This window comes from Schistocerca nitens, chromosome 5, assembly GCF_023898315.1.
Source record: "Schistocerca nitens isolate TAMUIC-IGC-003100 chromosome 5, iqSchNite1.1, whole genome shotgun sequence".
Classification (NCBI taxonomy): Eukaryota; Metazoa; Arthropoda; class Insecta; order Orthoptera; family Acrididae; genus Schistocerca; species Schistocerca nitens.
Window position 1 is genome coordinate 678,557,540 of NC_064618.1, and position 288,358 is coordinate 678,845,897.

The following is a 288,358-nucleotide window of genomic DNA, read 5'->3' on the forward strand; positions in this document are numbered from 1 at the left end:
AATGGCTATCCGAAATACAGAAGACGATCACTCAGAAACAGTGGCTTGAGAACAAAAATACGAATACGAGGCAGCGGCGAACCGGAAATAAGACAATCAATGTGTAATGCCATATAACATACTACTTTCCAAAATGTTCCAAGTGCACATAAACGTAGAATACTGAAATTCTGGGAAATCCGTCAAATATGCCTGTAAGTATGTGAACAAAGGCCGTGAGGTGGCAGTATTTCAAATAGCCAAATAGAGCGAACACCAAAACGGGAACGACGATATCCTCATGCACCAAATTGGAGGATACATCAACAGTATATGAAGCAGTGCGGCGGATTTTCGGTTTTCCCATACACGAACGCGAACCAACCGTGTAACATCTAGAAGTACATTTGGAGAATGGGCAGAGAGCGTACTTCACAAAAAACACCACCACAGAAATTGCAAGCGAAGAACCTCAGGACATAACATTAACAGCCTTTTCCCAGCTGTGTCCAACGGATCCATTCGCGAAAACATTATGTCGCCGTCTGTACTTATTATACGTGGAACAGAACAAGAAATGTCTTTCAAAGATGAAAATAAGGAATTCCCGTAGAGGATCATCCAGGAATCATGAAAACTGGCTCTCTAGAACGAGTATTCACTGTATATCTGAACAACGCCAAATGTTTGTTTCTCCGGACGTGGTTACTCGAAATACGGGGCCAATAAGTTTCATAAATATCAAGACTGTTGATGATAACCTATGACAGGCATACAGAGAAGCATTCCAACACTGAGGACTACTGGAAAACGATGACCACTGAGAATTAACACTACAAGAAGACCCATTCACAGCCTCAACTGAACAAATGAGAGATAATTCGCTGTATTCCAGCAATATGTAACCCATAGAATCCAAAATAACTATGTGACCTCTTCAAGGAGAGTCAGAGTGATGATATAATGTAGCAGTTCCGACAAGCTCATCCTGAAATGACCATAGAATTCAACGATGACATCTTCAATGAAACATTCATCTAGAAGGTAAATGTTTAGCAATAAACAACCAGACCATAGTTCAACTTGGGGTGTAAGCACCGTGAAAAGATGCTATCACTGTGCTGAACATCGAAATTACAAAGGAAAAAAGCTACATCAATGAACTACTTGTATTCATTGCTCACAACAAACCACTCCCCAACGACAATCAAAAGAAAATTTACAACGTTATCGTGGACGGGATCGACAACTATCCTGGCGGAATTATTTACTTGGACGCACCAAATAGTATCGAGAAAACGTTTCTAATGGATCTACTGGTTTCGGAACTACGTGCTATATGACACATCCTAGCTGCATTTACATCATCCTGTGTAAGGCATCCGCATTTTTCGGACCTTACATGGGCTTCATAATTACGATACAGATTAAAATCCCCAGAAAATAATTCTATATTCTTAACAGGAAGCAACTGTAATAATCTCACGTACCGAATAACAAAACAATATCTACGCTTATTACGACAGGGGAATGCGTAAATGAGATAAAGTGAACGCTGTTTGGAGGTGTAGTGTGCACGTGGATAATGGCATTGGAAAACCCCAATTAACATTAACAAAAGAAGGCTCAGCTTCAGCGCAGAAAGAAACAAGGCGAGAACAATATAGTACCTTTTAAATAAACACAGCCGAGACCGCGGGTAGTGGCTAGACAGCATTAACAAGGCTAGCGGTGACCCCGCAAGAAAAATAAGTATTCAGTTATAACGAGGATGCGGTTGGCTGAAGCCATACTGTGTGATGTAGAAGAGACACGGTGGGGAGAGTCACGTCATATAAAAGCATTTTTGAGAACTAAATTAACATAGCTCTCTCGTCTCGCAGCGGGCCACACCTATGTGTGGAAAAATGGCGAAGACTTTGAGATCTTTACGTCTGCGAATTGAGGGCGGTACGCTTCACGTATTGTGACAACAGACGTAAAGCGATAGTTCATATTCCTGTGGGAATTTTTGTGGACAGAGCATTGTGCACGTCGCTCCATCCCTTAGCGAGTGTGAAATAGCCATAATTTTGACAAGGGAAAATTTAACGTTCTACAGAACCCAGGACAGTTGAGACTGAGTGATTCAGTCAAGGCCAGAGTAGGGAATTAGGATTTCAGATCCAGCATGGAGACAAGGCCGCCGTATTTCCCTATTAGTAATTTACCGATGTGCATTAGGCAACATTAAGCGTTGAGTCTAGATTTTGCTCTATCCACCCTGTGTACGTTTTGAATATAGAATGTCAAGAGTTGAATACTAACATACTCTCCATTGAGTACTTGAGAGTTTGATTAGCTTAGAAGATAAAATTTCGTATCCACCAGCTTAGTGCATTGAACAGGTATGACAACGTTGATGTAAATTTAACTGATGAAGATTTATTTGTTTTGCTAGTTATAATATTCTCATATATAAATATTTAATAATCACATAGTCAATGTCTAAATGTTAATTACTTTGTTGAGAGTTGGAAGTAATTGAAATTGCTTGTCATGTATTACTAGAAACCCTGAAAGCAGTGATAAATTAAACGTAGAGTGAAAAAGGGAGAGGCTGTGTTGTCATTTTAGAAAAAATCCCAAACTCTCATTTATATCAATTTGTGCATTCTTGTTATACCACAGCACAATTTCTAATTAATTTGAGGTGATCCACACCTAACATTAGCGGTATTACAAGCCCAAAATTAATAGCTATGTAGAATGTCTGTTTATCAGCATGGGCTTGGGAAGACAGTAAGATACGTTATCCACTTGCGCGCGATCACAATATAGCTTTTCCCACCAGCGCTATACACAACATGACAACACGTTACAATTGCTCACAACAAACCACTCCCCAAGGACAATCAAAAGGAAATTTGCAACGTTATCAAGGACGGGATCGACAACAATCCTGGCGGAATCATTTACTTGGACGCACCAAGTAGTATCGAGAAAACGTTTCTAATAAATCTACTGGTTTCGGAACTGCGTGCTAAATGACACAACCTAACTGCACTTACATCGTCCAGCATTGCAGCCACACTGATGGAAGGAGGACGAACTATCCATTGCACCCTAAAAATTCCGTTGAATACAGCCGAAGAACAGTTCCCGCGATGTAAAATCACAAGGCAAACTAAAATTGTCTTCTGGTACGAATGCACAATGACACATAAAAAATCACTCGAAGTCATGGACGAAACATTAGAAGACTTGCGAGGTACCTCTGAAGTAGTGGGAGGAGCTCTACTCATACTGTCAGGAGATTTTCGACAAACGATTTCAATTATCCCCAAGTTAACACTAGCAGCCGAGATTAATGCATGCTTAAAAAAGAATCACATCTCTGGCCACACACACAAATACTGCGACTAACAAAAAATATGAGAGTTGAACTGTCGAAAGAACAGAGAGCAACACATTTTGCTCAACAACTTTTAGAAATACTACTGACCAGACGACTGGCCTCATTAAACTCAACAGTGATCTCGGCAACATAGCCGCTGCTGAAAGCGAAATAATTGACCAAATTTAGCCAACCATTGTTCACAACTATACCAATCCGTACTGGCTATTTTAAATGGCAACTTTGGTAACTAAAAATAATATTGTCGACTTTAATATTCAAACGAAAATTCTCGGTGAAGGGAGAACATACAAATGGATAGATTCGATGGTAAAGTGGAAGTATGAACTTCCCTACAGAATTTGTAAACACTTTGCAAGTACCAGGAATGGCACTACATGGACTTCGACTTAGAATTGGATCTCCGATCTTACTACTAAGAAATATCAACTCACCAATACTATGTAATGGGACAAGGTTGATCGTCAAACAGATATAGAACAACGTCATCGATGGCCAACGTATGACTAGAAAGTACAAAATACTTTCACTATTTATGGGCAAGGCACCAATGATCTCTACTGAACGCCATTCCAATAAAATTAGTCTCCGGTTTTTCAATTAACAAAGCGCAAACGCAAACTTTAAAATATTGCTGCTTCTCTCTCGGTCAAGTACAGTAACTTGCTCTCGAGTAGGAAATTCGAAAAAAAATTGCATAATAAATAAATAAATAAATATATATATATATATATATATATATATATATATATATATATATATATACTGTGAATAACAAAATGAAAAATGTAGTTTATAAACAAATATTGTAAATAGAATATGTTTTAAATTAAAAATTTTTACCTCTTATAGTTCAAAGATTATCGTTTTATCCCAACTACCACACAATCTCATATCAACTCCCTGAGCGAAGCCAGGTACCCCAGAAATAAAATAAAGGTTGCAGACGAAAGGATATCAATGATGATATTAGCTGATGAAATTGCTGTCCTCAGTGAAAGTGAAGAAGAATTGCAGGGTTTGCTGAATGGAATGAACAGCCCTATGAGCACAGAATATTGACTAAGAGTAAATCGAAGAAGGACGAAAGTAATGAGAAGAAGGAGAAATTAAAACAGCGAGGAACATAACATCAAAATTGGGGATCACGAAGTAGATAAAATTAAGGAATTCTGATGCCTAGTCAGCAAAATAACCCATGATGGACGGAGGAAGGAGAACATAAAAAGCAAACTAGTGCTGGCAAAAAGGTCATTCCTGGCCAATAGATATATGCAAGAATCAAATATAGGGCTTAATTTGCGTAAGAAATTTTCGATAATGTACGTTTTAAGTACAGCATTGTATGATAGTGAAACATGGACTTTGGGAAAGCCGGAACAGAAGAGAATCAAAGCATTCGAGATGTGCTACGGACGAATGTGGAAAATTAGGTGGACTGATATGGAATGAATGAGGTTCTCCTCAGAATCAGCGAGGAAAGGAATATATGGGACACACTGACAGGAAGAAGGAACAGGATGACACAACAGCTGTTAAGTCATCAGGGAATAACCTCCATGGTACTGGAGTGTGCTATAATTGGTAAAAACTGTAAAGGAAGCAGAGTCTGGAATACAGCCAGCAAGTAATTGAGGACGTAGGTTGCAAGTGCCACTCTGAGATGAAAAGCTTGACACAGGAGAGAAACTCGTGGCGTGCCGCATCAAAATCAGTCAGAAGACTGAGGGCTAAAACAAAAAGAGTAATTTCCAAATGTCTTGCATTCAGATAAATTCCAAACTTAGCACATTCCTTGGTAATCCAATTCTCTGATGGTCCTTTCACTGCTCAGCAAGCTTTTGAACCTTTAAATTAGTTGAAACAATTCTTCCATAGAAACGGATTCATCAGCTACATACTCCTATGGAAACACGTGTTTCTTATAGATCAAAATGAACTGGTCACTGTCGGAAGAAATACTTTCTTGTAATGATCAACTCGTCAGGCTTTAAATTTAAGCCACGTTTTTCTAGAGAGCACACTAGGTACTTGAAGGAATCTATCAACCGAAACAAGACAGAAGCAGCAAGAAATTGTGTAGTATTCTTGGCTATTGCACCAGTACCTTTTCGCCCATTCTAGACTATCATCGTTGATTAAACAAGCTGCATAGATGGCTCAGCCATTTTATGTTCTTACTAGTACACCGTAGACAACTGAACTGAATGCACTAGCTCCTCTTCTTCACCAGCACGTTGAAAAACGGAAACGTCACAGTATACTGATTGTGTTTTGTGCCTGCAAAAGGAAGAAACAGAAGATCCTCTGAGCACAATAATACAAAACAGAAATCAATAAGAATTGAAGCTGCAGCCAGAAACGTTCTTAATACTCACATTTTGAAGCTGAGGGTAGTTATGTATGTGTGTACACAAAATCTCTTGACGACACTTACATGGAGGACAGCAACAACAATATTAATACCTTGCTCTGAATGGCAGCCTTACTTTTGTTACCAGTCTTCCTACTATGGTAGCAAGTTTATACTTGTCCAGTCAAGCTGTGACTTGCTCCAACAAGCAAACGCGATTAGTTATGCCTCGTTAGCTTGTCTGCATCTCGACTTATGCATTTACAAAATTGTCATATTTTGCTGAGCTGACCCCAATACACGTACACTTTTTCAGACAAGTCACGATTTACACATTCAAGGAACAGTTGACGCAATCTCCAAGCGTGTCTTATTTCCCCAATTCGACCAAAATGCACTTGCCATAAGCCTTTGCCTCATCACGTGTAAGTTGCATCGCAAGTATTTCTGATACCCGTAACGAACTTCCGTTATTTACATAACTTGTAGTTACTTTTCGATTCTTTCCAAAATGGTTGATAAAAAAAAAAGAAAAATCATCCACTGGTTGTGTAGCAGTAACTGATGGACAGATTTAGGAGCTGTTCTTGTAGTTAAATTAATTGCTGCCAGCTGCTTGATATGTCTGCTTATGTGCTGCGCAGATGACAGATGAGCCTCTACTCCATTACAAACAAAAGTCATATTGCCCACAGCACAGTGCCCACCATCTGTCAGGTGGTCACCGCCGCTGACCAGTTATGAGGGTCATTCGGAAAGTAAAGAAAGTTTTGTTTCGATAGGCGACCGCGCCCCCCACTTCCCCACCATCACCACCGCGACCGACCAAAGGAGGAGGCGACTTTAACCTACTGAATATAGACTGAGATATTATGGATTCATTGCGGTGGGTACAGACAGACACTCAAGCTAAATATTTTTCTGAAAACTGTCTTGAACAGATAGCTCGGCAGTCCACACGCCATGGAAATCTCTCACATCTTGTAGCTACAAATAAGCTGGACCTTATCAACAATATCAGCAGGGAAACGGAGATTGGCGATCATGATGTCACTGTAGCAATTATAGTTACCGAAGTTAAGAAATCTGTCAAGAAGGCTAGGAGAGTTTTGCTGCTAGATGCAGCAGATAAGCAGTTGTTAGCATCTTACTTACAAGGGGAGACCACAACGTTTGGAACGCGGATTTATTGCAAATTTCGTACTCTCGTAGTACTGCTTGAGGCCTACAAAATTTGTAAGCAGTAGCGCGTACTTCTCAAGCGTTATTGAGAAAATCGCAAGATAATTTCGGTCGTCAAATATACATCTGTGTGTGGCCATTTTTAAGCTGCGGCAGCCGAGTGATTAGCGTTCAAGCCCTGTGTTCGGTGGATCTCTGGATCGAGTCCCATTCCTCAGTTTTTTTTATTTTCAACACAGTCATTTTCTTTACTATTTGTATTACAATTGACATAATGGGATAAATACATGTAATTGGATGAACTTCTATTAAATTTACAGTGTTATTTGGAAGTCTACAAATTTTTATTATCACGAATAATATAATATTCAGGACTATCGACTAGTAAACGACTAAACGAATAAAGTGATACTGAAAATGTATGGTTGTCCGTGTTTTCAAAATTGCTCGCATTTAATCGAAAGAAAATGAGAAATAGCTTCTCGTGAATACGATGTTAAAATATACTCGATACTGCATGACTAACTAACAGCGCCGATATTTAAGGAAATACTGCGTTATGCGTGGTTTGCTTCCAAATTATCGGCTAAAAGAGAGGTTTTTGAAAATGTTATCGAGGTTTGTTTTTCCAGGGAAAACCTCAAAAGACCTTGCGTATGAGGAAACATAACATTTATTCAATGCAGCTGGTGCCGTTTAACTTTATGTTTTCCATGTTTTTATGAAAAATACCAACCTGCAACTTGTACTCTTGTCGAAAGCGACGATTAATTGCACATCTTTCGAAAGCCGTCTGTGCCGGTCAAAACTTGGAGGTAACAAGTAGCGTCGGGCTCCTTCCAGGTATAAGGGATTTCTCAAATCACGGACTAGCAGACATTTTCAGTATCACTTTATTCGTTTGGTCGTTTACTAGTCGACAGTTATGAATATTATATTATTTGTGATAATTTGTAGACTGCCAAATAACATTGTAAATTTAATAGAAGCTTATCCGATTACACGTATTTTCCCATTATATCAATTGTAATATAAATAGTAAAGAAAATGACTGTGTTGAAAATAAAAATAAAACTGACGAATGGGACTCGATCCAGCGATTACGGTGCTTGAACGCTAACCACTCGGCTGCCGCCGCTTCGTGATATAAATGGCCACGCACAAGTATATATTTGACGACCGAAATTATCTTGCGATTTTCTGAATAACCGTTTACACATTTTGTTGTCCTCAACGAGTACTACGAGTGTACAAAGTTTGCAGTAAATCCGCGTGCCAAACGTTGTGGCATCCTCTCGTTAGACATGAATTTACATCCTTATTTTGTGAGGTAACGGGTGAATTGTGGCGCCCTGAAAATATTCTAAGTTGGCGTCGCCGCACGGGTCGCTCGTCCAGCAGGGGCCCTGCAGCAAACACGTGGTGGCAAACGGAAACGGAAGTGAGCCGGTTAGGCCGAAATCAGATCGCGAAAAGTAACTAGTGGGAATTCAGGCAGGAGAAAAGAATGTGGGGGAGATATGATGTCTCAGCTAATGTAAATGATCCAGGGAATGGCAGATAATATCAGTACAATTCGAACAGGTATGGGTACAATGCGAATTGAAATAGGTTCCGCTGTAAAAGAGGAAGTTGAAAAAATTATGGGTAACCTTGAAAAAGTAATTGACGATAAAGTAAAATGTGTCCGAGTGGATATGGGGGAAATTTCAGACTAAGTTGTAATAGTAAAATCTAAAATCAAATCAGTGGAAAAGATCTTGGGGAAAAAATGGGTAAGATACAGACGAAACTTCCGGGCAAGATAAGCGACTATATAAAAGCGCAAGATGCTCATAAAAGCTATATAAATTTAGCAATTTGTGATGTTGCCAATTGTGTAGGTGAGGGGGAGAAGGAATTAGGCAAAATTAAAGATAAAGTAGAGTCCAGTATCACTAGTAACAATGAATTTAAAGAACAAATGCAACTGATAAAAAGTGATTTAAATTCGTTTGCGTCCCAACAGGCCACAGCGGTTTTAAATATCCCTTGGGCAACTACTGGATCTGTAAAATGTTACACAGATGACGGAAGATATCACCCAGTAAATTTCTTGGTTGCTTGTTCACGGGATGTCAGACGAAGCGAAAATAAAGTACGTTAAACAGCATTTGGAGGGAGACTCGCAGTCTAGGGTAAATGTTAAATTAGTTCTTGCGAATCGTATAAAGAGTTCGAAAAGTGTTTTATTGAATAGAATTTGGAGTGGGGCAAAACAGACGCGGATCCAAAATGAATTCTTAAACGGGCCAAGTTACAGGTACGGTAATGGGATGAAGAGAGAATCTTTCAAGCGCGAACATGGCAAGCTTATGCACGTGAAAGGTCCGTTGGGTGTTTTAACGGAAATCACCTCGTTTAAAAGGCGTTTACCCGAAGATTTGCAATGGGATCTTGTCCATAGTCCATGTGATTCCGTGGACGAATTTCTAGAATTTGTAGAAAAACTAGATAGGGCTTTGAAGCTCAAACCTCAGAACAAACTGGGTAGTAGTTAACAAAATGGGAAGCCAGATAATCATCGCCAAAATAATAATCGTGAGAGAAATCACTCAGGGAGATAGCAGCTGGAATGAGCAGAATGGTCGGAGAACGAACAGGAGTGATAACTTCCGCGAACGGGATTCGAGTAAAGAACGTAGATTTGAAGGGAGAAATTCGTGCGAAGTGCAATTGCGTAACAACCGGTCGGGAAACGGATGTTCGCCTCATCTCAGGTCCAGGAATGGCGATCTAAACAGGCGATGAAAAGGACTGGAGACAATGGTAATGGTAGAAATGTTGATAGGTATGGAGAAAGGCAACAAATATGTAATTTGGAGTATGTTAAAGAGGAAGGCTATATAGGTGGCTCTTTGAATAAAAGCAGGCGCGAACGGCGAAAGCATAGATTTCTGGGAGATTTAAGTAAAAGTAATGGGAATAAATTGCGGTGATTGATCTAAGTCATTAATGTGTAATGAATGAGTGCGTGAATGGTAATAAATGGAAAGATTCAATGCTTCAAAAAGAAGTTAAAGAGGAGATGAATTTGGTGAAAGCAAATTGCGCGGAGTGTTCTGAGGAGGTATTAGCAAACAATAGCAATTGCAGTATGGAAGGTGTCGTAGTAACAAGTATTTGTGAGTCGGCGAAAAGCGTCATGTTAGTGAAGGCGGCGTGGCTTTGGTCTCGCCAGCTACAAGTGAGGGTGATTGCGCTTCGTCGGAAAGCATCAATGTTACTAAGGGAGGCTTAGCATTGGTCTCGTCAGCAGTTGAAATTAAAAATGTATCGGCGGAGGTAGATGATTTCTGTTTAATGGTACAGATCAATGGTTTTTTATGTAATTATGTAAAAGCTACTGGTATTGATACTTCGGAGGAAGGAATTTACGCGTTTCTAGTCACAAATGAAGGCGAAACTAAACTTATTGATGAATGTGTGGATCTAAAACGTTTGTCAGAGTATGAATGTGATAATGTGTGTAAAGTAAGATAGAGGGTTAATGTGGATGAAAGTGGTGTAGAAATGGCAGTGTGTGCTGATCTTTGTCCGATCACAGAGGAATGTAGCAAGGGTGGAAGTCCCAAAATTGTACGACAAGGTAGCAGCAATCTGTGTAATGGAGCGGCGGAAGATTCATGCGTACGATTCATGTAAAGTTAATTTGTCGACAGAGGAAAGTAAGGTTTCTGATAATTTATGTAGTGATTTAAATGGTGTATCAGCAGATAAGGTTGCTGAGATGAATAATTATGGTGATGGTGGTTTAGGCATCGATGTATCATTTCAGGAAGATAAAGTGTTTAACAGAGAATTGGTGTGTAATTTTGTTGAAGCTGCAAGTGTCGATGTTTTGGAGGGGTAAAACAGTAAAGCTGTGCATGCTGTGGCAGGTGAATCGGCGGAATATGTGGAAGAACTAACAGAAAATTTCGAGAGGGCTGAAGTAAATAGTGTGGATGGCGATAGTTTGTGCAATGAAGTTCATACGTATTGGTATATGAAGGAGGAGTGTGATTTTAGTGCGACTGATTGGCGTTGGTATGGTAGAACGTTACTGTCGTTACTGCCGCATATGTGTAAACGAGAGAAGTTTAAAATTACTAGAGGTTTACAGAAGGGAAGGAATGAATTGGGGGGTGAAAGAAATATTTAAAGAATTATTTTGGGATGAACGTGAGATTGAGGGATGGATTGAAAAGTATGTATGTACGCTGGAATTGGAAGAGAAGGGACGAGACGTAGAAAACTATTTATTAAGGGAGAAACATTTAGAAGAAAAGGAAATGGTAAATATACAGACAATTCCTGAAACTAAAGTTGGCAAAGAAATGATAGATGCACTTCTAGATTCATGTAGTAATGTGTCAGCGGTGTCGGAAAGTTTTATGAATATGATCAAAAATAGGAATCTAGTAATCTTTCCAGTCACTGGCGTTCAGGTTAAAACGGCAGATGGTGGTATGAGTAAGCCAATAAGACAACAAATACTTTTAGAATTTAAATGTGGAGAAAATAAATTCGAGATAGAATGTTTTGTAGTGAGTGGTCTAGTAAAAGAGGTAATTTTAGGTACTGACTTCCTGTGCAAATACAATACTTCGCTTAATTGTGTAGGGAAATGCCTAGAATTTGAATTTCAGAATGAAAAAAGGCAAGTAAAATTTAAATGACAGGTGAAAATCAGATTGCTCATGCCATAGTTACTGAGGTTTGGAGTGAGGAAGTCGATATGCATAACGGAATTAACGAATTGATTGATGCAGTCAAGGGTATATCAGAAGGGATAAAGAAAGAGCTGTGTGGGTTGTTGCACCGCTACGAGGACGTATTCTCGGATCGACCTGGCAAAGTTACCGATTTGGAGTACTCGATAAATTGAAACCTCACGAACCAATAAAATGGAAACCGTATGTAATGCTTGTAGCTCACCGGGATGCCGTCAGAGTTCGATTAAAACAAATGTTGGATGGCTTGGCTCTGAGCACTATGGGACTTAACTTCCTTGGTCATCAGTCCCCTAGAACATAGAACTACTTAAACCTAACTAACCTAAGGACAGCACACACATCCATGCCCGAGGCAGGATTCGAACCTGCGACCGTAGCGGTCGCGTGGTTCCAGACTGTCGCGCCTAGAACCGCTCGGCTACTCCGGCCGGCAAATGTTGGATTGGGGTATAGTCGAACAATGTAGGAGCAATTATTGCAATCCTATTGTTATTGTTGAAAAACGGAATAGCTCAGTCAGAACAGTATTAGATACGAGAAATATAAAGTAATCGTAAGGGAATTAGACCGGCCTGGCAATATGGAGGAACTGCTGCAGAATTTTAATAATATAATGTTAATGTCCAGTGTTGACCTGACCTCGGGATTTTGGCAGATCCCGTTGGCAGAGGAAAGCAGACGGTACACTGCTTTCCTTTTCGAAGGGCGAAGCTATCGGTTTAGGGTAGTACCATTCGGAATTACAATTTCTGTGGCAGTTTTTGTAGGAGCGCTGAGTCATGTCCTGGGGGAGAGTCTAATGAGCAAACTCGTGATATATGTAGATGATATACTGATCGCTACAGAAACGTGGAATGAGCATTGTCATGTTTTGGAGGAGGTTCAAAATGGCTCTGAGCACTATGGGACTTAACATCTGAGGTCATCAGTCCCCTATAACTTAGAACTACTTAAGCTAACTAACCTAAGGACAGCACACACATCCATGCCCGAGGCAGGATTCGAACCTGCGACCGTAGAGGTCGCGCGTTTCCAGACTGAAGTGCCTAGAACCGCTCGGCCACACCGGCCGACTTGGAGGAGGTACTCATGGTGGAATGACCTTAAAGCTCGCAAAATGTGGGTTTGTTCGAGGAGAAATTCAATTCTTGGGGCATATCCTCACTTCGGAAGGAATTTTATCTAGTTCCGAAAAATTAAAGTCCATTGGCGAATGTAGTAGACCCAAAAGTAGGAAACAACTGAAGTCATACTTGGGACTGTGCGGTTTCTTTGGGGGGAGGGAGGAATGAATATTCTGAATTTATGCAAATTGTTAACTAAAAATGCAGCTTCGAGGTGGACCGAGGAATGTGAAACGGAATTACAGGGTATAAAAGATAAATTGTGCAATAGTAAGATGTCGTACTACCCAGATATGAATATCCCTTTCTGTTTAGCGTCGGGCAATTCGAACTATGGAATAGGTTGTGAGCTATTTCAGGAAAAGCTAGTCAATGGAAAAGCTTAACACCGTAGTGTGGCATTCTCCAGTCGCATGCTAAATAACCACGAACGGGGATACAGCATAGGTACAGGGAAGGAGATGATCGCGATCGTGTACGGATTTAAGAAATTCCGCATGCATTTAGAGGGCAGAAAAGTGACAGTGTTGTCGGACCACAAGGCTCTGAGTTATCTGCAGCTACAGGATACTGAACGAACGCTTGATGCGTTGGGCAGTGTTCATGCAGCAATTCCAATACGAAATCCGCTACAGAAAATTGTGTTGCCGATGCTCTGTCCAGATTACCAGTTGGGGCGGAAGACAATGGAAGGGAGGAGCCGAACGAATTTAAGGTACTGTGTATGAAGGAGGTAGCGGGGGAGAAAGAAATTCGTGCTGTGTGCAAAGATATACGGCGAGCACAAAACGACGATCCTGAGCTGAAACACAATCAAGTGAATTTCGAACAGCAAGGGATACGAGAAAATACCAAAATATTTTAAGGTACTCAAGGGAGTATTATTCTGGCGGGAAGATGAAGAGACGGACAAATGGAGACTGTGTTTTCCCAATAAGTATGTGGAACAGTTGATAGACTACGTCCATTTAAGTCACGGACACTACGGGGCCGAAAAGTGCACCGAAATCACCCGTGTAAAGAACCTGGACAGACGGGTCGGTACGCAGCTGGTGGCGTGCGACCGTTGCCAACGGGTCAAATACTGCACGACCACGAAACGGGGGGAAATGCAAAGCATTATAGCTCTCAAAGTGGGCAAGTTACTGGATGTGGACAATTTTGGCCTACTACTCTCAGGACGCGGCGGCATGAAGTACATCTTTGTTGTGATGAACGTGTTCACTAAGTTTATTAGACTGTATCTGATGCGGAAAGCGAATACTAAAACTCTGATCGCCAAACTGGAGAAGGATTACTTCAAGAATATTGTGAAACCAGTAAGGCTGCTGTCTGACAACGGATCGCAGTTTACTTCATGAACAACCAGGGTGTGCAACGTATCCGTATATCCGTCTACCACCCATCGAGCAACTCGTGTGAACGGTATATGCGGGAAGTAGGACGTTTATGTAGGACGTATGCCAGCAATTGTCATTCCAAGTGGATGGAATACGTGAGCACGTTTGAGGACGTACTGAACAGCGTAAAAAGTAAGGCTACGGGGTACTCACCTGTGGAAGTCATGACCAGGGTGAAACCAAAGTTCCTACTCAAAGAAACGCTAGAAATCCCGCCTCGAAAAGCTGAATCGGCTGCTGAAAGGGAACAGGCAGTAACGGCCAGCATGAAAAAGTTAGCTGTTGAAAGGAAAAGGCGACACGATGGACGATAGAAACCGATGAAGTACAAAGTGGGTGACAAAGTGCTTGTACGCACCAAAGAGCTTTCCAGCGAAGTGGACGGGAAGATTAAGAAATTATTCCAGTTATACTATGGACCATTTGTTGTGGCAGAGTGCCCTCATTAAATGCATACCGTTTAAAATACCCTGTCTCAGGAAAACCTTTGGGTCTAAGAAACGTGACGGAATTGAGGCTGTATATAGAGAAAGGGCAGAAGTGAAAAACTGTTCTTATCTGTAATTAGTGGTAGTTCATTTGGAGGGATAATTTATATGTTTATTTGGGATTCTTTAGTAATTTGTTAATTTATTGTGGCACTGTGCGTAAAATATCTATTGATTATGCTTTGTATAAGAGTGTGGCAAGGAATTTAGTGGTCAATTTGAAGGGAATTAAAATTATAATTGTATGTGCACGCAATTTTTGGTGCATGGAGGTAGTAAGGATTGATTAAACTTATGGGAATTTGAGCTTACTGTGACTCAGTCGTTTGCCTGGTGACTTTCTTCCCAAAGTATTGTTTTCCGCTGGAGGGAATCGTTAGCGAGGACCCGGGTTGGTTTTTGGAAATGGTTTGTTGACGGATTTCTACTTTTGGTTTTCGTTGTAGACAGATTTGTCACGATAATCGGTGAAGCTCGGAATTCAGAGGCAGACACGATTTCTGCAAGGCACTTGGTCAAAAGACTGATGTGAGTTGATAAATACTTAGTGCTAAAATCCGTGTGAGCGTGTGCAGTGCGACGAAAAAAAATTTGCGCAAGGAACAGCTTAGCTCTGAGTGAGTGGCACAAGAAGTGCTTACAAAACCTCACATACGTGAAAGTGCATTTAAAAATTTTACTTCTTGTCCAAAAACTCGATGATGCATAACTAAAATTCCGGCATTTAATTAATATGCCGTTTCGTTCATAATTTGTGTTATTTTAAGTTTATTTCGAATTTCATGCTGCTCCCACACCACTACAAAAATTTTGTTAACACTATTTGCCTGTCGTTTTGATTGTTTAATTCTGTTCTTTGTAATTTGTTTATATGTACTAGTATGAACTGAAAGGTGCTACTTCTGAACATTCTGGTAAGCCAGAAGGTGAGGTAACGGGCGAATTGTGGCGCCCTGAAAATATTCTAACGTAAGTTGGCGTGGCCGCACGGGCCGCTCGGCTAGCTGGGGCCCTGCAGCAAAAACGTGGTGGCAAACGTTAGCCGGAAGAGAGGTAGCCCCTGCGCATGGTCCAGCCGCGTGGCTGGGAATTACAGGCTGACGCTGTGTCAATGGAAGAGACTTGTATGCTGAGACTGCCAAAGATGGCGGACTCTGTGAAACCATGATGGCAGACATTTCACAGTTCGTATAGAAATTAATAGTAGCCAGATGAATCATAATACCTCAAAAATAACCATGTACTTGACTATTATTTGCAAGATGATACTGATGGTGTAAACAGATTTTCAATACCTTTATTAGCTTAAAGTTTAGTATCCGACTGTACATTATACAAGTAACACCAAGCAACGAAATTCCAAAATCTAAACGGTTCTTCATATATACTATTCATGAAGAAATTGGTTAAATACTTACTGTGTTTTAGAAAGCACAGAGACACTAAGCTACTATCCTACCTTTTGCTCTGTTCCTTTGATATATATTTAATTTGTTTATGTATCTAATAACGTGTGGTAGAGCGTTGTTTGTGGTCCATCCGTAGGAATATTTATTTAATTTGAAGTTGTTTAAATGTAAATCCAGCATTTCGTATGTGTTTCATTATGTTTGTGTGGGTGTGTTGGGTTGAAGACATGGCGCGAGCGCTCTAGCCAATCACAGCGCTCGTGAGTGGGGAGACTGGATGGGAGGGAGTTCGGAACAGGACGGGACAGGACATGGGAAGTGCGGCACCCTCGGTCACGAGGGAGACTTGGAGTGTGGAGTGGTTTGCGCGTGGTCACGGCAGATAGAAAAACTTTGCTGTGCCGACTTATACACTTGTGAGATTTCAGTGGCTTCTACAGTGAAGACGTAGTGTGCATTTACAAGTGAATATCTTAGGAGCTATGTTGTTGTTCAGAACTAATTACGTGCAATAGGAATCAATTGTTTCCCTGTTATTCAACTTATATTTTATTTAATTGCTGGACCATCGATACCAATAAGTGTTTTGCAGAAATATACCGCATTCTCATCAAAAGTACTTCTACTATCGTACTCATCATTTAAAGTCGTTAAGATAGTACCTGCAGATTTTATTTAATTGCAATCTTTCATTTATAAATTTATATGTTACTTTCATAATTCACAATTGTCGAGTGATAGGAACCTTCGACCATCCTATTCATGTGTGTATTCTTATCGTATACTGTAGACTCAGCAGTATTTGGCCTGTAACGCGGCAACTACGTATCCCAGCCCCATAAAACGAAACCAGCCAAAACTTTTAAAGTTTCAACGTTGAGTCGGAGGCATCGTAGTTATTTGAAAGCTCGCAAGTTCTAGTAAGATGCATGTATAGGAATTATGGGCAAAGTTAAAGCAGATTGTAAATCGTGGTCTGGAGAGTTATGTGCTTGGTAAGTGGCTTAAGGATGGAAAAGACCCACCATGTTTTAATAACGAAATTCGGAAGATACTGAGGAAGCAGAGGCTGTTACACTATAGGTTCAAAAGAAAACGCAGAAATAAAGACCAGCAAAGGTTAGTAGAGAAACGTGCGTCTATGAAAAGTTCTACGCGCGAAGCATACAACTACCATTGTCACACCTTAGCAAAAGATGTGGTAGAGAACGCCAGAAAACTCTGGTCATATGTAAAATCACTAAGAGCGTCTTAAGTCTTCCATTCAGTCCCTTGTTAACTGGTCTGGTGTGGCAGCTGAAGGTACCAAAACGAAAGCCGAAGTTATGAATTTAACGTTCAAGAAATCGTTCACACACGAGAACAGTACGAACATACCGTCATCTGACCATCAGGCGGATTCCCGTATCGACGACATAGTAATAAGCTTCCTCGACATAGAGAAACAACTGAAAGATTTGAAAGCAAGTAAATGACCAGGTTTGATTTGACAAAGTTTGTTTTGCAATAACATGTTCTTTTCTTAATGCCTCTGTTGTTCCTATGGGCTGACTATGGGCTCACCGACTGTATCGTACGTCAAAGCATGCTGTTCATTAACATATCTCCATCGCTAATACGTGCATGCCATTTCCTACATTTCCAGAAAAGCGACAAGTAGACTGCAATCACTGCGCACGATGACAACATCATCTTAGTCAGATCCAGCAGTGGAAGTTGCATCGAAGATTACAGCTAACTGTATGTTGAGAGATAACAATCATTCTGTACTGTATCACGTGACAAGTTGTAGGGTGCAGCGGATGTAAGCAAATACATTTATCATTTCTATGGACCTGGATTATTTCCAATTTACGTATTTCATATTCTTCAAGTTTTAATGAAGTAATCTAATGTATTGTGTACGTTGTAACATCTGCTAACTCTCCTCCTGAAGTAAACTAGGCTTGCTAAAACTAAAACCGACCACACTGCCTCCAGCAATGTTTCAAGTGTATTTTCGACCGGAAATAAGGAAATAATGTGGGAAGTTCTTGTTAAATTCACAGTCACTAACGTTTGTTTCAGTTCTTGCATGTTTTCGTTTCCGTAACGATAGCAAATTTATAACCAAGATGGAGTCATGTTGCAATGTGACCCTTGTAAAACAAAAACACTGGAAACTAACATGAAATTCTGAAGTTGATTATGTGAGACTTTGACTGACATGGATAGGAAGACAGAAAGAAGAACAAAATAAGATTTCCTCATCTGCACACTTCACATTTTCAAAGTTAACGCGAGAAATAACCCAATAAACTCAGCATCTAAGCTGCACAAGCAACCAAATTAATGCGAACTGATTATATTACGGGCTCTGAGAAATAAAATTCTCAAGTTAATTATGTGGATTTTGATTGTCATGGCTTATACATACTCTAGCTGAAAGCGACGCTCGCATCTTGTAACTGCACCGTCAGCAAGAGGCGACAGCCAGAAGAAAATAATAGTCAACGCCTGACGACTCACAGGAAGCGATAGGTAAGACTTCAAAAATTTTCTGTTGTCAGTCCAAATATTCTCTGGAGGGGCAACAGCAGGATTGTAGCCTATACGACGAAAATGAATATGTCTGTAAGTATATAAATAGATGGGAACGCTGCAAAGATTTTCTCATATTGCGTACACAATTTCTAAGGTTTGTACCGAATTAGAATGGTCTTTTACCGTTGGCTGAATAGTATATGCAGTGACTATAAGGGGAGGCAGTCTACGGGATTGACCGAGCAGAAAATACTGTTGAGAAGGTGCTAGATTTCTCACGATTCATGGGAACGGGAAGCCAGGATACTTTTTGAGATACATGCTAAATAAATACTAGCTACATCTCAAGTTCGCACTTAGGGACTAAGGAAACAGTGTGGCCACGTGTCAGGCAACAACTCACTGAAGCCACAACTTCAGAATGCGCCGAGCAGCTGTGGAAACTACCCAACTTGAGCAAACCCTTCTTGCTGCAACTCCACAGTAGACACAGTATGTCCGGAATCTGCAACTTGACGTGAGAACCCTTTAGCCATCACTCATAAGTCGGTGCAAATCACTTCATATAGAAAATAAAACGTAAATGAATTTATATGGAATCGAGAAGCGATCTGTACATGATGCTGCAACCTTCCCACTAATTGTTTGTTTTTGTGGCCTAGATTTTGACATTTAAGCTCACAGTCTAGGATTACTGGCAAAGATATTACTGTCCGTCTTTGGTTACATTCGTACCAGTACGTACAAGAACATCTTTACCACTAACCCTAGATAATGGGCTTCATAAATTCAACGTATGTGTAGTGATAGGGCCAGCCGCGGTGGTCTAGCGGTTCTAGGCGCTCAGTCCGGAGCCGCGCGACTGCTACGGTCGCAGGTTCGAATCCTGCCTCGGGCATGGATGTGTGTGATGTCCTTAGGTTAGTTAGGTTTAAGTAGTTCTAAGTTCTAGGGGACTGATGACCTTAGATGTTAAGTCCCATAGTGCTCAGAGCCATTTGAACCATTTGTAGTGATAGGCTAACCAGGTGGATAGAAACCGTCGCCAGCCGACGCTGCTGCATTTCAGCTGCCTGCTCGTACATCAGGGCACAAGTCCCCGGGAACAGCGCACGTGTCAGCCACGTGGGGACCGCTCCGGGCGATGCCTGTGGCCGGAGTAATTAGTTCTGACGGCGGGACTTCATAATTACGGCCGCACCGCACCATGCCAAGCCTCGCGTGGGATAAGCCAGAGCCAGGCGCGCTTTCGGCCACGAGGTCACTCGGCCGGGTCGCGGAATGGCTTTGTGCTCTCGTCTCGCTGAAACTGAGACATTAGGAAAAGCGTGAAATATAAAATGTCAGAAAAAAAACAACGCAACACCATGACGAAGTTGTGCGACATAGACTAAAGTTGGTGGATGTATTTCTGGTTTCTGCCTCTGAAAGATGATGTCCATTTAATTTCTGCACCACTCCTGAAAGAGTGGCGCCAGTAGCGTCACTATTAGGATGCCAATCAGGTTTGCTGGAAATACACGCAGTAACGGTCGTCAGCGTTAGTTACCTCTGCGACTGGACGTGATGAGTTGATGTTAGTCAAGAAAGCCTTTAAGGCGACAAAGACGCCATTATCAACACATCACTGAGGTCGCGTAACACGGTTACAAAAAACTGGAAGTTCCTTCGGCGATATTGCAGAAAGACTTGGCAGGAATGTAGCCAATGTACATGATTGCTGGCAGCGGTGATCACAAGAATGTTCGGTAGCAAGAAGACCGGGCTCCGGATGATCACATGGTGGTACCGAGAGTGAAGATCGTCATGTTTGGCGTAAAGCTCTGGCACATCGTAAGCATTTGCAATACCACTTTGAGCATCAGATGTCATCGCAGTGACGTAAAGAACTACACTCCTGGAAATGGAAAAAAGAACACATTGACACCGGTGTGTCAGACCCACCATACTTGCTCCGGACACTGCGAGAGGGCTGTACAAGCAATGATCACACGCACGGCACAGCGGACACACCAGGAACCGCGGTGTTGGTCGTCGAATGGCGCTAGCTGCGCAGCATTTGTGCACCGCCGCCGTCAGTGTCAGCCAGTTTGCCGTGGCATACGGAGCTCCATCGCAGTCTTTAACACTGGTAGCATGCCGTGACAGCGTGGACGTGAACCGTATGTGCAGCTGACGGACTTTGAGCGAGGGCGTATAGTGGGCATGCGGAAGGCCGGGTGGACGTACCGCCGAATTGCTCAACACGTGGGGCGTGAGGTCTCCACAGTACATCGATGTTGTCGCCAGTGGTCGGCGGAAGGTGCACGTGCCCGTCGACCTGGGAGCGGACCGCAGCGACGCACGGATGCACGCCAAGACCGTAGGATCCTACGCAGTGCCGTAGGGGACCGCACCGCCACTTCCCAGCAAATTAGGGACACTGTTGCTCCTGGGGTATCGGCGAGGACCATTCGCAACCGTCTCCATGAAGCTGGGCTACGGTCCCGCACACCGTTAGGCCGTCTTCCGCTCACGCCCCAACATAGTGCAGCCCGCCTCCAGTGGCGTCGCGACAGGCGTGAATGGAGGGACGAATGGAGACGTGTTGTCTTCAGCGATGAGAGTCGCTTCTGCCTTGGTGCCAATGATGGTCGTATGCGTGTTTGGCGCCGTGCAGGTGAGCGCCACAATCAGGACTGCATACGACCGAGGCACACAGGGCCAACACCCGGCAACATGGTGTGGGGAGCGATCTCCTACACTGGCCGTACACCACTGGTGATCGTCGAGGGGACACTTAATAGTGCACGGTACATCCAAATCGTCATCGAACCCATCGTTCTACCATTCCTAGACCGGCAAGGGACTTGCTGTTCCAACAGGACAATGCACGTCCGCATGTATCCCGTGCCACCCAACGTGCTCTAGAAGGTGTAAGTCAACTACCCTGGCCAGCAAGATCTCCGGATCTGTCCCCCATTGAGCATGTTTGGGACTGGATGAAGCGTCGTCTCACGCGGTCTGCACGTCCAGCACGAACGCTGGTCCAACTGAGGCGCCAGGTGGAAATGGCATGGCAAGCCGTTCCACAGGACTACATCCAGCATCTCTACGATCGTCTCCATGGGAGAATAGCAGCCTGCATTGCTGCGAAAGGTGGATATACACTGTACTAGTGCCGACATTGTGCATGCTCTGTTGCCTGTGTCTATGTGCCTGTGGTTCTGTCAGTGTGATCATGTGATGTATCTGACCCCAGGAATGTGTCAATAAAGTTTCCCCTTCCTGGGACAATGAATTCACGGTGTTCTTATTTCAATTTCCAGGAGTGTAGTTATAAATCGGTTACTTCAGTGACAGCTCCTAGCCGTATGCCCTGTAGCGCGCATTCCACTGACCCCAAACCACCGCCACTTGCGAGTTCAGTGGTGTGAAGTGATAGCTCACTGGAGGGTAGGGTGGAGATCTGTTGTCTTTTCTGATGAGAGCTAGTCCTGCCTCGAGGTATGCGATGGCCGTGTGTTGGTTAGAAGGAGGTTGTTTGGGAGCCTGTCTGCCTGTTTTGGGACAGCATCTCACCATCGAATGAAACGGGGATCCTGCCTGAAACCCAGACATAGGTACTTTAATCAAATGAAACTTAATTCCAATAAATTTTCGTTCCTCGCTTCACTTCGCGTACATACATCATAGATGTTTGAGACTTGAAAAAGTCTTTGCAGCCTTACAGCTTGATTTTATTTAAGCACCTACGCCTGGATTTCAGGCAGGATCCCAGTTTCATTCGACGCTTAGGTGTTGTTCCAATACAGCTGGAGAACCTCTGCGATGGTGTCTGATTTAGGAGGCGAATGGGAATTTGGATTGAGTAGGGAGGCGTACTAGGGTAGACAGTATAGTTGTGCAAAGCCACTGCCCCATTCATCGCTTCAGTCTGTATGCATATACCACAGTTTTTATTGCATTCTATTAAATTTTGTGTTGGAAATGGGCTCTAACAAAAGCCTTTAAGAAAGAATTGCTGAATTTTTCTACGTGAAAGTAGAAAAGTAAAACTAACATACGCGATTATTTTCATTAAAGCAAACAATGTAACGAAGAATAAATATTGCATGTATTGTGTAAAATATTTTACCTATTTTACTGCTATGTCTAGTTGTGTATAATCTGCGTTGAGATTCGTCTACGGTGTTAAAAAAGGAATCAGCGATTCTCTGTAACCATTTTGAACGTTACTGACACGTACAGTGCGTTAGGTATTACTTAAGCTTTAAAAAAAGCTACTAGTTTAATAACGAGATAGAGGTAGACATTGCTGTGAGAGCAAACTTGCAAAATAGTGCGCTCAAATGATATGTCGTATTTACCACAGCATTGACGTGTCTGTCCGCGATCTTATTTACATAACTGAAGCACCAAGCATCTCGTCTGCGATTTTGAGAGCTATCTGCCCATATTTGTCACTACGTAGTTTGAAGGAATTTGTTTACTACCACACATCAAAAATTGCTCTGAGCACTATGGGACTTAACATCTATGGTCATCAGTCCCCTACGACTTAGAACTACTTAAACATAACTAACCTACGGACATCACACAACACCCAGTCATCAGGAGGGAGAGAAAATCCCTGACCCCGCCGGGAATCGAACCCGGGAACCCGGGCGTGGAAAGCGAGAACGCTACCGCACGACCACGAGCTGCGGACTACTACCACACATCAAAAAACATTTTGCATCACCCCTGTCCCCAGAACTCCTGAAGGCAGACGTTGACTATGGATATTGTATCCAAGACACATTCCCTTTGACTGTGCCAGGAACGGCTCTCAACAAGGGAGTAAACCAAAGCGATGCTGTTAGGACGTGGAGGAGATACAGTGAGACAGGAACTGTCGATGACATGCCACGCACGGGCCAACCAAGGGCCACTACTTCAGTGGATGACCGCTACCTATGGATTATGGCTCGGAGGAGCCCTGACAGCAACGCCACCGTGTTGAATAATGCTTTTCGCGCAGCCACATGACGTCGTGTTACGACTCAAACGGTGCGCAATAGGCTACATGATGCGCAACTACACTCCCGACGTCCATGGCGAGGTCTATCTTTGCAACCACGACACCATGCAGCGCGGTACAGAAGGGCCCAACAACATGCCGAATGCACCATTCACAACTGGCATCACGTTCTCTTCACCGCTAAGTGTCGCATATGCCTTCAACCAGACAATCGCTGGAGACGTGTCTGGAGGCAAGCCGGTTAGGCCGAACGCCTTAGACACACTGTCCAGCGAGTGCAGCAAGGTGGAGGTTCCCTGACGTTCGGGGCAGCATTATGTGGGGCCGACGCACGCCGCTGGTGATCATGGAACGCGCCGTAGCGGCTGTACGATACGTGAATGCCATCCTCGTACACATCTTGTGAATGACTCAGTTCAGGATAACGATATCGATCGGCTAGAGAGGCCAGCATATTCTCCAGACATAAACCCTATCGATCAAGCCTGGGAGAGATTGAAAAGGGTTGTTTATGGACGACGTAACCCACCAGCCACTCTTAGGGATCTACTCCGAATCGCCGTTGAGGAGTGGAACAATCTGGACCAACTGTGCCTTGATGAACTTGTGGACACTATGCCACAACGAATACAGGCATGCATCAATGCTAGAGGACATGCTACTGGGTATTAGAGGTATCGGTGTGTACAGCAGATCTGGACCACCGCCTCTGGAGGTCTCGCTGTATGGTGGTACAACATAAATGGTTCAAATGGCTCTGAGCACTATGGGACTCAACTGCTGTGGTCATCAGTCCCCTAGAACGTAGAACTACTTAAACCTAACTAACCTAAGGACATCACACACATCCATGCCCCAGGCAGGATTCGAACCTGAGACCGTAGCGGTCACGCGGTTACAGACTGAAGCGCCTAGAACCGCACGGCCACACCTGCCGGCCATTTTTCTATGCAGGTTGTGGAACTCCCGGAACTGAGGTGATGCAAACCTTTTTTGACATGTGTATTTATTTATTTTACTGTTATTGATCTACTTATCGTACATGTCAAATAGTGGCATGAGTTGTTAATCTGCTACGGACTATTTTTTGCCTAATTTTGCTGTCTTCGGAATTATGGTATAAACTGCTAATTTGTGAAATTGTAAGATTTCTTGGATGTGTAGTAATTTTTTTGTACTTGTAATGTAGGTACGTTCTTGCGGTTTTACAATAGATTGGGAAGGAATTACATGCGCATTTCGTGTGGTAAAATCTGTCGAGTCCATTCGTCTACACATCCCACGCCAATCCCACTCGATCCGTTGCATCCCACAGCTACAGATGAATAAAGTACTGTTGCGATTAATTCCAACTCTAGAATCTCAGATGTAATAAATGAAATGAATCTAGGAGAGCACTGTTTTGCCGAAGAACGTTTTTCGTCAGCTACGTTCATACTTCTTCGTGTTTATGTGCACTTTAAGGAAAAGTTACATCTGAAGTAAGCCTATTTCTAAATTTATTCTGTCGAAAATCCTACCATATTTCATTTTTGCCTGTAACATTTAGCCATAGCTCTGTACCTAATTAAAGGTGTAACCAACAATTTCTGTCTTTTCGTAATTTGTTAAGATGTTCCATACCGTTTGTAAAGTACTGTTCCCATATACTATGTGATCGAAAGTATCTGGACACCCCCAAAAACATACATTTTTCATAATAGGTGCATTACGTTGCCACCTACTCAAGTACACCTTGTCAGCGACCTCAGTAGTCATCAGACATAGTGAGAGAGCAGAGCAGGGCAAACAGCGGAACTCGCGGACTTCGAACGTGGTCAAGTGATTGGGTATCACATGTGTCATAGGTCTGTACTTGAAATTTCCACACTCCTGAATGTCCCCAGTTCCACTGTTTCCGATGTGATAGTGAAGTGGAAACGTGAGGGGTATAACGGATCTTTTACGTTGAGATAAATTTATTTTATTTTTTGTTAGATGTTCCCGTTAAATAGCTGAATCAAATTGTAATTTGGAATAATTTAACTAAGCAGAGTAGAACAGATAAAGTCAAAGAGCTGTTCATTCGGCGGACATTGTCGTAATGTAACGTCATTGCGTTGTTCAGTTGTTAAAACAAGTCTTTTTTGTTCCGTTCTGCTGTTCGGTCGTGCGCGTATCTGAAAGGAATTAATTCGGGGACTATAATAAACTTTCACATAATAGTTACGATTCGATGTTCCGACAAAAGGGGTTAACATCAGTGTTAATTTGAAATGTGGGCGACAGTATTAGTTTTGACAGATACGTGAAAACGGACGTAACGAAAGTTGTTCGTATATCATCCTTGAACGTGACTTTTTATTTAATTAACGATTGGGGCTCATTAAAAGCTATTATCTCATGATTAGGCTCAATCCCTCTTTCCTCCTAGTTAGTGATCATTCATTAACATTTACGTCATAAGAAAACGGATTATTAATAAAAGTGATGTTAAATGACAATTACGTGTTATTCCGTTAGTGTGGAACCAACGTAATATCTCTGAAATGACATTGATATATAATTTGTGTTAAATACTGAACTGAGATAGGAAGTAAATTGAAATTAGTGAACATTTGAAACTGAGACTATAGAAGTAGAAGCGCTTAAGGTTTCTCTTCTCTAAAATGGCAAAATAGGTACGAACTTTAACTCAATAGTCGATATTATGTATTGCAAAGACATTAGCATTTCATACTTATTTTGACGACGCGCTGTTAAACAAAGGAACGTTGAGTCTCTGTACGAGTAATAAAATCAAATCTAAAAACATAATTAATAACGGCGAACTCCGCTTTAACAAACTGTATTGCGTGTCGTCATCGGGCAATAACTACTCAACCCTGGAGACTTGTGTGGTGAAATTAGAAGTCGAGCATATAAAACAAACATAAAAATCCATTGAAGCTAGAGTGGAGTCGGCACAGCACGACGTGGGCAGTTATAAGGGACACGTACAGCACAAAAGAGTACATGCCACCTCGTCTGTTGACAGAGACCGCTGACATTTGAAGAGGGTCGTAATGTGTAACAGGCAGACTTCTATCCAGTCCATCACACAGGAATTCCAAGCTGCATCAGGATCCACTGCAAGTACTATGACAGATAGACAGGAGGTGAGAAAACATGGATTTCATGGTCGAGCGGCTGCTCATGAGCCACACATCACGCCGGTAAATGCCAAAAGACGCCTCGCTTGGTGTAAAGAGCGTAAACATTGGACGATTCAACAGTGGAAAAACTTAGTGTGGATTGACGAATCACGATACACAATGTGGCGATCCGATGGACGGGTTTGAGTATAGCGAATGTCCAGTGAACGTCATCTGACAGCGTGTATAGTGCCAACAGTAAAATTCGGAGGCGGTGGTGTTATGGTGTGGTCATGTTTTTCGCGAAGAGGGCTTGCACCCCTTGTTGTTTTGCGTGGCACTATCACAGCACAGGCCTTCATCGATGTTTTAAGCATCTTCTTCCTTCCCACTGGTGGAGGGCAGTTCTGTGATGGCGACTGCGTCTTTCAACACGATCGAGCACCTGTTAATAATGAACGGCCTGTGGCGGAGTGGTTACACGACAATAACATGGCCTGCACAGAGCCCTGACCTGAATCCTATAGAACACCTTTGGGATGTTTTGGAACGCCGACTTCGTGCCAGGCCTCACCGACCAACATCGATACCGCACCTCAGTGCAGTACTCCGTCAAGAATGGGCTGCCATTCCCCAAGAAATTTTCCAGTACCTGATTGAACGTATGCCTGCTAGAGTGGAAGCTGTCATCAAGTCTAAGAGTGGGGAAACAACATATTGAATTCCAGCATTACCGATGGAGGGCGCCACGAACTTGTAAGTCATTTTCAGCCATGTGTCCGGATACATAGTGCACGGAGCTTATTCTTCGCAAGTTATTTCTTCATGAACATCATAATCAGGCCATGACATGAAATTATATTTCCCGCGCTCCACATCAGGCTGCAATTGTTGCGAAATGCTTACCTACTGGACGTTTATTGGTCGAAGTATCATTTCTGTGGAGAATCAAAAAGCTTGTCCCGGAGTGGAATCGCTACTGGATAGGAATGCTTACTTACTACCCATCTGATCGAAAGAATCAGTACTTCAAAATTCCTTTTTGTCTTGGCAGCTCACTCCATGCACCATCTATCCCCTCTTAAAATGTGAAACGACAAATATTGACAACATACGAGTGATCAGTAGATGTACAAGCTGCTACGTGGTCACGAATGGAACAGTGATCCAGAAACTGTAGAATAAATAAGCTTCATTACATTAAGACATGTTTTGAAAGAGATCTGAATTTGGTCATCACTTACCGAAACCGGTAGTCTAAGGACCTAACAATAGTGTGGTCACAGACGTAAATAAAAGAAATTTATATTTTGCAGAATCAAGTAAATGTAGAGAACATATGTGTCTATATTAATCACTCACTGGTCGAATAGCTTATTCGCCATGTATGGGTAGCCCGTTGTTTTTCCCAGATCTCTAAACAGAACGGTGATACTTCCTGCTTCAGAAGATCTTTTTACAACTGGGCAGTGACCGTTATACAAACTCTGCCTACTGAATAGTTGAGGCCTCACGTCGACTACGAGGTGACGAGGCCACAAGCGGCAGTCCGTTTTGGCGAGCTCCTTTGTTTGGTGGACGTGGCAATGTACATCGTCCATGATTTGACTTCCGCCTAAAGCAAGAATAACGGTGAGTTCCATATTTGTCGGGCGATAATGTGATAGTGGCGATTCGAGTATATATACTCTGTCACCATTATGTGATTTCTGTTGTTCCTGCTCGACCGTTCTACTGGCCGTAGTTTTTCCAATGAATTTGAGGTGGATCAGAATCCTGAGTGCCATTGGGCTTAACGCTAATTTGATTGGAATTCTCGCGCGGTGCACGAAGTAAACACCAGCAACCAAACACAGGGAGCCCCCTCTCCACGACACCTCTGCACAGGTCGCTATTCCGAGCTCGGCTGACCTCCCTGAACAGAACAGACATCCGAACTGCACACTGTGGGGCGCTCTTAAATCGTCCTCGTGTTGCTGCAAAAGTGGCACCACAGGGGACGCCCGAGAAACTGTAGCTTAGTAACGCAACCAAAGAGGTTCAACAAGTACCACAGTCGACACCAGGGCTTGTGCAAGGCTCACAACTTTACTCGTACGCTGATGTTTGAGGTTTTATTTCAATGAATTGCACAGTGTGCTCCCTGCCGCCGTTGGATAAGCAGCTGCCAGCAGCAAGTCGTATACTCTTAGCTCACTTATTTGTTACATAGTTTAATTCTTAATTTCTGTGTGTGTTTTTGGGTACTTGCATTGTTTAATTCATAAATTTCGGGCGTATTATAGTATTTGAGAGTTGTAGCATCGCGCTTTAGTACCTGAATAGTGTAAATTCGCGTAGTCGTTTGTCTTCTGTTTTTGTTTTTAACGGCCAGTGTCGGTTCGTCACAGCTAGTGTGCTCCCTGCCGCCGCTGGATAATCAGCTGCCAGCAACAAGCTGTATACTCCTAGCTCACTTATCTGTTACATAGTTTCGTATAGGAAATGTAATTTCAAGTTTTAGTTACTGTAATCGTAAATTGAGGCAGATTGTAGCGCAGTCGTTAGGCATTTGTACAGGTTACTTCATACTTTCTTTGCGTGTTTCCCTTGCGTTATCTAGGCACAGACTCGTGTTTCAATAACTGTTGTTCAACATCGATTAGAATGGACAGGGACTGTGATTGCTATGTTCGGATGAGGGCTGAGTTGGCATCCCTTCGCTCACATCTGCAGGCGGCGCTGACTTCGGTCACGCAGCTTGAGGCTGTTACCAATGGGCACCACTGTGGAGAACCGGACTTGGGTATTATGGGGATGTCAACCTTGTCCCGTCTGTCCCCAGATCGGTCTGCCGCTGTGGTTGCCCTGCTTGCTGCCCGCAGTGGGGCTGAGCCCTCGCCTGTGGTTGATTGGGAGGTCGTTCTAAGGCGTGGCAGGCAGCAAAATACGTCCCAGGAGGCTGATCAGATAGCCTCCCCAGTGCGTCTGACAAACAGGTCTCAGGTACTGTCTCAGGCTGAGCCAGTTGCAGCTGCCTGCCCTGTTTCAGAGGATGATTCTCAGCCTTCAAGGTCCGGGCAATTGCAGAGGATGGGCTTATTGGTAGTTGCGAGCTCCAATGTTAGGCGCGTAATGGGGCCTCTTAGGGATATGGCGGCTAAGTGTGCACTCCGTGTGCATTCAGGGTGGAGTCATTCCCGATGTGGAAAGGGTCCTTCCGGATGCCATGAAGAGCGCAGGGTGCAGCCAGCTGCAGGTGGTGGCACAGGTCAGCACTAATGACGTGTGTCGCTTTGGATCTGAGGAAATTCTCTCTGGATTCCAGCGGTTATCTGATTTGGTGAAGGCTGCCGGTCTTGCTTTTGAGATGAAGGCAGAGCTCACCATCTGCAGCATCGTTGACAGAACCGACTGCGGACCTTTGGTGCAGAGCCGGGTGGAGGGTCTGAATCAGAGGCTCAGACGGTTTTGCGACCGTGTTGGCTGCAGATTCCTTGACTTGCGCCGTAGGGTGGTGGGGTTTCGGGTTCTGCTGAATAGGTCAGGAGTTCACTACACTCAGCTGGCGGCTACACGGGTAGCTTAGGCTGTGTGGCGTTGTAACGACAACTGTACATATAATAATTTTTTTCTTTATGAATTTCTCTAAATTAGTGTGAAAAATGGTTGATTTAATTTCTTGCTCTTTTCGTGTCATGTTAAAGAAACAGTGAGCAACTTTTGTAATGAATATTATTATTTATGTTGGATTTCAAATAATGTGATAATCAAAAGAAAGTGTACTATTGTTAAAACTATTGTAAGATGTGAAAATTGTAATTTAAACACTTGGTCCATACGTAGGTAATGCATTAGGATATGTGTAGTAGAAAACCTGTGGTGAATACCCTACCTGTAGGGGAGCGGGAAAAGGTGGAGGCAGGCGAGCGCGGGAAAACGCACACTGGGCGCGGTTCGGCACAACGGGCTCAAGTAGTCAGTCGGAGGCGAGCAACAGTAATAGTCGGAGTGGTGAATTAGTCAGAAGAACACGGACTGTACCGAGGCGGCTACCCAGGAAAAGTGGATTCCATTGAGCCTCGGGTGCACCGATTCCGACGAATACTTGGCATGGCTCTAATCTGAGGCACAAAGTTGGAAAGATTACGACGCTAAGAAGATGGAAAGTGCCGATGTAGTGTGAGCCTTAGCCGTGCTTGTATGTGTGCCGTGCTGCCCGCTATCTCGCTGCCCGCCAACCGCCGCACCGACTTGCACAGGTCAAACATTTATTTCATCTTTAGAAGTCTATCTGTGTGGACCAGTGTCGAAACTGTTTCTAATTGTTCAATAATAACGTGACTTTTACCAGAATTGATTTAGCCATGACTTATCCTGATCACTGACCTAGACAGGATCCTTACCTCGTATTGTGCAACCCGAGTATCCTGAACTGAAAATCTAAAATCAGTGTTAATAAGAATTATCAGTAGATCTCTCTATGCTATAAAGAAGTTTAAAAAGTCTATGTGTTATTGCAAAAGTTGGTAAAGAACAATAGTATGACTAACTTGGAAGAGAGTTTTTTGAATTGAGTTAGCGACGTTATTTAATTAATTTGAGACAGAACTAATGACAGTTAAATTATTCAGAAGTAAGACAAGAGAGTAGTTAACCATAGATTGATAACTTTGAGTGTTAATTTGCCTTCAGTACTTAACAGTTTCAGTATAACGACCATAACAGTTTCAGGGCCCCCCCCTCTTCTCTTGTCCATTCTTTCAAATCTTGAAATATGCTGATCAGATTTCACCAGTAAAGTTAAGTTCTATATTAAACCTAAGTGTATTAGTGTTGTTGTCCCAATTTCAATAGTGACATTGTATGTGTGTTTTCAAAACTGTGCACTCTAGGAAAATCTATGCCCGATTTCAGTCTGATCAATATACAAAATGCAGTTCGTAGTAATCATTGATGTGTGGTGTTGTGTGAATTTAGCTCGTCCAAATTAGTACAAAAAGAGAAAGCTTTAGTTCAGTGGATTTTTCTGGTCCAAACTTTGCCATATAACGCATCTTTACTACGTGTTACTATGCTTGTACATGCACCCAATTGTACAAGGAAAAACTCACTCATTGCCTAAGTAGGCTTGCGACCGAATTATTAATTAACGGTAGCATCTACTGTGTGTACTTCTTGTCCATGCGAACGAGTAATTATACTTTACATTTGGTTGATGCATCACTGTAGTTATTAACTGAGTACAAGTCCGATCTTGCTTCCATTAGGTACACGCGGTCAACTTATGTACTAAAATCCTTGTTTATAAGGTGAAGCCCGTGAACTTATTACAGTACAGGCTTTATAGAGCTAACGTACGTCCGTTAAAGGGCGGTAGCGTTACACGTGGCTTCCCGGTGACAGGACATCCAGTTGTTATCGATTACAAATTAATGTAAAGATCGAACAGTGGATGTTCAGTGGCACGAATTGTAATAATAGCCAGTAAAATAAATTACAGTGAGCATCAAGTATAATAGTGTGATATAGTTGGCATTTAGTATGGACAGAAACGTAGGCAGGGTAGATGCGCCAAGCGAACTGGAGAATGCGGCTGGCAGTAGCAGGAGTTTACGCGGCCAGATAACAGATGGCGTTAGCGAAAGACAATTGGCGTATATACAGTACCATGAACACGTCAACGAACAGATTGAAATGTCGAGATCGTCTCGAACACAGCAAGGGACAAAACAGGAAGTAGAGGGTGACTTGGTAGATGATAGTGGGTACGTGAACGAATCCACTGACATGTTTGATTCACCACAAATAAAGAAAGAACCGAAAGAAACTTCTGAAGTAGAATCGGAACACATCGATTCCGTAGAACAAAACAGTGTAAAAATTTTAAGCATGAACGACTTATTTGAACAATTAACCAAACAAATTGCAGGACAGAATGAGCAGCTTAAAACGCACGTTGACGAGCAGCTCAAAACACAGGGACGTCAGCTCAAAACACAGAATGAGCAACTTCAAAAACAAGTCGGCAATCAGGTTAATCAGCTTAAAACGCACGTTGATGAGCAGCTCAAAACACAGAATGAGCAGCTCAAAACACACGTGGATCGAATTAAAGCACAGGTTGAAGGGCAGGGAATTAAAATTAGTAAACAAATAGAACAGGTAGAACAAAAAGTGGGTAATTTAAATTCTGTGGTAAATACTCTGAAACTTGAAGTTGATACCATTAACAAGAATATGGATACTATGCAGGGGGAAATTGTTAACATTAACAGTAGGTTCGATGTTGAAATTCTCAACATCCAAGAGAAAGTAGAGCCCCTGGTAGAAACAAAAGTAGACGAAAAAGTTTTCGGTCTCAAATCTGAGATCGTAAACGAATGTCAACACGGAATTTCACAGTTGAAAAGGGCAGTTTCAGACACTGAAAAAGATTTAGGCGAGAGAGTTACCGAATGTGAACAAAATTCTTCGAAAATTCAAGGCAAAATTTTTGACCTTGAGAACAAAATTAAAGATAGGCCTGGTGTTGTCTGTAATGGCACACCAATTACGAAGTTGTTAGAAGGCGAGGAACGCTTCGATCCAGCCAAGAAACATAACGGGTGGCATCCGTTAGATTTCATTAAAAATTGCGAGAGAGTATTTCCTGAGCACTTGTCTGATCAGGAAAAGATAAATGTTGTAATTAGCGCCTTAGCAGGTGATGCTAAGCGCTGGGGAATAAATTTAAATACCGAACGAATGACGTTCGAAGAATTTAGGCAGAGATTTACGGAAGAATATTGGTCTGAACAAAAGCAGGACCATTTATGGTGGGAGTTCATCATGGCCAAACAGCATGATAACAGGGGTAGGAATTCTTTGAAAGATTTCTGCGAGCATTGGTACCGGAAATTGACGCATTTAAGAGGCAGAAGATCAGATTCTGAAATTATCTGGGAGTTATATAAAAAGCTCCCAGAAGATTCAAAGAGGTATGTAGGAAGCAATCATCGCAGCTTCCAAGCATTTCTCGAAAGAGTCGAAGACGAAGATCATTGGCGCGAAAGTCGTGCTAATTATCAAAACTTTGGTAACCGTAATAACCGAAATAATGACGAACGAAATGACGGCGAAGGATTTCGCGTCAATATGTTACAAAGAGGTAGAGGCAGAGGTAGAGGAAGAGGAAATAATTCAGGTCGCGGTAGAGGGTATACCGCGCAAAATAATAACGACGCGGGAAACTAATTTCCGCGAACGTTGCGGGCCAAACGGAAGCGGACAATACATACCGGCCCCGATTTGAGAAAAGATACCGGACCGACCGTAATGTAATGAGACAGGCTAGGGACAGGCACGGAACGCCGCGACGGGTTGTGGCGAAACAAGCGTCAGCTGCGTGCCAGAATGAGTCATTTCTGCCGCACAGAACGCTACATGTTAACAGGCGAGTGGAGCATCAGAGGGCAACGGCCCAGCCTAGCAGAACATCTGTTAGGAAAGAAGCCGCTAGAAATACGGCAGCAGTAGATACGAACATAGCCGTCAGGGCTAATGAAAATTTTACGAGTGATATTTCCGTGGCAAAGGCAACGATAAAGGAAACTGTGAATACACAGAGAGGTGCGGTTAGCAGTGTTTGCAATGAGAGAAAAGGCGAGGATGAATTAGCAGAAGTAACTGATTGGCGTGTGCAGATCGATAATCTGTACAAGGGCCTGAAGCAATGTGAGTGGGAGGATTTTAAGAAGGAGTATGAGGCAAAGAAATTAGTTAGTGGAAAAGGAGATAGTAGGGACGTCGATAAGGTGACGTGGCCCAAATTGGAAGAGGAGAGAATAAATAGCGCCGCGCAAAGTACGCGTGCCGCCAATAGGATGCAGATTAAGGGTAGGAAGGATTTGGAGGATGAAATCCTCAACATTGACGAAGAAATAACTTCTGCTAACAGTCCGCCAATAGTACAAACTGCTACCGAGAGGCACCGTGGAGGAGGGGCAGATGATTACCTGAAAGTAATCAAAGTCCACGAGGATTACACCGAATATGAAGTCACAGTGGATGTGAATAAAGCTGAGGATGAGGCCGTATTGCCAAAAGAGGAGATTGAATTGAAATCCAAGCCTGACGACAATACAGAGGAGGAACTTAGTGCCTGTCTCAGAAAAGCTTTTATGTTAGAACCTGAAAGCGATCCGGAATGGTCGGATTCCGACGATAGTTCGGATGATGAAAGATACGCAAATACAGACGAAAATGAATGTAATATCTTTACCTATTGTTCAAAAGTAGCGTACTTAAATGAATCTGATGCTGAGGAAGATAGTAGTGATGACTCTAGTGAAGATGAATTTTTAGGTGTAGACGAAAGTAAATATACTTTTACTGAAAGAGGATATGAGAAGATCAGTGAAAATAAAGGGGATGTAGTTAATGTCGATATTGTACCTAACGATGACAACGTATCAAAACAAAATCCAGACGTTGAAACAGAACAAAGAAAGAAAGAACCACCAGACGACTCAGGGTTTATTTCGCAAAGAGTTCAGGTAATTAATAACTTTGAACTTCCGGAACCCAAGAAACCGCCTGATATATGTGAAGTGAATGTTAAAAGCATATCTTGGGACGATGTTATTGTCGACCCGGATTTGCTCAAGGAAGACCAAAGTAATGAAAAACAGTCGACGGTTAAACAAACTATAATACCAGTTGAAATTTATAACGTGAAATTGCAAGTACTTCTTGATACTGGGTCTCAGATAAGTGCAATTTCTCAGTCATTTTTCGAACACATTTGTGATAAGCCTGGGCTAGTAATTATGTCAGTGACAGGTGTAAAAATTGTTGGTGCAACTGGTAAGGCTAGTAAGCCGATAAAGAACCAGATTTTGGTTGAATTTAGTATAAAAAGACAAAAATTTGAACACGATTTTTTGGTTGTGCCAGACTTGAGTGCTGAAATGATTTTGGGGATAGATTGGTTGGATAAAGAAAAGGTTATTATTGATTGTAGCCAGGGAGTGATCAAAATTAATAGTACATTTGGCAATTTGGAATTAAATTTTGAGGAAAGTGGGAAAGTGTTTGATTCAGAAATCGATTCTTTGTTATTGGAGAGCGACCAAGGGAATGATGGGTTGACAAACAAGTACGAGGTGTACCATGTCCAGAGACTATTAAATGAGAGTGACAAGCAGGGGCATGAATTTAAGGGAATGGTGGAGAATTTAGAGGGAATATCTCCCGAACAGAAAGCAGAGTTGCTTGAAATTTTAGATAGTAACAGCCCCGTATTTTCGGACAAACCTGGCCTAGTTAAGAATTTTGAATACCAGATTGAGACCATAGGGCATAAACCTTTCTTCGTAAGACCATTTTCGATACCCATATCAAAGAGGCAGGCTGTTCAAGTGGAAATAGATAAAATGATAGAGTGGGGGGTAATCGAACGAAGTAGCAGCGAGTATAATAGTCCCCTTATCATAGTGAACAAAAGGGATGGGGGAGTGAGAGTAGTTATCGACGCCAGGACTTTGAACAAAATTGTAAAGAAGGAAATAGACAGACCTGAGAATCTGGACGAAATGCTCCAAAATTTTTATAACGTGAAGTATTTAACCAGTCTGGATATGACAGCCGGATACTGGCAAATCCCATTAAGTAAAGAATCCCGTAAATATACCGCTTTTCTATTTGCCGGGAAATGCTATCAGTATAAAGTAGTGCCATTTGGGCTTAGCACATCTGTGGCAGTATTTATTAGGGCACTGGACTTTGTGTTAGGGAAAGAACTGAGTTCCCGGCTAACCATTTATGTAGACGATTTACTGATTGCTACAGAAACATGGCAAGAGCATTGCGAGTTATTGCGGAAAGTTTTTGTTGCTCTACAAGCAGGGGGCATGACACTTAAGTGGAAGAAATGTGAATTTGTAAAATCGGAAATAAAGTTTCTGGGGCACATTATTACTACAAACGACATTGGAAAGGATCCGGAAAAGTTAAGTGCAATATCAGGATGTCCAGCTCCTAGAAATAGAAAACAGTTGAAAGCCTTTTTAGGTTTATGTGGATTCTATAGAAAGTTCGTCAAGGGGCAAGTTTTTAATAGTCCTCATTTGAATAATCTACTTAAGAAAAATAGTGCTTTTGTGTGGACTGAAGGGTGTATGAGGGATTTCGAAAAATTAAAAAACCAACTTTTGAATGACAATATTTTGCATCACCCCATACTCTCAGAACCTTTCCATATGAGTACTGACAGCAGTGCTTATGGAATTGGTATAGAAGTTTTCCAAGAAATCTGTAATGACAAAGAAAACGAACACTGGACCATCGCATTTGCAAGTAGAACTCTAACAAAATACGAGAGAAACTACACTATTTCGGAAAAGGAAGCTTTAGCCATTATATGGGGGCTAAAGAAATTTAGAAATTATCTATGGGGCCATAAGCTCATCATACATACTGATCACAAAGCTTTAACTTTTCTTAAAGATTGCCGTTTACTTAATGGTAGGCTAACTCGTTGGGCTTTATACCTACAACAATTTGATTACGATATTTGCTATGTTAAAGGTACTGAGAATTATGTGGCAGATGCCTTATCTCGATTGCCTAATGGTATGAGTGAAGTGCCAAATGAAAATGGTGAAGAGGGTACTTTTCAGATAAGGTATATAAAAGAGGTTTCAGGAAAGAGGAAAATTGAGCAGATATGTAAAAATATGAGATACCATCAGAATGAGGATTCAACCTGGAAATCAGTGAAGGTAAATTTTGACAGTGTGCAGTATCCTCAAATTAAGAAATATTACAAAATCTTTAAAGGCATTTTATATAGGAGGAAAGATTTAGTTACTGAGGAATGGAGAGTATGTTGGCCAAACCAGTTTGATGCCGAGGTCATAGACTATTTTCATTTAGCATTGGGGCATAGTGGGCCAAAGAAGTGTTTGGATAAATTGAATAATGTAGTAGTAATTGTTGGTAGTGTTAGTAAGAAAGTAAAGGAACGAATTAAGTCGTGCGATGTCTGTCAAAAGGCCAAAGTGCCGAATAAAACTAATAGAGGTCCAATGCAAAGCACATTACCTGAAAACACCCTAGAATTGCTATCGGTAGATTTATATGGTCCCCTCCCAAAGACTTCGGGAAATTGTGCATATATTTTAATGATTTTGGAAGTATTTTCAAAATTTGTGAAGTTATACCCCTTGAAAAAAGCGACAGCAAAAGCTGTATTTAGTAGGATGGTCGAATACTTCAGGACCATCGGGAAACCCAAAGCAGTACTATCTGACAATGGACCCCAGTTCATATCCAAAATTTGGAAAGAAGGAATGGAGAAAGTAGGGGTGGAGGTTAAATATATTGCTGCCTGCCATCCTACAAGCAACCCGGTTGAAAGGTACATGCGCGAAATCGGGAGATTGTGTAGAACATACTGCAGTCACAATCATAGAGCATGGGGCAGATTTATATCGGATTTTGAGAATGTCATGAACACATTACATCATGAAACTACAGGATTTCCACCGGAAGAAATTTTGTTAGGCAGAAATAGTAAAAGTTTAATTGAAGAAAAACTAGAGTTTCCACCTTGTACAAGTTTAGGGTTGGATCAAAAGAAAGATTTGGTGATAAAAAGGGTAAAGAAAAAAGCTGAATCTAGATCTAAAAGACACAATAAAAATTTAAAAGTTTCAAAATTTAAAATTGGAGATTATGTTCTTTTAAAAACCCACGAAAAGTCTAGTGAACTAAACCATGAAATTTCCAAATTTAAATATATTTATAATGGACCATATATAATACAGAATATTCCACACGACAATGCTTACTACCTGATCTACCCCAAATCCAAAAGACCTTTAGGTGTAAGAAATATTGTTGACCTGAAACTGTATGTTCCTAGAAATGAGTGATATAAGGATAATCAGAAAGCGACTTGCAGTAAATGTGCTGTATTTTATGCTGAACCCAAGTTATTCTAAATGTAACTGATCTTTGTAAATGTCTGTATATCCTTGAAAGTGTGCTAATGTAGTTATGTGGGTTTCAGATTACCAATTGTACTGTAAAATGTATGGAGGAAAGGACTGAAATGAAAGGATAAATGCTATCAGCCTGATAAAAGATGGAACTGTCAAAAATGAAAATGGGCTGTGTATGAACCATAATATGAAGGACTGCCAAATACCAATGAGGGCAGATAAATAGTCGATGGAAAATTATAAATGTGATCCAGGAGATGTGACAATATGAAGTGAAAAGGACTGCCCAAATCCGCATAATACGCAGCAAATATGTGTAGTTAATTTTCTGAATATATGTGTGTGTGTTTTGTTTAGTAAGTAAGGAAATGGACTGCTATTCAAAGCAAGCAGCGACAAATTACATTATAGTGTGTACAAAATATGCAATTGTTTGTGTAGTTAAATGCATTATTCCAGAATTTTAAATTATTTCTTTGAAAAAAAAATGATTAAATTACTATTTTAGTAATGTTATGTTGGGAAGTTGGACTGTGCAAAAGGCACTTGAGTAAATGATAAATAATTATTCTTGATGTGTTAAAAGAGTGTAAACCTATGTACAGTAAGTAGAAGGACTTATGTAGTGTAAATCTTTTTGGGCATTTAAGTAAAGATTCAGAACGACTGTATAATTGTAAGATTAAGTGTTCCCATAAAATTTGGACTTAAGCAAAATTTTCTGGAAACAGGGGCATGTGTAACGACAACTGTACATATAATAATTTTTTTCTTTATGAATTTCTCTAAATTAGTGTGAAAAATGGTTGATTTAATTTCTTGCTCTTTTCGTGTCATGTTAAAGAAACAGTGAGCAACTTTTGTAATGAATATTATTATTTATGTTGGATTTCAAATAATGTGATAATCAAAAGAAAGTGTACTATTGTTAAAACTATTGTAAGATGTGAAAATTGTAATTTAAACACTTGGTCCATACGTAGGTAATGCATTAGGATATGTGTAGTAGAAAACCTGTGGTGAATACCCTACCTGTAGGGGAGCGGGAAAAGGTGGAGGCAGGCGAGCGCGGGAAAACGCACACTGGGCGCGGTTCGGCACAACGGGCTCAAGTAGTCAGTCGGAGGCGAGCAACAGTAATAGTCGGAGTGGTGAATTAGTCAGAAGAACACGGACTGTACCGAGGCGGCTACCCAGGAAAAGTGGATTCCATTGAGCCTCGGGTGCACCGATTCCGACGAATACTTGGCATGGCTCTAATCTGAGGCACAAAGTTGGAAAGATTACGACGCTAAGAAGATGGAAAGTGCCGATGTAGTGTGAGCCTTAGCCGTGCTTGTATGTGTGCCGTGCTGCCCGCTATCTCGCTGCCCGCCAACCGCCGCACCGACTTGCACAGGTCAAACATTTATTTCATCTTTAGAAGTCTATCTGTGTGGACCAGTGTCGAAACTGTTTCTAATTGTTCAATAATAACGTGACTTTTACCAGAATTGCTTTAGCCATGACTTATCCTGATCACTGACCTAGACAGGATCCTTACCTCGTATTGTGCAACCCGAGTATCCTGAACTGAAAATCTAAAATCAGTGTTAATAAGAATTATCAGTAGATCTCTCTATGCTATAAAGAAGTTTAAAAAGTCTATGTGTTATTGCAAAAGTTGGTAAAGAACAATAGTATGACTAACTTGGAAGAGAGTTTTTTGAATTGAGTTAGCGATGTTATTTAATTAATTTGAGACAGAACTAAAGACAGTTAAATTTTTCAGAAGTAAGACAAGAGAGTAGTTAACCATAGATTGATAACTTTGAGTGTTAATTTGCCTTCAGTACTTAACAGTTTCAGTATAACGACCATAACAGTTTCAGGGCCCCCCCTCTTCTCTTGTCCATTCTTTCAAATCTTGAAATATGCTGATCAGATTTCACCAGTAAAGTTAAGTTCTATATTAAACCTAAGTGTATTAGTGTTGTTGTCCCAATTTCAATAGTGACATTGTATGTGTGTTTTCAAAACTGTGCACTCTAGGAAAATCTATGCCCGATTTCAGTCTGATCAATATACAAAATGCAGTTCGTAGTAATCATTGATGTGTGGTGTTGTGTGAATTTAGCTCGTCCAAATTAGTACAAAAAGAGAAAGCTTTAGTTCAGTGGATTTTTCTGGTCCAAACTTTGCCATATAACGCATCTTTACTACGTGTTACTATGCTTGTACATGCACCCAATTGTACAAGGAAAAACTCACTCATTGCCTAAGTAGGCTGGCGACCGAATTATTAATTAACGGTAGCATCTACTGTGTGTACTTCTTGTCCATGCGAACGAGTAATTATACTTTACATTTGGTTGATGCATCACTGTAGTTATTAACTGAGTACAAGTCCGATCTTGCTTCCATTAGGTACACGCGGTCAACTTATGTACTAAAATCCTTGTTTATAAGGTGAAGCCCGTGAACTTATTACAGTACAGGCTTTATAGAGCTAACGTACGTCCGTTAAGGGGCGGTAGCGTTACAGCGTGGACTGGGCGGTTTTTTAGGTTAGAAGGCCTCGGGACAGTACGGGGTGGGCTGCAATCTCAAAGGGTGCATGGCAAATACAAGACGTGCTTGGATCAAGGAACAGTCGAAATTGTAAATTGTTGTAGTTGTGCTGGGAAAGTCCCTGAGGTTCAAGCACTAATAGAAAGCACAGAAGCTGAAATCGTTATAGGTACAGAAAGCTGGCTAAAGCCTGAAATAAGTTCTGCAGAAATTTTTACGAAGTCTCAGACAGTGTTCAGGAAAGATAGATTAGGCAGAATTGGTGGTGGTCTGTTTTTGTCTGTCAGTAGTGGTTTATCTTGTAGTGAAGTCGAAGTAGATACTCCGTGCGAATTGGTATGGGTGGAGGTTATACTTAACAGCCGAACTAAGTTAATAACTGGCTCCTTCTACCGACCCCCAGACTCCCATGATATAGTTGATGAACAGTTCAGAGAAAATTTGAGTCTCGTAACAAATAAATACCCCACTCATACGGTTATAGTTGGTGGGGACTTCAACCTTCCCTCGATATGTTTGCAAAAATACTTGTTCAAAACCGGTGGTAGGCAGAAAACATCTTCCGAGATTGTCCTAAATGCTTCTCCGAAAATTATTTCGAGCAGTTAGTCCACGAACCCACGCGAATTGTAAATGGTTGCGAAAACACACTTGACCTCTTAGCCACAAACAATCCAGAGCTAATAGAGAGCATCATGACTGATACAGGGATTACTGATCACAAGGTCGTTGTAGCTAGGCTCAATACCGTTTCTTCCAAATCCACCAGAAACAATCGCAAAACAATTTTATTTAAAAAAGTAGATAAAGTGTCACTAGAAGCCTTCCTAAGAGACAATCTCCATTCCTTCCGAACTGACTATGCAAATGTAGACGAGTTGTGGCTCAAATTCAGAGATATAGTAGCAACAGCAATTGAGAGATTCATACCTCATAAGAGATGGAACTGATCCCCCATGGTACACAAAACAGGTTCGAACGCTGTTGCAGAGGCAACGGAAAAAGCATGCGAAGTTCAGAAGAACGCGAAATCCCTAAGATTGGCTAAAATTTACAGACGCTCGAAATTTGGCACGAACTTCAAGCTCTTTATTCTCACGAAGTAATGGCCGCTATCGACAGGGGATCTCAAGTTGATTCCGTATTTCTAGATTTCCGGAAAGCTTTTGACACTGTTCCTCACAAGCGACTTCTAATCAAGCTGCGGGCCTATGGGGTATCGTCTCAGTTGTGCGACTGGATTCGTGATTTCCTGTCAGGAAGGTCGCAGTTCGTAGTAATAGACGGCAAATCATCGAGTAAAACTGAAGTAATATCAGGTGTTCCCCAGGGAAGCGTCCGGGGACGTCTGCTGTTCCTGATCTATAGAAATGACGTGGGTGACAATCTGAGCAGTTCTCTTAGGTTGTTCGCAGATGATGCTGTAATTTACCGTCTAGTAAGGTCATCCAAAGACCAGTATAAGTTGCAAAGCGATTTAGAAAAGATTGCTCTATGGTGTGGCAGGTGGCAGTTGACGCTAAATAACGAAAAGTGTGACGTGATCAACATGAGTTCCAAAAGAAATCCGTTAGAATTCGATTACTCAATAAATAGTACAATTCAAAAGGCTGTCAATTAAACCTGGGTGTAAAAACTACGTACAACTTCAGTTGGAAAGACCACATAGATAATATTGTGGGGAAGGCGAGCCAAAGGTTGCGTTTCATTGGCAGGACACTTAGAAGATGCAACAAGTCCACTAAAGAGACAGCTTACACTACACTCGTTCGTCCTCTGTTAGAATATTGCTGCGCGGTGTGGAATCCTTAGCAGGTGGGATTGACGGAGGACATCGAAAGGTTGCAAAAAAGGGCAGCTCGTTTTGTATTATCACGTAATAGGGGAGAGAGTGTAGCAGATGTGATACGCGAGTTTGGATGGAAGTCATTAAAGCAAAGACTTTTTCGTCGCGGCGAGATCTATTTACGAAATTTCAAACACCAACTTTCTCTTCCGAATGCGAAAATAATTTGTTGAGCCCAATCTACATAGGTAGGAATGATCATCAAAATAAAATAAGAGAAATTACAACTCGAACAGAAAGGTTTAGGTGTTCGTTTTTCCCGCCTGCTGTTCGGAAGTGGAATGGTAGGGAGATAGTGTGATTGTGGTTCGATGAACCCTCTGCCAAGCACTTAAATGTGAATCCCAGAGTAATCATGTAGATGTAGATGTAATTGCTTGTGTAACGCTAGTCTTGTGATAGCTCACGTCAGTTGTCAATGGAGCTCCTAATTTAGTGGTTATCTTATTTATACTGTACACGGTAATGTCTCTTTCTTATTGTCTTATATTGCCCAAGGGAACCAAACGATTAATTTTCGTGTATGTCCTATAGGTGTTTCCGTTATGTTCATGAATCACTTGGTATTACGTTTAAGTTATGCAACTATCTGTTTTGTGTATGTGTTGTGGATGCTGAGGCTGTGACCAGGAACCAAACTATTTGGTATGTATGTGGATTGTAGCTGTGCTAAGAAACGTGTTGCATTTTGCTTAAGTTATAGTACAAATTTATTTTGTGTATGTACATACTGAGGTTGTGCATATGAATAATTGTGATAAAACACTGACAGTAATTTCCAGAAACAGAAGATACTTTCAGGATGGCAGCAATTATACATGTAAAATTTTTTTACCAGGACTTCCGTTTTCAGATGGATGCTGATGACAGGAGATTGTTAACTGAAAGTTAAAGCGGGCTATATAAAATTCTTATCATATCTTAACTGTTTTGTGGTTCGCTTTTTCGTGGTATGTAGACACCTGAAGATGCTTTCAATGACTGAAACTTGTCGTGTAGTGGTGGTGGTGGTTAGTGTTTAACGTCCCGTCGACAACGAGGTCATTGGAGCTTACGCTCGGGTTAGGGAAGGATTGGGAAGGAAATCGGCCGTGCCCTTTCAAAGGAACCATCCCGGCATTTGCCTGAAACGATTTAGGGAAATCACGGAAAACCTAAATCAGGATGGCCGGAGACGGGATTGAACCGTCGTCCTCCCGAATGCGAGTCCAGTGTGTCGTGTAGTAAAGTAATTAATAGAGCTGCGTGCCATAATGATTTTTCAATAATTTTTAAAAGCTGCAAATCACCTCCTCCTCATAAGTTCTAAAAGTATTTCAAAGCTTTAATGAGACAGGTCTAGAGACTAACTGATCGCAAAAGTTTCTGCTGTAAATTTTTCGATACCTTTACTCTAAAGTGCAACGTGGTGTTCAAGACTTAATAAATCCTTGCATGCGATCACGGACCCGCAATACTTTCCGCGATGCGCTTAAAGAACTTGCAGTTATTTTATTGGACAGCATGAATCATCACAACTTCAGAATGTTTTTCAAATAATCACGCCAATACTGACAGTAATTAAAGCTTATCAGTCTGTTGTTATGTGTCGAGGACGACTGTTTTCCACTAACCAAATTCTGTCTACCCCTACAGTAACTTTCCTGGAAATATGAGAACGGTAATCTGACGACGAGACGGCCCCCTACACGCATGTGATTGCAACGACCTTCAAAGCCCGTCACACACTTTTGCTAACTCCACTTCCAGGACGAAGTAATAAACAAACCATTAAACAAAACTCTATGTGTCATATGCCATAAATTAACTTATTTCACCCTCAGACTCCATTTTCATGTTATCGATACATGGAGATAATTCGGAGAGACGCGCGTTTGGACGTTATCTGAACACATTGTCACATGAAAATAACGATAGAGGTCGAAACCAATTTATTGTATTTCATAGACAACTGACTAATTATTAAAACGAAAACAAAAGAAAGAGAGCCATTTCATTTCAGATAAAATGCAAAAGTTAGTTCTTTCCTTCTTAGTATTATTAAGCTCCAAGTATCCTGTCGTTTAAATGTTTTAGTAAGTTAGTTAGGGGTAAAATGTAAGGAGAAATATAATCGTGATTTAGTAGCTCAGGCGGAAGAATATATTAGTGCAATAAACTTTGAAACATGGTCCAAGATCAAAGTGCATCATGAGCTGACTGTAACTCTTGTTATTGAATTGTTACACTGATCCCATGGAGGCCTCGCTCACCACAGGAAGCAGAAAGAAACAATCGTGGTTTCCCGGTTTATGCGGCTTGTACACGTCGCTACAAGTGTTAGGGCGTTCCCGATGGGAAGCAGTAGGCTACTTTTACTGCTGATGGTAGCAGGGAACTGCGCCTCCAGCATGGACAGGCAGTAACCGTAAATCCTCGCTTTGACTACCGGTCTCCAGCCGGATGCAAGCGGAACCGGTTCCTCCCGATATAAGATTGTCCTTTAATCAATTACGGCGGCCTAGCGCTCGTTATTCGCCGGTCAGAAGAGAAGATTAAATCTCCCGGGTGCTGCTCCTCGGTTAAAGACATACCGCTGGTGTAAATAAGGCGTCAGCGACAGTAACTGCAGCTCCCTGGCGTGTTTATCTGCGTGACTGCAGAGAGAGTCAACGGACTAAGCTGTCCCTGTTAATGGCACGGAAGTCGACTTACCAGTACCCACCCCCTTGCAAGGATATTGCGATATACATTTGACTGACCCTTACATCGTGCAATCATGAAGTCATTTCTCATACGTATTTTATCAAAACGAAAAATCACTGAAACTGGAAAAATGGGTACACTGCACGTGTGACTAGCTAAAAGGACATCATATCCCACTCATGGCTATAAAAGCTTTCCTATGCGATTGCAGTTTAGGCACTTCTCGTCTACAAACATACATCAGTATCAGGGAAACATAAACAGTACAATGGGGAGACATCAAGGGTGTGAACAATAAACTCGTGAACATTGTAAGACTCATGAACTTGGTGCACCGTCACGGCACAGATATAAATTATAAATAATGGTAATCCTGTTGGGTTATGTTCCACTTTAAAAGCTGTTAACAGACCACTGTTTCCTTATTTAACAGATATTTACAGCCCCTCGGTCCACCTACGACCCTCCCTACCCCCTGCCCCCAAACCTCCCCTCTACTGGAGACGGGCTGGCAGCAGCCAAGTTGCCCCTCTTCAGCCGTTTGATCATATAAAATTTCTAGATAAATCCATACTACTATATAAAGGGAAGAAGGCATTGCTTACTTTAGTTATCAAAAATCCCAAAAAGTTTCTCATCGGTTTCCTTCACAATTTTTTACAGTGCTATAGTGAACGTTAGGCCTGATTACATATATGAGAAAATATTGTTAGCAAGAATGTAGAAAATTGGATCGAAAGAGAATATATATTTTAATATATATAATGAGTAAATACGTACATAATGTATAATAGGGGAAAGTTCTTGACCGATTTACTTCAAATTTTTACACAATACTCTAATGAACATGCAGGCAGACATAGGCTATATGTTTTAATATGTATGAGGAGAAAGATTGTTACCAAAAATCTAGAAAATTTCTAGACCACTTAACTTAAAATTTTTAGATGGTAACAGAAAATAGGAAAGTTTTGTGTGTGGCTTGTCGGTTTGTGATTATAATACTGCGACGAATCTGATCGCCCGTAATTTTGTAATCCTACTCATTCGCAAATTAAAACTATACGAAATACTGCGAAATACTGTCATTGAAGCTACTATCCTGACAGATCCAGCATTTGGAGAAGTTTCGTTTGCTACAGCAATAGACAAGTCTCAAGGTCAGAGACAGCGGTGAAGAGGAAATGGAAAGAGCGGACGGAGGGGTGGGGCGGGGGGGGGGGGGGGGTAGAAAACGTACAAGAGAGGGGGAGGAGGAGATGTACAGAGAGAATGGGAGAAAGAGTGTGTATCTATTTCCCATACATATTTAGCAATTGCAGAGCTTTGTCGGGTTTGCTAGTATGAAATAATTTCAAAATCTAATGCTAGGTAATGACGTTCATGACAAGATGATGGTTATGCTATGTACATTTCTTTATTATGTGGATGATGTGATGACAGCTCCTGGTAAGAGTGGTTATGGACTGGAATATGGATGTTCTCCTGTTCCAGCTGCTGAAAATGGTAGGGATTGGTCAGTGGATACTCTTTGTGCGAAGGGGCATGGAATATTTATGAAAAGGAACTGACTGGTTCGGATGTAGGTGTTACGAGGTGAATGGGAAGTCAGCTGGAATAATGAGGGTGGCTTGGAGTCTTCATCTGAGGTGGGACTGATATTGTAGGTCAGAGTTGGAAGCGAGGATAAATTTTAGGGATGTGTTCATGATCTGTGAGGAGAAATTCATTGAAATTTGGCTGGGAAAGGATATGCAGTGCTCGCTGATGGACAGAAATTGGAATGTGTTCATTAAGCTGCGACAGGCAACCATACTGCACTACTGCTGCGTTATGTAGGATACGTCAGTGAATAGATTCAAACAAAGTGGAAGAGTGGTCAAAGACAAAAGGGCGTGGTTGTGAGAGTAGCTAGTGGTAGCACTGAGGTGAGGAATACATACTGGGCAGCTCAAACACATATGTCACATCCATTTCATGTGGTGTAGTCCAGATTTAGAGTTAATCGTTGCCTCTGGCTGCTCCTGCGTAATGGCAACAAGCCTCAAGAAAGGAAGAGAGTCATCGTTTCTAGTCATTTTGTGTGCCTGCCTTCTTTTCGATGCCCTAATTCTGCAATTAAACCCTGAATGCTTGGCTATGTTTGATATGAACGTGGACTCTTGCAGGTGACGGAAACTGTCAGTTTGTAGAACAGACTAATCAACTAGGGGGTTTAAACAGAAAGACAGAGATGTTAGTTGCGTCACCAGAACAGGTTGTTTGGTCAAGGTTACACCGTTAGGTTGGCTGCGGCGAGTGGCCCTCCCTGGGTAGCTGCCAATTCTACAACTAATTTTCCTTGCTTGAGTGTTATGGGGAATTTGGTAGTCATATTGGTTCTAAATTTACGTGTGCCCAAATAACTGTAATTTTTGTGAGAAGTACTTCGTGTGCTGGTTGGATTGTTACCACTGGCGGTGGTAGTACAAAGAAACTATGTCTTTCTCGAACGGTCCATAAACTAAATTCACCATCAATGTATCAATCAAACTCAAGAAAAGTATTTTCACTTAACGTGGTATTGAATTCCATAATTTTACGCAATTTATTAGAACTCAGAGGTCCATGCCGTTTTCACTCTCATGCCCACGTAGACAGTACTGGAGATTGTGTTCTTAAATCAGTAATGTATGCTTCTGTCTTTTGCACCTGCTCACTACACATATGTATTTCCTATTTATAATAACTTTGAGGTAAAATAGACGAGTCTTGCTGGTGAATTTCCTTGATGAGTCAGTACAGAAAGAAATGATTTTTTTGTACTACCACTGCACGTGGTAGCAATAATCTACTTCCCACGGAAGTTGCCATATTTGCGCACAAGTAAATTAAAGTCAGAATCACAACAAAATTCCCCCATACATCCAAAAACTAAAACTAAATTGTAGAAGGAGCAACTATCCAGAGACCGACCACTTGCCCTATCCAACCAAACTGTACATCCTTGACAAAACAACCTGTCCTGGTGACACAATTAACATCTCTGTTTTTCTATTTATACATCCAAAGTTGACTCGGCTGTTCTAGACTGACGATTTCCGTCACCTGGGAGAGTCGACATTCAGATGAAACACAGCAGCTCTTTCTGGGTTTAATCACGGTATTCGGACATCGGAAGGAAACCACACGCACAAAATACGGAGGTACTGATTGGAAACTACGACTCTTTTGTTTCCTTGAGCCTTGCAACCATTGTACAGGGGCATCCAGAGGCAACGATTAATTTGACAAGGAAACTAAATTATTTGAAATGGAATGGATCCCAACTTCCACCCATAAACAGCCACTCCATGTACTTTCACACCGTTAATTCAAACGATTTCCCCTTCCAGACCGTGAGCACATCCCCAAAATCTACCATTTCTTCCAACTCCGCCCTGCATTAACCATTCCATCTTAAATGAATGCTGTAACCCACCCTTATTTCCGTAAGTGACTACTCATTCACCTCTTATAATGTGTACCTCCAGGTGCTTCTCAGGTGGTGTATAAGTTCATATCTCATTGATACATTAACGATACCCAGTTTTAAAGGGTGAACGCATACCTATATCCACGACCAATTTTCATTCATTTTCGTAATTTTCAAATTAACATATGTCTTTGCCATTTGCCATAAGTCCATGAATGATATTCCACCTCTCTACTGAGTACATACTAATGATGTGGACCTCTTGTCTACAGTGGAGATCATTTGTCATCTTCGTTTATCTAATTATCGAATGAGTGGTTGTTTCTCTGTGTTTATGTCGACCCCATATCTTACCACACATCTATCCCAAATATTTTCAATGGAATATGTTTCTGTGAACAGTCATGCCCACCAAGAAGGATGCAACCTCTAATATTAACGTATAATTATCTTCTTTTATCATTATTGGGTAACATTCTGTTTGTCTAAGTGCTTGTGTTTCACGTTCATCACGATCAGCTTTTATTTGTTGACACATCGTCAGAGGAAATTGTGAGAGAACTGCGCTTTCTAGCTTATGAAACACAACCAGATCCTTATTCAACACTGAATGTTGATTCACGACTTCATGTGTTGCCCAAGGTCAATAATGTTACTGTTATTACGCACTGGTTGAGTGAAACGTTTATTCAAGTTACTATCTCTTACTAAAATTTAATAACTGAATAATGACTGATTTACTTGTTCAACTAATGGTGCCTGTCGTCCCTGTTTATGTTGACTACAAAGAGTAAACAGAATAGGCCCACTCCGATCCCTTTTAGACATATGATTATGCCAAGATTATTTCAGAGCACTCCGATACATTTTACAGCAGGAGAGATTTGGCGCTGGGAGGATTATGACGACAAATCTTACTGCGTATTCAGCTTCAAATGTGGGATGGAGGAAGTGGTTTTAGTGGATTATCAACTGAGCAGATGGGTACTGTGAGTTCAGAATTCTCTGAACTGGGTTTGAGAATATGTGAAGTGAAGCTCATTGCAGAGGCTACTCATTGCAGATGCTACAGGTTGGAAGACTTTCAGATTAGAAATATTTTTGTAGAGATTATGGCGTCTGCAACGTAGACACCTGGGTGGTTGCTTTTGTATTTGTTTTTGTGGATATCACCGTACTGGAGACAGCAGACGCAATGGAGAACTTTGGACTGGTGTTTGCCTGGTTGAACAATCTCAGCAATAGATGTTATGTATTATAACGCAATAAATTCAAAAACACGGAGGATGTCATTACATATAACAAAAAGAATACTTGGAATGGAAGCGACATCTGTGACCACTAATAATACATGTAACATAATTATGAGGGCGTGCTGGAAAGTAATGTCTCCGAATTTTTTATTCTGTTCCGAATGACGGTGGAGGTGTTACGTGTTACACATATTACACGGCCGACTTTCCCTCTTCACTGACGCAAGTTGTAATCCTCCGCCTTTAGGGGACTGCGAATTGTAGCGTGTAACAAGGCTGTGTTTAACGTAACTATGCCAGTGCGTGAAAATCTGACCCACAGAAAACTGAAAGCACAAATTCGAAGAGTTAGTCCAGACATGGAGCACCTTTTCTTCAGTATAGCAATGCCAGACACAAAAGCAGGTAGCGAAATTTGCAACAATTCGACACCTTTGGTTCTGTGGCATCGAACATCCTCCATACAGCTCCAGCTTGGCCTCATCCGATTCACAGTTCTCTCCAATACTTAAAGAACACCTTCAAGGACTTCACTTTGATAGTCATGGTACGGTGCAGGCTGGGTTGAGGTTGTGGCTCCGTCAACAAAATGAGTCGCTCTACACAGTATCAACAAACAGATCCCTCGTTGAGAAAAATGCGTTCGTCGCCAGGATGACTCTGTTGAGAGATAAATACGTAGACATAAAGACTCGGAGGCATTACTTTCGAGCACGATCTCGTGCTTAACTCGTGTTAGTTCCCTTGTAGGGTAAAACAACAAATTTGGATGTACGAAGTAAAGCCAATCCTCCTCCTGAGGGTCCTAATCACTTTTTACGATATTCATTCCACAAAATTTCACTACTCACTACTTCGGGATTCAGTCAACTGCCAATACATATTATGATGTGTGACTTCTTTCTAGGAGATGCCGTTAACACCTGAAATTTTAAGCATCTCACTCTCTGCATTTGCCTCCTGTCAGGGCTATGAGCCACATATAACCAACCGCGAAAGGCAGCTTCAGATCTGGGCACGACCCGACAGCACCCATCGGGTAACCTCCTGTGCCATAAGAGTTCTCTGCAGACCACGTTGGCGACGGGAGCGTCTAGCAAGACCCGCGGCACATTCACAGCAGGAGAGCGCCCTGCCGCTCCATCACCAATATGATGACTCTCGACAGACGCCAAGTGACTCTGAATCTGTTCACCAACTGCAGCAAGTACACTGTCCAGTCACATTAATGTGAACACCAGTCAAAGGCCTCAATAACAACCTTTTACAGCTTGGTGCGCTGCAAGACGTGCGGGAAGAGAGTCGGTGATGTTCTGAAAGGTAACGACAGGGGTGTGGAGCCAAGCCGGGTCCAGTGGCGTGGCCAGCTAAGTTGGGTTTCTCGGCTGAGGCTCCATGGTGCGGACAGCCCGATCGAGGTGGTCCCACAGATTCTATAGGGGTTTAAATGCGAGGAATTTGGTGGTGAGTGGAGTACGGTAAACTCATGACGGTTCTCTTCGAAAGACGCACGTCACTGCAAGCTGTGTGACGCATTGAACTGTCCTGAGGGGTAGATGCCGTCGTTCCGAGGAGAAACAAACTTCTTATATAGTGGACTCAATCCCCAAGGACAGATACATTCGTGTGTTCATCCACGGCGCCGTCCAGAATGACGAGGTCGCTCAGGAAATGCCACGAAAACATTCCCCAGACCATGGGATTATTGAACGGTGTTTGCTTTCAGATGTTGCACACTTTACACGCTAACGGCCACCTGTTGAATGGAACATAAAATGTGTGTCATCTGAGAAAGCCACCTGTTACCATTCAGCTGCGGTGCTGACATGCAAATTCCAGCTTTCGTCAAAGCTGAACAGCAGTCAGCGTGGGTGCACGAACCAGGCGCCTGCTACGCAGTAATGCTCGCTGAAACGTCGTTTAGGAGACACCGTTGGTAGCCTCTTGGTTCATCTGTGTGGTCAGTTGCTCACCAGTTGGACGTCGATTAGCCCGTACACATCTCAGCAGCGATCGCTCACTCCTGTAATTTATGGCTCGTCAGGCAGCTTATTTGCCTCATATGGCGCCATTTTGGTATCTATGGTACACTTTAACCACGACGGCTCGCGAACAGTTTACTAACTTAGCCGTTGCGGAAATGCTTCCATCCTTGGCGCGAAAGTCAATGATCATGTCCTTTTGCACGTCAGATACATCACTGCGTTTCCGCATTACGCAACGATTTCACTGTTTGCCGTGTACCCCGACACTGCTATTGCTGCTACGCACGTTCATCTCTTACCCAGCGTGTCCATAATACACAGTATTATCTACGTGTGCGCCTATCTCTTCCAAAGACGAAAGGAAGTTGTCCAAGACTAGGTAGTGCACAATGGTGCTGGATATTGTTTGGTGGCCGTTGGTTTAAAGTAACTCAGGTTGCAGTGGCGATTATGGTGGCTTTGAAAGATGGTACTAAGTGAAATACGTGGATGCCTAGCTCTGATAAATCCGAAAATAAGTACAGGAATTTAAAATCACTACAGTAGGAATGCAATGCCGATTTCAGATAAAATATGATCTTTGACTGTCGAATTGCCTACATGTTGGGACAAACTCATAATGTCATCATTACGCTCCCTCCATCTCCCCTCCTTACTTCGTCTGGTGATCGCTCTTGCTTGACGATTGCGCAGTATCCCCATGTGTGTGACTACTTTTCCAGGAGTTGTCCGCCACGCAGATCGGAACAGGCACATACTTCTGTTATATATGTATATGTCCGAAAGGACACACACCAGCTTTTGTGTCTGATCCAGCTGCGGGACATCAAATATGTTCAGAAAGGAGAAATTCCTATCTCTGTCGCCTTCGGGCAATGAAAGAATTCATCAAATAGAAATGAAAATTAGCACCAAGACGGGGTTTCAACTTCACGATATGTGACGAGCAAACAGAGAAAAAAGGGCTGGGGAACACTATTTTGGTAGGGTGCGACACACAGGAATTTGGATTGAGGGGGGAGGTGTGCTTGGGTAGTCCGTGCAGTTGTATCTATTAGTTGGTTTAGATCGTTAACGCAACACCCTATTACGCCAGGTACTCGGTTTCGAATCCCGGCCTCGGTACAAATTTTCATCTTTCGCCAATGAATTGTTTCATTGTCAGAATGACGCAGAGATCGGAAATGCTTCTTTCCGAACATATAGTTTGCTTGACTCCACACAGCCATTCCTTACCCCACGACTGGCAGACTGTAGCTCACTACCCGTTCCTTCCAACCCAAGTCGTGCGGCGCCGTGATGGCGCAGCCACTGACACGGCGGCCATTCGTAGCGACGACGGTCAGTGGTCGTGCACTGCAAACCCTGTCTGCTTCCTATACCTAAATGTCATGAGACGTAAACCATTAAGACCATCGACGTTTCTTGCGTTGTTTCTTAAAACTCTTCTGCGTACGTTAATGAGACATTAAATATTTAGGTGAAAGTTACTTTTCTTTGTCTTGAAAAATTCTGTAACTCGTTTTAAATTTATGTTATATCGAAACGAAGTAATTGTCACTACGCTGCGCTGCGTCGATTTAATCTAATTGACTGAAGAAAATGTGCATTCACAAGGCCGAAGAAAAGAGATACTAGTTTAAGAGCGCAGTACCGATATTGTGGCCGTGACTTCAAAATTTGTGGTATCCCTTTCTCTTCTGGTTAGCACGAACAAATCATTCTGTGAACTGCACAATTTTGGAAAATCACTTCTACCACTTACCAGCACTATTTTAGTACGATTATTAAAAAAAAAACGATATCTGGTTCTAGAGATTTAATATCTTTTGAACGACCATGAAACTCTTGGAGATTTCATCAATAATGGAAGTAAATCTTGAACATATTACTTCCTTGTATTTTTGTTTCAGTTCATAGCAACTCGGGAAATGACGATGATTATCATTGTTTAGATTCGTTTTGAAAGTCTCTTCGGGTTTGCTGCCGGATCCTAAAATCAACTTGACTCGATATTTCGGTGATCTAACTGTTCATCATCTTCAGGAAATGCTGCTTCTGCTGATGAGGCCCGCTCAGAACTGACGCCAGGTTGCAAATTGACGTCCTATATAGGCACCGTTCAGTAAACGGCGCATGCGCCGCCCATCACGGTTGCTGCCTTCCAAAACAAGGAGGTGGCGCCGCCCTTAGTGGAACACTGCTGGCAACGGTATATCGCAATCAAGGCCGCACCGAAGAACGTTCAGTTCTGATGCGAGATAATACAGGATTCCACGTTTTGCTAAGAGGAAACCCATTGTCTCTGTCGATTAAATTATCAGCCAACCTAATTTCAATCGCCTCTTTATAGACACTGTTCCAAAAACCGGAATTGTTGGCAACCACAACGGTTTCCTCAAATTTCATTTTGTGTCCCTCATTTAGGCAGTGTTCTGCTACCGCCGATTTTTCCGGCTGTTGTAGCCTCGTATGACGGCGATGTTCCACACACCTGTCATGCACTGTGCGAATAGAACGGCCAACGTAAGCTTTCCCACATTGACACGGAATTTTGTACACCCCGGGTTTCCTAAGTCCCAAATCATCCTTCACAGAGCCGAGCAGAGCCCTAATCTTAGAAGGTGGACGGAACACACTCTTAATGTTAAAATTCCTTAAAATTCGTCCAATCTTAAACGATAAGCCATTTCCGACGCAGACAACTTAACCCAAGAACTTGAGCATTTGATGACTGTTTTTAAGGAAAATGGATACACCGAGAAACAGATTCGTCAGGCTATGGAGTTTGGACCATCTCTGGAGGTGTACGAAGAGGAACATAGATCTGTGGCCTTTCGGCCTTATGCTGGAGGCTTATCGTTTAAGATTGGACGAATTTTGCCTTGATTGCGATATATCGTTGCCAGCAGTGCTTCACTAAGGGCGGCGCCACCTTCCAGTTTTGGAAGGCAGAAACCGTTATGGGCGGCGCATGCGCCGTGTACTTAACGGTGGCCTATATAGGACGTCGATTTGCAACCTGGCGTCAGTTCTGAGCGGGACTCATCAGCAGAAGCAGTATTTCCTGAAGATGGCGAACAGTTGGATCGCCGAAATATCGAGTCGAGTTGATTTTAGGATCCGGCAGCAAACCCGAAGGGACTTTCAAGACTTATTACGCCGGGAAAGCCTACGTAATCACATTGTTTAGATTCAATGTAAACAGATCTAGTTTACAATGTGTAGGGAAGCAGTATACTCACGCCTTATAAAATTCACATCAGTCTTTCCATTGTGTGCCATCCAGTCCACTGTAACTAGCTGTGACGTCATAAATGTTGCGCAATACTTTACAAATCAAGTAAATAACCTGAAACGTTTCTCGCTTGTCAGGAGTAATACTAAATCAATATGTGTTGGATATCAGTTCAATAACTTTAACCATTTTTGAAATTTGGATGTTTTTCTGTAAAAATCATTGGTGCAACAGAAAAGAGCTACAAACTTAAAAATTTATATTTAGATTCCTTTTGCATAATAATTTTGTAGAAACAGTATTCTGGATCTCACAAATTAAAATTTTAGTTGAAATTCACGATTTTCTGGTTTTTGTCTTAGAAATTAAGGAAGCAAGATAGATTAAGTAGGCGAATAAATAAAGCTAGGATGTTTATATTTAAGTAGAATGGAGATCCGCTATAATCATAAAAATGTGAGAAGTTTCAACAGAATAGCTATAAAACTATAGCTATAGCGTATCTCCAAAGAGCAAGTTCAGAACTCGTCTACTGCGTGTAGTGTAATTAAATTAATTCTCTCGCCCAAAATATTTGACTTAGCCTCGTCAGACTTTTATTATGATTACTTACTTGTGTGCTGATTCCACAATTAAACTGAAAGCTTCATCAGCCATCAGCAAAGGAAGCAATGATTTATTCGATAACTGAAAATGGTGCATTACTAGCCCAGCGGCTAGTCGGGAGAGCAGATCTGATCAGGCGTTCCCTTAGCCTTCCGCACCGCGGCTTTATATGTAAGAACACTGCGAGAGAGAAAGAAGGCCCCGGTCCTCTCCAGACGCTGATTAGCGCACCACCTGTGCCGGGAGTCGCGTCGCATCGGTATTGTTGATATAAACAGCCTCGGATGCCGTAATAAGTTACTCGGGATATGCGTAACCATGAAATAGTTTTCGAGTGAAGTGTTAATTCTGGGATGCCTTTAATGATCTATCTTCAGTTTGTGTAAGTCGTATTTTCACGTGCCGCCGCAGGACAGACATTCTACCATTATTTAGCGTGGCGTTTGATGAACATTATCATCAAATTATGGCGAGCATTCACTTTAACATTTAATTTGAACAGTTATAGTGGCATCAGCGCATTAGACTCTGAACTGCTCTGGTAGTTGGACTGTGTGGATTCCTTTTGGTCTGTGACTTTCAGAATATAGTGAACATTTTAGAGAGAATGGTTTTTGATTATAAATCCCAGACAATCTCCTAATTCCTCAGAGCTATAAGCTGTAGCTATAAATGTATTTCTCAGATGAAGTGGGCACTAGGAATTCTAATTACAGGCTTCACGTTTTGCTAATCACTTTCTGGTTGCCAATATTGTAGTTGGAGAGCCAGTGTTGAGAACAGCAAACAGCATAAATACAAAATATTTATTCTATTATTCCATCCGCAGCCCCACAAATGTAATCCATTACTGTCCTCGAATATATCAGAAGACGTAAATTCAAAGTTTGTAAGTATTCGTAAAATTTATTAGAAATGCTGACTCATTTGCAAATACCATAGTATCCAGTTTTACCTCTTCATTCAGAAGTTCTTTCCCAAGTGCAGCCGGCCAGTGACGCCGAGCAGTAGGCGCTTCAGTCTGGAACCGCGCGACCGCTGCGCTTGCAGGTTCGACTACTGACTCGGGCATGGATGTGTGTGATGTCCTTAGGTTAGTTAAGCTTAAGTAGTTCTAAGTTCTAGGGGACAGATGACCTCAAATGTTAAGTCCCATAGTGCTCAGAGCCATTTGAACCAATTTGATTGTAAGTGCAAAAATAAATATATTGAGAAACAAAAAGTTTGTGCTTAACATTTTCGTGACCTCAGCCAATAAACGTCGGAACGAAAAATTATATTTTCGTATGTTGTGCCCACTTCTACCAAAATGTGACTGGTTTTTCAGTGAGACAGTGATCGATTTCCTCCGCATATTATATTCGTAATTGTCGTTGCATCTTTCATTGCGAACAGCATTGGACGCTTTTGCCATACAGCACTTCCTGATAAATTAGGTAATGAAAACTTAAACAATTTATTCCGTTTTTTCTTAAATGACAAATGAAACCATTTTCGCTATGGACCATAGATTGTGCACAAATGATACAAATTGCGGATCAGTTTAGGACACCACTGCTTTTTTCCGTTGTTCTGAGCAACGGAACTAAGAGAGATAGTGTAGTACATTTACTGTCCAAAAAAATTAGTACATCTGGAAAGTCGACGTCGATTTTTATCCGATAACGGCTTGCGCCACCTGAAGGATGGTAGATGTACTGATAATAGTTTCAATGTCGTCCCTCAACAGATATCGTTGTGTCATTAGCTACCAGAGTGCCATTTCTGTCTACCCTTCCACAGCCAAAAGACTCAGTGTCTTACAAACTTGTGAAGCAAGAAGGCACCGAAGCCTCGTGCTTCCTACAGCCAACTGAGCGAGTTTGAAAGGGATCAAATTGTGGCCTCACGAGTTCTTTCGGAGAACTGCCGCCCGAGCTGGACGTCCTGCGTGAGTTCTGCAACGGTACTGGTATCAGTGGTCGCGTGAACATTTCTCACACCCTTAGACGAGGTTCTGGACTTCCACGTAGTTCGGACGCCTGCCAGGATCGTCGTACTGTAAGAGCAACAGTGACAACTCGTACAGCTCCCACAGCATAGCACAGCACAGCTTGTGAGCCCAGACGCTTCAACATGAACAATTCCGGGTCCGTTGTTAGCAGTCGGTCTACGGGCACGCACACCTCTAGCCCGTCATGCACTCAGACAGCACCTTCGACGTGCACGCCTCGACTGGTGCCAACAGAGGATCACTTGGAAGATGGAATGGCACGCCGTAGTCTTCAGTGATGACAGCAGATTCCACCTGCACGCAAGTGATGGTCGCTGGCGCGTTCTATGTGGATCTGGTGGGCTCTGTCTCGTACATCTGTCCAGACACACTGGGCGCACCCCGTGCCTTGTGGTCTAGGATGGGATAAGCTACAACTCTCGTTCACATTTGGTGTTTCTGGGGCCGCTAACTAGCGAGACCCGTTCTTTTGCCGTTCTTGCAACAGGAAGGCGATGAGTTGTTCCAACAGGATAATGCTCTGCCACACACTGCTTGTGAAACCCAACGTGTTCTGCAAGACGTGCAGCAACGTCCCTGGCCAGCAAGATCTCCGGACGTCTCCAATCGAGCACGTATGGGCTATGATGGCTCGAGAAGTGATTCGCGTCATTCTCCAACCAACAATTGTTACAGAACTACGTGAACAGGACGAGCAGGCGTGGCATAATGTATCCCAGCACAGTATTCGCCATGTGTAAGATCAACTGGATGCCAGAGTCAGAGCCTTCATTGCCAACCGCAGAGGTTACATCACGGTCGGCCGTTGTGGCCAAACGGTTCTAGGCGCTTCAGTCCAGAACCGCACTGCTGCTAAGGTCGCAGATTCGAAACCCGCCTCGGGCATGGATGTGTGTGATGTCCTTAGGTTACTTTAAGTATTCTGTCTAGGGGACTGATGACCTCAGATGTTAAGTCCCATAGCGCTTAGAGCCATTTGAACCATTTTTGAGCTACATCAGGTAGTAATATGTGTGTTTCAGCACGGGTCGATACCTGTACTCCAGAACCGCTTGAGTCATTGATCTGCAAATGAAATCATTTCATTCAGTGCACATACGCTTTTCCAACAATAAATGTTGAGTGAATTGAAAACCTCTAAAAGGGTGTAATATTTCCTTTCCGGCAGTGTACAAACAAGCAAACCTTTGCCTGCTGTGAGACATGCCGATACCGTGCAAGGGGGAAGCACTTGCTGGAAGGGGATGGCTCGTGAGCTAAGTTTTACCGGGCGTGCCTTCCATAACCGTGCACTCTCATACAAAATGAGTCATGTCATGAAAGATATCATGGAATATAATAAAGGAAGGTATCCACATGCACGAAAAACATGGAATATTCTGTCTCCTGTTCAGGTTCAAAGAGGCTTGGTACGTACACATCACAATAAAAACGCTTCGAAATTTAAGTAAAAATATTTTTGTAGCCTTTCTTTACATTTTCGTGACACATCAAATGCATCTCTTCTCCATCTCTAAACAGTGTGTTGCATTTTCTGTAGCTGTAATATCTAGTCTACAATTTTGGTGTATTATATGTATTAATATCACACGTAGGTTACAGTTTCAGTTTACATATTTTATACCCCTACAACTTGTAAGTGACAGCTTCAGTACGTTTTATTCACAACCAAGAGATTACTAATCAATCATTTTCAAATCCCCTCCTGTTAAGCACACAGCTGCAACCAAGCGACATCTCGAAAATGACGCCTTGCTGTAGTTCTCATTTTATCATCGTGTACGAAACGTTTATCTTCTTTACCCGATTATGTCAGTTAACAGTGCTTTACAGTGGAAACTGTACATAACTCTGATCTGCAACGTGCAGTTCTGCACTCACTTTTTCGGCTGTCGTCCTCTTATTTTCGTCACAGTTCAATTACCATCTGTCACTATCATTTAAAACACAGTTTTGGCCACGTTTTGTCTCAGCGGATGACGTTTTTCTGCTTTCCCGTATCCCGCATAAATCTTCGATACGATGCCTCTTGTAACGCCAAACACTTCGTCTGTTGTGGACAGTGAAGCACCCACCATAAAGGCACAACAATTTGCCCACTTTCCAACTCACTTCGCTCCGACAGTATGGACTAGCAGCTACACAGAACGCTGTTCTGAGCACGACTAACACTTCCAACACTGCACAGGTGTCGGTCGTGGTCAAACACAACAGCACATCTTTCAGGATGCATTTATATCGAAGTATAGATTTCTCGCAGTTTTTCCATACTTTTGTCGAACCCCTATGTGTATATCAACTTTCAGTCTTGTGCTTCCAGTGACCTGATCGATCTCTTGAAACTGACAAAAAAAATTAATTGTGAAATTCTAGCCAAATATTTCAGTATACTCCTCAACTGCGATGAGCCATATGAACAACTCCGATTTGCAAAATCAGCACCAAATACTATTCCGCTTCCACCCTCACGTAAGGAAATAGTGAACGCAGAACCTAATCAAATCACTGAAAAACAACACAGCACCTGACGAAGATGAAATCACTGCAGAATTGTGGAAATTGGACTACGTAAACATAACATCAAAAATTGACAGAGTATGGTCTGGAGTCTGAAAAACCGAGAAATTCGCAGAAGAATTGAAGACCGCCTTGATATATCCCTCCAAAAGACAGAAAACAAAACAGATCCGAACAATTACGGAGAAATCTAAGTTCTTCCAGTAACTTACAAATTTCTCTCTAAAGCTTTGCTGAACCAAATCCAGCCCCAAGCGGACCCCCAGATAACCGATTATTTGGCGGGATTCAAGAACGGGAGGCCTGTACTGAACACTTGTCGAAGATTAAAACCGTACTTCACGTCAGACATTCGTAAATTTCAGAAAAGCTTACGATTCTGTAGATAGGCAAACGCTGTTTAATACCCTAGATGAATCAGGGCGATACAAAGACCATAGCTACCATCGAGGAAACTTTATCGGGAGACTCTTCAAAAGTGAAATTCATATGAGAAATCTCATTCGAAACTGACACAGGATTCCGACAAAGAGATGACTTATCGCCACTCTGATTAAACACTGTATCGTAAAAAATAATCAGAGGATGGAAAACGCGCGTTAAAGATATCCAAACTGGAAACGAGAAAGAAAACAGAGTCGCTGTGAAAATGTTTGGTCTTGGCAGAGGACCTGGCTATGCTAATTAATAACAGAGATGAAGTAAAAGTAGGGCTAGATAAACTGCCTGAAATATCCTGCAAACCCGAACTCGAAATTTCGTATGAAAAAACTCCATATATAGACGTCTAATAAATAGGAAAACTCCCACTGAAAACTCAGTATAAAGGAATAAAATAGATCACTCACTTCAAATACTTAGTAGAAACCATCCAATCAACAGGACTGTACATAATATCCAACACTGAAAGCATATTAAAACTTCAAAAGACGTAACAAACTTACATGAAAACCCTAAAGAAAAAGTACAATACCTCGTAAAGAAAACCTACTACACTACAACTAGGCTTATTATCACAAACTTTGTTTATGGCAGAATCCAAGGCAATTAGAGGAATAACAAGAATTCCTAACATCGAGGAACGAGAACGTAAAGTTCTTAGAAAAACTTGCATAGCTATTCAGCTAGACGGAACTTGGGTCCTACAAAAACACAGACAGTACCACAGATAAATTTAGGACAAGACGAATGCAGTTCTGCTGACAGATTTGTAGGATGGGTGAAAAGAGACTCACTAAGCAAATTTTTAATGCCGTACATGCAACCAAATTGAAGACCATTTGGTTGAAAGAAACACAAGAAGATGTGGAACGACTGAAAATTTTAAAGATGAAATTAAGGACAGAAATCAGTTCAGAAGTACAATCGATAACAAGAAAATGGAACCAGTATCAACAAAAGAAACAACAGTGAAAAAATAGAGAGACAAAAGAAAGAAAAAACACGGTGATTTAAGGGGAGTTGGAACGCCCTATCACGACGTTGTTAAATTTAGTGACTTGGCTTCCCTGTATTTCAGGAACCACGGCAGCCATTGACATGGAACTTTTACAGGACATTAAACTGTATGTTCTGAGTCTACTGAACTACAATAATCTCATGTCAGACACTGCTTTCGGAAATAAAATTTTTTAATTACACAGTTAATATTTTGTGTATTTTTGTTTGTTATCCTAAATAATTTTAATTATACATAACATCATGTTCTTCTTTTAGTCCAATAGACTCGGACTATGCATGTCATTGCTCCCTGAATATCTCAAAACTCTACTCGAAATGGTTTCTGAGATTTAGGAAAAATTGCAATTGAAAATGTAAGTTTTCATGAACGGCTTCTAAAGTTTCAAAAGGCTGTAACTCAATATATACCTACTTTTTTTTTATTTCTAGTCACTCAGAAGCACCCTGCACCATTCTGTATATCATACTGTTGATCTTTTTGTACGTTTTTTTCTTGTTTTGTTATTTCTGGACTCCTTAGTGGGCAACTATGCTGCGTACTCTGCTTTATCAATGCGAATCTTGTTCATCCGTTCAAGTTCTCTGATGCAGTTTGCTCCAGGATTAATTCTCATACGCTGTAGCACTTTCACCCTATCAATCCTGCCATCATTAAAAGCAATAAGAGCATCACTGAACCCCCCCCCCCACTTTAGTGTCTTCATTCCAACAAAAACATGTTTTCGTAAGCGAGTCCATATAAGATTACTGAACAACTCATTGGCATTTTGAGTCTGACCATGCAGACACTTCTTCAGTAATTCAGGACTTGCCAGGTCTCTGTATATAGGTTTTATGATTTCCATGACTGCTTCTGTGATGGAATGTTTATGGCTGTATGAACTGTTTGAGTACTGGGCATTGCGGTAATTGCCCCATGAATCATGTCCTGGAGGGCAAAGGTGGTGTACTGGTTTTCATCAGTTGACATTCTGTGGAAGAAGGTAGCCCATACTGCCTGCTTCATTTTCAGCAAATCCTCAGTATTATTTCTAATGGCCATCCCATAATACTTCGGAGGTTCATCAGTCATTTTGTCTGTGTGCCTACCTCTTACGGTTTTACCATCAGAAAGTTTCTTGTCTCTCAAACATTATTTCAACTTCCTCAACCTGGTGCCCATCCTCTTCTGGCCACGACCAAAACATTACAGTTTTGTGATAATCTTCTCACTATAAGGCTGAGCAGATACTACACTGCTATCTGCTTTTGAGTCTCCGTCACCTAAGAACTTAATGCAACACACTCCCCTTTCTTTCACAGATCGATTAAAAATTTCAATAGCTGCGCAGGGCTTCCATACCACCACTTGTTCTTTTATAATTTCTGTCACAGATATGCCCTTCTTCATTCCCTGATTTACACTTATAACAATGTTTCGTTAAAATCTGGAAATCTGTTACCTTTCCAGTATGCACACTGGTCACCGTAGCAACACTATTCTTAGAACTGTAGCCGCGGTTCTGCCAAGTGCCATCAAAGGCTACTGGTATGTCAGTCATACCATCACTTATTTCAACAGCTTCGTTTGCAGCATCCTCCATTGATTCACATGCAACAGATTCCACAGCAGCTCCAATAAATCCTACATACTTGTCGATTTTACGAGGTGGGCGTGGCATATTCATCACAGCACACAATTTTTTCTGTTGCAGTGTATCCTTTGTCAATAGCTCTCAAGCCATAAAAGCACCTAACATTTACACATGAAGTGCTGAGTGCTATTGACAAGGAATTTCAGATCGATTCCGTATTCCTGGATTTCCGGAAGGCTTTTGACACTGTACCACACAAGCGGCTCGTAGTAACATTGTGTGCTTATGGAATATCGTCTCAGTTATGTGACTGAATTTGCGATTTCCTGTCAGAGAGGTCACAGTTCGTAGTAATTGACAGAAGGTCATCGAGTAAAACAGAACTGATTTCAAGCGTTCCCAAAGGTAGTGTCATAGGCCCTTTGCTGTTCCTTATCTTTATAAACGATTTGGGAGACAATCTGAGCAGCCGTCTTCAGTTGTTTGCAGATGACACTGTCGTTTATCGACTAATAAAATCATCAGAAGATCAAAACAAACTGAAAAACGATTTAGAAAAAATATCTGAATGGTGCGAAAAGTGACAGTTGACCCTAAATAACGAAATGTGTGAGGTCATCCACATGAGTGCTAAAAGGAACTCGTTAAACTTCGGTTACACGATATATCAGTCTAATCTAAAAGCCGTAAATTCAACTAAATACCTAGGTATTACAATTACGAACAACTTAATTTGGAAAGAACTCATAGAAAATGTTATGGGAAAGGCTAACCAAAGGCTGCGTTTTATTGGCAGGACACTTAGAAAATGTAACAGACCTACTAAGGAGACTGCCTACACTACGCCTGTCAGTCCCCTTTTAGAATACTGATGCGCGGTGTGGGATCCTTACCAGATAGGACTGACGGAGTACATCGAAAAAGTTGTAAGAAATGCAGCACGTTTTGTATTATCGCGAAATATTGGAGAAGGTGTCACAGAAATGATGCAGGATTTGGGCTGGAAATCATTAAAAGAAAGGCATTTTTCGTTGCGACGGAATCTTCTCACGAAATTCCAATCACCAACTTTCTCCTCGGAATGGTTCAAATGGCTCTGAGCACTATGCGACTTAACTTCTGAGGTCATCAGTCGCCTAGAACTTAGAACTAATTAAACCTATCTAACCTCAGGACATCACACACATCCATGCCCGAGGCAGGATTCGAACCTGCGACCGTTGCAGTCACGCGGTTCCAGACTGAAGCGCCTAGAACCGCACGGCCACACCGGCCGGGTCTCCTCTGAATGTGAAAATACACTCCTGGAAATTGAAATAAGAACACCGTGAATTCATTGTCCCAGGAAGGGGAAACTTTATTGACACATTCCTGGGGTCAGATACATCACATGATCACACTGACAGAACCACAGGCACATAGACACAGGCAACAGAGCATGCACAATGTCGGCACTAGTACAGTGTATATCCACCTTTCGCAGCAATGCAGGCTGCTATTCTCCCATGGAGACGATCGTAGAGATGCTGGATGTAGTCCTGTGGAACGGCTTGCCATGCCATTTCCACCTGGCGCCTCAGTTGGACCAGCGTTCGTGCTGGACGTGCAGACCGCGTGAGACGACGCTTCATCCAGTCCCAAACATGCTCAATGGGGGACAGATCCGGAGATCTTGCTGGCCAGGGTAGTTGACTTACACCTTCTAGAGCACGTTGGGTGGCACGGGATACATGCGGACGTGCATTGTCCTGTTGGAACAGCAAGTTCCCTTGCCGGTCTAGGAATGGTAGAACGATGGGTTCGATGACGGTTTGGATGTACCGTGCACTATTCAGTGTCCCCTCGACGATCACCAGTGGTGTACGGCCAGTGTAGGAGATCGCTCCCCACACCATGATGCCGGGTGTTGGCCCTGTGTGCCTCGGTCGTATGCAGTCCTGATTGTGGCGCTCACCTGCACGGCGCCAAACACGCATACGACCATCATTGGCACCAAGGCAGAAGCGACTCTCATCGCTGAAGACGACACGTCTCCATTCGTCCCTCCATTCACGCCTGTCGCGACACCACTGGAGGCGTGCTGCACGATGTTGGGGCGTGAGCGGAAGACGGCCTAACGGTGTGCGGGACCGTAGCCCAGCTTCATGGAGACGGTTGCGAATGGTCCTCGCCGATACCTCAGGAGCAACAGTGTCCCTAATGTGCTGGGAAGTGGCGGTGCGGTCCCCTACGGCACTGCGTAGGATCCTACGGTCTTGGCGTGCATCCGTGCGTCGCTGCGGTCCGGTCCCAGGTCGGCGGGCACGTGCACCTTCCGCCGACCACTGGCGACAACATCGATGTACTGTGGAGACCTCACGCCCCACGTGTTGAGCAATTCGGCGGTACGTCCACCCGGCCTCCCGCATGCCCACTATACACCCTCGCTCAAAGTCCGTCAACTGCACATACGGTTCACGTCCACGCTGTCGCGGCATGCTACCAGTGTTAAAGACTGCGATGGAGCTCCGTATGCCACGGCAAACTGGCTGACACTGACGGCGGCGGTGCACAAATGCTGCACAGCTAGCGCCATTCGACGGCCAACACCGCGGTTCCTGGTGTGTCCGCTGTGCCGTGCATGTGATCATTGCTTGTACAGCCCTCTCGCAGTGTCCGGAGCAAGTATGGTGGGTCTGACACACCGGTGTCAATGTGTTCTTTTTTCGATTTCCAGGAGTGTATATTTGTTGACACCGACCTACATAGGATGGAACGATCATCACGATAAAATAAGGGAAATCAGAGCTCGTGCGGAAAGATGTAGGTGTTCATTCTTTCCGCGTGCTATACAAGATTGGAATAATAGAGAATTGTGAAGGTGGTTCGATGAACCCTCTGCCAGGCACTTAAATGTGATTTGCAGAGTATCCATGTAGATGTAGACGTAGATGTACTTCAAAATAATTATCTCTACACTTATTAGAATTCAAAAATGAATGAGTATATTTACAACTGGCACAATTAATGATAAGTTTCCTGGTTAGTTCACTTGATACCTCACTGTCTTCATGTAAACTAACCGGCGCTCCACATATTTTACAACAAACACATTCACCTAACACCCTTGTTAGGATGTGTAAATCTATCAGAATATAAGCTGACCTACCATTTACATCACTTTCGTTTTGAGAAAACTGTGTATCACAACGTTTTATTTCAATACTCGAAGCACTAATGGGTGGATCTCTAGATACTGACGAGTTTGCCTGTATTTCATTCTCTGTAACTTCACGCACAAAATGTTGAAAACAATGTTCCCCCTTAATTCGAAAATCTATTACCTTGAAACCAACGCTTCTTAAACACACTTCGTTTTGGCATCATACTTTACTTTTTGAGTGATTTACCAATATATTCGTCACCTTTCCTCGAGAAAACGTTAGCACTTCGACATACAAGGCGTAATTATACTATAAAACGAAACGACATTGTTGTTGACAGTGCTACCAATACAGACATGTTATTTAACCTTTATAACACAGCAATCCACAGCCTTCTATATAAAAAAATTACCGAATTTATTAGACCTTGAAGTAATGCACGTAAAAAAATTTACATTTTCAACTGGCGTAGATAATAAAACTTCCTGACAGATTAAAACTGTGTGCCCGACCGAGACTCGAACTCGGGACCTTTGCCTTTCGCGGGCAAGTGCTCTACCATTTTTTTTAATCTCATTTTGTTCGTTATTGTTCGTTTCAATTGTTCGTGGCGGACGTCACCTGACGCCCGTTGAAGTTCGTTATTGATCCATTTACTCAGTTTTTCTTTGTTACAGAGGGCAGCTAACCCTCTGACCGAACACGCTGAGCTACCGTACCGGCACCATCTGAGCTACCGAAGCACGACTCACGCCCGGTACTCACAGCTCTACTTCTGCCAGTACCTCGTCTCCTACCTTCCAAACTTTACAGAAGCTCTCCTGCGAAACCTTGCAGAACTAGCACTCCTGAAAGAAAGGATATTGCGGAGACATGGCTTAGCCACAGCCTGGGGGATGTTTCCAGAATGAGATATTCACTCTGCAGCGGAGTGTGCGCTGATATGAAACTTCCTGGCAGATCAGGAAGTTTCATATCAGCGCACACTTCGCTGCAGAGTGAATATCTCATTCTGGCGTAGATAATATTTACAAACAAAAAGGAAATACTTCGTATGTGAGTTTATAAGTGATATATATATCATTCGGAAAATCCGAAAATGTGGAAATAAATACTTTTTACGTTCTAACTTCCCTGAATAAAGTGATTTTTTTTTTTGGGGGGGGGGGGGGGGGGGGAAGGGAAGTGAATCTGTGACTGGCTCAAGTTCACACTTTCTCCTAAAGGTTAATAATCCAGAATGGACCGAAAAGCGAATCCATGTCATTCGAGTTCATGCGAATGTCGCTCACTTTGAGGCAGTATCAGTTGACGGCCAGTATGTCGGGATTTTTTTGTGGGCGATTGTAAGGAAGATTATGGGATCCACCAAGGAGAAACACGATGCTACAGACGTAAAATATCCATAGTGACTCGGCTATATAGAAACGGTGGATGTCGAGGCCTGCCGACTTTGGCAGCACAAGGCCTGTAACACGGCTTCAGCCCTATGCCAGCCTTAGCCAAACATAGTGGCTGGCAGTTGGCGGAGAGCCATTCTCCCAGCAACCCGTGACTGAATGTTTTCAGTGGGTTAGAGACCTGAACGACTTGCTGATCAGAGCACCAGTGGAACTCCCTCTGTGCTGAGACAGATATGGTAGGCACAGGCAACGTGTGGTCTGGTAATATCTTGTTGAAAAATAACTGTAATATCTTGTCGAAAGATAACGTCAGATATTCAGCCACCGGCTGTAGCACGTCGGATATGTAACGCCTTCTGCCCAAATTACAGACTATATGAACCAGACGGTTTCGTGTTGTGTACCCAGTAACATCACATACCCGACCCTATGATGTACGTAATGAGGCAACGTTCGTTCTGCTGTGACCATCCATATTGCTTCGTCATTCCTATAGTGTACACAGGACGAGGAGATGGCAAGTTGGTGCTGGGCCACTTCTGTGTCTGCTGTTGTCATTGGGCGCACCATTGTCGTCACACCTCTCTCTGCTGACGCATCAAGGAATCCCACCACAATTTTCGTCACGCTCGTAGATAGTGATACTCCAGACCTCGTTAGCTGTCCTTGTGGATACTTGTCTTGATGCAAACAAGCGCATTTCCTGTCTCAAGGTCCGTGACGTAGATGTACGAGCCTGCTACGACCGAATGAACAATATGTCTGTCCTCTCGCGTGCTTGTCGCGTGGAACTGTTTGAATGCTGCAAGGCGTTGAGTATGGGACTCCTGAAGCCATCGATTCCACATTTGAACGATAATCGTGGGACCCGACCAAAGTGAGCAGCCATAAAAGCACTGTCTTTTAAGGAGGACGAGCCTGCCTCACTCAAATTCCAACACGTGCTGGTAGCTTTTTCTCCTTCTTGCACAGGGCACAACACGGCCCTCTCAGAAGCAGCTAATATTCAAATACGGTTTATGATTGCTGAAGCTCCTGCAAAATCTTTCCCTACGCGCTTGCCGTAGATGGTTTTACTCCCATCTTTGTGCGGTTCCCGATTATCCGAGAGCGAATTATCTACTTTGCAGGTTATCCGCGTCCTATTTCTCACACTTTTCTTCTGTTGAAAATTTTGGTTTTACCCGGGAAAGGTCGGTGGTGAGCGACACTCGGGTAGTCAACAATGTGGCAGCAGAAACTGATAACAATACTCATATTCTAGAAAGGCAGTAGTTGTACGCGAGGTAGCCTGTGTGGCCGAGCGGTTCTAGGCGCTTCAGTCTGGAACCGCGCGACCGCTACGGTCGCAGGTTCGAAACCTGCCTCGGGCATGGATATGTGTAATGTCCTTAGGTTACTTAGATTTAAGTAGTTCTAAGTTCTAGGGGACTCATGACCTCATATGTTAAGTCCCATAGTGCTCAGAGTCATTTGAACCATTGTACGCAAGATCTGGCATCGATTTACAATATGGGTGAAACTACGATGCGTGATGTTCGGAAAAGCACAAAGACAATTATTCAGTTTGCTAGTAGCTCTGATTCATCTACATGTTCGTCGAAGCACAATGCTATGAAAACATCTACATATGCAGAACTGGGTACAGCCAAGTTGGAATGGTTTCAACAGAAAAGAGCAAAAGGCACAAAAGTGTCTGGCCCAATAAGAGCCAAACAGGTCCAATTTGTCTTCAAAATCTTGGGGACTGAAGGAGATTTTAATCCGTCTTTCACGGCGTTAACAAGAATGAAACAGTATCATGGTTTCCGACAAACTACCATCCAAGGAGAAAAGTTAAATGGGAATAATAAAGCTACATTAGAATCTTGTAATGATTTGCAGTAGTTTATAGCACGAGAAAATGTGGAGCTGGAGCAAATTACAATGCGGACGAAGTCGGTTTGTTTTGGAAATGTCTACCAACAAAAACTTTCGCTTTCGAGAAAGAGCGCATTGCGCCTGGTTATGGATCAAGCAAGGAAAGGATAACTGTTGCATAGTGATAATGGTACGAATGACATACGCTAGTCTTGGTATAACAGGTAGAGCTAAAAATCAGCCTCGTTTCAAAAGATGAGAAACCAACAATTTACCTGCCTATTTTTTTCATGGGCACGTAATTAATTTCTTTGCGACACTGTTGCAAGAACATTTAATGTTGTAGGGTCTAATTCCAATTGCTGCATAGTTATGGACAAAGTACAATCGCATCCGAACGAAAATGTTCTGAAATCTGATAAGGGGATGATGTTTGCAAAGTATTTATCCCCTAAAGTGACAACCTTAATCCAATTGGATAAGGATGTCATTACTGCCATATAGAAACTTCATAAAATAAGTCAGCTAGAAAAAATTTTGATAAGGGAAAAATCTTGATAAGGGAAGCAATTTTTAAACATTTTGAAACAGATTCACTGTGCTAGACCAAAAGTAATGGGATCTAACATCGTGTCAGACCTCACTTTGCCCGGCGTCTTGCAGCAGCTTGACGTGCTATGGACTCGACAAGTAGTTGCAAGTCCCCTGCAGAAATATCGGTCCATGTTGCCGCTGTTTTTGTTTTTGGGTCATCAGTCTTCTGTCTGGTTTGATGCGACCCGCCATGTATTCCTCCCCTGTGGCAACCTTTACATCTCACAGTAGCACTTGAAACGTACGTCCTAAATTATTTGCTGGATGTATTCAAATCTAGTCTTCCTCTACAGTTTTTACCCTCTACAGTTCCCTCTAGTACCATGGAATTCATTCCCTTATGTCTTAACAGAGGTCCTATCATCCTGTCCCTTCTCTTTATCAGTGGTTTCCACATATTCCTTTCCTCTCCGATTTGCACAGAGTTTCCTCATTCCTTACCTTATCAGTCCACCTAATTTTCAACGTTCTTCTGTAGCACCACATCTCAAATGCTTCTATTCTCTTCTGATCTGGTTTTCCCACAGTCCATGTTTCACGACCATACAATGCTGTACATCCTCAGAAATTTCTTCCTTAAATTAAGGCCTATTTTTGATACTAGTAGCCTTCTCCTGACCAGGAATACCCTTTTTGCCATTTCTATTCTGCTTTTGATGTCATCCTTGCTCCGTCCGTCATTGGTTATTTTACTGCCTAGGTAGCAGAGTTCCTGAACTTCATCTACTTCGTGACCGTCAATCCTGATATTAATTTCTCGCTGTTATCATTTCTGCTACTTCTCATTACTTTCGTCTTTCTTCGATTTACTCTCATTCCATATTCTATACTCATGAGATTGTTCATCCCATTCAGCAGATCATGTAATTCTTCCTCTTTTTCACTCAGGACAGCAATGTCATCAGCGAATCGTATCACCTCTATAACGGTCCATAATCGCGGAAGTGTTGCCGGTGCAGGATTTTGTGCGCTGATCTTTCGATTATGTCGCATAAATGTTCTATGAGATTCACTTCGGGCGACCTGGGAGATCAAATCATTCGCTCGAATTGTCCAGAATGTTCTTCAAACCGGTCGCCAACAATTGTGGCCAGGTAACATGACAGATTGCCATCCATAAAAATTTTGCCGTTGTTTGGGAAAATGAAGTTCATGAATGGCTGTAAAAGGTGGAGGAAATTAGTGTTTAATGTCCCGTCGACAACGAGGTCATTAGAGACGGAGCACGAGCTCGGATTAGGGAAGGATGGGAAAGGAAATCGGTCGTATCCTTTTAAATGAACCATCCCGGCATTTACCTGAAGCGATCGAGGGAAATCACGGAAAACCTAAATCAGGATGGCCGGACGCGGATTTGAACCGTCGTCATCCCGAATGCGAGTGCAGTGTGCTAACCAATGCGCCACCTCGCTCGGTTGTAAAAGGTTTCCAAGTAGCCGAGCATTACCATTGCCAGTCGATGATGTGTTCAGTTGAATGAGAGGACCCAGTCCATTCCGTGTGAGTGTAGCCCACACCATTGTGGAGACACCACCATCTTGCACAGTACCTTTTTAACAACTTGGGACAATGGTCTCATGGGTCTACACCTCACTTGAGCCCCGTATCGTAGCTCTTATCAACTGAAATCGGGACTCATCTGACCGAGCTATGGTTTTCCAGTAGGCTAAGCTCCAACCGTTATGGTCACGGTCCCATAAAAGGCGCTGCAGTCGATGTCATGCTGTTAGCAGAGGCACTAGTATCGGTCGTCTTCTGTCACAGTCCATTAACGACAGATTTCACCGAACTCTACTAACGGCTACGTTCGTCGTGCGTCCCACTTTGAGTTCTGCGGTTATTTTACGCCGTGTTACCTGTTGCTAGCACAGGCAGCTCTACGCAAACACCGATGCTTTCTGTCGTTTAGTGAAGGCCATTAACCACAGCGTTGGCCTTGGTGAGAGATGATGACAGAAATTTGGTATTCTCAGGACTCTCTATGGATCTCGGAATATTAAATTCCCTCGCGTTAAGCTCCAACTTACATTCCGCGTTCGAGGTCTGTTAATTCCCGTGGTGTGGTCATAATGACGTCGGAAACCTTTTCACATGAATCACCTGATTACAAATGACAGTTCCGCCTATCCACTGCACTTTTATACCTTGTGTACGCGAAACTACCGCCATATGTATACGTGCATATCACTGTTCCATGACTTCTGTCACCTCAGTCTATAAAATATAGAAGGCATGCCATATGGTAAAACAATTAACCACAACCAAGTGATGGAAAAGCATTAACCCAAATATCGATGGAATCAGTAATGACGATGACGAAGAAGACTACTCATCAGCGCCGGCCGTGGTGGCCAAGCGGTTAGAGGCGCTACAGTCTGGAACCGCGCGGCCGCTACGGTCGCAAGTTCGAATCCTGCCTCGGGCATGGATGTGCGTGATGTCCTTAGGTTAGTTAGGTTTAATTAGTTCTAAGTTCTAGGCGACTCATGACCGCAGAAGTTAAGTCGCGTAGTGCTCAGAGCCATTTGAACCATTTTGAACTACTCATCAGCAACGTTAGCTGCTGTTTTCAAAAGTAAGCCAGGGTGTGAAACTGTTGGCAAAGGAAATATCTCTGCATGGTCTGATGTCGACCACACCACTTTAACGGGCCGAAGGGTTTACCGGACTTCATGGAACAGCAACAAGATGCTCCTCTCTCTGCCAAGATGGTGATGCGTAAAATTTGTATGTGATATGTGAATGACAAGCTACCTAACAGAGAAAGAAATTAATTCAAGAATATAGGGTCGGTGTATAAATTCGTAGTATTTTTCCGTAATTTTAATAAACACAACAGGTACACATAACAGACACTTCAGTCATCAAACATATATTCTCCTTCACTGTTTACGACAGTCTGCCAATGCTGGGGTAACTTTTCGATTCCGCGACTGTGGAAATAGGGTGGTTTTGAGATGAAGAACTCGTCGAGGACTTTCGGAGCTCATTTTCATTCGAAAAGGAAGTTCGTTGAACGTTGTTAGATAGACAACGGAAAAGGTTTGTTGACAATAAATGTCAGCAGCGATCGTTAGACCTCGGGTATGCAATCCGTAGTACACCACACCGTCGCTGTCCACCAGATGCATAACGTTATCTTTTTCCGTTGTGACAGGTCTCTGTGGGGAGTTATTACTGTGTTTGGGCTCAACCATCCTTTTCCTTTCGTTATGTTAACATAAAGACACCATTTCTCGTCACCAGTAAAGACACGGGACAGAGTTGTTCGGTGTTTTTCACCAGCCAATTGATGGCGAGCAAGCAGAAGTACCCATAAGGCCTCCCACTGATTTTTGTGATTTTGGCTTAGAGCATACGGTAACCGTACACCCGATTTCCGAACGTTCCCCACTGCGCGCAAATGCCGCACGACGGTGGAATGACCAGAGTTCATCATATTTGCCATTTCCCGAGTATTATGACTTGAATCGCTGCAGATTAAAGCGTTTAAACGATCGTCATCAAACGCCGAAAGTCTTCCTGAACTTGGAGAGTCACTAATGTGAAAGTGATCCTCCTTAAAACCAGAAAGCCGGCCGGTGTGGCCTTGCGGTTCTAGGCGCTTCAGTCTGGAACCGCGTGACCGCTACGGTCGCAGGTTCGAATCCTGCCTCGGGCATGGATGTGTGTGATGTCCTTAGGTTAGTTAGGTTTAAGTAGTTCTAAGTTCTAGGGGACTGATGACCATAGTGCTCAGAGCCATTTTTTTTTTTTTAAACGAGAAAACCATATTCTTATCATGCTGTCTCCAGTGTCATTATCCCCACACAAGGCGCAATTGTCTCTGGCTACCTCCGCTGCTGAAACCCTTATATTGAACTAAAAGAAATCCGATAAATTTTGGATATACGATAAATCGCAAAAATCTAAGGGCTGTCAATTCGACTAAATACCCAGGAATTACAATTACGAGCACCTTAAATTGGAAAGAACACATAGATAATATTGTGGGGAAGGCAAAACAAAGACTGCATTTTGTTGGCAGAACACTTAGAAGATGCGACAAACCCACTAAAGAGACAGCCTACATTACACTTGTGCGTCCTCTTCTGGAATATTGCTGCCCGTTGTGGAATCCTCACCTGGTAGGATTGACGGAGGACATCGAAAAAGTGCAATGAATGGCAGCCCGTTTCGTGTTATCGCGCAATAGGGGTGATATTGTCACTGATATGATACGAGAGTTGGGGTGGGAGTCATTGGAACAAAGGCGATTTTCTCTGCGGCGATATCTATTTACGAAATTTCAATCACCAACTTTCTCTTCCGAATGCGAAAATATCACTGTTCTAAAAAAAAAAAAAAAAAAAAAAAAAAAAAACTTTTTTTCTATTTCTGATAAAAAATATTGTGATCCTAGTTGTATTTTGAGTGCTGAATTGGAAACTGTTTTTGGTTTTTTTCTGTCAGGGATAGTTTGTGAGTAATCGCAATTTTATTTCTCTTTTCAGTTTCTGATATAGTGCAGCAAACGTGAGGTGAAATTCGACAAACAAACGCACATCTTTATGATGTTATAAGTTCATCACATTAATGGAGGGTGGGATCTAACATATAACACTGTAACCTTTGTGTATACACTTTGAAGCATTAACTTGAAATGATAAATTACAGAAAATTGACAAACAATGAGCCATTGCCACGTAGTGCACATCACTTTTTTCTCTTGTATTGTGAATCTTTCTTCTCTCGAATGATATTCCAGCAATAATCTGCTAACATAGAAGGTACCCACTTCCCTTCATAGCGCCTTTCTATGGTAGAAATGTTCATCTGATACGTCACTACAACTCTCTGTGAAGTAGTCCAGATGAGAGTCCATCATATGTACCTTCAGAGACATATTGCACTCCAAATCCTGATATGCTTTGATCATATCCTTCACCATTGCTTTGTAGTTAGTAGCTCTTCTTCTTCCGAGGAAGTTTTCCGACACCATCTTCAATCAGTCCCATGCGTTTTTTTTTTTTTTTTTTTATCAGTTAAACACGCTTCAAAATTTGCCTCTTTCTGCAGGTCCCTGATTTGTGGCCCACACATACACCATCCTTTATTTTTGGAGCTGAAAGACGGGGGAATCTGGTAGCTAGATATGCAAACCCACAGCCTGTTGCATCCATGGCCTTCACGAATTGTTTCATCAGGCCAAGTTTGATGTGAAGCGGTGGAAGTAGTATATACTCAGGAGCTACCAGACTTTCACGTTGTACATTCTTTTCGCCAACTTTCCGTCTTCGCCTAGGCCATTTCTTTTTCACGTAGTGAGAATTTCGGTCCCGACTATCCCACTCGCAAAGAAAACAGGCATATTTTGTGTAGCCTTGTTGCATTTCCAGTACCATAGCAGTACCATAGCAGTACCATAGCAGTACCATAGCAGTACCTTGAAATCTGCACATATTTTCCATTTGTGTTCATTGCATTTTAATGAATTTAGCATCCTTTGTACGAATTCGTAATTCTCTTTTGTCAAACTAGCGTAAGCTACTGGAACAGAGGGTATTTTATTTCCGTTATGGAGTAAAACACCCTTCAGACTTGTTTTCGATGCATCTATGAAAAGTCTCCACTCCTGTGAAATATAAGTGAATTTCAGCACTTTCATCAGGCCAGCACCGTCATTGCAAAATGTCAGTGCTTCGTCAGTTGAAAAATAAGAAATAAAGGCATGTTCTCTGTGCCTGAACACACTGATTTTAGTACTTTGGTGTAGTAGATTATACTCTTGTAATCTTGAACTAAGCAGCTGCCCCTTTTGTTTACTTAGTCCTAGATCACGTACTAAATCATTTAAATGTGCCTATGTGAACAAATGTGGCGATGACTCACTTGTGCAGTGATATAAAGAATCATCATCCGTGATTTCTTCAGTACCACTTATTTCACTGTCACTCGGAATTTGACCTCGAACTCTTGAAGGTACTGGAAGGTTTTCGGAACGCTGCACTGGCATTCTCGCTGAAGGCAGATCTGGGTAAACAATGTGCCTCTTCGACTTTTTGTTTGTAAAACCCTGAATTTTTGTTAGACAGAAATAACAATCAATAACATACCATGGGAACAGCAAACGACGCCACATTCTCTTTACCTTTCCAGCATTGAATTAGTTTGCAGTAACATGTAGCACAACAGAAATGTGGGCCCATTCTTTATCTCGGTCTCCTACCTCTATTCCAAAGTAATGTTTGTATGCTTTCTTTATGACTGAAGAAATTTTCTTCCTATTTCTGGCAAAAGTGAACTTCCCACAGATGTAACAGAAGTTGTCCGGCTTATATCGACATCCACGACGACGTGGCATTTCTGCAAATTTAAAAATACCGCTTTGGTAATACACCTGTATTAAATTAATAGTAGGGAACTAGAGGAACGCTGATGTGTAAAAACAAGCAGTCGTTTTACCTTCAGCACCAGGCTCAATCAGTTTACACACAGGAACTAAAAAATTCAACCGTGCTCGGAAATATGACAGACAGTTACTTGTCAGCCAAAACACCCACTCGTTAAGACTGACACAAAATGCGGCTAACACCACTGTTGTAAACTCGATGCACCTGCCCCTAGGAGGCGTGAAGCGTTACTGCCGAGGCAGCGACCGTCTGTCGCCGTTCGAGTTAATGAGATATTTCAGGTGGTCTTAATGACATAGGTGTGGCGGGGGATAACCTAATCATGTCTGATTCTTCCCACCCGTTGTTGCACAAGAAATTATCACGTTCTATCAGTACTGGATGCGGCAACATACCCGTATTTCTCTATAACGTCTCTGTGTTTGCCATGAATTGTGTATATACATATATATACATATTACATAAAAAGTATCCCTGACAACGATATTTTGTTTACATGTTTGAATTTCCCACGGTAAAATGGTCTAGAAGCACATACTTTAATATTAGAAATAGAACCTATGTCGAACAGTGTATTTTGTTGACACCTACCTACGTAGGGAGAAATGATTATCATAATAAAATAGAGAAATCGGAGCTCGAACGGGAAGATTAGGTGTTCTTTTTCCCCACGCGCCATTCGAGAATGGAATGGTAGAGAAGTAGTAAAAAATGGTCCGATGAACCCTCTGCCAGGCACTTAAGTGTGAATTGCAGAGTAACCATGTAGATGTAGAAACAAAAGAATGTGTCGAAAATGTTCCGATTTCTCTGCTTCACACTCCATTTTCTAACGTTCACAGCTCCACTCTGCATCTCCAGATGACAAACTATTAATATGTAACTGAAATAGCAACAGTGGACTACAAATAAAAGGTGACAATCGCCTAAGTAAACCCATAAGAACAGGTATACCAACATGTAAAACAAAATTGTGCGAACTTAGGCACCTACCCAACACTTTGTTTCAAAGTAGTGCAATGTAATGTGGAATTGGAATACACTGTATTCTTTGAAAGTACATTATTTTCACACATAATATGATGATTAAAGTAGAGTTCCTTATAAAGGTTAGTTAAGTGATTTTAATTGTCATACTGTAATTAATTTTAGTTTTTGAACAATCCTAACAGATTATTGTGTATTTTAAAGAAAATAAGACTTCAACTACCCGCGTTTTTCAAGTTCTCAGTTAGCGCAGATAATCGAGAGTGCACTGTAACTTGTATATCTTAGTCTGCAGTATACTTCATGATTATCCGACGTTTGCTGCCGCGAGCCTTCACACGCAGCAATTTTAATGGCCAGGAATGTATTAGTTGGAGAACCTGATACACACAAGCAAATATTTTTCTTCTTTTATTTTTAGTTCTCTGTCCATTCTACAAGGTCGAAAGGACTCTACGGTTTTGATAACAGATTTAGGTTTTTTTCCGAAAACCGAAGTTTAGGGTCACAAATCGGTTTACACGAGTTACTTCGAGTGTGCGTTGAAGTTCGCCGAAGTCGAAGGCCAAAGATGCTCATATTTCGTTTTTTGCCTAATTACAAGATGGCACAAGAACACAAAATGGTAATACTTTTAGATTTTGCTCCCACATCAGCCAGTTACGTTGCATATTGATATAAAGTTCAAAACCAGAAATAAGTAAAGAAATCTGTATCATGTACAGCTTTTTGCTTAATTACAACATGGCCGACTACGCAGACGGCAACAATTGTCAGACACGTCAAAGTTCCACGCTGTGAGATTAGGGATCTATATCCAAGCAGCGTAGAGGTCGCTGCTCATAGGCCACCACCTCCACAGCGTTTGGCGAGCTGTGGTAACGCTGAGGGTCTAACTCGACGTAGCGAGGTCCTGCGTGTCGACGTTGCTGCGCTCTACCGGCGCACGAGGCAATCACGGGGCTGTTTACGACCCAAGCCAGATCAGCGGCGCGCCCAATTACTGTCACGGGCGCGTCGCTCTAATGGAAGCGCGGCGGCCAGCCACGACGATAACGACATCGACGCGTGATTGAATGTAGGCGCCCGCAAGATTGGGGCGGCGCGCCCACCGGACCTCGCTCGACCAAACGGCGAGCGAGCGACCGGCCGACTCCCAATATAATACGTCAATTTAAATTCGAGATTAGCCGGCTGGCGTGGGTGTCGCGACGCGTCTGCCCGGCGTCGGCGTCGGCGTCGACGTCGGCGTCGACGGCCCGGCGTGGTGGCCTGGGCGGGGCGGCTCGGCAGCAGGCTTCGCTAATTGCGGAGATAATTTGTGCACGCTGCCGCCGCCGCTGTAGTGTGCCGCTGTTAATTAGCCGCGATTTAATTACCGGAGGAGGAGGAGGAGGAGGAGCAGAATGAGGAGAGGAGCGGACGAACACGGAGTGGGCGCGGACAGAGGGAGAGGGAGGGCGGAGTGCTGATGGCTGGCGGAGGGCGCTGGAGTGGTCCGTGAAGAACCAAACCTGCCCGTCTGACCATCTGCACCCGAGAGCAGGGGCCAACTTCTGGGCCAGGCTGTAGGGCTGATAAACGCCGCGAGCGGCCGGCTGCTTGTTCGCGTTACGCGGAATCTCCCTCCCCAGGCTCTGCCAGCTCGTGTCGCTAATTACGTTAACGATCAACACTTCCGCCAGCTTTGGCTTTTTTATCGAGACAGAGAGATTAACATTTCATACTTTTAAAAAAATGTGTAGGCGAGAACTAACATTTCGGAAACAAAGAACGGTACGATGCGAACACCAAAACCCGTTGTAATGCACGACGGTGTGTTCGACAGTAATACCTTCGAATTTTTTATGCGAAAACTCTTAAGGCTTTTCAGATAAAGCTAATGTTATTAACATTCTACAACTTTCTTTATTTTATTTTATTTTGCACAGGGTGGCACAAAAGTCACTGAACATTGGGCACACATTTTAACAAAAGATTGAATATATGTTTCATCACAAATACAAACAATTTTTATAATTATTTTTTATGTTCAAACTGTTTTCCGTCCTCATTAACAGAGAATAATTATCTTAAAAAGATATTGATCACTGTTCCAAAAATGTTTATTAAAATTTTGAACACATATGTACTCTTTTGTTCAGAAAATCATAGGACCCAGTAGTATCCATGCAGAAATGTACCTTAGGACAGTACGTAAATATTTATATCACAATTTTAAACTTCCAACTAGAAATATTACGAAATATGACTCCATTTTTAATAAATCAGTTTTATGACAGTAAAAAAAGTAAAAAAAAAACTATGTAATATTGTACCACCCTGCAGCTGATCATTCCATCATTACATATATCTCCAGTGCTAAATAAAGTTAATATAAGACAGGCAGACTGAATTTAGCATGGATGTATACTTGCAGTCGAGTCACAACTCACACATCGATATGATGCCCCAATGCCAAAGACCTCCACAACATCGTTGACTTTGAAACCATTGCGCTAGCACCACCTTAGCCCATAGAGGGCACACTCAGTACACATCGTCTGTACAGATATTTTAAAGTTTTAATTGATATTTTATACAATATTTAAGTAATTCCATGGTTGTAAAGAGATATACATAACTATTTTTATGTTAATATTGTACTTTTTTTTACGTTTTGACTATTATGTGAACCCATTTTTATACTGATTGTTTGATGTGAGGTGGAGGGAGAAGAGGTAGGCGGAGTATCTTCGTATTTAAGCGTATGCTCGGCACTTGCTGGCACCAGTTGGCATCACAGCAGCTGAGAACAGTGCTCCACCTACCATCTTCGAAGGATGTCATGGGTATAACACGTCTTATTGTATTTTACCGTTATAAGCATTTTGTCTTATTTTATTGTAAATCTAGTTAGGTGTCTATTACTTTCTAAATTAAATTACAGGTCTGAAGATGGTCATGTGATATGATCGAAACCGGTCACCTATGTTCTTGTAACATACGTAGTGTGATCAAGACTGAATTTTAAAAACAAAAAATCTCATTAACAGAGCTTTGAAGTCTTTTTGGATCGCTGTTACATACTCTATGGCAGAGTGTAGTATCACTGTCCAAATCATGAAATGCATAGTGCGTGTAGTCCTTTATTTCAGCAGTGGTCTGAGAGTCCTTGGCGACATCCATCGTAAAAAAACCATGGGCCTGATGTCTCCTAAACGTGGAGGCATTTCAGTACCTGCGCATTGACATATAACTTGTTTCTTTGGAAAGTTTCGTTTAAATAATCGCGGATGGCAGCGGCATAATGTGGAGGAGGACCATTGTTTTGAAGCTAAATTTCTTGAAAGTAATCTTGGAGCATATCAAAATAGTTATTTCCTGTCGCTGTGCAATACTCCACAAGGCACGACCTAGGAGACATCAAAACCTGTCAAAAACACGTGTTCGCAACAAGCAAAGAAGGCGATAACCCAACCAACAACAGAACATTGTAGGGTTGACGATTTAAGGATGGTATGGATAGTATACAAGCATCCTGCCAGAACTGCTCTCAGAGACCACACCTAGTTAGTTGACGGTTAAAGAACACCTTCGAGGACATCACTTTGAGAGTGTTGAAGCAGTGCAAGCAGAGCTGAGGTTTTCGCTAAGTCAACAAAGTCAAACATCTCGCAGTGATGGAATCAATAAAGTGGTGTCTCGTTGGGAGAAATGTGGTGACTTTATTGAGAAATAAATATGTATAGAAGAACAAAGATGTAGAACGATAATAGCGTTTGTTTTATTTAAAAATCTCTAAGAGATTTGACATAAAAATTCGGAGGCAATACTTTTGAGCACGTCCTTGTGCCTTGTGTATTTATTAATAGACAACCAGTTCCGGTCAAGCGACGACACCAAGTCACGGATTAACACTACATCCAGTCAAAGGAAGGGTATTTAGCGTCAAATACGTAACCTTCTGACTAATGCTGAATGATAAATGACGAAATAATGGTCTCAAACAAAGGGAACTTCTTTTAACTTCATGTATTGTTAGTCTGCGTCTTGAAGACCGAAACAGTTTGTGTGTAAATAAAAATACTTCACAACAGCTTTTTATGGCGCCATAAAGCTATTCCTTAACCCTTTGCCTACCATCGGGTCTCAGAGTGGCGTCCGTGATGTTTAATATCTTCTCTATTATTAACTATATATTTTATTTTAAAGAAATGGTATGACTCATCCTAATTTGTCAAGTTAGTCACAATTTGGAGGAAAATTATAAAAATTTACCTATGACTTTGTGATAAAGTGTTGTTGCATGTTCCCCGCGTATGGGCCTCGCAATACCGTGCGTTTAGAAGCAATGTTTCAACAACCAGATGTCTGCCTGCGCACCCTTTGTTACGTCATTTACCACTGTTATTATTCTTTCAGTGTCCAACAGTCCTCCCTGTGGTAAGTACGTGTTTATTTTCGTCGATTATTTCATAACAGTTCACTGTCGTACAAACTGAAAATATTACGGAGAGGAGGACTATCAGATGAAGAGATAAGGGAATTCTTGGAGCAGTCTTTTGATTCTGAAGACCCACATAGTGCGTGAGAATCATCCAGTTATGATGATAATGAGGTAAATGTCGCTGAAAACTCAGAACTACACAAAGATAATTATCATGAAAAATCCCTTCATGAAGATGGAGAAGGACAATTTAGTGCACTTATTGTTTTCTCGTAATAGGAATGAAGTATGGGTTACAGCTCCTCAAGCTGGAATTTCTGATAGGAGGAGCAAAAAGGATGTACTGAACGAAGACCAGACACCTAAAAGTCGTTCGATTCGGAACTCTAATAATTAAGAATATTGTTTTACGTTGTTCTTCCGTATACCCCTCACTCACAAAGTGTGTATGTGGAACAACAGCTAAGGTCGAATCGTTTATGAGAACTGGTGCTCTGATCCTGACGAGTTTTCAAGACTTCAACGAAATTACGCCTCGGAACCCCTTCCATACTATTCTGAAGGTGTTGTGCTTTGATAATGCAGCAGACTGACTTGATCATAGATCAAGCGACAAATTGAAGCCAATCAGACAAGTTTTTTAGATGTGGGAAATTACGCTAGAGATGCCTACATTCTAGGATGGTGCATGACCGTGGATGAAGAATTGGTCACATTCCAGGGTCGCTGTCAATTTTGATAATACATCGCACCAAAATCTGGTAGATGTAACATGAAGTTCTGGGCAATTTGTGACAGTGAAACAAGGTACTGCTGCAAGAAAAAAAGTGTAATTGGGGAAGGAGGCAGAAAACAGATCCATGCTACTAAGAGAAAATGTTTTGAAACCCCTGGTGATTAAACTCGAAAAGTCTATACGTAATATCACCTGTAATTTTTTTTACATCACTCGATTTAGCTCATTATTTGTTTTCAAAACAACTGACAGCAGTCGGTACTATCTGGAAAAGAAACTGAGGTGAAGTGCCTGCCGATTTTATTACACCTAAATGGCGTGAAGTATACTCTATTTTGTTTTCCACCAGATGTGATGATAGCCTCTTACGTTTCCAAGAAAAACAAAGTTGTTACCGTCCTTACCTCTCTTCATTATCAACCAACGGTAAAGAAGTCTGAAGTTATAGTGTTATACAATGCCACAAAGGGCAGCGTTGACAATGGTCTAGAAGACACGATTCTACAATGTGAAGAGAAAAACAAGGCGTTAGTCATTGGTGGTTTTCTTCAACATGATCAATGTGAGTGTAATGAATGCATACATAATTTGGATGATGCTGGCAACCAATTAAAAAAATGAGACGTCGGATTTTCATCATCAGTTTGAGGAAGCAAACAGAGGTAAAGAAGACAATGAATTCATTAGTAGCACCGGATCCTGGGAGGGCAGTGAAACAACTAGCTAAGAAAAGGAGATGTGCATATTGTGTAAAGAAGAAAGATAGAGAGAGTCAAATTACCTGTAAGTTCGGAACATTCTGCTATTGTCTGTAGACCTTGCACAAATTTGCAATAAGAATAAAAGCGACTAATGAAAGTATAGAAATCGTGCTTTTAAAGTGTAAAATTTAAATCAATAAAAGTACTTTAAAAGTATTTATATGTCAACAGTAGGTCATATCATAAGTCATCAAAATAGTGTCAGTTTACGTCAGTTTAAACAACTTGGGCTGGTAGGCAATGCTATACCGATTTTCTGTAAGCAGAGGGTTACATAATACCACAGAATCCTGATGTAATGTGGCTGTTAGGGGACATAAGAGAACTCAGGGCACAGCGGGATTGTGCTGTTTTCAAAATTGGAGAGTGCTGAAACTTATCGTAATGCTATGTAACAACACCGATCAACCAGAACAATACCGATCAACCGGAACATTGTGACCATCTTCCTAAAAGCCAGTGTGTTCACGTTTGGCACAGGTAACAGCGGCGACGCGTCGTGGCATGAAAGCAATGAGGCCTTGGTAAGTCACTTCTGGGAGTTGGCACTACTTCTGCACACATGTCACCTAATTCCCACAAATTCGGAGGGGAACGATGTTGTCTGACGCCACATTCCATCACATCATAGATGTGTTTGATTGGGTTCAAATCTCTCAAGTTGGGTGGGGCAGCACATCAATTGGAGCTCTCCATTGTGTTGCTACAACCATTCCATCACACGACTGGCCTTGTGACAACTTGATGAAAAATCCCACTGCCATCAGGACACATGATTATCATAAAGGGGTGAACGTGATCTGCAACGAGGGTACAATACTCCTTGGCTGTCATGGTGCCTTGCACGATCTGAACTGGACCCACAGATGCCCATGTGAATTTTCTCCAGAGCAAAATGGTGATGCCTCCAGCTTGTCTCCATCATGTGTCAAGAAGCTGTCCCCAAGGAAGAGGACGGATTCATGCCCTCACATTGGCATGATGAATAAGGTATCGGGATACATCAGACCATGTAACGCTTTGCCACTGTGCTAGTGGCTAGTACATATGTTCATGTGCCCACTTCAGTCGTAGTTGCCAGTGTCATGGTGTTAACATTGGCACATGCGTGGATCGTCAGCTGCGGAGGCAATCATTAGGAGTGTTCGGTGCACTTTGTGTTCAGACACACTTGTACACTGCCCAGCATTAAAGTTTGATGTTAATTCTGCACAGTCCGCCGCCTGTCCTGTTTTACCAGCCTACCCAACCTACAAGGTTCGACATCTGTAATGTAGCAGCACCACAGTTTAAGATAGGAAAGTTCGATTTGGAGCAACATTCCGAGTCCACAAGTTACAGCCAGGTGCTGACCTGTTGACAGTAAGTTATGCTGACCAACGGTTACAAAGTAGAATGGAGGCCACAGGGCTATCGAACCACTGAGAAGAGTCAATGCAGTGGTTTGCATGGTGCAAGTTACAGGCAGAAGGGGTCCACTAGCACAACCTAGATGTTGTGAGTACGTGACTCAGAGCAGTGCATTAGCAAAACAGAGGCACACCCGCATATAAATAGATGCTGGTTTTCTAACAAGGCATTCAAGTATCGCAGCTCTTCTGGATGATGGCCCGTGTCACACCACCAGCTACACACAGCAGCAGATGGGGCGCCAGCATTCCAGTCCATGATGGGTCGTTGGTTCGAAACCCTGAGGCCAACATGGGATCCATAGCCAGCCAGCCAGTGGCAGGCCACTCATCACCTCACTACCACGGGCAGTCATCCTGGCTTCCAACATACACCGGAGGCATCCCGAGGCGAGAGCTGGAGATTCAGACTCCAGATTGCGGGCACTCGTTGTCGCCGCGATCTCAGTCACGCCTGAGAGAAGGACGCAGCTGGCCACCTACGGCTCACATCGAGCAGCGTTGAGTCAGCAGGGACGTAGACTGCAGAGACAACTGCCAGCATCCTGACAACGTCGCAACTCCGCCAGCTCGACACAGCATTGCATTGCACGGGCCGCTGGGGTGCTTCCTCGGCATTGCGGGGCCCTGTGACACAGGCCGAAACAATAATCATTTGGAAAGCTCGGACGAGTTTTAATACAGAGCCTTCTACCTCTTCTCACTACTTTTGGTCATCCTGATACATTCGGTGGCGGTAGCTCCCACTACAGTAAGAAGGGGTGACCGCCCAACACCACAATTTCTACACGTGATTTCACTTGGTTGCACCACATATTGAAAACACTAATCACAGCAGTCCTCAAATACCTGACAACTCGTGCAGTTTCAGAAATGCTCTGGTCTTGGTCAAATAGATTGCTCGCCTTCCCCCATCTACACCTGGACAGCATGCTCTGTGACACTACATGCACCATGCGCATGTCTGACTGGCTTTTGGAATAACTCTCCACGTGATGTACTATCGCCTGGACTGGTTTACATCGATAGCAGTTCGGTGGTCGTAATGTTCTGGCTGATCAGTATATCTCTCTGAATGTAAGCGAAGCTGCGACAGCCATTTTTACTTCGCTTGGAATGCAAATAGTAAGTGAACGGTTGTCCTTGACATTTTCACCTACGTTTTTATAATTTTGAATGCGGTATGAGCCATTGATTGTTAATTGTACGCCCTTAAATGACATGTAACATAAAAGTGCATGGGATTCAGCATACGTTAGTTACACTGAGGTGACAAAAGTCATCTCCTTTTGCCCGGTGTAGTGCAGCAGTTAGACGTGGTATGGAATCAGCTACTCGGAAACCCCCTGCAGAAATACTGAACCTTGCTGCCTCTATAGCTGTCCACAATTGTGAAACAGCTGCCCGTGCAGGAGTTTTTGCACGAACTGATCTCTCGATATGTCCCATAAACTTTCGAAGGGATTCATGTCGAGTAATATGGGAGACCAAATCATTCACTCACATTGTCCTCAATGTTTTTCAAACCAATCACAAATTGTTGTGGACAGGTGACCTGGCACATCGTTGTTTGGGAACATGACGTCCATGAATGGTTGCAAATGGTCTTCAAGTAGAGATCATAGCCATTCCCAGTCGACGATCAGTTCAGTTGTTCATGTAAACACAGCCCACACCATTATGGAGCCACCATCAGGTTCCACACTGTCCTTTTGACAACTTGAAATCATGGCATTGTTGGGTGTGTGCCGCACTTGAACGGTACCATCATCTCCTACCAACTGAAGTCGGGACTCATCTGACCAGGCCACGGTTTTCCCGTCTTCTAGTGTAGAGCCGATATGGCCACGGGCGCAGGAGAGGCGCTGCAGACGATGGCGTTCTGTTACCAAAGTCACTCCTGTAGGTCGTCTGTTGCCATAGCCCATTAACGTCAAATATCGCAGCACGGTCGCAACGGATACCTTCTTCGTACGCCCGACATTGATTTCTGCGGTTACTTCACGCAGTTTTACTTGTCTGTTAGCACTTAAAAGTCTATGCGAACGCCGCTTCACTCGGTCGTTCAGCGAAGGCCTTCGGTAACTGATTGTCGTTGGTGAGAGATAACGTCCCAGATTTGGTATTTTCGTTATACTTTTGAAGACGTGGATCTCAGAATAATACGTTACAATTTGTGATACTACAGCTTCGATATTGTGACGTTTAGCCCTATAGCTTCGTCGCAGATTTTAGGAAGCTAATGACACTTCGGAGTAGAAATACTGGAGTAAGCACTCGGATGCGCAGAACATATTTTGTGCTGTCAACATATATTGCCAGCTCGGTCACATGATCTCGGGACGCCGAAGGTTTTTCCGTGTAGTGTCCCGTACATTTAGGATGTCACTATGTCATTAGTACAGGCAGACTCTCTTCGTAGGTGCCTTTAATTAGGCATTGACGTTTCGTAAACATCATAACAATTTGTATTTGATACCCGGAATAGACCGGTTTCAAAAGAAATGAACTAAACCAAGAAGTTGAAACTTCGAAGAGCTTCTTTGAGAGAAGTGTCACAGCTCAGACGCACCCATTTTCTGGTATCTGGGCCATCCACCGCAATTTTTAGGTGCTACACGCCGCTTAACTGTATTGCCGAGACTGTTGTTGAAAATGTTTCCTGTTACGGTACTGTAAAACGACTTCATAGCAAACTATGCAACCATTGCCTTCGAAAGTGTCCCAAAGTCACCCGATTTTGCTGCCTATAGCGAATTATACTGTCTGCTTCGTCGATTTTTTTCAGTTTTTGTGTATTTATTATTTTGTGTATTTATAATTGTTATTATTTCTTATAGGCTATCGCACATCTTTGGTTACTGACAATACTTTGACGTATTTATTTAGCGCATAAGCTCCCACTACATTACAGAACAAGTAAGAAGTAAATAAAAAATCCGATCGCTGGTTAAACGCACTACAAAGCCAGATGTATCCCACATATTAATAATATGAGACAAGTTGACTCTCCTATTACAGCCCCACTCCCCAAACCCCCACAACTTTGCATGAACTCACAATACCGTTGTTACTGTAACATTTATGTTAGCTCTGCACTGTCGGACCATTTAACAGCACCAAGGAAAATGGACGATAGACATGGAGGGGTTTGACAGCATCTTGTGTAAGAATATTTTGTGCTTGTTAATCAAATGGTAAAGACAGTAAGTTGAAAGTAAAATGCAACAAAGCTGCTGGTTTTATACTTTCCTTACACTGTGCGTGTGTTTTATTGTATGATTTATATTCCACATTATTGTGATTCACAGTTTGTTAATTTCTTTTTGACTTGCTTCCAAAGCGGAATATACAACCTAGGTCTGAGGATGCCGGTGTTGTAATAAAAATAAACAAAGCAATGGTTGTGTACCAGACTTGTGCAGAAACGTATTTAATACAAATGATGAAATTTCACTCAGTGCCACATGTCATATTTTACAGCTTTCGCGTTTTCTACTTCTATTAACATATATTTCATTTCCCGTTTACTTTCAATTTTCTGTCCTCTACAAAGTTGGTGCGATCTATCTCTCTATCTCTCCCTCTCTCTCTCTCTCTCTCTCTGTCACACACACAAACACACGCACACACACACACACACACACACACACACACACACATACACGCACACACACGCAAATTCAGGTTTTCTTCTATGTTTTGAAAGACATCCTATCCGACCAGCAGTGGAATATTTTACAAACAATTTGTATTTGAATAAAACACGAAACTGTTTCTTCATGTTGTACAGCATCACACTTGAAGCACATTTTTGTTTAAAAGATACGAAGTGATCACAAATTACTAAGGTGTGAGCTATCAGAAATGTATGCCTAATTTCTACGTATTTTCTGAATTTCACCACTGTCAAAAGAAATGGCCATTTTGGGAGCTGCGGCGTTAAATAACCTTTTATGTGCATCAGTAACAATATATGACACACATTTGCACAGACCCTAATAGACCTAATATACATTTACACAATATGTAGCCAGACCAGCACAGTACGTCGAAATATTCGAACAACGCAAACTTTCTCTCCTTTCATTTACTTCTCTTAGCACTGCAGCAACAACAATAATTCTTACTGCTACTACGAATAAACAAATTGTGGAAACGCAACAAATACGTGAAATAAAATAAGTTTACGAGCCATGCAGAAAGTGTAAAGAAACCACGGTGTCCCGAGGTAACGTGACAATCCCAGGTTAATGTTGACAACGTGCGCAGAACACAATGCTCGCTCCACAGATATTTCTACTCTATGAGAGACGCCAAAGAAAGTCACTCTGTTGCATAGAAATCCACAGAGACTGGTTTTCGACCGCTGTGAAAACGTTCCAACACGTCCTCGCAGGTAAGCCGTACCGTTTGTTGGTCTGATGGTAGCTTAGGGCTGTAAGGCCCGACTCACAGAGAAGTGGTCTGGCGGGGACGTATTGCTCTTTTGTGCCACCTCCGTAATAATAAATGAAGCAGTGTGCATCGAGGTAGCGAAGCGGAGATGCATCGCTTCGTGGTCCGCACCACTTGTAGTGGACACCTTTAAGAAGTGCTTTACTTTTCTCGTTAAGTTAAAATGTTTAATTGGTTAATGAATTAGAAATTAATGTCATGTTTTGGGAAACAGAAGAAAGATATCTGCACTTATACCATCATAGGTGCAGATTATTGTAAAGGTAGGGTGCTAGAGGCAGGGCAGAACATCGATGGAGAATTAAACAAGGAAGGTTCGCCAATAAAACTTATTGTACTTGATAAAGCGTAATTGAATGGTTCATCCTAACAACGTTGTAACTAATAGAAATTTTATTTCTTAACTGAGATATACTGCCACATGTCAAGTAAGACTTTGTTCCTGGCACTTGTTGACAGAAGTTAATAGTACATGGTAGTGAAAACTGGCATGTTCTGCAGCGGCATATTTCTTTTCCCAATTTATCTTTGCAATGCTTTGAGATACCCACGGGTGCAGAATGTTTTGGATTTATCTTTGCCTTAGTGTAGTAGGGTCACACATACTCCCCTGTTTTGAATGAGCCTCTGTAGAACCCTTGGTCCAGTAAGGTAAGACCTTTAAAATCCTTCGCTTCCTTCTTGCAGACAAGGAATCCGTTATCCTTGACCTTGGCATTTACTGGAATCTAGTCACCTAGGAGATACTCTGAGGCGACGAAAGTCATGGGATAGCGGTACACACATATACGGATGGCTGTAGTATAGCGTACACAAGGTATAAAAAGTGCAGTACATTGGCGGAGCTGTCATTTGTACTCAGGCGATACGTGTGAAAAAGTTTCCGATGTGATTATGAGCGCACGAAGGAAACTGGCAGCATTTGAACGCGGAGTCGTAGTTAGATCTAGACGTATAGGACATTCCATTTCGGAAGTCGTCAAGGAATTCAGTATTTCGAGATCCACAGTGTAAAGAGTTTGCCTAGAATACCATATTACAGGCATTAACTCTCACCACAAGGTAGTGGCTAACGGCCTTCACTGAAGGACCTGGAGCAACGGCAATTGCGTAGAGTTGTCAGTGCTAACAGACAAGCAACACTATGTGGGACGTACGACGAATGTATCCTTTGGGACAGTGCGGTGAAGTTTGGCGTTAATAAACTATGGCAGCAGACCACCTAGGCGGATGCCTTTGCTAACAGAGAGACATCGCCTTCAGCACCTCTATCGGGCTCGTGACCATAACGGTTGGACCCTAGACGATAAGAAAACCGTGACCTGGTCAGATGACTTCCGACTTCAGTTGGTAAGGGCTGATGGTAGGGTTCCAGTGTGACGCAGTCCCCACGAAGCCATTGACCTAAGCTATGAACAAGGCAATATGCAAGCTGTTGGATGCTGCATAATGATGTGGGCTGTAATCAGATTGAATGGACTGGGTTCAAAAATGGTTCAAATGGCTCTGAGCATTATGGGACTTAACTTCTAAGGTCATCAGTCTCCTAGAACATAGAACTACTTAAACCTAACTAACCTAAGGACAACACACACATCCATGCTCGAGGCAGGAATCGAACCTGCGACCGTAGCGGTCGCGCGGTTCCAGACTGTAGCGCCTAGAACCGTACGGCCACCCCGGCGGGCGAATGGACTGGGTCGCCTGGTCCAACTGAATCTATCATTGACTGGAAATGGTAATGTTCGGCTACTTAGTTACCATTTGCAGCCATTCTTGGACTTCATATTCCCACCAGACAACGATGGAATTTCTGTAGGTGACAATGCGCCATGTCACCAGGCCACAATTGTACGAGACTCGTTTGAAGAACATAATGAAGAATTCGACTGAATGATTTGGCTACCTATCGAACATTTATGGGACATAACTGACACATCAGTTCTAGTGCTGGCCGGCTGTGGCCGAGCGTTTCTAGGCGCTACAGTCTGGAACCGCGAGACCGCTGCGGTCGTAGGTTCGAATCCTGCCGCTGGCATTGATGTGTGTGACGTAATTAGGTTAGTCAGGTTTAAGTTGTTCTAAGTTCTAGGGGACTGATGACCTCAGATGTTAAGTCCCGTAGTGCTCAGAGCCATTTGAGCCGTCAGTTCGTGCACAAAATCCTGCATTGGCAACACTTTCGCGATTATGCCCGGCTATAGAGGCAGCATAGCTGAATACTTGTGCTGGGGGCTTCCAACGATTTGTGAAGTCCATGCCAGTCGGTGCACACACCGAGCAAAAGGAAGGCCGACACAATATTAGGAGGTATCCTTTGACTTATATCACATCAGTGTGTAGCTACAGCTGTTTCGCTACGTAAATCATGAGACAGGTCTTTTTGTTACGAGTTGTTGCTACAACGTTGTTCCACGCAGTTGGCAATTTTCCAGGAACGGGAACATTTCTCCTCGATATATAAGGGCATTCACTATTCGTCGTGTCTTGTGATTATTGTTAGATTTAGATTAGTTGAGTTTATTCCACTGCTTTTGCGCTCCGCTTGCTGTTCGACGCAACAAAGAATTCTGTGGTTTGTCAATGGTATTCGACCGTCCTATGTGTCTCTCTGACAGCGCCATTTCGGTGTGTATTGTTTACAGCCTGCACGCGCCATGTTTCTGCCTCGCCGCCGCCAGGCGTCCGCGCCAAGTCACTCTGTGTGAAATGGGCCTTAAGGTGGAAGCGAAGGAGGCTGCGCATTTCACGCGGACACAATTTACGCAGCGTGGCAGAGGACGGCGGGTGGGCGGCTGTAATTTTAATGGCGGGCCGCACTCGTGTGGCTGGGGCGCTGCCAGGCGCGGAGCCAACAGGTGCCGCCCATTACGGCCCCTCCCGCGACCTTCCTGCCTAGAACGGTACATCGCATGCAGCGCAAAGTCTGCCGCGATACACACACTAAAATGTCCGCCTTCTGAAACTCTAGCGTAACACAATGTGATATGATGTGATATGTGTAATCGGCACAATGCTGAGCTTAAGGTATACACACTTGTACTTAATTTGAGGGATTTCGAGGGTGGGCCCCAATTAAGAGTTACGCGGCATCTGGTGCTCTTTGGTATTAGTATTTGTGCATTTCTTTCACCTGGAAAGATTATGACATTCAGTCCGTCTCTTATATCTAAGCAGACATCAGTAGTGAGTCAACACTGCAATACTATATATGAGAAATATCGTTGTCTGCTGCAACTCGAGCCGGCTGCAGTGGCCGAGCGGTTCTAGGCGCTACAGTCTGGAAACGCGTGACCGCTACGGTCGCAGGTTCGAATCCTGCCTCGGGCATGGATGTGTGTGATGTCCTTAGGTTAGTTAGGTTTAAGTAGTTCCAAGTTCTGGGGGACTGATGAAATGGTTCAAATGGCTCTGAGCACTATGGGACTTAACTTCTGAGGTCACCAGTCCCATAGAACTTAGAACTACGTGAACCTAACTAACCTAACGATATAACACACATCCATGCCCGAGGCAGGATTCGAACCTGCGACAGCAGCGGTCGCGCGGCTCCAGACTGTAGCGCCTAGAACCGCTCGGCCACTCTGGCCGGCGGGACTGATGACCTCAGAAGTTAAGTCCCATAGTGCTCAACCACCAGAACCATTGTACGTCGAGGCCAAAGAAGTGTTCTACTTCGACTAACAGGGGCATTCAACACAACATCAAATGACGCACTATGTGTCGTCATGGGAATCTTCCCCATAGATATCACCATCAGGTACCGCGCAGCAATGTACTGGCTTAGGATGAGGAGAACAGACCAGGTTCTGCAGATCACTGGTGTACTGATTGAGACAACAGGCCAACTCAGAGCATGGCGAGTGGATACCTGGCAGAGCGAGTGGGCCAACAGCGATAAGGGCGGTCGTGTATACAACTTCTTCCCTGACATCCGGGAAAGACTAAAACTAAAACATATTGATCCCAGCCGCGGTATGGTACATTTCATCACAGTACATGGCCCTTATCCCACGCACCTGTACCGCGTGAGTCTGCAGCAGACTAATAGATGCACATGCGGGGAAGGAGGTTCCCCTGAACATACTGTCTTCTTCTGCGGACAACGCACGAACATAAGACACACAGCACACATAAATCGCCTGAACACACAGAACGAACTACATGCCATAATACGCGACCCGGAGAGGTGGACTGAACTCAACAAACTAACGGACGAAATCTCGAAGATCCAACAAATTGAATACTTGCGCAACAGACCCTACCGAAGGCAAGTCGGTCCAAACAGACGTCACGATGCCCAGGGGGACACAGATATGACTAGCACCACGAGTGATGAAGAAGAAACAGATACAGACCAGGGCACCAACACATATATTAAAGCGTCCAGCGCGGATGATCCATAGTGTCAACCAAGTCAAATTCAAAGAACAGAGTGGAACAACTGACAAGAGGTGCACAAGTCACACACAATCCTAAAAACAGATTGCACCTTATATGTAAATAGTTAACAGCATCTCCATGTCTAATAAGAGCTTAAAGCTAGGTATCTCTTCAAGGGACCTACGCCTTCCGTTAAGAGGCAGCGCACAGTCTGGATGGAAGGATCTTAATTGTGTTCCCTCTCTTTTGACCCCAACCCGACGGATACCTATGGTAGATCGGGGAAAACCACCGCTCAGGCTGTGTTGCTGGCGGTGCTGGAAGGTGCTAACTGCCACACCACGTATCATTGTAAGTATCATTGGCTCAGCGTGAACTGTTTGTACAACCAACCTACACAGCCTATACCTCAACCTCCACAACACTAACAACTTCTGATCTGAAGCTTAAAGTTAGGCACCTCTTCAAGGGACCTACGCCCCCCTGGTAAGAGGCGGCGCACGTCCTGGATGGATCTTAATTGTGGTTCCTCTCTTTTGAGCCCAACCCGACGGATACCTATGGTAGATCGGGGAAAACCACCGTTCAGGTCGTGTTGTCGGCGGGGCCGGGAGGTGCTTGCGCCTGATGTACTCTACTAGGAGCCTTGTAGGCTCAACACAAACCGTTAGCGTCATTACCTTATTACTTTTACCACAAGTACCCTTTCATTAGCAACTTTGAGCCAAGCACAAAATCAGTTACCTCTCATTGTATATCGTAAATAGTTTAGCAGGCTGGACGTGGAGGTCTTAGTCTTAGTTTCTAGCCTTAACGTACCCTGATCTCTTCTAGTTAAGTTAGTTTTTAGGATGGTAGTTGTTAAAGGCATGGTGAGCGACGGCCAGAGTCTTGAGGGTCATTCCAAGACCCGGGCCGCCGCCCACAACCAGGTGACGGGCAATATTATACCTATAACTTCTCTATTCAGTTCTCTTCCTTCCTTCTTTCTAAATATTTAATTTCGTTTTGTTTATTAATATCTTACTTGATTTTGTATTAGTTATAAGTTTTTCTAATGCTGCACAAAAAAAAATCAAGTGGATCTAAACAGAGCCCGCCTCCACGTGGCGGGACATGGGCAACGGTGTGAGTGGGGACGGGAGCCGGTGTGGTGTTGCAGTCACTCCGGACCCCGGATCCAGTCCACCCACCATAAGAAATTAGACGGTGGGTCATAACATATAAGCAGATAGTGAAAAAAAAAGTGCTCAGAGCCATTTGAACCATTTTTTTGCTGAAACTCGATTCCGAATGTGCACACCTTTTTCCTGCATAAAATGAGCATGTGTTTCCTGTGGCTGAACAAACCAGCCCTGTCGTAAAACAAGCATCCACACAAGTAGCACTGAATGGTTGCAGGAGGGTGGGGTTCTGATAAAGCTTTCTTGATTGTCGCTTGGTCTCCTCCTGTCTGTGGCGTCCTGCTATCGCACTACTGAGCGAAACTAAGCTCAAACCACGCAACCACCTAAACTTCACCGGCTACTGCGTCTATCGTACAGACAGACCGGACGGCTCCGGTCACTGTATAACAACCATCTTCATACACAAAGACACAGAACATACAAACATAGTGCTCCCTGAACTTGAAAAATTAGGGGAAACCGCCGTCAGGGTCAAGTTCAACGGAGCCTACACTGCACTGGTGTCAGTATACAACAGCCCTAAGAACATCAAGACACGCGACATCGCTTCTAGGCGCTTCAGTCCGGAACCGCGCGTCTGCTACGGTGGCAGGTTCGAATCCTGCCTACGGCATGGATGTGTGTGATGTCCTTAGGTTAGTTAGGTTTAAGTAGTTCTTAGTTCTAGGGGACTGATGACCTCAGATAGTGCTCAGAACCATTTGAACCAACACGCGACATCAGCACTATACTCCACATATCACCGCGCGTTATAGCCGCTGGAGATCTTAACGCAAAACACCCTGACCGGAAATCACGTATACGAAACTCAAACGGCAAGAAACTGTACGAACACGTACTAGGACGAAACTATATTACACTAGCGCCGACCGAACCGACGCAGATTCCCTACCGGAGGGGTCACAGGCCAGACGTGTTAGACATGGCCCTCATCAAGGGCATAACAACTACACTCTTCGTCGCTGTTGAAAACGATATGCCCTTAAATCACCAACCCGTTGTACTGTACATTGAAGAAACACTGCAGCAGGATGCTAGACTACAGGCGCTCGAATTGGACTTTGTTCAAGGCAACACTTGACAGTCGCATCCCACCCACCCACGCAACTAACGAGAGATCTCAAATTAACGAGGCCGTTGAAACCCTCACTAGCTCCGTCCAAGACGCAATAGCCGACACCGTACCAATCCGCACACCACAACAACACAGTGCTGCCCTGCCCCAGGAGTTCCCGGGCCTTATCTCAATGAGGAATCACCTCAGGAGACATTGGCAGCGTACCACGCTCCAGCACTTCAAACAGCATATGAACAGGCTCCAGGGAATAATTCGGGACAAAATACAAACATTGAAAACTCAACAGTGGAACTAGAAACTCGAAGGGCTGGACACCACGCGACCTGGCGTGTGGCAGATGGCTCCAGGGAGAAACTGTACACACCCACGCTACAAGGGCCCGGCGGACCGGCATATTCTGCGAAAGAAAAAGCGGAACTGATGGCCCTCACACTTGCAGTGCCATTTCCACCGAACCTGGATCCCTCAGACCCAGCGTTCACACTTGCGACCGACCAGGAGGATACACGCATCTTGGCCCAACCATCGCGCAACGATATCCGACAGGCTATCACAGCTGAAGTCAAATGGGCCATCATGCACACCACAGCTAGGAAGGCCCCTGGTCACGTTGGCATTCAGTACCGTGTCCTCCGGGAGTTTACGGATAAAACAGTAGAATACCTTACATATATCACGAACGCCATACTTAAACACCAACACTGCCCGGCCTTTTGGAAGACGGCCTAGGTGCTGATGGTCAGGAAGCCCGTGAAAGACCACTTCCCCCCACAAAATTACCGACCAATCAGTCTGCTGAGCGCGCTCAGCAAGATCGTTGAGAAGGTAATACTAAAACGACTCAGCCGGCCGCTGGTGGCCGAGCGGTTCTGGCGCTACAGTCTGGAACCGCGCGACCGCTACGGTCGCAGGTTCGAATCCTGCCTCGGGCATGGATGTGTGTGATGTCCTTAGGTTAGTTAGGTTTAAGTAGTTCTAAGTTCTAGGGAACTTATGACCTCAGCAGTTGAGTCCCATAGTGCTCAGAGCCATTTGAACCATTTTAAAACGACTCACTAGGCACTATATTACAAACGACACCCTGAGGCCGGAGCAATTCGGCCTCAGGAATCACCACTCGACAACACAACAACTCCCCCGCATCGTTGAATACATAACACACGGATACAACACAAACAAAGCAACTGGGGCGGTGTTCCTGGACATCGGAAAGGCCTTCGATCATCTGTGCAACAACAGCCTCATACGCAAACTCAGCGACAAACGGTTCCCCGACGGACTCGTACGTCTCATACACTCATATCCCACCGACGTGCAGGGCAATTATCAACACGACATGGCATCCAGGCGTGAGTACCCCAAGGAAGAAGCATCCTAGGGCCCTTACTGTTTGACCTCTACATTAATGACCTCCCAGATACATGCAACACGACGGTGGCAACTTACGCGGATAACACTGCCATCTTTGCACAAGATTGTAAACCGTCTAACATTAACTCGCGACTACAGACTGCACTCAGAGCGGTGAAATGACGTGGTAGAGTAAACGTCGACAAGTGCGAAGTCGTTCTGTTCACTAGAAGACCGAAACTACTGCGCAAACATCAACACTGCAAGCCAATAACACAACATGCACGCCCAATACGTTTACGCGAGGTCAAATACCTCGGTGTCTGGCTGGACCGGAAATACTCTGGGTGGATCATATTCAACACGTTACCAACAAAGTAAACCTACCCTATGCTTAACAGGCGTAGCACACTGAATACGAGGGGGTCCAGGTCCATGTACACCACACTTATCAGATATCTGACAACGTATGGTGCTCCCATCTGGGGATATGCTGCGCCCACACGCCTGCGCTGTCTGCAGCTCATACGGAAAAAAGTACTCAGAATCTTAAGCAACGCTCCACTCTACACACGCACCGTGGATCTTTACCGGGGATATCGGCTAGATAGTATCTTTCAGGTATTTCGAAAACTCTCCACACGGCTGTACAGAAACACGAGACACTCGCGTAACCCATTTATCCTTTCTCTGGGTAACTACGACCACAACCATAGATGGAAACATAATAGACCAAAGACACTATTAGCAAGAAACTAAACATCTATGGTCCATAGCACGCTAACGCGACAGTACTGGTGAGCCTCTGCAACACACATACTACTGGCAACCCCAGAGGCTCGATCCGTCGAAAAAAAGGCAATCTCAGGGAAACCGTACAGTACACAGCACACAAACCAGCCACACACACCCCCTACACTGTGAGCTGATCTATGACCGATCGTCCACTAATGTATGACGACCTTGAACTGCTACAGGGACTCAGCAGCTACAGCAGGCCATACAACGACCACCCGCAACGACAAAGGTAACGATGCACGACACCTCGCACTAACATAACCACACCTTGCATGCACTGTCGCAGCTAGCAAGCCGCTACTGCCCTTACTACCCGTCCTACTGTCGCAGAGGATTTTTCCCTTGGTGCTTTTTTCCCTCTGCCCTTACAAATCGCTACCCTTACAAATCGCTACCCTTCAATCGCTTTCGTCCACTTTCTGTCTCCTGATGGACCATGTCAATGAGTAATCCTACGCATGGACAACATCACAGCCCGCATCCTGTGACTCACGATTTGAAAACTAACATGTTATACGGAGGTGACAGTAGAACTTTTGGTTTGGTCACCACGTCGGCGTGGGCGTGGAGGGGCCCCAGCCTTTGGGGGCTTCAAACAAGCTGACAGTGGAGGATGAAGTGTTCCTGCACAGAAAGTGGTCCACAGTACAGGGCGGGGCAAATAAAAGTGGCCTAGGCAAGTGGATACGACTGGACGTCATTATATGCATGTAATCGTAACCCAAACAGGCTGGAGCAACTGCTAATACAGCCACACGAACTTTGGAGCACGTTTTCACAATCTTCACGCCTGACAGAGTTGTTAACAGAGGTCAGTCTGGTCGCGGGCCTAGCTGGCCACCCAGGTCACCAGAACCGTCAGTGTGCGACTACTTTGTGTGCGGAGCCCTGAAGTCTGAGCTGCATCGAAAGAACCCACATAGTCTTCAACAACTGCAGCACAACATTTCGGATGAGACTTCAGCAATTCCAGCAGTTCAGATTCGATTCACCTTCAGCTATTTGCTGACCAGGCCATTAAATGAGCCATTAAATGAACAGTAGTCACTTTCGTGTTTCCTTTCCTCTGCTGTATTTCTTTATACCCTAGAGCTCTTTGCGCCACCCTATACATTGTTCCCATATTTTTATGTTCATGTCACTGGTCTTCATGATGTGTTTTAATTGATCCTTAAAGTGAATGAGAGGGTCTCCTTGAGGCCTAACTTCCAGAGCAGAGTTCACCATAAAGGATTTGGTGGGGAAGCCTTGTATTAGTCATGCGATTAACATGGCCTAAACATCTCAGTTGATGAGCGATGACGGATGTCTCAGTGATATGTAGATGCACTTTCTTGAGAACAACAGTGTTGGTTGCTTGGTTCTCCTACTTAATGTTCAAGGCGTAACTCATTTATAGTTGTTGGAAGTACTCAAGATCTTTATATCATGGCGATCGAGCCATGCAGGAGTGTAGGAATGAAGACAGTTCTGTACCACGAGTCTTCGTTGCGACGGAATCTTCTCACGAAATTCAAATCACGAACTTTCTCCTCCGAATGCGAAGATCTTTTGTTGACACCGACCTACAAAGGGAGGGACGATCACCACTATAAAATAAGTGAAATCAGAGCTCGTACGGAAAGATATATGTGTTCATTCTTTCCGCGCGCTGTACGATATTGGAATAATAGAGAATTGTGAAGGTGGTTCGATGAACCCTCTGCCAAGCACTTAAATGTGTTTTGCAGAGTATCCATGCAGATGTAGATGTGGATAGTGTGCAGCCTTAAGTCTTTATTCATGAAGACTTGCTACATGGGCAGCCTCAGTTTTTTTTCCAACATCTTCTTCGCAGGTACACTGTTTAGACAAGAAGCTTAGAAGATATGAAAAGTGCTCAGCCTGCTCCAGTGCTGTGTCTAGGATGGAGTTATTGAACTCAGGGAGGATTAATTATGGGGCAGGTTGTGTGAGTACTTCGTTTATCCCAGACTGATGGTAAGACCAAAGCGATCACGAGCAGTTTTAAAGCTGTATGAGAAATATGTATCAATAATAATTTGTAAATAGACCCTGTTGGTTCACGCTGTGATTTTAGACTCGTTTCCATGAGTTTACATGCGGTTCTCGTTCTCTATCATCAATCTATTTCCCTTTCTTCTGTCCACTTTGATTCAGGGCTTTAGGAACCTCATTCTCAGTTTGCTCTACCCAAAGGTTAGACTGGTCAGATTACTCTTTCCACAGCTTCTGTCTGGGCTCGCTCGACGTCCTCTTTAACTTACTTTATCCACGGTAAGTTCTATAACTTTCTGATGTACGCCAATGAGCCAAAACGTTGTGACCTTCTGCTTAGCAGCGTGTTGACCGTTGAAACGCAGTACGTCACGCTATTCCCGTAAATTACGCAACGGTTGTTTAGGGCACGGAGCTGGAACACGATAGCGTCCCATATGTGTTCCATCGGGTTCAGATCAGTCGAATTCATTGCCCAAGACATCATCGTTAGATTACCGTCATGCTATTGAAAGCAGGAGAGCTTCTGTAAAGTTTGGAAGGCAGGAGACGAGATACTGGCAGAAGTAAAGCTGTGAGGACCGGGCGTGAGTCGTGCTTCGGTAGCTCAGATGGTAGAGCACTTGCCCGCGAAAGGCAAAGGTCCCGAGTTCGAGTCTCGGTCGGGCACACAGTTTTAATCTGCCAGGAAGTTTCATATCAGCGCACACTCCGCTGCAGAGTGAAAATCTCATTCTGGAAACATCCCCCAGGCTGTGGCTAAGCCATGTCTCCGTTATATCCTTTCTTTCAGGAGTGCTAGTTCTGCAAGGTTCGCAGGAGAGCTTCTGTAAAGTTTGGAAGGTAGGAGACGAGATACTGGCAGAAGTAAAGCTGTGAGGACCGGGCGTGAGTCGTGCTTCGGTAGCTCAGATGGTAGAGCACTGGCCCGCGAAAGGCAAAGGTCCCGATTTCGAGTCTCGGTCGGGCACACAGTTTTAATCTGCCAGGAAGTTTCATATCAGCGCACACTCCGCTGCAGAGTGAAAATCTCATTCTGGAATCTAGAACATTTTTGTCTTGTGTAACGGACATTTGTCTTGTTGGATAATCCTATAACATCCAAGTACTCCACCACTATCTTAGTCCCTTCGATTACTACCTCAGGTCCCACGGAAAACAGATGACTGCCACCACATGTTCCCCAAAACACAATACTACCCACATCGGCCTTTCCGTGACACGGAACGTGTTCCGAGTAGCCGTCGTCCGATGACAGGTTATCCGAAAAACACACTCGACTCTGTGTAACAAGAAATGCGACTCATTCGACCAGACAACACGTTTTCATTGATCCATTATCCTATCCTGATGATCTCATGCCACTAAAAACATAACTCACGACGTCGCTGAACCAACGTTGGGACACATAGTGGTCATCTTTTGTTGAGAACCGTGTTGAACAAGTACTCCGATCGGTGTGGTCCGAAACACTTCTACCTGCACCTGCGCTGTACTTTGTTGTGAATGGTGCACTGTGAATAGGTCTTGAGGAGAGAAACTGAATCACAATGTAAAAGAAAAATTGGGGTACCATTTAAAAATCAGCAATTTTGTTCATATCTTCGTTAGTTACATGAAACGCAATCGTACTGGTCACTATTCCCCCTGTAACTAAGCAACATTTGCTTTAAACAATTTTTATTTTGCTCCTGGACAAAAATTTACTTCGGGTGGTCAGGGAAAATGATACAGCTTATGTAAATGTATATTTACTGGAATAAATAAATGGGGAAACTCGGGGATCTTCCTTGTTTTCTCGTATGGCATCCTCTCTCAGCTGTTGAAAGGCTAACCATCCCACACCACTATGACAGAAACATTCGGAAGAACTTCGAAGCCTAAGGTAAGACTAACTGATACCAAGAAAATCCGTTGTAATCAGCTGACCTTAACAGTGATCAATAAATCTGACAAATTACTTTCCTCGTCGACGCAGCTGTACTCAATAACCATAATATGCAAATCATCTGCAGACATAAGATAACCACATATATGAACCTGGCATACCAGGCAAAATGTATGTGAAAACAAATATCAGTACATGTTGTCTCCATGTGGTAGTACCAAACACCGGCGTCTTCCCAAACGGAGGCCAAAAGCCTACACGACCTCTAACCAGATCCGTCGCCTTGCTGGGAACTGCAGAAGGCGGTTCTACTGACCACCAGCAGAGCACGTGATCACTTACCCAGTGGTATAAAATGTCTGACAGACAGCAAAGTAAAATTTGAAAGCAAACTGGAAAAGTTTCTTCTTGAGATCTCCTTGTATTCTGTAGAAGACTTACTATCACTGTAAAGTGTGAAAGGTATGGGGTAGGAATTACTAAAAAAAGACACAAATAAAAAACCTTATAAACGTTAATTTGCTATGTGACGTAAAATGACTCGATCACGCGTTCCACATCATTACGAATTGTCGTGCAAAATGGTCCATGGAACATGAAAGTGACTAACTAATTAACTAACAGCTCGTCAGGTTGCTGGAAAACATCATTAATTTTGAGATAACTTGTTATTTAAACTGTTATCACTATTCTGATACCATAAGTGACCCGGCAAACAACATTAAAAATGGTAGTAATAATAAGGTACTTAATATATGGAAGTTAATAAATGTCAGTCTTATTAACACTGTGTCAATTAATTTACTCCTGACGGTCTTGTCAGTGTGAGTAATGATGTGTAACGGAACTCTATGGCAACAGTACAAAAGAAATTAGTATTGGACGTAACCTACTTGATACTGCAGTTGTAGAATGATGATACGTATTTGATATGTAAGGAAAATTGTTGACGACAGCAGTGAATAAGAAATCGACGAAGAAAATGGAGACTGCGAAAATCACGTCGCCTCTCCGGTAGAATCCAGTTTCTCTTGCCTTCTTCTTCTTCTTCTTCTTCTTTCAAGTACTCCGCTATCCTCCTGTTTCGTTAACAGAGAAAATTGTTACTAACATTATCTTGGTTTTCAGATCCCTTTTTTACCATTTGATGCGTTTAAAAATAGATCTCTTGGTATTCTACCTTCTCGCATTCTACTCAGATATGAGCTCCATATTCCTCTATTTTTGGTGATTCTATCTTCTATTTCGAAAATATTTATTTCTCTGTCCGCATCAGCTTTTTAAGTCTGTTCCCGTTTCTGATCACTGTGTCTTACTAATAATATGTTTATCACTCGCCAACCATGACTCTTAACCATAAAGCAAAACTGGAGCATTCATCACTTTATGAAAGTTGACTATTGTTTCTTTTATCGTGTTACTGGGTAATATTCTTCGGATTGTCCCACTCATGGCCTGCCGGTTATGTAGCTTGTGATAGATATCAAGAACAGTGTTAAAATTATATCCCAGCCAAGGTACTTGAATCGAGACACTTGCTAAATAGTAGGGAAACTATCTACTTCTTTTTGTTCAGAATAAATGTCTCCCAATAAAAGTCATAATATTTTGTGCTGAGATTTTCCTGTTACATGGAGAGTATATTTTATTAAAATTAAGATACAGATCTCTGAAGTTATAATGATGTCATCATCAGCAAAATTAGTGTACTGAAGTGCATTCTGTAATTATTTTAATTCCAGGCCTTGCTCTGAGCTTCCGTTCTATAACTACAGTATATTTTTCATAACCAAAACTTGGTTTATTTTCCTTGAAAATACTGACTCAAAAGGAGACGATGAATTAATCTTGAGACACGCCTTGCATTCATTGGTTATGAAACGGCCTTTGACTGGGCCAAAAGATCCCTGCTACGATATCTGCTCATCCTGTAGACTTCATAAAAAGCTTATACCAGGACACGCAAAAATATTGCAAATAATAAGTCTCTCATCTGAAGAAATTTATTGCAGCCAAGGGGTAAATCACGCCTCTAAGTTACTAGCCGTGCAGGATTAGCCGAGCGGTCTAAGGCGCTGCAGTCATGGACTGTGCAGCTGATCCCGGCGGAGGTTCGAGTCCTCCCTCGGGCATGGGTGTATGTGTTTGTTCTTCAGATAATTTAGGTTAAGTAGTGTGTAAGCTTAGGGACTGACGACCTTAGCAATTAAGTCCCATAAGATTTCACACACATTATTATATATCTAGTGGCCTTCAGCCGAGTTTTCCAGCTTAAAAGATTAGAAATTTCTTGGTCTGGGCCTTAAACCATGAGATTGTTTCGGTTTCGTATGTGTCCTTCAGCCGAGAGTTATGTGGAGCATTTTAGGATAAAGCCTTCAGCCTATTTTAGTTGGAATTTAGAAGTTCTTCCCTTTAGGCCTTAAGGTGTAAAATTGTTTTCTGCATGGTGTGGAGCCTTCAGCCGAGTTTTAATCTATCTTAAATTAAAAATTACAAAAACCAGGTTTATTCTTCAAGCAGCTGCCTAATATAAAATGTAAGTAGTAGCTCTGTAGGCTCTCCATTCCCGTTTGCCCATGAACAGTCGGTTGAAGGTCGTGCACTGTAGTGGGAAACGCGTAAAGTCAAACGCGCGTGTTACCTAGACGCAGGGTAAGACGACATATCAGGAGTGATCTGATACACAGTTTTGTCGCCATAAATCCTCCTTCATCAGCAAACGTTCTATTTCGTCAGTAACACACACACACACACACACACACACACACACACACACTCATTCTCAAATCATAGTCCAGTATTTTACCAGCAATAAAATGAAACAGTCGATCACAATTCAGTATTTTACCAGCCTCCGAAATGAAACATTCAATCAAAATACGACCGTCACTTTGACCATAATCAAAGGTATCTAAACGATATTAATTTTGCTCCATGTTCAAAAGTATCCCTATTACCTTAATTTTACATAAACTGGAAACATGTTCAAATGTGTCAGAACAATTTAGATTTTGTATTAATTTGCATGACGTTGAAAAATATCGAACTAACCGCAATTTTGCATAAATTGGGGCTATGATACAAGTGATCCCCCCCCCCACCTCTCCAGAGCTGCAACTTTGGTAACATGCTCAAAAGTAACTGAATGGGCTGTAATGTCTAAAGAAAACAGCCAGTTAACTGTGGAAGGTGGGAGGAAGGAGACCGGTGTGATGATTTGTGAACAGCTTAATAAGGCCTGGGAATGTCTGATTATGTTGAAAACTGGCATACAATGCACAAAGTCTGCACACTTTGTCAAAAATGGTTCAAATGGCTCTGAGCACTATGGGAATTAACGTCTGAGATCATCAGTCCCCTAGAACTTAGAACTACTTAAACCTCATTAACCTAAGGACATCACACACATCCATGCCCGAGGCAGGATTCGAACCTGCGACTGTAGCGGTCGTGCGGTTCCAGAATGAAGAACCTAGAACGCTCGGTCACAGCGGCCGGCCACACATCGTCAAAATAGAGTTCCATCCCTACTCTAAAAGCTGTTACATGATATAATCTAGTCAGCATGTGAAGGAGATGGAGTGCTGTGTTTGTTATGGAAGTTCAGACAGGACATGATGGGTACAGATTCCAAGAAAGCCACTGAGATATGTAGGTTCTGTAAATGAGAATAGCCTCGTCTTTGTACCAGAGTATACAATGTTATTCCCGTGTTAAATTGTGTGTACTATTGATAAAAATCTCATTTTATAATAGCTAAAATTGATATCAAAATCAGCCTGTTGTAGAAAATTACCTTTGCCTTGTACTACAAAGATTCTGTCATTTTCTGTAAATAATGCTAACTTACGCTGTAACTCAGCAGACACTACATGACACTTCAATAAAACAACACAATAAACAATAGTAATACACATTCCTGTAGATAAGAAACAGTTATTGCTATGCTTTCAGCTACCCTCTTTCAACACCTTTTCAATCTGAGTAACAGCTCACAGGGTATTAAATTCACTGCCGGTATCAAAACATTTGTCATCTTCTGTTGACAAGCTAATTTATGCTATCACACAGAGGACACCATTTGACACTTACTCCAACAAACCTTACATCGATATATAACAGCAAAATTGTAACAAAAAAGCACATACAGCCCAATGTTATGCAGAATTGTAACACGTTAGCTCATATGACACAATTTTACAGCAACATTGTCATAGATTGCTCCATACATTGTTATGTTACAGGAGAACTGTAGCAAACCGCTCCATACATTACCATATTACAGAAAAATGTGGAAAATTACCCCTTCATCCATAAGCACATCAGCACTGTTACACAAAACTATAACAAACTGCACTAAGCATCAACATGTTGCTGTAAAATTGCAGCAAATTACTCTATACAAAAATATGGTTTAGCAAAGTTGTAATAAATTGCCCCTTGCTCCACCAAGTTGTAGCAAAATTATCAAGAATAATAATGTTCAGAGAAATTCAGGGATACAGAAATATAAGTCACATACAAATGAAACAAATAGGAAGTGTAGAGAAGCTAAGGGAAAATGGCTTCATGAAAAGTATTAAGAAATAGAAAAAGAAATCGTTGTCAGAAATGTGACTTAACACACCGAAAAGTCGAAACATCCTTCAGTGAAACAGAAAGCATGGGCATCAACATTAAGAGTGCAACGGGATTTCTTCTGCTAAATGCGGAGGAGAGAGCAGATGGGTGGAGAGAGTATGATAAGGCTCTCCATGAATGGGAGAACTTGTCTAATGATGTGTTAGAAAAAGGAAGACGAGTTGAAGGTGAAGGGATGTGGGGTCTAGTATCAGAATCAGAATTTAAAAGAGATTTGGAAGATTTAAGATCAAATAAGGCAGAAGGGGTGGATAAAATTCCATCAGAATTTATAAAATCATTGGAGGAAGTGACAACAAAATAACTATTTATGTTGCTGCATATAATGTATCAGTCTGAAGATATACCATCACACTTACGAAGAAACATCATCCACACAATTCCGAAGGCAGCAAGAGCTGACAAATGTGAAATGTATCGCACAATCAGATTAACAGCTCATGTGTTCAAGTTGCTGACAAAAATTATATACAGAAAAATGGAAAAAAATTAAGATCAGTTAGCCGTTGATCAGTTTCGGTTTAGGAATGGTAAAGGCACCAGACAAGCAGTTCTCTTATTGTGCTTGATAATGAAAGCAAGAATAAAGAAACTCCAAGGCGCGCTCATAGTATTCTTCGATCTAGGAAAAGTAGTTGACAATTTAAAATGATGCAAGATGTTTGACATTCTGAGAAAAATAGAGGTAAGCTATAGTGAAAGAAGTGTAACATATAATACAAGAAAACTGGCAAGGCTTCTCAGTTGATAACTATCTATGGGAATTGGATATTAGATCTAATCTCTTCCTCTCTGCTCTCTCTACCCACTACCCACATTCTCCCGCACCTCTCTCTTTTGCCATCTCCTCCCCACCTGTCTGTCCACTCCTCCTCCCTCCTCTCTCTGTCCATCTCCTCTTACCACGCCTATGTACATTTCCTGCCCCCCCCCCCTCCCCCCCGGTCCATCTCATCTTCCCTCCTCTTTCTGACGTCGAGCCTCATTTATTTTTATTGAAAATATGGATTATTAATAGTATTATAATCACAAGGAGATAAGCTTTCCATTTTCTGTGAAAAGAGACTGCAAGGATTAAAACAAAACAGCACATTGCTATTTAAATAATTTTTGTTTAAAATATATGTAATGAGAAATAATGCATGTGAAAAAAAAACAGTTTGTCTTACGGTTAAAATGCCCTGCTATTGTAATTAAAAATGATTGTGAGAAACAAAACAAAATCACACACTGTCACAGCAGAGCAAAGTACCGCATTTTCATTCTGGTAGTCGGTCTCAAGCACGATACGTTCCTGCATGTCCTCTGGAGTTGTTGGAATATCACGATAGTATCGCGATAGACAACGTCTTTAATGCATGCCCAAAGAAAAAAGTCCAGAGGATTTAAATCAGGAGACCTAGCAGACCAAGTAACTGTTCCTCCTTGACCACGCCATCTGGCAGAATACCTTCTGTTCAGAACAGGACGTGCACGCAAGTCATTATGTGCTGGACATCTATAGTGTCTGTATTCTACTTTTTAGCTGCACTTCATCCAGAAGAGGAGGAAAAATTCGTCTGAGGAACTTGACATACGCCGTGCCGTTTAGACTACCTTTGATGAAATAAGGACCGATAATTGTAGTACCAAGTATCCCACACTAGACGTTAACTTTCCATTGGCGCTGATGTTCCATCTGTCTAAGCCATCGTGGGTTGTCGCTGGACTAATAATGCATGTTCCTTGTATTTATCTGTCCTTTGTTTGAGAAGGAACATTCATCGGTAAATAGAACATTGGAGGAGAAGTTCGGGTTGGCGAGGATTTGCTGCTGTGGCCAGTGACAGAACTGTACACGATTGTGGAAATTTTTGCCATCCAATTCTTGATGTAAGTGTACATGGTAAGGATGGAACTGGTGACATGTAAGAATACGATGTACACTGGCTTTATGAATGCCAATCTCATGTTCAAGCTGTCACGTGCTCACATGTCGATTCAAAGCAATGGAAGCGAGAACAGTAACTTCGGCAGATTCGTCTGTGCGGGTGCTACGATGATTGCGTTGTCGTGGCTTGAAACTTCCTGTTTCCTGAAGCGTCGCAACAAGACGAGAAAACATCCGTCGGGAAGGTGGGTTCTTGTCAGGATATCGCTCTCTGTACCGTTCCGCTGCCTGCGTAGCATTTCGCCTTCCTTCAACAACAACAACAAAAGAAACGTTATGTCGATGCAGTTTGTAGGAAGGACAGCCTTTACTGTATGCCGACTCTACACAACAGTATTTCAAAGGACTAAAGTACTGTACAAAATGTACCCATGCACAAGAAAAGAGTATATCAATTACTGTTCTGCTAACTTACATTCTCCATAGGTGAGCAGCATTTCTACCTTCTCTTCGTTGGTGTACATTCTACTCATACAACTCTTCAACTGACGATGGTTGATGGAATTACGGGTGTGCAGGGGAGGAAATGAGATAGCGCATAACAAATACAGGGTGTTATTTAAAAAGTCATACCGCTACTCATATCTTTGTAAAAAAACAAAGCTACAATGAATGCAGTCATGCGGATTGATGTCCCCTTGACGGCTAAAGAACATTCTCTTGAAACATTATGTAATTTGCATCTACACAAACAGTTGTTTAGGGTGGTCAAAATAAAAGGGACACCCTGTATAACTAAACTGACTGAACTGTACTACTCCGTCAAGTAGCTCCTCAATGGACCTCACAAGAGCTGAGTGCATCCAGTTTGCCTACAGCACTCGGCAGCCCCTGGCGGTTGCGCAGCCTAGTGCTAGCCCAACCTGACACTGCTTAACTTTGGTGGCCTAAGAGGAACTGGTGTTACCACTGTTGCAAGACTTACAGTATATTACAGACTTATTTATATGTAATAATAATTAAAACACGTAGAGCCTATTGTGGCCTAATGTCCAGTTACTGTATCATGTAAAAATTTGAAGGTAGATGCCCAAGTACATTCGAGATTTTTCTTAACAACATTAAACAATAACTTGTCATTATATGTTAGTGTAGGTTTACACGATCCAAGAGAGAACAATAACATTGGAGGACCAAAACGAAGTGCTTGGATTAAAAGGTGCGTAAGACAGGGATGTAGTATTTTTCCCCTATTATTTAATCTGCACCTGGAAAAGCAATGAAGGAAATAAAAGAAAGGTCCAAGCGTGGAAATCAAATTCAAGGTGAAAGATACCAGTGTAGCAGCTCGCTGAAGGTATTCCTATCCTTAATAGAAGATAACAAGGATTCCAAAGTCTGCTGAATGAAATGAACAGTGTAGTGAGTGCATGATATGGACCGATAATAAATGAAGAAAGATGAAAGTAATGAGAAGTAGCAGAAGTGAAAATAGTGAGAAACTAAACACCAGAACTGAGCATCATGGAATTCTGCTATCTAGGTCGCAAAATAACCAATGATGGATGGAACATGGAGGATCTACAAATCAGACTAGCAGTCGCGAAAAAGGCATTCGCAGCCAAAAGATTCTACTAGTATCAAATATAGATCTTAAATCGAGAAAGAAAATTCTGGATGTACATACTGAGCACAGCATTCTATGCTAGAGAAACTTGGACTATGGGACAACGGGAAATGAAGAGAATCGAAGGGTTTGAGATGTGGTGCAACAGACGATTGTTAAATATTAGGTGGACTAATAAGGTAAGGATGAGGATGTCCTAGATAAAACCAGCGAAGAAAGGAATATATTAAAAAAATTTACAAGAAGAAGGGACTGAAATATAGGACGTCTGTTAAGACAACAGGGAATAACTTCCATGGTACAAGAGTGAGCTGCAGTGGGTAAAAGCTGTAGTGGAAGACAGAGATTAGAGCACATCCACTAAATAACTGAGGAGTTTTACCCCTGACGAAGATGACGGAGGTGGTCATCGAAAGCTCGGGATTTTATCCAAATTTGATGCGGCAAGTAAACCGAGAACTATTTATGCAAGGACTCCGTCGCGAAAGACTTTGTAGTCAACTGAGGATGTAAGTTACAATTGCTACTCTGAGGAGAAAAAGTTAGCACAGGAGAGGAATTCAAGGCATTCCGCATCACATCAGATCTATCAGAATACCAGTGACTCAAAAAGAAAAAAGAGTATAATTTTATAACAAAATGCCTGAACAGAGACATGTTAAAGGAAAACTATAACAAATTAAACTACACATCGCAATTCTTACACAAAAAGTAACAAACAGCCTCATACATTGACATATAACTGTGAATTTGTAACAAAATTTCCCCAACCAATTATCGCCATGTTGTAGCAAACTGCTTAGTCGGCAAGTAGAGATTAGTTATTAAATGGAAATACACATCTCACCAGAGCTGTCCTGACATGACACACGTGCAGTGAGGAGGGAGAAGGTATAGGAGTGAGGCCTACATGTGTGTAGCATATGGGACATCATGCTGAGATCTATGTATTTACTTTCACAACTATCTCAGATTGCTGACTAAACATTTTCCTATAGTATGGAGCACTTGTAATAATTTTTTCTGTAAAACGACATTGTATAGGTCAATTTGTTATTAATTCCGGTAAGAATGGTGATGTATGGGTCTTTTTTTTATTGCTTCATATGACAATGATGATGTTTGTGTAATTTGTCACAGTTAGTGTGTAGTACATTAAATTGAACAGAAATTTATCGAACTTTTTCTGTAACATAGTGATGCATGGAGTATTAAGTTACAATCTGCTGTTACTGTTAGATGTATGAGACAAACTGCCAGAACTTACTGCAGTGTGAAATTGTATTGGGTAAGTGTTACAATTAGATGTAACAATGGTATTGTATTTAGTATTTATTATAAATTTTCCTGTAATATATCAATGTATGAGTGAATTACTTACATTTTTTTTACTTTGACATGGTTATGTATAGGTCAATTACTACAATTTTTGTGTAACATAGTGATGTATGTAGTAATTTGTTACAGTTTGGCTATACCATCTCATTGTAGTGGGCAATTCATTATAGTTCTAGGGGAATTATGTGACAATTTTGCTATTTCATGGAGTGTTTGGGGATAGTTCTTTACAATTTCCCTGCAGCATGTCGATATATATGTATCTGTATCAATTTTGTACAACAGTTTGCCTGTAATACATCATTGTATAGAGAAGTTGTTAAAATTTTGCTGTAACATTGTGATGTATGGTGCATTTTGTTATAGTTTATTGTAACATGTCGTTGTATGGGGTAATCTGTTACAATTTAGCTGTAACACTATGATGCAGGTGGTAATTTTTTACAAATACATACAACAGTAATGATGCATAATATACTTCATAAAACTTTTTCTGTAATCTGAGCACATATAGGAAATTTATTACAATTTGGCTCTAACACTAACAATATATTTAGCAATCAGTTACAATATGCTGCTGCATGTCGATTTATGAGCATGCTATTACAATTTCACTCTAATGTGATGATGTATGGAGCTATTTTCCCATAATATCATCACAGATTTGGCAACTTGACACAATTTTTCTTTAACATGTTGATATATGTGGCAGCCTGTTACAATTAGATGTAACAATTTTGATGTGGTTGGGAATTTATTTCAATTTGTCTTCAGTATGCCAGTGAAAGTAGCTGTTTATTACCTGGCCATTCATAGTGATGCGTGAAGCAATTTCTCACAGTGGCACTGAAAGGGGGTTGAGATGCTGAATCTACCTGTGGAAAGGAAACCATAAGTCCACGTTATATATGATTAATATTTCTCATAATTCTCACAAAAGGAACATGAATTCTGTTAGTTATTTAAATAGCAAGAAGAACACCGGAATATTGACAAGAAACTTCAAGAAACACTACAAACAGACATAGTACATTGGTGAAAAAGGTAATAGGATGGAATGCAAGTCATCACCAGAAAAGAGCTCAATCAGAAAGTGCATTGTCTGACAGCACAGAAGCAATGTCATGGATCATATTACATACAAGAGGTGGACTACATCTGCTCACGTGAGCAATCTTTGGAGCCAATGCGTGCAATAATTTCGAACCAGTCATCTACCCATTAGTCAAAGGAAAGTACGTGGTGGAATTAATGGGAGGGTACTAAGTAAAATACGCATCATCATCAAGTTCTATAAAGTGAATAAATTCCTCTTGAACCTAACACACCAACACACAATCCAGCACTTACCAAATGAGACAGTCGTCATCATAGGGTGATGGCAGTGTCTGCACCCATTGGAATCTGCTCAAACTCTGCTCTCCTTGGAATCTGCTACCATCAGAACCTAATGCCACAATCTTGATGTGTGCTCCTATCTCAATCTAATGCCAGAATGTTTTCTGTACTTCACTGCCCACAACACAGGAATCACCAAAAACACTAATCCTAACTGCTTTTTCCCACTGATGTCACAGCTGCAATTATCTTTTGAGAATCTTGTGCAGTTCTTGAAGTAATTGTTTTCCCATTAAACAACAGTATGTGAACAAAATGGATAAAATTAATAAATCAATTAAACGTTCATAAAAATTTATTATACCCAGAAAAGCCCTAGCTGCCTCTTAGCTTTGGGAAGCAGATTGTCTTTTACATTTCCTATCTTTCCTGGTTATGTATGAATTACATTTGCCAAGGTAACATGGGGAGAAACTTTGTACCAGTTTCTCCAAATTCACTGTTACAACAGACTGCTCCAAAACATCCAGCAACTAATTCTGTACATGATTGCCCTGTGATTTCTCTACAGTCAAGATGTTGTCTACACACAAAATGATCAGAATCTTAAACATGGTTGTGAAGTATGGCTGTAAAGTGATTCTAGTCCTAAATTCATCTGAGAGGATCGTATTCAGTTTATGAATAAAAGGATCAGAAATCATATAGAGCCCAAATGGAAGTCTCCTGAACTGGTAACATGTGCTAAGTACTCTTGACAAGTCAGGTGCAATACAATTTGTCAATAATTAGGACATAGATCTATGGATATTAACATCTGTACTCCATAAAACGTTTGCAGTCGTTGTTCTAAGCATTCTGGTCAGTCGGTCACAGGAAAATGGTAGTATTACTTTATCTACATTCCAAAAATAGTCTCAGAGTGACTCTTTTGTGGGATTACAGAAATTGGACTGTTATAAATCTTATTGCCACTGTAATATTCTTTGTCCCAGCATTTCTTGCATCTCTTTTTCTTACTTTTTCCTTACACTGTAGAGCAATGGGTTACGAATTCACAAATAACTTGTGGTGTTCTCATTCATATTCAAAATTCTCAACAGCCTCTGCTGAGTCACATTAAACATTCCCATGTTCTTGCAAAACTATAAACAATTCTGTTCAGTTCAACTCTGAAACACCTACATCAGAAACTCCCTCTTATCGTACTCATGAAAACACATCTCTTTGTGCCTCAGACAGCAAAATACCCCTCATACTTTCACCCCCATCCAGTCCGTCAAGCTAAGGTCTCACTTACCCCTCAATAAAAATTTTATGAAAATTCAACTATGTCTCAATCCACACAACACAGTCTTTCATTGTAATTTTCTGCACAACACCCATTATATTAGTCATTGCTTCTCTTTCACCCAAGGAACTGATAAAAGTGACTCTATGTTTAATACCACCACTGCCAACAAAGTCGCCTCCAGCTCAGTTCCCTGACAATCGAATATTAACCAAGTCTGTCGTTTTATCTCTGGAATTCTATGGAAAAATGCTCCCTTAACCATGCATATTCTTGACAAAACAGGCCAAGCCCTCTTACCCCTTCACATTGCTGGGACACATTCTCACAAATAATCGAAAACTGAGTGCTTGTGGCAAAGACACAACTTACTCCAACTGAACCTACAGAAACTGACAAAATCAGATTCACAGTCAAAATCTTTGCTTCTGTCTTTTCTTTCGAAAGAATTTCGATAGCATTTTCTGTAGTAACAAAATTTATATTCTGTACTGAATTTGCTTCCATGTCCTTAATCTTCACGTTTTTCACTCTGGTAACATGTCATTGTTGTCGAGGTGGTCAATTTCTGGTGGACTGTTCTGTGGATCAACGGGTGAGTTGCGAAAGACATCGAATTTTGGTACCAAGTGGAATTTGTAGTCGAAATATTCCAACTCTTGTTGTGGTGAAAACCGTTGGACTTTCTTATTACTGTTCACACCTTGTACAGGTCCATAATCTTCCAGTCAACCACCACATTCCTCCTCGGGTCTGAAGTCGCACTGACATCTGCCGAGTGACAACTATTGCTAATAAAATCCTTGGACATTCTCATTACTAGTCACACAACGTAGAGATTTATAATCTTCCAGTCCACCTCCCACTCCTCCTCTTGTCTAGAGTCGCACTGATGTGCCCCATGACAACTACTGCTAGTAAAATTCTCATTTTAAACTGTGATGGAGGATATAATTTAAGCGGTGCAGAGAAGAGCCAGACATATTGTGGCAAAGCTTACACTATGGGGGGCGTGGTGGTGCCGCTAGCTGTGATAGCGGGACGTCTTTGGGCTATATAAAGCCGCCACAGTATCAGTTTTGACTGTCAGTTGCTGCTGACGAAGACAATGGAATTAAATGTCGAAAGCTCTAGGTTTTACCGTTAATTGACGCGTCAAGAAGTCCAGGAACATCTATTACAATTCTCATCATTATCGCTGCTATGACTTAACATTTTCTCTGCTTTAGCCAAACGGTCGTATAGTTCCTATCAGTGCCAGTTAATTTCTCCTGACCTTTTTAGCATGGAACTGACCTCATCACAGTCATCAACTGCAATAGGTACTGTACAATCACTGCTTTTACCCACACTCATTATTTCCTTCACACTCTCGGCTAACTTACGTACTTTCCTTTTCAGATATCAATATTCCTCCAGGGTATTCAAACTAAATGTTCCCAGCTTATCCTCCAGTTCTTGTACTGCTGTGCTGTGGGCCATAGTTTGTTCCTGATGTTTGAGCTGTTGTACTTGTACTACATTTAAATCCCTTTGAACTGTTTCCTCGTGCCCTTTAAACACTTCTCATAAGTCTATTTGGTCCGCTTCCATGTTTCCAACTCTGTTCTCGACCCCTGTTCCAATTCAAGTTTGGAATTTATCTTCCAAACTACTACATATTTCCTCAATTGTGCTGGTAAGTTTCTCTCCCGTTTCGCTGTATTTCCTGGCTCATTTTTCTTGTTGTTCACTAAGCTCGTTTAACTGTTTACCCTGATTTTTACCTTTCTCTTTAAATTCTTTCATTTCTCCCACAAGTACATTCATAAAGATCTCTGTGGGCGTTTCTAGGCCCATAGATCTGCCATCTTGCGTTTCGTTTTCACACAACTACTACGTATATGTGACGGAATCTGCATTTTTTGGAGTATTTTGCGTACTCCAAGACCAAATATTACGCAATTGCCCCAATAAAGGTCACAGTTTTTGCCCAATGAACAAAGAATCTGCTTCATGTTGTTACTATCTTTGAACCGAATATGCACATCCTTTAATGCATCTAAGCTGTAATCACACGTGCTTTGTGCTACTACTTCTCCCGATTCTTCTCGCAGCTCACACTACATTTTGTTCGAACTACCCTTTGACCAACTGCAAGTTACATGTGGAGCAAAGACACACACTGAAAGCACACTCATTAACGCATTGTGTCGGCATTGCCATAGGAAGGTCAAATTTCATTTATGAATGCACCAAACTGAGCAGTGATAGGGTTACCCAGAAAAACGAAGTGACACATGAATAAGGACGACAGTCATTCATATCTCAAGAATCAAAAATAAACATCAGTTTGCGACCACTGATAACTACTACAACGCCCACTGAAGATTCAGCAGAGAAATTTAGCTCAACAATCAATATACCGCAGACAAAAATTAATACATTAGGTTCTACAAAGTAAACATAAAGTAAAATAAATTGAGAATACAGGTATTCATTGTATTTCATGAAGCTAGATCTCTCCAGTGAACAATAGAGACTGGAGTTACAATGTCCTCTGAACGACATGTGGTCGAAGATCCCGCCACACATACAAAGAAACCCCCCTCCGTCTCTTGCTTAAAAACAGTTCAACTCAAATTTCGTGTAGTGCACCAATCACCCATGAATGCTAAAAGCGAAAGAGTTTGCTGAAAAACTATTAAAGGATTAACTCATTTTACTCAAGTCCCTGAACCACGAAAAATCTATTAAAAGGCATTGCTCCAAGAGGATGAAAAATGATATAGTCATGTAAATATTCGTTCTACTCTGCAAATTGAAATTTATGCAACGCTTCCCAAGGTACTATGATTCACTGTGCTCTGAACAACAAGTAGTTGAGCACACTATGGTTCGCGCAAGGAAAACCCTTCAATGTCCATAAGGAAAACCATATTACATTCGGGAACTTCCCTAGACGTCGATAAGGACTGAAGGTACAAGCTAACAACGAATGGACTTAAGTTCTGCGACTGTCCGTGGGGCACTGTAGCTGAATAAAGCCTTCGACGTATAAATCACTTAACTCACTAAAAATGCAAAAATTCAACCTCATGCTTCTCGCAATTACATTTAGTGTATTTCTCTTACACACTGTGAATGATTCGACTGTACTGACTATATAGAAGATTAAAATTTCTTTGTGCTGCAGCATATATGAAACCTAACTTACATACATATGGAGCAATCTGTAGCAAACTCACGGAAATAATGATTTATTTATTTATCGTATCCAAGACATCACTTTTACAAACTCTTTAAGTTTGCAGTAAAGAGGAAACTTAAAACATAAAGCAGTACAATACATGGTAGTGAGAGAAGTGAAGACTTAATAAAGTAAAATACAGAAACACACAAAACAATATTTATTTTAAAATAGGGGTATGATTCTGTCTGGGATTACAATCTTTATATACCATGACAAGCCGCAGTTGGTACGGTCTTGTCATTTGCTGTTAGTAGGTCCCTTATCGTGCACGGTTCGTCCAATTTCCTGCAGATTAGTAGGTGTTGTGGGTCTTGCAGTTCCGCACATTCGCAGAGCTCGTCTGTACTGATATAACCTCATTTCGTTTTGTTTATTTCCATCATGATACACCCCGATCGTAGTCTATTCACGGCTTTACAGATCATATATGGAACTTCGAAGCCAGCTGTAAGTTCTTCCCTGGAGCCTGGTCTTTCTGGATCCGAATTTCACCAAAGCTCTTTTCATCGTGCTTTAGGTGGTAAAGAGGTTGGATCAATTGTTTGTAGGAAACTCTTCCGTGATTTAAGTCTTTTAGGTTGGGGGTAGTGCCCAAACATTGGATGCCTGGGATCTGTTTCTTGTTTTTGTTTCTCTATTTCTGTAGCTGTTATCCTCCTGATGTCTGGAGGGGTTATTCCCATAAGTTGGTGCAACTGCTTTGTAGGAATTGGACAGAGGCAGCCTGTTATGATGCGTCCTGTCTCATTCAGAACTATATTTACTTGTTTTGCTATGCAGGTGCCGAGTATTCCGCAGTGGAGAAACATAACGCTAGAGCTGACGTACGGAGAACTGTGGGTTGTGCTCCCCATCTATTATTTATAGGCTTGAGGATGATTTGTCCCTGGCACTCCAAACAGTGTCCAAACAGTGACCCTTGAAAGTGAGTGCGCGGTCGAGTTTGACTCTAAGATATTTTGGTGTGTCGCATTGAGAGGGGCTCTGTCACCTCCAGGTCATATTGCGTCTCTTTCTGGCCTCTCTGGCGCAGGTTGAAAGCGCAGACCTGGGTTTTTGCTGGGTTTGGCTTGATGTGGTTGTCCACATAGTAATCAGCTACATTCTCTAGCACTATTGTCAGTTTTCTTTCCACCTCTTCAAATGTTTTGCCCTGAGCGGTAATGACTGTATAATCTGCATAGAGGAAGCGGAGTGCATCTGTACTACTCTGCTCGTCATTGGTGTGGATGTTGTACATCAGTGCGACAAGGACGCTATCTTGGGGTAGTCCATTTGCCTGGATCCCTCATCGGCTCGTCTTTGTCTGCAGCGTAAAAAGTAGCATCTGTTCTGCAGCAGGCACTGGATCAAATGCGCCAGTCGGTAATCCGTAGTAGTGTTATATATTTTTCATACAGTTTATTATGGTTAATGGTGTCACACGCGGCTGTAGGGTCGATTAAACCTGCACATCTGATTTGTTTCCGTTCGTAGCCATCTTCTATGTGCTGTGTATAGTTCTAAGTTTGTTCACAACATGACTTCCTAGGGCGAAACCCTGCTTGCTCTTTAATAATATTCTGGACTACATGTGTGGATATGTGGTTGAGGATCATTGTTTCTGGGACTTTATAGAGTTGTCAGAGGAGGGAGATAGGCCAAAAATGTTTGGGATCTGTGGGGCTCTTTCCAGGTTTTGGTTTAGCTACTATCTTTGCTTACCGCCAGGTCTAGAGGATCTTCATTTCAAGGACGCATTTGTTCATCATAGCTAATAACCACCGTCTGATAGCGGGTCTGAAAATTTTATTTGCTCTGGGAGTAGATCATCGAGTCCAGCAGCTTTGCTGCTGTTCATTAGAAAGATGGAGTCTTCTAATTATGACTAGATGGCCTTCTTGTTGATTGAATCTTTGAAGCTTCTTTTTGCATGTTTGCTGTTGGGTTTGCCACTGAGTAGGAGCTGATGTGCTATTTGATTTAGTGTAACATATGAAATTTTGGAGATCATTATTGACGTTTTTGAAAAATTGCCGGACCTTTCGGCTATTCTGTTCCATGTTGAGGCTCGTGATTAAGTTATACCATACCGTTTTTCTTGAGTCTGATATGGTATGGAGGAGTTCTTCTCCCACCGCACTTGTTTCTTCTGAAAATGGGTTTGCTCAAAGAGCTATTTGTACTGTTCCAGGAGAATCTTTAAGTTTCCGTCGAGGCTAGGTAGTTCAGCCTGAGGGGATGCTTTGCGGGAGACAGTTTTAACTAATTCAATCAATGTATCATATTTTTCAGGGCTCGCGTGTACTTTCTGTACCTCTTTGTCAAGTTCTTCAGTGAATTTCTCCCACTGGGCACGTTTAAAATGAAAGCGTCTTTTGAATAGGGTGGTTTGGGTGGTTGCTGTGTGAACAACTGCTTCTACCAGTCGTATTGTGGCTCGATGTTGTCTACTTGGGAGGAGTTCTCTCACATCAATCCTAGTTTGATGTGCAGTGAGTTCGCTGACGAAGATGTTATCAGGATATTATCAGAGGTTCCACTGGCTGCTGTTAAAGGAGGATGGAAGTTTGGGTTCGTGTATTAATTTCAGTCCTCTTGAGTCTGCCCAAGTTTCGAGTTTCTCTCCGCATTAGTCTGTGTTACTGTACCTCCAGGCTGAGCTATGGCAGTTGAAATTGCCATTTACTAGTTGCGTTGGCTGTAACTCTAAGTTGGATGGTTCATTGAACCTGTACTCGCTGTTCGGTGGCTTATAGATAGATGCCACTGTGCAGGATTGTATCTCTACAGTCAAGATTGCGATGCCTTCTTGAGGTCTCAGTTCTGCAGATAAAATGTCTAAGTCGGTTTTAGTGAAGACTGCGCTGCCGTATTGCCCATGTGGTCTTTCAGTCACTAATTTCGTTCCGTGGGTCTTCGGTCTTCTATTTTTGGGGCAACTATGGGTCTCTTGAATTAGTGTATTTTACATGCTTCAGCGAGTAATACGTCTTTCTCATGCGAGAGCCCTTCTGTTTTTATGAAAATTATCGTCAAAGTTGGCTTTAATAAGAGCCATTTGGTGGTGTCTTGGCGATGAAGGATTGGCCGTTAGGCAAAAACCTAACGTTGCCCAGGGTACGGCCGATCAATGTCATGATCTTCGAGGACGCTCCTTTCGTGCACCCCAGAAATGATGATAAATCCACACACTAAATTACCCCCATGATTAGCATGTGTTCCCCCTTAACATCGAAAAGACTGAAATAAAATTCGTTTCATATTACGCACTAAATAACTCAATGCCATCATATCTGGACTGTTTAGAGACGCGTTCCAGCCCAGTTTTTCCAGCAAAGTGTGTCTAGTGCATCCCAAGCCCTGATCACTCTTGCTAACCCTGTTATGGCAGGATGTCTATAGAAGCCATTTTCCCACCTAACTCCTGCTATATATCTGTCCTTATAGTCAAGCAAAGGCTCTCTGACTATTGTTCCTAAGATAAAACTGTTGGAAAGACCGAATTACCAGACAACAGACACAGGCTACTGTTTCAAAAACTCATATTCCCTTATAACAACAACTCACACTGGGCTAAGTGATAGGACAATGATATGGGATGAACACAGGTGCACAATTACCAATGAAAATGTAGAGAATAAAAGGATAATTTCCTTCTTAGAGGCTTATTACCTTCACAAAGAGATAGTGAGTGGCGAAGAAAAATAACCGAGACAAGAAATACCAGAAACAAACATGAGATGGCTCTGACAGATTCACCTCACATCGAGAGGAAGCCGTTCTACTACATGCAAGTGGCACCTAGCAAATTTCCAATTTGAAAGTCTCGGAATGTTCGAATGTGCTAATCAATTACTTCGAATAATAATAGAACAGTCAGTTCAAAAGTAAACGTGCTTGCCCCAATTGTGTAAGATTTAATAACCCACTTACAACACAGGATGTACATGTAGATGGTGCATAAAAACTTACACATAATATGAGGTACGTGAATCTGGAAGTCATTTCGTCTGCTTTGCGCCGGCCGGGGTGGTCGAGCGGTTCTAGGCGCTACAGTCTGGAACCGCGCAACCGCTACGGTCGCAGGTTCGAATCCTGCCTCGGGCATGGATGTGTGTGATGTCCTTAGGTTAGTAAGCTTTAAGTAGTTCTAAGTTCTAGGGGACTGATGACCTCAGAAGTTAAGTCCCATAGTGCTCAGAGCCATTTGAACCATTTGTCTACTTTGCTGTGAATCATCAATTCATGATATCGCCATATTCCCGCCTCTCTCGTCCTCATAGTGCCAGCGCGGGAGTTGCCTTCTATCACTGTAACAGTTCGCAACGCCATTGTGTGATATGGAGCGCCTTGCTGTCACAGCAAGGAAGACTGGCGTAAGGAAGTGAAGCGGCAATGTCGACTTGGAGTCAGTGCTGGGCGCCATGAACAGTATCAGGCAAGTACTTGTGTTTTGCACGGAACCAGCCATGGCATGCCAGGCCTGGTTGGCCCAGGGAGTTGTCCATGAAAGTGGGATAGGTGGTTGGTGCAGGGAGTTGTCCATGAAAGTGGGATAGGTGGTTGGTGCAGGGAGTTGTCCATGAAAGTGGGATAGGTGTTTGGTCCAGGGAGTTGTCCATGAAAGTGGGATAGGTGGTTGGTGCAGGGAGTTGTCTATGAAAGTGGGATAGGTGGTTGGTGCAGGGAGTTGTCTATGAAAGTGGGATAGGTGGTTGGTGCAGGGAGTTGTCCATGAAAGTGGGATAGGTGGTTGGTGCAGGGAGTTGTCCATGAAAGTGGGATAGGTGGTTGGTCCAGGGAGTTGTCCATGAAAGTGGGATAGGTGGTTGGTGCAGGGAGTTGTCTATGAAAGTGGGATAGGTGGTTGGTGCAGGGAGTTGTCTATGAAAGTGGGATAGGTGGTTGGTGCAGGGAGTTGCTGTGATATGTGACGTGACGGATGCTGTCACAAGAATAGAACCTAAGTGGGGCAGAGTTGGTTGGAAGATGACGAGTTAGGAGCAACAGAGCTAGTAACTTGCAAGTAAAGCTACAAGCCAGGTGCAGAGAAGCAGGTGCAGAGAAGCAAGAAATCAAAGAGCAAAGCAATGAGGCTGCCGGGTGGGCTTGCAATCAGGGCTGGGAGCAGGTTTCTCTCAACAAAGAGCATCATTCCAGTGGATGGTGCTCGACTTCATGGATCCAGGAAATGCAGCACAATCAGTAGTCTGTTGCTGTTAGCTACGGTGTGTTTCTGCTACGACCATTAACGGAAATAGTACAGGTTGTGGCCAGTGCAGTCTTGTAATGTAGGCAAGTGTGTCTTTGGAGGTCGAATGATGTTACCAAGAAATGACAGTGTTCAAATAGGCTGTAGGTCCTCGAGTACAAAGGCTGGAAAATTTATTACGTTGTTGTTTTGAGTGAAAATTGAATCTCTTCTTGTTTTTGGCTGGAAAATTTATTTCGGTGTTGTTTTGAGTGAAAATTGAATCTCTTCTTGTTTCTGACATTCTGCATTCTTTTGCTGTGCCAAACCGAGGGTAATTTTGGCCGATGTGTTCTATTGCTGATTTTTGTTCTCTTGTTAATTGCTTGTTTAGTGTTTAGTGTTCGATAGCACATCAACATATGGCTATTTATATTTTAGGCATTTGTACTTTCGACGAAGCTTTACTTTTTTGTGTTTTCTTGTCATATTTTCCTATTGTGCTTCAATATGAAACATGTTGGCTGCTTTATTGTGAATCTGTTGAAACATAAAGAGGCTGATTATTTTATGGCTTCTTCTATGATTTGAGATATGGGGTACTGAATTTTGCAAATTAATGGCTGAATATGTTAACTGTGTCACCTTGAGTATGCATACATAGTAGTTGAAATTCCTAAGTTATATAATTAAAGGTTGTTAAGGAAACACTCTCTCACAACCTCAGCCCATTTCCCACTCTCACCGTTAGCTGTACTGTGATTGGTAGTAGAGTATGGTTGTGTGTTGTGTTGGCATGGTGATTATGGGATAGGTGATATTGTATTTCTGTGTCTTGCGCTCTTTTGTTGTTGTGTTGCAGGAATGGTGGCTAGTTGAGGAAGGATGAGGTGAAGTATGAAGTTGCCATTCGAAGAAAGGCCCGACATGTCTGGTGCCCGAGTTGACCTAAGGGCTTTACCATGTATTGGAGCGCCATAGGACAAGATTTGCTATGGTAGAGTTAGATTTGACTGAAATTCAATGTTTATCAAATTTTCGGAAGGTAAAGTGCCCTCTCACTCAGAAGAGCAAAGGTTGCAGGTTTGGTCTGTTCATTACTTGAATCGGTAATGGGTGGAACATCCCTCTCCTTAATAGAATCTTGTAACAAACACTGCCGACTTTATAATTTACTCTACTTTTCGTTTGTTAATGTCAACAGCCACTGTTCCATTTTTAAATGTGTACGTTTGCACAAAAAATTAACTTTATAAGTATCACTACGAGCAGTTGATTGGCTAACAGTATGAGCCCCGACTTCCAATCTATTCTGTGAAGACCTCACATCAATAGTGCTTTTTACTTCCACTATATTTTCAGTGCAACTCTTATGGGATTCACCCTATATTCAAGTAACATAAAATACACTTTCAGAGCAGCTGGCTTTCTAAAACAGAAGAGACGACTTATAACACCGCATTACAACAACTTTCTTCCAAAGCACTTAAATAAAACCCAACTCAGTGCTCGAGCAAGGCTTATCAATTAAAACAGATGGAGATCGGGAATTACCAGGATCAGGAAAATGACATGGAAGGACTAGACCCTTTTAACTAACATCGTTTATAATTTGACAACAAAGATTTATTTTTGAAAGTAGCAACAGGTCCCTTTAAGAAAAACGGGTAGGGAAATCCCTGGCACGTTAAAATTACACACTTGAAAAGGGTTCAGAATGGTGAATAACACAGTACTGAATTACACTAATATCCTCTTAATGGCCTTAAACAAAATGCAAGAAGATAAGACTTGAAAAATACTGGCCTTTCAAAAAATTAAATTTAAAAAAATTAAATATACCAGAAAAATAATTGAAACTGAGCTCTGGCTAAATTTCTGCAAGCGAGTTCAAAACCAAGGCATTAGGCAGACCTCCAAAAGGCAAATATTAACTATTTAACAGACGTGACACTTCGCCTTTACGGCTTACCCAAAGGGTTCACACTAATTAATTAGAAATAAAATTTAGAACTGTGTCACAAAATTTATTACACACAACAATAACATTAAAAAGAAAATTACCTGTGCTAAGCCAATTAATCAGATACTGGACTCTTGAACTTCAGCAAAATTTTATTTACAGTGCAAGTCAGATATCATATTGTGCTCAATTTGAGCAGACATAGTTAGGACAAGCGACTGCAAACCGAAAGGAAGATTCACTAGGAAATGTTCGACAGCTGTCCAAACGGCCACAGGCAAGCCAGGCCCATGCGTCGACAAGCCACCGGCACACAAAGCTTTCCCGTCAACTTAGCTGGTGCTGTCAACAAACACCGAGCATAAATGTCACACTGAACTACACTACAGCTCAAAGTTATTGTTTAAGCACGATTGCACTTACAGATGCTTACCAAAAAGGTCATACACCCTAGGAAAAAAGCCTCGCTAAAAGTGTAAGGTATAAAGGGAAAATACTCAAAGGGAACTATAAATTCTTCCAGGAAGAAATATAAATGACAACTCGATAAGGTCTTACCATCAGCTGTAGGTCATAACACACCAAAATTAAAGGGTTGGATACTAATAATACCAGAGAGCACACTGGCTTCTAAAACATTGTGAATACAAATATCAAAATTTAGAAAGAGTTTGTTCTCTCGCATAAAACAATTCAGAAATAAAAACACATAACTAGATAGTTAATAGCTTCCTGATACAATTGTGCTCGAAAACTGAGCACATTACATACGAAGAAAAATCTCCAAGACAGATATGGCGCAAGGCACCAAATGACATACAACAAAAGGAACAGCCATAGCTTTAAGCAAGCGTAGTCACCCAATACAAACCGGGACATAAACCCTACAGCCTAAGGGTGGGCCGAATGTCGTACATCCATATTACATGAACACGTCATTTCAAGAATAATTAACCATGGCAAATTTTTAGAGAGAACCCTGGCCAGCGCCGGCAAGCGTGGCCGAGCCGTTCTAGGCGCTACAGTCTGGAACCTCCCGACTGCTGCGGTCGCAGGTTAGAATCCTGCTTCGGGGATGGATGTGTGTGATGTCCTTAGGTTAGTTCGGTTTAAGTAGTTCTAAGTTCTAGGGGACTGATGACGTCAGAAGTTAAGTCCCATAGTGCTCAGAGCCATTTGAACCATGGCCAGCGTATTAGCACAAATCGCTTAAAAAATCTCATAGGGTCAAATAACAAAGGCATGCATGACGAGTCAGTGAACATAAACGTGAAACATCAGTTCAAACAGCTTACGGAGCGGGAAATCGGTGCACAGAGCTAAACGACCAGATACGCACAACATAGTCGAATCAAACATTTTGCCTTCTACCCAGTCCTGGCGAAGAAGGGTGAACGACAACCCGGAAAAGACATCGTGCCGATCCCCACCGTCTGTCCCTTACTCCAAGCACTGTCGCTGGTCACAGCTCCACCCTACGAGAAGACTACACATATACCGCCCGCACTGAGCTATTCGAAGGCTTCCCCCGACGCCGCTGTAGCGATCGCTTTTGAAGTCTAGCCAGGACAGTGATAACCGCACAAGGGAGTAACGTGCGCTACTTGGTGAGACGCCAGCTAGGAGCTATCGATAGTGATAAAGTAAAATGAGCCTCCATGGCTCACAGAATTCTCTTGCAAACACGTAACTCATAAAACCCTTAACAGAAACCTTAAAATAATTTCAAATTATTTAACTAGATACAATAACGGTAGCAGCAACACTGTTTGACCCTTTACAAGAACGACTGTACAATAGAAAATTACTTACGCACACCCACATAAGTTTTGAAGCCGATTAAGTAGTGAGAATCTTTTTCACCAACTAGATATTAAAAAGGAAAACAAACATTTATTTTAAATACTTTTTTAATTTTGTGGTAAGGTGTTATCCCACCAAACTACTGAGGTCATCGGTCCCTAAGCCTACACACTACTTAACCTAACTTAAACTAACTTACTCTATAGACAACACACACACACATGCCCGAGGGAGGACTCGAACCTCCGACGGGGGGAACCGCACGACCCGTGACAAGGCGCCTGAGACTGCGCAGCTATCCCGCGCGGCTAGTCATTTATTAAAATACTTATTTAAAGGAGAAAAACTTTTAAAAAAAATTAATCATGTTAAACTTAACACAGTTAGTTCATGTCATCAAAGAAGCTACCGCCGAAAGAGACGCCGCTGAAATGTTCCTGGAAAGGGCAAACATCGCGCTTTTACTTCTATAAGATTGCAATGGGAGAAGCGCACCGTAAATAATCAAGCCACGAAATATAGCTCAAATGACTGAGACAAATTAATACTCCGCCCATCATGAAGCCATGATGAAATCAAAACAAGAGGACTACCCTCCACTGTGCGGCATCTGTCATGAGGCTCAAACTGGTGCAGAACAGCACGATGACGAAGCACAGCGGCGAAATAGAATGTTTACTTCCGCATAGCGCCACGAGTTCAGACACAAACTCTAAGGCAGCAAGCGAACACACTTCTCATTATGAAGACCATACTGAAACAAGTCAACGCAAGTTCACTAGTAGAACACACAACATATTTCATCACCATGGGATTGCTGACAGCATCTCTCTGAAATAACTTAGTAATCCGCGAGAAGAGTTCCATCAATCTCACTTGCCCTTCTGAACATCGACTGCACCGAGACACTCTGTCTGCTGTCTTCAAGCCTGCGAGCGTTACCCTCGACACCTAATGGGTTTGATTCCCGGCCAGTTCGGGGATTTTCTACATCCAGGGACTGTGTGTAGTCCTCGTCATTACACCATTATTCGGGGAAAGTGGCGATACCGAACAGTGAAAAGGTTTGTAATTTGTACGGGCGTTGATAACCAAGCGCCCTACAAACCAAGTATCACCATCATCATCTAATTATGAGGCAGACCACGCCTGCAAGCAATAAACTCTGCATTGACACCGACCATCTCAATTGCGTTCACGCTCCCACAGTGGGACAAATGTATTGACAATTACGGAGATTACTTTTGAAATACTAAACAGTTTTTTTTTTCTTCGGTCTCTTTTTCGTTTGATTGCCTCCTATATACATGTCGACTCAGAATAACGGGAATGTTTGAAATGAGTAGTGGCAGCCATGGGCAGGTGGCAGCGAGTAAACGGCCTGCCATTTCAGTAATCATTGATCAGTGGAACGGACAACAGCGTGCGTTAGCCATAAAAATGATTCATAAAAACAACGAGAGTTTGGGAGCGGTACAGAGAGTTTCGACGTTTTTATAATTTAGGACGTCATGATGTCGTTATGTCGAAACATGCGATAAAATGTTGGATAAATAACTTTGAAGAGACTGGATCTGCCCTCAAGCAGAAACCAACAGGACCACCAAGAAGTGTGCGTTCTCCAGCGAACATTGATGTTGTACGCTAGTCTGTCTTACGGAGCCCACGGCGTTCATTTCGTAAGCAAGCAGCAGTGGTTGGAATGTCCCGGCAGAGTGTTCGCAGAATTCTTTATGTGCATTTAAAATTTCATCCGTACAAACTACAGATGGTGCAGCAATTGAAGGACGGCGATTACCGATTACGATTAGTATTCTGTCAGCAAATGATAAGAAAAATGAACAATGAGGACGAATTTCTAAAGAAGTTGTGAATGTCAGATGAGGCACATTTTCATCTCACAGGTTATGTGAATAGTGAATAAATAGAACTACCGTTACTGGGCAAACACAAATCCTTTACGCGCTAGTAAAGTGACAGTATGGTGTGGTGTTCCATCACATTGGATTATGGGACCGTATTTTTTCGCAAATGGACAGAGAAACACAATAACTGTCAATGACAATAGTTACGTGGAGATGTTACGAACTTTCGTTACACCTGCTTTGAACAACTTTCCAAACGTTCAAGAAGCCTGGTTTCAACAAGACGGAGCGACATCACACACGGCACGGCAATCAATGGCATATGTGCGAGAATTGTTTGCCCACCGTGTGATCTCATGATTCGGTAACATTCCCTGACCCCCTAGATCCCCAGATTTATCCGTTTGTGACTTTTTCCTGTGGGGCTGCCTCAAGAGCAAAATCGACACGACTCGACCAGGAACACTGGATGAGTTAAAACAGATAATTAACGATGCAATTCACAGTATCGTAGCTGAGATGTTGCAGCGGTCAATGAGCAATCTCAACAGCAGATTTAACGAATGTATTCACACAGGAAGACTGCCATCTTAAGGACGTTATTTTTTAAAAATGTGAATGCCATCAATGTTTCGTAAATGGCAAAGTTGAAAGGCTTCAATTACTCTGAATGGAATTTCTTTCCTTCTTTACTTCTAGTTCTCTTGGATTGTGGAAATGTTCCCGTTTTCTGTGTCACCCTGTATTAGACAGGCCATGAAAAACAAAAGACTTTACACAGGAGCCAATACGAGGCAGCCGAATCTGCCGGCATCGCTGATTTACTGAATATAGTACTGACTATGAACGTGGGATAAACTAGTGCCTGTTGCTTACTTGTCGAAATCGGGAGATGAGGAATTTTATGGCCCACTGTATTACGTACACTACTGGCCATTAAAATTGCTACACCACGAAGATGACGTGCTACAGACGCGAAATATAACCGACAGGAAGAAGATGCTGTGATATGCAAATGATTAGCTTTTCAGAGCATTCACACAAAGTTGGCGCCGGTAGCGACACCTATAACGTGCTGACATGAGGAAAGTTACCAACCGATTTCTCATAGACATACACCAGTTGACCGGCGTAGCCTGGTGAAACGTTGTTGTGATGCCTCGTGTAAGGAGGAGAAATGCGTACCATCACGACTTTCATAAAGGTCAGATTGTAGCCTATCGCGATTCGGTTTATCGTATCGCGACATGGCTGCTCGCGTTGGTCGAGATCCAATGACTGTTAGCAGAATATAGAATCGTTGGGTTCAGGAGGGTAATACGGCACGCCGTGCTGGATCCCAACGGCCTCGTATCACTAGCAGTCGAGATGACAGGCATCTTATCCGCATGGCTGTAACGGATCGTGCAGGCATGTCTCGATCCCTGAGTCAGCAGATGGGGAAGTTCGCAAGACCACTACCATCTGCACGAACAGTTCGACGAAGTTTGCAACATCATGGACTATCAGTCCGGAGACCATGGCTGCGGTTACCCTTGACTCTGCAGGTGTACTCAACGACGAACCTGGGTGCACGAATGCCAAAACGTCATTTTTTCGGATGAATCCAGGTTCTGTTTACAGCATCATGATGGTCGCATCCGTGTTTGGCGATATCGGGGTGAACGCACATTGGAAGCGTGTATTCGTCATCGCCATACTGGCGTATCACCCGGCGTGATGGTATAGGGTGCCATTGGTTACACGTCTCGGTCACCTCTTGTTCGCATTGATGGCACTTTGAACAGTGGACGTTACATTTCAGATGTGTTACGACCCGTGGTTCTACCCTTCGTTCGATCCCTGCGAAACCCTCCATTCAGCAGGATAATGCACGACCGCATATTGCAGGTCCTTTACGGGCCTTTCTGGGTACAGAAAATGTTCGACTGCTGCCCAGGCCAGCACATTCTCCAGATATCTCACCAATTGAAAATGTCTGGTCAACGGTGGCCGAGCAACTGGTTCGTCACAATACGTCACTCACTACTCATGATGAACTGTGGTATCGTGTTGAAGCTGCATAGGCAGCTGTACCTGTACACGCCATCCAAGCTCTGTTTGCCTCAATGCCCAGACGTATCAAGGCCGTTATTACGGCCTGAGATGGTTGTTCCGGGTGCTGATTTCTCAGGATCTATGCAGCCAAATTGCGTTAAAATGTAATCACATGTCAGTTCTAGTATAATATATTTGTCCAATGAATACCCGTTTATCATCTGCATTTATTCTTGGTTTAGCAATTTTAATGGCCAGTAGAGTATGATCGGCGATGTCCTCTTCCTCCTCAGTTGCCTCAGTCTACCTAGCATAGATCCAGGGCAGTGCCTCTGCGTATGTTGATACTTTTTCCGCCACGCTCGTGTCGTTCCGTTACTGCAGCCCAAGTTCCTAACGACGTCGGCGTCACAGAAGCTCCATAACCGGAAGTTCCGGTCCCGCCGCTGCTGCCACCTGCCGGCTGTTGACCACTTTTCCCGCGAGACGATCAAAGCCGGCACGGCGGCAGCGGCTGGCTGGCTGCTGCTTTATTTACGGCGGCCGCTCCGCTCTTTGCCGCCCCCTCGCATCTGCATGCGCGCCCGCCGCCCAGAGTCGGGTCGCCGACTGATTGGATTGAGAAACCCGCACGAATTATTCAGTCGCCGCGCCGCGTACCTCTGAATCAGTCATCGCGTCTCCCCGCCGCCGCCGCCGCCGCCGCCGCCGCCGCTGCCACCGACCCTACTTTGAGGGGGGAGGGGGGGGGGGCGGACAGGCTGCTGAACACCAGCGGCGAACCTTGCGCTGCGTAACGCTAGTGGCCTGTCCTCTGTGAAGAACTCACTTCTTTATAAACGGCCAGGGTGCAGGCCTAAGCTTGGGCGCAAGGAGAATATTTCTCGGTCTGGCTGTTGCAACGGACCGATAAGCCCATTGGACAAAAAAAATTTCACCCTCAGGAGACATCTCTTTAATACGGTGTACATCCACCTCTAGCCGCGATAATGGCCCGAGGCCGGCGAGTAAGAGATAGCTCAAGTCTCACAGACACTGAAACACGACAGCTCATTTTTCAGGCGATTTCGAAGCTAATTTGGATTGCGTGATTGACTGTTATGTCATTAGGTAGGACCTATACGAGTAATTTCGCTTTTTGAGCTCTAAAATGGCTCTGAGAAATATGGGACTTAACATCTGAGGTCATCAGTCCCCTAGAACTTAGAACTACTTAAACCTAACTAACCTAAGGACATCACACACACATCCATGCCCGAGGCAGGATTCGAACCTGCGACCGTAGCGGTCGCGCGATTCCAGACTGAAGCGCCTAGAACCGCTCGGCCACTCCGGCCGGCTTTTAAACTCTGTAAAGGAATGTTCAACAACTTCATTTCAAATCACTCAATACTATTACATCTATCCATTGACAGGAAAAATGTATTGTTAATTTGTTTACCTGTAGTTAGGGCTTACCATTTCTTATCAGTCGAGTAACAAAAGAAATACGAAATATACTGAAATTATAATACACTCCTGGAAATTGAAATAAGAACACCGTGAATTCATTGTCCCAGGAAGGGGAAACTTTATTGACACATTCCTGGGGTCAGATACATGATCACACTGACAGAACCGCAGGCACATAGACACAGGCAACAGAGCATGCACAATGTCGGCAATAGTACAGTGTATATCCACATTTCGCAGCAATGCAGGCTGCTATTCTCCCATGGAGACGATCGTAGAGATGCTGGATGTAGTCCTGTGGAACGGCTTGCCATGCCATTTCCATCTGGCGCCTCAGCTGGACCAGCGTTCGTGCTGGACGTGCAGACCGCGTGAGACGACGCTTCATCCAGTCCCAAACATGCTCAATAGGGGACAGATCCGGAGATCTTGCTGGCCAGGGTAGTTGACTTACACCTTCTAGAGCACGTTGGGTGGCACGGGATACATGCGGACGTGCATTGTCCTGTTGGAACAGCAAGTTCCCTTGCCGGTCTAGGATTGGTAGAACGATGGGTTCGATGACGGTTTGGATGTACCGTGCACTATTCAGTGTCCCCTCGACGATCACCAGTGGTGTACGGCCAGTGTAGGAGATCGCTCCCCACACCATGATGCCGGGTGTTGGCCCTGTGTGCCTCGGTCGTATGCAGTCCTGATTGTGGCCTCACCTGCACGGCGCCAAACACGCATACGACCATCATTGGCACCAAGGCAGAAGCGACTCTCATCGCTGAAGACGACACGTCTCCATTCGTCCCTCCATTCACGCCTGTCGCGACACCACTGGAGGCGGGCTGCACGATGTTGGGGCGTGAGCGGAAGACGGCCTAACGGTGTGCGGGACCGTAGCCCAGCTTCATGGAGACGGTTGCGAATGGTCCTCGCCGATACCCCAGGAGCAACAGTGTCCCTAATTTGCTGGGAAGTGGCGGTGCGGTCCCCTACGGCACTGCGTAGGATCCTACGGTCTTGGCGTGCATCCATGCGTCGCTGCGGTCCGGTCCCAGGTCGACGGTCACGTGCACCTTCCGCCGACCACTGGCGACAACATCGATGTACTGTGGAGACCTCACGCCCCACGTGTTGATCAATTCGGTGGTACGTCCACCCGGCCTCCCGCATGCCCACTATACGCCCTCGCTCAAAGTCCGTCAACTGCACATACGGTTCACGTCCACGCTGTCGCGGCATGCTACCAGTGTTAAAGACTGCGATGGAGCTCCGTATGCCACGGCAAACTGGCTGACACTGACGGCGGCGGTGCACAAATGCTGCGCAGCTAGCGCCATTCGACAGCCAACACCGCGGTTCCTGGTGTGTCCGCTGTGCCGTGCGTGTGATCATTGCTTGTACAGCCCTCTCGCAGTGTCCGGAGCAAGTATTGTGGGTCTGACACACCGGTGTCAATGTGTTCTTTTTTCCATTTCCAGGAGTGTATATGAAACATGTAACAACTTTATTTATCTTACTATCAGCCTGCTATGATATTGGCTAACATGACACAATCTATCTTTTACTTGTTTTAACTCATAAAACGAAACCAGATTAACAATGTAAACAAAGTGTTTATTCAGGTTGCTGTGTTATATATTGAAGTAAAGTTCACACTAAAAAATAATGTACTCACAGTCCAAACGGGAAACATGATAGGAATGCTTACGATAATGTAGTTTCAATGTAATTAACAAAAATGTAATCAGCATTGTTTATTCGTATCACTTCACTTATTTTTTCGTGAAAACAAGTGGTACGTAATCGTCTTTGTATCACATTCCACGCATTTCAATTATAACCAATAGGTGATAATTTTTTTTGTAATTATCAACAACTTTTGTAATTTTAATTGGCGAATTTACTGTAGGGAATAATACATCAGTTGTTAGCGAGAGTATATAAGACCCATGAGAAATCGTGTGTCAGACCCAATTTGATGTAAGATCTTGAGCAGAACTCTGTGGCGTAATAAATTGTACACCTAAACAACAACTGACTTCTCACGGCATTTGAGAACTGTGGTGCTCTCTGACCCGTTTCCATTTCACAAACTTACAGGAAACATCAACCGCAGCGAAGCAACGAAATGGAGCTAAGTTGTGGTCAGTGTTTATTATTTCGGACTAACTGGATTACACCCACCAAATTTAATTATCATTTATTTAACCTTCCATTGACAGCAATAGCACTTCGTAAAGACCTTTACTTTGAATTATTTTCTGTTCACAACATTTATCCCCAGCAAGACGGTCACACCACAACTCTCTCTCTCACTCTCTCTCTCTCTCTCACACATACGCACACACACACACACACACACGCACACACAGACACTTACAGGCACACTCACTCATTCACACATATTTAAAACGGATTGCCAATGTTAGTATTAAAAGGTTAAAATCATCATGGAAGCAAGACTGAATAAAAATCAGGACACATTCATAGCATTTCTCGATCTGGAGAAAGAGTTCGGCGATGTAAAATGGTACAAGATATTCTGAATTCTGAGAAAAACAGGAATAAGCTGTAGAGAAAATGCAACGGGACACAGTCAAAGCATTTCTCGATCTGGAAAAAGAGTCGGCGATGTAAAATGGTATAATATATTCAAAATTCTGAGAAAAACAGTAATAAGCCGTAGAGAAAATGCAAGTAATATGCAATGTGTACGAGAACCAAGGAGAAACAGTAAGGTTACAAGACCTACAGCGAAGTCGTGGTATCAAAATTGAATAGGAGAGGCACGCTGTCTTTTATCCCCAATATTCGAAGAAATAATGACGGAAATTTCAGAAAGATTCAAGAATGGCATTAAAATTTAGGGTGAAAGGATATCAACGATAACATTCGCTGACGACTCAGCTGTCTTCAGTGAAGGTAAAGAAGAAATAGAGTAGCTGTTGGTTGGAATCAACACCCACATCACTTCAGAAAATGGATTGGAGAAAACTGAATAAAGACGAAAGGAATGAGAATTATCACAAATGGGAATAATGAGAAACTTACTAAAATTGGTGATCACGAAATGAAAGAAATTAATGAACTTTGCTACCTTGTAAGCAAAATTACCTATGCTGGATGAAGCAAGGCGGACATAATAAGCAGACTAGCACACGCAAAAAAAGCATTCCCGGCCAAGAGAGGTATACTATCACTAAACAAAGACATTAATTTGAGCAGGAAATTACTGAGGATGTACGTTTGGATCACAGCATTGTATGGTAGTGAATCGAGTGTATGTTGAAAACCGGAAGAGAAGAGAATCGAAGCATTTAAGATTTGGTGCTAGAGAAGAATGTTGAAATTAGGTACAGCAAGGAATGAGACGGTTTTCTGCAGATTACATCTACGTACATACTCCGCAATCCACCATACGGTGCGTGGTGGAGGGTACCTCGTACCACAACTAGCATCTTCTCCCTGTTCCACTCCCAAACAGAACGAGGGAAAAATGACTGCCTATATGCCTCTGTACGAGCCCTAATCTCTCTTATCTTATCTTTATGGTCTCTCCGCGAAATGTAAGTTGGCAGCAGTAAAATTGTACTGCAGTCAGCCTCAAATGCTGGTTCTCTAAATTTCCTCAGTAGCGATTCACTAAAAGAACGCCTCCTTTCCTCTAGAGACTCCCACCCGAGTTCCTGAAGCATTTCCGTAACACTCGCGTGATGATCAAACCTACCACTAACAAATCTAGCAGCCCGCCTCTGAATTGCTTCTATGTCCTCCCTCAATCCGACCTGATACGGATCCCAAAGGCTCGAGCAGTACTCAAGAATAGGTCGTATTAGTGTTTTATAAGCAGTCTCCTTTACAGATGAACCACATCTTCCCAAAATTCTACTAATGAACCGAAGACGACTATTCGCCTTCCCCACAACTGCCATTACATGCTTGTCCCACTTCATATCACTCTGGAATGTTACGCCCAAGTATTTAATCAACGTGTCTGTGTCAAGCGCTACACTACTAACTGAGTATTCAAACATTACGGGATTCCTTATCGTATTCATCTGCATTAATTTACATTTATCTATATTTAGAGTTAGCTGCCATTCTTTACACCAATCACAAATCCTGTCCAAGTTATCTTGTATCCTCCAACAGTCACTCAACGACGACACCTTCCCATAAACCACAGCATCATCATCAAACAGCCGCACATTGCTATCCACCCTATCCAAAATATCATTTATGTAGATAGAAAACAACAGCGGACCTACCACACTTCCCTGAGGCACTCCAGATGATACCTTCACCTCCGATGAACACTCACCATCGAGATCAACGTACTGGGTTCTATTACTTAAGAAGTCATCGAGCCACTCACATACTTGGGAACCAATCCCATATGCTTCTACCTTAGTTAGGAGTCTGCAGTGGGGCACCGAGTCAAACGCTTTCCGGAAGTCAAGGAATGTGGCATCCGTCTGATACCATTCATCCATGGTTCGCAAGATATCATGTGAAAAAAGGGCGAGTAGCGTTTCGCAGGAGCGATGGTTTCTAAAGCCGTGCTGATGCATGGACAGCAACTTCTCTGTCTCAAGGAAATTCATTATATTCGAACTGAGAATATGTTCGAGAATCCTGCAACAAACCGACTCGGCGAAGAAAGGATCATATGGATAAGCACTGAGGAGAAAGAGTCTGAATGACAGAACATGTGTTAGGGCTTCACGAAATAATCTCCGTGGTACTGTGGGGAGCAGTAGATGGTGGAAACTGTGGGAGAAGACAGAGATTGAAATGTAGCCAGCAGAACGCAGTTGAGAACGTAGGGTGCAAGTGGTATTCTGAGATGCAGAGGTTGGCGCAGGAGAGATATTCATGACGGGCTGCATCTAACGAGTCAGAAGAGAGATGACTCGTAAAAAAAATAGACATCTCGAAACCTGATTTTAACCCTGCAGTGTTTTACTAGGTACGCCTACCTTCCTCCCAGCTTTGAAATGATCATCTTAGAAAGTTGTAAGTCGATCTACATTTTAAAGTAGACTCCAAACAACTATGCAGTCTGGTATTTTTCACGTACACGAATCATTTACGGAAATGAGAGAAGCGTTAAATGACAGGAAGAATCCTTGTATGAAATAAGGATTGAACGTCGATCCTTTCGACTTACAGTCATAAGCCATCTAAAATGAAGATTCATGGAAATAGCTCAAAAGTATTTTAACATAATATGACAAGTCTATAAGAAGGAAGAATTTGTAAGTATGGTAGCTTAAACAACGAATATTAGCTTTAGCGGCCCAGTTATCGTTTCATGGCAGCAGTCTAACGCTTTCATTGCCTTGCAGTAGTCCTACACTTCGAACAGTGACATTTGGGGAATCCTTACACGTAGTTTCCTCGCATTAAATCCTTGGTAGTACTTCACACTCATACATAGTGTTTAAAAAGTCCTTTGCAATTTCTGTCTTAATGTCAGAAATTCTGAATTTTTTCTAAGTGACCTAAAAGAATGTACACAGCAGAAATAACAGCTGCTATTGGTGATGCGCTGCGTGGAATGTCGTATGAGGATGCGCTGAATAATTCCATGAGTAATTTCACAAACCATTATAATCGTGGACAGCAAATTCATACTAACAGTTTGTCTCACTGACGACCAGTGCTTGGGATGGCCGACTGTAATAAATGATAGTGTGGAAAGGATTCAGGAAGCTATTAGTGATAGCCTCTCGGCATCAATCAGAAGACTAACCACGGAACCTGGTATCGCACACACCGCAACTCGGAAGACACTGCGATTCATATGTAACAAAGATGCCTATTATGTTCGAACTGTCCATTAACTTAAAGATGAGGACAATGCCTCCAGACAAGTTTTGTAAGGGACTGATGACACTGTAGTTGGGTCCCTTTATGCCCCAAACCAACCAACCAAGCTTAATGCCGTAACTTCTGGATGCCGTTAGTAATGAAAATTTAATTCATTATATTCGGTTCAGAGACTAGGCGACGTTTTCCACGTGTGGACGTATGAACGGATGAACGCAAAAGGTAAATGTGTGGATAGGAATCACAAAGTCGAAAGTATACGGACCATTCATGTTCAGACGGAAAATAGTAACCAATACTCTTACAGTTTTTTTAGCCGTAGTTGGTTTAGGATGACATTTTGGATACTGTTGTCTATCTACAAGATTATCTTCATATTTTTCCAAAATAGTACAGAACTATCTGAATACAACTTTTCTTGGGACATGGATTTGCCGTTCATCGCCAAGACTTTGGGCTCACTGCTCTGGCAATGGACTTTTTCATTTGGAGGTTTCGTAAGTCCAAGATGTATCAAGTAAGAATCAGTACTCTTTAACAATCGAAAAACCACATTTTTGTAGCTGTGTTACAAGTATATTAACAAGGGTATTTCGGGCTACGTAGGAATGATGAGACCTGTGCTTACATATGTAGGGTCATCGCACTGACGTGCAGTAATTTGTATTAATAAATGTCTCAATGTACGTCCACATTGTTTATAGCCCATCATAAATTGTTTGCGTAGAAAATAGTAAGTTGCTTTACAAATCCCCTGCATTTTATTGAGGTAAAAACAAAGGGCGATACTGCAGGATCTACGAACTGGAGAGCCACACTGAAAATGGCAGCCCTCTCATCATCAGTGACGACAGCTTTCTCAACACCGCTCAAAATGGCTCTAACTAACCTGAGGACATCACACACATCCATGCCCTAGGCAGGATGCGAACCTACGACTTTAGCGGTCGCGCGGTTCCAGACTGAAGTTCCTAGAACCGCTCGGTCACAGCGGCCGGCCAGCACCGCTCCAGGCCGTCTTCTTTTACTCAGGGTAGAATATGTATTTCGTCTTTATTTCTCCTCCTTGACTGCCGTTCAATACCTTACCACCTTGTAATGACTAACGGAGAATCATTATGGAAAATAAAAAGGTGTTTGGAACAATGTTTACTCCATTTATCTGTACAGATGTGATACACACTATCTGATTAAATGAATCTAGACACCCCTATTTAAAGGCAAATTGATCAGTATGTGTCACGAGAGGTGGACTCGCTAGTATAAAATGAGGCGGGGCATATTGTGCTGTCAACAGAAAAGCGCTAATAGTACAATAAGTGGTTCAGTAGAGCTCAGTGAATTCGAACGCGCACGAATCTTTGAATGTAACCTCAGTGAAAAATCGACCAGCGACATTTCGAAACTTCTAAAGCTGTTAAAGTCGGCTGTCCACGAAGTGACTGTGAAGTGCAAACGTTAAAGAAGACCACAGCTCAACCAACACCACACAGAACCCATGAATTGACAGGCAGGAACTATAGGGCAATACTGAGAGTGGTTGTAAAAAATCACACCACAATAGCGGAAGGAGTTACACGTGACTTTCAAAGAGTTACCAGCAGTCCAGGTAGCACAGCAACCGAGAGTGGGGAGTTAAAAATAATGGGTTCAGTGGTCGAGCAGCTCCCCATTAAGCACTTATTTCTGTAGTCTATTCTGTGCGATGACTGGGGTGGTGCAGAGAGCGAAGCCACTGGACAGCAGGAGTGATGAATCCCGCTGTACCCTGTAGCAATCCGTTGGAAGGGTTTGGATTTGAAGAACGGTACCTTCCCTCATTCGCAGTACCAGCAGTGAAATACAGAGGAGGTTGTGTTACAGTCTTCGTAATGATGGTGTAATTCCATTACTGCGCTTCAAAATATGGACGGAGATGAAGACATTGTACACCATTATGTACTGTGTACAGTAGAGGAACAGTCTGGAGACGGTCACTGTTTGCATCAGCATAGCAATGCACACTGACATAACCCAGATTCTGTGATTCAGTGGTCTGTGGGCAATAACATTCTTGAAATGGACTGGCCTGCCGAGTGTCCCAACCTGAACAAAGTGGAACACCTTTTTGATGAGTTGGAACGTCGTCTTCATTCCACACCGTAGCGTCCAAAATGTCTACCGTCTCTGTTGTTTTCTCTTGAGGAAGAATGGGCTGCCGTTTCTCTACATACTTTCAGATACCTCGTTGGAGTGTCCCCAGTATAGTTCAAGCCGTCGCAAGAGCGAAGGATGGTGGCATTCAATATTAATATTCAGTAATAGAAGTCCGGATACTTTTGGTCAAAGAGTGTATGTGTCTCCACCTCCAGCAACTTTGGATAACCTTAGACGCAGGACAACAACACCACCGAATACAGTAACTCCAGACATGCTCGAAAAAGTGTGGTACGTTTCTGACTTTTGGATGGGTATTTGTCGAAGGTGTGATGGAGGATACATTGAACATTTATGGAGACAAATGAGAACTATTATTCCAGTGTACAATGATTCTCGTGCACCAACATCCATCATCACATTCCAATGATGCGGCATCCACAGATAGATCTACTCATACCCATTTCCATTGCTATATATCTGGGAGCGAAGACGACTGTTTAATATCTCTTTAATTACTGCAGGGCTGTGAAAGTTGTAAATTTTTTAAAGGCATGTAACATTTGCAGCCTTGCCGCACTGGTAACACCGGTTGCCGTCAGATCTTTTAAATTAGGTGCTGTCGGCCTTGTCTAGAATTTCGTTGGGTCACCGTTTGGATCTGCCGAATGTTGTTGGCAAGCGGCGTTCATTCAGCCCTTGTGAGGCCAACTGAGGAACTACCTCACTGAAACGTTGCGTCACCGGTCACGAAATCTGGCAACGACAGGGAGGGCGCTGTGGTGACCACATGCCCCTCCGTAACCGCATCTGGTGCTGCCTAACGTCTGAGGACGCCACGGCCACTACTGTTGGACTTTCAAGGTTTGTTCGGGAGGTGTTTGTTTGTTTGTGTGATAATTCAAAATGGTTCAAATGGCTTTCAGCATTACGGGACATAACATCTGAGGTCATCGCCGGCCGGGGTGGTCGAGCGGTTCTAGGCGCCTCAGTCTGGAACCGCGATACCGCTACGGTCGTAGGTTCGAATCCTGCCTCGAGCATGGATGTGTGTCATGTCCTTAGGTTAGTTAGGTTTAAGTAGTTCTAAGTTCTAGGCGACTGATGACCTCAGCTGTTAAGTCCCATAGTGCTCAGAGCCATTTGAACCATCTGAGGTCATCAGTCCCCTAGACCTAGAACTGAGTAAACCTAACTAATCTAGGGACATCACACACATCCATGCCCGAGGTAGGATTCGAACCTGCGACCGTAGCGGTATCGCGGTTCCAGACTGAAGCGCCTAGAACTGCTCGCCCACTGCAGCCGGCATGTGATAATTGGCCCAGTGTGTGTTGTTCATATCAGTACTGGTACTATGATTCCCAGTCTTCGGACTGTTCGCCACAGTGGGAAGGATCAAATTTTAGTAAACCTCTCATCATTGCAAAGGTCCACCTTTCCTGAAGTATTTCCTTGTATAGGAACTGAAACGCATTCATATGCGTCACATGTTACTATTTCTCTTCAGATATCGACTGAAGGTATAGGATGACTATCTCTCAAAAGATATTAATGAAATTAAAATGTCTCACCAATGCATAGAAGCGAAATTCCGTACTGATAATATCGAATCGGCAATCATGTTTAACATTTTGTCTTTTCACAGTGGGCCGGCCGAAGTGGCCGTGCGGTTAAAGACGCTGCAGTCTGGAACCGCAAGACCGCTACGGTCGCAGGTTAGAATCCTGCCTCGGGCATGGATGTTTGTGATGTCCTTAGGTTAGTTAGGTTTAACTAGTTCTAAGTTCTAGGGGACTAATGACCTCAGCAGTTGAGTCCCATAGTGCTCAGAGCCATTTGAACCATTTTCACAGTGGTAAGTAAACATCAGACAACGCATGAGACTTAATTTTCAACTAAATGAAGACATACACTACACTCACAAAATCTGTCTGACAGAGCAGTCACAATTTTCCTCTGCATTAAGATTCACAAACAATAATGTTATCCACGAATCCCCTAAACGTAGAAGACTTTTTTTTTTTTTTGCATCTCTAAGCAAAAGATTAGCTTAAGTTCTCTCAGAACCTGAAAGACTGAAAAGTTCTCTCAGAACTTGAAAGAATGAACGCATATACCTGGGAGGGATATACAACTCGTCCTGACGGTGGAAGAATAAGAAACAACAAAGAACCAAAACAACTAAAATACAATACGTATATCTGAGAGGGATTTACACCTCGTCCTGACAGCGGAAGAATAAGAAACAACAATGAATCAAAACAACTGAAATACAGCTAAAGTGGAAACTTTATTTAACAGAATGAGTTACAAACGTATGGCATTTCGGAAGTAGTCACAAAACTTTTGCATTTGTAATGACATGTATGGCGTGAGGGACAACAGTTAGCTGCATCATTAGCAACAGTGCAGGAAAACAAGACGACGCAAATTTAAACCTGGTTATCTGCAGTTTCATTGCATTATGAATTTTCATAACAGCGTCCTACAACTGCTGCGTGTTGGGGAAGAGTATATTCAGTTTTATCTGCTTAATGAATTTGCTACCGCGGGTTCTCGCCAATGGCCGCGGTAAGCAATTTGGAACCGTGGTTTGCTACACCAAACATAAATTCTTTCCTAACACTTTCAAGGTCCCCAATTAAAACATTAATCTTCTGTCGTGCGCAAACCAATTAGCCGTGGAATCTAAAATATTGCGATCAATGGCCCGGCGAAGATCGTATCCTGCCGGTTAGGTCTCATAAATTTGAATCTCGCGTGAGGACATATTGGCTTTTCCGCACCATGTCAGTTCGATATTTAACAGAGAGATTAAAACAAAAATTACACCAAATATAAACTACGCACGCAGTTAGTTGATGGCAGCGCCAATCGACACATTTTAATTCGATGCTCGCTTACTCATAATCCCAAACGGCAACTCGATAAAGATTGTTTATTCTCCACATTCCTCTGTCTCCTCCTGTTCTAACCCAACGTTTTTACTTGGCTAACACTGAGTGCACCCTGTAATGATCACGTATTTCCTCCTCCGATATCTGTTATTAGTCCAGTTATTATACATGTTTCCCATTATCATGAGCAGATCTTGCATTTCTCTTGCTATTTTATTTCCATTGTTATAGTTTCTCACAATGAATATTATTCAATGTAGATGATACTTACTGAAATTAATGTGATCTGATACTACCTTATCGAATACCTACATTTCTTCAATGTGCCGACTTTCTTCAAACTCTGATATTTCAGATTTTCTAATTTCCTATGCAGTTTATCCATATATCTGCTTCATGTATTGAAAATTTTTGCCCTAGAAAAGATATGGCATTATAGATTTCATAGGAGGGTGAACATGGAACATACCACTTAAAATTTTTGTTTTTCATTTATTAAATTCGCTTGCCGAAACTGTTGTTTCCTTTGTAAATTTTCCAACACACATGGAACAGAGTTTAGGATACGAAAAACCCATCCTCGGGTAGTTTCTGGAAGCTGTCAATAACCCAACCCGTTTGCACACAGCCAATCAAGACCTTAAGCCTGCTTAGGTCATAAAATCAGGACAACATCAGCTAACAAACTGACAGTGATAGGTGCAGTACTTGCCATGTGAGCTACTCGTAGATGCAAGCCTGTGCTTGAGTAAGGGTTTTAGATGTCCTTGAATCGACTGTGTGTGATTTGACAAATTTTCAAGCAACACATAATGGGCAAGCGAACTGCATAATCAGAAGTCGTACCATGATAAGGCAAAAATGACTTTTTAAAAATTTTTTGCGACAGGAATCAGAATAGCAATCCAAAATACAGTAGCGTGTTTCTACCAGCCAGTGCACATCACCATATTGTCCAAATGCAAGCGCTGCTGGTGGTGGCGAGTACCAGATACCATACTTGCGTTGACAACGCAACGGAAGCCTTACGTCACAGCTTGCAGGATGTGCATTTAGAGTCTCGTAACCTCCACTGATTGGTCGAAACCAGTACTTCCATTTTCAGATGTTATTGTGACTGTTGTCCCAAAAAAATATATGAAGATCTCATGTTGCGCACCTTGTTTTCGTTAGTGAATAGTCATGTTTTCTTTATTTTTAAAACAGACCAAACTTTTTTTATATAAATACTCATTGTTATTTCAGGATTTAGTGCTTTTTACTCTTCCTGACACTCTTTTGTCAACTGACACATAACCAGAGATTCGCGAGTGAGAAATCGTCTAAATCATATGAGTTCAAATGTCGTAACGTACATTGACGTTCGTTAAGAGCGCAAAAGACACAAATGAACCAGTACTCGGGGCTACTTCCTGACAGCAAAACCTTCGGGAGGACGACGGTTCAATCCCGTCTCCAGCCATCCTGATTTAGGTTTTCCGTGATTTCCCTAAATCGTTTCAGGCAAATGCCGGGATGGTTCCTTTGAAAGGGCACGGCCGATTTCCTTCCCAATCCTTCCCTAACCCGAGCTTGCGCTCCGTCTCTAATGACCTCGTTGTCGACGGGACGTTAAACACTAACCACCACCACCACAGCAAAACCAACAATAAGTATCTAAAACTGTAGAAAGTTGACACATACAAGGCCTAACAGCACCCCTTCGTGTCTAACCGGAAAGACTTGTGCTGTCAGTGAAATGCCGTCAAACAAAGTGGAAACATGAACACGTGTGTCAGTGTGTGCATCGACGTTAAAGGACGTGGCGTCAGTGTACGTGTGGGTTAGAATCGAACAGAATGCTCGGTCTTTGAGAGACGGTTTTGTGATACTGCGACTTTCGACTGTGACAAAGTAATTGTGATGCCTGTGTGATATCATTGGAGAGAAGAGAGTCGTCTGCAGCGACGGGCGGTACTGAGCACGAGAATATAACTTCACAAGGCCGTAACAGCCGTGCAGCGCCGTCTAGATATTGGCTGGATGGACTCTGTACCACTGCCTATTGTGGCTTTCACACATGATTCGTGAGATCATTGGGCAAATCACATGGCCTTTCACAGAGATTCATCTTATTTCGTAAGGATGTATCCTTTGCTTGACAGAAGCTTGGGTTGAAGGCTAGCGTACGACTGCGACCACAATGATTATTTTCATAACAATTATGAGATTTTAGAAGATACTAAAGACCTGTCTAGAATTATACAATTACGATCGAATGACTTGTCTGGCAGAGCAGTAAATTTATTCGTGGGCCACTGTGTGGAGTGACGGTTAAAGTTCGGAGAACAACATCAGCTTCATATAAACTAAACAATTTAAGGAGCGTACACCAGGAAAGTTCTCTGGGGTGAAGAATGTTACATGTTCCATATTTAATAAGCGTTCGGAATGACATCTCGTGTCAATGATGAACGCTACGAGTTTCCGTGCCGCCCGATCAGGTATGAATCGCGGTATCTTTTAGTGAAAACCGTTTCGAAATCTCTCCACTAGTTCCTGAGGTAAGCTTTGGTATATAGACAGAAAAACCCGGTGGGTCGATTTTAATTTTATCCTAAAACAGCAGTCATCATAATTCGCAACAGTCGTCAGAAATACTCGTATCATGTTTCTAACATAGCTGGCCTTCTTTCTTTTCATCATTAAGATACTAAAAAGAGACGCTGAATTTTTCGTCAGTTCTTATTAATACATGAGTCTTAATAATAAATTTGCCACGGAACGCGTTAATGAGCAACCCTGAACAATACGTGGTTGCTCACTGCAATAGTGTGAGCGCAAGACAGCTCTCACGAGCGAGCAGCTGTGCTGAACTGCTAGAGTTCTTAGCGTTCCTGTACCTGTGAAAAGCCGGTTATCTTGGCAAGAGCCCCAGGCTCCGTGCATGAGTCACTCAGTGCAAATGTCATTCCAGCTCCAACATGTCCGATTCCCGGTGATCTACAGAGAAGAGACACTTGCCATAAGATCATCCAGAAAATACTATGCAATATAGTGTGTAATAGGTTGGGGGTAAACTGCTACGTAACAAACATTGCAAATAAAACATATAGTGATGAAACTGTGTGTGCTGAGATTCATCAGTAGTAGTGTTTTTCTTCTTTCTCCCTTTTTTGTTGTTGTGCTTCACACACTCATTGTCTGATGAGTATCATGCGATGTGTGAAAAGGGTTAACCTGTTGCCAAAGTATCTCACATCTCTTCACCTATACTGGTACCTGGATATATTTGTTTGAGGAAACATATAATAAGAAGGGGAAACACATACAAATACTAATTGTTCCTGTAATGCAGAAGAATGAAGCCATTGCCCAGATACACACACACACACACACACACACACACACACACACACACACTGACACACACACACACACACACACACACACACACACACATACATGGCTTGTCATCAAGACCCACACATACTCAAATCAATCTAAAACTTGTTACCCCATCGACACTTATTACATTACAGCGCCAAATAATTCAATCCATTATAACCATAGCGAATTAAATAGTATATCATAATGAACAATAAGAACGACATTTATAGAAATACATGTATAGTATCTCACATGAGATTCAGGGAACGACATAGAAACACATATTTAAGACAAACAAGACATAACAAAAGCAAATCAGACTACACTTCTTTTGTTACATAGTTGCCTGACTGTACAACATTGTAAAGTCGCAAAGATATGTAATTGTGACTACATACAACATGTGTAAATTAAAAAAATGAATAGTAAAGCTATAGGTAAATTCTTGTTAGCAAATATTTGTGCAGCTGTGTAAACAAAGTGATGTATTCTAATTGTAACATCAGTATTGACAGTAGCAAACAATAAGTGAAACAATAACAGTCTATCTTCATCTTGTTGTTATTGTTGTGATCTTCAGTCCTAAGACTGGTTTGATGCAGCTCTCCACGCGACTCTATCCTGTGCAAGCTTCTTCATCTCCCAGTACCTACTGCAACCTACATCCTTCTGAATCTGCTTAGTGTATTCACCTCTTGGTCTCCCTCTATGATTTTTACCCTCCAAGCTGCCCTCCTAAAACTAAATTAGTGATCCCTTGATGCTTCAGAAGATGTCCTACTAACCGATCCCTTCTTCTAGCCAAGTTGTGCCACAAACTCCTCTTCTCCCCAATTCTATCCAATACCTCCTCATTAGTTATGTGATCTACCATCTAATCTTCAGCATCCTTCTGTAGCACTACATTTACAAAGCTACTATTCTCTTCTTGTCCAAACTATTTATCGTCCATGTTTCACTTCCATACATGGCTACACTACATACAAATACTTTCAGAAACGACTTCCTGTCAAATCTATACTTGATGTTAACAAATTTCTCTTGTTTAGAAACGCTTTCCTTGTCATTGCCACTCTTCATTTTATATCCTCTCTACTTCGACCATCATCAGTTATTTTGCTCCCAAAATAGCAAAACACCTTTACTACTTTAAGTGTCTGATTTCCCAATCTAACTCCCTCAGCATCACCCGACTTAATTCGGCTACATTCTATTATCCTCGTTTTGTTTTTGTTGATGTTCATCTTATATCCTCCTTTCAAGACACTATCAATTCTGTTCAACTGCTCTTCCAAGTCCTTTGCTGTCTCTGACAGAATTACAATGTCATCGGCGAACATCAAAGTATTTATTTCTTCTCCATGTATTTTAATAGCTGCACCAAAGTTTTCTTTCGTTTCCTCCACTGCTTGCTCAATATACAGATTGAATAATATCGGGGATAGGCTACAACCCTGTCTCACTCCCTTCCCAACCACTGCTTCCCTTTCATGCCCCTCGACTCTTATAACTGTCATCTGGTTTCTGTACAAATTGTAAATAGCCTTTAGCTCTCTATATTTTACCCCTGTCATCTTCAGAATTTGAAACAGACTATTCCAGTCAACATTGTCAAATGCTTTCTCTAAGTCTACAAATGTTAGAAACGTAGGTTTGCCTTTCCTTAGTCTAGCTTCTAACGTAAGTCGTAGGGTCAGTATTGCCTCACGTGTTCCAATATTTCTATGGAATCCAAACTGATCTTCCCCGAGGTCGGCTTCTACCAGTTTTTCCATTCGTCTGTAAAGAACTCGCGTTAGTATTATGCAGCCGTGTCTTATTAAACTGATAGTTCGGTAATTTTCACACCTGTCAACACCTGCTTTCTTTGGGATTGAAATTACTATATTCTTCTTGAAGTTGAGGGTATTTCGCCTGTCTCATACATCTTGCTCACCAGATGGTAGATTTTTGTCAGTACTGGCTCTCCCAAGGCTGTCAGTAGATGTAATGGAATGTTGCCTACCCCTGGGGCCTTGTTTCGACTTAGATCTTTCAGTGCTGTGTCGAACTCTTCACGCACTATCATATCTCCCATTTCATCTTCATCTACATCCTCTTTTATTGCCATAATTTTGCCCTCAAGTACAGAGCCCTTGTATAGATCAGCTATATACTCCTTCCACCTTTCTGCTTTCCCTCCTTTGCTTTGAACTGCGTTTCCATCTGAGCTCTTGATATTCATACAAGTGGTCCTCTTTTCTCCAAAGTTCTCTTTAATTTTCCTGTACGCAGTATCTATCTTGCCCCTAGTGAGATAAGCCTCTAATACTTACATTTGTCCTCTAGCCATCCCGGCTTAGCCATTTTGCACTTCCTGTCGATCTTATTTTTGAGACGTTTGTATTCCTTTTTGCCTGCTTCATTTACTGCATTTTTATACTTTCTCCTTTCATCAATTAAATTGAATATTTCTTTTGTTACCCAAGGATTTCTACTAGCCCACGTCTTTTTACCTACTTGATCCTCTGCTGCCTTCCCTATTTCATCCCTCAAAGGTACCCATTCTTCGTCTACTGTATTTCTTTCCCCCATTCCTGTCAATTGTTCCCTTATGCTCTCCCTGAAACTCTGTACAACCTCTGGTTCTTTCAGTTTATCCAGGTCCCATCTTCTTAAATTCCCACCTTTTTGCAGTTTCTTCAGTTTTATTCTACAGTTCATAACCAATAGATTGTGGTCAGAGTCCACATCTGCCCCTGGAAATGTCTTACAATTTAAAACCTGGTTCCTAAATCTCTGTCTTACCATTATGTAATCTATCTGAAACCTGCCAGGGTCTCCAAGCGTCTTCCATGTATACAACCTTCTTTTATGATTATTCAACCAAGTGTTAGCTATGATTAAGTTGTGCTCTGTGCAAAATTCTACCAGCCGGCTTTCTCTTTCTTTCTTACCCCCAATCCATATTCACCTACTACGTTTCCTTCTCTTCCTCTTCCTACTGCCGAATTCCAGTCACCCACGACTATTAAATTTTCGTTTCCCTTCACTATCTGAATAATTTCTTTTGTTTCATCATACATTTCTTCGTCATCTGCAGAGCTAGTTGGCAAATAAACTTGTACTACTGTAGTAGGTGTGGGCTTCGTGTCCATCTTGTCCACAATAATGCTTTCACTATACTGTTTGTAGTAGCTTACCCGCAATCCTATTTTTATTCATTATTAAACCTACTACTGCATTACTCCGATCTGATTTTGTATTTATAACCCTGTATTCACCTGACCAAAAGTCTTGTTCCTCCTGCCACCGAACTTCACTAATTCCCACTATATCTAACTTTAACCTATAGATTTTCCTTTTTAAATTTTCTAACCTACCTGCCCGATTAAGGGATCTGACATTCCACGCTCCGATCCGCAGAACGCCAGTTTTCTTTCTCCTGATAACGACGTCCTCTTGAGTAGTCCCCGCCCGGAGATCCGAATGGGGAACTATTTTACCTCCGGAATATTTTACCCGAGAGGACGCCATCACCATTTAGCCATACACCATTTCATACATTAAAATTGCGACACTGCTGATGGATCGAATTACTGCTGTATGAAGTGAGAAATATCAAACAACAAATGCAAACAAATTTGCAGATTTGCTGATGATGTGAATCAAAACTACGGAATAAATGTTTCTCAGGACTCCTGTATGTTCTGACATTGGTGCCTGAAAAGTAGAACAAAAGAACGAAACAACATACACTTCACAACTTCCCAGGACTCAGGAAATATATCACACAGATCGTTCTTATGAAAGGGTCGACATATGATACAACCATGAAATGAAAGAGTTAGTGTTTGTGTTTCTTTGAAGCTCTTCTCGCAGAAGCGTGACATGATTCACAAGTCCATGGTAGTAATTTTCCCATGTGGTACAGCTTGACCATAATTAATGGGCAGATTAACATAAATCTCATGTCCGTAGCCTGCTATCTACAATAACCGGTTCCTTCACACATTAAAAACAATGTCTCTAACAATAAAGTTCACAATTTCCCACTTCTAATGTCTGATTAGTCTTTAATTAGTTAATCAGCAACAGTAAAAGTGCCTTTGACTCACAAATAACTTGATGTTGTTGTGAGTCTCATTAAAATTTTCATTCTCCCATGCAAGTAATGAAGTAGTATAACGTTGTCTGTAACAGTAGTAGCAAAACCACATGACTCAAGATTTACATTGGTAATCAGGACAAGAGTCATGTCCGTTGAAAGATGTATAATGTCTGTAGGTTCTGCATGAGCTAGGTGCCATCACAGTGTTCATAGCAAGTTCCCTATACAGGTCTCCTAAACGGGTTTGCTAATCAATGAGGTCTATAAAGATACTGCCTGACAATTCATGTTGTTGACACACATTGGATGACCTCTGTAGCATTGTCTCATGGTCAGATGGATTGTTGGCATGACAGCTGTCGAGTTAGTGAAATATCCCTTAATCTTTTGTGGAGAGATCGCTCATAGCAGGAAACCAGTCCACTGCAGTGCGCCGATACCTGGAGGACCATAAGATTTGCTAATGACTCAGCTCAACATACTGGCTGCCTGATAATTAATGTTGTTATTAAAGATTGGATAACCTCTGCACCATTACATTGCTGGTATGACAGCCATCTCAAGTCGTTCAAATATCCTGTAATCTTTTGCAGAAGGTACCCATGCCAAGTGGGCTCAAGCTAAACTCGTGGCAAGGAACCAGTCACACTGGGGATCACTTCTACCTGGAGCAGCAACAGGCATACACCGACAGGTATGCTGCTCTCGCTAGCAGGCCGCAACTGTGGTTGGAATGTTTGTGTTTCCTGGACAAAAGTCACTGTGTGTAGCGCCCCCTCCATGGCTTAACAGTCAGTCAAGGCTGCATCGCTGTCACTTGTTAGTTGCTTCTCTATTCAGGCATCTGTTTTGTCTTCACTTGTGAGTCATGTGCCTCGTGTTACTTGTAAGCCCTCAAACTGTGTTATGCACGTGCAATGCACAAACTGCAGATTTAGGGGCATCAAGTAAGCAACAGTTGTCTTAATGACTGCAGCTGGTGTTCCGGTCTTTAGTTTATGTTCAAAAAGCCCTTTAATTGATTACAAATAACATTTCAGCATCATTCCATCCTTCCTACTCCTCTGTGTGAGGTTATGTGTGAGTCTGTTGCACTGTATGCACAGAATGTGTTATACAATTCGCTTAAAAAATGCATGGTACTGGTATCTACACAGTGCTATTTTTCAGTGTCAGGAATGTTCTTCATATGTTATGTAGGTACTACATATGTTTCTGGGATGGAATTCAAGAGGTTTTTATATGCAGCAGTAATCGTTTTAAGAAGTATACAATCGCACATATTTCTAATGTACCAAGTTTTTTTCAGTTTTTGGGTGATAAATTATTTAGTCATGTCCTGTGTGTGACATGTGTTGTTAATGTAACGTTCGTATGTACGTACCCTACGTATCTTCCTTTAAGTTTTCAATTTCTGATTGTATTTTCAGATGCTTGTATATAGAAGGCTCGCATACCCAGCAAAACTTAGCTATTGCTGAATGTATATAGAGATTGTATAATGTCCTTATCTCTTTCTCATCCCACTCTCTGCCCCTTGCCTCCTCCCCCTATCTTTCTCCATCATCTCTTCTCCCTCCTTTCTTTGTCCATCTCCCCCATCTGCTCCTCTCATCGTCCATCTCCTACTCATTCCTCTCTCTGTCCACCTCCTTCCTCCCCATCCCTGTCCATCTCCTGTCCCCCTCTGTCTCTGAGCCTGAGTCTTATTTGTTGTTATTGCAAATGGAACCTTGACTCGGAAGTGAAGTCACTTAAAATAAATCGGTAAATCAGGATCATTAACATAAGGGATACAGGAGAAACCAGTCCAGCTGCTGGATCTGTGAAGACAGTAGCTTCAACGACAGGTAGGACTGTGAAGGTTTGGATGATTCGGAGTCCATAGTAGTCCATAGTAGTATTCCACTCATGAGTCGATAAGCCATAAATACAACAGTCCTCATTACTCTTAAAACTGACTGCAATAAAGAAAATAAAACAGCTCAGTGTTTTCTATACAGTTTTGGTTTAAAATTGTGTATGAGATTCGCATATAAGAAGAAAAACTTTATGTGGCAGAAACAATTTGTGTAATGGTTCAAAATGACTGAGAGAAAGAAAATGTAATCAAACATTTTTACAGTGCACCATTTCCTTTCGCACACTAAGTTTTAAAAGAAAATGTGTATTGTTGTTTAAAAAATATAGAGCCTACACCTGTCTAAATGTTGAAGTGAAATGGTGAAGAACTTTTCGTGGTTTTTGCTAATAAAGTTTCCTCTTTACATATTACATGCATATTTATTTACCATACATACATAAAATGTATGTAACCGATGTCCATCCAAACGTTTACTGGATTATAATGTAAAAATATGAAATAAATTGGTCAAGCACTTTTCGAGATTTTTACTAACAATGTTTCCACTTTATCTATTACATACATAATTATGAACCATATATATTAGGAATATATAGCCGATGTCTGTTTGAATATTTATAAGAGAATCATCTAAAAATTTGAAGGTAATTGGTCAAGAACTTTTTGAGTTTCTGCTAACAATGTTATTATGTAGGATATATACAGTTATATACTACACATATTAATGAAATATGAAGCCTATGTCAACCTGAAAATGTATTAGAGTATCACGTAAACATTTGAACTAAATCAGTCAGCCGGCCGCGGTGGTCTAGCGGTTCTGGCGCTGCAGTCCGGAACCGCGGGACTGCTACGGTCGCAGGTTCGAATCCTGCCTCGGGCATGGGTGTGTGTGATGTCCTTAGGTTAGTTAGGTTTAAGTAGTTATAAGTTCTAGGGGACTTATGACCTAAGATGTTGAGTCCCATAGTGCTCAGAGCCATTTGAACCATTTTTTTGAAATCAGTCAAAAATTCTTCATGAAACTTCCTGGCAGATTAAAACTGTGTGCCCGACCGAGACTCGAACTCGGGACCTTTGCCTTTCGCGGGCAAGTGCTCTATCAACTCAGCTACCGAAGCACGACTCACTCCCGGTACTCACAGCTTTACTTCTGCCAGTATCTCGTCTCCTACCTTCCAAACTTTACAGAAGCTCTCCTGCGAACCTTGCAGAACTAGTACTCCTGAAAGAAAGGATATTGCGGAGACATGGCTTAGCCACAGCCTGGGGGATGTTTCCAGAATGAGATTTTCACTCTGCAGCGGAGTGTGCGCCGATATGAAACTTCCTGGCAGATTAAAACTGTTTTAATCTGCCAGGGAGTTTCATATCAGCGCACACTCCGCTGCAGAGTGAAAATCTCATTCTGGAAAAATTCTTCAAGTTTTTTGCTAACAATATTTTCCCTTTACGTAATATATATATTTATATACCATATATATGAAAAGTACATAGCTTATGCCCATTCGAAAGTTCATTGTAGTATAGTGTAAAAATAGGAAAAATGATGGTCAGGAACTTTTCGAGATATTTAGTAACAGCATTTTCCCTTCATGTAATACATGTATATTTATGTACCATATGTATTTAAAAATATGTAGCGTATGTCTGTCTGAACGTTTATTGGAGTATCATGTAAAAATCTGAATTAAATAGGTCGAAAACTATTTGAGTTTTTTGGTATTAACATTAAACAACAACTTTTTTTTACATAGTTGTATAGATACTGTAGCGGCATTACCGTTTAGGATAGGGGAAGTTAGTTTGTGCGATATTCGGAGCACGAGTTACAGCCAGGTGTGGGGCGGATTGCAGTACGTATACCAGCAGTTGCGAAGACAAACAGAGGCCACAGGGGCATAGAGCTGCCAGAGAAGCCACACGCAGCAGTTTGCATGGCAGAAGTCGCAGGCAGAATGGGGTCACTGGCCAACCTAAGTGCTACACGTACATGACGCAAACCGGTGCGTTAGCAAAGCAGAGGCGCACAGCCGAGTATAAATAGATGCTCGTTTCTAACGAGAGTCGTATAAGTGTGGCAGCTCTCCTGGACGGCGGTGCGTTTCATACCACCAGGCTACACACAGCAACAGACGGGGCGCCAGCGTCCCAGTCCATGGCGGGTCTGTGGTTCGACCCTCTGAGGTTGACGCGGGGTCCACAGCCAGCCAGGGCGAGCCACTCTTCGGCTCGCTACTGTGGGCAGTCCCCTCGGCTCTTGACACACGCCACAGACTTCCGAGGCGAGAGCCGTAGAGCCGGCCGGAGTGGCCGTGCGGTTGTAGGCGCTACAGTCCGGAGCAGGGCGACCACTCCGGTCGCAGGTTCGAATTCTGCCTCGGCCATGGATGTGTGTGATGTCCTTAGGTTAGTTAGGTTTAATTAGTTCTAAGTTCTAGGCGACTAATGACCTCAGAAGTTAAGTCCAATAGTGATCAGAGCCATTTTTTTCAGGGCCGTAGGTTCGGACGCTGGATCGGGGGCGGTCGTTGCCGCCACGCTCTCAGATACGCTAGGGAGGAAGAAGCAGCAACGGGGCCGGCCTACGGATCACGTCAGACCAGTGCGGAGTCAACACAGTATCGTGAAAAAATGTTGCAATTTCGTCAAGAACTTCCCGAGATTTTTGTTAGCAATTTTTCTTATTTTTGTAGTGTGTTTACACTGATATACCATGTATATATAGAAAATGCCTTGCCTTTGTTCATCCCAATGACTTATAGAATATCAGATAAAATATGAAGTAAATTGGTCACGAATTTTTCGAGGCATTTTTAACACCCCGACTTATCTTCATATAAAGGTTTACATGTTATATATCTACTTATATACTATCTATATTTAAAAAACATGTAACCTATGTCCATCCAAACGTTTATTAGAGTATTGTGTGAAAATTGGAAGTAGGCTGGTCAATAACTTTTCAAGTTTTTTTTTATAACAACGCTAAACATCGACTTGTCCTTATAAAATAGTATAGATTTTAAATATATATTTATATAAAATATATATTAAAATATGTAGCCTACCGCCATGTGAAGGGCTATGAGAGTATCAAGCAAAAATTTGAAGTAAATCAGTCAATAACTCATCGAGAACTTTGCTTACAGCATTGCATCTTAGTACAATACACACATATATTTATATATCGCATATATGTAAAAATATGTAGCCCACATCCGTCAAAGCATTTATCAGAGTGTCGTGTAAAAGTGTGAAGTAAAATGGTCAAATAATTTTCGATATTTTCGGTAACAAATTTAATCAATTAGTTGTCTTTGTAAAGCAGTACACATGAGAGCGGATAGAACATGAGAATCCTCAAATGCAATCACGTTGGGTATTCCATTGTACACAAATGTAAAAGGTAGTTCTGCTGTGAGGGTAACCAGGAGCCATCAATGTATTTGCTTATGCAACTCAATGTTACATGCCCACAGCGTACTAAATGAACCCTGTGCTTAACAATTGAGATTACTGGCTGTGGACCCCGACCGAGACTCGAACTCAGGACCTTTGCCTTTCGCGGGCAAGTGCTCTACCAACTGAGCTACCGAAGCACGACTCGCGCCCGGTCCTCACAGCTTAATCTGCCAGGAAGTTCCATATCAGCGCACACTCCGCTGCAGAGTGAAATTCTCATTCTGGAAACATCCCCCAGGCTGTGGCTAAGCCATGTCTCCGCAATATCCTTTCTTTCAGGAGTGCTAGTTCTGCAAGGTTCGCAGGAGAGCTTCTGTAAAGTTTGGAAGGTTGGAGACGAGATACTGGCAGAAGTAAAGCTGTGAGGACCGGGAGTGAGTCGTGCTTCGGTAGCTGAGTTTGTAGAGCACTTGCCCGTGAAAGGCAAAGGTCCCGAGTTCGAGTCTCGGTCGGGCACACAGTTTTAATCTGCCAGGAAGTTTCATAGCGCACACTCCGCTGCAGAGTGAAATTCACATTCCGGAATTTATTTAGTGTTTTTTCACCCTGACAGAATGCTTTAGAATCAAATGCCCTTTGCAGTAATGCTCATCCTGACAATTGACTAGCATCAAAAGAGGTTACCCAGTTACAGTTGCTTACACAACCACCTGGTGGTTGTCGTTTGTATCACTGTTGTTTGATTTGTCGCTCGGTCGGGTGTGTCCCTGTGGAATTGTTAAACGCGGCTCACTAATGACAGAGCACATCCATAAAAGCGTTACTTACTTACATAACACAGGTATTACCCAGCTGATAGTAATGATTACTATGAATCACTAGACACACTAGAAGCTGTGCAGTTTGAGACTTTCTCAACGTAATAACGCTTCGTTGGTTCACGGGCGTATTGTCGGATAATGTTGTGGAAGCTGCACAGTATTTCAAAGAGACAGCTGCTCGTTACCTTCAAGTGCTTACTGACGTGTTGCTACAGTGGCTCTCTAATATATATGCTGGCTTACTAGAAAAGCGCAGGCGGCCCTGGTTGTCGCCGTCATTTGTGATTCGTCTATGATGACGTTATAGAGACCCACCCCTCGGCGAATGCGCTTTTCTAGCAGCCGGCGTATACGAGTATATTCGCGAGCCGCTGCAGCAACAAGTCAGTAAGCCGTCTCGTTGAAATATTGTGCAGTTTCCACAATGTTACCCGACGCGGCGCCTGTGATCCAATAAAACAATTGTTAGGTCGAGAAAGTCTCAATCAGCACATCTGATACCTCTAGGGCCGGCGGTCGTGGCCGAGCGGTTCTAGGCGCTTCAGTTTGGAACCGCGCGACCTCTACGGTCGCAAGTTCGAATCCTACCTCGGGCATGGATGTGTGTGATGTCCTTAGGTTAGTTAGGTTTAAGTAGTTGTAAGTTCTATGGGAGTGATGACCTCAGATATTAAGTCCCATAGTGCTCAGAGCCATTTGAACCATATATCTACGAGAGGAGATGGTCAACAGAATACGCCAGTTAAATAAAGTCCGATATGCGCCAAGTTTACTCATTATATAGACTGTACGACCCGCGAGACAGTCAAACGTCGAGCCAGCATGGTGCTGGTGAGAGAAAGAATCAGAGAATTGGAAAGTCTCCAGCAGCTTGCTTTCACTACATCTGAATATTCCGTCGCGTCTGTCAGTGGATTCCTGTTAGCGGATGGACAGTGCTTCGCGGTCGCTTTCAGACTGGACGCGGCAGCAGGTCGTGGCCCTCAAACTTTCAAGTACCATCGCCTTACACGCCAGTAATTGCAAGAACATAAACCATGCAGACGCAATGTGTTTAATTTCACAAATGAACAACTGATTGACGTTACCGTATCGGTGTTGGAAAAGGTTCTAGATTTTACACCCACTCCAGACACCTTGCTTATCGAGGATATTACCAATGCCGTTGAGCAAGCTGTCTTGAAACTTCTCAAAGCGACTGCTGAAGAAATAAGGCGAAAGACTTGCAGGGCCACAACTAGAATGCCCGCATCCAAGCAGAACATCAGCGCTGAAGGGAAAAAGGCGCTTAAAAGAAGACAAGAATAGTAATTTTACCTGCTGACATGGTAAACGCTACACTTCTTCTCCCTGTTACATCTTACTACGCAATACGACGGACTTACTGCAGGACTCAATGTATCGACGTCTCCACAAGGACCCAGCTGATGCAGTTGGCAGCCCTCCTCAAAGTCGATACTGAAGCACCTGTGTTAGTACGAATTACGATACAATACCATATATATCCGCCGACACCGGGCAAGCAGCTTTCAGATAAGCTGTCTCCTTTGTAGGGAAATATACATAATGGAAGTACGAGGACAGGTTGTAGACGCATCTTTGACGATAAAGCAAAGTTTGTGTCTGGCTGTGAATCGTGTTCGGACAACCAAATAGTATGGTGACCGCTCGCGATAAGCGGAAATCAAGGTTTCAGCACAGATTTTCACTGTCGTCATTTCATTACACAGCTGATGCTTGTCCGTATTCACACCTGTGAATACATTTCACGTACCGGTTACTCCTCAAATTCAGACACTTTCATGAACATCGTAAAATGAAGTTGAGAGCACAAGCGCCAGTTCTACCAAGACTTTATGAGCTGCGTGAGATCCATAAGAAAGGGCTTCCCTTTCGCCCGCTGTGAGCAATGTAGGAGCCCCAACATATCACCTAGCAGAACATTTGGTTCTCTTCTGAGCTCTTTGGTAGGAAAATATGAACATCACTTTCGAAACGTAGAAGATTTTATACAGCGATTGGAGACTTTGAGTCTCGAACCAGCTGACGTATTAATTACTTTCAACGTGGTCTCTTTCTTGACACGAGGACCTCTGGAGGATCCATTACAATTTATAGGACTTAAGTTGGAGCTGCACATTTTACATAGAAAAGAAGACGGTTCGTTGGGTCACAGTGTGTTTCGTAAACCAATTCACACTGACACAAATCTACGAGCTGCCACCACCCATCTCAACGCAGCGGGGTAATATGAACTGTGCTTATCAGCAGAGCTTAGCCATCTTCGGTCTGTGTTTGTACAAAAGAGTACTCTGATAAACAGATTCGTAATGCATTTCAACCTGCACTAAGCCTCGAGAAGAAACGGAGAACTCCACGAGGATGGTTTTCCCACCCTATGTTGGTGACGTCTCCTTTAAGATCGGCAGGCTGTTCAAGAAACATCAAACAAAATGTGTCCTCCGTCTTCCTGCGTGAGTGAAAACGCTGCTCGGTTCTGTTAAAGTGAAACCAAGTGTAAGGAGACCAGTGCGCGAAATCGTACATTGGCCAGGTGTGTCGCACAGTTAAGGATAGATGTGCTGAACATAGACTTCACACCAAAGCAGGCCAGCCAGAAAAGTATGCTGTTGCTGGACACTGTTTTGACACAGAACATAGCATGAACTATGGAGAGACAAAGATCTTTTCATCCGCTTCCACGTACTGGGACGCCATCATTAAAGAGGCAGTCGAAATAACAACCTGATTAATAGAGGAACTGGATTTCAGTTCAACAAGGCATGGGAACCAGCAGCTGCGGACGAACCCCGAGTCAACGCAGATGGGAAATCGGAGTCCGGACAATTAAAGTGGGCGCCAACACTCTGCCCTCGCGAGTGCTGGGACTCGATTTTCTGTCACGCTTTTCCCGCGTCACGCATTAGAAGACGATGGCCCGTTTATCCAGCAGTGGCATTGGATGTCGACGTACTTTATGATTCGTCTACGATGACGTTATATCCGCACCTCTTGGCGCCTGAGCTTTTCCAGCGACCCAGCGTATATATTGGCGAGCCTTTGTAGCAACACGGTAAAAATGTGAAGAAAACGAGCAGCTGTGTCGATGAAATACTGTGCAGCATCCACAACATTATGTGGCGCGACAACCGTGGACCAATGCAGTATACTAACAACTGGTCACTAAGCTATATCCAGCTGACTCTTGAACTAGAGCGCTGGTTTGATGTTCATAATATTTAATGACGACAGCCTCACTCACTCGTACAACTAGTGCAGTAGCCGTTTGTAATAGGATATCGCTTACAACTGTCGGGCAATAACCTTCTTAAGACGGCACTAGCTATAACTTAAATACATTGTAAGTAAACAGCGGGGAAGAGCCCCTTTATAACGACACTGGCCTTAGTCTAGGCAGCACTAACGACAGAGTATAGGAACACGGCAGTAGCCTTGGTACTAGTCAGCGTACTGACGTTGATTTATCGCTAGCATAATGAGAACAGAGTAGAGGCTGCTAGCCTGTGCTGAACAAAATGAACGAACGGCGGTATCGACCATACGTCGTTCCTTACAACCAATCTTCTTTGCTTGGCAGTAATCAACATGTAACGACACTACTTACAACGACCAACTCAGGCGAGACACTGATCAACAAAAACCAACAACTTAAGGGGTAAGTCGTCTTTGGAACTTTCAAAAAATTTTAATTTTTTATTTTTGGTTATAATGTTCTCTGGAATGTCAGTTTTAGTGTTCGTCCTAAGTTCGCCATAAACTCCCTTATCGACTTACAAAGTTATTTGTGAGAAAGTGTCTCCGACAACTGTTCGCAGTGGGAAAAAAGCAGTCTACGTCGCGGCCATTGTGCCAGCATGTAATTTCAACAATGGTCTAACAAGCATTATGGAAATTATGAATGTTTTCGAAGTGGTGATTGGACAAGCCTGTTACAACTTCTGCACAAAAGCGGACTATAACCGTATCGAACGAGCAGAACGGCGAGTGACAGAAACTGCCACAGAAGCCTGCAGAACCACCATGACCACGAACAACATTGAGGAGGACCTCCTTTTTGATCTGGAAGGATTGCTGTATGGTCCAGGGATCACTGACTAGAGGTATGTTTAACTAAGTTACAGAAAATGTAACCCAGAACTTTACACGTGTTTCCTCGAAACCGCATTTCTCAAACCGTACATAAGATTTTGATTGGAATTTCTTTCCGGCATTATAAATTTGATTCTCTCTCGGTCTGCCTAGCCGTTTTGCAATATCTTCAAAAGTTTGTTTTCGGTGCCCCCTTTTGTCTTTGTGGGCGAAGAAAATAACCTTTCTTTCAATACGTCACAATTTTGTTACAACTTAAATTTTTCATGTACCCTACGTGTTTTGTAGAAAATATTTTGAAAATGGCTTACATAAAATTAATTTCTTATAGGATCAACAGGAGGGCTTCAGGAATTTCCCCGGTGGCCAATGTTCCGGCGGCAAGGGATCCTTCCAACTGGTGCTACGGTTGAGGAAGCATCGCATGTGGACACAAAATGATTTGTTAAATACAGTAGTGTAAGCAGTAAAACTATATTATCAGGTTTAGCATTACTTTTTATTTTACTTGTAAAAGGAATCACGAAAACCATGTATTTTTCATGCCTTCAAAGATGGCTACCCCCTTAAATTAGATATGTAGACATACATCATTCAAAACCCATTTAAGAAACACATTCAACCAAATTAAGAAAATTTCATAAAACACGGCGAGAACAATATATAAATTTGATAAACACAGGCAACCAAACTCAGTTCTCGGTTAATTGATAAGCAGCGCTTATAAAAATATTTTATGCTGATATTTTGTTCTGGAAAAGGTGTTTTGCAAGATAGGTGGGGAAGTACTGTTAGGGAAAATAAGGTGGTCTGTAAAGATAACTTTTTACGTCTTTACTGAGGCCAGTTATTAGGGTAGTACATAATAAAGAAAAGAAAGCAACACTCGTGCTTAAAAGTTTGAAATAAAGTGTAGTTTGTATTAAGTAGCTAGCCTGTAAGTAGTAATTTTATTTATACTGTACTACTGCAAAAGAAATTAAAAAATTGTTCTCAATCAGTTTCTTGATCTTCATAAGTTGAAGAAGAATCATGAAGTTCCGACCCTGCCTCAGATTCTCCTGAATCCGATTCTTCGCTACTAGTGGGGTCCTTTCCATTTTGTATTTGCTTGGACTGTTCGGTATGGGTTTTTACTTGGGATCAACAAGCTTAGATCGTACTCCTGCTCCAGGCATCAACTTCCAGTTATAGGAGAGCTAGGTTAGCTTTGCAGCTCTCTCTTATGTGAGTCTGTTTCTTCTTTTACCATCGCTTAGAATTTTTATGGAAACTTCTGCCACCTCACAAGTTCCTCTTAATCCTTGCCACCACAGTGAAATATTTTACACGATGCTTTTTATTTTCCTTATGGTGAGGACCCACACAAATTATCTGGAACAAATTCCTTGGATGTCAATACAATCAACTAAGTTCTGTCTAACCTCACTTACATTTATGCTGGACAAGAAAATTATTTGCAATGCGGGTAGAAGACACACTGAATTCCTTCCTAGCTTGGAATCTTTATATGATTGTCTTTTCTTCTGTAGACTGCAGTGGAGGGGACGGTAATTTCTTGACGTGAAATTTTTCCAACTTTTTGAATTTTGTGGCTATTTTGTGAACTTGAGAAGCATTTAACTCTGTAATCAACTGAACGAATGGCCTCGTGAGCTCTAACATTTTCTCAGCTCTCACGTCACAAAGACGAGGTTATGTTGATTCTCACCCAACCACACAGACCTGAGTGGCTGTCAGATGGTCAGACCAGTTTGCCAATTCTAATTGATTGAATAACCCACAAAGTTGCGTGAAGCACCTGAAATTACCAGCCACTCACCCAAAATTTCATCTGTTATTTGCAATAATAGCAATAGCACTAATATTTCCTTAGAATCACTGGAATTAGAGTAAAAGAAAGTTTATCCATAGTGATTCCAATTAAGGATGTGTCATGTGCCGATTCCAGTTCCATGATTTCAAGAATCTTCGATTCTCTGGGAATTGACTAGTACCGGAATCGAACGATTCCAGCATCTTGTGCACCAATTCTTTGTTATTAAATTTTTATGTTAGTGTTCTCATTTTAGCTTCACAGCAGTGCAGTCAGACGAAGGTAGATAAAGGAAGGAACAGAATACAAAACTATAGTCTGTCCCAAATGTTGTTACCTCTGACAGTAAAGCATTTCTTTTTGTTTTTTTTCACTGAAAACAGTTTAACGTTTAAGAATACATTTATTATCAGGAATCACGTGCTAGAGGCCAGCGGTGTAATATATTCAGTAATAATTTTGCTATCAATAATAATTCTCCAGCAATATTCACAGATTTCACATATATGATTATAAAGTGTGTTACATAAAAAAGCGATGACCTAAGAACAATACTTTTTATGTGTCGGCTTACCGCTACAAAGCTGTTCAATGCTTTTGCTTTGTGTGTGTGTATGTGTGTGTGTGTGCGCGCGGTGTGTATGACTGAAGGAGTGCGAGAGAGAGACAGAGAGAGGCAGAGAGAGAGAGAGAGAGACCTTCAGTGAAGAGTAGAACTTGTAAAAAGAAAAAGGACATTATATATGATAAGCAGATGTCAGCAACATGAGCCCTTCCTTGGCATGCTACCAAAAATAAACATGCTTCTCACTTTTTTTTCCTTTCATTCTTAGAAATAAAGGCAATAAATGATGTACGAAGGTTTAAATGTTAACATTTACTAATTTTCAACATCGGGAGCATAGTTCCATCCATTACTTTAACTGATAATTTACACATATTAGCAGTAAAAACTTTAAAATGCACTTATTTTTTTCAAATGCCCAGATTTTGGGCATTTAAAACTGCTCTGGGCAAATTCCCGGGCAAATGCACATTTATACATGTCCTGCCCACTGGGCTTTTGTCCAGCCCACATCATTACTCCCAAATTAGCAACCTCACGTCACTGCTAAACCTCGCAAAGGAAGACAGAACCATTTTCCCGAGATTAGATACCACAATCGAACGGGAACACACACTCTCAGCGAATTCACCGGAAAACCAATCAGAGGTCACTTTGCCGGTTCATGCAGCGGGAACCAACTCTAAACCGGTGCTTCCCAAGGTGTGTGTGTGCCATTTTAGACAAATAGTGTTTTTAATATTACGCTTCTTAAATATATACGTATGCATGTGTACACAATTTGACGTAAATATCACTGAGATAAAGCATATCTTTGACCTTGACGACATTTCTACACATCATTTCTGTATTACATCAAATGAATGTGAAATATCTTTGACTTTCAAGGAACTAATGTAGCCTGTCACCATTGTAAGCGCTATTTTAGTATGAATCTGATTGAATCTAGAAGTATGTATATATAAGAAATTTTTCGCTTAACCAGGAAAATCATTTTGGGTATTAATAATCGTTTCGTCTGTATTTAGTGCTTTATTTTGGATCACCACCGCTTTTCTGGCACTAAAAGCCACATCTTCAGGTGAACGTATGACTAAAACATTAGAGTGGAAAATCTCGGAATCTTTTTACCCAACTTCTTTCCCGCTCTAATGTTTTAGTGACATGTTCACCTGAAGAATAAGAAAATAAGTATGTGTGCAGAGATAATGTAATGTGACACCACTTTTACATAATTTTAATACTTCACTGTGAATTACAGCCACATCCGTTGCACAAGATTTTTTGTCAGTTGACGATGGTTTCGATTGCACTAGGGCAGTCTTCATCACAATAAAATACTACATGGATTACATGTAATCACTTCACGGGTAAAAATTGAGTAAAAGTGTTCTCAAATAAATGTCACAGTAAAAGTATATATAACATGTGTGTTCAAAAGTGCACTGTGACTGGTTTGCAAGTCGGGGTAGGGGCGTGGGATGTAAAGCACAACCGAGCTATTTCCACCCTCTTTCATTTTTTAATCTGTTTTATTGGAACCACATTCTGATTGGATGTCCCATTTTAATACTTTCAAATGGTTCAAATGTTTCTGAGCACTATGGGACTTAACGTCTAAGGTCATCAGTCCCCTAGAACTTAGAACTACATAAACCTAACTAACCTAAGGACATCACACACATCCATGCCCGAGGCAGGATTCGAGCCTGCGACCGTAGCGGTCGCGCGCTTCCAGATTGTAGCGCCTGGAACCACTCGACCGCCCCGGCCGGCTTTTAATACTTTACTGTCGTAGGAAATAGGGGGAGGAGGGGTATAGATCATAAGGCACAACTGGGTTATTTCTGGCCGTTACGCTCGTCTCTATAACAATATGTCGATGCTATCATCCACACGGAAAAGATATACTGGAAAATTTTTAAGTGTCTGTTATTGATGTCATCAGTGAACCCAGAAATGTGAAATGCATATCATCTATGTTCGTACCACAGTTTGTGTCAGAGGGTGTACTGTGTACTAGGGCCATTGATAAAATATCGATATTTTTCCAATAAATATCCGTATACACCAGCGACGTTTCCCCTGATACATCGATATCGAAATGGCAATATCGAGTGTCGATTTTTTATTTAATATTACATTTTTTCGCAATTTTCGGTAGATGTTTGAAATTTTTCTTTTGAGATTGTAGTGGAACATAATTTTACTTTCGCTTTGTGGAAGAGTCTTATATTTTTTGAGCTTTCATCACGTTCAGTCTTTCTCTTTGAGAATAACAAGATTTAGAATATAAAGAAGTAGCACACAATTCTTTACGCAGATAGTTTGCTATTTCTTCACATCGGCGTTCTTCAAAAACAGTTGCTGAAAATGACAGTTCTGGTCTTTGCGGTGGGCAGAGACGATCGAGGGTAAGAGGTGACGTAATCGGCGATCGTCGCTACTAACAGAACTAGCAACGTTTAACTTCACCACACAACCACATAAACAGGGAAGTCAACGTGAATTGTTCCGGGCAAGTCTGATAAGTGACAAAACCGAATGACGGACCCATCGGACACCTTTTATTGTGCCACTTACATGCAGTTACCATTGTTAGCAAAGTACTTACCGCCATGCGTGAAGTGCATCATTTTCCTTTCAATTCTTGCTCTAAGAGGCATAAGCATGCTGTAGGTTTGTTAATGTACAGAATATCTTATGATAAATCAATACGTAAATATACAGTTCTAAAACCGGCAGTATATTTACAATGTGCAACCGATATTTTTATGAGTCACTACGTTGATATCTTATCCGTCGATTTATCGACATCTTTTTTCGATCTATCGAGGGCTGGTATTATGTTCCTTACATATCAATATATCGGATTCTCGACATTTAAAAAAAAATCAACATTCCTGCTGTGTACCAGTATGGTTCTTCCTCTTCCTTTACCAGTCCTGGATGTTCTGTGGAAAGTGTCTTGTTCGTACTCATCTAGTCAAAATTCATAATCTATAGATTTACCTCACTGTTATTCTCTTGATACTCTGACTCGTTTGAGAGTCGCACATTTGCTTTTAAAGAACATCGGATCATGATTCCCCTTTAACATTCTCGTTGACTCTGCAGTCACTCATTCGTGAATTACTCTAACTGAAAATGTAATATGAATACCTCCTGCCGGAGGTTCGAGTCCTCTCTCGGGCACGGGTGTGTGTGCTGTTCTTAGCATAAGTTAGTGTAAGTCAGTTTACGTGGTGGGTAAGTCTAGGGACCGATGACCTCAACAGTTTGGTCCCTTAGGAATTTACACACATTTGAAAATCTTGTAATATGAATATTCTATTTTGCGTCTGCACGGTTACAAACTGTGAGCACGAGGATTGCTCTGTTTACACTGATGATCCAAAGTATTATGGTTACCTCATTAATACTGCAATACAACAGCGATTCTACGTGTTATGAATTCGACAAATCCGCCGTAGGTTTCCGGTGGGAGCGAAGCTGGCACCAGATAGAGTCCCCGACGTGTTCCATTGGATTCAGAGCAGGCCAGTTTGATGGTCAAGACATCAAAATCAACTATCATCTCCTGAAAGTAGGGTAGCTCATTTCTGTCTTTGTAACACAGACAGCTTGAGAGTTGTCTTTATGTGCCAACTTCCATTTATAATTTTTATTACCATTCTTCTACTATTGAGCAACATTTGTTGTCATATCTGGACCTATGGAGCGACTTTTGTATACCGTGTTTTAAAAAAATACATTTACAACCTTTGAGCGACAGTTTTCTTACGCCAAAACAAGAAAAAATTGCATAAAACATACCTCCGAAAACGCTTCGTTTTCCACTTATTGAAGACAGTTGACGTTCAACAGCTCTCCAGGTACAGCCCAACAACTTCTATTATCTATGCACCAGATTTACTCATGGTACCCTAGATGGCGTTGCGTTGCCAGAGAGACGTTTTTTACGTTTGTCATTCATCTGTCTGTCTTCAACGTGCTCGTTGTGTACATGGGCTAAAAGCAGTGAGTTAATTGAAAGGGCTTCGTTCAAATATGACAGGATATTCATTTAGTGAGTAGGTGAACATGATTTTTATGTACGGCCGCGCGACTGGTAATGGACACTATTCTGCACGGCTGAATCAGCCGGCATTACCAGACCGAAGATAGCTGAGTCATCCGACCCTGGTGCTGAGCATAGCCGCGTTGCAGAGACGCGAACCGTAGCGCCACAGACTACGGATCGAGGACGATCACGTGTTGCTCGTACGCCTGACGCAGACAGCAGTCCTGTGGGATCCGGAGGACACAAGGATGTACACACGCTGAGCCACACTGCCAGCAGCTCAGGATGACGACAGCCCTCTCCTGCCACAATGTAGGTCGGCCAGCGGCAGCTGGAGAGCCCACTCACACACGGAGCCTCATCGCTACGTGGCGCTATGCAGATGGCGCCTAGTCCCGGCTCCGGTAACATTGTTTCGCGCCTCCTGCTCGTTGCTATTGAAATAGCTGGACTTATTTCTTGCTGCCTCTTTGTAATGAGTCTTCGTTCGTTTGAAGAAATACTAGTTAATAAAACCTTATATTTGCAGTGTTTACTCGTTTGCCAGTCATTTCTACTCCTGTCGGGCTTTCCTACGACGACAGTTACCACACCCCTCTGAAGCTCACCTCTCCTTACATTACATGAAATATGTTGGCAGTTGTGAACCCGTATAATGAAATGACAACAGTGAAAACTTATGCCGGACCGGGACTCGAACGCAGGTTTCCCACTTTTTGCGAGCGGTTGCCTTAACACTTGACAATCGGAGCACGACTCACGGCCAACCCCAAACTTCCATATGTCGTAAACCATGTGTGTGCAACCTGCACTTCTACATGTATTACGTATATTCCCGTACAGGGGAGACAGTTTACTTGAAAGTCGCTTGCCCTGTGCCCTGTCCTGTGTCGTCTCCTTACAGTTGCCGTACACAATATGTACAATATTTATGTGCTTTATTTGATCCGTGATTGGGTATAGCTAGCCGGTATTTCATTTAGCAAAAAAAAGAAAAAAAAAGTACGTTATGAAGCAAGTCTTCATCTAATTCTTCATTTGTGTGGCCATAATCTCCGTAGTTGCTTTATAATTCTTGTGGGTATTTTTATTCTGTCATTGCAACTACAAAAATGCGTGACGATTTCACAAGACGCGTTTCGTTTTATTGAGGTAAGGCATCATGAGTGGTCTGTAATTAAGTTATTTGCATTTTGATTTGCTTTTAGATCGAAAGTAGTTCGTTAAGAATAAGTTTATCAGTGATTTTCGGTTGATTTCTCGCTCACATCGGGCAATGCCGACTGCTAGCACATCGTTGTGATCCTGCGTTAGAAACTGATAATTTTGATCTAATTTTAAGTTTTTCCCCGGCACTACGCATTTCTTATCCTTTTCACAACACAATTTTATGCACACTAGTCTATTCTGTTTTTTTTTTCATACTTCTAAGTTTGTATTGTGGGTTGTGTTTTCTAGTGTTGCCAACGTAACCTTTCCACTACTTTGTCTTTGGCCTGCAACTTTTTTCTGTTATTAGATTATTGTACGAGGGTTATCCACAAAGTACATTACGTTTTGGAATTAAAAATAAATAAAGTATTGGAAATTTTTTTAATTATATGCAGATGAAAGCCACACTTAAATACTACTTTTCTACATAGTTGCCATTTAAATTAAGGCACTTATCGTAGCGATGGACGAGCTTGGAAATTCCTTCGTCGTAAAATTCGGCTGCCTGCGCCTTCAACCACGTAATGACTGTCTTTTGGGACAGAAAAGGTGTGATTTTTGTGGATTTCCTGGAAAGAGGCACTACAATAAACTCTCAAAGGTATTGCCAAACTCTGCACAACCTCAGAAGAGCAATACAAAACAAGCGCATTGGAAAGTTGGGCTCAAAGATCTTGGTGATTCACGACAACGCCCGGGCCCTCACGGCAAATGCCACTCGTGAAGTTCTCGAATCTTTTAAGTGGAAATTGTTTCCTCATCCGCCGTACAGTCCCGACCTGGCACCGAGCGACTTCCACTTATTCCCAGCAATGAAGAAGTGGTTGGCTATGCAGCGTTTTGATGACGACGCACAGCTTCAAGAAGAGGTAACCACGTGGTTGAAGGCGCAGGCGGCCGAATTTTACGACGAAGGAATTTCCAAGCTCGTCCATCGCTACGATAAGTGCATTAATTTAAATGGCAACTATGTAGAATAGTAGAATTTAAGTGTGGCTTTCATCTGTATATAATAAAAAAAATTTCCAATACTTTATTTATTTTTAATTCCAAAACGTAATGTACTTTGTGGATAGCCCTCGTATATGTGTAAACCTATTTAATTATGTTTGTGTGTATTTGATTCGTACCGACAGTTTTGGAATGTGCTTTTGTATGGAATTGTCTGTTTTGTAAGCAATGTTTATGCCTTGTTTTTTGAATATGTTACCTACTGTTTGTGTGAATTTGTTCCGGTAGGTGCAAGCTGTATGGGTTAGTGTGATTTTGTTAGCTTGCGAGGTGCCGGGGCTAGCAGTGTATTTATCACTAAATTCTACTAGAATCCACATATGTAAATCATGCTCTAAGCCCCCCTATTCTAACTCCGACTTTTGCTGTTGCACAAGGTTAAAAAAATACGCGAACTGACTCTAATCAACCCTGCCAGTGGAGTAGAAGAGAGTTTGGCACCTGCAATAATTTAATTTGATAAATAAGTTAAATAAACAAAGGTTTCATTAGCATAGTGAGGAATGATAGGGTTGCTCTATCGATTAACAGAATGAAAGTTCTGTCCAAAATAACAATATGATTTATTAAGACTAAACACAGAATAGTAAAAGAAACACAGGAAATATTTATAATACATCAAATTGGCTCAAATTGGAGATTCATACAAACACTGTAAAGGTGAAGTTGTCCCTAAACTATATCGTGAGGTTTAAGACGAGGTGGTATGTGGAGCCAATTCCTTGCCACTCAAATCTCAAGAGAGACACACAGCTAACCCAACAGTAATTGCTGCTACTCAAGACAGAACAAAGTTAGAAAAAGACGAACAGGCGCGCTTTGCTGAGCTCTGATTATCACCTGGGAAAATCCCTGTCTGCCAGTGCTGCGGACATACATTACCAAACTGTCTTCTTGACTGCCAGGACACGATCTGGCGTACCGGAGCCGTTGGCTGGTTGCTTCGACGTCCTCGACCGAAAGGCGACTGCCGACCACTCTAGAGCACCCGTACAGGCCGAACACACAACATTCCCGCCCCCACGACAGTGGCCGTGGTTACGTTCCAATCAGCAACTCGAAAACCGGCGGAAATTCCACTCCATTGCCGGGGCACTACCATTCCACCAATGGAGATTCTTGGCGCCAATTTCTGTGCTGATTTTGCTCCGTCACGGAGCTATGCCCTGAGCAAGCCAATCACAGTTCCTATTTTGCAGAAAGCGCGGGAATTTTCCCGCCACAGCTGCCTGGGTACATAAGTCATTCCCACGCCTTGCTGGTAGCCCGCCAGAAAGTGTTTTCGCTAAGCTTCTGCGAAGCAACGGAACCTCCAGCCCAGCCGCCACTTCCTGCCCCCGCGGGCGCGTCTCCTGACAATGTCGGCGTCCGGAAAGTATTCACTCGACCCCCCACACCTGTCGGCCTACCCTTTCAAAGTCAGAAGAGCCCGCCTGTCACTGGACCACCCGGGTGACGAGAGACGCTGCATGGGAAGTCCACGTGTGAAGGAATAGCAACCCTCCACCGCATGCAACTAGAGAGGAGAATCGTAAGATAGAAATATGAGAGGGGGCTCATGCCACCTCTCATTGCCCTTACGCCATTTTAGATTGTAATTGGTGAGCGGTTGGCTCACTTAGGAGCAAGGTAGTGAGTCAATCGCCCAAGAACAATCTTACAAAGTGACTCCACATGCCGCACTCTATAAAAAAATCATTGCAACTGAAAAAATGCAGCTCATAGAGGGAGGATTATTTATGATGTAGCCAACTTCACCTTCTTAATATGGAACACTAACACTCACATCACACATCCATACCCAGGGAGCCCCTTCCCAAACACCGATTCACGCAGACATTCACGCTCTAAATATGGCTCGGGCATCTGAGCCAAATATGGAGCAGTTTATTCTTTACAATCAGAGTTGGAGTGCTCCGCAATTAAATGCCCAAGATGTTACAACAATTTTAATCATTAAACTAACCTGAACTCACTCACACATGATACTGTATAAGTTAACAATCTCTTTGTGAGCTTTCAGAATCTAGTTACAACCTCCGATTCATTCTGTCTCCCTGCAGCAAGAATAACCTTTACAAAATGTTCCCTGAACTGATGGTCCATTCACAATGACAGTGGTGGTATCTGCTTCAGTTTATGGGGACTTCAGGCACACTGTTTGCATACACACAACAATAAACACAAAATACAAAAAAAACATGATGTGGAGAACAATACAGTAATCTGTAATAAGAATTACAGTGTAAAACACAAACGCATACAAGGTATAACATACATTACAAAAACAACATAAGAGAAAGAAATTTAAGAAAAAAAACAAGGTTCATGGGGCATCAAATTGTGCGTGCACATTGCACAAAGTTCACGACTGTGCTGAGAATGAGGCACTAAATCACATTGTTAGAAATATCCGTAGCACTTCACTAATTCCACAGTACTGACATCACATAAGGCTAAACGTCGGGTGTTGTTGCTACGTTGTGGCAACAGCAATAGGGGGTTCTGGAGTGTCTGCAGTACGCTGTTGAGATTGTAGTCAGACCCACGCATATGATCACGGCAGTACGGTAGGAAGACACAGTGATAGGCTCTCCTCACGTCGATTAATTGTCTCTGAGGTCTACTCATTGGGATACATCACTAGTCTAGGTCTCTTCTCTCGCTGGACAGAACTTTACGTTTCCCAATATTGCAGTTCGACGAGGGATGATGGCACGTGGAGTGACTCCACAAGTGCGTGAGGTCATCCATACAGGATCGAACTAGGAGCAACTATTGGTAAAACTGCTCTCTAATAGAGAGGAGAAGTAAGAAATGAGACCATACATTTGTTAGTGTGGCACGATACTGCTTTGTGTATGCAGATCGGCCAATGCTAGTGAGTTGTAAAAACCCAAACAGGTGAGTATAGAGCGTCCCTTTCTGTCCTGAGGCACATGAGGCACAGGTTCTGACACGATATGTGATCTTCTTCGTGTACTCACGACAACATGGTCTGCCGCAGGGAATCCCTCCAAACGGCTGCCGCATCTGGAGAGCTAGCCGGCTGTCGCGTGTGGGTCGCGTGTCAGTGTCAACGGCCAGCCTCACTTTCGCTTGTGGCCCGCCGAGGGTCCCGCGTAATCCCTCAGGTATAAGGCCCCGTGACTGTCAGCCTGTAGGATCGGATGCGCTCGCCCTTCACGTCAGGTGGGGTGCTCACGCTCTTTTCTTGCAGGTAGCCGCAGACCTCTTGTTCCCGCTCCGGCCGGACTCCGCATTGCCACGATCCCCGTCATCTGCACAATTCTTACAAAAATCTTATGCCTAACTTTTTCCCATGACCTTCTATGTTATAATAAATTTACATAATGAAACATTGATGGTCTGTCATTTCAGACACTCTTATTTTACTTTTACAGTTATTAATCTATGGCAATCATTATAACATCTAATCTAGACATGGAAATAATTTATTTTGATATATGTGTAGAGACCGATCTCAGTATTGTACATGGTGTGTGATAACTGATGCTATGTAATGGATGAACAACTAAATGTGCGGGCCCGCACTAATATTACTATTAATTATATAGATCGACAGTAGACATGCTCAAGAATTAACTACCATATGCCAGCGATCTACATTCTATGTCTTCTAAATAAATTATATTATTATGCAGGCTGAAGTTTTACTGAGCTATAAAGAACATGCAACTATTGTATGTTCGAACATGCAACTATTGTACGTTCGCTCGCCGGTCGTCCCTCCATCTCAGGTCTGTGGTTTCATGACCTGAAAAATAACATCCCAACAGGCGCGCGCCAAACACAACACTTGTGGTAGAAAACCCCCACAATATTAATCTAGTTATTGTTAAATCCTACAGTTTAACTTATCCTAGTATATCGTACCCTCTTTTTTTTCTTTTTTTTTTTTTGTTTACCTTATACAATATTCTTACATAATTCCTGTTACGTTGAGATGTCTCGCTGCTCGCCGCTATTGCCGACAGTGATGTGCGCGCCGTACGACATGACCTCCGAGTTTTCATTACGCCTCACTGAAACTCCAGAGACTGGGTTAGCCATGGCTATACACGACAATAAATTTATAGTTGCAACTTCCTTCTCTATCTGATGCGGTTTTCGGGATCAAAGCACACCTTTCCAGAAGCAATGTAATATGACCACGCCAGGGGTGGTTCCTGTTTAGGATTCAGTCGCCCAACACACGCCAGCTACACAGTATGTCACGAATATCCAAGTATAAGTCCCTGGTTATTCATCTGTGACAGTCACGAGCAGCACGCTAAATCCCCAACCAGCACATTGGCATGGTAGGCTTTATGCTCGCATTTCTCTCGTCTAGGGCACCATTGGAGTCAAACGCTCACAGGATCACCCCGACTTGCAAGACAACGATGCTGGCGCAGCTCTGCAAAAAACTATACTGCCCATATTCATCCTCGAAATCACGCAATATACCACAATCTTGCCGTGCACTGACGCGTGCCTGCAAGCATTGGTATGAACGTTTCACGAACTGGTTGTGGCCGCTATTGAGCGTATCACGACTTCTCAGAACGCTTCTAAGAGCACGTTCTTGTATGCGCCCGTTTGTGCGACGTCTCGTCACTCATCTTTATCCCTTAACATGGACACCAGATAGGAAAGGACAAAAACATTGCTCATGGAAAGGTAGTCCCTCTTATCGCAACGACAGAGGAGATCCCGAACATAGACAAAAAGATAACAGCAGTAAATTCTTAAGCGAGAAAACGCAGCGTGTTAATACTTTAACAATCTTAATCTATTAGTGCAACGATTATTGTTCCCCGAAGAAAGGTTCATATCTTTGCCTATTCTAATATGTACACCACTTAAACTACTATTATTCCACGAACTTCTTTGTGTGAGAGAAGTGGTGGAGTCCTATGGACTAGCGTCAATCCCTTCTTAGACTCCCCCTCCTCTGACGTGCATTGGGATTTGGAGGTCTAATTTCTATCTCCCAGTTCTCCTGTTGTCCTTGATTTCGCTCTCTCCAATTACGGTCGCTTTGCCGTTCGTCATTCCTCCTGTCCCAGATTGCTTGTCTAGATTGACCCTGTTCCCTGACGTTTTGGTTTCCGTGTCTCTGGTTTCCATAACCTTGAATAGCGTAACCTTGATTTCCGTAACCCTGGTTTCCTAACTGACCTGTGCGATTATGCGATCTGTTGTCGTCTTCCCTTGCTGGCCCGTGGTATTTGTTATTTTGCGCCTTCTTCCTGTCCTTTGCGTCTTGTTTATCGAAGACTACTTCGAGTTCGCGCAGTACACACTTGAATGGATCTATGTCAGATCCACACTTCCCGACAAGTGTCTGTTGATACCTAACTGGCAATTTAGAAAAGCAAAATTTAATGATTTCTCTGTTGCTATATGGACTATCTAAAAACTGATTCTTCTTGAGTAAATCATCAAAAAATTTGGTTGCGCTTCTATGCCCGGACACTTCCAGTTCAGGACAAAATATTATTTCCTCTTTAATCCTGTCTTGCGTTTCCTTTGACCAGTAGGTCCGCAGGAATGCACCAACAAATTCCTGATAAGTCCGACACGTCGCTGCCACGCCCCGCATCTTTTCCGCAGCTTGGCCTTCGATGTGTCCACACATAAATTCTAATTTGACCTGGGTTGGCCATGACGACGGTAATGAATTTGTAAATTGCATCACCCAGCTCTTCGGATGCATCGACCCTCCATTATCTTTGAATTTCTGGAATTTTAGTATCGACACGAAGTGATTGTGATCAAAATTCTGTCCGATCCGCGCACTGGTGTTGTCACTCGTTTCCGATACTTGCGCGTCTGCTGAGTCTGAGTGTCCTGATCTATCTTGCTGATAACTGTGATGTGCTACGTCGGTATCACAGTGGAAGTGGCATTCAGCATTCGCTCTTCTAAGTGGGCTGCAATTATTGGAGCTATTACTCTCTGTTTCTGCGTGTGCATTGTTAGTTCCGCACTCTGTCACTGGGCTAGAGCACGGCGGGCTTTTCCTCGGAGATACAATTCTGTGTACTCCATCATTGGTATCCGAACGCGCAGTGCTCGTGTGCCCGTTTCGCTCTAGTTTTGCAATCCGTCTCTCTACCTCTTTCATTTGTTTCGTGATGTTCGTAACCGCAATATTACCTTGGGTTTTTAAGAACGCTAGGGATTTTGAGTGGGCTTGTGTCGCACGTCGCAAGCGTCCTGCGAGTTGAGAAGTTACTTTTGCAACTTTCATTGCCCCCATTGCTGCCGTTTTGGCTAGGCCTGCTACTTTTTGTGCTACCATTGACATTTGTTTTGCTTTTCCACATTCTTTCTTTATTGTTAATAATTCCCCACGAATTTCCCCTATATGCGAAATTATTGCCTCCGTGTCCTTCTTACGCTGTTCGTCAGCTTCTTCTTTCCCCTTCTAACGCTTTTCTTCAGCTTCTTCTTTCATTGATCGTAGGAAGCTCAGTATTGGGTTAATGTCATCATTTTGATCCTCGTCACACATGGGTGATGTAACTCTGGACACCTGGGCGCTAGAGCTCTGACGTGATCGAGCTGGCCTCTGTCTGCACTCGTTCGTTTGACTATAAACTTCTGCTACCGTCTCGACCTGTGTGCCTGTCTCTGTTTCATCCTCTATCTCACTATCATAACCACGGCGGCGACGTTGCTCTAAGATCGCGTTCAAATCACCTTCCTCATCAATGACCCCGTCGTCCTGTCCTGCTAAAAATGTGCCCATCTCATCTCTGAGCCTATCCCCGTCAGTAAACTGCCCCTTATCCATTATGCTATTCTCTTTTGTTTTAGTTTCGCTCGCTAATAGTCGTGCCTTACTTCTCGTGATCATTCATAAAAAAACAAATTTATCTAAAATTCACAATAAAAATCATCTACTCCCAATATTTTTCCACATAGACATAAAATTTCAACAACGCCGTTCCAACGCTGTAACTACAAACACAATTTGATGTGGTACAGAAACCGCACACAAATCCGACAAAGTGCGATGTGGTACGGACACCACATCAACGAAACACAAAAAACAATGAACAAAAAAAAATATATACACTGAAAACAAAAACTGTAATCATGCGCCGCTACATAAAAACTATTCGCGGAGCTACAAGAAAAAGAACTAGGATATTGATTATTAAAAAAAGTAGAGAAAAAAAATTTGAATGTTCGTCCTAAGAATACTGTTTGTTAATCAGTGATTCTCAGGAAAGATCCTGGCAGGGTCGCCATTTTATGCGAGGTGCCGGGGCTAGCAGTGTATTTATCACTAAATTCTACTAGAATCCACATATGTAAAACATGCTCTAAGCCCCCCCCTATTCTAACTCCGACTTTTGCTGTTGCACAAGGTTAAAAAAATACGCGAACTGACTCTAATCAACCCTGCCAGTGGAGTAGAAGAGAGTTTGGCACCTGCAATAATTTAATTTGATAAATAAGTTAAATAAACAAAGGTTTCATTAGCATAGTGAGGAATGATAGGGTTGCTCTATCGATTAACAGAATGAAAGTTCTGTCCAAAATAACAATATGATTTATTAAGACTAAACACAGAATAGTAAAAGAAACACAGGAAATATTTATAATACATCAAATTGGCTCAAATTGGAGATTCATACAAACACTGTAAAGGTGAAGTTGTCCCTAAACTATATCGTGAGGTTTAAGACGAGGTGGTATGTGGAGCCAATTCCTTGCCACTCAAATCTCAAGAGAGACACACAGCTAACCCAACAGTAATTGCTGCTACTCAAGACAGAACAAAGTTAGAAAAAGACGAACAGGCGCGCTTTGCTGAGCTCTGATTATCACCTGGGAAAATCCCTGTCTGCCGGTGCTGCGGACATACATTACCAAACTGTCTTCTTGACTGCCAGGACACGATCTGGCGTACCGGAGCCGTTGGCTGGTTGCTTCGACGTCCTCGACCGAAAGGCGACTGCCGACCACTCTAGAGCACCCGTACAGGCCGAACACACAACATTCCCGCCCCCACGACAGTGGCCGTGGTTACGTTCCAATCAGCAACTCGAAAACCGGCGGAAATTCCACTCCATTGCCGGGGCACTACCATTCCACCAATGGAGATTCTTGGCGCCAATTTCTGTGCTGATTTTGCTCCGTCACGGAGCTATGCCCTGAGCAAGCCAATCACAGTTCCTATTTTGCAGAAAGCGCGGGAATTTTCCCGCCACAGCTGCCTGGGTACATAAGTCATTCCCACGCCTCGCTGGTAGCCCGCCAGAAAGTGTTTTCGCTAAGCTTCTGCGAAGCAACGGAACCTCCAGCCCAGCCGCCACTTCCTGCCCCTGTGGGCGCGTCTCCTGACAATGTCGGCGTCCGGAAAGTATTCACTCGACCCCCCACACCTGTCGGCCTACCCTTTCAAAGTCAGAAGAGCCCGCCTGTCACTGGACCACCCGGGTGACGAGAGACGCTGCATGGGAAGTCCGCGTGTGAAGGAATAGCAACCCTCCACCGCATGCAACTAGAGAGGAGAATCGTAAGATAGAAATATGAGAGGGGGCTCATGCCACCTCTCAAGCTTTTTTCATTACTTGTGTCTGGTGGACAAAATCACGCATTTTTGTAGTTGCAACGACAGAACAAAAATACCCTCAAGAAATCTCATTGTCCTGTGTAAGAGCTTTGTACTTTGGAGATCCAATAACAATTGCAAGGCTAAGGAGAATCATTTATCTTTATTTACCTTTCCTTCCCTTAGCTACTTAACTGTGTTATTAGTTATGTGATACGATGTTGGTACTGAGAAACCATAGGGCCTTGCGCTAATGCTTCACGCAGAAGTAGTGAAGGAAATGATATGGTAGGCTTAATTCAATCAGTAGCTCAGTCAAGTCCGTATGTGTTCTGCTATCAGTTATTCAGATAGTAAAGGTTTTTTTCATTTCAGAAATTATTTTCAGATCACGAAAGATACATTTGTCACAAAAACTTCAGAGTAGCAGCTGTTTCGCAATACTGGTAGTATGTTACGAGATAACTATACATTACTAGCTTACATCTATCAAGCTTTATGGATTACTGATTGAATTCGTGACTTTGATACATGTCCTATTGATTTAGTGAAATCTGTATGTTACTTAGATTCAGTAATGAGAAAGTGAATCAATGATCACTAATGAATCATTTCAGATGCCAAAGACCATCCGTTGTGCGATGTATCCATGTCCGTGACGAATCGTACCTGAGAGCAGTCAGACAGCGTAACAAATTTATTTTCTTTGGGACTTTATTCACCTTATAAAGAGGTAATCTTTAATCAGGGCAATTTCAAGTTGGACATTTATATCCACATCTACGTGTTAAGGCATTTTCATTTTCATTCCTCACCGTTGGGGAAGATATGCAGTATGAAGTTATGCAGACCTTCCGCACTAGTTTTCACGTGGTCCGCATTAATTGCTATGGTGTATGCGATTACAACCTCAGATGCCGTGGAAGTCCAGATAAATGTCCCCCATAGCATAATATTGTATCCTCTGGACTGTGACCATGGCGAGGTGCATGTTTCGAGCAGACGATTTCTTGGATGGCAACGTAACATGACACGATCGTCGACCTGGTGTAACGAAAAACGTGATTTATCAGCCCAGGTGTCTGTTTCCACTGATCAACAGCCAAACCACGATGCTCCCTTGCTACTACGGTTGTAACTGACGATTTCTTTGGGTCTACATGAGAACACGTCTGGATTATCGGTATCGGAGTCCCGTGTTTAACAATGTGTGCTGAGCGGTGTGCTCCGCAACAGTTTTGCCTGCACCAGCATTGTTCTCTTCAGCAGACCTGCCACAGCACGGCATCTTCCCATCTTCATGGAGCGGACCAGCCTCAAACCTGTACCTTCTGTGATGAGGCGTCCAACAGGTGTGTCGCCTAATCGTGATTACACCGTCCTTCAGCCACTGATGCTGACAACGGTAACACGAGAGCACCCGACCAGCTCCACCGTCACCGAAACGTCCGTTCCCAGGAGCCGAGCCTAACAATCTGCCTTTTGTCAAAGTCGCTTTTGTCAGCCGATTTCCCACTTGCGGCTAGAGTCGCCACTATAATAATTCCCTATTGGCCTCTGCTGCGCTTATACATGGTGGTCAGAAAGTGTCTGAAAAGTTTGGAGGCGTGTTGAAAGGTAGTTGGTGCAGAGAAATAATTGTTAAGAAAAATCCTCGATACATTGAACCGTTTCCGAGTTAACTAGAACTGAAGTTAACCAATCAGGCTATTGCGCCTACAAATTCAAGCGGCCTTCCATGTACAATTTGTGTCAGTTGTTCTCATAGCGTAGGCAATAACTCACAAGACTGTTCGATCCTTGCTGAGGTTCCACGTCCAATTTCGTATCGCTCTCTTGTTCGGTTTTAGGAAACCAAAAGAAGAATACTTTTAGCGACGCCGTCTCTGGCGGGCCGTTTGTTTTGCTCGCACAAAGGCCTGTTCGGTTAACATCAGTGCTAATGAACTCGGAAACGGCGGAACGCATCAAATTCTTTTCTTAAGACTTATTTGTCTTCACATCCTACCCTGCAACACTCTTGCAAGCATTTCTGACTCTTCCCGACCACCATTACAATTTCACTATCGCGTCGCTCGTCCATATCGCCACCAGGCGCTGTTGAATTGTTGAATGTCATGGCGGACGGACGTTATAATGTTCAGTGTGTTGTCTGAACTACAGCTATATATCCCACAGTGGCTGCCACTTCATCCCGTACATCAGTGGACCACATCGAAGATCTGGTGCTTGCAGCCACTGATAATTTTCCCTGGAAATGAGCGTGAAATCTAGTGTTTAGATTTAAGCATTTCTCCCTCTATGCGATGACTGAACTAATTGTCTTCATTTACTTAGTATTGAAGTGGTTCAGGTACTCACATTCGAATAACACGTACATTTTATTTGAAAAATTATATTACTCTATGAATTGGGATTGTCTGTTAAATTGGTCAGTTGGGGACGTTTTCCTTGTTTTATAACAAATGATAATACTTGCGGACGGGATATGTCTTCTGGACCCTAATAAGGCCTTTGTACAAATCGCACTTTAATTCGTGTATTTCAGTACGTGGTGAACTCCTTAGCAATGTCGAGAAGCCCATCGGAGAGACATGAAGAGTTGTTATTTTCTCCATTTAAAATTAATGCATAGCAGTGTACTATACCCTTTAATTTAAATGTATGGTGAAATATCATACAGAGCCACGATAGAATTTGTCTGCTGATTACTAATTGGACACGTTGCTGCTCTTTGAAAATCTTTTGAGTTTTTTCTTGCCGGGAGGAGTGGCGCGGCGGTTGGAGGCGCCATGTCACGGATTGCGCCGCCTCTCCCGTCGGAGGTTCGAGTCCTCGCTCGGGCATGGGTGTGTGTGTTGGTCTTAGGATAAGTTTGTTACGTAGTGTTTAAGTATGGGGACTGATGACTTCAGCAGTATGGTCCCTTAGGAATTCACACACATTTGAACATTCACACCTTTTCTTGTGTTGCCACGCGACGATAACTTCGTTTGTTTTTCGCACACTATTATTGCTTTTTGCACGCTTATATGTGATATTACTGTAAACGTTTCTTTCGCCACTTTAATTTCCTCGGCCCACTTCGCTATTATGAACATTATTGCTTCGTGTGGTTTTTTTTTACAATTTTTAATATTTTTTCCATTTTTATGTCAGTAGCTGAGCAGGGTAAAGTTGCACATGTTTTGGACACCACAGCTACTTCACCTTCCTGCTCTCATCACATTTTATGAGCTCTCGAAACTTCGCTAAACGCGAAATTATGGAGTGCTTAGTGTGTGTATTGTGTATTGAACAGGGAACTAGAAACGACAGAGAGGCTTCGACCCGCCGTAGCTCGCAGAGGTTCACAACCCCACAACAGGCCACAGCAGTCCACCCACCCCACCACCACCCATCACCAAATCCAGGGTTATGGTGCGGTTCGGCCCCCAGTGGATCCTCAACTTCCCCCCCCCTTCCCCCACCCTCCCGACGAGTGTAACCCCAAATGCATGCGTACGTGGAGACAGTGTTAGAGCAGCAACCGCCGACATAGTGTAACGGAGGCGGAATAAGGGGAACCAGCCCGCATTCGCCGAGGCTGATGGGAAACCAGTCGGGAAGCAGCTGGACAGGCGGGCCACTCCTTACACTGCTTAGGTAACTTCGGTGGAAACGGTAAAGCATAAAAACAAAGGACATACATCAAAATAATCTCCACTGATTTCCCAAATCGCTTAAGGAAACGCTGTGTTTCGTTCCCCAATCCGGACGTGTGGCGTCGGCGTGATACTAAACCTTAATCTTCCTTCCTTCCTTCCTTGATATCAAGTGTCATGAAAATACACTTCCCACTGTTACAAGTAGTCTTCGAATTACTCTGACTTACGGTTCGCGCTTGGGTGCAGTACGTGGGCTTCGCCGTAGCAGATTCACAGTGGGGCACGCGCTGTTGAAAATGGACGATTTATTGGAAGGATGGTTTCAAACGATTCTAGGATCTGACACGAATAGTGGACCTGCAGGAGATAACTCATTAATCAGGCCCTCCAGCGCCCCGCCGGCAGCAGCGTACAGCGCTGGTGGTGGTAGGGTACACCGCGGTGCCGGGCCACTTTGTGACGTGATCTGAATGGCTGCCGCTGAACAGCGGTGGCTGCCGCGATGGAGACACGCGGGCGGACGCATGCACAAAGGGGCCGGGGCGGCTGCACGGGCGCCGATCTGCGTCCGAATCAATCGGCGGCTGTGCAGTAAGCAGAGATCAATACGGCAATAAATAGCGGATTACTGGCGGCGCCGTGGCCGCGCTAAATTACCTGCGGGGGTGGCGAGGGTGGCGGGGGCGGCAGCGCAGCTGCGGTGTCAGCCAGCAGGTAAGCCCACAAATCCGCCTGCCGCACACGGCAGAGACGCGCCGCCGAGCAAGGCCTGTCTGCATACGGCCACTGCTCCACTGGACACGTCACGTCAGCTGTATTGTTCCGCCTGCAGCTGTTTTATTTCCAGGAGCACAACGTCATCGTTCATCACATTACTGACGGAAGCACGCCTGTACAAATAAATGAATTACTTGAATACTGTTATGTCATAAGCTCGTAAATTTCTGGGAAGTACACAGAACTACAAGAAAAATTAAAAACCTACTAGATGAATAGTGCGAAGGGCGTTCAATAGGTAATACAACAATTTTTTTCAGCCTATTTCGACTGAAAAAATGCGGAATTTGTTATGGGACATCGTGGATTATTCCCGCTTCATGACGTTCCAATAGGTGGGGTGCTATATGTAGACTTTAAAATGGCGTCTGTAACGCAATTGGGTTCTAACAAGGGAACCTCCCCATCGCACCCCACTCAGATTTAGTTATAAGTTGGCACAGTGGATAGGCCTTGAAAAACTGAACACATATCAATTGAGAAAACAGGAAGAAGTTGTGTGGAACTATGAAAAAAATAAGCAAAATATAGAAACTGAGTAGTTCGTGGGAAGATAGGCAACAACAAGGACACTGCAAACGCCGGAGCGCTGTGGTCTCGTGGTAACGTGAACAGCTGCGGAACGAAAGATCCTTGGTTCAAATCTTCCATCGAGTGAAAAGTTTAATTTTTTATTTTCAATTTATGTGACAAACTCTTATGTTTTCATCACTTTTTTGGGAGTGATTATCACATCCACAAGAAAACCTAAATCGGGCAAGGTAGAAGAATCTTTTTACCCATTCGCCAAGTGTACAAGTTAGATGGGTCGACAACATATTCCTGTCATGTGACGCACATGCCGTCACCAGTGTCGTATAGAATATATCAGATGTGTTTTCCTGTGGAGGAATCGGTTGACCTATGACCTTGCGATCAAATGTTTTCGGTTCCTATTGGAGAGGCACGTCCTTTCGTCTTACTAATCGCACGGTTTTGCGATGCGGTCGCAAAACTTATTACAGTGAACAGGGACGTCAATGAACGAACGGACAGATAATAACTATGCAAAAATAAAGAAAGTAAAATTTTCACTCGCGGGAAGACTTGAACCAAGGACCTCTCGTTCTGCAGCTGCTCACGCTACCATGGGACCACGGCGCTCTTGAACTCACATACTCCATGATGTTGCATATGTGGCCCATGGACTACTCAGTTTGTATATTTTGCTTATTTTTTCACAGTTCCACACAACTTCTTCCTGTTTTCTCAATTGATCTGTGTTCAGTTTTTCAAGGCCTATCCACTGTGCCAAGTTATAACTAAATCTGAGGGGGGTGCGATGGGGAGGTTCCCTTGTAAGGAGAGAACTGTAATTGAGTTTCCTCTAGCCGAAAACTACAGCGTCGCAGATATTCGTAGACGCTTGCAGAATGTCTACGGGGACCTGCTATTATACAAAAGCATGGCGAGTCATCGAGCGAGGCATCTGTAATCATGCCAACAAGGTCGCGGAAACCTGATTGATCTACCGCGTGATGACCGGCCGCACACAGCTATGACTCTTGCAATGCTGGAGCCTCTCATTCGAGGTGATCGACGGATGACAATCAAACATCATACTGCTCAACTGGACATCACTGTTGGTAGTGCCGACGCATCGTCAATAGGTCGGGATACTTAAAGCTGTTTGGCTGCTGGGTTTCTTTCCGCCTGCAGAAGACCATAAAGAGCAACGAAAGGCCATCTGTGCGGAATTGCTTGGGTGCTACGGCGCTGATCGTGACGCTTTTTTGTCGAATATCGTCACAGGCTTCATCACCTCGAGCTGAAACAAAACAGCAATCCATGGAATGACTCTACACCACCCCTCCTACAAAGAAAAAGTTCAAAGCCGCACCTTACCCGGTAAAATCATTACGACGGTCTTCTGGGACTCTGCAGGGGTTATTCTGTTTGATGTACTCCCTTATGGTGCAACGATCAACTCTGCACCGTAGGGTGCTAACCTGGGGAAACTGAATAAACAACCGTAGCGTGTTTGCCGCCACAGGAATACAAACGAACACTCTCCTTCCCCATGACTTCCCCATGACAACGCACGGCCTCACACAAGTCTGCTCACAAAATTTCATTGGACTGTTCTTTCTCATCCGCCATATAGCGCGGATCTCCCAACTTCCATATGCTTAACCCAATGAAGGGTACACTCCGCGGAAAGCAGTACCTGGTTGACGTGGAGGTTATTGATGCAGACAAGAAGGTGGCTCCGACGTCGAACAGTAGAATGGTACTACGCCGACATACACACCTCACAGAAGGGTTGCGTAAGGAAGTGGCACTGAACAGAGATTATGTTGAAAATAGGGGTTTGTAGGCAAACGAGTGTGTGCAACAATACGTCATACTGGACTCCCGAATGAAACCCATCTTATTTTAGAAAAAATATATTGCATTAATTATTGAACACCCCTCGCTATTTGCTTCCAAGCAAAGTGGAGATACAATTCTGATATGATTTATCATTTGCGGGTGGAGTAGGAATGAGAATAAACGATTTAATCAATTAATTAACATGCGATATGTTGACAAGAACAATGCCATCCAGGCTAGCCACCGTGTCTTCCTCTTCCAAATGGTGTTATTTGGATTTCGTGTGGAGCGTTGCGGCGTCAACATACTGATGTCTCACTAGTTGGCGGGTTTCCAGACCATGTCATTCAAGTAGCTCCTCAGTTGGCCACACGTGTTTGAGTGCTGTCCATTTCAGATATTCCTCGTAAGATAATTACTTTGCAGTACCGAGAATTGGAAAAGGGTCATCCGGACGGCATTCAGGGAATCGGATTGTACAGATAATGACGTGGAATCTGGAAGTAGGAATGGGCTACAAAGGTCATCATATACTGGCACATACTGAGAATAGTGTTTCTATATGTAATTATGATCCAGAGAAGATATTCTTACCTTGGGATTAGTAATGACTGGAACAAACACACACATACACACACACACACACACACACGGTCTACTGTTATCATTACGACAATTTGTCGTTTTCCACATCACCAAATTTGCACAGATCACTGCGAAGATTAGGATGGACAGGTCTACAGACTCTGATCAGCCAGAACATTATGACCACCGATATGCTGTCGATATATACCCGTCCAGGTGATAGCAGCGTCAGCTGGCGAGGAGTGATCGCTAGTCATACATATGCACGGTACATATAGTATCAGTGAGAGTGCTGTCCATGTGTGCAAGTGGAAGGCGCACGATCTGCTTGAGTTTGATCGAGGGTAGATTTTAATGACTAGGAGGCTGGCTCGAGCGTTTTGGAAACTGCACGACTTTTCGGGTGTTCGAGGAGTGCTGTGGTGAGTATCTTCAGCAAGTGGCGAACCAATGTGAAACCGCGTCCAGACGCCAAGGGGTTGGATGGCAACCCCTCACTACTGACGTCGGACGTCGTAGGCTACGCAGACTGGTAAAACAAGACAGGCGGCGCACTGTGGCGGGACTAACATCTGACTTTAATGCTGGGCAGAGTACAAGTGTGTCCGAACACACAGTGCATCGAACACTCCTAACGATGGGCCTCCGCAGCCGACGACCTATGAATGTGCTGATGTTAACTCTACGACGTCGGAACTACGACTGATACGGGCGGGTGAACTACGGCTGAAATGGGCGCGTGAGTATCGGCACTGGACGGTGGCACAGTGACAGAGCATTGCATTTTCTGTTGAATCCCGATGCCTTCTTCATCATGCGGATGGGAGAGCGCGAATCCGCTGTCTTGCAGGCGAACAACTATACTTCGTAACGGACACAAGCTGGTGGCGGCTCCATTATGCTCTGGGGAACATTGACATGGGCATCCATGGATCCATTGGAGCTCGTGCAAGGCACCATGACGGCCAAGGAGTATCGTATATTAGTTGCAAACCACGTACAGCCCTTCGTGACGGTCAGGTTTCTCAACAGCAGTGGCATTTTTCAAGATGATGCTCCATGTCAGAGAGCCAGGAGTGTGGTGGAGTGGTTCGAGAAGCACAGTGGCGAGTTCCAATTGATGTGGTACTTCCCCCCCCCCCCCCCCGCAGCACACCAGATTCGAACCCGATTGAACACATCTGTAATGTGAGTGAATCCGGTGTCAGAGCTTGTCGCCCCACTCCCATGACACTTGGCCGCTGTTATCCGTGTCAAAGGTGGACGTACCATTTACTGGGTAGATAATCATATGTTGTGGCTGATTGTGTATAAGCAAGACTGACACAAAACTAAACAAATAATGTTGTAAAACTAAGCCGGCCGCTGGTGGCCGAGCGGTTCTGGCGCTACAGTCTGGAACCGCGCGACCGCTACGGTCGCAGGTTCGAATCCTGCCTCGGGCTTGGATGTGTGTGTTGTCCATAGGTTAGTTAGGTTTAAGTAGTTCTAAGTTCTAGGGGACTTATGACCTCAGCAGTTGACTCCCATAGTGCTCAGAGCCATTTTTTTGTTGTAAAACTAAGTTGATTGAGGGAGTGTGGAGGCAAGATCACCCCATGTTATGTTCCAAAATCTGTATTAAACAAGTTGAAGATCTCGGCTGTAAACAGTGGTAAGGCAGATTCGATGAGAAATAGAGTTATTGAATATTAAACATGGAATGCTTTATTGATTTTAGGTGATAGTACCACGAAAAACTGAGAATTGGCAGCCCTGTCTCTAATTTAATTCTCATTCATGGCAAATTTGTCAAGACGTGTAACCTATAAACACTGATACGTGCCAAGAACATAGCTGTTAGTAGTAGTAACGCGTGCAGAGTCCGTGACAGGAAAATGGTTTTCGGTGACGACTTGTGCGAATCCGAGAATGATGTGCATAACTTTGACTCATGTAAAGATCCTGAGCATGTTCCTGAAGTAAATAAACAATGTTGTTTCCCTTACTATTATTACCAGAATTTACATGATAGAGTAACAGCATAAATGCAAAGCACTCCGTCTTCAGGCCACAAGTGGCCCATCGGCACCATCCGACCGCCGTGTCATCCTCAGCTGAGGATGCGGGTAGGAGGGGCGTGTGGTCAGCACACCGCTCTCCCGGTCGTTATGATGGTTGTCTTTGACCGGAGCCGCTACTATTCGGTCGAGTAGCTCCTCAGTTGGCATCACGAGGCTGAGTGCACCCCGAAAAATAGCAACAGTGCGTGGCGACGCGGATGGTCTCCCATCCAAGTGCCGGCGACGCCCGACAGCGCTTAACTTCGGCGATCTGACGGGAACCGGTGTATCCATTGCGGCAAAGCCGTTGCCCAGAAATGTAAAGACACATTCTTAATTTCATAGTTTATTTTTTAAGGTTGTTATACTTCATTATTTTAGAACTTGGTAATGAAATTCTTAGTATCATAAACCGAAATAATTCCGACCATTTAACTTGTATTTCCCAGACGTTTCGTAGTAATGTTTCGTTAACTCGCCCACCAGTGATAAGTCAATAGTAATTCTTGCTAAATAAACTCACTTTGCAAACAGACAGTGTTAATTATCCATTGACGTATTTTTAAGAATAAAATTTTAGATAGGATTAACGATTTTTAAAGTATGTGGTTAATTTAGAATAATGTTGAAGCACTGAATTATCTGAAACAATTGCAATGTGTGTACTTGAAATATCTGATTTATGAGATTTTATTGAAACTACACTGTTCAATTTCTCAGAACAACCAACTTGTTCCTTACCACTGTTTAAGCCACGGTCTTCAATTCTTTCAGAGATTCATGTGCAAATGACACCAAAATGTAGTAAATTAAAGTGATGAATCATAAATACACGGAAAAGTTTACTTTTTTGTTGCCATTCATAGATCAAAAACACTAATATAATTTCAGCGTCACTTTGACTTAGCATAGACACGAGTCGCTATCTGTGCAAGTGAGGGGGATTAAGGCCTCCATGTCACCACTTGGATCAGAGTTACATCCTGGCCTATGTAGCTGATACGACGCAGCATCATCTGTCGAGCTCCTTGCGTCGGCCGTGGTAGCCGATCGGTTCTAGGCGCTTCAGTCCGGAACCGCGCGACTGCTACGGTCGCAGGTTCGAATCCTGCCTCGGGCATGGATGTGTGTGATGTCCTTAGATTAGTTAGGTTTAAGTAGTTTTAAGTTCTAGGCGACTGATGACCTCCGATGTTAAGTCCCATAGTGCTCAGAGCCATTTGAACCTTTTTTTTTTTTTATCTCCTTGCGTCGTGTGGCTGGTTGCGTGGTGAACGCCGTAGGTGTTCGTCTTCTGTTTACTGCGGCTCTTAGGCGTTGCTCTCCAAAACTTAACTCTTCCTCCTTTTTCTGGTTAACAGCCAGCTGAGCCTCTCCTGGTAAGAGCTCTGGCTGATGACCGATGCGATGTTATGTACTGTACAATCAGTGTCTGTTAAATGCAATGCTTAGATCGCCGGGGCAGCGCCAATATAATGTTCGAAAAATGAGGTCATACAAAGGGTTCACAATCGGGTACCAATTATACTCCAACAAACAGTTCATTCAACTTAGAATGGAAGATGAGAACGTCAAGAGATGTTGGCAGACACCGGAATGGAAATATGGATCCGATTCGAAGTCTGAAAACAGAATCGACACTAGGATAGCATACCTTCGAAAAGCAGAAATAGAATGCTGTATGCAAAGCAGCATGCCAATCACTTTTTCTCGGGTAATACTGCATCCTCCCTCCACTGATCGATCCCCGGGCTGTCTGTTCTTGGTAGTTTCATTCATTTGCCTCCTATCTGTCCACCAGGTCATAGAATTTCCCGTTGTATCGTCTTTCTAACTGGCAGGCTCAGTTTGTAATCTCACCCAAAGAACAACCGTCACTGAATAACCAAATCTGTCAGCCTTCCTACAGGGAGCTGAAATTTCCTCCCATATGAATAGAGAAGTTTGTGAAAGGCGGCAGGCGTGTGGTATTGTAACTCCCGCACTGTCCTCTCACTGTTTCTTGTCGTAGACTGATAGTTCAAATGGTTCAAATTGCTCTGAGCACTGTGGGACTCAACTGCTGTGGTCATAAGTCCCCTAGAACTTAGAACTACTTAAACCTAACTAACCTAAGGACATCACACACATCCATGACCGAGGCAGGATTCGAACCTGCGACCGTAGCGGTCGTGCGGTTCCAGACTGTAGCGCCTTTAACCGCTCGGCCACTCCGGCCGGCTAGACTGATAGTATCATAGTGGCCTCCACGTTGGATTTTTCTGTCAAGCCCCCGAAGAATTACTTGAAATGCTTATCTGCGTTTCTGAGTTCTCGAGGAGCCTGCAGCCCAACAACAAACCTATTTGTTTGTGGTGGGAATGGCTGTGAGCCTTCGCTCAAATGGCCCAGATGCTCAACGCTCGAGAGTACACTCTGCTGTCAGCCAGCCTTTAAACGGGACAGCCCTGTTACAGTAAAGTAAACACTTGAGTTCAACTGTTTCTGTCTCGCTTTCGAGAAAGTGTCATTATGTTTAGGAGCGGACTGAGTGTATCTCGCTTGCTCTGAGGGTCTGACGGCAATTTGAACAGAAATTGTTACACAAAATCATTCATCATATCAATGAAATGTCATTAAGTGAGAAACTTATTAAAGAATCAATGGATTAGCAGAACATTGATAATATCATTGAATTTAAGAGTTTATTTTTATTAGGTATCGCAGTAACAATCCCAGTGACACGAGATATTATATGCTAATAAAAGAATATTATTTTAAATATGAAGAGTATCAGCTAAACTGCGTCTTACTTTAATAGGTTTAATAATCTGGCGATGCTATAGTTGGCTATCCCTTTGGTGTATACGCGGAACTTAGAAAATGTAAGTATTTATCAGCAGTTCACGGGAAACAAGTTTGCCTGTATGTGGTGGAAAGTTTATTTTATGTTTGAAGAAATATTATTTCTATGCTAACGGAGAGACAGGTTTGACTGCACAGTTCACAAAATGAGTGCAGGTGTGATTAGTCTGAAGTGCATAAAAAGGAATGGAGCGTATGGCATCGTTGGCCGTGAAGCCCCATCGGCGGAGTTCGGCCGCCAGGTGCAAGTCTTATGTCAGTCGACGCCACATTGGGCGACTTGCGCGCCAGTGATGATCAGGACAACATGACACCCACTCCCCGTGCGGAGAAAATCTTCAACCCGGCAGGGAATCGAACCCGTACCCGCTTGCATGGGAGGCGAGCACGTTACCACCTAGCTAAGCAGACGGACGGTTTGCAGTGCAGATTCTAATTGAATGATCTGGCATCAATGTAAAAAAACTTTCTCTTCCTCGAACACTACCGTAGATGGTCTTCGTCATTGCGACAATACATACTGTTTACCTTTTTATGTGTTAAATGTTCAAATGTGTGTGAAATCTTATGGGACGTAACTGCTAAGGCCATCAGTCCTTAAGCTTACACACTACTTAACCTAAATTATCCTAATGACAAACACACACACCATGCCCGAGGGAGAACTCGAACCTCCACCGGTACCAGCCGCACAGCCGATAACTGCAGCGCCTTAGACCGCTCAGCTAATCCCGCGCGGCTATGTGTTAAAATTCACAGTATTTTACAAAAATATAGAAAGGTTATTGGTTAACACACAGTCTGCGACAAGATCATTAGAAAACGAACACAAGTAGAATTGGAGAAGGCTGGGTTGGAAATCGGTCATGACCCTTCAAGCGAACTAACACGTAATTAGCGTAGAGCGATTTAGGGAAATCATGGAAATCAGGATGGCCATACAGGGATGTCAATCACCTTTTTCCCGAAAACGAGTCCAGTGGCTGCACCACTGCGGCACCTCCATCGCTCCTTTTCTTTTATCAAAACTTTAGTACTGAAGACGTAGATATTTTCACGAGTTTCAGTTTGCTGTAACACTAAAAATTAGTTCTTACAAAGGCTTAAATTGGTATATCGCCGTTACTTCACAATAGCGACATTTAATTGCTTGTTCCCTCAGAGAAAGTATCATTCTTATGGAAAACGTATTTCAGTAAAGCGCTAATTCTAAGTCTGAATTTAAAAACCTGATGCATAGCCGACTAAAAAAAAAAATCCTGTAAGAAGAGACATTCGTGAAGTTTGTAACTCTTGTACAAACAGTTTGAATGAACGCACATGTACGCCTTGGAAGCATAAGGATATCTTCTACTGACTTGCATAATGGCGAGCGGAAAGAAAGCTAAGAGTTTAACTCTGTGTTAACAAACACGTCACACGAACACATTTGTATGAGGATTGGGAAGGGAACTGCCTGTAAACCGTCAAGGAATCATTCACGTATGCGCTCAAATAAGTACAAATGATTACAGATTAACAGAAAACGATGTTTTACAGTATAAACCAAATTAATTTCCATTACCCACTAACTGAATTACGTAAATCACATTTTTCACAAAAACTGTATAAGAAATTGTCACCATATACGAGGGCGGTTCAGAAAGTAACCTCCGATTGGTCACAGTGCGGGTTGTGGGGGGAGTAGCGACGCCATCTGTGCGTTCACGCACTCAACAGGTCAGTCGGCATCAAGCCGTGGTCGAGTGAACGTCGTACCTGCGCTAGTTTAGTTTTTGTGGCAGTTTGAAATGTGTGCTGCAATAGAAAACCCCGCCAAATGTGAAGTGCGTGCTGTCATAAGGTTTTTTACAGCCAAAGGATATTCTGCAGCAGCTATGCATCGTGAGCTTTGTGCCGTGTACGGACCAAGAGTTATGAGTGAAGGAGTTGTCCGTGAATGGGTACGTTTATTTAAAAGTGGACGAGAAAACGTTCATGATGAAGAGAAGAGTGGTAGACCATCATTGGTGACTGACGAACTCGTTCAGACAGTTGATGCAAAAGTTCGTGAAAATCGACGTTTCTCAATGTCGGAGTTGTCTACTGGTTTTCCACAGATTTCTAAGACTCTCTTGTACGAGATAGTGACAGCAAGATTGGGTTACCGTAAGTTCTGTGCACGATGGGTGCCCAAAATTCTTACCGACCACCACAAAACTCAAAGAATGGCCTCTGCATTAGACTTTCTGTCACGTTATGAGGACGAAGGAGAACCATTGTTAAACAGAATCGTGACCGGTGACGAAACCTGGATTAAGTACGTGAACCCTGAGACAAAAGAACAATCACAGATGTGGGCACATTCAAATTCGCCTACCAAACCAAGAAAAGCCTCGCAAGATTTTTCTGCGAGAAAACTGATGGCAACGGTGTTTTGGGATGCCAAAGGGGTGTTGTTGGTTGAATTCATGGAACGTGGTACGACCATTAATCAAGACGTGTACTGTGAAACAATAAAAAAGTTACGACGGGCTATACAGAACAAACGCCGTGGTATGCTGACTTCCGGTATCGTTTTTTTGCACGATAACGGCCGTCCTCACTCTGCTCGCAGAACAACGGCCCTTCTTGAGTCCTTCAAGTGGGACGTTATCAACCATCCACCTTACAGCCCAGACCTGGCGCCAAGTGATTATCACCTCTTCATGCATTTGAAGAAATGGCTCGGGTCACAGCGGTTTGATGACGACGAAGAGCTCAAAGATGCGGTCACAGGCTGGCTCCAGGCACAAGCGGGTGATTTTTATGCAGAAGGAATTTCAAAGCTTGTGAAGAGATACGATAAGTGCCTCAATCGCTATGGAGACTATGTAGAAAAATAGTGCAAAGATGTAGTTGTAAGATGCATATATTAAAATATTTTTATTTAACTTGGTGTATTTTTTTAAATCAACCGGAGGTTACTTTCTGAACGGCCCTCGTATTATACAAGCCTTTCACTCTTCCAGGCCGCTGCATAGTCTGGTAGGTCCGACCTCGCGATTTCGAAGACTCGCTGGAAGACACAGAACGCGATGAGGGCCACTGGGCGGCGCTCCTACAACTGCCAGCGCTGGCACCGCCGCTGCAACAGTGGAAGCAGTGCCACGTCCACCTTACCGGCCTACAAGAACTCTCGGCTACCTTTTGACGCCTGTAGCGCAGCATTTGCCCCCTCAGTTGTGCCTACACTGGTCTCCAGGCTCAGATCTAGGGAGGGCGCAAACCAGGGTATCTGCCCTTGGCGGCAATTTCAGGGGCTCCCAGTTCATACTCTTCAAGAAAAAAGCCTTGTTTCGCAAAGAGCCTAGTATCCAGAGCATGAAGTTCTATCAATTATTCGTATGACTTCGAAACGCATCCCAGTTGGTTTATGAACATTTCTGAACACATTCTAAGTTGATTTCTGAACGTGCTGTAAGTCGATTTTTGAATGCGTGTATGGTATATGTTATGTCTCTGCCAGGGAAACCCCGTCGCATTTAGAACAAAAATACTTTCCCGCAGACAGAAGGGACAGAGCTATAAAGGCTGAACCGAAAAAACGGGAACGGATGAATGCCAGTCGCTGTTTGTTTATGTGGTTCATTGGGTGTGCGAATTAGCGGTATCCATACATTCAGACACGCAGAGAGGAAATAAACGACTAATAGGAATAACAGGTAAGGAAGATTACATACCCACTAAAATGAAAATTTGACAGCAAATTTTTTCCAGATCGCTACACTACCAGTTGTAGCCCCAGTTAGCTGCAGCTTAAATTCTATTCTCGGAATAGCGCGGAAAACGCGTTGTACTAACGCGTAATCATACCTAACCGGAGACTAAACGTGGGATAACTGAACCGGTGATTCTGGCAGGGTAAGAGAAGTTAACCGAAAAATACGTTTTGTCTATGGCAGGAATAGTTCCAGAATTAGTAATGACAAGGTTGTTTTTACTACTTTTCGATCTCATGCTTGAGAAACTGGAGCGCGTGAATGAAATGTGAAACTACTTCCTAACACAAAACTTTTTTCTTGTAGATGGCCTATTATGCATTTGATGTTGGTACTTCGTGAATTATGTTCTGTGCTGTTACTTATGTAAATCAAGTACATAAAACGACGATTTGTGCCAAAACAGACTCGTTTACTTCGCGTATACTACATCTGCTGCGATATTAGAAACGCCTATTTCGTTTTATCTAGCAGACAGTGACAAAATGGATGAATCAAATCGAGAAACGGCACCGGTCTTGGGTACTATTCGTATTGAAAGCTTTTTCAGTAACAGACAACGACAGTTTGATTTTTCAAGTAGCAAAACGTTCGACAAACTTTGATGAGGTTAGATTCTTTCTCAGAAAGGAAAGCACTCCGTGTAAAGCTATAGCAAGATTAGAGAGAAAAAAATGCTGCGACCTTGCGTCTTGTCTTTACACGTTTTATGTCACACAAAAGAGAAAGCTGTTTTAGCTAACAGGCAATACAGAGTGCAGATTTTCTGAAGAGTTCTAATTCTCCCGGTCGCAGATAGCCCCACGCAGTATTAATTGTGAGCTGTTTTTAAGGGTGTGTGTGTGGGGGGGGGGGGGGGGGGTTGGATACCAAACCGGCCTACTGGATCCGGAAGAGGCACCACAGGACATTTTAATTTCCACTGTCCTGAATATAGGTTTGATGCCCTCCATTACAAAATATACACAATTGAATTCCACAGAGTGAAATACAGTGGCGTGCGGTAGAAAAATGCTGGGTGAAGAGCTGCTACACTTTGGCACACTTAACACCGAATAAAGTGTCTTGCGTTTCCTCGAATATGTATGTTTTACATATCCGACTCTTCAGAAATATTTGCTCTACAAATTAACATATTTTTGAGAAACCAATTTTTAAAAAAATTTTTGCTTCCTATCTCAAAAGCTCGAGCGGGTGGGGGAGCTGAGGAGAGCTCCGCCTACCATCCTCCAAGGAAGCCATGGGTCTGAAGATGGTTACATAAATATAACCGAAACCGATCACTTATGTTATTGAGACATAAGTGTTGTGATCAAGACTGAACTTTAGTTAAAATATCGCTGTTGTGGCCTGGTCGGGTGAAGTAGAAGTTATCTTGTCGGTGGGTCCGTTGACTGTCGGTCGGTTAGGTTGTCGTCGGAACATGAATGGTTGGCTCGACTGCCTGTCTCACCTAAGCAAGCGTTACTGTTTGAATTTCAGGCTGACCATCGAACAATTGAGCACCCTTGGGTGTACTGCCAATTTTTATTTGTTCTTGTTGTTTGTAATTGTATGCCTTCTAGCCGATTTTTAAAAAAAAAATTAAGGTTGTTTTGCCCTTAAGGTGTAAGATTCTTTAGGCTTTCAGCCTAATTTAAAGAACTGTTTCACGCAAGGCTTTTCATATTTTAAACATTTTAATGTTGTTGAATTTTAAGTGTTGAGCCTTCAGCCGATTTTGAGTTTAAGTTGTTTTGCTCTTAAGGCCTTTAGCCTAAATTTAAGAACTGTTTCATGTAAGGCCTTTGAAATTTAAAAAAATTAATGTTATGGAGTTTTAAGTGTTACGCCTTTAGTCGATATGAATTTAATTTGTTTGCTCTTGAAGGGTCTGATTATTTGGGCCTTTAGCCTAAATAAAGAACTGTTGTAAGATAAGGCTTGCCTTTTAAATTTCTGATTATGTTTGCGTTTTAAGTTATTGGCCTTCAGCCGTTTTTAAATTAAAGTGGCTTTCAGCGGTAATTAAGTCCCAAAGATTAAAGCTGTGTGTTAAAAAAAATTCTTTTGGGCTCTTGCAATGTTTGATCAAATAATAAAGTTGTATCTTCGAGTGTAACTGACAGCCCCTTATTTTGGCCCCTTTCCACAATTCAAACTACCTGTCCTGTCCTGCGGGTTTAGCAGAGCGTATCAGTTCTTCTGGTAGTAATCGAAGAACACGCTCACAACTGCGAGCCACCTGTACCCCTTCATGCTTGATGTCCTTCCCGACGGCTGTGTCATCTTCCAGCAGTATAAGTGTCCGCGTCTCAAAGCCAGAAAGTGCTTCAGCATCATTATAATGAACTCACGTTGATGTCTCGGCGACCAAATTCACCTGATGTAAATCCTATGCAACCCGTCTGGCTCGCTGTCGACCGCCATCACCGCGTACGCAAATCAGCGGCTCGTTATTTACGCGAATTACATGACATGTGCGTAGACATCGAATGTCACATACTTCTACAAACCTACCAACAAACCGTTGGATCCGTAACACACAGAATCAAATATGTATTTCGTTCCAAAGACGGACAAACAAGCGATTAAGCAGGTGGTCATAATGTTTTGGCTCTTAAGTGTATATGTGATATCAGTTACCCATTAGGGGTAATCATGAAGTTTTAACTATCCCCGCGAAGAAAGCAAATTTATATTATACTTGTTTGGCTTGTCTGCAGGAACATATCTGCAGGTGTGATATACATTTATTCCATTCACCATTGTACTGTAACACTACGGAGATGCTAAAACGAAAAAAAAAGCGGTCCATTTGTAAGGGGGATATGGTATGTGCCTTTTGGTCTCGCCTCCCCTTACAGCGTGCTATGGTATGTGGCGTATGGAATTCTGTGCTTACCAGGACTGCAGAAGTGTACCCGCAAAGAGAGGGAGATTGAGAGGACAGTGTGAGATAACACAGCGACTGAGAGACTGGTCACGTATTGGGAAAGAGTAAAATTAAAGTACGAAAATACGAAGGGAAAAAACACCATTGTCATCCCCTTCCCAGTCTTAGCCCAAGTTTCGTCTAGTCAGAATTTGCCCTTCGTTTATAACTTATATCTTGCTATCCTTCAGTCTCCTTCGATTCATCCCCCTTTATTTTCTCTTCTTCGCTTGAGTCTTGCTGCTCCTTTGTTAGTTTGTTGCCAGCCGATGTGGCCGAGCTGTTCTAGGTGCTTCAGTCTGGAACCGCGCGTCCGCTACGGTCGCAGGTTCGAATCCTGCCTCGGGCATGGATGTGTGTGATGTCCTTAGATTAGTTAGGTTTAAGTAGTTCTAAGTTCTAGGGGACTGATGACCTCCCATAGTGCTCAGAGCCATTTGAACCACTTTTTTGTTCTTTGGTTTCGCAAACGGTAGTGCTTCGTTTATGGTGTCAGAAAATTATGTCAATCCGAAACATAATCTGCTTCACCTCCACATACTGCTGCTGCCTTCAGTGTCATTTATCTGTTTCTGTCTTTTTTATGTGTGCTACACATTTGCCTTCCAAGTAAGAACTGAAAACTACGTCTTTATTTTTCATGCAGTTTCTACACTGCTTCTGTGGATATGCCCTATTGATCCTTTTGAATGAGATCAACCGAACTGTTACGGCTAATTTTTACCACATGCGCTTGTCCTCGTGTCGTGTAGGATATTGTAGAGTTGTCAACGAGATCGCCGATATCGAACTCTTAGGGAACATGTCATTTCGAAGCACATCTTTTATTTTGGCATTGTTACCATTTAATAATCCGTTCTGTTTTCTCAGTCACTTGTACAGAAGACTTGCAGTAGGGAGACACACTTAAACCACGAATATGTTTCGTTATTATCCAGTGCAAAAACCAGGTTGATCATTCACGCTATAGTGCTGTAGTCACGTGACAGAATCGGATATGTGCGGACGACTTACAAAAGTGACCTTCAACTCTTACATGGGAAGAGCAGACTTCCGATTTTTAAATAAAATTTACACAGCGTATGAAAAAATTATAAATAAAAGACTCCGATACATCTCAGAATCCATTTTCATTGAAGGGTTTACAGATCTCCGAAAAGGGCAATCCTATAGTGGCAACTATGTTTCGTTATTATCCAGTGCATGAACTGGGTAAATGAAAGAAGATTGAAAGTCTCCTTAGAAACATATCTAGCTTCCTAGTATCTAAAAAAGAAGTGTTTAATGTTATCGGGAAGAAGGTACTAACGACAATGTGGAAAGAGGTTCTCCAAGACACTTATAAAAGTGATTCTAAGTTATTAAACTACGATTAGTAACATACTGTCAAATAGTCATCGTCACAGACAAACATAAAAATGATAATTAGACAGGGCTGTCACTATTTAACATCTATATAATGACTTGATCAGAACCCGTAAAGAAATGAACTTCACGTTTGAATTAAATTAGGAAGCTCCTAACACGCAAAAACCATCCTCTATGCTGACGAGCAAATAATCATTCAAGATAGTGTAGACAACCTGTAGTGAGCAATACAACCGAAATTTCTTAATGTGAACAGTGAGACATTCGGAACCACTTCATATCTGGAGGGTTCTTGGCACGAAGAACTCAAAACTGTCACCTCCCGGCAGTACATTAATTTAAACTTATCTTTCCTAAGACAGTAACCACTCAAACCAAAAATCTTTTGAAAGATTAGGATAGTTATCTCATTTTGTAGTATTTCGGATGCGACATAAACTACAAAAAGTACAAGGACACAAAATGTAACAAACATCTATCAGAGAATCAGTAGTATTGGTGCAAGAATGTTATTAAACTTAGCCAAATACTGGGTTCCGAAAAACAAAGGTCTTAGACAATTGGAAGAGTCAGAAGTTCCTTTCTTTAGATCTCTAAAAGTTGAGGCAGGAGAATGAAATCACAAACAACCACATATGAGCAGATTTATGAGTGAAATATCTGAAGGAGAGAGATACAGGGAACAGTGAGGAACGGAAGCAGCGTGTTTTGCAGACGTAGCACTAAATTCTAGCACTCTCGTAGAAGCTCCTGGCTTGGTTTTCTTCACTGTATCAATATTATGTCGTGTTATTATACTGCATTATCTGATTGCCTCCCGTACGATAAGGTGCAAAACCCTCCACTAAATAAACGTTAGTCTTATATGGGCATATTCCCATTACCTGAAATGTTTTTGCTCACTTCTATGCTTCTGCTATACGCCAGTAAGCACTTCTGATTGATCCCACCACGTTATTGACAGATGGGTGCTACCACTTGAGAAAGGAGTCAGTACCATGTAGCGTTAACAGCTAATGCAACAAATTAACTTGCGCTGACTGTTTGGTGAAAACCGCATAAATTACGAGCTACGTTCATTACTTTCCTTCCAAAAACGCTTTCCTGTCTGAATACCAAGAAAGAATCGAGGAGCAACAGCAAAATTCTTGTTTTTATGTCGTTACGCGCACCTAAAATGGGTGGCGAATGCCAGTTTGCCACCAAGCTCAGTCAACACAGAAGAACTTGAAAGCGCGTACTCTTACACGATGTGTACTCCTGACCGATCGTCGCACTCGTTGGTTGGGTAATTGATTTGGGGGAGGGGATCAAACAACGAGGTCATCAGTCCCATCGGATTAGGGAAGGATGAGAAAGGAGGTCGGCAGTGCCCTTTCAAAAGAACGATCCAGGTATTTGCCTGGAGCGATATAGGGAAATCACGGAAAACCTAAATCAGGATGGCCGGACGGGGGTTTGAACCGTCGTCCTCCCGGACGTCACATCATAAGTAGTGCCAACAGTGATGTATGGAGGAAGAGCTATTACGGTATGGGGATGTTTTCCTTGGTTAGGATGTGATGGTATTATTGTGCTTCAGAAAATACTTAATACGCAATGATATGAATACATTTTATGCCATTGTGGTTATAGTAGAGGAACAGTTCGGATACGATGATTGTATGAGTGTGATAATGTACCAAGCATGTATGAGTCAGTGGTTTGTCGACAATAACAGTCCTGAAATGGACCGGTCTGCCAATGTTCCGACCTTAATTCGTTGTAATACCTTTAGGATGAATCGCTCCATATCCCTCACATCACTACCTTCTCTGCTTTCATCTCTTGAGGACGAATGGGCTGCCATTCCTCCACAGACATTCGGACACCTCACTGAAAGAGTCCGTACCAGAGTTCAAGCCGCCATAAGGGCGCAGAGTGGACATAAGCCATATTAATGTACAAATAATAAGTGTCTGCATACTTCTGATCAGATAGTGAATATTATTTGTTGACTAGACCAGTTGCAACATCTATGTCATTCTCGATAGCCCTTAACCACTTGTTACGTCAGTATGTAGTACGAATGTATACTGCCTCAGGTCTCCTACTAGAGTCCTATAGAAGGAGATCTGTAACCCTACTACATTCTGACACAAACACTGACTGTTGCACCACAGAAAGATATCATGGTTGCATACAAAATTTGTTAATGTTTTTCTTCAGCTAGCGCTGAGCTAACTCAAACCAGGTCAGAATGACCAAGAGAGAGAGAACCGATACTGCAAATAACATGGCACTTGAGGGAGACATATGCATCGTTAATTCATTTACGCGACCTCTATGAGGATGGATCAGAATGTCATTCTGACAGCACAAGGTAGCGTCCCAAGTGCGAGCAGACGTTCCGTGAGAACACCTATCTGCCCGCTGACAAGGCGCAAAAACACCAAGCGGTAGTCCTGAAAGCCACTGCCAAGACACCGAGGTACAGCGAGGAATGCTGACGAGCCTAGGAAACGAGAACAAATGGGGTCACCTCGGCAAGACATAACGTCATTGCCTCAGATGGATGGTAATAAATAATCAGGCTTCCAAGCCCACACTCGATTCAGTTACAGTGAGACAGCTACGACGCAGACCCAGCGAAGTACCGCCTACCATTTGCCATATGACTTCAACCTTTGAGACTGCTGTCAATATCTTAGTCCGCAGCTCGTGGTCGTGCGGTAGAGTTCTCGCTTCCCACGCCCGAGTTCCCGGGTTCGATTCCCGTCGGGGTCAGGAATTTTCTCTGCCTCGTGATGACTGGGTGTTGTGTGATGCCCTTACGTTAGTTAGGTTTACGTAGTTCTAAGTTCTAGGGGACTGATGACCATCGATGTTAAGTCCCATAGTGCTCAGAGCCATTTGAACCATTTGAACCACCAATATTTTAGCTGCCGATGTTAAGTCCTGGGGACTTCTACCCCTGGCTTGCTGGGAGGCGACCTGATGCTGTTTGGCACACAGTCAACCTGTCACTGTATCTAGGATGATGTTTGGCACATCGTCAACCTGTCGCAGTTTCTGGGAGGCTTGCTAATGGCATCCATGAATAGACACCAGCACCAACGCTCTACCTCTGGTGAAGAAGTCGTGCTGTAGCTTTTCAGTATCACCTACATTCCGTATAGAGCTGATAGGGTTTACCGGGACCAACCCCTAAGTGACCACAAGAGTGCGGTAATATAGCCCGAGCTGGAAACGATGGCCGATGCGCAGTGACCAGTTTTCGCCAAAAGAAGGGGAGCCCGACAAGCGTTTGCCACATTTCGGCCGGTCGGGGATGACAGAACCGACGCTCACGCCCTGCAATCTTTCTCAAACGATTTCACAGAATGTATTCGCTAAAAAAAATTCATTTTTGTTTTACTTATGGCTTTATATGTCAGTTTCATTATGATGTGCGCATGATTTCGTAAATGGTCAAAGTTATTGGGATATTTACGTGGAAGTAAGACACTTCGCGAAAATCGAAAAAGTTTACAATAAAAAATACAGGTCGCTATGATTTTCCGTCTGGTGCTTATTACATAATATATTGCTGCGTATGACATTTGGCTAACGTCTTGAATTGATCTGACGTAGAGTACTTATTTGCGATCGCACTGCACCAGCAATAATGCACGAGTGAAGTATCCACAACATTCCTCATATTTCATAAACGGTTTGAGATATCGAAATTGGATTTTCGCAAATGAGGGCACACAAAGAGGAGAGTATTTTGCTGTACTGTTACTATGCAAAACTTTATTATCTACCGTGTTATTCCACTAACTACAGACTTTACGGAGAACGAATGTAATTTTTAAGGGCTGTCTATAGCTGGTGAAACGAGAAGTGCTATGGGTTTTGGAAAAGTATAAGTGAAGTCGTTACAAGTTTATTTTGTACTGAAGATGTACTATTTCATAAGATGCTGACCATACAGTCCCTCAGATCGTCACTTAATATTCAAATTGCTCTGAGCACTATGGGACTTAACATCTAAGGTCATCAGTTCCCTAGAACTTAGGACTACTTAAACCTAACTAACCTAAGGACATCACACACATCCATGCCCGAGGCAGGACTCGAACCTGTGACCGTAGCAGCAGCGCGGTTCCCGACTGAAGCTCCTAGAAACGCTCGGCCACCGCGGCCGGCTCCGCACTTAATAAATTTAATAAACCACTGTTTCAGAATTTTCTCGTAATTGCATCTGCACAACTAGTAATGAGATGAGAGTGTCTTAACTCCGCTGCGTTATCGCAAAAGAAGCAAATTTTAACATGGCAACAAGAGAAAAGTGTAGGTTTTACACAAAATTCCCCGCTCGTGACTCTTCTCTGCAAGCTACAAATGGTTAAGGAACCAGGCGAAAATAAATCGCTGCATTTTCCGTGGAATTATTTTTAGGTACTAACATAGAAGAGGTGACACATCTTTTTGAGTAGTCACCATGCAAGTGTGAGAATGGAGGGGCCCCGCTTAGTATTTACCAAAAATACGAGTGTAGGCTTCAGTTTCGAAAGGCATTTCCGCTACAGCGCTCGAAGCGACCCCTCTCCACTGCCGCTCACCCCACGCTTACCCAGCCGGCGGTGCATCTAGCGGCCACGGCATTTCGCGCGTGCTGTAACAAGTGGCCTAGGATATGGTGGTAGACGCCACTGTACGAGCTACGCCTGGTAGCCGCTACCCTGCACGACATCGTGGTGTCATGTGGGCAGCCGCGACAGAGGCAGCGGCCCGATAATCTGCAGAGGTGGACGAGTCAGCCTGTGCTGTGTCTGCAGGGTTCCTCACTGCTACCACACAGAAGATGATTCAACTGTAACAAATAAATTTATGTCTTGCTAATGCTATTTTATTAAAATAATTATGAAAAATCCGCCTCGATTGCACAAACTACCTGGTGTTTACCTAGGTTTCAGCGTGGGTAACCACGCCTTCTTCAGAATAAATATAAAACAGCTTGCCTAAATGGGCATAGTCAAAGGCTAAAATCAACACCTACAGCGGCAAGACCCCATAAATTTTTTTTACAAATACATGGTACATATGTACCAAGTCAGTAATATTACTTATCTCAACCCTATGTGTGCTGCCTGGCCCCAGCCAACGTACGATGGTCACAGGCTCTACACCGAACTGGGGCACCACAGGCTGCGCACATGCGCGGCTATCGAAATCACTGCGCATGCGCGCGGCCAGGAAACACTCTAATTATGCATGGGAGTGGGATTAAAAAGTGAACACGGATTGGGACCTAACTGATTGCCAAAAGTTGTCGCACAAATAGCAAATTGAGCAAATGATAAAATCGATGATGCGGGAATTAAGACATATTTAATAGCAACGCACGACAAACTTTGTGCACGGATGGTAAATCAGCTACAAGCTATTATGGAGGCCCTAGAATTAGGTAGAAATTGCCGGCCGGTGTGGCCGTGCGGTTAATGGCGCTACAGTCTGGAACGACGTGCCCGCTACGGTCGCAGGTTCGAATCCTACCTCGGGTATGGATGTGTGTGATGTCCTTAGGTTAGTTAGGTTTAAGTAGTTCTAAGTTCTAGGGGACTGATGACCAGAGATGTTAAGTTCCATAGTGCTCAGAGCCATTTGAACATTTTTTTTAGGTAGAAATTACAACTAAACTAAAAAGATAGCTATGGTTCAAATGGCTCTGAGCACTATGGGACTCAACTGCTGTGGTCATAAGTCCCCTAGAACTTAGAACTACTTAAACCTAACTAACCTAAGGACAGCACACAACACCCAGCCATCACGAGGCAGAGAAAATCCCTGACCCCGCCGGGAATCGAACCCGGGAACCCGGGCGTGGGAAGCGAGAACGCTACCGCACGACCACGAGATGCGGGCAGATAGCTATGCTAAAGACGTTATTGTTAATGGATAAAACCGCACTAATAATATCTGCAGCAGAAACAGCCATAGTCGCTACATCGCCACAATACTAAGCGGCCGATCAGGCCGTAATCAGAAGACGTTAAAGATTTATAACATACATTGGCTCCATGATCTTATAATTACATAGAAGCCAACGAAGATACGTAAAATACCTCCTGAAAGTGCGCAGCAATAAGAAAATACAAATGGTGTTCTTCTCAACCCTCAACACAGTAGGAGGAAAAACGTACCAAAATGGGGGGGGGGAGGGGGGGCGTTGTTACCATCCATGAACAATCAACATCGTGCACGTGCATCAACCAACTTCCACGTCACGCAGGTTAATGTGAAGAATTAAGTAAGGGACCGAGACCTTCAAAGAAATTTCTGTTTTTTAAATGGAGCTGATCGTTAAGGGCATAGTCTGTGGCATACTTCAGGTGTTTGGCTGGTTCAAATGGCTCTGAGCACTATGGGACTCAACTACTGTGGTCATTAGTCCCCTAGAACTTAGAACTACTTAAACCTAACTAACCTAAGGACATCACAAACATCCATGCCCGAGGCAGGATTCGAACCTGGGACCGTAGCAGTCGCACGGTTCCGGACTGCGCGCCTAGAACCGCGAGACCACCGCGGCCGGCCTTCAGGTGTTTAAAAATCGGCATTTCCTCTATTTTACTGGCGCACAGAGCGCCACCTGGTCTTTACGACTGTACTTCACGCCTCGCCGTCCTACAACCCTAAGGCTCTGTGGTGTGTGTACTGCAAGACCTTCGGTACACACACCATCAGATTATTTGACTGGTCGCTCTAACGAAGTAGGCGAGTGTCGGCAATATGTCTCGTGGTCTTATCGTGGCGTGTTTATCTTCTGCCGTTAGGTCAGACGATAGAAATGCCACTTGCACGCTTAGAGTAGCAGATTGACGGTGACCCACTTTAAACAGAACTTGATTAATTTTCACACACATTTATTAAAATAATAACCAGCATAAAAATTACTTAACTTGGTTCTGGATGCTATTTACAATTGACAGTCTGAAGTTCCTTTGGTCTTGGTACGTCAATCTTATTCTCACATATCTCTGATACTTGACAAAGTGTCTATACATTTATCTTCATGGATATGTACAGGAATATGATAATCTTATTAGGCGCAGTCTGAACTTGACTATAGACTGGTACAGACTAATGCAGACTGGTGCAGACAAATGCAGACTTGTGCCGCCTAATGCAGACTGACTAATCGGAGGTCTGTACACACGTTATAATACCTTGAGCGTTCAGGTATCACTGCGCGAGTGTGATTCGCGAGGAGAAAAGGTTCTACATTATCTCACTGGCTGCGTTACATATTAATACGCGGATCGGCGGAAGCAGAATTTCGTCCGTCTCCAAGACAGCGCCATCTAGTGCGGAGACGGACGAGCGCTGCGCCTGCGCTGTTGTGCTTAGCGGGGCGCGCTCTAGTGGGAAAGTTGTGTACGCGCTGACTACGCGGAACTATGTACACAACAGGCTCTCAGCCCAGTTCCTTAAAGGACTGTCAATAATCATGAATTTCGAAAACGATCTAGGCAACAAATAATTGAGAATTTACTGTTAACCTCTGTAATTCCGATTTTGATTCTTATGAGATGTGGTTAGATTCAGCCACGACAAGACGTTCTACTCAGTACGATAATTTTGGCAATATCGTAGCAGTCGCAGACTCTGCCCGAGTCAGCTGGGCCCAGTGATGAGTGTCGGCCGCGGTTTCCCCACCAGTCTGCAGCACGCACCCTGCTGCCGGCAGCCGCTTTCAAAACGATCTCCGGCGGCGCTGCGGACTTTGTTTACGGCCGTTTCTGTGAAGGCAGAGGTTCAGCCGCCGCAGTTGTGGCTCTTCCTTCCCTCCAGCCTGCAGCCTCTCCCACGTCTTCCCTCCCTGCCTCCCTCTGTCCCTCTCTCTCTCTCTCTCTCTCTCTCTCTCTCTCTCGTTTCACCAGCCAGCTTCCAGACGAGTCGACTCACACACATACACACAAGCACACGTCGTCGCACGCGCATTCACAAGAGCCTCTATTACGTAATTCCCACTTGCCCTTGTCGGCGCGCGGGTTTACGACGCAGGGGGATTATTACTGATGAAAGGGTCGCTACACAGCCACTTCCCCGCGTGGTCTGGCCCTTCTGCAGGGAGCGACTCAGAGCTCGGGCCTTCTTCCGGAACTGCTGCTGCCGTACGTCTCCGCCACTCGTGTGCAAGCTTACGAGGGAAAGCACGTGTTTTAACGTTGTAAATGTTTATAGCGACATCTCCAGCGCTTTTGGGAGCAAACATGTGTAACCTAAATCTAGGAGACTTTAAAAGTGGCACTTTTTCGAGTGACTTAGCATTTGTTTGTGTTCGAAAGTCAGGCTTCATTTGGGCGCTTTGCGTAACAATGAAACAAAGTATACTGCTGCAGCTATTATGAGAAAATTTTTGTTGAAGAACAAAATGATTTCCTGAAGGGGGATTACAGTGAAACTCTTGATAGATAAAAGTAGGGAATTAACCGTAACACATAGACAATGTGTGATCTGTAAGAAGACTTTTTGACAGAATATATTCAAAGCAGTTTTTAACTGTAGATTTGTATTAGTGTCTCGCATAACAATAACACATATGTACTGCGAGGGCAAAGCTCGTTGTGAGGACGATAACGCGCTGGTTTTGAGTGGTTTATTGATTACTCTGATTCATATTATTTTAAGACATACGATCTCTGGTTCTATTATACAGTTAACACCTAATGTACATAATATATTCTGCGTTAATCAGAGTGATAGTACGCATCAAAACCGCCCCTACGATGACTTACGAGATTAACAGTTAGAAATGCCTCACCAGAGAGGCGCATAGAGTCTGAGGAGGTGTTCAGTTTGAAATTCAGCTGGTAGAACACGTAGTAAAACACCTACAACTGAGCTATTAACTACTAAACGGTGGGATGAAAAGCAAGCAGTTCATATGTATGTTCCATTGTGCTTGCTTTTTGGCTGACTTGCGCTGGTATCTGCTGCCACGAAAGACACAATTATCTGCATATGCTGTAGTAGAAAATCCTCCCGGTTGATCAAATTTTCGGTGGACCTGTCTGTATTATCTGTATCCTCATCGAATTATGGGCTTCCTAGAAGAAAGTTTCGGAAAGGAGCGGACTATACAATAACCAGGCGTAATTGTCAACAAAGAGTAATATAGACCACACTTCGTGTGCTCCTGTCATGACATATTGCAGACGCATCCCGAGCTTACTCGCGTTTCGCGCATCATACGTGACTGGTGACTCTCGAGATGCTTGTCTGTACATGCCTTCTGCTCTGATAAAATATATACTACTTCTGCTGTTTGGATGTTAACACCAGCAAACTTGACTGCTGTAGTCTTAGCCTCCCACACATCACTATCAAATTCGTTGCCTTAGTATCTTCAATATTTTCAAAAGCTTCGAGAAGACTAAGGTTAACTTTTTGCTTACGTTAATTGTCTCGTTTCTTGTCATCGATGGCTCAAAGTCTTGTCCAGGGGTACATTTTTGCTGCTGAAAATTTTGATTTAACGTTACACGCTCTTGTTGCACTAAATAACTGTTGAAGGTTTACATGTTGCTGTAAATATCTTCCCATTTTATCCCATCTTCTAAATCACACCCACTTTATAATTTCCACATTCAAAAAACCAATAACTACATTGTTGTTGACAAGTTTAGCAAAATACGTGCGTTTCAATCTACTTACATTCTGCTGTACAAAGAGCTTACAAAGCAAAAGAGTTTACAAACTTTCCTGGCAGGAGAAGAATTTTTATCAGTTTATATCATTGTTTCATAAATATGTCCAAAACAAATTTAATAATTAGCATTTGATTGCGCAATTAGTAATATTAATTCTAAGTATGCCAGAAATTTTGTAGTTTCAAATATTTTTAAAAGAAGAGCAATTTTAACTGTTAGTACATATTTCTTTTTCTACATTTTAACCTGAAATATAATATACGGTATACAAAATCATATGAATTCCGTTAATGAGACAGCTGAGATAATTTTAACCTATGTGAGTTCGAGATTATACACGTTATTGGTTATCTCTATAGAAAAAAGGTAATGTTAGAGGAGGATGATTCATTCCAATATCCCCCCAGAAAATTTGGGAACAGTGTGTTTGCAACATTTTGTGACAGACTATAGGGTTTGCCAAACAGTGTACAAAATGATATCCAGGATAGCAGATAGATGTGTAGAAGTATCTGATACATATTACAGAGAACATAAGAAAAATATCTACTTTAAAAATCATAATCTATGCATATATCAGCATATGGCATTCAGATCTTCAGATCTGTGGAACATATTGTCAAAGGACAAAAAATACAATATCAAAACTACAACACCACTAAACTACAGAAATTATTACAGAAACAATGTAAATTACTAGAACCTATAAATTTTAAGTTAAGATCTATACAATTAAACTTTCATAATCTTCAAAAGAGAAGAGAAGAAAAAATTGCAGAGTCTAAGTGTACGATGATTGAGCTCACTCAAAAAACTCACAATGGTGGGTAAGGACCAGAAGAATATACTCGATCATGAGCAGGAATCAATCAGCCATATAAACTATAGTATTTACGGATTTTTTGGCTCTTGAAAGGCCAAAATAATGGAAAAATGTTTGGGGCTCAGTTAACGATGTGGAAACCGACCCTTGAATCCAAATCACACTGGGTACAGACCAGCGAAGAAATTTCGATACACCAAAATGAATAAAGTTCATAATCGTGTCAATAAGTTCAATCGTATGCAAAGAGCAATTGTGAGAAGCATCTAGCTTCAATCAATGGATGTACATTCCCTTTGAGTACACACACACGCAGTTGTGATGACCAGGGGTATCCTAAACAGAGTTAATCATGAATCTGTCCACAACTCAAGATCCAATCAGATGCAATCTTGCAATATTCAGGATAAATTCAGGTAAACATAGTCATAGCTTTTAAAGATGACACAATCCAGAAGCTTGAGAAATAAAATCAGAGCATGAAAGCAGAAATATACACTTCTTATTATGTTGTCTATACTAGTAAACATCTTCCACACTAACCTACTTTCACAAAGACCTAGAAAATTCATTTACAAATGATAAAAAAATATGTACAGAATTAAAGTTACATAATGATTGGAGAGTCAATTCCCCAATTTGTTTTGATAAAACATGAATTTATTTTGAATAGCACTGTTTTTAGCAGTCCTGGCTAACATTTCACAAATGTCAGATGCAACACACATATCAGTCGACAGATGCTTGAGTACGTTACCCTGCACCCACAATCTCTTGCAAGATGACTGGTCCAGCAGGGTACAGCCATACAGCAGTGTGGGGAGTGGATCTGCCCACATGTTTCAGCTTCCTCCTTAGAGTTATCATCACACACTCCATTGGATAGTTAACTTCTTTTCTAGCATTCACATCAAATCCTGAAACACTGTTTTGTGTACTAAATATGTTGCTCAATCCCTCCTTCACACCACAAGAGATATGCTCTACATCTTCATTTCACATTTTCAATTATACAAGATTTTTGTCAGTTAAGGTTAAAAATTGTTCACATTAGAAACATTAATAAACAAAGTTAAATGCACTAAAGTAGAAATGAACTAATAAGGTAATACACACGGATATGCCAGATACTATTCCTAATTTTTGCAGCACAAATTATGATTATTGTCCGATTTGAAAACTGTAAAAAGCTCTCCTCATTCAGCCTCATGGCATCGATGCATCAATTTGTAAAGCACAAATCTGTTACAAAACACAACTATATAGAGTATCACAGATTCTTAACTCAGTCAATAGATAAAACAAAACTTTAGAAATCATATCATCTTAAATACTAATTTCATGACAGTTAAAACACACTTACGAGTATGTAGTCTTATGAACTACAGATAGATGTAAACTCAGTCAATGGATAAGACAGAACTCTAGAAACTACATGATCTTACATATTAAGCTCATTACAATGGGAAAAGAACAAACCAATAAAAATTAGACAATTATGGATCGTCTCTATATGCTTTCAGCTCAGTGATATTGTGTTATCCAAAAAACGTCCTAGATTTTCGATACACAAGGGTCTATGCATTAGGATATGGCTTTTCAAGAAATTCGAATGGCCCAATATAAATATTGAAAAATAGCTTTATCTCATATGTCAACACCTTAGATTTCTCTTTGGCTTCCACCAACACAATATCTCCTACTTCAAACTTAGAAGATCTACCTTTACCATCACGTCTCTGCTTTCTCCTATCTCCCTGTTTTCCCATTACCTCCGAAACAAACACTCTTCCCTCTCTTGTGGAGACAGAATTTTACATAGTGGAAACTCAACATTTGCAGAAGTAACGTTATCTGGTCTGCGATTGAACGTGATTTCAAATGGTGAAAAACCTGTTGGAAATTGTTGTAAGCTGTTCATAATATCCTCAAAGTCACTGACATAATCTACCCAAGTGGTATGATTCTTACTACAATGTGTTCTAAACAGTTTTCCAATCTCTCTCATATATCTCTCTGCAGCGTTTCCTGAAGGATGGCACACCAAGGTTAGAATATGCCTTACTTTTGCATGGTCGACAAAATATTTCCAAGCTTGTGTTGCAAACTGAGAACCATTATCAGATAAAATTGTTTTAGGAATAACCGCCCAATGAAAATATGTATTTTCAAAGTTAGAGATGATTTGATAACTGGTAGCTTTCTTGAGAGAAAAAAATTATGAACTTCGAATATACATTAACCACCACAAAGACATAACAAAATCCAATCTTAGACTTAGGTGAAGGCTCATGAACGTCCACAGACACGAGACTAGGTTACTATTAGGCAGTATGTTTTGCAAATTCTCTCTACTTATTTGGTTACTTACCTCCACACTTTGACATCTGTCACAGCTGGCAGTCTTCTTCTTGACTCTTCTTCCTATATTATAAAAATAGATGTTTTTCTTAATCTTTTGTGCGCATTTGGTTGTTCCTCAATGACCAAAACTCTCATGTGTATGAGTAGTTAAAGTATCAATACACTCTTCCAGCCAACATAGTGTCCAATCCTGTAAGTCAGTCTTATGTCTCCTGAATAATATACCCTCGTGTACCATATAATACTGTACTGACTTTTCTCCTCCTTTCTTACCCAACATGCTCTTAACCAATTTCCAATTTTGATCATGATTTTGATACCAACGGATGTCTTTACAAATTTTCAAGATCTTTTTTCTTCTTTTTACACCTTTCAAGTACATAATTTTAAACTCCTTTCCTCCTTCTCCAAATTTATTAGACGATTCACTTCTTAAAGGTAGCCCAGACAAAGCATCAGCAACTATATTGTCTGTGCCCTCAATGTACCTGATTTCATAATTAAACTGCCATAAAAACTAGTTCCAGCGAGTAATTCTGTCATGGTATAGCTTACACACCTGAAGATAACATAATGCTTTATGATCAGTATACATAATGACTTTGTGACCTAGTAAATAATTTTTAAATTTGTTGAATGCTCAATGTACAGCCAAAAGTTCTTTCTCAGTAACAGTGTATATCTTTTCATGTTTCTGCAACATTCTACTAGCAAATGCAAGAGATATTTGTTCAATAATACTATCAACTTCAACCTCATGAAATAAATGAGCACCCAATCCAACGTCACTACTGTCTGTCATAATACAAAAAGTAAGAGACAAATCTGGTCTAAACAGAATCTGACTATGGCACAACTGTCGTTTGATATCGTGGAAAGCATCCTTACTCTCCTAATTCCAATCTCAAATGGTATTCTTCTTCAAAAGTTCACACAAGCATGGAGCATTCAAAGCTTGGCTGCTACAAAATTTTCTCTAAAATCCAGTTAATCCAAAAATATGATTTCAGCTGTTTTTGTTGCAAGGAGGAGGAAAATTAGCAACAGCATAAAGTTTCTCCTTATCAGGTGCAATTTCTTTTTCAGATATAACATGTCCTAATAATTTAACTTCTTCCAAACCAAATTTACACTTTCCTATTTTCAAAGTCATGCCTCCTGATTCCAGTTTTGAAAACACATCTCTTAACAGATTCAAATGTTGTTCACAAGTCTTTTCAGAGACCAAAATGTCGTCAACATACACAATTAAGTTCGAACTCACTGCACTTCCCAAGACAGAATCCAGAGATCTTATGCATTCAGCTACATACACATTTAGCCCAAATGGCACCACACAATACTGAAAAAATCGCCAATCAAAAATGCTGTATACTTTGTAGAAATAATTTTAATTGGGATCTGGTGAAATCCAGAAGTCAAGTCCCAACAACTCATGTATTTTACGTAATCAAATTTGTGTAACAGCTCGTCCATGTTCTCAGGATGATCATTCTCTCTGATAAGAAATTTATTAAGATGTCTAGAGTCCAAAGCAATTCTCATTCCACCATTAATCTTACTTACCACAACTAAAGGATTATTGTAAGTACTCCTACTTCTCTCAATTATACCCCATACTTCCATTTTCTGAATTTCTTTCTCTACATCTTTCCTTTTTGAAAATGGTGTATTACTGACTTGAGAAAGAAATGGTGACGATCTTTAAGGTAAAGCATGCACTGATAGCCTTTCACTGTCACTGGTTTTCCATTAAACACATTTCTAAACTCCAATAACAAATTTCTCTAAGTTGCTCCTTTTGTATGTCATTAAGAGTCCACTACACTTTCAAAATCCTAATCCTCAGTGTCTTCAAAATCTGTATCATCATCAAACACCTGGTACTCACGTTGGTTCACAATGTTTTGCGAATAATTACAACTTTTTCCACAGTTAGTTTTCACATAAGTATCACTTTTAGGTTCCAAAGTAAACAATTATTTTGCATTCAGTCCAAACCCAGCCTCAATTTTCACTATCCAATCCATACTGAGAATTATATTTTCTTTCAGAGGAGGGATCATGTTCAGAGGTCTTGCCTTCTATACTGAACGTTAAAAGTACCTAAGATTTTACCAATTTGCTTTGCTTACCTGTAGTTCCTCTTATCTTTACACCTACAAAGGGCATTTCCACAAAATTCTTATTATACTGGATTTTGTCTCTAAATTGTTCAGATGTACCACAAATCGGGCTACCTGTATCAATCAAACAGGTCCCTTCCACTGATCAGTCTTAATGTAAGGACATCAACAATCTCAATTATCATCTCTCTTTTTAGACGCTTCATGTAAAAGATCACTTTCATTTTCATCAAATGCTACATCTACACTGTTTTAGGAGGGTTTTATCAACTTCTGTAGTATCATAACATTGCTTTATTTACAGATGTTGTCAGATAAAGATTGAACACACTGAATGGGTTCCATATCACAACTAACATCATTTATTACAGACACAACACAAAATGACTAGTGTCAGAATTTCATATCCTACTTAGATCCTCTTTCACTTCATTCCACCAATTTGGATACTGATTTTGACTAACCACAGCTAACTTATTTCTGAATGGAAATTCACCTATGTTTTCATGAAGATGGTCCCAAACAAATTTCCAAAAAATTTCTCCTTTATTCTCTAGGCTTACAGATAACCCACCTTCATTGTTTGGATCATTACTCTGTTTGACATTAATGAAAAGTTGCTTTGACTAGACTGGTATTCCATGACTCTCACTTGCATCATGAAAATCATCACTTACCATACCTCTATTCGCAAATGACTCTGAAACTTCATTATTCTCGAACTCCGCATAAACCTGATACTCATCATCATCATCATCATCTTCTTCTTCTTTTTCTAAAACTACTTCATCAGTAAATCACTAACAACACAAGTCTCACCACTGTCAAAGTCACGTACCTCACCTACATTCATTTTCAATAAGCTACCAGTCTCAGATATACTAACCTCAGTCATTTCACAGCTCTCATTCACATCTACATTAAAAATGCCACCTAATTCAGATACAGTACAGTTATTACCTGTTTCACATACATCAATAACACTGTTTCCTGACAAAGAGAAGAAATCATTAATGCATACTACATCAAAATTCTCATTACTCTGAGATTCTGGTTTGTGATTAGTATCTGCATCAATGTAATTAAACAGAGTAGTCCAAAACTTTTGATGAAAACATAAATGAGGATGTCCCTTCTGTTCAACTTCAGATACTTGTGCTACATTATTAATACTATTATTATAGTCTAAATGTGCATATTAATTTGGGGGTTCTTTACTTGTTGTGTTTCCTCGTCCCAAAACTGTGGACCTTCATTGAGGTGAACCACCATTTCCCAAATAATTTCCTCTATGAATGGTTCTCTTGTTGTATTGCCCGTGGTTATCCCCATTATTCCTGTTCTGCTGAGGTTCAATATTTCTGCCTGTATTACCATGTTGACCCTGATTACATTTACCACCACCTCCGTTTCTGCAGTTGTTACCATTTTGATCTCTACCATTATCATTGTTATGGTACATGTTACTTTCTACTGCCCCATCCAACCTGTCTACATACTGTAAGAATTTTTCTAGACAATCGTCAGGTCCATGTACTAAATCCAACTGCAATCTTTCTGGTAATCTCCTTTTGAGTGCATCAATCAAATCATTTCATCAAATGGCCTGTCAAGGAGTGCTTCTTTCAGTGTACCATCCCTATTCCTATATTTTGGACCATTTAGAAATTTACTTTTAATCCTCCCTTGTTCACCTTCTGACACAAATATATTAAAAAAAACTTTTTTCGAAACTTTAGTATGTTTCCCACTGACTTAAATTTAGATTTACCCACGACAGAGCTTCACCTTCAAGACATCTTTTAACAAATGAGTGACACAAAACTATCTCTACAGTGGTGTGGAAAATCCACTGGATGCAAACTGTCTATTGGAAAACTTTTAATTGGAATGTTGGACGACACAATACCATTATTGTGAATGAAATTTTCCTGGACTACTGAAATTTTTTGGTCCAAAACATTTACATTAGTTAGGATTCTGTTTGCAACATTTAAATTTTTTAAAACTAAACTATTGAAGTTCTGTTCCATTTTCTCCTCTACTACCTTCTGCTGAACTCTGAAATCATTAAAATACTTCTCCTGTTGTAAAGATTGTGCAGCTAACTCAATTTCCAGAACAACAAATTCATTTTCTAATACATCGACTTTTTCGTTCACGGGTTTTAATCCATCTGAGAACCAATTTTTTAGCTCCAAAACCTAATTGCTAAGTTAGTCTCTTTGAATTTGTACCCTGTCTATTTTGCACTGTTTTCTGTTTTCAGTTCATTTAATTGTCCGTATACTGAAGTAAATTTTTTGTTTAACTGATCATTAACTGTACTAAATTTTATGTTACTGTCTGTCTTCATTCCCTCTAATTTCAATAAAATCAACTGCAAAATATCGGTATTGACTGTTTCTTTGCTTTCCACACTTTCACTTGGTTCAAACATGTATTGACTGAGTCCTACAGCTGTATTTCATCACCACTCTCCTCGTCTCTATCCATTTTGCTAGCAATCACACGAGTCCAGCAAGAAAGATTTTTTTTCACATATGATTTGTACTTATCTTTTCTGATGTCCTTCGTCGTTGTTGTCAAGTCCTCTTTTATTTCATTCGACCTGTGATTGTTGATATCATATGAAACTCTCGTCAATGTTGATAGGACTTTCTTGGGCAATTATCTGCTCTTCTTTCGTCAGGTAATTGGAGCTTCCGAATCTTCATTACATCAAAACTGCAAATACACATAGCCAAAATCCATTCTTCTTCTGCAACAGACAAAACTTTACTATCAGTCAGCAGATCACGGGTGACGCCACCAGTTGTAATTTTACCCTGCCACACATCACTATTAAATTCGCTGTGTTAGTATCTTCACTATTTGCAAAAGCTTCGAGAGGCATAAGATTACAAAATAATAACTTTTTTGCTTATTTTCAATATCTCGTTGTTGTTGTCAATGGCTCAAAGGCTTGTCTAGGGGTATATTCTTGCTGTTGAATATTTTGATTTAACGTTACACATTCTTGTTGCACTAAATAACAGTTGAAGGTTTGCCTGCTGCTGTAAATATCTTATTATTTTAATGGCTCTGAGCACTATGGGACTTAACTCCTGAGGTCATCAGTCCCCTAGAACGTAGAACTACTTAAACCTAACTAACCTAAGGACAGCACACATCCATGCCCGAGGTAGTATTGGAACCTGCGACTGTAACGGTCGCGCGGTTCCAGACTGAAGAGCCTAGAACCGCTCGGCCACAACGGCCGGCTCTTATTATTTTATCCCATTCTTCTAAATTTTACCGACTTTATTATTTCCACATTTAAAATACCAATAGTTACATTGTTCTTGACAAGTTTAGCAAAATACGTGCGTTTCCATCTGTGGAATGCCCACCACTACTTACATTCTGCAGTACTCACAATTTCCAAAGAGCTTACAAAGCAAAAGAGTTTACAGACTTTCTCGACAGGAGAAGAATGTTTAGCAAATTATATCATTATTTCATAAATAAATCCAGAAACAAATTTAATAATTAGCGTTTGATTGAGCAACTAATAATAGGAATTCTAAGTATGTCAGAAATTTTGTAATTCCAAATATTTTTAATTGAAAAGCAATTTTAACTGTTAGTACATATCGATTGTAACACATTAATTTCTTTTTATACACTTAAGCCTGAAATATAATACATCGTATACAAAATCATATGAATTCTGTTAATGAAACAGCTGAGATAATTTTAACCTAGGCGAGATTCGAGATTATACATGATATTGGTTATGTCTATAAAAAAAGGTAATGTTAGAGGAGGATGATTCATTACACTACCTTTATGCACCTTTTTCTTATTTAGCATTTTAAATGTATTTTGGTATTTTTTATAGTCATTATTTTCGTCTTGAAGTTCCTGCTGTCTTTCGAGATGACAGTATTCCGAAAACGGAAGGAAATGAACGAATCTGTGTACTTTAGGAGGTTTTTGACGATGGTTATTCAGATGTTCCTACTAAGAATCAAGACACAGATGGCCGTGTGAATTAATGTTACAGTTCTGTGGACAATTCTAGTCTCAGTGACATCATTAGAGCTATAACAAAGAATTAAGGTGGCAGTACTTTCAAGCAATTTCTACAATAACGATGACGATGATTAATTCTTGTGAATGATTTTTTTGTAACAATGTTAAGGAGAGATCTCAAAATGTAGAGAGAAGAGCTTCAATAAAATTGATTAAAGAACTGAGAAAGACGTGACATTGGAAGTTGAGGGTGTTCTTGGCAGAGGTAAATTAAATTACATCAAAGTTACTATAAAATATGAAAAAGAAGTAGACACAAGTAGTGACGAAAATGGAAAATATATCTTAACAACGACTAATCCGGAAGTTATTCTTAGTACAGTAGATCAATACTACCTACCCAGACATTTCCTTAAAGATCAAATTTATTTTCTAATATACTGTCTATTGAATTTTCTCAGTGGCTGCTACCACCACTGAGTACCTGATTACCTGCAGAGTAAGGTCTATCGTGTAATGGCTTTTCAGCGACGCGATTACACGGGACCAGACGAGCTCCCCTATGTCGGGAATCGAGGCCTCACTTGCCATCGGCAATCGCCCATCGGCAAAGTCCATATCAGTTCTCCCAGTTTACTACTATTGTTATTATTATTATTATACTGTCTCTTGATTTTCCCAATTTAATAATTGACACAAAGAGCGCGTAAGAGAGCTGAAAAGCGAGTGTACTTACTGCACACATGCAACTCACGAGATACCATCACATTGGAGAAAGACATAGCAGTCCTTTGCGAAAATAACAGAAAAATTATCACGCTCAGTTTCGAGAAATTATTTCAAAAACCGGCGGTGTAAGAAAATGATCAGTGGTCATAAAACAGCAACAGAAAACAATGTTCATTTTGATACACAAGATACCATTGCTTAACAAACCACATATACATGTACGTCTAAAAACTCAAGCAGGCTCTCTCTCTCTCTCTCTCTCTCTCTCACACACACACACACACACACACACACACACGCACGCACAAACACAAACACACGTCAAATGCCGTGAACAGCAGTTTTCTGAATGCAGTTAAGTGGGAACTTTTATTCAGGGAAGTCTGAGCCTCGAAGTGCCTACAGAAGATCCAATGGACGCAAAGGAAACTCAGGACAAATTACAGTAAGTAATCATTGCCGGTTATCAGCTTTGTGCATAGTAAGTTAATCTAAAGTTTCTCTTATTTAAGATCAAAATAAACAACAATACCCTTCGTGAGTTTATAAGCCAGTGGAGGTGCCTAAGCGTATTAGATGAAAAGTGTCTGACTGAAAACAAAAGTGAAACTCAATTGCAAAGTATGAGTAACAGTGTTTCTAGTCTATAAGATAAACATTATTGAACTAGCAAGTGAGGAACATTTAGTGCAGATATTACCAAATTTTATATAGTTACCAATGGGCGCAGTTGAGATTGGTTTATAGATATCTTATAAAACCAGCCAGTCATGAGCAAAATTTAGGAGAAAATGGAAAACTAAATGGTAAACAAGGAAATACAACGAAAAATGCAGGAACGGGTTTAAAATGCGTCGAAGACATTGTGTAAAATATTGCCTGACATTCATGGGGTGCAGGGATTCAGTGAAAAGTAGAGGTTACTGCGAAACAGGTATAAAATAAAATATAATGTTGTAGATGGAGATATGCTGAATGAAATGGGTTTGGTTTGAAAAAGCATTCAGTGACTGATGGACCAGAATCTCATAGAAAGATCTCATTCAAGCCTCACAGAAATTTTGGTCTCATGTAAAGGCAGTCAGTGGCAGCAATCATAGTATTCAGGAACTCATGAATGACACAAGCACCTGAGGGTAGTAAAGCAAAAGTAAAAATTCTAAACTCCGTTATCAAATGTTCCTTTGCAACGGCAGATACAGAAGCACTGCCCCAGTTTACCTCTTGACCACTGTAAAAAACATACTAGCAGATATCAGTGTCAATAGCTTTGAGATACAACTGATACTGCTATAATCGAATGAGGTTCTAGGACACGATGACGTTAATCTACAAAAGTTATTTCTGAATTAGCTCCAGATTTAAATATAAAGTCCCACAGATCCCTCGAACAAAAAAATTCGTCCATTAATAGGAAGAAAGAACACGTCACACATCTTTAGCCGGCCGCGGTGGCCGTGCGGTTCTAGGCGCTCGAGTCCGGAGCCGCGCTGCTGCTACGTTCGCAGGTTGCAATCCTACCTCGGGCATGGGTGTGTGTGACGTCCTTAGGTTAGTTAGGTTTAAGTAGTTCTAAGTTCTAGGGGACTGATGACCACAGCAGTTGAGTCCCATAGTGCTCAGAGCCATTTTTGAGCCACACATCTTTAGAATAAGCTTTTCAGAAGTGATCACCAACACTAAATATCCTATCTCATTGGCGAACATCTGTTGTAGAATCGTACAGCATATTCTTAGCTCAAATACACTACGCGACAGAATTGAAGATCATTATTTCGAAATCCTGTAGTTGCCTCCGATTGCTAACCATAAGTTTGAAATTTGGCGCAGAGTTATCTGCAAACTTTCTCCGTGATTGTGCAAAAGCGTGAAGCCTGCGATGTCAACCCCGGCTCGGCATGCATCAAACAGCAAGCTGTCGACCCATGCGAAAGAAACGCCACGGTTCAAAAGCCCGTGTGAGTTGTATGATGGGCTAATGATTCACGTTGGCCCCAATTTTCACCACAATTCTACCCACCGCCAGCGTGGACAGTTTCATAAGATGACAAGGTTGCCAAAACTCCTCTCATCCACATGCCACCCCTGCTTCTGACGTCTATGGAGGACATAACCACGGCAACCAACGTTGACACCATCTGTTTTTTTATGGCTGGCCGAGAAAAATATTCTACACTACTGACCATTAAAATAGCTACACCAAGAAGAAATACAGACGATAAATGGGTATTCATTAGACAAATACACTCCTGGAAATTGAAATAAGAACACCGTGAATTCATTGTCCCAGGAAGGGGAAACATTATTGACACATTCCTGGGGTCAGATACATCACATGATCACACTGACAGAACCACAGGCACATAGTCACAGGCAACAGAGCATGCACAATGTCGGCACTAGTACAGTGTATATCCACCTTTCGCAGCAATGCAGGCTGCTATTCTCCCATGGAGACGATCGTAGAGATGCTGGATGTAGTCCTGTGGAACGGCTTGCCATGCCATTTCCACCTGGCGCCTCAGTTGGACCAGCGTTCGTGCTGGACGTGCAGACCGCGTGAGACGACGCTTCATCCAGTCCCAAACATGCTCAATGGGGGACAGATCCGGAGATCTTGCTGGCCAGGGTAGTTGACTTACACCTTCTAGAGCACGTTGGGTGGCACGGGATACATGCGGACGTGCATTGTCCTGTTGGAACAGCAAGTTCCCTTGCCGGTCTAGGAATGGTAGAACGATGGGTTCGATGACGGTTTGGATGTACCGTGCACTATTCAGTGTCCCCTCGACGATCACCAGTGGTGTACAGCCAGTGTAGGAGATCGCTCCCCACACCATGATGCCGGGTGTTGGCCCTGTGTGCCTCGGTCGTATGCAGTCCTGATTGTGGCGCTCACCTGCACGGCGCCAAACACGCATACGACCATCATTGGCACCAAGGCAGAAGCGACTCGCATCGCTGAAGACGACACGTCTCCATTCGTCCCTCCATTCACGCCTGTCGCGACACCACTGGAGGCGGGCTGCACGATGTTGGGGCGTGAGCGGAAGACGGCCTAACGGTGTGCGGGACCGTAGCCCAGCTTCATGGAGACGGTTGAGAATGGTCCTCGCCAATACCCCAGGAGCAACAGTGTCCCTAATTTGCTGGGAAGTGGCGGTGCGGTCCCCTACGGCACTGCGTAGGATCCTACGGTCTTGGCGTGCATTCGTGCGTCGCTGCGGTCCGGTCCCAGGTCGACGGGCACGTGCACCTTCCGCCGACCACTGGCGACAACATCGATGTACTGTGGAGACCTCACGCCCCACGTGTTGAGCAATTCGGCGGTACGTCCACCCGGCCTCCCGCATGCCCACTATACGCCCTCGCTCAAAGTCCGTCAACTGCACATACGGTTCACGTCCACGCTGTCGCGGCATGCTACCAGTGTTAAAGACTGCGATGGAGCTCCGTATGCCACGGCAAACTGGCTGACACTGACGGCGGCGGTGCACAAATGCTGCGCAGCTAGCGCCATTCGACGGCCAACACCGCGGTTCCTGGAGTGTCCGCTGTGCCGTGCGTGTGATCATTGCTTGTACAGCCCTCTCGCAGTGTCCGGAGCAAGTATGGTGGGTCTGACACACCGGTATCAATGTGTTCTTTTTTCCATTTCCAGGAGTGTATATTATACTAGAACTGATATGTGATTACATTTTCACAAAATTTGGGTGCATAGATCCTGAGAAATCAGTACCTAGAAGAACCACCTCTGGCCGTAATAACGGCCTTGAGACGCCTGGACATTGAGTCAAACAGAGCTTGGATGGCGTGTACAGGTACAGCTGCCCATGCAGCTTCAACACGATACCACAGTTCATCAAGCGCAGTGACTGGCGTATTGTGACGAGCCAGTTGCTCGGCCAACATTGACCAGACGTTTTCAATTTTGAGAGATCTGGAGAATGTGCTGGCCAGGGCAGCAGTCGAACATTTTCTGTATCGAGAAAGGCCCGTACAGGCCCTGCAACATGCGGTCGTGCATTATCCTGCTGAAATGTAGGGTTTCGCAGGGATCAAATGAAGGGTAGAGCCACGTGTCGTAACATATCTGAAATGTAGCGTCCACTGTTCAATGTGGCGTCAATGCGAACAAGAGGTGACCGAGACGTGTAACCAATGGCACCCCATACCATCACGCCGGGTGATACGCCAGTATGGCGATGACGAATACACGCTTCCAATGTGCGTTCACCGCGATGTCGCCAAACACGGGTGCGACCGTCTTGATGCTGTAAACAGAACCTGGATTCATCCGAAAAAATGACGTTTTGCCATTCGTGCACCCAGGTTCGTCGTTGAGTACATCATCGAAGGCGCTCTTGTCTGTGATGCAGCGTGAAGGGTAACCGCAGCCCTGGTCTCCGAGCTGATAGTCCATGCTGCTGCAAAGATCGTCGTCGAACTGTTCGTGCAGATGGTTGTTGTCTTGCAAACGTCCCCATCTGTTGACTCAGGGATCGAGACGTGACTGCACGATCCCTTACAGCCATGCGGATAAGATGCCTGCCATCTCGACTGTTAGTGATACGAGGGCGTTGGGATCCAGCACGGCGTTCCGTATTACCCTCCTGAACCCACCGATTCCATATTCTGCTAACAGTCATTGGATCTCGACCAACGTGAGCAGCAATGTCGTGATACGATAAACTGCAATCGGGATAGGCTACAATCTGACCTTTATCAAAGTCGGAAACGTGATGGTAAGCATTTCTCCTCCTTACACGAGCCATCACAACGACGTTTCACCAGACAACGCCGGTCAACCACTGTTTGTGTATGAGAAATCGGTTGGAAACTCTTCTCATGTCAGACAGTTGTAGGTGTCACCACCGGTGCCAACCTTACCTGAATGCTCTGAAAAGCTAATCATTTGCATATCACAGCATCTTCTTCTTGTCGGTTAAAATTTTGGTCTGTAGAACGTCATTTTCGAGGTGTAGCAATTTTAATGGCCAGTAGTGTAGATGCACCGCCGCTTCGTATCGACACGATAAGGTCCCAGGGCGTTAATGAAACTGCCTCTTCCATTGGGACGTTGGTTTCCACAAATTCTGCAGTCTGAAACGACAGTTCGTTATGCGATGAACAGCAGAAAAACGTTCTTGACAATCTTTGGCACTACTGACACCGTCGAACGTTTCAACCAAGCTCTAAGGATACTGTGAGGCTGTATCTGCTTTGAAGTTGGTTGCACCCTTTTGAAGTGCAGTGCGATAGCAAATTTTGCTCTCGTGTACGCGTTGGAACCAATAGGAACCGTTCAAAATCATTCGACGCAATTTGAATGTGATGCGTAGCACCAAAGGGTACTTATGCTTTTTCAACCCTCCTCTTTTCTTCGTACAGGGTGATCAGATGGGAATGCTACATTACAATTTGCATGAGTAAAACAGAAAATGGCCCCTCTAGGATCCCTGAATAGGTCGACAACCTCTAAGCCACCCACGCAACTTTGTTGAGCGCGTTCCAAGTGTACCAGTCAGGAAATCTGATATCAGGTCAGCCTGACGACTGCTCTAGCGCCTTAAGGTAGACAAACCGCACGAAATAGGCGCAGAAGGGTGTGCCCAACTCTCAGCCGCTAGAGTAGCCGATAGGATGATTTGGTGCCGATATTTCTGAAGATACATTTCTAACGTGCTCAACAAAATTGTTTTGGTTGGCACAGAGGGTGTTGCCGAAATGGGGCACTAGAGGGATCGTTTGCAGTTTTATTCACCCAAATATTAATGTCGCATTCCTTCGTCATCGTGACACAGGAGGGCAGAAAACAGTAAGGTTGAAAAAGCATAAGCACGCTTTGATGCTTCGAATCACATTCAAATATCGTCGGATGGTTTTGAACGGTCCCTAGTGGTTCCAACCTGTACACGAGAGCAACAACTGCGGTCGCGCTGCAGTCCTGTGCGATAACGTGCAAAGAGGATGCAGCCCCACAACGTCGTTATGGAAGGCCTTTAATAACCGAGAGAGATAGCAGCGTCAAAGGTTGTGACGAATCTCTTCCTGTCGCTCATAGCACTGTAAGCTGTTTTCCGCGACCGTGAAATGTGTGAAAGGTTCAAAATGGTTCAAATGGCTCTGAGCACTATGGGACTTAACTGCCGTGGTCATCAGTCCCCTAGAACTTAGAAATACTTAAACCTGACTAACCTAAGGACATCACACACATCCATGCCCGAGGCAGGATTCGAACCTGCGACCGTAGCGGTCACGCGGGTCCAGACTGTAGCGCCTAGAACCGCACGGCCACTCCGGCCGGCTGTGCGAAAGGGAAGCAGTGGTTTCACTGACGCCCTTTATGCCACTCCTGACGTCTTATAGCTTCGGTTCTGAGCGGCGGCGTGTCTTTAATATTTTCCTGGGGCACTTGTAAGAAAAGCGCATGATTACAAAGCTGGGCGTCGCGGTTCTGACATTCACTGCAGAGACGTCAAAAGGAGGACTGACATGTGGGATGAGAGGGGTTGTGACGACCTTACCACTGTGACACGTCCACAGTGGCGTTCGGCAAAATAGTGGTGCCAATGTAGCGTCATTAACCCACCGCCCAGCTCACATGAACTTCTACGCTGTGGCCTTTTTTTTGCTTGTGTCGACAACACACTATTTGAAGCGTCGCTGAACCTGAGGGAAACGTCGCAGAGCGCCACGCTTTGCGCTGTTAAAGATGAAGAGTTAAATCTGAAAAGTATGGGAGACAATTGTGGGGTTTCGGGAAAGTGATCCTTTTTGTTGCGCCGTATATAATGAACCAACAGAACGACATCCGTATCAAGCAACATGGATACCGAAATTACCAGTCATACGAAAGGCAACTTGCGTTTTTTAACTTGACGTCTTAAAGGCTGATGTGGATGCAGTATTTCTTCCGAAAAGCATTTCATTCGGCAACACACCAATGTTTATTAAGAAAATTCCGATTATTTGGTGTCTGCTCAAAACTTGTGAATGGGTTGAGGATTCACTGGCAGGGTGGACGCAGCATGAAATTTCCGATGAACAGTCAGCGACAGAAGTAGAATTCAATCTTCGTTGATCCATTATGGACCATAGTACAACGGCTGGCATGTGTTTCTTGATGCAATAATTTACCAACAGCCGTATGTATTCTAAAAATTTGTTTTATGAACTTTTTATGTACTACCAGTTTCGGCATTACATTGATGCCACCTTAAAGCCCCATACGCCCTAGCCGTAAAATCGCTATACACGGAAGGGGCCATTTAACTGGATCCGTGAATCAAATCGTTGTGCAACAGCTCTTGGTGACCAGGCGACACAGACTGGGGTGTTAGCAAAAAAATGGCTCTGAGCACTATGCGACTTAACTTCTGAGGTCATCAGTCGCCTAGAACTTAGAACTAATTAAACCTAACTAACCTAAGGACATCACGCACATCCATGCCCGAGGCAGGATTCGAACCTGCGACCGTAGCGGTCGCTCGGTTTCAGACTGTAGCGCCTAGAACCGCACGGCCACTCCGGCCGGCAGGTGTTAGCAAACATCGATGGACCACACATCGATGTTTGCTAACCGCCTCAGTCTGTGTCGCCTGGCCACCAAGATTTGATTCATGGATCAGTTATATGGCTCCTTCCGTATATAGCGATTTTGCGGCTACGACGTATGGGGCCTGAAGATGGCATCAATGTAATGCCGAAACTGGTAGCATATAGAAAGTTTATGAAACAAATTTCTACAATACATACGGCTGTTGGTAAATTATTGCATCAAGAAGTAGAATTGCCATGAGGCTTGCCCTAGGGGCCGGCCTGAGTGGCCGAGCGGTTCTAGGCGCTTCAGTCTGGAGCCGCGCGATCGCTACGGTCGCAGGTTCGACTCCTGCCTCGGACATGGATGTGTGTGATGTCCTTAGGTTAGTTAGGTGTAAGTAGTTCTCAGTTCTAGGGTACTGATGACCTCAGATGTTAAGTCCCATAGTGCTCAGAGCCATTTGAACTATTTTGCCCTAGGGAAGTGTTCAGAGGTTCTCGTTATGTTGTATTTTAATGACCTAGCAGGTAATATTAAAAATGACCTGAGACTTTTTCAGATAATGCTGTTCTCTGTAAGACAGTACTGCTAATAAAATAGCTGCATTTACATTCAGACAGATCTTGACAAAATTTTCAGGTGATACAGTAATTGTCAGATTGCTTCATAGAACTTAGAAAAGTGTTATTCTGTGAGTGCAATATCAGTGAATTCAGTGAAGTCTTGTACATGCTTGTATGGAACATAAGTTCAGTCATAAGTAAAACAGGTGTCAGACTTCGGATAATTGGCAGGATACAAGGAAATCAGACTCAGCCTCCAAAAATGACTGCATATAACAAACTTAAGCGTTCCACTGCCCAAGTGTGTGGAATTCAGACCAAATAGGGCTAAAAGCGGACACTACCATATTCCGACAAGGGCAGCACGAATAGTTACATATTTGGTTGACACAGAGGAAGCCTCACAGAAATACTAAAAAACATTGGCAGATTCTTGATATTCTTGATTATGTATGTGTATTATCTCGCGAAAGGCTACGCACCAAGAGCCAGTATGAAGTGAAGCATCTAAAAAATTACAAGCCCATTACGTAGGGATCGTGCAGGATTAGACAAATTACAACGCACACACAGGCATATAAGCTGTCCCTCTTCCCATTCTGCATACACGATGAAACTGACGTACGTACCCTAAAGCAGCTTAACAAGCTGTAGGACTGGGCCAGAAGGCAAGAAAGTAGCGGTCAGAGTTGAAAAATAGCGTAATCTTTTAATTAAATGAAAGTCAACAACTTATGAAGTCACTGAAACAGCTTTTAAAAACAATTAAGAAATTAAACAACTTGTCGAGTATTGACTCGGAAATGAGATTAGCAATTGACATCAGCGAAAGGGCTTTCAAATAATTAAGAAACTAAGCAATTTGCGAACGTTGACTGAAGTCAACCAAGCAGCTTATTTATGATCAAAACCTAAACGATTACAAAATTTTTCAACTGACTTTTAAATATAATATCTTAAATGACTGCAGCAACTTTTCGAACAACAGCGACAATATAAGCAATGCGTCGCGTCCACCGGTGACATAAAAGTTCAGAAGCAGGAGAAGTTATAAGATACTATTCAGCACCGCGACAGGCGGGATAACTCGACGTACAGGCTGGGCCGTGTGAACTCACCACCCACGGGTGTGCTTATGGATGGGGCAGATCCCGTACAACGCAAGCTAAACCAGACTAAGAACTAACCCTGGAAAACTAGTAACAGTGCATTGCTTTAGAAAGGGCGACACATATTTCAATATATTACCATTTAAGAGCAAAACATAAGTAAACAAACATCCACCCAGTTAGCGAATATGGTGATAAGCAACAAAACGCTCAACAACTGGGTAGCACGCAGATTACAGGAATGATAAAACCAATAAGGCTTACGTGCCCCCAGAATTAATTGGCAAACAGTTACTTGTACTAATTATGGAGCAGGAACAGTCATTACATACTATTTTGAAACGGAAGAAAATTCAAACTCGCCGACTTCTAACATGTTTTGCAGTAAACACTAGCCATAAGTAACGAACAGGGCAGCTCTTACAAACGTAAACTCTGCTGTTTCAAATAGTAAGCAACCGAATCTCAGATGTCAAACTTGGTTTACCGGGTTGCCCGTAACAACTACAGTGAAAAAGTAGATTCTTATTTCAGCAGAATTTACCATAGAAAATCTCAGGGCGGGTCAGCTAAAAGTCCCACCAAAATGTTTTACAAGTACTTAACTAGAATGATTACAGAGAAAAGCAATCTGATTAAATTAGACTGACCCCACTCAAATGTATTTTGCAAATTTTTAACTAAAACGATTACAGTGAAAAGGCATTTTGATTAAATTAGACTTCAGTGTACTTAAAAGGATGAACAACACAGTTCAGCCATCAACATGGTATACGGTATGCCACTCAAAATATGAGCAATTTTAACAGGCAGTTCTGACTGACGTAACTCCACTATCTCTGTAACATGGACCACGAAAGTTCCACGAATTTCACAAACAATTGCAATTAAGGTCTGTAACAAAGTAATTATTACCATTAAGGAAAACTTCAGTTCTTTCAGAGCGAACCACCATAAGACGGCAAATACAACAGATCTTCCGGGACGGAGAAACTAGTCGCAGAACTACGACTTCAACAAAACAAGACGCAGAAGCGACAAAAGAAGTCTCACGATAAATATTTGATGATTCGATAGCGAAGTGGATCTCAGAGTCTCCAGACGCCTGGCAAAGGCAAATTTCCAGAGTCCCATCGCCACCACAGCCAACCCAAAACACCATCTTCGCGGGATGAGGACTGTGTTCTGAAAAAGCCGTTTACTATCAGCTCCAAACTGCGGAGGTAAACTGTCCTCGCACGCTGCAAGTGCTCCTTCCATTCGGCCCACCAGTTCTAACTGTCAACCTTTGTGCCGATTAAAGCTCTTCGTGCGGAGAAGCACCAAAGATTGTGCCTCGCTACCGCGATCTTGCGATCGATTGATCGACGCGAGCCGGCGCGGCTCACACAAATCGAACAGGAATATAAACTCTAAAATTTTATGTAATGAATGACAAGTTCTCACATGCCGAGATAGCCATTCGTGTTTGGGCCCTTCTTCCGGAACGGGAAAGTGCGATGACCCCAGATCGAGTCCGCGCAGCCGATTAACGACGCCGTTCAGTGTGCTGGCCAGCCTGGATGTGATTTCTTGGCAGTTTGCCCCATCCCACTAGGTGAATACTGGGTTGGTACCCTAGTCTCGTCTCAGTTACATGATTCACAAACAAAAAACTGAGCTCACTTCCTCATGCAGACAGTTGGGGTGCACATACTGCATCGGGGGGTTGGGGATCGGCAGTGGGATGGTTCAAATGGCTCTGAGCACTATGGGACTTAACAACTGTGGTCATCAGTCCCCTAGAACTACTTGAACCTAACTAATCTAAGGACATTACACACATCCATGCCCGAGGCAGGATTCGAACCTGCGACCGTAGCGGTCGCGCGGTTCCAGACTGTAGCGCCTAGAACCGCTCGGCCACCCCGGCCGGTGGCAGTTGGATGGTGGAGAGGAGGGGGGGGGAGTGTGGGGTGGCGGAAGTTGGTTCGTGACAGGGAGGGGATCTGGTCACCCTTTAACCGTGCCAAATCGGTCAACAAAAATGCTGACGCTGCGCCGATGCAGGGCCAAGACTTAAAGAAAAGAAGAACAAGAATGATTGTAAAGTACTTTCGACCATGCACTTCACTGTCGTTTCCAGAATGTGCATTTAGACGTATAAGGAGTATTCAAATGAAAAGGTACGAAACGTCGTAACAAACTGGTTGAAATTTGCATGTGCCGTTTTGGGATTACGTAGTGTGACATCTAGGGATTCGACTGTAGTGTCGTCATCTCCCCCTAAAAATCAAATCTGCGCCGTTAACAGGAAAGGTAATGCTCAGCCCCTTTTTAGACATCTCGCCGAATTCCTCGGGCACTGAAAAACCGTTAACAGTGACGTGTGTGGGACACTCCGTAGCCTACGCAAATTGATCAAGGGCAAACGACCTGGGTTGCTCACAGAGAGAGTGATTCTGCTCCACGTGCACCTATACACGTCTCCAAGGTCACGTGAAGTGTAGTGAGCAAGTTCCAGTGGGAGCAGCCTGGGTGTCCACCCTACAGCCTAGACGTGTCGTTCTATGACTTCCACGTGTTTGATCCGCTAAAGAAACATCTCAAAGGTAAGAGCTTCAACTCGGCAGACGAACTGTAGGACACCTGATCTCGGACGACGAAATGAAGGACACAATCGAGGACTGGTTCCCGTGACAGCCACAGGAATTCTGGGAACAGGGAGTCCTTCTGTTCATGAAACACTGGAATAGTTGTGCTTAGGCCTCTCGTAATTACTTCTGAATAAGTGCTTCAATTATACTCAAAATCTTGTTTCGTAGCTTTTCCTCCGAACACTCCTCGTAGATGAAAACAGTCGCAACACTGGTAACTAACAAAATGAAATGTGCAAGAGTTCTCTGAGTCGGAAATTAACACGGTAGTTACTTATCTGTCCTCAGTTTCCTTGCGCTGATAGAACAGTTGCTACTGAGGTGTTGTAAGCTTTCGTTTGAAACAAGCCAGAGTGCGTCTCTTTGTGCACGACTCTGGCGAACGGAAGAGAGGTGGGCAGCGCTCCGGCGGCACCTGGTGCGGCGCGGGTCCTCAGCCGGTGGCTGCGCTGATGAATTGCGCGGGCTCGCGCTCTCCGCCGTGATTGCCATTAATTGCGGCCGAGCTGCATATGTGGACGATAACGCCGCCGGCTACGCTGTAATCCGCGCACACATGCGGCGGCGGCGGCGGCGGGCGCTGCGGAGGCGGACCTGCGGCTGATCGATACATCTCATTAAGTCAATTAACAAGGCGGCGCGGGAGGGCGGGGGGAGGGGGCGGCGCATTAGTCAAGTGGAACATGCCCGCCGCCATTGTGTGCACCAACAGCGGCGTGCGTGTGTGCGCGTGTATACGTGTGTGCGTGTCTGTGGGGGTGTGGACAAGAGCCACATCATGACTGGTATGGTGAGAACGAAAACTAATATGAACTATTTCACACCAACGATAAAGCCACAGCCATTCAGTGGAGCGAGCTATTCTCATCAGCTCTAAGTTCTGAAGGCAGTGCGTTGTCACTGTAATGACTCGATCTTGTACGATCCTCTACATTTATTGATACTTAGCAAAATCCACTTTTCGTGATTTTTATCTCCCCAACCCATAAAAATTACTGCGGACCTGCCACTGTGGTAGGGAGAGAGCATCGAGAGACATTATACTGAGTGCACTATCCGAAAATTACCTCGAGCAATTAAACAGAGAACCGACTTGTGGAGATAACATCTTGGACCTACTAATAACAAACAGACCCGAACTTTTCGACTCTGTAAGTGCACAACAGGGAATCAGTGATCATAAGGCCGTTGCAGCATCCCTGAATATCGAAGTTCATAGGAATATAAAAAAGGGAGGAAGGTTTATCTGTTTAGCAAGAGTAATAGATGGCAGATTACAGACTACCTAACAGATTAAAACGAAAATTTCTGTTTCGACACTGAAAATGTTGAGTGTTTATGGAAAAAGTTCAAGGCAATCGTAAAATGCGTTTTAGACAGGTACGTGCCGAGTAAAACTGTGAGGGACGCGAAAAACCCACCGTGGTACAACAACAAAGTTGGAAACTACTGCGAAGGCAAAGAGAGCTTCACTCCAAGTTTAAACGCAGCCAAAACCTCTCAGACAAACAGAAGCTAAACGAAGTCAAAGTTAGCGTAAGGAGGGCTATGCGTGAAGCGTTCAGTGAATTCGAAAGTAAAATTCTATGTACCGACTTGACAGAAAATCCTAGGAAGTTCTGGTCTTACGTTAAGTCAGTAAGTGGCTCGAAACAGCAAATCCAGACACTCCTGGATGATGATGGCATTGAAACAGAGGATGACACGCGTAAAGCTGAAATACTAAACACCTTTTTCCAAAGTTGTTTCACAGAGGAAGACCGCACTGCAGTTCCTTCTCTAAATCCTCGCACAAACGAAAAAATGGCTGACATCGAAATAAGTGTCCAACGAATACAAAAGCAACTGGAATCACTCAACAGAGGAAATTACGCTGGACCTGACGGGTTACCAATTCGATTCTACACACAGTACGCGAAAGAACTTGTCCCCCTTCTAACAGCCGTGCACCGCAAGTCTCTAGAGGAACGGAAGGTTCCAAATGATTGGAAAAGAGCACAGGTAGTTCCAGTCTTCAAGAAGGGTCGTCGAGCAGATGCGCAAAACTATAGACCTATATCTCTGACGTCGATCTGTTGTAGACTTTTAGAACATGTTTTTTGCTCGCGTATCATGTCGTTTTCGGAAACCCAGAATCCACTCTGTAGGAATCAACATGGATTCCGGAAACAGCGATCGTTTGAGACCCAACTCGCTTTATTTGTTCATGAGACCCAGAAAATATTAGATACAGGCTCCCAGGTAGATGCTATTTTCCTTGACTTCCGGAAGGTGTTCGATACAGTGCCGCACTGTCGCCTGATAAACAAAGTAAGAGCCTACGGAATATCAGACCAGCTGTGTGGCTGGATTGAAGAGTTTTTAGCAAACAGAACACAGCATGTTGTTATCAATGGAGAGACGTCTACAGACGTTAAAGTAACCTCTGGCCTGCCACAGGGGAGTGTTATGGGACCATTGCTTTTCACAATATATACAAATGACGTAGTAGATAGTGTCGGAAGTTCCAAGCGGCTTTAAGCGGATGATGATGTAGTATACAGAGAAGTTGCAGCGTTAGAAAATTGTAGCGAAATGCAGGAAGATCTGCAGCGGATAGGCACTTGGTGCAGGGAGTGGCAACTGACCCTTAACATAGACAAATGTAATGTATTGCGAATACATAGAGAGAAGGATCCTTTACTGTATGATTATATGATAGCGGAACAAACACTGGTAGCAGTTACTTCTGTAAAATATCTGGGAGTATGCGTGCGGAACGATTTGAAGTGAAATGATCATATAAAATAAATTGTTGGTAAGGCGGGTACCAGGTTGAGATTCATTGGGAGAGTCCTTAGAAAATGTAGTCCATCAACAAAGGAGGTGGCTTACAAAACACTCGTTCGACCTATACTTGAGTATTGCTCATCGGTGTGGGATCCGTACCAGATCGGGTTGACGGAGGAGATAGAGAAGATCCAAAGAAGAGCGGCACGTTTCGTCACAGTGTTATTTGGTAACAGTGATAGCGTTACGGAAATGTTTAGCAAACTCAAATGGCAGACTCTGCAAGAGAGGCGCTCTGCATCGCGGTGTAGCTTGCTCGCCAGGTTTCGAGAGGGTGCGTTCGTGGATGGGGTATCGAATATATTGCTTCCCCCTACTTATACCTCCTGAGGATATCACGAATGTAAAATTAGAGAGATTCGAGCGCGCACGGAGGCTTTCAGACAGTCGTTCTTCCCGCGAACCATACGCGACTGGAACAGAAAAGGGAGGTAATGACAGTGGCACGTGAAGTGCCCTCCGCCACACCCCGTTGGGTGCCTTGCGGAGTATAAATGTAGATGTAGATCTACCCTATGAATTTACATGTGCAGAATTCTAGATGGACAGTACGATAGATAGATACAGATAAATTCGAAAGTGTGAGATGTCCATAGTCATTACTGTGACAGGAATGTATCTGACAAAAACAGTCTTTTGTTTAAACACTGTAATTTATTTCATTTATCCACTGATTAATGTAGTCAAGGGGAAGAGCCAGCACAACAGTTGATTAATTTTATCTATATGAATTTTCTGATTTTAAGTTATGAATAGCAGTGTTACTCTACTACCTGACACAATTACTCCAAGTTAATTCCTGATCTGAGACTCAGATTTAACATCACAAATTCCTATTGAAAAATAAACAGACTCACAAATTGGTGACTGATCAAATCGATCATACATCCACCACAACGCGAGACGGGACATCGTATGACATTCCACAAGTGCGGAACCTAATGAAGTAGTTCACTGGTGCCGCATATAATGCTCTCTACAAATTTCTTGTGAGCGAAGATGAACGCCACTGGTGTGGAAGTGGTTCTCCAGACGAAACAAGAGCCCCTTATGATAACTGCAACACCGCCCCCCGGTCATCTGCTAAGATGCGCTCCTCTCCACTTCGACCGAAGTCTGCCAACGAATTTCAACGAACCTCCACAGAGCGAAGTCCGTCCATGGAACACTATGACCCGTCAGCGACCGGAGTCCGCCCTTCCATCTATACAGACTGACACCGAACTAACTCCGCCCATGAATCGTAAAATTTGGCTTTCATTTACGCTCTCCACTTTTCTTTTCTACCAAACAGTTTCTGTTGCCAATAGCAAAATTACACAACACTGCGGCCCATTAGTGAGGTTTCCCTGCTGCGTAGAGAGTCTAGCCAAACCAGTGTGCCCTCTTCAAACGCCAAACATGTCGCAAAACTCTCCCCAAATGTTAAAAAACGTCAGTGACCACTCTGTGCTTGTGATGTTACACACTAAAAAACCAACCCAGCGTCTTCGCTCTCGTGGAATCAGCCTCACTTCAGAGGGCCTGTGGAATAAGGAAATGCGGATTACGAGGCTAGCCCATTACTTGGTGCATCTCGTATTTTCGAAAGCAGCCGATGGCTGTCTATAAATCCAGACTGAAAAATGTGGGAAAACAGCCCTCGCCTCCAGCTGGTGACGTCTCTCCTGCCCCTGGAAGCCCATTCGGGTACCCGAGGTTGTACTCGGGCAATGCTTACTGGCTCCCTGGGACGACACGGTTGTCCCAGTTCCACGAAATCAATGCCTGTCCCATTTTCCGTAACATTTTCTGTTTGTCCATCTCAGTGTCAATGCATTGTGTTTTGCCACACATGCAGATGCATTCAGAAAGTAAGCCCTTCCCCTTGTTAAAGAAAGGAAATTACGTAGGTCACAGTACCACCAGTCACTGTGGTCCGAGATCTTTAGTCAATATTTTCTTATTGCAATCCTCATTGTTCTAGTTCTCTAAATTACTAAACCGAGATCAAAATTAATGAAAAAAGACATCCACATTTGACTGCCACTTTTCAACTTCTGATGCTGTTATCACGCTCAGAGCTTCTACTACAAAATTAGATAGGCTTTGCTGGCCACGTGTTGACATATTTCCTTGCCTTTTGTCTCGTGAAGTTCAGCCTACATTCTGTGATGTTACACCTCTCATAGTAGGACTCCCTTAGTCATCATCCGCAGCATCCCTATAGCACAATGGTATGTCAACAACATTCTACGGCCAGCTTTGTCTCCCTTCATGGCAAGCCATCCTGGACTTACGCTTAAGCAAGATAATGCCTGCCTGCAGATTACGAGAGGTTCTACCGCTTGCCTTCGTGCTTGCAAAACCCTACCTTGGCCAGCAAAGTCGCCGGATCTCTTTCCAACTGAGAACGTTTGGAGCATTGTGGGCAGGGTCCTCCAATCAGCTCGGGATTTTGACGGTTAACTCGCCAGTTGGACAGAACTTGGCACGCTATCCTAACAGTGCCAAGCAGAATAACTGCTGGCGAAGGATCCAGAGATGGACCAACACGCTACTGACTTGCTCAAGACGTGAAGCACTTTCTCTTCAATTAATCATCCAATTTTTCTTAAATTGTATTTGGGTAATACCTTCAAGATGCGTCGTTTTTTTTCTCGTCCTTGGAATATATTATAAAAGTTCTTGATGACATCTGTTATGAGAGAGATCCTCTTACGAAAAGTGGGCTAAGAACTGTGGGAGATTCTTTTGTGGGCAGCTGAGACGAGAAGATGTTTTGTAACTTCGCTCTCTACTGATACTGTGGTATAATACTGTGGTCCAGCATCATCTGAAGTCGAAGCAGGAACTATAATACAAAGAACACTAGCAGTGCTGATAATATTTTCAAATGCTGCATGTCGTGTAGCTACCGGTATATAATTTCTTTCTCTGTGACGTTCGAATTGCAATACTGCGACAATGGACAACCAACGAATCACAGATAAGCGCACCGACTTTGTTTCTTGTACAGCTATCACTCATCATTTTCATTTTGAACTAAGTGAGCATCAAACTCAGTTACTTTAGCATTCCGGAGTGCCCATTGTGTAGTAGAGTTTAACACAACTGCATTCAACCCACTGTAGTAACAACAATTACTTCACATCTAAAAAACGAAGCTATTGCTGTGATGTAACTTTAGGCTCCACTTCACCAATAACAATATTTTGGAGTAGATTGCAATAGAAACCTTTTTAGTGGACCACCAGGTAAGAAATTGCATTAGTCACAATTATATAATGCTCTTCGACCAAAAGTAGCTAAAGGTGATAACAGTATTTTGCGGGAATTTTGCAAAAGTAAAACTAGTTGCCAGGTCTGTGTTCACTCACTAATTGTGGAAGAATAACTGCAGAAAATTTGTGGAAATTCTACTGTGAATAACGTAGTAGCCAGTTAGTAGTTGCTAGTACAAAGTCTTGTGTAAATCGTAAATGAAGAATAACCATGAAAGAGGGATTAACTTATTTTCACATAAATGACTATTACACGTATCAGGAATCTACTACAGTCATGTCACAATATTACAGGCACTGTTATTATTGCTGTGAGTATGTATTTTGGCATGCATGTATGCGAATGAATATGACTCTAGAGAGCCGCTACGTATCACATTACGTTTGCTTGGTAACATGTCAGGCATTTCTCTAGCAAATTAATAACAGACAATCTTAATGGTGTTCAGTATATATTGCCAAACTTTCTGTATAAAGTTTACTTATTCCCTATGAAATAGAATAACACAGTAAGGATTCTTGCAGAACTCCGTCCTCTATTTTTAAAAGGAAACCTGGCGATGTGTTTTACATTCTGTTAGTACACTACTTACTCGTCAGTCTATATGCAGTTTCCTGTAGCATTATTTTTCGTTTGTCCTTTCCTGTCAAAGAAAAGAACCATGAATGTCCCTATGCTCTATCTGTTTTCACTCATTTCACATTTAGTTTGTACACCTCCTAGTGTCACTGTCCGGAGGTAAAATAGTCCCCCATTCGGATCTCCGGGCGGGGACTACTCAAGAGGACGTCGTTATCAGGAGAAAGAAAACTGGCATTCTGTGGATCGGAGCGTGGAATGTCAGATCCCTTAATCGGGCAGGTAGGTTAGAAAATTTAAAAAGGGAAATTGATAGGTTAAAGTTAGATATAGTGGGAACTAGTGACGTTCGGTGGCAGGAGGAACAAGACTTTTGGTCAGGTGATTACAGGGTTATAAATACAAAATCAAATAGGGGTAATACAGAAGTAGGTTTAATAATGAATAAAAAAATAGGAGTGCGGGTTAGCTACTACAAACAGCATAGTGAACGCATTATTGTGGCCAAGATAGACACAAAGCCCATGCCTACTACAGTAGTACAAGTTTATATGCCAACTAGCTCTGCAGATGATGAAGAAATTGATGAAATGTATGACGAGATAAAAGAAATTATTCAGGTAGTGAAGGGAGACGAAAATTTAATAGTCATGGGTGACTGGAATTCATCAGTAGGAAAAGGGAGAGAAGGAAACATAGTAGGTGAATATGGATTGGGGGTAAGAAATGAAAGAGGAAGCCGCCTTGTAGAATTTTGCACAGAGCATAACTTAATCATAGCTAACACTTGGTTCAAGAATCATAAAAGAAGGTTGTATACCTGGAAGAATCCTGGAGATACTAAAAGGTATCAGATAGATTATATAATGGTAAGACAGAGATTTAGGAACAAGGTTTTAAATTGTAAGACATTTCCAGGGGCACATGTGGATTCTGACCACAATCTATTGGTTATGAACTGCAGATTGAAACTGCAGAAACTGCAAAAAGGTGGGAATTTAAGGAGATGGGACCTGATAAACTGAAAGAACCAGAGGTTGTAGAGAGTTTCAGGGAGAGCATAAGGGAACAACTGACAGGAATGAGGGAAACAAATACAGTAGAAGAAGAATGGGTAGCTCTGAGGGATGAAGTAGTGAAGGCAGCCCACGATCAAGTAGGTAAAAAGACGAGGGCTAATAGAAACCCTTGGGTAACAGAAGAAATATTGAATTTAATTGATGAAAGGAGAAAATATAAAAATGCAGTAAATGAAGCAGGCAAAAAGGAATACAAACGTATCAAATATGAGATCGACAGGAAGTGCAAAATGGCTAAGCAGGGATGGCTAGAGGACAAATGTAAGGATGTAGAGGCTTGTCTCACTAGGGGTAAGAGAGATACTGCCTACAGGAAAATTAAAGAGACCTTTGGAGAGAAGAAAACCACTTGTATGAATATCAAGAGCTCAGATGGCAACCCAGTTCTAAGCAAAGTATGGAAGGCAGAAAGGTGGAAGGAGTATATAGAGGGTTTATACAAGGGCGATGTACTTGAGGACAATATTATGGAAATGGAAGAGGATGTAGATGAAGATGAAATGGGAGATAAGATACTGCGTGAAGAGTTTGACAGAGCACTGAAAGACCTGAGTCGAAACAAGGCCCCGGGAGTAGACAACATTCCATTAGAACTACTGATGGCCTTGGGAGAGCCAGTCATGACAAAACTCTACCATCTGGTGAGCAAGATGTATGAGACAGGCGAAATATCCACAGACTTCAAGAAGAATATAATAATTCCAATACCAAAGAAAGCAGGTGTTGACAGGTGTGAAAATTACCGAACTATCAGTTTAATAAGTGACAGGTGCAAAATACTAACGCGAATTCTTTACAGACGAATGGAAAAACTGGTAGAAGCGGACCTCGGGGAAGATCAGTCTGGATTCCGTAGAAATGTTGGAACACGTGAGGCAATACTAACCTTACGAATTATCTTAGAAGAAAGATTAAGAAAAGGCAAACCTACGTTTCTAGCATTTGTAGACTTAGAGAAAGCTTTTGACAACGTTAACTGGAATACTCTCTTTCAAATTCTGAAGGTGGCAGGGGTAAAATACAGGGAGCGAAAGGCTATTTACAATTTGTACAGAAACCAGATGGCAGTTATAAGAGTCGAGGGGCATGAAAGGGAAGCAGTGGTTGGGAAAGGAGTGAGACAGGGTTGTAGCCTCTCCCCGATGTTATTCAATCTGTATATTGAGCAAGCAGTAAAGGAAACAAATGAAAAATTCGGAGTAGGTATTAAAATTCATGGAGAAGAAGTAAAAACTTTGGGATTCGCCGATGACATTGTAATTCTGTCAGAGACAGCAAAGGACTTGGAAGAGCAGTTGAACGGAATGGACAGTGTCTTGAAAAGAGGATATAAGATGAACATGAACAAAAGCAAAACGAGGATAATGGAATGTAGTCAAATTAAATCGGGTGATGCTGAGGGGATTAGATTAGGAAATGAGACACTTAATGTAGTAAAGGAGTTTTGCTATTTAGGGAGTAAAATAACTGATGATGGTCGAAGTAGAGAGGATATAAAATGTAGACTGGCAATGGCAAGGAAATCGTTTCTGAAGAAGAGAAATTTGTTAACATCGAGTATAGATTTAAGTGTCAGGAAGTCGTTTCTGAAAGTATTTGTATGGAGAGTAGCCATGTTTGGAAATGAAACATGGACGATAACCAGTTTGGACAAGAAGAGAATAGAAGCTTTGGAAATGTGGTGCTACAGAAGAATGCTGAAGATAAGGTGGGTAGATCACGTAACTAATGAGGAGGTATTGAATAGGATTGGGGAGAAGTTTGTTGCACAACTTGACTAGAAGAAGGGATCGGTTGGTAGGACATGTTTTGAGGCATCAAGGGATCACAAATTTAGCATTGGAGGGCAGCGTGGAGGCTAAAAATCGTAGAGGGAGACCAAGAGATCAATACACTAAGCAGATTCAGAAGGATGTAGATTGCAGTAGGTACTGGGAGATGTAGAAGCTTGCACAGGATAGAGTAGCATGGAGAGCTGCATCAAACCAGTCTCAGGACTGAAGACCACAACAACAACAGTGTCGCTGTTATTACGAGAAAAACAAGTTATTTTTTCCACTTTAAATGCAAGTACTAACACAGTTGTATTAGTTTTCTCTATTAGTACGACCTGCACCTTTAATTTTCTACATGAACATCTTCTACTAACAACTAGGATATTAAAACTAATACCGTGCAACCATTACGTTTATCGTACCATGTTAGTGTTCGTTTTCCTTTTAATACTGATTTGATCAGCGTCTCATACAGTTCAATAGTTCTTCACAAATGTTTTCTGTTGATTTTAATATCAGGCAGGAGCTCCTAGTTTACTGCTTTAAGAGAATAACTACAGAAAATTATTAAGGCATTTGAGGTCGTTTGTTGACAAAATTCCTGTCTCCGATTCTTCGGTCGACGGCTCTCCTGACGTTTCGCCAGCGTGATCCGATGGCGTTATCAAAGCTCATGCTATGTTGCTCGTGGCGGACTCTCCGACCCCAGAATTGAGGGTGAAGTTCCGACAATGCCAGCCACTCGTGCTGGCGAAACGTCAGCTTAATCCCGAAAGAAACGTCGGCCGAAGAACCTGAGACAGAAGCTAATTGGCACTTTGTCACAGTAACTATACCTGACCAACCAGAACATTATGATAGCCGGTATGTCCACCTTTGGCACGGATAATATCGGAGACGCGTCGTGGCATGGAAGCAGTGAGACCTTGGTAGGTCGCTGGAGAGAGATGGCACCACATCTACACTCACATGTCATCTAATTCCCGTAAATTCCGGGAGGGGGGCGATCAGCTCTGGTCCACTTTCAGTCACATCCCAGAGGTGTTCGATCGGGTTGGGCTCTGGCGAGTTGGGTGAGGGGGGCGGAGGGGGGGGGGAGTGAAGCAGCGCAAACAATTGGAACTCACCACTGTGTTACTCGAACCTCTCTCACACACTCCTGACTTTATGACACGGCGCATTATGTTGTTGAAAAATACCGGTGCCGTCGGGAAACATGATAGTAATGAAGGACTGTACATGGTCTGCAACCAGTGTACGATACTCCTTGGCCGTCATGGTGACTTGTACGAGCCACACTGGACCTGTGGATGCCCACATGAATGTTCCCCAGAGCCTAATGGAGCCACCGCCAGCTTGTGTCCGTCCCGAAATACAGGTGCCAAGGAGCTGTTCCCCTTGAAGACAAAGGATTCGCGCCCTTCCATCGTAATGATGAAGAAGGTATCGGGTTTCATTAGACCATGCAACGCACTGGCGCTGCGCCAACGTCCAGCGCCGTTGGTCACATGCTCATTTCGGTCGTAGGCTGACGTTGTGGTGTCAACGTGACACATGCCAGGATCAACCTACGACGTCCGACATCAGTAACGAGGAGTGGCCGCCCAACCCCACGACGTCTGGACCTTGCTTCACCATGGTTCCGCCACGTGTTGAAGAAACTCACCCCATCACTCCTCGAAAACCCGACAGATCGTGGAGTTTCCGAAACGCTCGTGCCATGTCTCAGGGACATCACAATCCGTCCTCTCAAACACATAGATAGTGCGCCATCCCCATTCTACACATGGAGAGCACGCTCACTATATGCACGGAGCCTGTGTCTGACCAGCACTCACTCCTCGCTAGGTGATGCTGCGATCGCCTATACAGGTTTATATAGATAGTAGGTCGGCAGTTACAATGTTCTGGCTGATCAGTGTACATCGTAAGGCGCAAGAAGAACCCACATGTTGGCAGCACTGATACAAGCTCTCCACTGAGAAACGCAAAAGACCGCTGGCGGAACTGATCCTATGTTACTGAAAACAACAGTTTCTGTGCGTCTGCGGCAACAATGAAGCGTTGCCATAGAAACGAGTAAGTGTCTGGTTGTGACAAAACACTATCGGTTATAGATTCACCACGTTTTTCTGAAACAGCGTAAACAATAAAATGTCAAAATCCTCTTTTACGATAATTATATCACAAATAATTTTGAAAAATCGCCTGCAATGGAGAATCACTGTATAATATGCTAAATGCTGTGGCAGGATGCGGCTGCAACGGATCACACTTAAGGCAATGGATTCTTCTTAATGGAAGAGTACGTTTGTGATGGCATCCTCACACTACGGCCCTTTGTGAATCAGCTAGGGTGCCTGCTAGGAACCTGCCAACCAACAAATAATGTACTCTCGTCTGTTCATGTTCAGTACCCGGCTAGACAGCTTCGAGCTTCCAAATTGCGTCAGTACGGTTCAAACGGCTCTGAGCACTATGGGACTTAACAGCTATGGTCATCAGTCCCCTAGAACTTAGAACTACTTAAACCTAACTAACCTAAGGACATCACACAACACCCAGCCATCACGAGGCAGAGAAAATCCCTGACCCCGCCGGGAATCGAACCCGGGAACCCGGGCGTGGGAAGCGAGAACGCTACCGCACGACCACGAGATGCGGGCTTGCGTCAGTATTTCGATAAGAACTATACTTACTGGTGTTGTTGCTTTCTCAGGAATCGTACTTGTTGAGAAGTGTATACGTTCTGTATTCCATGCTTCATTGGTTCTTCGTGATTTGCGCTGATTCATTGATTGTTGATTATTCGTATTAGCCATGACATCGGTTAAGAGCATCAGTGAACGCATCACTTTTGCCTGTAAGGTTTATTGTAGTCGAATCTCACATAAAAAGTTTAGTGGCTATGTTGCTTTCAATTTAACAGTCATTACAGTAGCCTATAAACATTTCTTAACCTATGATTTGTAGCATTTCTACCTCTGGGAGCCCCAAAATTTACTGCCACACTTCACATGTCAGCAGAGTGAAGATGGAGTAGCCAACAAGTGCCTTCATAAAGTAGAGTGGGGTATGAACAGCAGAAGACTATACGAGTACACCCGCAGCGAGAAAGCGAGAACTTGCGCAACGTGAAAGTTATTGTCATCTGATGGATTGCTGTGATAGAAGATCGAGGAATTACCATATGGCGCGCCAAAGCTGATATTTTCATTCATTACTTATTACTAAAGCATAATTCAGAGTTTGTTTACAACACGATTAGAAGGGGAGATTCTCTCTAAAATATCCAACAGTGACATAGTCAAAACTCCAATGTAGTATCAGTTTTTAGAAACGAATTAAGTAACTTCGTTTGTCACCGGCTTCGTGCCGGATGGCTGCCCAGTAAGACGTTTATTGTTACCCAGTACATTCTTCAAGGAGGGGCCAAACAGTAAAGTTACTAAGATTTCAGTGCACGTACAAAATCACGCCTCTGTGAGTCATTTGGTTTCGAAAATATTTCCAATAGTTTCTATAATGTCCATTAGTGTACAAGGAAAGTATCTGTGAATCATAAAAGTGATTAATGACTAAAAGTGTGTATGATTCCTTAAATTTTCCCGGCTTAAAGGGTATTCCATAAAGTTTCGGGATTGCAGATGGGTAAAGTCGACTTCCCGTTACGATATTTAGGCAGATAACCATTCAGCCATCTTCAGGTGAGTGTTTTGCACTGGAAGTTGCTAGTTCATGTTGCTGCCTTTGTACCAAAAACAGACGCCAAAACGTATGCGCAGAGACTGTCGCGTAATTCTAAATGATAATAAATGATTGATTGAATAATTCATGCAACGATAACCGTGCCGTTATTCTTATTGTATGAATTGCTTTTGAAAAGTAGAAATAACGAATGTTTTCTCTTTTATGTATCTTAAAAGCCACGGCAGATTTTTTTCAGGATGCTATCAGCAATAATAGCATACATATCCCAACGAGAATACATCCGTCCTACTCACGATGGATTAAAATCGTTTTTAACTATTACGCGATAATACATTTAAACAATTCTTAATTATTTTTTCTGAGGGGCTGGATGTTCTAGGATAGCTGCCTATGTGGAATGGCAGCGTAATGATTTATTGATATTGTTATTAATAAGTACTGCACCTCTGGCCAAATATGAACTGAAAAATATTGGATGACACCGTTTTCAGATTATTAAAATTATTCTTTCTATACTTTTAGTATTATATGACTGTTAAAAAATATTGGATGACACCGTTTTCAGATTATTAAAATTATTCTTTCTATACTTTTAGTAGTATATGACTGTTGGAAAAACTTACATAATTTTTGTCATTAATGGCGTCGCTACAACAGTGAGTCTACACAAAAATTGCCAGGGTAACATTTAATTATTACGGACTGCATCATATACAGGATAGGTATTAGCTATTCACAAAAATGTGCACTACAATTAGTAATCTCATGCTATAAGACGCACGCGTGATTTTAAACTAGATGAGCGCTCTCTGTCGGAATGCGCTCCCGCGGAGTTAAAATTCAGATTTCTAAATTAATAAAATTAATGGCACTAGACGTGTCATTGGTAATAAAATGTTTTCCATTTGAAAACCGCCATCACGATTAATATCAACTTCCTCTCACTGCCTCATTCCTCTCCCACCGCCCTTGCTATGTCGCCACCCATAATACCAATTCCTGTAACTTCTACCCGACCGAAGTTGTGCCCCAGTGTACCGTTCTTTCTCCTCTCATTTATCTCCAGCACACGCTGATATGCCCAAACGACCCTCAGCCGTCCATCTCCTTCAGTATGCTGATGACACCGCCTTCCTTGCCCTCTTTCCTACCCATCAACTGTCCCAGCGATCCCTCCAAACTCACCTATACCAGTTATTTACTCGGTACGACCAGTGGCTCTTTCGAAACAATCCTTCCAAAACTCAGGCAATCATTATAGGATGTAAACCCAACCCTTCTGGCTCCATGATTTCTACCTCACCATCTGTGACCATTCTATTCAACTTACTCTCACCTTTAAATACCTTGGCCTCATCCTTGACCATCACCTCACCTGGACTCCTCATTTCCTGCCATCCAGCCAAAGTCCACAATAGACTCCGCCTCCTGAAACTACTGTCCGGCCAACCCTGGGGACTGCATCCTTCCACGATGCTTCATGCCTACAAATCCCTGACCCATCCCTACGCCAGTGTTACCTGGATCTCCGCCCCTCCTAAATTCTATAAAGCCCTCCAAATCCTTGAACGCCATGCGCTCTGCCTGGCTTTCTGTATCTGTCTCCTCTGTGAACTCATCACTTTCCCACTTCTCCTGCTTTTTCTTGAACTCATCTGTATCCTCTACACCAACTGCCGCCCCGATCCCCCTCCCTTCTGGTGTCTCCTTTCCTCTCCCCTCCTCACCTCCTGTCTCTCATCTACCGATGTCCCCCACCCTCTCTCCATATCCACACCCTCCACTTCCTCTCTCGAAGAAACTTCCAGCATCTCCCCATCCTGGATTATCTGCTTCACCTCCATATTTATCCTTCCTTCCAACTCTGGCACTCCTCCTCCTCTCCCCTCCTCTCTAGTGCTCCTCCCCCTTCCCCTCTGCTGCTTTCTCCTGCCCCCCTGACCCACTCACATCTTCTATCCCAGTCCTTGCTCTCCTTCCTGAGTTGCTCCCTCCCCACCCTACCCGTCTCCTGCCCCTTAGTATGCTACCGACTCCTATCCCCCATTTTGCCCCTTCCCGCTCCCCCTCCCCCACCGACGCCACTTCCCTTTTTCCTTTCTCCTTCCTCTCCGACCATCCCTCCCTTGGTAGATCCTACTAATTTTAATCCAGTTATTCTCCGTCGTGTTTTGGTGCTCGCCGTGTATGTTACATAAGTGCAGTGTGTTTGCAGTGTCGTCGTCCCATACTGTGCATGCCGTTTTTAATTGTGTTATTCGTGCCGTCAGTGTTTAACTGCTACGTCTCCGTCGAGTTTCATTTTAATTATAAGTGGATTTTATGTAAACGTGCCTCGTCAAACTACTACTTTTTCTGTATATTTTAACTCCAGTTGCTTCCCCTTCTTATGATGAACTTAATCCCCATATTTTATGCATGTACCGTTCGCCTGCGATATTTTATATGGTCTCTAGGCTGAAGAGCGCGAATTGTGCTGCTGTCAGCCCACCCCTGCCCACATGAGGCAGGGGAATGAAATAACAATAAAGGAAAAAAATTAGCCACCTCCAGTGCGAAACACTCACCTGAATATGGCTGAATGGTTATCACCCGAAATATCGTGGCAGGAAGTCGACGTTATCCGGCTGCAACCTCGAAAATGGTTCAAATGGCTCCGAGCACTATGGGACTTAACATCTGAGGTCATCAGTCCCCTAGAACTTAGAACTACTTAAACCTAACCAAAATAAGGAAAACACACACATCCATGCCGGAGGCAGGATTCGAACCTGCGACCGTAGCGGTCGTGCGGCTCCAGACTGAAGCGCCTAGAACCGCTCGGCCTCTGTGGCCGCCGCAACCTCGAAACTGCGTGGAATAAACGTGAGTATTTTGTAGAATAACATTTTACCACACAGTTTCTGTGATCAGCTTTTGGCTCTACCTGATGACACATGAAATATAAATGGTCCATAGCATTCCAACTAACTGCTGTTCTTTAATTTTAATAGCAGTGAGCCTTAATCAGTTTATGAGTAGTTACATTACAGCCTCACAACAGGAGCAGGACTTACGATCTACGTGCTACCGCTGTGCTGGGACGAGAACGTCACCTGAATACACCGGGTTGGTGGAATTTAATGATTCTTGCGTTTTGGTTCAATATGGAAGACACAATGGGCCCCTTACATGTACTGCTTCTCCAGTAGGAATGCAAACAGGTACAAACTATTCGTGCAGACACAGAGAAGGGAACCGCATGCGTGATCGCTCTGACTGTCATCACATTTAGTTGTGTCAACAGTGTATGCTAATAACTCACGCGTTCTTTGCGAAGGATTATCGTAGCCTGCGTCACAGTGTGTTAGGAGTCGGCTTTTCCGTCAGACTCCTCTAAATTACAGTCCGTAAGTAGGAGCTCCACGGATGTGTTGACTACCAACATCCACGACACAGCCATCTGTTATGAAGTATTTATAGGCTAGTGTGGTGACTAGTGAGTTGAAACTGGTACAACCGCCAAACTACTTATGTGAGCAGTCAGTCAGACAAACTCTGCGATCGTGGATTATCTGTGCTATCAACGCCAAGAGTCGTGAGAATGTCTCCCGGAATGGAGGCTCCGTTGTTCTGGCAAAAACACTGGGAAACAATTTCAGAAAACCGTATGTTCCTGCCGGCCGTGGTGGTCGTGCGGTTCTAGGCGCTTCAGTCCGGAACCGTGAGACTGCTACGGTCGCAGGTTCGAATCCTGCCTCGGGCATGGATGTGTGTGATGTCCTTAGGTTAGTTAGGTTTAAGTAGTTCTAAGTTCTAGGGGACTGATGACCTCAGATGTTAAGTCCCATAGTGCTCAGAGCCGTATGTTCCAGGCCTCCATCCCATTTGTTCTGTTTGAACCAGACGAATAACGTAAGACACGTACGGAGCCGTACAGAAAATTATTTTCCGTCTTTCCATACAGTAATAGAATGACAGCCAAAGTTGTTTTGAGAACCGTCTACCATTGACTGTGGAGTGTCGTTTCAACTACTATGTAAAAGTAGTCACCTTTGAGATCAAGTTGGAAAAGGTATTTACACATGGAAGGTGAAGGTTTTCTTTACATACAGGGTGTTTCACTAAATGCGTTTTCCTCTGTAAGTTACGAAGTAATAGGCGACGTAAATATTTATTGCGGTAGGTCACCATAAGAAACGTTACACTGTCTGCGGAGCTATGAACATTGTTAATTGTGTTATTATCCACAGAGTTTCAGGAAAAATATACTAGTTTTTAAATGGAAAAATAGTTGTTTCTATCATGCACTGGAATCAGTAACACCAGCTGTGTAAACATCGATTTAAATTACATTCCTATCACTTTTAGTTTGGGAGCTACAACCCTTCAAAGTTTCAGGGGCAGATACCACACGCTATCACTTTTAGTTTGGGAGCTACAACCCTTCAAAGTTTCAGGGGCAGATACCACACGCTGTACATAATACATGGCTGTGAGGTGGGTGATGGATGTTCTGGCGGTGGGAAGTTGATTTAAATGAGATGTTCAAATGTGTGTCCATGTTCCTGAATGCACCTTCTAAAGGATCTGCGGACGAGATGTAACATCGCCGGTGTCACGGAGCAACATGGGTCCTCGATGCGCCATTTTAGATCATCTAGGGATGTGGGCTCAGTGACATAAACACGATCCTTTAGATATTCCGACAAAAAGAAATCTAATGGTGTTAAATCGGGCGACCTTGCGGGCCATGAATGACGACCATGGCGCCTCAACCACCTTCCTGCAAACCTGTTGTTAGTTCTTCCACAACAGCAAGCGCAGAATGGGCTGGGTGACCATGGTGCTGCATCCACATATGGACTCTCGTGTGTAGACACACATGTTCAAGGAGATTACCAAACTGTCGACTTATGTCAAAGCGGTAGGTGGATCAAAACCAAAATGTCCAGACACTCTGTGATCAAAATGGTACTGAAACAAAGGATGACAGACTAAAGGCCGAAATACTAAATGTCTTATTCCAAAGCTGTTTCACAGAGGAAGAATGCACTGTACTTCCTTCTCTAGATTGTCGCACAGATGACAAAATGGTAGATAACGAAATAGACAACAGAGGGATAGAGAAACAATTAAAATCGCTCAAAAGAGGAAAGGCCGCTGGACCTGATGGGATACCAGTTCGATAATACACAGAGTACGTGAAGGAACTTGCCCCCCTTCTTGCAGCGGTGTACCGTAGGTCTCTAGAAGAGCGTAGCGTTCCAAAGGATTGGAAAAGGGCACAGGTCATCCCCGGTTTCAAGAAGGGACGTCGAACAGATGTGCAGAACTATAGACCTATACCTCTAACGTCTATCAGTTGTAGAATTTTGGAACACGTATTATGTTCGAGTATAATGACTTTTCTGGAGACTAGAAATCTACTCTGTAGGAATCAGCATTCGAAAAAGACGATCGTGTGAAACCCAGCTCGCGCTATTCGTCCACGAGACTCAGAGGGCCATAGACACGGGTTCCCAGGTAGATGCCGTGTTTCTTGACTTCCGCAAGGCGTTCGATACAGTTCCCCACAGTCGTTTAATCAACAAAGTAAGAGCATATGGACTATCAGACCAATTGTGTGATTGGATTGAAGAGTTCCTAGATAACAGAACGCAGCATGTCATTCTCAATCGAGAGAAGTCCTTCGAAGTAAGAGTGATTTCAGGTGTGCCGCAGGGGAGTTTCGTAGGACCGTTGCTATTCACAGTATACATAAATGACCTTGTGGATGACATCGGAAGTTCACTGAGGCTTTTTGCGGATGATGCTGTGGTATATCGAGAGGTTGTAACAATGGAAAATTGTACTGAAGTGCAGGAGGATCTGCAGATAATTGACGCATGGTGCAGGGAATGGCACTTGAATCTCAATGTAGACAAGTGTAATGTGTTGCGTATACATAGAAAGAAAGATCCCTTATCATTTAGCTAAAATATAGCAGGTCAGAAACTGGAAGCAGTTATTCCATAAATTATCTGGGAGTACGCATTAGGAGTGATTTAGAATGGAATGATCATATAAAGTTGATCGTCGGGGAGGCAGATGCCAGACTGAGATTCATTGGAAGATTCCTAAGGAAATGCAATCCGAAAACAAAGGAAGTAGGTTACAGTACGCTTGTTCGCCCACTGCTTGAATACTGCTCAGCAGTGTGGGATCCGTACCAGATGGGGTTGATGGAGTAGATAGAGAAGATCCAACGGAGAGCAGCGCGCTTCGTTACAGGATCATTTAGTAATCGCGAAAGCGTTACGGAGATGATAGATGAACTCCAGTGGAAGACTCTGCAGGAGAGATGCTCAGTAGCTCGGTACGAGCTTTTGTTGAACTTTCGAGAACATATCTTCACCGAGGAGTCAAGCAGTATGTTGCTCCCTCCTACGTATATCTCGTGAAGACACCATGAGGATAAAATCAGAGAGATTAGAGCCCACACAGAGGCATACCGACGATCCTTCTGTCCACGAATAATACGAGACTGGAATAGAAGGGAGAACCGATAGAGGTACTCAAGGTACCCTCCGCCACACACCGTCAGGTGGCTTGCGGAGTATGGATGTAGATGTAGATGTATAACCACGCGATATAACTCACCTGTCAGCGTACCTGGGAAGAAGTGTCGACCGATTATTTCATCCCCAAGGGTTCCACACCATATATTAATAGACCACCTATGTTTATGATCGACAGGTCGTACCCACTGAGGGTTGTCTGCGGCCCAATAGTGCACGTTATAGCGATCCAATACACCATAATTTGTGAACGTGGACTCATCAGAGAACATGACACCTTGTAAAGACTGAAGCGTGAAACTACGCATGGCCCATTCACAGAATGAAACTCTCGCACGGAAATCGATCCCAAGCAGCTCCTGGGTCAGTGACGGGTGGTTCCGGTGAAACCCGTGGCCGTGTACTATACGCCACACAGATGTGAGACTGACACCAGCTACTGCATAAACGGCTCGTAAGCTGACATGAGCAGCTAAGACAAACACCGCCGTCTCCTCACTTCTTGCAGTTCTTCGTCTGTTATTGCGGCGCATTACCAAGCTGCCTGTTTCCCGAAGTCGTTGTTCGGCATGTAAGAACGTAATGGCTGCCGGAGCTCTTCGCTTAGGGTATCTCACGGCGTACGCCATGGCTGATTCAGTGTCATCGTGTCGGCACTCGCCGAGCATCAGCAACATGTCAACGTACTCGTTGTTCGAATGTGCCATCTTCATCCGATGTCAGTAATTGTGGTATATTGAGCCCTGTTTGTTTGGGTGGCTCGAACTTTCGGGTATACGGCCGTGTGCGACGACAGTCGGCAGTCTAACAGCGCATCGAGGAAGCTTCTCACTCCGTGACACCGGCAACGTTACAACTCGGCCGCACCACATTTAGAAGGCGCATTGCGTTATGCGCAGCGTGTGTGGTATCTGCCCCTGACACTTTGAAGGGTTGTAGCTCCCAAACTAAAAATTTAAATTTATGTATACACAGCTGGTGTTACTGATTCCAGTGCATGATAGAAACAACTATTGATCCATTTAAAAAAAATTGTATCTTTTTGCTGTAACTCTTTGGCTAATAACACAATAAACTATGTACATAGCTCCACAGACAGTGCAACGTTTCTTATGGTGACCTACCGCAATAAATATTTCCGTCGAATATTACTTCGTAACTTACAGAGGCAAACACATTTAGTGAAACACCCTGTATATTTATTATTGTTTGTCTTATGCGCCAATGCTTTCTAAGATACATAATTTCATTTTCAACCACGTTGACGAGGATCCATGAATCAATGGAAATATAGTAGCTAATACAAACCTGGGCTTAGATACAGATTAACATGCACCAACTTTGTATGAAAATCGATACAAATATAATATCACTGGGCAATTCTCATTCAAATTGTCTGTACTGTGATGATACGACAGCACAAATTTGATGCTCCTGAATAATTCGTCCTGTGACTGCTTGTGAAGATGAAGCCACTTGAGTACAAAATGAGTCCTACCTGAACGCACTGAGTTTATGTGAGTCATTCTGGATCGAGGAGCACTCGTGTGTTGCCGTGGCACCACATTTCTCATTTTCAGTCTTGTTAAATTAATGTAAGGTGTCAATATGCCACAGAATTGAGCTGAATTGTGTCCAAGTTAGCACTATATTGTCTTTGGCTCATTGAAACTCATCAAGTACGTAGAAGGTTCTAAAGGCTCTATTTTTACAGTTTGGAAAGCACTTTATTTTTAGTCACTTTCAGTTCAGGTTCTACACATTAATTACATACCAAACGGCTTCTATAAATACGTGTTTTGGAGTATATTATTTTGCTATTATTTTGCTAATTAAATCGTGTATATATGCACGTCGAAGAAGCAATATGGCACCACCAATTCTCAGTCTGGACAAATGAACTTTGACTGTGAAGTACTTCGGCTGTGAAGTACTTATACTGTGAAGTATTGCTCATTGTGTTCCACCTCCCTGATTCTCGGTTAGCCAGTCCACAATTTCTTTGTCTTACACGCCTACATCTTCATCGACATCATAACACTCCTGCTTTTCGTCTCGATTAGTTTCACTGATGCAGTAACATAGCACTATCATTTCGTATCCAAAGAGACACGCATGACATAAGATGCTGGTCTTGATACTGCACTGCCTTGCGTAGCCCTGTGGAATTATAGAGAGACGCTTGACATGGGTCACGATGGAACATTTAGTTGTGGCATCCAATCAGACGCTTGCCACGAAAATTTGCTTTTACTGCAAGCTGAGCTCCGGTTTGGGATGCCCCGTTTTTCTCAGTTGCCTGTTTTGGTTCGGTCGGTGACGTGGTTGTTGGTTGTTATGTTCACTTCGTGCCAAGGTAAATCTGTAGGTGAGATCGCCACATGCGTTTGCCTTTAGCAACCCATGGCAAATATAACCGGCTGTATTCATCTAGGATAAAAATTATTTTACGATGTTGCGTTTACGTACAGTAAATCTTTTACTTTTTCTGTTCATTCTAATTGATTATCGAGAGCGATCGAACGCGGACTTTTCTAATTGACGAAGTGAGGTGACGGCCGACGTTGATGCCTCTGGCCAGGGGACGATTAGCATGTAAGCGCCGAGGTAGCGTGTGTGTTGGAATTCCCAATGTTTGCCGTTCAAGACTACTGCTGGGACCGTCAGTGGATGCTTCCATTTCGACATCCCATGAATATAAATTCGCCGCAACTCCACCACTGTAGATAGTACTCCATTGCTGGAAACAACATTCGATTCAGAAAAAACTATACAAAAACTATACAAACAGGAGCGTTTTTCATTAATAAGTGGACGAGTCACGACAGAAGTAAAAAGCAACTAAACATTTACTCTGGAAATCAATAACTTCCGTAGAAAATAAATGCCACAACTCTTACCAAGATGTCAATTGATGAGTTGCTTCATGCGGCAGGGAATGATACATGAAAAGTCTGATCGATTTCCAATAGTCGAGCGTTCATTTGAGCTACCTGTAATCATAGTTAAGTAACTTATTTTTGAGTAACTATCAACAAATCACCGCTGAATACTGAAGAGAAGAGTAATAATAAATAAAGTGTGTCTATTGAAATACCGAATGAAGCCTACTTCAAAGAATTAATTAGATTTTAATTCTTAGATATAATTAGTTAGAATACTCGATAAGAATTATTGAGGTTAGAAACAAATGGGCATGGTCGGTAGAAAACACAGAAAGGATCCTATGGAAATGAATGGGGCTGTGCTCCGATTTAATGACTTTTTAAATTAATTAAAGTATAGTAATTTATGATAAGAGAAATTTAATAACTTATTGCTGAAGCGAACACCACAGTGTTTGATGTCTGTGGATTCGCCTTTAAAATCGGCGCTAGTAATTTCAAAAGTAACTGTGAGATGCTGTTTTTGTCTTCATTTTTCTTTATTTGGGTAGTAAAAGCTATACATTTGTGGTGAGTTTGTGGGTGGGAATGGGGGGGGGGGGGGTGGCGGCAGGTTTACAGGGACCGGACTCGCAGTGAGAGAGAGTGTGTAAACTAGGGATTACCTGAGTAGGATTCATATGAGTTGGAATGTTTAGTGGATGTTACCGCGACAGTTTCTGGACGGCTGGAGTATCGCTGAGTTGAACTCTGTGGAATTCGGTACAGAAACGCACGGTTCAGACTTAGTGAAAGTCAGCCCGCAATGGTAAGGGACGTGCGGCTCCTCCCCTATCGGGAATGATTTTTAATTGCGCTCGGGAATATTTCACCTTCCTGAACCAGGATGCTTCAAAGCTCTTAATCTGATCCAGGGAGGTACCACACAGGTGAAGGTTCTGTCTCTAGGCGGGCCGTTTGGGTCCGACCGGCGACCGTGACATCCCCAATCAGTGCCATCGTAGGATGTGGTATGGAGGGTCATGGGGACAGCACACCGCTTTTCTTGTCGTCGTAATCGTAGCTGCTCAGTTGGCCTCACGGGTCTAAGAACGCACTGTGCCAGTCATCCTACGAAGGAAATCGAACCCGTGTCGTTTCCATGGGTCTCTGTCACCCCGACCATTCGCCTTCGGAGCCGTATAGACACTACACAATGGGTCTAAATTAAATCCCTCGGTAATGCTATATTTGACACATGATCTGCCCGGAGAAGTCTCCTTGTACGTCACTGAACGGTGTTCAGAGTTCGAGACCTCCTACTCACACCTTCTCAAAGTTCAACGAATAACACTCTACTCACAAGACTTTTTTCAAACGTGATGACGTTTTGACGTCACAGGAAATATCGAAAGCACATGGGCTGCTGTTGACTTCATGACAAAGAAGAATATGAGTATCCGTAACTCCACGTTTCACGAGCAGGAATTGAAGCTGTCCTCCTAGGTTCCTGCCGAACCACACATTCGGAAAATGCCACATGTTGGAAAACAAATTATTTTTTGAGCCAAATATTTGTGAAAAGAAACAATATGAATTTTATTGCTGCTCGTTTCAGTCGCTGCAGTTAGAGCTCTTAGATTCCATACTAGCCAGAAACTAGGAAATCGCCACATATTCGGAAATAAAGACCTAAGTATCTGTGACAAGAAGAACGTAATTGTTATTGCTGATAGTTTCTCGCACCAATTGAAGCTGTCCTCTTACTTTTCTGCTGAACCACATTCTCAGAAATCGCCTAATATTTATTTCATCCTTCATCCTTTAATCAGACGTTAATGCAACTAATATCGAACATCGTATTACATTCGTAAGAAAGTCCCAGAATGTGTCAACAATGCTAAAATGAAAAAAAAAAGAATTAACATGTAGTGTGATGCGAAGCTAAATCCTTCCTATCCGTAACGCACAATGCTAACCATTAACTCTTGGGGATGCGGTTTTTGTATCCGGCCTTGTTTATGATTGTCTCTCCGGATATCTTACAATGTTTATTCATTATTCCAGAATGAGATTTTCACTCTGCAGCGGAGTGTGCGCTGATATGAAACTTCCTGGCAGATTAAAACTGTGTGCCCGACCGAGACTCGAAATCGGGACCTTTGAAGGTCCCGAGTTCGAGTCTCGGTCGGGCACACAGTTTTAATCTGCCAGGAAGTTTCATATCAGCGCACACTCCGCTGCAGAGTGAAAATCTCATTCTGGAAACATCCCCCAGGCTGTGGCTAAGCCATGTCTCCGCAATATCCTTTCTTTCAGGAGTGCTAGTTCTGCAAGGTTCGCAGGAGAGCTTCTGTAAAGTTTGGAAGGTAGGAGACGAGGTACTGGCAGAAGTACAGCTGTGAGTACCGGGCGTGAGTCGTGCTTCGGTAGCTCAGATGGTAGAGCACTTGTCCGCGAAAGGCAAAGGTCCCGAGTTCGAGTCTCGGTCGGACACACAGTTTTAATCTGCTAAGAAGTTTCATTTTTATTCATTATTAATTGACATTTAATGATACAGGTGACGTGTTTTCTATGCGCCGTTGCCTTGAAACGGAGTACTGAAGATTAAAATATAGAATTTCTAAATAAGCCAAAATGAATAAGGCGCCTGTCGCATCAGTTGTCTATATTGCGTATGACGTCAAAACTACGTCACGTTTACCGAAAGTTTTGTGTTATCAGTGTTACACGAGTTCGAAACCTGCAGAACTTATACAAAATACACAAAATCATTACGTGCTGCAAAAATCATATAATTAATTTTTCTTAGTGTTATTTTCACTTTGACCATCATAAAATACTAACATCACATCACAGCATCTGGCTACTAGAAGAATTAAAAACAAAACTGCTGTAGCTCAGTTAATACATTCTTAATAATATAATGCAATGTCTTTGCCATTTATTTCTATCTAACTTTAAGTCATGTTCAGTTTAAGTCAAGTTAGTTAAAGTAGCGTTTGCCTGACGCATAGATGTTGACTCTATACAATTCAAACCGGAACTGACAAATATCATTAACAAATTGCATTCATCTCCTTCATACAGGACAGTAATGTGCTCCTTCGCTGATGTAGTATTATAGCCTCGCTTTCACAGCACGCACTGTAGATGGCAAGACTTCCCCGTAGCAATGGACAGACCGTACCACCTACGGTATTGTGGAGAACAATGCTTCTCCTATTTCAATATAGCAGTTGTTGTGAAAGTAGTTCATTATAGCCGTATGCAGATAGAATATAGTTGATGGTCTACCTGTACGCCAGTAGACAAACAGCAAGAGGGGCCTCCGACCCAATGCTAGCGGAACTGATGGAATTACAGCATACAAGTGTAGGAGACTCATTTCCGGAATGAATGCTCGCATATAGTGAGTTCTGCTATAACTGAGTGATAGTAAATTTTCATCTGTTGTCCAGTTAATGCGTGCTGTAATCCATTTGATTGCAGCATGAAGGTTGAGCTGCAGCGGTATTAGTGACCAACAACAAGTTGATACTGCTGACATAGTGACCCCAAACTATCTCATTCTACGTATAACACATTTTGAAGTTCGTATATATATGGCTGTATATATAGCACTTTGGTATAGCCTACCAGCTAATGTCACAATATAACATATACCGGTGGCGATGTAAATACTGTTTACCAATGCGAATTTCCAAATCAGTCGTAGCCAGATTTAGCCATACAGCCGTATGCCGTAGTAAACCTTGTCTCCACATCTGCAATGGCTTTTTATACTTCCAATTGCAGCTTATATCCTTCTCTTAAGCCTACATTTCCACTTTTTCTTAGGACTTGCGGGATAACATGGCGCCAAGAGGAAGCCACCATTTTTCTTACCCGAGAACGACAGTGTGACTGCATGATGAATCCTGAAGAAAATCGGCAAGTAGCCCCTGGAAACCATTTCTAGGAAATATAAATTCCCTATGGCTATACCACATAAGGTGGAATTAGCTGACGTTAAAATGGGTGTTCTAATGGAACAGCTGCCTGGAATATTGCAGTGTCTTAATGTAGATGACTATTACCTTTTGGATATGGACGCAATGCAAGATTTTTCCGGGATTTTTAACAAAACGGAGATGTGCGGCTAACTAAGGTTAAACTACAACTTTTTCGGGGAAGGAGACTGCCACAGAAACAGTATCGTGATTGTGGACAACGGTAAGATAGTTGTAGATGCTTAACGTGACTGGCCTCCCAATTATTCTAGAACAAAGGTATATATGAAATTTATATTTCAGATCGCAGGTGAGGCAGTAAACAAGGTTATTGGTAACCACCTTATAGATTTTATAATGTGTCCGGACTCGTGTCCACGAGAAACTTGTATTAGGCTGAAGGCAACGATATACAGCTATAGAATGGATCGTGTGTTTGACCCTGTGCCAGACTCTTTAAGTGTATTAGACTCTAACAAACAGTATTTATAATGTGCTCCACTGCATCCTGTGCAAATCACAACCATGTGGTGTCAGCTAACTAATAACTTCAGCTGCTGTGTGGTGTTTAACGATATTCTGCTGGTTGTCTACTGGTGTAATGAGAATAACCGAAAATTAGCTGGTCTACAAATAACCCTTCCTGACACTCACGACAGAGAAAGGCTTGTACATAAAGCTTTGTCGGCATATAGTTTTAATTAACTATCTGTATACCACTTGAAAATTCTTAACACTGACTCCAACAAAGATACGAGAAGTATTACACCGAAGTGATAAATTAATGCAAGGGAAACATATTTCTCTTCGAATTTCAAAGAGAAATGTGAAAATTTCATCGGTAAAGGTGAATTATTCTCAGATTTCTTTGTGTGAAGAATCAATTATACACAAAATTTCGTGTACATTGAGAAACATCAGGCATGTTGGGGGAGTAGTAAATATTTCGTTAGCTGTTCGAAGAAATGAGATCTCGAGCTCTCCGTCTGCATAAAGTCGACAAGGCTCTCTTTCGCCGCAATATTATTTAAAGCAATCTGGCGATCTGTTGTTTTTCAATGGAAATCGCTTTATTCTCAATTGTGCTAAGCGTGTCCAGGCTAGAGGTATACATGAACATTTGTTTATATTTCAGTATCTGTTAAGGTTTATAACTTCATTTGATCTCGAACCCTTATTCCGTAAACAGTGGCCTTGACAAACCCCCATGCACTGAAATCCAGTGGAATGAGATCGGAAAACCGAAGGGGCGAGGCAGTAGGACCACTTCCCTTCCGGTCCAACGCTCAGGAAAGTCTCATGGAGAAATGTGATAACGTCACTATGATAGTGGGAGGGGGGAGTCACCATCCTGCTGGAAAATGACGTCGGGAGGCATCTGTGGAACTGCATAATTTACCAGCATGTCGAGATAGGTTTGCCCTGTCACAGGCGTGCACGTGTATTGCGACTCAGTGCTGCTCACGAAATGGTGACGATCATTTCTTGGGAGTGTCTTATCGGTTGCATATTTACCCAACAATATAAAATGTACAACACCCTGTACGTTTCAGCTGGATTTCCACTACTCGTTTCGGTACTAACCACTGCAGAGACAGCAGCTTGCAGAGCAGTCTCGTCGTGATTTTGGTATCTGCAGCCTCTCATTTTGTTCTCAATGCATCTTCACATTGCAACACGTAAAAGCGAAACAAAAATGCTCATTCTCAAAGAAAAACAGAAATAGTTGAAGAAATTACGAAATTTTAAGACGACGGAGTGTTCCTTTTCCATCCAGCTTCCTTACGTTACATTGCTAAGTGATTTTATTAAACCGAAATGCAACATAATGTTGACATCTAAAAGTGATAGAGACAGTTGTGTACTCTATTAACCAATAGTTAGTTTTCACTCAGCTTGTGAAAGAATGAGCATAGCGAGAGACTTTTGTACAAAATCAGGAAAACGTCTCCTCCATGGTGAAAGCAAAATACCGATTTTGTTATGGTCTCGGTCCGAGGACACGTCTGATGCAGCTCTTAACGTTAGTCTGTCCAGTTCAAGTTTCTTCATATCCGGATAACTCCTGCATCCTACATCCATTTGAATCTCCAAACTGCTTTCATGCTTTCACACTTTTCACTGCCCACTACTCCTCCGTTACCAAGCTGACAGTTCCATGATGCTTCAGGATGTGTCAAGTCAACTAATCGGACCTCCTTCACAGTTGCTCGATATACCCATCTAATCTGGAACATTCTTATGTAGTAGTACATTTCAAAAGCTGGTATTCTCTTCCTGTATGATCTGCTTGTCGTTCAAATGGCTCTGAGCACTATGGGATTTAACTTCTGAGGTCAGAACTTAGAACTATTTAAAACTAACTAACCTAAGGACATCACAAACATCCATGCCCGAGGCAGGATTCGAACCTGCGACCGTAGCGGTCACGCGGTTCCAGACTGTAGCGCCTAGAACCGCTCGGCCACGCTTGTCGTCCACTTTAACTACAGCACAAGGCTACACTCCAGACAAATACCTTCTAAGAGAGTTCTTAACGCTGAACTTTATGTTAAATATAACAAAATCACTCTTTTTCTGAAATTCTTTTTCTTGCCATAGCCTGCCTGCATTCTGTATCTTCACCGTTTTAATCGTTATCGCTTATTTTGCTGCCCAAGTAGCAAAAATCAGGATCGCCTGATTTAATTCTACACTGAAAAACCCAAGAAACTGGTACACCTGCCTAATATCGTGTAGGACCCCCGCGAGCACGCAGAAGTGCCGCACTATGACGTGGCATGAACTCGACTAATATCTGAAGTAGTGCTGAAGGGAACTGACACCATGAATCCTGCAGGGCTGTCCACAAATCCGTAAGAGTACGTTGGAACTGGGGGGAGGGGGGGATCTATTCTCAGCAGCACGTAGGAAGGCATCCAGGATATGCTCAATAATGTTCATTTCTGGGGAGTTCTGTGGCCATCGGAAGTATTTAAACTCAGCAAAATTTTCCTGGAGCCACTCTCTAGCAATTCTAAACGTGTGGGTTGTCGCATTGTCCTGCTGGAATTGTACAAGTCCGTCGGAACGCACAATGGACATGAATGGTTGTAGGTGATGAGACAGGATGCTTACGTACGTATCACCTCTCAGAGTCGTAGCCGGCCGTGGTGGCCGAGCGGTTCTAGGAGCTTCAGTCCGGAACCGCGCGACTGCTACGGTCGCAGGTTCGAATCCTGCCTCGGGCATGGATGTGTGTGATGACCTTAAGTTAGTTAGGTTTAAGTAGTTCTAAGTTCTAGGGGACTGATGACCTCAGATGTTAAGTCCCATAGTGTTCAGAGCCATTTGAACCAATTTTTCAGAATCGTATCTAGACGTATCAGCGGTCCCATATCAATCCAACAGCACACGCACCACACCATTACAGAGCCTCCACCAGCTTGAACAGCGCCCTGCTCACATACAAGACCCATGGACTCATGAAGTTGTCGCCATACCCGTACACGTCCATCCGCTCCATACTATTTGAACTGAGACCCGTACGACTTGGCAACATGTTTCCTGTCATCCATTGCCGCTGTCGATGTGCCCAGGTGAGGCGTAAAGCTTTGTAAAGTGCAGTCATCTAGACGAGTGGGCCTTTGGCTCTGAAAGCTCATATCGATGACGTTTCGTTGAATGGTTCACACGCTGACACTTGTTGATGGCCCAGCACAGAAATTAGCTGAAATTTGCGGAAGGGTTGCACTTGTGTCACATTGAACGATTCTCTTCAGACGTTGTTGGTCCCGTTCTCGCAGGATCTTTTTCCGGCCACACCGATGTCGGAGATTTGATGTTTTACCGGATTCCTAATATTCACGGTACTGTCGTGAAGTGGTCGTACGGGAATATCCACAGTTCATCTCTACCTCGGAGATGCTGTGTCCCATCGCTCGTGCGCCGACTATAACACCACGTCCAAAGTCACTTCAGTTTTGGTAACCTGTCATTGCAGCAGCAGTAACCAATTTAACAACTGCGCCAGACACTTGTTGTCTTATATAGGCGTTGCCGACCGCAGCGCCGTATTCTGACTGTTTATATACCTCTGTATCTGAATACGCATATTTACACCAATTTCTTTGTCGCTTCAGGTATTACATTGCATTACCCTTATATATTTTGTTGATGTTCATCTTATGACTTTCTTTCAAGACACTACCGACGAGGTGACTGGTCCAACGCTAAGATGTTCAAATGCGTGTGAATTCCTAAGGGACAAAACTATTCTTCCAAGTCGTTAGCGATTTGTGACAGAACTTCAATGTCATTGACAAACCACAAAGTTTTAATTTATTTTCCATAATCTTTAATACTCTTGGAGAGGAATTACGCCTTATCCAATACAAAGGTGTCTTGCATAAGACGTGTTTCCTCTCCAATTTTCTTAGCAAGCATAGAAATAGGAGGAACTGCAACATTCACAGGATGGTTGTTTAATCGCCTTCCTAAATAGTTCCCTGGTTTTCCTTGCAGCTTGTTCAGTGCACAGACTAAATTATATTGGGAAGCAGTTACGACCCCGTCTCACTCCCTTCTCAAATAATGCTGCCCATTCGTGACCTACAACCCTTGTAATTGCAGTCTACCTTTTGCGCAAGTTGTAGGTAACTTTCCATCCTGAGTGATCTATTGCTGCTACCTTCAGAATTTGAGAGAGTGTGTCCCTTTCAACAATGTTGACATATTGCTCTAGAGCTACACTTGGTATAAATGCAGATTTGCCTTGGTTTAACCTGTCTTATAAGGTAAATCTTAGGTTCAGGCTGTCTCGTGTGTTCCGACGAGGTGACTGGTCCAACGCTAAGATGTTCAAATGCGTGTGAATTCCTAAGGGACAAAACTGCTGAGGTCATCGGTCCCTGGACTTACACACAACTTAAACTAACTTACGCTAATAACAACACACACACACCCATGCCCGAGGGAGGATTCGAACCTCCGGCGGGAGGGTCCTCGCAGTCCAACGCTAAGACCGCTGGGTATCAAGAGTGATGTGCTGTCAGAATAGAATGGATGTTCTGGATTTCCTGTAGATACAGTTGTTCTGCGGTACGGTTAACAGGTGCATCACGGTGTGGGAGTGAATTTGTCCTGTACACATTCTCCTTAGCCAATACCGGTAAAGACCTATAAGCAAAGAACAAAAGTGATAACGCAGTAATAGTTACTTTGCCAGCTGTAATAATGCCTAACTTATTTCCTGACGTCCCCTCGTGCATTTCTCTAGCACCCGAACTGATCTTCTCCATAGTTGTCTTCCACCACTTTTTCGATTCTTCGGCAAATAATTCGCATCAGTATTTTGCAACCTTTTAATTTTAAACTGCTACTTCAATGTTGTTCGCACCTAGTGTCACTTACCTTCTACGGAATCGGAATTATTACTTTATTCTTGAGGTCTGTGGAGATTCGGACAGTCTCATATCTCTTGAACAGCAGATGGAACTCCCAGAAACGTCAACAATTCTGAGGGAAGATCATCGACTCCAGGGACCTCGTTTCAACTAAGGTCGTTCCATTCTCGCTCAGATTTTCCTCACACTATCATACCTGCTCCTCACCTTCAGCTGACTCCTCTTCTTTCTCTATATTAATGGCTTCAGGTTAATTTTCTTTGTATAGCCCTCAGATTTCTCTCCTTTCCTTTTACGGTGTTACATCTGCTCTTTTAGTATTGATACAGGTGGTTCTCTTTTCTCCAAACTCTCTTTCATATTCCAATAGGCGGTACCTACCTTCCCCCTAGTTACACATGTTTCTACAGCCTTGAATTTGTCCTCTAGCTATTCCTCCACAAGCAGTACCGACGAAGACCTATAAACAAGGAACAAAACTGAAAACTCCCAGAATGTACAATATTAAATGCCTTCAGCCTGCGATCTAAGCAGTGGGCCTCTATCGGCTAGTGCAGTTGCGCTGCAGAGCCTCAAATACAGAGTGGAGCGGGGTAAATTTCTGATTTTGGTATACAATAAAAAATAACGGACTCTCAGAAACTTACATTTATATTTTTATGATATTGGACAATAATGTAAGTTTCTAATGACATGGTTTAAACGGTATATCTGGCAAACGTCTGTCTTCACAATCCACACACTGCCAATTTTCTGAAATTCTCATGCACTCTTTCCAGCATGTCTTCTGGTATTCTTGCAGTTTCAGCGTTCATATTGTTCTATAGGTCTTCCAGGGTGTTGGGACGGTTGCAATACACCTTTGACTTCAGGTAAACCCCGATAGAAAATCGAGTGGGCCTACGCAGGGTGATCGTGGGGGCCACTTGAGATTCCCCATCCGAGAAATAAGCCTTCCATTAAACGTTTGCCTCAAAAATTCATGGTAATGTCCGCTGTGTGTGCAGTGGCACCGTCCTGTTGAATCCAGGTATTCTATAATTGCACTGCCTCGAAAGGAAAAACGCTTGCATCCTAGTTAAGTAACGGTCCGAATTCGCAGTTACAGCACAATGATTTTACTGGAAAAAGTAAGGGCCAGTGATGCCTACTCGTGCTATGACGCACTACGTAGTGTCGCTGGCTGAGTGCACAGGTCTTTGGTGAATGTGCCTGGGGTTCGTGTAGCTGCAGTGTGGCATATTCTGTTTGTTTATACACCCACTGAGGTGAAAATGTGCCTCATCAAAAAAGCACACATATGCGGTCGCGGGGTATGTCTTCACAAGATGTTCTTCGTGTTACACAGTCCCGTACTGGCAATTACTGTACCACTTACATTATATACAGGTGAAAATTCAGATGATTATGAAGAATCCGGTGGAGAGAACGTCTTGCAATGCCAAGGGCAAGTGCGTGTTTCCGATCTGAGCGTTTCGGACATTGCTGCTCTAACTCGTTCAACATTTTGTGGGTTTGTAACGCTTCCCTCGTGACCTATTCGTAGAGATGACACATCCTCTGCTGCTCTGAACGCATTTACCCAATTAAAAACTCATTACCTCCAGGAACATGTCCGCTTAGGGGTACCGCAAATCGCAAACGAAAAGTACGCTGCACTGTAATGATCAAGAAGGAATTCTAGAAATACACTTCAATACAAAATGAGCGCTCCTCACGTGTCCATTGCATTATCGCAGCTGAACAACAACTGAATAAAACCTCCTGTAGGTCACAAGGAATCGCACCCACTCTCCCCTCTATCCGACCAACAGCGCCGCCACAACGCGAATTCTAGAAAAGCAATTTACCGCCCTCCGTCTTGCATAATCTTTCAAAACGCAACAAAAGTTATTAAATGGTATCTTTTCCTAGTCGATGGTCTATTCAGTTGCTCTTTCGAGACTACAGATCACCTGAGTAATGCATGGCTGACGACAGAGAAAAGTTTTTATGATGCGAACTGTTAGGAAGTCAGTGATGAAGCTATTTTGTCTTGAGAGGCTGCTACGCACTTTCGCGTCGCAATTTGTGTCGAATGCTGAGCAGCCTCATTCTCATTTTTTTCCACCCAATAATTGGGTACATTGTTCCCGAGTAAAAGATTTCTCAGTTTTCGAAAGGCAAATATCTATTGTTCCCGAGAGATCGCATCGCGAGCATTCCGTGGCGCCGCGGGCGGTCGGACCGCGTAACGAACTCCTCAGTGGCCCTCCTCGCCGCGCCCCGCCACCTACGCGCCATCCCGGCCGCCTGAATACATTACTTAGTTGGGGTCCGGGAGCCTGCAGCCGGCAGCCGATGCTATTAAAAAGGTCGCGCGCTATCGTGTTCTCCGGGGCCCGGACACGGGCCGCTTTTCATTTAAATAATTGCCGGATGGAGCGATGAGGGCTAAAGAGCGAAGGGAAGAGGAGGAGGGAGCGCAGGGAGAGGAAACGATCCAGAGAGAGAGAGAGAGAGAGAGACATGAGTCGAGCTGAGGGTCGAGGAATGCGGGGCGGTTCCGGACGGAGCCCAGAGTGGGCGGCAACGCCTAATTGGCAGCTAGCCTTCGGGAGAGAAGAGGGGCGCAGTTCTGCTGGAAGGCCTCTTAGCCACAGAACGGCCGGAGAAGGAAGAGGAGGAGGAGGAGGAAGAGAGTGAAGTAGGTGGAAGGGGAGGGAGGCAGGTTCATCAGCAGAACCGATCGCCTGCACAATCGATCAATTAGAGGGGCCTCGATCTGCTTTCCGCGCCGCGCCACGCCGCGCCGGGCGGAGGTTTTGGTTGTCGCCACCTGCCATTGTCCGGCCGGCAGGTAATCCCGGGCCGAGGGCGCGGTCGCTGTGAGATCACTGGGGCCTCGCCTCCACCTCAAGGACGGCCCCACCCCGCCGAGGAGGCGCACACGGGCACGGCGCCCGCCTCTCTCTGCGCACACATACAGCTGCCGGCCGGCGTTACCCGTAAATGTCGCGCCCTCCGTCTGCATCTGGCGCCGGGTCGACTCGTGATAAGATACGGTGTCGTAAAATTAAATGTACGTAGATCTGTAATTTTATCTTGTAACTCTTCCATTTTGTCCGTGTTTGCATAGAAAAACAACAATATCAGAAATTAAGTCCGCCTTGATGCAAAACATCTTGTTATTCGTTCATTTCTTTATTCTACCCAAAATAGTTTCGGTGACAAATATCACCATCATGAGTGTTTTTATTTCTTTTTTTTAAAATCTAAAACACGCAGAAAATAGGATGATTATTCAAACAAAGTGGCACATTATTACACTTTTAGTATTCTTTTTTTGAAATGGAGCTTTCTATGGATACTTTCATACTATCTTATTTATTGTATGTTACAGGATGTTTTTGAGAATTATTGTCTGTGTTTCCGACATATTTCCTGTGCGCTTTCTTTCTGTTGCCGTTTTTACTCAGCGAATATCATGTCATCTGCAACTGTGTGAGCGGCTGTTAGTAAACAAAATACTAGAAGGTGAACATTTCGTATTACATAGAGTTTTTGATTTTATTATAATGTTGGTTAATCATCGTTCCGGATATACTGGTTTGGTACGTGCGTTTGTATATCATCAGTGGTTGCTTCCACTCCGTATTGTACTACAGCGTGATATACATTGAAGAGCCAAAGAAACTGGCACACCTGCCTACGAGTAATATCGTGTAGGGCCGCGCTACCACGCAGAAGTGCAGCAAAACGACGTGGCATGGACTCAAGTAATGCCTGAAGTAGCGCTGGAGGGAACTAACACCTGAATCCTGCAGGGCTATCCATAAATCCGCAAGAGTACGAGGCCGTGGAGGTCTCTTATGAACAGCACGTTGCAAGACATCTCAGATATGTGAAATACTGTTGATGTCTGGGAAGCTTTATGGACAGCAGAAGTGTTTAAACTCAGAAGAGTGTTGCTAGAGCCTGTCTGTAGCAGTCCTGGACGTGTGGATGTCGCATTGTCCTGCTAGAATTGCCGAAATCCGTCGGAATGTACAATGGACACGAATGAATGGAGATGAACAGATACGATGCTTACGTACGTGTCACCTGTCACAGTCGTATTCAGACTTATCAGGTCTCGCATATTACTCCAATTGCACACTGCCCACACCGTTACAGCGACCCCCCCCCCCCCCCCGCCCACACCAGCTTGAACAGTCCCCTATTGACATGCAGGTTCCTTGGATTCACGATGTTGTCTTCATACCCGTACAAGCCAATCCGCTCGATACAATTTCAAACGTGACTCATCCGACCAGTTTTCAGCCATTAACAGCCCGATGTCGGTACTGAAGGGCGCAGGCGAGTGGTAAAGCTTTGTGTCGTGCAGTCGTCAAGGTCGCACGAGTGGGCCTTCCGCTCCGAAAGCCCATATCGATGATGTTTCATTGAATGGTTCGCACGCTGACACTTTTTGATGGCCCAGCGTTGGAGTCTGCAGCAATTTGCGGAAGGGTTGCACTTCTGTTACGTTGAACGATTCTCTTCAGTCGTCGTTGGCTTCATTCTTGCTGGATCTTTTCCCGGCCGCACCGATGGAGATTTGATGTGTTACCGGATTCCTGATATTCACGGTACACTCATGAAATGGTCGTACGGGAAAATCCCCACTTCATCGCTACGTCGGAGATGCTGTGTGCTATCGATCGTGCGTCGTTTATGACAACATTTTGAAACTCACTTAAATCTTGATAATCTGCCATTGTTGCAGCAGTAATCGATCTAACAACTGCGACAGACACTTGTTGCCTCATAGAGGCGTCCTGGAGCGCAGCGCCGTGTTCTGCATATTTACATATCTCTGTGTTTTGAATGTTCATGCCTGTACCAGTTTCGTTAGCGTTTCAGTGTAGACTGAGAACTCTTATGCTATAAGCTGTTTTGTGCTTTGACCCTTTTGTTAATGGCCCTGGCCCTTCCTTGTAACATTTATAATTTGACTTTTAATAGTCAGATATTACTAATTGCTAGTTGTGATTGTTGGCCAAAGATGCAGTATGGTTTCAGTTGGTATGGTGTGTTGCTATAATTTAGGAGTGTGTGTATATAATCGACGTGTCTGTAGGTACTTGTGTGTGTGTCTATCCGTTATCTTTGGTTAGGAATTCAATAAAGTTTTCTATGAAATATTTATGTTTTAAATGTGTTCGTTTATCTAAAATTTTATCGAAAATTTTACTGAATTTTTAAGCAAAGGCAACGGGTAGACACAAGCAACTAGCTACAGGCACATCGATTAGAAAAATCATACGTACAGCCCGAGTCGTTAACAGCATCACACCATTAACAAATGTAACCGTATAGCATTCTTGGCCAACTGCCTCAGGTATCAGTTTCACAAACCTGACGTTAAAAGGTCAAATTATAAAAATTAAAAAATTACTGGGAAGGAGAACAACTGGAGATAGTCTGAAGATATCATTACAGCCGAAATGCATCCACTATAGTAAAAAAATCCATCACAATAAATACGTTGAACTCTTAAAGTAGCAATCTCTACTTTATTACACATTTGGTTTTCGTTACTGAAAGTCACTACCGACGTAAGTATTACACATAATTACGTTTTAGCTAACGATCGTACTGTGAGCATACCAGGCTATTTGGTATGCCATTTGCGGGGGCAGATTTTTCTATTCTGCTTTCTGACGTACTTTCACCATGGAATGTGGTGATTCATATTTTGTGTTTCGCAACTCCTATTACAGGCCACTAGGGGCTGTAGAGTGGGACTAGTACATAAAATTTTAATAAGAAACTGATTTCAGGAAATTTACCGTTTGGATATAAAATTAGTTTGAAGATGCGATCACGTTCAAAAACGAAACAATCGTATGGCTTTACTGTCTGGGACACACCGTCTGAGGTGCTTCAGTGTTTTCCATGCTGTCTTCTTCGAAGTTTGCATTTCAGGGTCATCTTTACTCCTGTTTAATTATCAGTCTTCTCCGACACGGCGCAGTGTCGGTTTCTCAAATTCTACTGTGCGAAACATTATTTGTCGACAAACATGTCCAGCTCTCCGTGGCATGAAGAAAGTTTCTGTTCACGACGATAAATTTCTTCCAGTTTGGATGTCTCCTGCTATGATGTTCTTTGTTATGTAAATTGAAGGTGGAGGGAGGAGGCAGAAAACGAAAGGGAAGGAACTAATGAAATCAGCAGCATCGAGACTTTATGCGAAATGAGCTGCGGCGAGTGAAAATTTGTGCTGGACTGGGTCTCGAATCCGTGATCCCCTACTTACTGGACAATTGCGTTAACCACAGAGCGTTTCGGACGCAGGATTTATAGGAAATGCGCCACGAAGCCGCACTCCTCGTCCATGTCCTTCGCGCTCGCTAATTTTAGATTCCCACTGGAGGTCGAACTTAGACAGGCATCAGCATTAAAGGTTGTGAATCCATTGCCCATCGAGGCGAATCAGTTATATACGAATACATGATCGTTCTTTCGGATATGTCCGACACAACAGACAGCATGTAATCGTATAACTATTCCTTTCGCTTATCCGGCTGCTACATCGTGCAGAAACGTACGATAAATTCATGTTTCCGCTAAAAAGCAAAGCTCCGCCTTTGACAGTAGCCATGAACGGTTGACAGTGACAAACTTCGCCGTGGCCACATCACAGACTGTTACTGTGTATTGTTTTTCAGCATATCGCCACCATCGAGAAATCAGACAACTGTCTGTCATAAAATGCAAATGGTTTACAAGCATTTGTGACGCAACATTACTCATTCGTAACTAGTGACGCTCGGAACACTTGTTTTCAACTGTTCTTTCATTACCTTAGAATAAGTTAAGGTAATCTACATAGCTAATATATGATCTTGTCTCCAAAAGAATGAAACAGTTTACTTCTTATATAATAAACCATTACGAAACTGCGAAATTAAATGATCTATCTATGACTCGACTCCTTAAGGATTATCCATATAATTGCAAATAATAATTAAAGACCTATAAATGAGAGTACTAACATAATTGCCGACCGTAGTGGCCGTGCGGCTCTAGGCGCTACAGTCTGGAACCGAGCGACCGCTACGGTCGCAGGTTCGAATCCAACCTCGGGCATGTATGTGTCTGATGTCCTTAGGTTAGTTAGGTTTCATTAGTTCTAAGTTCTAGGCAACTGATGACCTCAGAAGTTAAGTCGCATAGTGCTCAGAGCCATTTGAGCCATTACTAACATAATTAATCACATTGCACAAGACACGAAAAACAACTGATTAAAAAAATTATCGAGATAAAATCTACAATATTATTAATTATTGATAAGAGTGCAACAATTAGGTAATATCACCTTTAAAAATTTATGTACGAACTAGATTCTCTGACATGATAGAGCCTACAGGTACTTTCATTGGTGTACTTGAGCTAAATAATGTTACAGGTGAAGGTATTTGTAATACCGTGCTGATTTTGATGTATCAACATTTTGTTGATGAAGCACTAGTAAACTTTTTATTTCATAAAGAGCATATTACAAATCTGTCACGGCTGTAATACATATGTTTTGGCTACTAGTTTCGATCCGACTGGTTCATTCTCAAGCATGACCTGCTGAGGCTGCTCTGAAAATGCCTGTCTTAATGGAAACCATCTAAAATTGGCAATACATGTATCACATAGTGACTGTAGATAAACCTCACAATATACATACGGTCACTATACAGGTTTGATTCTGGCTAATGTAATGAGCGGCGTATGTTGTGATATTTATCTAACGTCACAGTGTAGCCAATTTTAGATGGTTCAGTGGAGCCTCAGTGGGTCAGGATTCAGAATGAAGCAGTCAGTTTGAAACTAGTACTGTAATTATGACACAGTTGTAATAAACACTTCATGCCGGGCGGGGTAGCCGCGTGGACTAGGGCGCCTTGCCACAGTTTGCGCGGCTTCTTCCCCCCCCCCCCCCCTTCCCCCCACGTCGGGATGTTCGAGTCCTCAATCGGGCATGTGTGTGTTAAGTAGTAACGTGTAAGCCTAGGGACCCATGACCTTGGCAATTTGCTCCCATAAGAACTTACCACAAATTTCAATTCAACCCTTTAGACAGTTCTTCATAGTACGTCTTCCATCTCTCTAGGCTTACCAGCTGTAAGTTTATACAACTTCTGTCATTTGCTCTTAGCTCTTTTGTCACCTTCCACGATTCTTTGGGCCTGAGGCATTCACATCTGATGTCAATTAAGAGACGTATGTTTTGGGAGTCAGTGTGATTCCAACGTTTCTGGTGCAGTGGACTTTGACCCCATTAAGTCCATATCTTCCATCTTGAAACTAGAAAGAACGTGCATTATGTGCGAGATGCGATGTCACCGCTGCTGCTGGAGTCTTCATAGACATAACTACCATATAGGAAGCCCTTGCTTGGAACTGTGAGACTCTTAATGTTGAATAAGTATGCTTATCTCATCGTTATTATTAAACATTGCTGAAGCAAAAGATATGTGAGAATTTCAAGATAGGTGCTCTACTGCAGGCAACAAACACGACGCAGAAATCCAGGAGACAACAACAGTGGAGGTACAGGATACTGTTAAGCATTTCTGACTAATGGTATGCTCGTCATATTTAACTGGAGTTGTTAATCGAGTGACATCATTGTGAGGTTTCAGTCCTTAAGAAACTCGTAATTCTTGTGTGTTACCATAGTCTGCTTTCGCTGCAAAATGGCACTGTATTTATACTCTATATGTGAGCTGCTGCTTATGATGATGTATCATAATTTCCTCATCGCAGAAATCGAGTAGATTTACTTTCTGATCTTTTATATTCAGCACGAGATGGTCTAATATCTGAACAGTCACTGGGAGGTTTGTTACGTTGCTAGGCGCCTCCACAATTTTATAATCTGGACCCACTGTAGGGAAGAATTCGTAATATATAGTCTGGATTAATCTGTTAAGATACGAATTCATCACGATATTTCACTCAACACGAATTGTATTCACTGGCAGTATATCCGCTTGCAGATTTGACTCAAAAATTTTATCAATATTATTCTCCAGCAGTCGACTCCTCGAGAAAGCCTGACGAACGTTTATGGCTAAAGTCTACTGTCTCTTCTGTCGTTTTTATATCAGCTTTAAATGTATATAATTTGCATATAGCTCAAACCTTTTTATAAATCATTTTGTACAGACATTTAATACATCTATGTTGTAGGAGTCAGGAGATGTTAATACAGCTTTACCACTTCTTAGATGTAGTTTATTGTTTGTCTCAGTACTATTGGCTATGCTATTGTATATTTGCAGACCGATAAATGCAATACCCCACTCCCAATTGGTTAGACGTACTGGAGGAAAGTAGCAAGCTTTTAATGTAGACGATTGTTATTTTAAAGTTCGACATCACATCTAAACGTCAGCTGATGCAATGAAGTGCGTATTGCTTCTTTTTATACAATTTTTAGGCAAAGCATTAGACACAGATGACCAAGGAGAATGAATTGAGGTCTAAGTAGCATTGAAAATTGTAGACCACGTGGGACTTGTCGGTAAAATAACGAGACAGTTCTTCTGGAGGTCTCAAATCTGTGAATTAATCAGAGTAGAAGATGTTTTTAAACAACACAATCTAGTGAGCCCCATATCCCCCTGCAACATCTAAACAGAGCTGCCCACATTCTCGGGATTTCTACATCATCCTTCGGAATGTATTCTGCAGAAGCACACCGCAAAATTTTGGGATCTAAAGGTTTGTGACGAGTTTGTAAGCAGTCTGTCTGGTAGTGTCGATATTTGCTTTTTTTAATGAACAACCCAAGCCCTTTCCTGTGCGTTTTAAATGTAGTCTTTCAGCCAGATCAATAGCACCCGTAGTCCCATTATGTCGTTTAGGCTGCGGCAGTTGCTTCTCTGCGTTTTGAGCATTCCTTATTGGTTGAGCCGTGGAAGCAGTTACTCCTGCTGACAGCCCAGTAAATGTAGGAGTTAGAAACAGAATTACTCCACCATATGTCTAAGGTAATAGCAGAATCGTCTTTTTCTTCAGCTTTTCTACCTCTAGGCACCTTTTGCGTTTGCACAACTGATTGGATACAGATTTTTAAACATCCTGTAGATTTTTTCACCTTGTTTAGTGTATGGCATTTAACTAAAACCCAGTTTAAGTTTGGTACACATTGCCTTACCGACTGTGAATGCAGCAATATATTGTCATACACCAATGTCCTTTCTTCGACGGATATATTTGGTTTTGTCAGTTAATAATCGGTCTATAACGTGACCATCTTTATTTCTGGCATAAGTAAAATCATGCACCTTGCATGGATCATCAAGTATTCCCCCATGACCACGAGCTAGACACTTTTTCAGCTTTGTTCCAGGCCCACAGAAGCTGTATCCAGGGATATGAGGTTCATCAGGAAGGCCTATCGAGAATACCACCCCCTACTCTGCTGATTGCTTCCTAGCACACACGTCACGCTACTGTGTGGTTTGAGATTTGTGTGTTCTATTATAGAACACCCCCCATGAACCATGGACCTTGCCGTTGGTGGGGAGGATTGCGTGCCTCAGCGATACAGATGGCCGTACCGTAGGTGCAACCACAACGGAGGGGTATCGGTTGAGAGGCCAGACAAACATGTGGTTCCTGAAGAGGGGCAGCAGCCTTTTCAGTAGTTGCAGGGGCAACAGTCTGGATGATTGACTGATCCGGTCTTGTAACATTAACCAAAACGGCCTTGCTGTGCTGGTACTGCGAACGGCTGAAAGCAAGGGGAAACTACAGCAGTAATTTTTCCCGAGGACATGCAGCTTTACTGTATGATTAAATGATGATGGCGTCCTCTTGGGTTAAATATTCCGGAGGTAAAATAGTCCCCCATTTGGATCTCCGGGCGGGGATTACTCAAGAGGACGTCGTTATCAGGAGAAAGAAAACTGGCGTTCTACGGATCGGAGCGTGGAATGTCAGATCCCTTAATCGGGCAGGTACGTTAGAAAATTTGAAAAGGGAAATGGATAGCTTAAAGTTAGATATAGTGGGGATTAGTGAAGTTCGGTGGCAGGAGGAACAAGACTTTTGGTCAGGTGATTACAGGGTTATAAATACAAAATCAAATAGGGGTAATGCAGGAGTAGGTTTAATAATGCATAAAAAAATAGGAGTGCGGGTTAGCTACTGCAAACAGGATAGTGAACGCATTATTCTGCCCAAGATCGACACAAAGCCCATGCCTACTACAGTAGTACAAGTTTATATGCCAACTAGCGCTGCAGATGATGAAGAAATAGATGACATGTATGACGAGATAAAAGAAATTATTCAGGTAGTGAAGGGAGACGAAAATTTAATAGTCATGGGTGACTGGAATTCGTCAGTAGGAAAAGGGAGAGAAGGAAACATAGTAAGTGAATATGGATTGGGAGGAAGAAATGAAAGAGGAAGCCGCCTTGTAGAATTTTGCACAGAGCATAACTTAATCATAGCTAACACTTGGTTCAAGAATCATAAATGAAAGGTTGTATACCTGGAAGAATCCTGGAGATACTAAAAGGTATCAGATAGATTATATAATGGTAAGACAGAGATTTAGGAACCAGGTTTTAAATTGTAAGTCATTTCCAGGGGCACATGTGGATTCTGACCACAATCTGTTGGTTATGAACTGCAGATTGAAACTGAAGAAACTGCAAAAACGTGGGAATTTAAGGAGATGAGACCTGGATAAACTGAAAGAACCAGAGGTTGTAGAGAGTTTCAGGGAGAGCATAAGGGAACAATTGACAGGAATGGGGGAAAGAAATACAGTAGAAAAAGAATGGGTAGCTCTGAGGGATGAAGTAGTGAAGGCAGTACACGATCAAGTAGGTAAAAAGACGAGGGCTAATAGAAATCCTTGGGTAACAGAAGAAATATTGAATTTAATTGATGAAAGGAGAAAATATAAAAATGCAGTAAATGAAGCAGGCAAAAAGGAATACAAACGTCTCAAAAATGATATCGACAGGAAGTGCAAAATGGCTAAGCAGGGATGGCTAGAGGACAAACGAAAGGATGTAGAGGCTTGTCTCACTAGGGGTAAGATAGATACTGCCTACAGGAAAATTAAAGAGACCTTTGGAGAGAAGAAAACCACTTGTATGAATATCAAGAGCTCAGATGGCAACCCAGTTCTAAGCAAAGAAGGGAAGGCAGAAAGGAGGAAGGAGTATATAGAGGGTTTATACAAGGGCGATGTACTTGAGGACAATATTATCGAAATGGAAGAGGATGTAGATGAAGACGAAATTGGAGATAAGATACTGCGTGAAGTTTTTGACAGAGCACTGAAAGACCTGAGTCGAAACAAGGCCCGGGGGTAGACAACATTTCATTAGAACTACTGATGGCCTTGGGAGCGCCAGGCATGGCAAAACTCTACCATCTGATGAGAAAGATGTATGAGACAGGCGAAATACCCTCAGACTTCAAGAAGAATATAATAATTCCAATCCCAAAGAAAGCAGGTGTTGACAGATGTGAAAATTACCGAACTATCAGTTTAATAAGTCACAGCTGCAAAATACTAACGCGAATTCTTTACAGACGAATGGAAAAACTGGTAGAAGCGGACCTCGGGGAAGATCAGTTTGGATTCCGTAGAAATGTTGGAACACGTGAGGCAATACTAACCTTACGACTTATCTTAGAAGAAAGATTAAGAAAAGGCAAACCTACGTTTCCAGCATTTGTAGACTTAGAGAAAGCTTTTGACAACGTTAACTGGAATACTCTCTTTCAAATTCTGAAGGTGGCAGGGGTAAAATACAGGGAGCGAAAGGCTATTTACAATTTGTACAGAAACCAGATGGCAGTTATAAGAGTCGAGGGGCATGAAAGGGAAGCAGTGGTTGGGAAAGGAGTGAGACAGGGTTGTAGCCTCTCCCCGATGTTATTCAACATGTATATGTATATGTATATGTATATTGAGCAAGCAGTAAAGGAAACAAAAGAAAAATTCAGAGTAGGTATTAAAGTCCATGGAGAAGAAGTAAAAACTTTGAGGTTCGCCGATGACATTGTAATTCTGTCAGAGACAGCAAAGGGCTTGGAAGAGCAGTTGAACGGAATGGACAGTGTCTTGATAGGAGGATATAAGATGAACATCAACAAAAGCAAACCGAGGATAATGGAATGTAGTCAAATTAAGTCGGGTGATGCTGAGGGAATTAGATTAGGAAATGAGACACTTAAAGGAGTAAAGGAGTTTTGCTGTTTAGGGAGTAAAATAACTGATGATGGTCGAATTAGAGAGGATATAAAATGTAGACTGGCAATGGCAAGGAAAGCGTTTCTGAAGAAGAGAAATTTGTTAACATCGAGTATAGATTTAAGTGTCAGGAAGTCGTTTCTGAAAGTATTTGTATGGAGTGTAGCCATGTATGGAAGTGAAACATGGACGATAAGTAGTTTGGACAAGAAGAGAATAGAAGCTTTCGAAATGTGGTGCTACAGAATAATGCTAAAGTTTAGATGGGTAGATCACATAACTAATGAGGAGGTGTTGAATAGTATTGGGGAGAAGAGAAGTTTGTGGCACAACTTGACTAGAAGAAGGGATCGGTTGGTAGGACATGTTTTGAGGCATCAAGGGATCACCAATTTAGTATTGGAGTGCAGCGTGGAGGGTAAAAATCGTAGAGGGAGACCAAGAGATGAATACACTAAGCAGATTCAGAAGGATGTAGGTTGCAGTAGGTACTGGGAGATGAAGAAGCTTGCACAAGATATAGTAGCATGGAGAGCTGCATCAAACCAGTCTCAGGACTGAAGACCACCACAACAACATTATAGAACAAATCGCGAGCGCTCACCCAACTGCTTTTCTTTGATAGGAAGCCAAGCCATTTCACTAATGCCTGGCTCCATCCACATCTTATGACCAACTCTATGAGGAACTTCTCTGGTTCAGAATTTTCTGTAATCGCTCAGTGCAAAAACTCTCTGTAATTTCTTCACTGTCGCTGTCGTTTGAGATGTAAGTTCCTGGGTTTGTGCAGCACATTGTGGTTACTGTAAATACCTCTGTTGACCAGTTCTGTGGGTAACACTTCTCAAAAGAACTTTTTTATTTCGAAATGTGAAGCAAATCACCTACGTTGAACTTCTGACTGTGTGAATCCACCATCTTAATACGACTGTGAACTCTACTCAGAAGCCCACTGTCATCGACATCAATAGGTGTTATCTTAATTCTATGATGAGTAGTCCAATTATATTTATCAATAATTTGTGGTAGAATGTATAGTCATTTGTCTGATCCTCAAAGATTAAATTACATCCAAATCTTATTTTTTATCTTCCCGCTAAACCTTTCAATAATAACAGCTTTCTAATGCGTTAATGTTTAATAGTGGTTTATTTCATATCGTTACATTACTGTTTTGAAATGCATGTCGCAAAATTCGCCTCCATGATCGGTTTGAAAGCCGTCAGGACATCTATTTATTCCAGTCTGCAGGAACTGTCCATATATCTGCACAACTTCATTCCCCATCTTTACCTTCACAGAGAGAGCCCAGGCAAATTTGGAATATGTATCTATCACCTATAAATTTACTTGAAACCTTTATTTTATCCTGAATGTTCTCGCATTTCTATGAGTTCATCTGGCCACAAATCATCCAATCCTAATATCACACATGTCTGCACAAGAATGTTTTGCACACTGCCCTACGGTGCTCGTCAAGTAATGTCTTCATATTTACTCAATGATATTTTCTCGGTACTCTGAAATGACTGTTATTATTTGATTTGCATGAAGCTGAAGCTGTGAGTAGTTGTAATCACTCAATGATTTTGTTCAGATCATAAGCCCGAAGTACGTCACGCATCTTTCGCACTGAACTTCAGCACCTTTGTCTTTGGTATGTGCAATTGCTAATGTGGGTTTAATTACATTCTTGCATTTATTGATGTATGAGGCTCTAATTCGTCCTTTTAAGGTGTTGCCTTTACTTTGGACGTTATTCAAACTTAATATTTCACTATACACTTTTATCTCTTTTCGGAGATTCTTTCCGACATTTGAAATTTTGAAAAATGTTAGTTCTAAAAAAACCAGGTAATCTTTCAGTTTCCTTGTTCCCAACTTGTATTTATGTCTTGGTTTAACATATTGGTTTCCTCCTGCTGACCTCATACGTTCTTTCTAACTTAGTATCACTGTATGGTTAATGAACGTTGTAGTAGCTCATACTCGCACTTTTTCTTCTTCTTCCTCCTCTCTGCCTCCATTCATTGTTGTGTGAGAGCCTTTTCAGACTTTCACTTACTGGTTTAAAAGCTTCTGAAAAAGTCTGATCTCACTATGTTGTTGTTGTTGTGGTCTTCAGTCCTGAGACTGGTTTGATGCAGCTCTCCATGCTACTCTATCCTGTGCAAGCTTCTTCATCTCCCAGTACCTACTGCAACCTACATCCTTCTGAATCTGCTTAGTGTATTCATCTCTTGGTCTCCCTCTACGATTTTTACCCTCCACGCTGCACTCCAATACTAAATTGGTGATCCCTTGATGCCTCAAAACATGTCCTACCAACCGATCCCTTCTTCTAGTCAAGTTGTGCCACAAACTTCTCTTCTCCCCAATACTATTCAACACCTCCTCATTAGTTATGTGATCTACCCATCTAAACTTTAGCATTATTCTGTAGCACCCCATTTCGAAAGCTTCTATTCTCTTCTTGTATAAACTATTTATCGTTTATGTTTCACTTCCATACATGGCTACATTCCATATAAATACTTTCAGAAACGACTTCCTCACACTTAACTCGACGTTAACAAATTTTTCTTCTTCAGAAACGCTTTCCTTCCCAGTGCCAGTCTACATTTTATATCCTCTCTACTTCGACCATCATCAGTTATTTTGCTCCCCAAGTAACAAAACTCCTTTATTACTCTCAGTGTCTCGTTTCCTAATCTAATTCCCTCAGCATCACCTGACTTAATTCGACTACATTCCATTATCCTCGGTTTGCTTTTGTTGATGTTCATCTTATATCCTCCTATCAAGACACTGTCCATTCCGTTCAACTGCTCTTCCAAGCCCTTTGCTGTCTCTGACAGAATTACAATGTCATCGGCGAACCTCAAAGTTTTTACTTCTTCTCCATGGATTTTAATACCTACTCCAAATTTTTCTTTTGTTTCCTTCACTGCTTGCTCAATATACAGATTGAATAACATCGGGGAGAGGCTACAACCCCCTTCCCAACCACTGCTTCCCTTTCATGCCGCTCAACTCTTATAACTGCCATTTGGTTTCTATACAAATTGTAAATAGCCTTTAGCTCCCTATATTTTACCCCTGCCACCTTCAGAATTTGAAGAGAGTATTCCAGTCAACATTGTCAAAAGCTTTCTCTAAGTCTACAAATGCTAGAAATGTAGGTTTGCCTTTAATTAATCTAGCTTCTAAGATAAGCCGTAGGGTCAGTATTGCCTCACGTGTTCCAATATTTCTACGGAATCCAAACTGATCTTCCCCAAGGTCGGCTTTTACTAGTTTTTCCATTCGTCAGTAAAGAATTCGCGGTAGTATTTGGCAGCCGTGATTCATTAAACTGATAGTTCGGTAATTTTCACATCTGTCAACACCTGCTTTCTTTGGGATTGGAATTATTATATTCTTCTTGAAGTCTGAGGGTATTTCGCCTGTCTCATACATCTTGCTCACCAGATGGTAGAGTTTTGTCAGTACTGGCTCTCCCAAGGCCGTCAGTAGTTCTAATGGAATGTTGTCTACTCCCGGGGCCTTGTTTCGACTCAGGTCTTTCAGTGCTCTGTCGAACTCTTCTCGCAGTATCATATCTCTCATTTCATCTTCAGCTACATCCTCTTCCATTTCCATAATATTGTCCTCAAGTACATCGCCCTTGTATAGACCCTCTATATACTCCTTCCACCGTTCTGCTTTCCCTCCTTTGCTTAGAACTGGGTCTGAGGGTATTTCGCCTGTCTCATACATCTTGCTCACCAGATGGTAGAGTTTTGTCAGTACTGGCTCTCCCAAGGCCGTCAGTAGTTCTAATGGAATGTTGTCTACTCCCGGGGCCTTGTTTCGACTCAGGTCTTTCAGTGCTCTGTCGAACTCTACTCGCAGTATCATATCTCTCATTTCAACCTCAGCTACATCCTCTTCCATTTCCATAATATTGTCCTCAAGTACATCGCCCTTGTATAGACCCTCTATATACTCCTTCCACCGTTCTGCTTTCCCTCCTTTGCTTAGAACTGGGTTTCCAACTGAGCTCTTGATATTCATACAAGTGGTTCTCTTTTCTCCAAAGGTCTCTTTAATTTTCCTGCAGGCAGTATCTATCTTACCCCTAGTGAGATAAGCCTCTACATCCTTACATTTATCCACTAGCCATCCCTGCTTAGCCATTTTGCACTTCCTGTCGATATCATTTTTGAGACGTTTGTATTCCTTTTTGCCTGCTTCATTTACTGCATTTTTATATTTTCTCCTTTCATCAATTAAATTCAATATTTCTTCTGTTACCCAAGGATTTCTACTAGCCCTCGTCTTTTTACCTACTTGATCGTGTGCTGCCTTCACTACTTCATCCCTCAAAGCTACCCATTCTTCTTCTACTGTATTTCTTTCCCCCATTCCTGCCATTTATTCCCTTACCCTCTCCCTGAAACTCTGTACAACCTCTGGTTTAGTGAGTTTATCCAGGTCCCATCTCCTTAAATTCCCACCTTTTTGCAGTTTGTTCAGTTTTAATCTACAGTTCATAACCAATAGATTGTGGTCAGAGTCCACATCTGCCCTGGAAATGTCTTACAATTTAAAACCTGGTTCCTAAATCTCTGTCTTACCATTATATAATCTATCTGATACCTTTTAGTATCTCCAGGGTTCTTCCACGTATACAACCTTCTTTTATGATTCTTGAACCAAGTGTTAGCTATGATTAAGTTATGCTCTGCGCAAAATTCTACAAGGCGGCTTCCTCTTTCATTTCTTCCTCCCAATCCATATTCACCTACTACGTTTCCTTCTCTCCCTTTTCCTACTACCGAATTCCAGTCACCCATGACTATTAAATTTTCGTCTCTCTTCACTATCTGAATAATTTCTTTTATTTCATCATACATTTCTTCAATTTCTTCATCTGCAGAGCTAGTTGGCATATAAACTTGTACTACTGTAGTAGGCATGGGCTTCGTGTCTATCTTGGCCACAATAATGCGTTCACTATGCTGTTTGAAGTAGCTTACCCGCATTCCTATTTTTTTATTCATTATTAAACCTACTCCTGCTTTACCCCTATTTGACTTTGTATTTACAACCCTGTATTCGCCTGACCAAAAGTCTTGTTCCTCCTGCCACCGAACTTCACTTATTCCCACTATGATCTCACTATAACTGCCTTAATTGTTTAACAGTCGCAATTTCTGTCAAATAGCTCTCTGTGTTTCAATACGTTTGTGCTTTGTCGTCGACATGCTCTTGTATAATACCCTTGTTTTGTGATGGCATACAACTTATACATACTCTGAGAATACTTCCTTAGATACTGTCTCTATAAATCCGAGTGCTTCCATTATTATTGTGCTGGCTTCTTCAATGGCGTCCTTCAACATCGTAATTTTCTAGCTATTGTTTCGATAACGCTTTTAGGTTGCGTTAATTTCGTAATAATCGCCTTTACATTTTTGTCAAAATATAAATATATGTGCTTCACACCCTTGGAACAAGTGTGCAACCCACGTGCATATTTATCTACAGTCTACAGCATATTGATACAGCTGCATATTCGCACACTATGTTTTAAGCAAAAACTCCAAAATGTTTCGTCCACATCTAACATCACAAAATTTCCTTGTTTTCTCAATAACTAGGAAGCCATACTGCATGTAATTCCTGCAATCCCCACACATGTTACCTAATTCAGTGAATGTCATGTCAGCTCCGACACGCACATGATAAATATGTTTTACATTTATATTTTCCTGTTTGAATGTGATCATAAGGTTCATAGCATGCCATAGATGCCGTCTGCTCAGTACATGACATCTACAGTTATTATTAATTCATCACCACAAGAATGGTATCGTGTATTCAGCATTAGTCACATCTGTCAGTGAATACACTTTGTGTCAAAATGTATTACAAGCATCACAAAGGCTCTCTTGTATTCAGAGAGAGTTCAAATGTGCCCACATTATAAAGTGCAAGAGTATGTGCTGTTATTGATTGAGTTGAACATTAAACAAAAATTTTTTGTATGGCTTACTGATTTATGTAGCGACAGCTTTGTAGTATTCCTCCTGATTGCTATACACAATGGCAGACTATTGTGGCAGCTGCTGTATGGTGTGGAACACCTCCACGTCCTGTTGTGCTGCAGACCGTTGTAGCAATTGTGATATGCAGGCTACCCGTGGTCTACGGGTGATTAGTAATCAGGAAGTCATTGGTCCTGGGTTTAAAAACCGCTACCGTTTAAATTTTGATTAATAATTAGCATTGGCCGCCGAAGACTTCTGACTTACGAAGTCACACTCATTTGCCGACAGTCTTGTCATAGAGGGCGGACGAACGGACAGAGGTTGAGGGCACTCTCGTGTCGTTGGAATGGGAGATTACCCCTAAATGCGGCACTATCAGTAATGATCAACCGGATGAGGACGCAGAAGGTAATGGAAGCCACTCTATTAAGGACACATAATGCGTATCCACAGGACATTTGGCAGCTAATTGAAAATGTGCCATGATGACCTCTCCATTGGAAGCAGAAAATGGTATAAAGGGGGAAGGATTCTCTATGAATTGCAAAGCAGACAGAGAGTGTGTTACTGTGAACAGTTCAGTGATAGGGTCGTTCTTATAAGAATCACCAGCAAACCAACACGAACAATTATAGTTCAGGTACACATATCGACGTTGCAAACTGAAGATGAAGACGTAGGGAATGAATATGAGGATACTGACAGGGTGATACAGTACGTGAAGAGAGACAAAAAGGTAATAGTCATGTGGGACTGCAATGCAGTTGTAGGGGAAAGCAGTAGAGGAAAAGGTTACAGGAGAATATGAGCTTGGGACAAGGAATGAGGGAGGAGAAAGACTAATTGAGTTCTGTAATGACGTTCAGCTTGTAAGAGTGAATACTCTTTTGAAAAATCACAAGAGGAGGAGGTATACTTGGAAAAGCCCGCGTGGATAGGAAGACTTCAGTTAGATTATATCATGGCCAGGCTGAGATTCCGAAATCAGATGCTGGATTGTAAGGCATATCCACGAGTAGATATAGACTCGGATCACAATGTAGTACTGGCAAAGAGTAGGCTGAAGTTCAAGACAATAGTCAGGAAGAATCAATGCACAAAGAAGCAGGATACGAAAGTACTAAGGAATGACTTGATACGCTTGAAATTCTCTAAGGCTATAGATACAGCAACAAGGAATAGCTCAGTAGGCAGTACAGTTGAAAAGGAATGGCCATCTCTAAAATGGGCCATCACAGAAGCTGAAAAGAAAAACATACATATAATGAAGATAGCTGCGAAGTAGGCATACTATAGTTGATCGACGAAAGAAGGAAGTATAAAATCGTTCAGAGAAATTCAGGAATGCAGAAGTAAAAGTCACTGAGGACTCAAATAAATAGTAAATGTTGGAAGGTAACACGAAATGGCTCCATCAAAAATGTGAAGAAATCGGGAAAGAAATGCTTGTCGGAAGAAGTGCCTGGGCACATAGAAAACTCAAAAGAATCTTTGGTCAAACTAAAAGCAAGAGTGGTAACGTTAAGAGTGCAGTGCTAATTCCACTGTTAAATGCAGAGGAGAGAGCAGATAGTTGGAAAGAGTACGCTGAAGGCCTCTATGAGGGGGAAGATTTGTTTGATGCGATAGAAAAAGGAATAGGAGTCGATTTAGAAGAGATAGGAAACCAACCAGTATTAGAATCAGAATTTAAAAGAGCTTTGGATGACTTAATATCAAATAAGGCAGAAGGGATACATAAAAGTCCATCAGAATTTCTAAAATCATTGGGGGGAATGTCAACAAAACGACTATTCACGTTGGTGTGTAGAACGTGTGAGTTTGGCGACATCTCATCTCACTTTCGGAAAAATATCATCCACACATTTCCGAAGACTGCAAAAGATGACAAGAGCGAGAATTACCGCACATTCAGCTTAGCAGCTCATGCATCCAAGTTGCTGACAGAATAATGGAAAAGAAAATTTAGGATGTATTAGGTGACGATCAGTGTGGTTTTAGCGAAGGTAAAGACACCAGAGAGGCAATTCTGGTGTTGCGGTCGACAATGGAAGCAAGATTAAAGAAAAATCAAGACACGTTCATAGGATTTGTCGATATGTAAAAATCGTTCGACAATGTAAAATGCTGCAGGATGTTTGAAATTCTGAGAGAAATAAGGGTAAGCTATAGGGAGAGAAGGGTAATAATCAATATGAACAAGAGGAAATAATAAGAGTGGACAACCAAGAACGAAGTGCTCGGATTAAAAAGGGTATAAGACAGGGATGTAGTCTTTCACTCCTATTGTTCAGTCTGTACATCAAAGAAGCAATGATGGAAATTTAAGACAGGTTCAGGAGTGGAATTAAAATTCATGGTGAAAAGACATCAATGATACGATTCGCTGATGACACTGCTATCCTGAGTGAAAGTGAAGAAGAATAACATGATCTGTTGAATGGAATAAGTATGGTAATGAGTACACAATATGGGCTGAGAGTTAATCGAAGAAAGACGAAAGAAATGAGAACTAGCATAAATGAAAACAACGAAAAACTTAGCATCGGGAATTATGGTCGCGGAGTAGACAAAGTTGAGGAGTTATGCTACCTAGGCAGTAAAATAACCAATGACGGAAAGAGCAAGTAGGATATAAAAAGTAGATCAGCACTGGCAGAAAAGACGTTCCTGTCTAAGAGAAGTCTACTAGTGTCAAACATGGGCCTTAATGTGAGGAAGAAATTTCTGAGAATGTACGTTTGGAGCACAGTGTTGTATGGTACTGAAACATGGTCTGTGCGAAAACCGGAACAGAAGAGATTCGAATAATTTGAGATTTGAGATGTGGTGTTACAGAGGAATGTTGAAAATTATGTGGACTGATTATGTAAGGAATGAGGAGTTTCTAAGCAGAATCGGAGAGATATGAATATGTGAAAAACGCTGACAAGAAGAAGGGATAGAATGATAGGACATCTGTTAAGACATAGGAGCTGAAGAGTATAGTGTCACACACATAATAGTAATAAGAACAAAAATAATAATAATAATAATAAAAAGGCGAATACTTATCGGCAGTTACAATGTATTTCCACCCATGTAATGCAGTGTTTGACACTCCCGCTTGGATGGTGGGGCACTGGACAGACACTCTGAATCGGATATACTATTCCAGCAAATGCAAAACCTTATGTTGGTGGACCCAAACAGGTGATGAATCTTCTTGCCATTCTGTTGCATTACCATCATTTGTCGAGCAATATTCTTCCTGTCTACAGTCATACGACTCTGAATTACCATTTCTTTTCATTCTTGAAGCAAAGAGCTGTGAGTAAATTTCTCCAATGGATCTTTACAACAAATAGACTTGTTAAAGTCTTGTTTATTCAATATAAACAAATCACCAGTTAAACACATGAGAGCCAGATGTATGTACAAACATCTAAGAAATGACGGTGCTCACGCCAGTGTTATGCATTACTAATATCATATATTAAGTCAGTCTTGTGACGTCACAATTGCAGACATTGGCAGCTCACAGCTTGTATACAGTGCACTGGTAGCGATGGTAAATCTGCACCACATGCAAATTAATTCCACAGTGAGGAGGGGCGTGGGGATGTGGGGATTATGGGAGGTGAGAACATGGCGTAGGGGTTGCCTTCACAGGGCGGTGACACGAAGACGTCAGAATCTCGAGAATGATGATATCATGGCCTTGTTGTACATGTACAGATGTGATGATGTCAGGATTTTGGGAATGTGGACGCTGATGTCAGCACGTTTTGTGCTAGTAATGTCTGTATTCAACTAGACCGTGAACCTGGCAATCAATAACAGCAATTCAGGAAACCTTCTTGAACAATGGCCAGGTGCTGAGAAGGTGTATACTGACTGATCTCAATATAAGAACTTCATAGGTTATACGGATGTCGATACCGCAGATAACCAGAGCGAACTATTTCAGCTTACTAAAGACGGGTCAGTTTACATGGCTGAACTGCTGAACTACTAGCAATTTACAGGACATTAGATACCTCACGAACATAGCAGCTGCCATCTTGTAACACAGAATAGTTCAACCTCATTAAAACACTATCAGCTGGTAAGAACAAAGAGAAGTGCTACCTACCACAACGAATAGCTGCTGCTGTATCAGAGGTGTACAAAAGAGGTATGGGGGTATCGTATGTGTGGATCAGAAGACATGTTGCGTTTGTGGGGAATGAAAATGATGACCAACTGGCTAAAGACACAACGGCGAATGGCATGCAAGAATTATGTACTGCAGAGGATGCTCATCATTACTGTCGTTAGAGACTAGGCCAAAAGGGATGGAAATAAGAGGTGGAAGACTGAAGATCCGCACAAGTCTGCTACAAATAAACCCAACTGCATTTACTGAAGGCCCGTTGTTCTGAATAATGGTCTCTGAAGTGCACCTCAGCTGGCAAATGGGACAAGACATAGGACTGTGAGGCTCACTGCCAGAATAAAATTCAACCACAGCTGCTACTGACAACACTTCTATAGACTCCATCTAATACCAGTGCCGTAATACGACCGTGGGAAGCTGCAGGACATCTATCACACCTACATGGGCTACCCTCGATGCAGAAGGGAATGAGACTGGATCACTATAGAGCTGGTCTGCGTGCATTAAGCACTTCCCTCTCATGTGTTAATCCTGTCGTTTACAAGGACTAGCTATTTATAAACAACTTGTGGCATTTGTTTTAAAAGTAGGAATAGATTTTAGCTTTTATCATGCGCGCGAGCGCGCGCGCGCGCGCGCGCGCGCGCGCGCGTGTGTGTGTGTGTGTGTGTGTGTGTGTGTGAAGTACAATGAATTGTTAAGCTAAGAAACCATTATGTTTCTCTGCTATTCACATTGCAATTGAAGTTCCTTTAAAATTTTAAGGAAGCTGTATGTTCGGACAAGCTAAATACAAATTAATTACGGCCAGTAAATAGAAACATAATTCTCTTTTACGTTCGGCTAACATTTATTTGGAGACAGACTCATTCATTGATCGCTGTGAGATAAGAGATTGTGTTAGGACTGTGCTCTGTTTTGCTACTTCTATAATATCTGACAAATGTTCAAATGGCTCTGAGCACTATGGGACTTAACTTCTGAGGTCATCAGTCCCTTAGAACTTACAACTACTTAAACCTAACTAACCTAAGGACAACACACACATCCATTCCCGAGGCAGGATTCGAACCTGCGACCGTAGCGGTGGCGCGGTTCCAGAATATAGCACCTAGAACCGCTCGGCCACCTCGGCCGGCTTGTAACGCCGGAAATGCATATCCTCCTATTTCCATCTATTGTACCATAATTTTTTCCTTATTTTGTTACCTGAAGATATAACATTTCTCTGTCTTTATATATTGTAATTGTTTTAATATTTATATATATGTATTTATGTCGATGTATAATTGGTTTGTTTTGTAAATATTATTTGTATTTTACGCTGGGTCTTGCCTAGAGAAAACTATGCTATCGAACGAACACATCGATAGGTCGTGTGAAGAACGAAAGTGTGTAGGATCTTTGGTAGTGTTAACTCTGCCGCGTGGAGCGCGGGCAGCGAGAGAGAGGCTGGTTGGAGTAGTGCGATTGAGCAGGTGTGTTGTGTGACGCTCCCGCAAGTTGCCGGGCTTTCGGGGTTTGGCAGCATGTAATTGCGATCGACTGGCTATGGTAGTTTCTAGCACAGTGTCGCGGACGGGAAGCAATAGCTGACACACATCAAGAGCCCGTTTCGCCTGGTGACCGTGTCGAGAAGAAGGCGCGCCAGCATCCAGCTTCTGCAACAGCGACGGCCGACAATGAGTGACTGTCGCCACCTCCTCGATCGACGACTTCAAACCTTCAATCAACCAACAAGGAAGACTAAAAGCACGTAAAGTTTCAGAACTGTATGGCAGACCTCAGCTTTTAAAATTGTTGCATCACAAAAAATTACAGCAACTTAGCATGAACCTTTGTTGCTCATTGTCCCAATTGCATTGCCAAGCACGGCCCCTTCCTTTTCCGAAATGAACCCGAGTGTCGTTGAAATTCAAACACCAGCATTAAAATAATATAATTCAATTTCACTGCTTTAATTTCAAAGTTCAGTTAAAGTATTTATTGCTGGCTACAATATTTAGATTACACGAGCACAAATTAACAGTGCGAGTTTTGTTAGCTTATTTTAGCTTACCTGTGACTGCAGCTCAGCTTGGTACGTACTAAATTTTACTATTGTTAATTGTTCAGAATCATTTAATTCAAGTTCAAAGTTAAATCTCTTATTTCTAAATTGCATAGAGTCAAGTTGCCTTTGAAATGATTGTTGAGGTAGTCCAAGACTAACCGTATTTTACTGAATTTCGATGTGCTTCAGAAAGAAAGCTCACTATTAACTTCAGTCACTAAATTAACTTTAGATTTTCCGGTTTTATTAATTCTTTTGCTAAATTAAGTTAGAGTGTAGCGAAATTTATTACTTCTGACAAACTTTCAGTTTTCACACTACACGTGTCAACCTTCAGTTGCCACGCTTCTAGTGCTAATTATATGTGTAATAACCTCTCTTTTTCAGTTACTATAGTAATTGTCCTTAGGACTGGCGACCGTAATTTCCCCCAAATCTCAAATATCTAATTACCGCTAGTTAATTGTTAACGTAACGGCCGCACATTTACTTTCTTTATTAACTTTACCCCTTTTCAAAATTAATTTCCACCGGTTTCATTTGCATTTTTCCTTTCATTTAGATGCAACCCTTTCCTCCCTCTTTACCGACAGATTAACTTCGGTGACGATTGCTTTCCCAAATTTCCATTAGGTACACGCGGTTTAATTTTTCACTGTCATTAAGTGAGGGGGAGGTTACAGGCTATAACATCTGACAGATTGTGATTTGTATCTCATGTATTTTATCACGTACAACAGTTGCTGCAGTAAACGTGCTAGCACAAATCACAAAAAAATGGCTCTGAGCACTATGGGACTTAACTTCTGAGGTGATCAGTCCCCTAGATGGTTCAAATGGTTCAAATGGCTCTGAGCACTATGGGACTCAACTGCTGAGGGCATTAGTCCCCTAGAACTTAGA

At 42.6% G+C, this 288,358-nt stretch overlaps 1 protein-coding gene across 1 annotated transcript; it reads right to left on the minus strand.

Annotated features, from left to right (window-relative positions):
• Positions 1-79,420: 79,420 nt before the first annotated feature.
• On the minus strand, positions 79,421-230,456 carry LOC126260652 (protein enabled homolog). The gene is made up of 5 exons (XM_049957989.1): positions 230,380-230,456; positions 182,410-182,584; positions 182,166-182,336; positions 113,539-113,672; positions 79,421-79,574 (listed from the first exon to the last, which is right to left on the minus strand). Exons 1-5 carry the CDS (start codon positions 230,454-230,456, stop codon positions 79,421-79,423), a joined length of 711 nt encoding a protein of 236 aa, XP_049813946.1.
• Between the last annotated feature and the right edge of the window lie 57,902 nt (positions 230,457-288,358).

Excerpts from the sequence above, each read along its gene's own strand:
- LOC126260652 (XM_049957989.1), bottom strand. The coding sequence starts at position 230,456 with ATGGCAATCACGGCGGAGAGCGCGAGCCCGCGCAATTCATCAGCGCAG. Across the intron at positions 182,337-182,409 it reads CACCCTCGCCACCCCCGCAG|CCGCCGATTGATTCGGACGC; the intron begins GTAATTTAGCGC and ends CTTACTGCACAG. Across the intron at positions 113,673-182,165 it reads ACCCTACCACCACCAGCGCT|ATTGAGATAGGAGCACACAT; the intron begins GTACGCTGCTGC and ends TTCTGGCATTAG.